Source organism: Struthio camelus, chromosome 3 (assembly GCF_040807025.1).
Source record: "Struthio camelus isolate bStrCam1 chromosome 3, bStrCam1.hap1, whole genome shotgun sequence".
Lineage (NCBI taxonomy): Eukaryota > Metazoa > Chordata > Aves > Struthioniformes > Struthionidae > Struthio > Struthio camelus.
Window position 1 is genome coordinate 105010453 of NC_090944.1, and position 243793 is coordinate 105254245.

The 243793-nt window shown below is 40.2% G+C and overlaps 1 protein-coding gene and 1 long non-coding RNA gene across 3 annotated transcripts; both read left to right on the forward strand.

The window, feature by feature from the left end:
• Nucleotides 1–90672: 90672 nt before the first annotated feature.
• Nucleotides 90673–242334, forward strand: ZFAND3 (zinc finger AN1-type containing 3). 2 transcript variants are annotated; one of them, XM_068939543.1, is made up of 8 exons: nucleotides 90912–90977; nucleotides 126665–126717; nucleotides 128648–128688; nucleotides 130871–130897; nucleotides 190261–190440; nucleotides 201828–201893; nucleotides 218419–218589; nucleotides 239635–242334. In XM_068939543.1, the coding sequence occupies exons 3-8, from the start codon at nucleotides 128661–128663 to the stop codon at nucleotides 239787–239789; spliced, it is 627 nt and encodes a 208-aa protein (XP_068795644.1). In that variant the 5' UTR covers nucleotides 90912–90977; nucleotides 126665–126717; nucleotides 128648–128660; the 3' UTR covers nucleotides 239790–242334. The 2 variants fall into 2 exon arrangements, with proteins under 2 accessions (XP_068795643.1, XP_068795644.1); XM_068939542.1 differs by lacking the exon at nucleotides 126665–126717 and having other exon boundaries at nucleotides 90673–90977.
• On the forward strand, nucleotides 193649–198028 carry LOC138066824 (uncharacterized). The gene is made up of 2 exons (XR_011140346.1): nucleotides 193649–194281; nucleotides 195448–198028. It is a non-coding gene; the product is annotated as an uncharacterized lncRNA (long non-coding RNA).
• Nucleotides 242335–243793: the final 1459 nt, after the last annotated feature.

Genomic DNA, 243793 nt, shown 5'->3' on the forward strand with positions numbered 1-243793 from the left:
ACAATGAAAAAAATTCTACAATGCATATTTATAAAACCACATGTCCCTTGAGGAAACTCATTCCACCTCTCATCTCATGGAAAGTGGCATCTGCCATGAAGAATGAGAATTTATAACCCATCTCATATAATTAAGGGTATTTCCATTATCCATATTCACACCTAGCTTTTTATTTTCATCCCATTCTGTTTTTTGGACACATTAATTTCTAACAGCAAGGAATTCCACAGAGGTAGAACTATGTATTGCACAAAAACAATTTGCTAGGTTTTTACATACTGTTTTTTTCATTTAATTACTCATCTCTGTGAAAGAAAGTAGTCAGGAGCATCTAGTATACCTTCTCTAATCCATTTATTGTTTTTACACTTGTCCGCCATATCCCTTGTTATTTATCTATCTATCTCCTCTATTTAACAAAGAGATCCAGCATTTTCCAGCCCCTTCCCAAGTCTTTCCAGTCTGATTATCAGTCTCTGAACCACCTTTAGTTCTCCTACGCCTTTTCTCCAGGACTGGATATAGTATTTCAGATAAGAGCAAACTATCTAGCAAAATTATATCATTACCACATATTTGTTTTCTACCACATTTCCAGCCACTCTTTGCTCTCCTTCACCATCTTCCCATGTTCTAAAGAGGTTTCATGGAGTTCTCTGTACTGACAACTTCATTACACACAGCAACGCGACTAAATGCTTTAAATTATCACTCTTTATTCCTCGCTTGCGATGGCACCAGCTTCTTCAGGAGTCAGATTAGTAGCTTTGTTCAGGTTAGCAGTTTTCCAGCCTCTGCCTCTCTGTCTGCCTGACACATGCTATTTCAGCTCCCTCTGTTTATTTGTGGGACTGCATGAATTCCCCTCCAGTCCCTGCGTTAGCCCTACGTACACACCAGCAGCTGGGAGCAGGGCCAGATGGAGAGCTCTTCTCCCCACCGTTCCCCCCGCAGTCTGCCCTAAACCCTCCACTGAAGGCTGGAGCTGCTGGAAACTCATCTCCAAGCCCAGCCCTCCTGCCACCAGGCACAAGAAGAACAAAATAAATGTCAGTCCCCCCAAGAGGGTAGCTGTATTCGCGGGTGAAATGCAGGCTCCTGCAGGAAGCACAGAGGCAGTCAGGCAGCCGTCGCTGCCTCACAGCTTCCCCACAGCTCCAGCCGATCCGGTTCACTTCAATGACCTGGGCTGATAAAATCCAGAGGACAGACAGCAAAGGCCACGGAGAAAGCAGGGACAGCAGAAATATAGTTCCAGGGGAGAAAGAGAGGATGTGGAAGCAAAGTGGAGGGGGCAAGGGGGCCCGTCCTGAGGAGCCAAGCTGACCCTGTGGCCACACACAGCAGAGCGTGGGCACCCCGGTCCCAGGGGACTGCTGGCAGCGAGAGAGGTGCTCTGCCGAGGTGCTTCACCTCCCCGTCGCTGGCACCACATGCCTAATGGAGGTCAGCAGGGATGGGAGCTGGGGACAGCAGAGGATCAGAAAGCCCAAGGTCTGATGAGCTGTAGCAAGGAATCAGCTCTTTTCCTCATCTAGCCCATCCTTGCCTGCACGGGACAGCCTGTGGGCATTACCAGGCAAATCACAGGCAAATCTGAGGACAAGCCTCATCTCTTTTGGGGTGCTTTGCTCCCTTACCCAGCCCACAGAGCAATAGAGAAGAACATAGTGTGGGCTACCCCAGGAAAGGCGGTAACTTCCCATCATGCGGGCAATAAAACTATCTTTTCTAGTTTTATAGACATCTGCTGACAGGCTTTAAAAACAGGGGACCCAATTTCCATTTTCATTGTGTTCCCTTATATAATACAAAGGAGCTTTTAAATTGGAGTGATCTATATTCATCTCATGGTTTCTTTCCACTGCCAAAGCACTGTAAAATCTGTTGGAGTGTAAACGAGAAGCAGGACCAAAACATTTCTCTATAGAAAAGAATAGCACTGGCCCATCTAAGGCTTTGTGCAAGGCACCTGGGAAGGGAAAGAGAAGGAGAAATTCCATCTTTGAGGAAGGAGGGAAGTAGGAGTGTGGGTAGCAGGCATTACCTTAACAGATGCATTTGAAAAATAACCCTCTACCAGCTTGTGGCTATGGGATGGTTCACAGGTATCTGAATGCTCAGAAAAGTCACGCGCAGATGAATTGGTGCTGGCCTCGGTTTGTGTAAGAAACGGGTACCATGCAGGTATCACCTCCAGTTACATAGTACAACAGATTTCTAGCAAATCTCTTCAAATTTGTATGAAGTAGTGCAGAGATCCAATGGATTATTAATAATTTAGAGTTATCCTTCCTGTACAAAATAATCAGTTTCATGAGCACTGTAAGCAAATATGTCAAGCAATTTCTTGGTTCACCCATCTGTAGCTGCCAGTCATGCTAGGATTTGTGTATTAACTCTGTTGGATCAAATGTTGGCTCAAACGTCAGATAATTTGGGAAGGGAGGCCAGTGTTTTTCCGACTGAAAAGAGAATGTGCTGAAAGATAACAGGACTGCAAGCAGCAGCGTAGTGTTACTTTTTAACTCCAGACAAAGGCTGCAGACAACACGCTGAACACCTCTCATGTTAGGAAGGGGAAGATGACTGTAGTGTTGGCGCACATCCAGTTTACTGCCAGGTACCTACTGCCACAGGCGTTGCTCCTCACTCCCCTCCAACCTCCTCCCTTACAGCTACAGGTACAAAGTGATAGTTGTGACCCCTGGGCTTGGGAGAGGGAGTAGTGGAGTTGCCAAGAGCCAGAGAACAGCAGCTGCTCAGTAACAGGTTTCTGTAACAACTGGCAGCCTCCACAAATATATCTTTTTCTTTCAAGCTGTCTACTCTGCCGCTCCTGTCACCAGTCATGAATAGACCAGCACAGAGAAGAAGCATTTTGTTTTTCAGGCCAAGATCCACAAAGGCTCTTAAGCCACTCTGTGCATTTAAACTCCAACCAAATTGGTGACAGAGAAGGGAGGCCTGCAAGGCCATGTCCTTCAGACCAGCACTGAGCCCCAGTGACACTTTCTGGCTTGAAGAAGTTGTGCCGATTGAAACCCTGGGACCCGCAGCAAGCTGGTGGCTGAAGGCTGGCATGTCCCAAGACCCCTCCAAAGGTGCCTTGAGAACTGGAGGAGGTATAGCCTCTCTTACCAGCATGCCTCAGCTCTGGCTGTGGTACCTCCTGCCAGTCTAGTTCCTTAGGGGACCCCGAAACTGCTGGGAAAAATAGTACGTGGGCAAAAGAGAATAGACTTTAGTCTGATTGCCTCTTCCTTAGAGCGCTACGAGAAGGCCAGGTTAGGGTTTCTGGGATGCTGACGAAGGAAGGAGGGAAGAAGGAACTTTCCCAACTCAGCATAAAGTTTGTAGGAGTCAGCTTCAAGCCAAGACCAGTCCCCTTTTGCTCCTGCTGGCTTGAGTGGAGCTCATCTGGTCCTCCACAGCTTCCCCTGCAGAGCTTCTTTTGCTCTCAGAGGCCTTGTCTAAGGTCTCTGCTGCATTAAAGAGACGTGCAAGGTGCAAAGACACTGGCCACTATTTTGCAGCAATGCCCTCTCACCATGGAGTTACCCTCACTGGGTGACAGCATTTTGGGGGAAGAAAAGGACCGTAGAAGTCATTTGTGGAGGTAACGCCAGGAAGCCCCATTAACCTCTCCTCACTTGGATTTCTGTTTCAAAACAAATTGATACTTGGCTTCAGGCTCTTCCTACAGAAATCAGCTTCCTTGTTCCACCTGATAGTCTTCCCTATCTACAAATGGCTCTGCAAACATCTCATTGCTCCTCAACATCACAGGCTGCCCTTCAAAGATGGGGATCAGACATGGTTCAGCAGCTATTTGACAGCTGCATATTCCCTGGTCAGAAAATGTAAAAATGAAATAAATGGAGTGAGTGGATTAGAATTGGACGGGGATCCTGGTACCCTTTGTCCTATGGAAAAAAAGCTGTGGCATTTGCCAAGGATTAAACACATCCCTAGCAGTACAGTTCCTCCATGTATCTTGCTGATTCTTTTGTTTAGCACAGATTGAAAGGACAGAGTGTGACTGTCCCCCACAAACACAAACATGCCAAAATACCTTTTCCTGAAGCCGCTAAGTTTCCCTTAGTGGGGTACTGACACACATTGCCACTGCTGTCTTTGTAGGACAGGCTACTTCTAGGGGGGCTACTTCAGGTGATACCGTGTGCTTGTCTTCTTCCTACAACTTCCTTCTGCTGAGACAGGTCACATCTCTGTCCAGCCACCTTGGCCTCCCCAAGGAGGCAGATTGCTGTTGCAAGATGAAGTAGACCTAACAAAGACAACCACGGCATCTGGCTCTTCCAGAGCAAGACTTGCTCACAACAACCCAACAGATGAGCAGAGTCAAGAGTGACTCTCCCCATGCTCCCAGGCTAGGAGCTGCTCATGCCAGGTTGCTCTTCCCAGAAGAGTTTTCTGGTTGGGAATGTTCCTCCAAGGCTCACTTTGCTTTCCTAGCTCATAAGTGACTGGTTGAAAGTTTTATCAGCCAGAGCCATAAATTACCATGACAGGTTCTAGAGAAACTAGGCCTTTTCGTCTCCTGCTCATTTCCTCTCTGTCCCTCACCATTGATCAAACCCACAGAGTTTTAGACTTTTCAAAAGCAGAAACAAAGAGAACTCTAGCCCTGTCTAATTGAGATGTGGATAATGATAAAAAGCAGCCACCACAAATGTATTTGCCACAATTAAATTGATTCCTTGATATTTCTGATAATTTCTTTTTCCTCATTTTTTAAAGCAGCCTTATGATTAATGGCTGCTGTGATGTACTGACTTTTCAGCTTTTCACAAATCCCACACCCCTCTTAAATGGCGGGGGCTCAAGCCCCTCTTTGCAGGAATTGAGATGACCACAAATTGTACTATTAATCAGTGGGGTAATTCAGGCAGATGGTGGAGTGGGAGCTCAGAGCTTGGCTTCTGGAAAACACAACCCCCCTCCTCAGAACCTTATAAATGTTTGTATCATATGCGCTTTGTACCTGACAGCAAGGCAGATTGGCTGAGTAGAGGGCTCAAGGCAGTGTCACTGTACTGTTTGAAGGTCATTAATTTGTGCCTGATGAGGAAGAAAAAAAGCAGTGAAAGCCAATGCCTTTCCAATGTGTGGATTGAGGGCTCTAACAGGCCCTGAAGAGCTGATGCTGAAGAGGAGGGGTTATGTTTCAACCCATTAAGCCCTGGCCTGAGTTCCAATGTCAAAAAAGGAGATGGAGGATGGTGCTGAGAACACAGTTTCCTTATGCAGGAGTATGGAGATCATGCAGTAAACTTTGAACTGGAAGGAGTATGAGGAGAATATTGGACTCTGCTAGGAGCTGCCTCTCTAATAACAAGAGTTTCAGATGTTGTAACTGTCTTGGATCCCAGCAGGACTTTAACAAACCTGGATATAGGAATCAATAGCTGTCTTGAGAAAGGAAGCTGTTCCTAGAGGGAAACCCTCACAGCCGAGTAAGAGAGCATCGCATGCTAAGCAGTAGCCTGGGACAGGAAAGTGGGACTGATCCTTTCATTTAGAGAAAATGTAGGGAATCAGAAAGCAATGAAATAAGGTAACATTTAATCACGTCTCCAAAGGTAGATCCTAAGTTGCATGAGCACTTATTATATTATTATATTTGCCAAAGAGCCTCAAATTTCTATGGGTTGGTTTCTTTGCCTGACCTAGCACAGATGTGGCAATCTGTAGTTCAGGAGATTAGGTAAGGTGGTACCCGGAGATGGGCAAGAGATCTGCTTTCGCGCAGAAACAGGGGAAGCACAGCAGGGCGATGGGAGTTCAGGGCTCTCCACTTCTACTCCTGGCTCAGCACTTCTGAACACGGGTGCCAGCCTAGCATTCAGCATCTGAAGAAGTGGCCTACTTTTGCAAAGCACTGAACACCCTCTACTTGACCAAGAGCAGAATCAAGCCCTTTGCAGTTAAAGGGGTAGTTACACAATACGGTGTGTTCAGCAACAGACAAAAAGACCCAGGTTGAAAATAATCCTCCGAGAAAAGGGCCACAGAATCTAACCTGGGTCCTCTTAAGGATGCACAGCACAGCCCTACAATCAGTTTTATCAGGCCAGCTGAGCAGATGGCAGATTGTCATGTGAGGGCGGGAATTTCTTAAGCCAGCTTCGTGAGCAAAGGAAACTTATTATGTAATTACACCTTGCCAGTTAGCACAGCAGTAGCAGGACTTTGCTGTCTCTGGATGTCTGTTCCTCCCTAGAAGGATGTAGTTGTAGTAAAAGCAATCCAGGTAATTCTAACTACCCTGCACAAAATAACAGCAGTAAAAAAACAGCTGAAAACTTTCGCGCTATGGCAGTACAGGGCTTGTAGAAGATGTTTCCCATCCTAGGAATATAAAAGGACTTCCTGAGAGATCAGGTCACCTGCAACTGCTGTGTTGCCTAACTAATGTGGAGAGGAAAAAAAGTTGTGCTCGGTCTTTGGGGAGACTCATAGGGCAGCAGCACTCAGCGAAGGCAGCAGCGTTGGTAATAAGCTATTGCGGAGAGCGCTCTGGTTTGATACCGCAACAGTAATTATCCCACACTGATTGGGAGGGGAGCAAAAAGCAACAAAGCAGAGAGCAGAAACTCCCACTCTATTCCACATCACAGCCTCTCTTTCCAGCACACCAGCAGAGACATACACAGAAGAGGAGCGAGGGCCCTTCCTCAGGGCAGTGATGTCCAAACCCCCCTGCCAAACGCAACTCCTCCAAGACATACTGAGCAAGTCTCCAGCTTCCAGGCTAACTGATGGAAGGGATGAGCAAGAGGTGTTTTCCCTGAAGCAGAGCTGCTCCCAAAACAGCAGCGTTTGGGAGGCCCAACAGAAAAGGATTTAATAAGGCTTTCACAGGGGTTCAGGGCCATGAGCCTCAAAAGAGGAGTCACCAGAGGGTCACGTTGGCACAGCTTGCCTTATCTGGGTTTTTTTCCGTGGGAAAGCTGGAAGAAGAGGTTGGACATATGTCTACCAGGAGAGACGTGTTGTAATGAACCCTGCTGGGGTAGGAGAATGGACCAGAAGATCTCGCAGGGTCCTTTTTACGCCCATTTTCTGTGGCTGCTATGAAAGGGGTCTCTTTGAAAATAAAATGAATCACCGTGTTAAGTGTTCCAGAACCAGAAAACAGGCTTAAGCACAGCAAAGAGATTTAGAATAAAACCCAAGGGACAGACGGTCCAATTGGAAGCCATGGTTTCAACCAGTAACACCAGCCACACCACTCTCAGCACCCTGCCCTACCCCCACCCGCCTGCTGCTGAATAATTCAGAGCTTCATTTTCTTATCTACTGTAATCTTGGTTTGTACAAACCAGCCATGCTGTTAAGTAACATGAGAGAGATAAAGAACAACAAAGCATCTCCGTGCAGCGAGAGCCTCAGCAGGCAACATACACCTCCTCTTTTTGCCACCAGGCTCTGCGAGAGAGCAACCAGCATCTCTTCTCCTTTCTGGCACATCCACTTCCCCCCATCTTCTGTTCATCCTCCTTTCCCCACAAGGATTTGATATATGCCTAGGCTGGCCTCTACCTGGAGCAGGGAAAGCCAAGCAGGACTGGAAAAAAAGCCTCAAGCTCTGTAATAGACTTTTCATGACATTTACTAAATCTTTTAGAAGTTTTCCCTCTTTCTGCACTAAATATCAGTTGCTTAAGATAATCTGCGAACCTGTAGAACAGCCATTAGGAGCTCCCTGGTGACTAGGTTAATTCACAGTAAATTACAGTCACTGCCAAGGAGATTGCAGGGAGGTGAGGAGGAGATTGGAAGAGGCAGGCAGTAAAGCACTGTAGCATTTACCAAAAAAAGAAAACAGAACAATAATCAACTCTCCCCTGTAAAGAACAAGGAGGTCAGGCACTGAACGAACATTGGAACGTGGTCATTTCCAAGCTCTGAGAGATGCTGGTAAATACTGGGATCAACACCGGGCCAGTTTCCTAAGTGGCAGGCCAGCAGTAGCCAGCGTTCACATGCCCTGGCAAATGTGGAGAAACAGCCACAGAGACAACTACTGCTTTCCAGACTCTTTTATAATGCGGTAGCACTCAGGAGCACCAGGCAAGAACCAGGACCTCCACTGCACGAGGCACTGTGCAAATGAAAGGTGTTCTTCATACAGCCAACAACCTTCCATCTCCCCATCTTTTCACCCCTTCCCTTTTTACTGTTACTGATGGTACTGACCTTTTCACCAGCCCCATCACTGGCGTTGCCCTGAGTACCTTAGCTCTTTAATACCCACAGTGTTTCCCAGCGCACTGAGTGCACTGCAGCTCAGAGGCAGGCACACTAGGTGCATGATCCTGGTGATAACCAGCTATTTTTAAACACAAAACAGGGCCAGGTCTCCCGTGCAAATTACATGTCACAGGGCACATTCCACAATTCTTCTGACTCAGCTCAGAGCCCAAATTCCTCCCTACCATTTGCCCACTCTGATGCTCAGAGTAAGTATATTTCCATAGCTACACTTGAGAGGGGGGAAAAGGGAAGCTCTCATGAGCCAGGTACTCCCCACCAATATGAAACAGTAACCTGAGCCCTGTGCAACATCTAACCTCTGTGATAAAACAGTGCCTAGAGAACTTTTTGAAGGATGCCAGACAGTGGCCTGCATCGTAGGGCTGTCCCCAGCTAACTAGGGACTCTAATCCCTGGGCTGCTAACCTTCTTAGGGCTCCCAGAATGATTGTGTGCACCAAAAAACTGGCAGGATTTCTTCACTACAGCTGCCAGACACACAAGACTTACTCAACACACCAGTACAACATTTGCATCAGTTCAAGAGACCAGTGCAGTGAGACTCAACCTGGTGGTGTGCATCAAGAGTAAGAGGCAAGGTGGCAGGTGGTACCATCCTGCTGTGGCTTCTCTTCAGTCTCCCAGCCAAGACCCGTTTCCCTTCCCTCACTATTTCCAAGGCCTCTTGCTCCAGCTGCTGCTCCAGGTGCTAGTCAAAATCCAGGCCCCTCCAATGCTGTGGCTCTGTCTTCCTTGCTTACAGAAGCCCAGCATTCCCAGTAATTTAGTAGTGGATCATCTTCCACAGTGTCATGGATTCCTGAGCAGTTCAGCTGAACTCATACCTCCACCACCTACCCCAGGAAGCTGCACCAGGTAGCTGCTTTAGAAAGGTAATGTCCTGACCCCTTTCTCTAAAATGGATATCAAACAACAAGATACAGCGGTTCCTGGAAATCTACATATCCACTCTTCACTCTCTGCCTCCCCAGCAGCCTCCAGGCTGCCGGTTGTTTTAATGTGAATTCTCATTTCTGCTGCTCGTAAAATTTAACTGCATCAAAAACTAATTTGTGCCTCTCTGTTTTCTTCCTGAAAAATATACATATTAACCTATTGGAAAGGCTTCCATTCTGCTGCCAACCGGTATCAACAGTCAATCAGATTCTGTCAACATAGCAATTTTGTCATCTCAAACTCTAGCAGCAATGCAGTCGTCATGGGAACCAAAACAGTAACTATGGAATAGCTGCCTTAGTAACAACAACAACAACAAACGTGTTGGCACAAAATTGCATTTATAGTAAATTTCAGTTAACAGTTTAGAAATTAAACAGTCACTGTGTGAATCCTGGAGTGTATAAATCCAAGGGACCTCTCCAGAGATATGACAGTTTTTAAAGTTCTGTGAAATCTAATCTTGTCACTGGCCTATTGTGCTTCAAGTTGAAAGAGGAGAAACAGAGGGAAACAGGTCGTTGTTGTGATACAGGCATCTGTGTAACATGTGATTAAGGGGGCAACAGCTTTATCCTGCCTGAGGACGCAGCCTGCAGCTCTTATGTATAGAGTTAAATTTGTGATAGACAAACACAACTCTTTTAACAGTGAAGATGAATGGCTAATTTCCAGGACTGCTTTTAAAGTTCGGTGTCAAGGAGATGACCTGCTCAGCTGAACATCAAGACTACCCAGATCAGCAGGTTCAAATCCTAGCACAGTCTTTTCTGCTTATAGCAGATAAATAAAAAAAAAAAAAAGGTCATAAGGGTCCCTAAAAGAGTCATAATATTCCTTATGACAAATTTTGGGGCTCTTTTTGATATGACAGCACCATTTATTGCAGTCTGCCACCACTACCAAATATATAGAAACCACATCTGGCACAAGAAATGTCGAGCCACAGGAGGTTGGAGGAGGCTGAGAAAATGCAGGAAAGTGTCACTAGTTGCTTACACTAATCTTATACTCTTCTTGAAAGGTACATTTTTTTTGGCTTCTGACATACGAAAGATACTGTACCACATGGACCTTTGGACAGGCACAGTACAGGTATTTTCATATTCTTACATATACATGCCCAGTTTGTCATTGGCCTCATCTGAGGAAAACTTTTTTTAATTGGTGCTGTATTAAAATTGTGAAGTCGTTCCAATAAAAAGGGGCTGCATAAGTACTTAATGTTTCTGTCTTTCTAGAATAAGAGGTAGTTTAAAAGTTTATATAATTGATGTGTCACAAGACTACAATCTATTTGCTAGCACTAAGACACCCTTTCCCCGAAACAAGGCTACTGAGATCTCAATTTGTGACAAAGGCCAGTGACCCAATCATCAGCCTCCTCCTGTAGTAGATGATGTCCCCAAGTAAAACACAGTCATTTAGAACGGTAAAAATGGTATATACAATTTAAGTGGCTTTCTCTCCAGATGAGTTTGTCCTAGTGACTAGTTACCTAGAGAGAGCACGTTCAGAGGAAAGCAATGGTCAGAAAGGGCAAGAAAGCTTTCCACTCTTCACCATTTTGAACTCTTCTTGTAACCCAAAGATGTGAGGATGCCATGAGATGCTCCAGAGAAATCAATAAGAAAATCAGTGAGAGCAATAACAAAATCTGTGTCTTGTAAAGTGAATTTAGACCTAGGGTTTAATGTCATTATCTTAAAAGGGCATCTCTCTCTACATTCTTCCCAACACTGTGACAGTATAGTGGAGAAGGGTTGGAAAAGGTGTTTGTCAAGAAGAGATGTGAGTGCAGGAGGGTTTGGAGAATTAACCTTTCGGTTCTGCAGATAGGGGTTCAAACATAGACTTTGGCATTACAGAAGTAGCTATGAGTAACTGAAGGCTGTAACGCTGCCAGCATGGACAGAGCTGACAAGGTTATAAAACAGTTTGCGTGATTAGCCAGGAGCCACAGCAGAAGCAGTAACATAAGTGAAAACAGATTAGAGATCCTGCAACTTTGAAGAGAGAAATCAGGACATTGGCTATAGAATAACGTTAGTTTGCTCAGAGGTGTTACTGCAGCAAATAAACACAAGCCAGGGGATGGGGAGGGCTCTAAAACTGATCCAGAAAATGGAGCTGAAAGTCAGAGGAGGATTGGCCTTGGGTACATTAGCTGGTCTAGCCTGACTCCATGCAAAAGAAGGTTATAGCTATTATTTCCTTACTCCACACATTTACTGGTCTCTCTATGTCCCTTGTCTCTTCTCCCTTTCATCCTCATATATACAACCCCCTTTCCAAGCAAGGATGAGCGTGAGGTGAGCAACCTTGGCAGTGGTACCCCTCAGAGCAGCTGAACACTAACCAGGGTGCTCACATGAAACTCTAAAGGACTAATTAACTTCAGTGACTGCTTGCCACTCTTCTTGCCTTGTCCTACGTATATGAATCACATCTCTTCAGCTCCTCATAGATGACTTCTACCATTCCCGCTTCTAAAACATACAAGAGAACTAAGACTCTTTTTGTGTCAGGGAGTTATAGGTTGATCCTGGTGTTAAGGGTGCCTGGTCACTAACTATGCTGTTCTTATCTAGTCCTCAGAAAGTTTCTGTACTGCGCACATGCCACAATTATAATGTTTTATACAGAGATTTAAGCCACAAACAAAAAGATGGAGAGAAGCACAAGTAGTCCATAACCCCAAATTCCACTGGGCTGGGGAAAGTTTCAGGAAGTGCGGAGGGAGAAAATATAGATATTTCAGGAGTCAGATGGTGCAGAGCGTGGTATGCACATGAGAACCAGTTTGTCACTGTTCTTCAGTACCACCTCCGGCTCAGGAGGTCCCATAGTCACAGGGAAAGAGCACCAAGAAGGCATCACCGCATAGTTGCTTTATCCTTATGTTCTTCTCCAGTCATCAGCTGCTGCCAGATACTCAAAGTGGATATTGGTTTTCACTCAGAGCAGCTGCTCTGATGGTCTCACCCAGCATTCCTGGAAGGCAGCACTGGCTACATGAGCTAGAACGGAAAGATCTTGTTCCAGGACGAAACACTATGAACTACTCACAGCAGCTGCACTCTGTGAGTGAGTATTTACCTTTGACACCTCCAAGAAAATGCTGTTGAAATCAGACCTGCAACCGCTTGTTCATTTTTGCAGTCATGGCAGCATATGATTTTTGAGGAAAAAGTGACCGAAAAGTGACCACTTGATGCTAATTTCCCCTTCTCCTAAAAGAGGGAGCCAAACTGGGAAGACATCTCCAGGATGCTCTGCATGGCTATGAGCAGTATTCCTTCTAATTCCTTCTTACTCCTTCTAACGCAGCAGCACTCAGGTGAGGGCACGGGTGCTGAAGCCCTGCCACAGCCATGCGTATACCTCAGCAAAGGCAAAAAGCCCAGCTCCACTTGAGTGAGAAGCTGACTGAATGCCATAGCAAGAGGAAACCCAGTCCCAAAATCGCCTGCCTGCCTAGCTTTGTGCAGCATCATACTTATCATTTCATGCAATTATGTCATTAACTAATTTGCAAATTTGCATAGAACCATTAATTTAATCTTTAAATAAATAGTATGGATTTAGTGCTGGTGAAAGCACTCCAGATTAACTGCTTGGTGAATGAAGCCCTTTGCTTATCTATGAGACAGCAGCAGGACAAGCTTTATCCACACACTGCCTTGCCAGCATACTTCAACCTTGATTTGACAGATACGTGCATAGCTTCATCTGAGGAGTTAGAAAGAGCTCAGCTCCACGGCTCAGGCACCTCATAATGTCTCTTGGGCCAATTCGGGTGCATAAGGGCAGAAAGTTTGCAAGGAAGGCAGCTGGAACTGAAACCCACCACTGTTATCATGCTTGAATTTCAAAATCCTTGAAAATAAAGTGACTAGCAAGTTGTCATAGGGAACTAGAAATGGCTCCTCTACAAAATGAACATTACACAGCTGGGAACAGCCACAGCAGAACAACACTCCCACAATTCTCCCACTGTCTTATTGTCCTATGCCACCCACCTCACTTAAGCTACTTATACCATGCTCTACACAAGATGCTTGCATCTCCTAAGAGACCAGAGAGACAGACAACGTATCTGATAGTTGCATTAAGATAGCTCAGTTGATTAGATTACCTTGACTTCTTGGAAATTGCCCCCACAACCACTACTCTCTTGCAAGTTGCACTGAGAAAGAGTAGTTGGGTTGAAGAGGGACAGCAGAGCTGTACATACCTGCTTTATGGTAGATGGAACTGGATTCCCTCATCTACATGTAATAACAGTGTGGACTGACAGCTAACAGCACTTCTCTCTTCACTTGGAGGAAAATAGGACCCTACACTGTTAGAGGAGGAGGATCCAGGCTCCTGCTCCACTGCATTCATGAAATTCCAGGACAGCAACATAACCATGACAACTCCATCTCTGCAGTCGCTGGAGTACTAAAAGACAATTGCGGCCAGGCATGAGGAATGGCAGATGAAATCAGTTGTAGAAAATTAACAGGGAGGGAGTGAATTCACAGCATGCGGCTTGAAACTAGACCCCGCTTCCTCACACCACTGACAAGGATGCGTGCTCAATGGCAGGCACACCTGTACCAGCCAGTTGGCTCTCGTCTGCTCTTGTTATTTTCTGCAACCTTTCAACATGACTCTTGACAGAAAAATTACCAAATGTAATGCACTTGTGACTTAGTTAATTTGCACCTGTATCTAATTTCAGACTTGCTAGAATAACAGAGCAGTTCCGTAATCAAAACAGGAGGAAAAAAGTCAGATCTGCCAGTCACCAGCAGCTGCAGAGAAAACTGCCCCCACTTTATGCAGAGACCCATTACAGGAGCCTGACAAAGGCTGCAGCAGCAAGTAGAAGTTTCATTGAGAAGGGAAGAACGAGACCCTGCCTGTGGGACTCGGGAGCAGGCGTCTGGCAGTTGGCACTTGTAGCTGGCAATGCCGTGCTCCTCATACCCAGTTTCCAAAGCAGAAATTGCTTCAGTCACCTGAATGCCTCTGCATTTTCTTTTTGGGAGATTGTTCTGAGCGGTTTCCAATTGCCTGCTGACAGCTGGTGACCACTACTTTCTACTGCCCAGAGGGTACCACATTTCAGTGTCAGGACAGGCACAAATGAGAGAGAGCCTCTGGGGCCTGTGGTTGTGGCTACTAGGGTACTAGTCACACTGCCGCAGTTTCCCATCCCTGCTCTCAGGGGCCACGGCAGTTATAGTCCATTTGTCATCTAGTAACCCTTTCTCTCAGTCTCTCTAAGGATCCAGCTCCTCAGGGGTGTTCAAGTTCCAACATGAGAGATGTAAGAAAGTCAAAAACACTTTTCTTTTGGCAGTTCTCCCAGTAATCTTCATCACCCCAGTATCAGGGCATTTGGCCAGGCCTGCTTAGCACCTGGCTGCCTCCCGTGCTGTCAGCTTGTCCTGAGACGTGTTCTGCACTGGTCCCCGCAGGACCTCAGGCTGGCCTCAGCCCTCCTGACCAGAGTCAGCAGCAGTCTTTCTTCCAGCACCTGGGGCAGAACCGTGACGGCAAAAATTTTCTTTCTGAAGGAAATCAACACAGGATGATCTTTTATTTTCCCCTGGGCCAATTTCTCCATCCAGCTCTCCTCAAAGAGGGTTTAACTGCCTCACTTTCCTCAGAGTCTTCCCCCTGCATGGCTCCCGTTGCAGCATCCCCAGATACCCCTTGCCTCCCGATTTCCTTTAACCACCGTTTGGTCTAGGTTCAGCCCTGCCTGGAGGCTGTTACAAGAGCCTCTGTTATACAAAGTCCTCTCAACCCATGCCCAGCCTGCCTCCTGCAGTCCACCTCTCTTCCATGGCTTCTTCCATTCCTTTAGCACAATCACCTAGCTCCTCTGCTGAGACTGTCTCATCCCTGGGGCAAGCTGGAGGCAATACAGTTATATGTACAGCATGGAGAAGGCTGCGCTTGCCCACCTTTGAAAGGCCATCAGCCTATGATAGAGCTGCATAGAGAAAGTGAATCCGGATATAAAGCATTTTGAGATCTTCAGATGAAAGGGGTTAGTATGTCATTAACATCGGTTTCCTTGATTGGCTTAGACATATATCAAGCATAGGACTGGGAATGAGTAAGCCTGATGTTTTAACCTTGACTTTCTCACTGACCCCACATCTCTAACCTCAGTCATGCATTTTAATATTCTTGCCTCAGTTTCTTGTCTAAAAGGAAGACGATCCTAACTGCCTTGTAAGGCTGCTGTGATTCTGTAATTACATATATCCCACAGATCACTCTAAGTGTAAAGAGCACTATGTAAGCATTTTCTGTTTATAATAGCTTCAAAACTCATTGCCGTATGATAGCCAGTGTATCATAGCAATGTGCTCCCTGAAGGAATCTGGCCTTCCATCTCATGGTTTTGCTGCTCTCCATTTGAAGGTACCTCTTCAGCAATCTGTGGTGGGCATATCCACTCATCACAGCTGAAGTTAGAGGTTGAACCAAGAGGAAGGAATTGCAGATGCTGTCTCGGGATGTCCTTGCACCACAGAGGCACTTTATCATGTTGTTATCTGAAGGGTTGTCTCTGCACCGGAATACAATCCCAGAAGGCAGTTGCTCACTTACTGAGGGAGACCTGTGCAAAGTATAACCGTTGATCCATGCTGATCTTCCCATCACTGCTGAAATTTCCTCCCAGTGATACCCTGCAGTGACAGAGCTTGGAGAAAAGCCGGGGTGAAGATCATGCCCTTCTCTCTGCAAAGTAATGATTGAAGCAGCAGTTCTCAGCCCGCCACAGGAGTGCAAAGGCAGGTAGCAGGTAGCAGACAGACAAGACGACCATTTACACCAGAACCACAAAAGATAAAGACTAAGGGGAACAAGGCAAACTCGGGACCCTACATGGTGCAGAGGACTTTCTTCATATTGCAATTTGCTCCAACAAACCCTCCACTTTGGTCAGCTAAAGAACGGTTTTGTGTTCACCATACTTGTGTAGAAATTATTTCTTTCTGATTTTTTTCAGTGCCAAACAGCCTTTATGTGATGTATCCTTCACATCTACAGGACAAACAACTTTCACAAATAAACCTGAGTCCTCTTAAGCCACTATGACTTATGACTAGGTAGTTATCTACAGTCCTGTTCCTGTGAGACAAGCAGCTGCCTATCAGTTGGCATTCATCAGTCCTCTTGCTTTTAGTCTTAGCAGAGAGGCCAAGCCCTGACTATACCAGCGAGACCAGACATCCTCTTATCTCTGGAGGCTGTGCCTCCAGGGGAAGGTTGAAGGCATATTAGTGACACAGTGTGGGAGAGCTTTAGTTTACCTCAGGATCCAGACCATTAATCCAGTGATGTGGTTGTGGCATGCTAAATCTTTAATTCACTTTTGAAGCACCTGCTACCAGCACTGGTGGAGGTGGATGTGATTGCTGCCCATGGTAGGATTCTCCCCTCCCCCTTCTTTTGAATTCCCAGGCAATTAATGATCTTTATAGAGCAACTTAAATAGAGTTCCTCAGATCTGGAGGGTTTGGTTTGGTTTGGCTTGGTTGGGTTGGGTGGGGTTGGGTTGGGTTTGGTTTGGTTTGGTTGGGTTTTGGGGCGATTTTGCCCTCTTACCTGTTCTATCAAATACCAAGCAATTTATGGACCACTTTGCATGCAGTCACATACCCTTTTGCATCTTAACGGACAGCCTACATGCTTTTTTAATTAAAATTTTATTGGCTTTTCCATAAGTGATATACCTACTGTAAGTGAGCACAGTTCAGAACAGATAACATGTGGTTTGTTTAGTTATCTTGCAGGAGATTATTTCTGTTATCATTGTAAGTTGATTATTGTAATTATTGAAAGAGAGAGGCCTGAGAGAGAGAGAGCATGCAGAAGGAAAATGGGGGGGAATTAAAAGATAGTAATAAAAGATAATAATAGTCTCTTTTGTTCTTATTTCTTTCTCTTGACAACCCACTGCACATGCTAAATTCCACTTTAATGTTAGAGTCAATCCCTCCTGTTGCTAACACACCCCAGTCAATAACACAAGGTTTTTAAACCCTAGATGCCTGCAATTAACTTCAGTACCAAAGAATGCCAAGAATTGTCTCTCCTGTTAGTGTTACAGCCCTGTGAATATCACAGAATGGCTCTTTTCACCTCTTTATTCAGAATTCACTTGACATTTTTAAAGCTCTTTAGAAAGTGTATGGCTTAAATGTAGACAAAAATAAAGATAGAAATATGTACTTGTGTTTGTGTGTATGTGTGCGTATAAAAAGAAGGGGAGAGAATGATTATAGACTGCACTGATAACCATGCTACTCTGCCATCACATTGAGGCCTCCACTACTTAGCTGCCAATGTGTGGGATAGGGAAGCAGAAACCCCTGAAGGCTAGTGCCGACCCTGCTGGTGAATCACTGTGCTCCCTTGCTTTAGCCACAAGGGAGCTATTTTCCAGAGGCAGTGAACATCCCCTGCTCTTGAGAAGTTCGAGGAAAGCTGCAGATGCCTGGCATCTCTGTAAGGAAAGCATTACTGTTCCTATATGAGGAGATTTTTTTGCTATATTTCAGAGAAACACTGACCAATGCTCACAATACTGGAGGAGGATATCAGAGAGCCAGCTTTTTACCTCCTGATCTTTCACTGTGGTGGGAATTGGAGACGCCCACTTATAATTCAGATTGTGCTCAATAGGGGATATTTTTAGATATTTTGGATCCAGGTTACTAAGTCTTTAAAAGCCTGAGACTTCGAAACTTGATTATGTATTTGCTTAAAACTTGAGAGGAAGGTACAGCTCAATGAGCTTGTGCTCTTGAAGAGGTCTGGACTTTGGTGATGTTTCCCACACCTTAATGACTTTGTGTTCAACTGGATCAAGAAAAAAGAGAAAAGCATGGGTCCTTGTGGGACAGCACCACAGCCAGGAGTTAGCAGTGGGCTGCATTTTCACATCGCTACTAATTGAGCCTGGCTCACTGAGCCATTCCAGCTGGACTGCAACCCCCTCCTCAGCCGGGGCCAGCAGGAATTCATGGTCAACCGAGTCGAATGCTGCAGAGAGATGCATTGGGAAGTCTGTCCTTCAGCCATCAAGAGCAGAAGTGCCACAAAAGCAGTTTCATCTAACGTCCTGGCCTGACTCCAGCCAGAGCCTGCGTGTCATTCCAGGAACATTGGTGAGCGAGAAACCTCGCTCGGGTCAAAGGGTCAATGCTGAAGCATCCAGCTATTCAAATGCTTCTCTGAAAATCCTCCCCACAGGCCAAATCCCATGAAACTGACCTGAAAAATAGAAACCAAGAAATCAATGCTGTGCTCTTTACAGTTTCTCTGTGGTAAATAAATACTGCATTACCTACACTGTGCTCACATTAAAGGATTTTCACCACTATGGGTAGTTACTCACTCCAGAATATTCAGCGTTTGCTTCCCCTCTTTGCCAGAGGACCTGATCTGTGATGTTGCATGAAACTTCAAAATGAACTACAGCTCTCCATTTCCTCACACAGAAAAGGAGACTAACAAGCTGCATACACTTGCCCACCTCTAATACAGAGGGAGAGCTACAGCCCGTGTTATTGCTGTATAATGACGTGACTTTTATGACTGCAAAAGTTCTTGCCAGGGTTCCTATACAGAAGAAGAGAAAGGCAAGATTTGACACTTTGAAGGTCAAAATAAAATGGTTGGACCAAAAGGATATTTTTCCAGGGAGGCAATAAGCTCCTTGAGGTCATCTGTGAACATAACAAAGCAGTAGGGACCAAAACAGTTTTTTTTTCTTTTGAGGGCTAGAAATCCAGAGATCAGATTGAAAATATGGTACAGAAGAACCAATTTTACCCTGTCTTCACTGCACATCAGTGCCTATCCTGACCTAAATGCAAGAAGCAAAGGAATGAAAAAAATTGGAAAGAATAATACTTTTAAATTAACCCAGCTATCTCAAACCACTGTTACTAAGCAAGCAAACTAATAAAGAAGCCTGCCCCTTCATTCACTTTTTGGATGCACGCTCATGTCAGCTTTTATTTTTCTGAATTGATTTGGTTGTGTGAATTGCTTGCCATTTTTAGTTTTTTGTCCCTGAGAATATTGTAAAAATAGGGGCACAAAATAACAAGTTTTATGTACATTGCAGAAACTCCTATATGACGCAGTTTGTTAAGATCCTTGTCGTTCCCACAGCGGCACGTCAGGTTTGTCTAACATTCAGTCACCGCGTTACAGTTTTACGGGTGCCGATTTACGGCGTTATAAGTTTAATATAGCGGTGCCTTGTAAAAAGGCTTTTTCTAATTAATATTTTAGGCTCCAGCAAAATACCAGAAGGGCACACGGCAGAAGCGGTGCTATAATTTAGAGAGTGCTTGGAGCAGCCTGGGAGATCAAGTGCTACTGATGGTCCGGGAAGGGTCACCCCGGCGCTGCGCGGCGCGGCGCGGCTCGGCTCGGCTCGGCTCGGCTCGGCTCGGCTTAGCGCAGCGCGGACCTCCCCGCGGCAGCGCTGCCCTCTGCCGGCCCGGCCCGGCCCGGCTCGGCCCGGCTCGGCTCGGCTCAGCGCCGCGGCTCCCCGCTAGCGGCACCGCCCGCGAGGCAGCCGCTGGGATTCATTCCCCTGGCAAATACACGGGAGGAGGTGGCTCTGCAGTCGCGTGGAGGTGTAACGGGAGCTGCATCACGCCGCAACAGCACCCCGCAAGCCTTTTCAGGGTATTAAGCAAGCATCATTTAGGAGGGGGAAAAAAAAAAGCACTCTCTCACTAATTTAAAAAAAAATGACAAAAGTCCCCCAATAACACGGCCACCAGAATATCATAAAAATCAACAGACACAGCCCTTTAATTCCCTTTCATTGCCAATGGGAGCATGAAAATGTAAATAAGCAGCGCAAAAGTTAAAAAGTGCCAGCCCTTGTGTGCTCGAAGTAAAACATCAGCCTCAGGCTCACCAGTTGTCTTCCACATGTGTCTGATGCTCCTGGAAAGAGCTTGCATGGGATTCTCCTCACATCAGGGCCACGCCTGTGAAACCTTCACCTCTCTGGAGCATACTGCCAACCTGCAGGGTCTTTCAGGTCTCCTCTGAAACACTTGGGAACATTTGGGCATCTCCAGGAAAAGCAGCAGCATTGCCACTGCTTTTTTAGCCTTTTAATTTGCCATTCTCTGGTGAGTCTTTTGTCCAACAGACTAGCAGGATCTAACAATATTAGGTAACTGCATTAGCTTACAATGGAGGTGGTGCTGCAGAAGCAAATTGCCAAATGAGCATGCTTTGGAGATGGAGAAAAGAAGAAAAGTTTTGGGTAGCTCCACACTCTCTCTGATCCATCTCTGCACTTTTTAATCGAAACAGCCGCCTGCCACCAGCCACTCCCACCACAAGATTCTGCTCCAGCTTCAGTCCCTGCTTCTCTCTGTCACCCTTCTCTCCTTTCCTAGAACATCAATTTTTCGGATTGTTTGTAATTAACTGTTGATTATTCTGCACAGAAGTCCAAAGAGGATAATTTAAAGCAGTTAAACCAACAACAGTGGAAAGCAGCCTACTACTGAGGAGGAGAGGACTGTGCACAGCGAGCACATCTTTGCTCACTGTGGACTACTGCAAGTTAGGGTGGCCCAGCAAGGCTGCCGTGGGAGGGCCGGCTGAGGGAAGAGCACGGCAGACTAGAGGCTGTTGATAATCTCATCCGAGAGCCAGGGAAAAAAGCACCAAAGTAGCGTTTTTTTTCTGTAGCTGAGCCATCGGGTTACAGCACCAGGTGCAGAAAGCCACACAGCTAGACAGTTGTGTGGGACATGAGCGTGGGCATTGGACTCAGATGAGGCCAGCTCAGGACTTGAGTTTGCCTGATGCCTTTGAAGAAAGGCTTAGTTCTGCACTGAAGTGCAGAGTCTTCCCCGACTGCAGTGATTTGTCCTACACGAAGCATTGCAGCTTGCTGCCCCTGTTCCCAGGGACCATCACACCACTCCAGGGTGAAGCTCCCCAAGTGAGTGCTGGGAAGGGGGTGCTCCCCATCGCGTTAACCAATGGGACCGGAAGCCCTGGGAGTACAGCACACACCGAGCTCCACAGCAGCAGCCTCCAAGCCCTGAGCAATTTCCTCAATAACTTTGCTGAACGGATTGAAGAAACCCAGCTTTCTGCCTTCTCTAACAGCAGCTCTTTTAGTGGAAAACCTTTCAAAAAAACCATCTTGCTGTGAAATACACTTTTGTTGCTTGAAATAAAGGACATGGGCAAATGCTGGAGCTGATAATACAAAGTGCCTACTCAGTCCTGTGTCAACACAGATCATTTTTATACACAGTAATAGACAACACGCAGTGTTGAGGAGAAGCCTGAGCAGAAACAAAATACATATGACGAATATAAACCTCAGAGGACAAAATGCTGGAAGCAGGGTTTTAGTGAGATTTTTTTTTTTTGCCTCTTCAGTTATACAAAAAAAAGAATCGCTGGTCAATTAGAATGATACAAGTTTTTCCAGTTGTACGTGCAAAACTGGCTCTAAACTCAGACCTCAGAGCATCTCACATTTCCCGTCTGTGAGCAGAAACAGCCTGTGACTGTGCAAGGGGAAAGGGGGAGTGAATGGCTAGAGAAGAAGGTAGGGGTCTTCAGGGGAGTAGCTCCTGTTTGCCTCTAATAGCATACCAGAAATAAGAAAACAGCTTTTCCATTTTAAAAATGAACCTGTAGCCAGAAGGGGCAATTAACTCCTTCTCTACTGAACTTGCTCCGTCATGGGCAAGACCAAGGCTTGTTCCTTGGGCATGGATAGCTGAAGCAACATAGCCATTTCGGCTAAAAGGGAGAGATCATCCTCCTCCCCCTGTTGTCTTTCTTTACCTCTCTCCTTCTCCTGACCCTGTGGTCCTTCCTCTTCCCTTGTGCCAGCCCCTGTTGCCCACCAAACCCCCCAGTGAATTATGCTAATCATTAGCCTGGCAGGTTATGATCCTATTTTCCAGGGTGGTTTTCTGCTGTCTTAGTGAGTTAAAGCCACTCAGGGTATGACACATGCAAGGTAACAAGAGGCCAAATGGAGTTGGAAGAAATAAAAAAATCTTTCTCTGAAGAGAAAGAAGCTGAATGCCAAAGCCTGGTAGGGAATTCAGTATTTTGTAAGAGACAGACCTTGAGTAAATCCCAACCTCGACCTCTATATGGGTGACAGTCTTGTTTCCCAATTAAACCCAGCAATGCAGAAGTGGGTTAAAACAAAGAAGAAGAAAAAATTGAACTCTTGGATTTCTTAAGAGAGAGACTCAGGACAGCCCAGCTGTGAATACAATGAGTGTCTTTTGTTTCCTCCATAGGAGACCTGTAGGGATACAGCTCCTACAAAGATATAGGCTCAACAAACTGATAAGGCATGATTACAAGAACTGTGCCACACTGTCACGGTAAAGCATACTTTGTGACATAAATATAATATTTTCTCTGAAAAAAGGTGGAGCTAACTGCAAATATTCTTGGTTTCACTGAAGTCTGCTTCTCATCTTCCTTTCATAAAGCCTGAGCCAAGGAAATGTGAACAGCTGGACATCTTAGAGGCAGGACAGAAAGGGCCAGAAATTCTATGCAGGAGAAAATGCAAAAATCCAAACTAAATGAGGCTTAATATATCGGGGATGAACTCTACTTTGACGTTTTTTTAATAATGTCCCACAGCCTGAAGACATGGTGCTAGATGCTATAGGAAAATAGCTTTCCTCTGAAGCCTGATGTTTCAAAAGAAGCAAGACTTAAAATCCTACGAGATGTTTGTTTAAGAACATACATTTAGCCCCTGTAAAACCTAACTAGAATGTCTGGCTGGTTGTACACTAAATCACATTACACTCCAGCAGTGGGATGTATATACTCTGCTTTGCTGTGCTGCTTGTCCATCTCAAAACTAGGGTTTTCTTGCTGAATGTGCCACTAGCTTTATACAGTACTTGCTCTAGATCTTGTATTTAGGGCTGGTCCAGAGGGTTCTGAGAGACATATTTGAAAGATCTGACCTTCTGTCATGCAGCTCAGGAGCGAAAAGGCAAGACCTGAGCTCAGGCAGTTCAGGAAAAGGGAACAGTTTTTCTTTTAGGATTCAAGAAGCAAAAGGAGACTCCTGAATTTCACAGCCGTGAGAACCCATTGATCGCAGGGACATAGAGCCGTGGCAGTAGAATACTGCTCTCCAGACCATGGTACGATGTACGGGCACAGGGAGTGAGGGTTCCTGCCACGGCTGAAAGAAAGCAGGCTCTCCCTGTTTCATTGACAATCTCAGCAGGAATTGTAGTCTCTTGAACCCAGCATGGTTTGTTTCCCGCATCCTTCCCAATAAACACTGAATGCATGTTTCATTGATGCTCAGCCTTCTCACTGAATCTGTTCCTGAGTGAACAGGTATGTCCCAGCACTCTGCATCAGGCTGCTAAAATGTGACTCCTTGAAGCCTCAGATCTTTGGGTCAAGCTTCTCATTTACTCCATTCACCCCATCCAGGGGCTTTCATCCTGTCTAGAAAAGCTGTTCCCTATGCCTAGAAAGTCATCTTTGCAGCCCAGTCTTCAGCCTCTGTGCTGAGCTTGGCAGCCCAGTGGCATTTTTATAGCTCTCTCCCCTACTGTGGATGTGCCAGACCCAGAACCAACAATCCTCATTATTCAAATCAATGAGTGGTCCCCCAAAGTCGTGGGCTTTGTCCAAAAGTTGTAAGCTCAAGTAGATTACTTAGGGACAATTTCAATTTGCCTTAGTCTGTATTTCCCTATGACCGGCTGGCTGGAGATTGCTTTTTTAGAAAGAAGAAAAGAACAGAGGCATTAATTCCTTGTAATCACTCGGCTCCAGGAGACAGACCTGCAAGACACCAGAGATTCAGTAAAATCCTGAGCTGGCAACATCCCAGCTCTGGGGCCTCTTAAGAGCCACTGAGTGAAACCAGGTTTCATAGCTCATCAGAAGCAAACACAAACCTTATGTAATTATTGCCACTAGAAGAATTATCTATCCTTCATTTCAGAAAGAGAGAGAGAGAGATTAAGTTTGGAAGCCTATTAGCCACCACTGAAATGCCGTTGTTAACCATTTACTGTTAATCAGCATGTCCGGCTCTAACTCACTTAATCAGAGCAGCTGATATTTGGGTTATAAATGAAAGTCAGCCAAGCGGAAGGGAGGAAGTAAACACCCATGGCCAACGCATGGGACTGGCATCTTCTGCTCGTGGCAGCTTCAGATTCAAATAAACACCCGAGCAGCAGGGTGGAAACTCCTGGCATATTTTTCCAGATCCCTAACTGATTACAGTTGGTTTTGGCAGTACATTTAAGTGCAGGCTCCCTGTCACAAAGCATCCAACACTGGACTAACGGATATATTTAGGAAGCCAGCCCCTGGTGAGGGAAAATGCTTCCTGGGGTGTTTTTGGAAAGTCCTGCCTGCCAGCTGTTAATGGACAGGGTTGAATTGCAGTCAGAATGTTAACGAGCCTATTATGAACAGCACTTTATCTTGTGACAAAGGTGGATTTAATGGTGCTGAAAGGTTTCCCAGAGTAAATTTCAAAACGTCCTAATACTGCAATGAAGACTCCATTAGTGTATTTATTAATTACAATGCAGCCACATTTCATCAAGGCTGCTTCAGCAACCCAGGATCTGAATCCCCTGGCAGAGGAAGTTTACACAGAAGTGCTCCGCGATCCGAAGATGAGAACGTGAGGGTCTGTGCCGCAGCAGAAAGGAGCTCCTTGTGGTTCTGGGCCATGCAGAAGGACTGCTATAGCAAAACACCATCTCTAAATATAGCAAAACACCATCTCTAAATTTAGTTTGAAGCATTTTGTCAGAGCACAGCAAACGAGAAAGTGGAAAACTCTCTCTACTCTGCAAAGATATGTGGAATCTGAGGCCAGAAGAGACCATTAAATGGTGCAGTCTGACCTCATAGAAGCCCTTAACATAATGTTTCTTATTTCATCTTCCACCTTTACTTCCGCTTTACTTTCTTTTGTGCTAACTCTTGCCTTGATATCAATCATGAGCTCTAGCTTCCTGCCACCCAAATGCTTCAAAAAATCTGCTCAGCTGATTCAATGAGTCTCTGCCTCATGTAGGTTTGCAGGTTAGGTCCAAATCTCACAGCTCCCTTGCCACCTTCCACAGCCTCTCTCGGCTATTTTCATGAGGCCTTTGCCTGTACCACGAATCCTCCAGCAAAAATGATAGTCAAGTCAGCTTCTCCAGTGCCTGCTTTTACGAGCTAGTGTGACATGTATCAATTCTTATTCTTAACATGCCTGGACTCACATCCTTTAAAGTTCAGGTCAATCTCAAGGCTAAGATGAATCCCTGTGTCTCAGGATTGATGCTGTCCTTTTGACCCTGCTGGTCAGGGGCCTCCTTTATCTTGGATGCTCTTGCCTGGTTTCCATGAAGATTGTCTAGAGGAGATAGGGAGCATGATCATTGTTTTATAGTGCTGTGAGAGGACATCTTTCTTTGTCTTTCAGCTTATGGTTTAGGTTAATAGTTAAGTGTGAATGAATGCAGGCTTTTATGGGCTTGCTGGAGTCAAGATTTCGAACTCTTTCCTCCCCTAGGAACTAGAACACTGAGAGGTGAGGAAAACAAGGTGTGCAATTAACATAAAACTCTGCCACATCATGAGACCTTTCACAGCATCATGCAGGTTTTATTTTCTGTGCTTATCACCACTGTCTCTTCTTGAATGCCCTATGTGCACAGAAAATGCTTATGCTGTCATGCTGTAATCTGCATCTCATTCAGCAATCACAGATCCCTGTAAAAAAACCCTGCGAAAACAAAAAAAATTTTCGCTTCACAGCTTTTCATTGACAACTTTCCTTTGTTAACTTCACAGAGATCTCCATCTGAATAACTCCTCTTGCTGCAAAGGGAGCTGCACTGGTCTATAGGAGACCTTCTTCACGTCAGCTGGTGCTTTAGTCATTTTCAAGGAGGAATTTAAAAGTCTGTTCCGACGGGAAAAGGGAATCCAATAGTCTCCATCAACTCAATTTCACTCCCAGCTCTCAAATGCATTGTAATTAGCTTTACCATCTTTAGCAACCAAAGAGCAACTTTACTCAAAATAAGAAATAATGTCTTCGATAGTACTTTCCATCTGAGACTTGTAATATGCCTGAATTATTTCTCATACCATCCTAGGACCCATCATCTTCCTTTTGCAGTTGGAGGAGCTGACTCAAGATGCTGTGAAGCCTCCACTGACAGGGAACAGTGGTGGGACAGAGAGGCTCCATCTCTCTAGCCCTGACTCGCTTCCCCATTCCTATACACTCCTGCTTGCTGTCTCATTTGAAGACACCATGAAAGAGGCCATGCTATGTGAGCCCTACTTTGTGGTGAGCGTGTCTTGCTGAGTAATTCCAGATCTCATGAGAGATCTGGAAGCAAGCAAGCATTAACACTGTATCCAGAAGAAAAATGGTTGCATTTTGGTTTTCTAACAGGAAGAAAGGTAGAATCACTCCATCCTTTCTCTATGGTGAAGAAGAAATTGCTCTAAACATGGAACGGGCCCTATTCAGATCATCTGGCCCGTCACCTGACTTATATGCTATCAGGGAATCATATAAGACTTTCAATATCTTTATGAAAAGGTATCATTAGAGAAAGATGTCCTCATTAACACGAGTATCCACACACCTCTGAGAAACAACAGGGCTATGACAGATCTAGGAATTTCTGTTTCATACACTGCTCTAAATGTAAATCACAGGAGCCTTGGCAGATTTCATGGGAGAAACAATAAGCTTCCCAGTGTTTGTCATGAGTGACCAGAGAAGTACATAAAACCACAAGTAAAGCCATTTGTATTGCTAAATGAGTCCTGAACATGGTATTTTTTTCTTGAAAATACAAATAATATAAAATAATTTGTCAGTCCATGTTCAGGCCCTAGCCTGTTCCACAGCAAAACATTGAGAAAAGCTGGTTGAAATAATTATTCTCAACTTATGCAATCACTCTTTTTATTTCTGAAGGCTAACGGAGTGAAAACATGGCTTTCCAGACCTTTGCTAATGACAGAGTCAGAAATAATGATCGAGGATCCTTATGTTCCTCTCATAATGAGGAAAGCAACATGAAATTATAGGGATGTGAGTCCTGAACAATCATTCGTTCTTTATTTAAAAGGCAAGTGGAGCATTCAGATGGGTTCTTTAGGTTAATGGAGCCAAAAACAATGTTTCGGGGCATGGATTTTTCATAGATAATGCAGCACAGGCAATATCTTCTCTGGAGGACAGAAATACAACAGAAATATTTACAGATGTTGAGATTTCACTGACACAGAGAGCCAACATCATAGCAAATGCTGCAGAGGTAAGCCAAATCCATGCTTTACCTCCCATTCGCCCAGTTCGTGCTCATGGGATGGCAGGTTGCAGAGACATAGCCCACCTGGCCTGGGTTTTAAGCAGTGGAGCAGTACAGGAAGGCCAAGGCCTAGGTGAGCCCCTAACCAGATTCAGAGGAGGGGCCACAGCAAATCTGAAGACTGCTCCTCACATCCCTGCCCCCCTAACTTCATGCCCCCGCCACATACACGCACATGCATCTAACATCCTGCCCCCAACTCCATACCCTTGCCCGAGGCACAGATGCCAGCACCGACCCAGTCTGCACAAACTCCCCTGAGATCAAATGACCCCGTGACTCCTGCTCCACTGCTGCCTCCTGAGGGCTGGCAGGTTTGGATGGGCTAAGCGCAGGCTGGCCCAGGAAGCCCCTCAATGCCAAGGCCTCAAGCAGCCCCTCAGGCAGCTTTTCCTGGGGCTGCCCCCGAAGCCGAAGCCAGAGAGACAGCACCTGCAATGGAGACAGATGGACTCGCCCACAAGACATTCAAATTGCCTGTGAGCAGCAGCTGCAGAGGGAAGGGCAGGGCGCAGGAAGTCCCCCAGGTACGTTGCTGATGGTCACGTTACTTGTTTGATATCTTCTATAAACAAGTGGAAAGAGAAACGAGTGCCTGGAAAGACTTCTGCCCTGCAAGATCCTTTTTGCTAAAGGAGACTTGTTCCTGTTGCCTTCCCACAGGCTACTGAAGACAGTGGAGCTCCCCCAATCTTGGGATAACAGTTCGGTTCCAGATCTCCAGAGGGACCTATTTTTTCACCACATCACTATGTGAAGCAGGTTCATGTTTCCCTCCTAGTTCTTTTCATACTCATCAGTTCTCCTGTAAATAGACCTGACGCTACAGCCGTAGGCTGAGGACTTTTAGAGAAAGGGACCTTAACTCCTTTGTCACTAGCACCATGTACATTAATTTTACACCACTGCTTTTGTTTCTAGCACCACAGGAGGAGAGCCAGGTTTAGGCACAATCTCTGCCACAGTCCTAATTCACTGCTCTTTCTATAGAAACACAGGAGAAGATCTAAAGACCCCTCCTCATGCGTAACAAAGCCTATCCTGCAATGGAAGAATCACTACAATCCTCCTCAGGTTGCTGACTGAGGTAGTTAAAAATACAAATACAGGTATCCCCATATCATTGATGACTCAAAGGTAGCAGGTGGTAAATAATCCACTGAAAGAGTTGTGAAAGATGCATATTTAGTACAATTAACAGTCTCTCATTCCTTTCAATATGAGACCATCACAAGTAAAAAAAAATTCTTCTAACAGTCACTACAATACTTATAGCTCAGTATGTATCAGAGACAATCTCCTAGAAAGAAATAGATCATAGTTCATGGATACATTTAGTTTTTACCAAAGCCTGTTCAGTGTTTATACATTAGAAGGGGAAATTTAAACCTACTGATCTATCAGGGTTAATGCCAGGAGAAACAAATTTGAGAAACTGGTTCAATTCTCAATCCGTTTTAATAAGTTAACTGCTTTCCTAGGCTGTGATCTCATCAGCCTTCACAAGCTCAGTGGCAGAAGTTTTGTCAGTCTACTGAGCGGGAGACCATTAGCATGTTGTAAAGAAGTGTGTAGTGATGGAGGAAAGTTGCCCCTTTGTGCAGGTCAGTACTTGAACCCTGTGTAAAGAAACGTGAGAACAACATCCTAAAAATCTTTGATCACAAAAGATTCCACAAAACTCTGTGAATTTATGTGTGGGAAAGTGCTGTTTGTTGCGTTTTCACAGAATCACAGAATCGTTTAGGTTGGAAGGGACCTCTGGAGATCATCTAGTCCAACCTCCCTGCTCAAGCAGGGTCCTCTAGAGCATATTGCCCAGGATCACATCCAGACGGGTTGTGAATATCTCCAGGGAAGGAGACTCCACTACCTCTCTGGGCAACCTGTGCCAGTGCTCTGTCACCCTCACAGTGAAGAAGTTTTTCCTCAGGTTCAGACCGAACTTCCTGTGTTTCAGTTTCTGCCCGTTGCCTCTCGTCCTGTTGCTGGGCACCACGGAGAAGAGATTGGCCTCACCCTCTCGACACTCCCCCTTCAGATACTTGTACACGTTGATGAGATCGCCTCTCAATCTTCTCTTCTCCAGGCTGAACAGGCCCAGCTCTCACAGTCTTTCTTCATAGGAGAGATGCTCCAGTCCCCTGATCATCTTTGCAGCCCTCCACTGGACTCTCTCCAGCAGTGCCATGTCTCTCTTGTACTAGGGAGCCCAGAAGTGGACACAGCACTCCAGGTGTGGCCTCCCCAGGGCTGAGGAGAGGGGCAGGATCAGCTCCCTCCACCTGCTGGCAACACTCTGCCTAATGCACCCCAGCATACCACTGGCCTTCTTGGCCACAAGGGCACACTGCTGCCTCGTGGTTAACTTGTTGTCCACCAGCACTCCCAGGTCCTTTTTGGCAGAGCTGCTTTCCAGCAGGTCAACCCCCAGTTTTAAGGGGCAAAAAAAAAAAAAAAAAAGCTACAAAAATAAATCACCTATCAATGGATCCATCTTCATGTGTGCCTCTTCTCCCTTACCAGTTTTTTTTGACTTTCACCTGAGATCCTGGATGAAATCAAGATGTTCCTGAATCAAAGTATTCCTAATATCCAACTTGCTTCTACATCGCACTACAGAAACACGAATCTTTGATGCTGCAGAGCAAGGACAAGCTGGGGAAATTCTGCTACATGACTTTCTGTCCTTACTCTGACCAAGACAGTATAAGATGCTATTCACCCTTCAAACCTTGCAGTGTGAAGACTGACTCACAAGACTCATGAAGGCCCAGCAGCAGTAAGCTGGGCTTGTGATTTGGACAGATGGTACAAGAGTACCCAAATAATGAAGCGGGAAGAGCAGTTGTCCAAGAAAGCACTTCAAGTAACTATAAATGCACATTTGCCTGTGTGCAATTTATCACCCAATACATGAATCTTTAGCCACAAGCACAGCATAAAGCTTAGGGAAGACATAAGCCCCTTCGATCAGCTCGCTCCAGGGCAGAAAAAGCATACAACGAAAGGGATATCACCAGCAGCAGTGTGACACACGCTGAGTGCATTCTAGGTCTCACTAGCCATCTACACGTCCACCAAGTTCAACTCACTCATCACTGGTAAGACATTGTCATCCTCACCTGTAAGACACTAACACTAACATACGCGACCAGTTAAGAAAGCCTCAGCTGGCAAAGATCACTGACAAAACAATCAGTGATAAGATCCAAATGTACTACATAACAAATATTTCAAGGGAGAAAAAAAAAAAAACCTGCTAGAACTAGCATCGATAAATGTAGACCAGAGCAGTACTGTTCCTTGACCCCAGAGTCTAGGTGAATGACTTGACACTTGGAAAACATTAAGAAGTATTTTACTGGAATGAGTACAGCACACTACACAATCCTATTGCTCTCTATAACCATTCTGTCCCCAGCGTTACTGACTACTCCATCAGTCTGTGTATCATCCTCAGATTTTATCAGCAGCAATTTTATATTTATTTACAAATCACCTACAGAAAAATTGAATAATACTGGACACAGCAACTATTTTATAAAAACCTCACTCCCATCAGCCAGCATGCCCTGCCCCTTTTGAGTCATTAAGTCAAAATATTGTGTTGTGCTATGTCAAACACGTTGCAAAAACATATCTCTCTGCAATCATTGTTAACAACTAAATTTGTAATCACATAAAAAATGAAAGCTATTCTGTTTAGCAGGCCCTGCCTTCTTGAAAGCTATATTGACTGATGTCAATTTTATTTCTAGCTGGCAACAGAATCTCATATTTCCCTGTGCCTTACTGTGCCAGGTATTGAGATCAGGTTGATCCATTTATAATTAGCTTAATCGTTCCTCCCATTCCTCTCAAGTCCTGGCAAGACCTTAGGACCTTTGATGTCCTGTGGAATAGCCCCAGCACTGCCATGTTCATTAAAGCATTCACTTCACCAGACATTTCTTAAGACAGCTCTCTTAAGACTCTTAGGTATACGTTATCCTAATAGATGATGTTTAACAGCCTCCTTGGTTACTTCTCCTTGGAAGTAATCACCCTTATCTAGGTCCATATGCTGCTGCTTTAAAATACAGAATGGAAATCATTATATAATGCCTTTGACTCCCTAGTCTCATTATAACATCTTTAATCATCTCTGCCTGATCATATTAGAGTTCCTACTGTTCCCAAATGTACAGAAAGTCCTTGTTGCCTCTACCTCCGCTGGCTAAACAGGAGCGTTTATGTGATGTGCTTAGCTGCCTTCCTTTCCAGTAAAACCCTTTTCTCCTGCCCTTTTCCCCATTCTGAGCCTGGAGGAGCTTGGCAGGAGCAATTCTTCTGGTTCCATGGAAAGTGAATGCCCCCAGCAGCTTGAGGCAGCGCCAAACCAGGAGAGTCACTGACGAGGAACAGAAGGCAAGTCCCGGAGGAAGATCAAGAAGGTCTCTCAACGGCTGCCTACAGATTCAGAGGTTTTCTGCAATTCTCAAGTCACCTAAGGGTTAATAGGGCCAAAAGCCCTGCCTACAATCAGAGGAAAATTGCATGAGGAGAAAAATTTGCTCCCATCTTCAGGGTGTTGAGACTGTTGTATAGGGCTCTCTTTCTATGGGAAGGCCAGTACAGTAAGGTAAGAGCTGGTGCAGAGCCCACAGCAAAGTCACTCCTCTAAACTACTAATTTTGTCTTTTCCTCATTTCTAAATTATCTGCCCCATCTTGTCTTCACTGCCACACACACATCTGAACTAAAAGCTTTGCACTCAGAATAAATATCAGCAATGAGGAGAAGCTTGTTATAGTAATAACACATTTACGGCACACACACTGCATTCTAATAACTGAAGTCGTATTGAGAAATCCTCTTAAACGAAAGAAATACCGCAAGGAGTAACGAGAATGTTCAGCAAAACTCTTTGAAGCAAATAGGGAAATAGATTGTTTGACCTTTTAATACCGTAAATACATCTACAGTGGCCAAGGAATGGCTGCATCCCGCAGTCTCCTGAACAGATACCTGATGCCCCTAATAACACCATTTTCCTGCAAGTCCCTCTGTACTAGCCCCATGGCTCTTCTTAGCATCAGCACAAGAGAGTTGGGATTACCTGTAGCGGCATTTCCTAGCCTTTTTTTAGAAACTATGATGTCCATTGGCTATGTCATCTATTGCAGCATTCATTTCTTTTCTGTTTCTGAGTCTGCCTTGCTCCCTAGCTGCCTGCAGAGGACAAGCTGCTGCACAGCTAAGCCTGTGTCCTGTGCTGAGCTGGAACGCAGATCAATAGGGTTAGGCAGCAACAAGATATCAGGGATAAGACTGTTCAGTCAAGCATTGCTTTACTAGTCACAGTAGTGTGAAGAACCAGCTGTAAAGAAATGCATGTCCCACTGGACAAACCACACTTCATTGGGAGAAGCAGGATTAAAGACCTGATTTTGAACATCTCTCATTCTTGAAGATGACAGAAGCCGTGAGCGTCAGAGAGAGATTACGATGGCTGCCTGGGACAATGGCATCCAACTCTCTCCCTCATTTTCTCCGTTGACTGACAAGAGAAGCAGCCTTCATAGGCTTTGGGGCTTACACCACAAGGATGTGGCTGCAGGAAGAAGGCTCCTCATTGTCTAAGACTGAAGGCAAGCCCATACTCTTTCCAAAGTACTTTCTGTGAGCTTCCAGATGGCAGTGATGGACACAGAGCATAACCTTGTCTGCTTCATGCAACTGTGCATGGGACAAAGATCATCAAGTTAGTTCTACTCCAACTAGCTCCCAAACTGGATAGGGAAAAGCTGTAAAGCTGCTTTGCTCTACAGTAGAGCTGATTTCCTGGGCACTGAAAGATCTGTAGGATGTCTGGGAGCTGAGCTGCTGTCTGCATAGAGCAGCACTGTGCCATGAAGACTCACCAGCTGGTTAAGAGGTATCACTGCACAGCCCAGTGTCAGATTTCCAAAACACCTTAATTTCCACCGTGTTAGGTCTGTAAAAATCTAGTCCCAAGTATGAGTACTGATGTATTTGGAAAATCAGGCCCAATGCTCTTGAAATCTGCCCTTTCTCATGTTACTGCAGTGACTACTGATCTCCTCACGTAAAGACCTGGTAGTGCTGAGGGGGACTGTGATCAGCACTGTAATAGAAAATGGTATCTGGAGCCTGCAGATCTACCTCTGGTCATTGTAAAAGGTCTTTCTGAAAAGTCTCAGAATATATTAGCCATTCTTCCCTGAAAGCAGCATTCAGAATAGGAAGAAAATAGTAACAGGGCAGTTAGCATACCATATTTAGCATACCCACAACAAGGAAAACTGTTTCAGTAATCTTTTACAATTCCCTGACCATCTCAAAGGAAAGCCATGACTTATTCAGACTTCCAAAATGCTTTTGAGCAAACACAGCTACAAGAGTGACTTCAGAAATTAAGATGTCAGAGGGGAAGGGGTAAAATATATTTTGTATCAAACTTTAGTGAAGAGAAAAGAAGTAAAGAATTGAATGGCCTATTTTCACCCTGACAAACATCATATGCCTCAAGGCTCCACCCAGGATCCCACACAGTTTATTTGTTTATGAATGATGTAGAAAGGGATTGAACTGAAATTACAAAAACGGCAACAGCCACAAACTTTTAGGTAGGCCAATACTAAGAACAATTATGATGGCGTTCAGAAGACCTTAGATAACTGCGGCAAATGGCCAACATAATGAAATTCCAGTGCTGAAAAAGCAAAGACAGCTAACATTGGAAAGGAGAAAAAATTACTTGCATAGAATTCTAAATGGAGGTGGGGATTTTTTCTTCACTAGGAATAAAATGGGATTTTCAAATTCCATCAAAGGGCTATGCACCTGACCTGGCCCCTGCACCCAGGCCCTGCACCATGCTTCTCACAACCGGGTGAAGACACTCGTCTCACGACCTGTGCACTCAAACTGCAAAGGTCTTACCAACCCTTCTCTGCTCTACAATGTTTCCCTACACGAGGCACGCACCCACCCCAGCACCTCTCACACAAACTACTACCATGGCGCTGAATGGTAATTCCCCCCATCCCAATGCAGGGATGCACAGCACGGCAACACCTCCACTGCCTGCCTCCACCCCTTCTCCTTTTTGCTCCTCCATGATCACGCCCCTCCATGAGGCTCCTCCAGGTCACACTGCCAGATCCTTGCCTGCATTGCCTTGGCAACCACACACAAATGCACACAGGAGCACCAAGGAGGACAGCAAGCACAGAGAAGGAAAGAGTCTGGGATGCAATAAAGAGGAGGAGAAGGAAGGATGGAGACGGAGCAGAAAGGAGGAATAGTAAAGAGATAAGGCTAGGGAGAGGACACTCTAAATTGTATCACTGCAGGTAGCACAAAGATACAATGCAGGTGACACAATGAAATAGTCCAGGATTGCACTATAGATACATTAATGTAGACTCAATATGCACACAAATGATAACAGAGAGCCCAAATGAATTAGAAATGTAGTGCTGAAAAATGTTTGAGTGACTTATGTAAGCTCTACAGATCTAACTGAAATACTGCACACAACAACATCTCTCCACGGCCTCTAAAAACTTTCTCAGAGATTTTGCACCAGTTTTCAGAAGCCACAGGGAGGGAAATGGAAAAAACAATTCCTCTTAAGGCAAGACATTAAGAAGACATTCTAGGAAAAGAGCAGAAAAAAAAGGCTAATGGCTAGGGTTCGAGTTATAAATGAAGAAAATAAAGAAGCTACACTTGGAGCAGGATAGAAAAAGGGCTGCCAAAGGAGCACGGAGGCAGCAAAAAGTATTCTTCACTGAGAGCTCACACATGTCCAGGATGCCTAAGGGTCTTGGGTGAGGCTGTGCTGTGCAATAGGGTGAAGGAAAGGGTTAGGGTCAGTGTTGGGACAGAGGCAAAGACTAGCACTCCAGTTGGACTAGGGCTGGAAAGCGACTGCCAAGGGAAATACTTGCAGAAAAATACTTCTTCCTTAAGAGCTTGTTCAGCTGCACCACACATGGAGGTCTTGGGCTAAAAGGTCAGCAGAACAGTTAGACCATGGTCAGAGCCTTACCCAAGACCCCCAGGAACGGCCAAGACGAACAAGCTCTCAGAGGACAATTGTTCTTGCAGACACACTTTCCCTTGGCAGCCTTTTCCAGACCCAGTCCAACTGGAGCTCTCACCTCTCATCTTTCTCTTGCTCATAAACTAAGCCCAACCCTAGCCCTAGTCACAGGCATCAGCCCTGGAGTGGCAAGGACTAGGAATACCATTGGAAGAGGTTGGAAAGGGACTGCCAAGGGATAGAGTGCCTGCAAAAATAATTTTCCTCTGAGAAACTAGTCATCTGGGCCATGTGGATGTCTTGGGCAAACATCAGTTGAGGCTCAAGGAAAGTGCTAGGGCTCAGCTTTGGCATCTGAACAAGAGAAAGCCTAGTGCTCGTGTTGGAGTGGGGCTGGCAGGGAAATGCCTGCCTGCAAAAATAATTATCCCCTGAGAGCTCAGTCATCTCAAGCGTTTCTGGATGTCCATTTCTGGATGGCTAAAGATCAGCTAAGATGTCAGGCTATGGCTAGGGTGTGTGTTACGGTAGTGTTGAGGAGACACCAAGGCAAGACCTGGACCCGTGGAGTGGGGCTGGAAAGGAGCTGCCAAAAGAAAGATTGTTTGCAAATACAATTCTCCTCTGAAAGCTTGTTCATCTAGACCCTGCCTGGAGGTCTTGGGCTAAGTGTCCGACCAGGCACACTTTAGGGCTGGGGTTATGATGGGGACAGGGACAAAGCCTAGCATTCCAGTTGGGGCAGTGCTGAAAGGAGCTGCAAAGGGAAAGCTTGTCTGCAAAAAAAACTCTCTTCTGAGAGACTGCACGTCTGAGCCACGCCTAGGGGTCCTGGGATAAAGGCCATCCAAAGAGAGTAATCAGGTTTAGGACAAAGCCTAGCACTCCACTTGGAGTGGGGCTGGAAAGAGGCTGCCAAGGGGAAGATTGTCTGCAAAAACAATTCTTCTCTGAGACCTTGATCGTTTGGGCCATGCCTGATGGTCTTGGAGTAAAGGTCAGATAACACTTAGGAGTAGGGTTTATTGTTAAGGTTTTGGCTGTGAGTGAGAGAAAACCTAGAGCTGCAGTCGGAGTCGGGCAGGGAAAGAGCCAGAAGAGCAATTGTCTGCAAAAATATTTCTCCTCAGAGCTTTTTCACCTTAGATCTGCCTTGGGGTCTTCAATAAAACTTGGCAAGGCCTTTGCGTAGAGCTCTTTCTGAGTGGGGCTGGAAAGAGGCTACCAAATCAATGCTTAGGCTGCTAAAAGAATTCATCCCTGAGACCTTTCTCATAATAATGGGATAAAAGAATGCGTCAGCTTTAGAGTAGACTCAGTTTATTCCTACTCCTTACTTTGCAATGTCAGTAGAAGGGACATAGAGTGAAAAAATATGTGGAGAAATCACCACAGATAAAAAGAAATACTTTTTGCAAACAGGTATTTAGACCTATTTGCTCATGGCCATAGACAACCAAGGACACAGAAAGATTCAAGATGAAAATATATTTGTCCATGGATAACATCACTTTCCAGAGCCATGGGAGTTAATGAAAACAACAATTTTTAGAGTATATTAAATGCCATACTCCAAGGCTTAATCCAATCTTTAGCTACTTAGAGTTCAGGATGATATCTAATGGGGCTGGAGAACAAGGTTGAAGGGATTGATTATCCTGCATCTGCCTGCTGCGAGGTTATTACATGTGCCTCTGAACCATGCAGCGCTAGCCACAGTTAGAGACAGGATGCTGGACTAGAAGTCACCCTGGATGAGCTTGTTTGCACTCCCTTTGCTCTGCCTTGGCTGCAAGCTATGTGAAGGTTTTATGTCCGTAATCCACAGCTCTCCTTGAGGAGCACAGAGGGTCTCTGAAATGCTAAACAAGCCAGGGAAAGCAGCTTACCTGAAGCCCTAAGTAACCCCAGCAGCTGGACCTCTGGCATGGATTTTGGCTTCTTACTCTTCTAAATGGCTCAGGGTTTGGATGCCTTTGTTTTCATTCCTGTATCTGAAAGATAAAGGAATTAGCAGGACTCCTTTAATCTTTGTGTTCTCCCAGATAAGTGCATTAGACGAATTTTGTAGGTTATGGAAATATTTATTTTGAATTAAAATTAAAGCTGCACCTCACTGTGTATTATTATATCTTAGTGTAGGACATGGCTGAGTTGTGCCGTCTCCCATATCCTGACTGCTGGAACATCACTCCTTTTGCCCAGACCCAGATAAATGAAACAAAGATGTTCTCTCTTCTGTAAAACCCGGTTTATATCAGTTGCAACATAGAATACATGGGGTCCAATGAGTTTACTGAAATCTGTGCTTTACTTTCACAATCCCATGAGAAAATTACTTTTGGCTTTCAAACCGCAAAGAACTTCAAGTCTAACCTAGGGCATTATGGCGTCACTGTGCCCAGTTATTGACAGAGGAGCCCAATAATTATATACCTGTGCAAACTTCTTCTAGCGAATACAAGAATATCTCGACTGGCTTTACCTAAGCTGTCTCCAGCTCCATTTTCCTCTGATTTAACTGAAAGGAAGGTTGCTATTACCTTCTATCTAAGATAAAGAAGAAAATATAAAAATTGATAGTTTCAAATTCAATTAACAGGCAGACATGCATCCCCACTATTAGCAGGGATGTTGCCGGGGAATTTCCTTCTCTCCTCTAAAGAAAATGTAGTCTCCAGAAAAAATCAAGCCCAGAATGCACTCTAAATCTCAGAGACAGAGATGTATGAACACATTAACAAAGTGAACCTATTTCTCAGGTACAGGGCTCCTCTTGGACGGAGTGACATAGTGAAAGGTGGTGAGCACAGTGCGCATCTTTCATGTCTCAGCAGCAATGGGACTCTGTTTCCTCCTCATCACTGTGTAAAGCCCTCCCAGGACACAACAGCCCACCAAAAAGCATAACTCCAGCACCAGCCAGATTACTTTCCTAGCTACACCTGAACAGGCCTATCCTTTGCCTTCAGCAAATCTCTTTCACTCTTAGCCCAGTCAGCACCTAGGGAAATGCATTTTCATTAACCCTTTGTCGCAGGGGCTGCATTCAAGTATGTCTTTCTGAGAAGTACTAACGTTGGCTCACATCCTATTGCAGGATACCTCTATGCCTCAGTTTCTTCTCCTGCTTTTCTCTATCTCTCTCTCTTTCTCTCTTTCTCTCTCTCTCTCTCTCTCTCTCTTTTTGGCACACTCTTTGGATAGAAGCACTAACCTCAGGCCAATTTTTTATTTCAAAGCTGGATTACTGTATTAACTCCCTCTCCCCATTTGTCTACCACTTATCTCAATGGTCTCTGACTGAGATGATATAATACAGCAACAATAGACCAGGAAAAAGACAAGGGATTAAAGCACAAATGGATCTATATACTTAATAGCTGGAAGGAAGAAAAGTGTGACTTACATTAATCAGAGGCAAAACAACGCAACAGGCTTCAGCTGGTTGTGTACCTAGCTTTTGAGGGAGGGTGGATTTTTGAGGCCACGTAGCAAGAAAACATGCTTGAAAATGTTACTTTCATTGGATGTGATTTTCATGAACAAGGATTCAAGACTTTCATGAATGTGGATTCAAACAATGTTTGGTAATTATTCTGTGCTTTGGAAGCAGTTAGACAGCATTTTAGGAAAAGAAATAGAATTCAGTTATCACCTTTATGAGGACAAAAACTCTAAGCAAGAAATAGCCAAGAGTTCCAGATTGAACTTTTCTGTGCGTAAATTACTGAGATTTCTCTTTGATTTCACCAAGATGATCTCAGTTGCCAGTTCTTGCAACTTTCCCACACCTCTTTCAAACAGGGGCTTAAAGCTCCAGACCCTGGAGTCAAAAGATGATGTGCTTCTATTAAAAATAAAATTGACGCCTGAGCTGTATGATTGTGAAGAGAGCGCTGAATACAAACAAGGTTCAGAAAAGCCTCTTTTCTCTTTTTTCACCCATGATTTTTAGGTAAACTCATAAGGCTGGCATACCAACTTGCCTTCCAAATTGCTGGAGTGAGCAACACTATAAATGCGGGGCTGTTGCAAGTATCAAGATCCCCCAGCGCTGTTGGCTGCATCCTTTATTTCTCACCCTAGCTTTTACTGGGAGAAAAGATAGAAGATGCAAATGGCCAGTGCAAAGGGCAGGTCGTGTGCCACCTGTTGCCTTGCTGCAGGTTGGGGAAGAAGACTTGCTCTGCTGAGACTTCTCGCCTAGCCCAAAGTAGTCTGTCTCTTTGGGGTCCTCAAGCCTGAAGCAATGGACATCTGGAAGTTGTGTATGTATAGCTTCAACCAACCTATGTCTGATCTGCTAACCTCTTTTGAAACACTGGGGCTGGACTCTTTGACTGTACTCCTGCCCCAGGAGCCTCTTGAGTTCTGAGCTGGATTGGGTTTCCTTTAACAAATCAGCCTCCAAACCTCCATTTTAACATTAATTGATTGGAGATGCTTTTAACTGTTCCTTCTGGGTGTATTAATTTTTTACAGATTGAATTTTGGTTTGATGAGGCAGGAAACCTGAAACTATTCCTGGCATCTCTTGCATACTCAGAATAACTGCTCTAATGCATTCGGAGATGCTCACAGCAGCAGGCTGGTAACGGAGCTGGAGTGAGAAGGGGGTAAGCTGAGCAAGGGGGAAGGGGGAACCTAGGTGGTAACCTATCCATTTCCAAAAAGACATCAGTAAGTGATTGCTTACCCGTGTCATCTTTTCTATTAAACATTTTTTCCCAGCAATGCAGGTATTTCGATCAGGCTGTGGCTGCTGACATTAACAGATATTAAATACACTCAGGAGAAATACGATCAAATGTTTGAAATGTCTAGTAAATGTGCTGTTAGCCACCCTCCCAGGGAGGCTTAGTGCAAGCTATTGTATTTTGCTGAGCGAGAGAAAGGCTGGAATATTAGACAAGGAACCAAAGGTAATTTTATCAGCTATGTTATGCAGCTCTGAAACACATTGCTAAAGGATTGGAAGCTTTTCTATTACAGCCATCCAATTACTTGCTATTCTTAAACATTGAAATGCCATTTTACATTTTAAACCTTTCTGGCTGGCACCCATGAAGGACTGCCATAATCAGGAACAAAACCTTGTTCTGACAGTGTGGTAAGGCTCTGTGCAAGGCCTGGCTTTGATTCCCTGTGCAAACAGGCAAAGGCTTCATGCTCCCCGCTCACTCAGAAAAGAGCAGAAGATACACTTGGCCAACTCTTCTGTCATGTAACTCCGCTCAACTCAGCACGTTTAACCCATGGATGAGGTTGACTGATTCCATTCTTAGTGAAATGTCCTGGATCATCAAACAGGCCTTTTCCATCTCTGAGAGCTTTGATTTCTTCCTTCAACAAGATTTGCTCTCTGTTCAGTTCTAGAAGTGATGAGCCAGCAAACCCCATCATCACAGCTAAACTGCTTTGCTCCTGGACTAAAGGAAATAACAGGCAGGAGGACAATCAGCAGAGGAGAAAGAAGATGGCCTGCACTGGAGATTACATGACAGAATGTCTGGAAAAAAAGACCAGGAGAAGATCCTCCCTGAAATTCTCTCGCCATACTGTGGCTATTTCTCGTCTTTCTCTTTTGGTTTCATGACAAGGAGCTTGAGTCTGCTCCTTCCTCCTGGCACATCAGGGATGCTGTCTCTGAGTGAGTGAAACCTTTGTTTGGTTGGGAAACGTAAGCACTCCCTCTCAGAGGTATTTTCATCCTTAAAACAGCCTCTCGATCCCTCAGGACTGTTCCACAGGGTCATAAGAAAAGAAATCAACCAAAAATAAAAGGCCACTTTTTTGGTAAAAGGCCAAGTTCGTCTAGAGGAAAACGCTTGTAGTTTTCAGAAGAGATCTCATTTAATAGTAATAATTAAGTTACCTAGATTAGTAACATACATAGTATTTTTCTATCCTCAGTCCTTTAAAACTGTTCAGTACACAGGAAGTGGTTCATCCAAACGCAGCCACCTTCAGACGAGCTGCAACACCTCAGAATGCTCCTCTCCAGCCAGCAGAAGCTTTCAGTTCAGTTCAGTCAGACACCAGGATCAATGTTTTTTTTTTAATTAAAGAAATCAAATGTCATGCTTCTGGGATACATCCACACCTTATCTTAGGTGGTCAGTCCCAGGAACAGCCTGAAGCCTAAGACACTCCTGAGACTCAGTGCTACAAATCCACAGCACCCTCATAGGCGATTTGAATTCAGCCTGAACTCATGCTACACACAAATCCTACCTCCTGTTCCAGCAGGCACAGTTAGTGCCCTGCTAGGAAGGACTTGCACCATCTCATCTGCCCAGTTAGTTATGTGAAGTTGCCACGGGGGAAACAAGGTACATGAGGGCGGCAGGGCCACGTATAGCACGCTGGGCTCTCCAGCTTGGTTGACCCTTTAGCACCTGTACAGTACCACGCTCCCTTTCTCCCTCCTCCCCACCACCTGGGGCTGAAGAGTTGGATTACCCCAGAACTACCCCAAGGTAGTGAATCAATAGGCCAGTCAGTCAGTGAATTTGGCTTCAGTCCAGTCATCGATCAGTCCAGTCATGATGGTCAAAAAATAACTGATCAACGCAATGCAAAGGATTATAACCTTCCATTCAAGCACTGGGTACCAACTGGTGCTCGCTTTGGTGAACTGGTGGTCTCATTTAGCAAAACAAGTCCTAGGCCCCCCCGTTTGTCAGAGTATTATGGTTATTTTAAATTCAAACCTGCTGTCTTCTTCTGCCCTTCTTTTTCTGTTGCTGAAAATGGTTTTATGACAGATCTTGATGGAAATGAATTGTCTGCCATATGTTGTTTCCTCTCCTGACTGTTATCTCCATATGTCAAATGTACTTGGATCTGATGATCTCCATACAAATGATAACAAAACAGACAGACAAGGAGAGGCCAAACTGCAGGAGAAACAGGATCCCAATCAAAGAACTGAAATACCAACACACAACCTTTCTAAGGGAGATTGTACAGTTTACATGGCTGTCACTCAAAACAGTGACTAGCTATTCCTTCCAGGCACTCTCGCACATTAGTTGCTCTCTAACTGCTAGCAACGGATATAAATGGGAGGAATTCCCCAGGGACCCACCACCCTGGCTAGGACATAGAGTCTAGCAAAAGACCTTGTGAGTAAGGGTTAGTTTGCCTCCAGCATAATCACTGCCAGGCTGTTTATGCCTTGCTTTTGCTGGTAAACTGGGTGAGTTATCAGAAGTGCCTAAGTGATTTCAGCCTACAGGAGGTTTGGCCTCTTACATCCTTTAGGCATTTATGAAAATCTGACTTTTTTCTCTCTTACAGGGTCTTTTTCTTTTTCTTTTATTCTTTTTTTCTTTCTTTTCCCTTTTCTCTTTATTTTTCTCCTTCCTGCATTCACATTTTTCTCTGCACCTCTGAGGTTTCTCCCATACTTCAAGAGATCCAGTAAGGAGTAGTTAGAAAGCAGAGGAGCATAAATATCTGAAAATACACGTCAGGGCACACAAAACACAAGCCATTTAGGTCTCACAGCCCTGGAGCAGATACCTGACAGATACCTTGCATGGGCACCCTGGCGGCTCAGCAGTCAGCACACCCTGCTGCTGAGCACCTGGTAGGCAGACAAGGCAATGGCTCATTCTCAGCAAGCAACCCACAGGACATCTCCCCACATCTATGCTTCTCCTAATAGTAAACCTTGCAGGAATTGTTGATATTTCCCACATCTGCTGGGGGAACTCCTCAGAGTACCAGTGTTGTGAAGCAGCTGGCAGCTGGCAGTGCCGTCAGGCCAGGAACGGGTGCTGACATGGTGATGCCAGGATGCTCGATCCGTCTGCCTGGGGGTTCCCTTGCTGGTCAAGAAAAGCTCACCCTCATCCGCCCTGTTTCCCCTGCCCTGGTTCCCCCAACCACAGAAGTAGGCCTGACTCTTGTGGTATAGTCAAACCAATGGCTTTGGTCATCTGAGGTGAGTTGCCCCAGTCATGAGTTGCATACCTTCTTATTCCTTTTCCCATTTCTTGACCCCCTTTTTCCCCCGCTCTTCCTTTGTTCCAGTCTCCTCACAAATAAACAACTCATCCCTAATTACTTTTTCCCTACTGGTCCATGTTTTGTTACATCCATACCCAAATTTAATATTTCTGATACTGTCACCCAGGTCATTTTGGCCCTACGTGGTATTACGGATATGGCTCCCTAGGTGCTGTTGGCCTCTCAGGACTACACTCCCTGAGAGGTCCCCAGCTCTCCCCTCCATTGCTCTGTGGAGTCTCTCCAGTTCTCAAGCAACTCCCTCCTTAACCACATGCAAAACACAGCCACCCCTTGTGGCGTTTTCTCTGACTTTCATCCCTTCTCACCAGGTTATCTGTCATGACCAGCAACTCCTCTTCTCAGCTGCAGTGGTTCCCATAGGTCACTGCCCCAGCCCTGGCAGCCTGAAGCTTTTGCTCTGCTCAAACAGCTGCTTGTGCACCCATACACCTCGGCGCTTCCATTCCAGCATTTTGGGCAAAAAGTAAAACAACAGGGAGGAAGGAGGCTGCTGCAAGGCCCAGTGCACAGTCCAGACTGTGCGGTGGGGCAGGGGAGACGGTTTCTGGCTGCCATGAGCCTCACAGATGGGTCTCAGCCTGCCTGCACCATTGCATGGGGAATGCTACCATGTCATGGGATGAGGTGTGCAGTTTCGCTTTGCTTTCCTGCAATTCACCGGAGCCAGAAGACAGACTGTTGGTGAGAGAGCAAAGGGTATTTCTGAAATGCATTTTAGTTTCTTCTGCTTTTTGCTGAGTGGAGAAATAGGTACGATTTTTACCTCAGCTTTGCATCTCTGAGGTATTTCCTAGCATATTACTGCCATTTGCCTGAACTCAATATGGGACCTCATGGGGCACAAAACATATGTGGTCAGCTTGGTATTCAGGTAGCAACAAAGCCATTTTCCCAAAACAGATACGGGAAACCCTCCTTGTACTTCAGGCTGCTCCTCCTTGCAATGATCATCTGTGAACATGAGAGTGCTTGGCCTGGCCAAAGTCTCTTTTTCAAGTGCGCTGCAGAGAGGACAGGCTATTCCCAGGGATGTTGGTGAGAGTAGGGAATGGGAAAAGCTGTACTCTACAGCTCTCTCCTCTCTGTGGTGCACTCACCAAAGCTCCCGACCTAACCAAGACTGTGACTGCACAGTATGCAGGCAGGAGACCTTCACAGAGAAAACAGCTGCTTCAGAGAATATAGAGAGCTTTCATTGAGATAGTGCACAACCAGAGTCACATTGTGCAGCTACTGCAACTGTATCACTGGAAAGAAACCATCCTTCAGACTAGAAGTAATCTGCAGCTCTGTCCCCATGTTTCTGTCCCTTTCTACACAAGAGCAAGGTGCAGCTGCTTTAGTCCTAGCTGAATCCACTAGGAATGAAGTTCGTTCTTACAGGCCAAGGTAAACCAGTGCAGTTCCTGAGAAGGAAAGTTAGCAAGCTCAAAGCTCAGCAACACATTTTAGATATGATGGTTTCTGACTTCCTCAAATTCTACTTCTCTGAATCCTTCCTTCTTCTATCCTTTGGCCAACAAAAAGCACTTTTCTTCCTTTGTATGCCTTCCCTTCACTGTTGTTGCTATGCTGAACTGCTAAAGAAACAAAACAGTGTTAGATTTGAGATCTTCACAAGGTTAAAGAAGACACCTTTCACTTTAACAAATGACAGTATCCATCTGTTTAGCATCCCTCTCATGTGTCTGTAACAGATAGAGGCAGAATTGATTATCTTTACTTCAGAGGTACTAATTAAAGGCCTCTTCTGATGTAATAGTACCACTAAAATTTCCACTTGGGTCATCTGTGTTTTTCTGTGGATCCTATCTTTTTTTCAGGACAGAGAAGCTAACATTTAAGGGAACAAATATTTTAAGGGAGACCAGAGAGAAAAGAAATAAAAGGAGCTCATGAATTAAAACAATCAGCACACAGAAAATGAAATTCTAAGATCTAGAATAATTCCGAAGATTGGAAGAGATTTCAGGGGTCCATCTAGTCCAAACACAAGCTCACAGGAAGGCCACCTTCAAAAATAAATCAGGTTGCTCAGGGCCTTGTGAAGAAGAGTTTTGAAAACCTCCAAGGATGGACATCCCACTGCCTCTCTGGACACTTGTTCCAGTGCTTGGCCACTCAATCTGCAGGCAAATGTAACAGCCTGAAAAAAGGCTTTATGACTGGTATCTGTCTTGAGCTATCCTTTCATGGGAAAACTTGCAAAGCAGAGCTGGATGTGGTCAGCATGTGCTTGGGGGTCAGCACCCACACAGGAAGGAAGACCCTTCAGCACACAAGCAGAGCCGGTGACCTGGCATTGCAGGCTTTTGTTCAGCCACAAAACCCTTCAGGGACGCTAGCTCCTAAGGAAATGTAAGTCAGTGCATAGAGCCATTTGGTGAGCAGTGCTGGGACAAAAAGCGCTGTAACATGACTGCTGGTGGAAGATCCACAGCTATGAGACTATGTACTTCCCAGAGCATCCCTCCTCAGGGTAATGGCCATACCGTACCTCAAAAACAAGAGGATTTAGGGACTCCTTTGTCACTTACGACCCCGATGCTGACAAAGTTTCTATTAACCTTACAGTGTCACACACACGCTCTTTGCTAGAAAACCCAGCCGAAGCAGATTCTCTGTCATCTCCCCATCATCTTGGTAGGGCCTTACTGAATGGTCCAGCTCTACAATACAGCAAAGGTGGCAGTCAGCTCTGGTACGGAGACAGAAATGAACAGCCCAGGTCAGAGAACAATAGATCACGTTAAGCCATCTTCACTGCTAAAGTTGGCATCACTGCTAAAGTTGGCTCAGCCTAATTGCTGAGCCTCTGCTGGAAGAGATCTCATGGAATGGTGCTTATTGAGCAGTTAGACACAGGAGGGATTAAACCCTTCAAGATACTCCTCTTTATGGAAGGCAGGTAACCAACTTGTCTGAGCGTAGCCAACAGAGGTCACAGGTTCCCTGTAGCTCTCAGGGTTAGCCCCTCACTTCATAAACCTTGTGGCACTTTTCCTGGTTCTTGTGACTGTGGTGGTCCCTTGGAAGACACTGCCCCCGCAACTCACATTTCCCATTGTAGGAAAGGAGAAAGGGCACAGATTGCAGCAAACCTTTGAATGCATGCAGAAAGCTGAGATTTTTCAAAAAAGTTGCATTATATCTGAAGTTTGTTAAACTAATAACGCTTGACATAACAAAAAGCTTCCTGCTTCTCCAATGAATTCAAATTTTAGCTGTTGGCTCAGGCTATTACTATATCAGACTGGTTGGGTTGTCATCATTCTAGGTGATGGTTGTTATTAAAAATGTATTTAGAATTATTTAAAAAATTAGTGTGATTCATTGCTTTGAGCAAACTGAAACAATGAGTTGAGCCACACAGAGTGATTGGACAAAACAGCTCCCTGGCACACAATGGAGTTTTTCTTTATCCAAGTAATTCTAGCACTAACCAAGCCAAAGATTTGAATATTTAGCAGTAAAGTTCACAGTCTTTTAAATTCAAATTTTCTGGGTCACTTGCTCATTAGCCACCAAAGTGCTCAGCTCAGAAGTGCAATATAAATAAATAAAGGTAATGGAAGTAAGTAATTCAATTTCAATTCAAGAAAAACGAACCTGAAAGAAGAGAGTTTTTCTTGTTAAAGTCATTCAGCTTTCCAGGACTCCAGTCTTCTGAACGTGCTTTAACAACTGCTGTTACAGAAACAAGTAGTTTAGCAAGAGACACTGGGATGTGGGAAAGGTTGAGGACCAGGCAGGGAACAATTTGGGGGAATTACAGCCATTCCAGCACTAGGACTGAAAGAAAGCAACAATTTCAGACCCTCCCTCACCACAGTTCCAGTTACCAGAAGTCTGTCTGTAAGGCACAACGTAGTAGATACTCCTAGTTTTGTCTTTGGTACATCTCAGACCATTAAGCATCAGTGTTATTACCCTTGGGGAGCACTTAATGTCTCCATCTATTTTAATTTCATCTAATTTTGCACCGGTTCTTTAGAAATACAATTGCACGTATTGCTTCGTTTCAGTCAATACCACCTAGACATTTTGAAGTCAGTACACAAACTCCTGAAAGATAACAATGCATTGAAATGAAAAGAAAAAATGTTGCTGCTTCGTATGCTTGAATAGGAAAGAATTGAAAGGGCCACCACCACCATCAGACAAGCTCACCATTTAATTTTGTATTTTAAGAGTCTGATTATATTTTGTTGTTAAACTCTTGCAGTTCAATTCAGTACAGTTTTTTTTCCCAGCATAAGGAGCATTTCAAAGTTGCTAGTGCAATTGTTTCTATTCAGATGGTGCTCTTTAATCAACATAAGATCTAGCGTTACAGACAGCGCATACGTAGAACTCAGAAAGCCTAGCCAAATCAGAGCTCATGAACCTTCACAAGCTCTAAAAATCAAGTCTACTTGTGACAAATAATAGAAATCATAAAGCCTTCCTAATTAGTGCATTCACTTTTGGTGCCATCTAAAGACTGAAGCACGTAAGTCTCCTTGTTTAAAATTAATTCTGTGAGATAGAGAGAAATCACAGTAGTGCACATAGCACAACCAGGGAAAGTGAGAGAGGAGTAACCTAAGTTGAATGACAAAACAACCACAGGACTAATGGTAATGGCTAATGATAAGAGGTTGAAAGAACTAAATTGTCCAGAGTGCCTGAGCATGTGCGTGGATGTGTATGAGTGCACACAGGGCTAGAATCAGAAGGGAGAAGAGGTAAGTCTAAGTACAGTTGAGTAAATTATTTAAAACAAATAACTCCTTGAGGGAAGTTTATCTGTCTGTCTATTTACTCTTTAAAAATTGTGTACTCTCTGATTTGAGATTTTTCTGAAATTGACTCATCATTTGAAATTGCAGCAGGAAACCTTTTGATAACTCAAATGACCTATATAGTTAATTCACAAGGTGTTTGTTGCAAAAATTCTGTATCTGAAATTTCACTGGTTTTTGTTTAGATTTATAGATGACTTAATTTGCTTGTCTGCCCCTAATTAATGTCTCTCATTAACTGCTAGTACTGGGCTTGAAAAGCAAATTCTGTTACAAATTCAAAATTCACTTTCTGAGAAAAAACACATACCAGCTAAAAGTCCTGATAAAATGTATGCAAGTAAAATTCTTCCTTTCCACAAAATTCCTATCTGCACATGCACTCCTTGGAAGTCCATTTTCTAGCTCCCCTTGGGAGAACAAGAGTGGAACAGTGACAACAGAGACCTACAATGAAGGAAGGCTCACAAACGTCACAACAAAAGACTAGAGAAATCAGAATGAAAAACACACTTGAAAAGAGAGCATCAGTTTGAGCTCATAGTGAGTGACACCTCTTAAAATGGGAGACATTTCAGACATATGTTTGGATATCCTGAAGAGACAACCTGAGCAAAGACAATCACAGTAAATTCATTTCAAATTACAAATACTGATGGCAAACTGATGAAAAGAATGATGGTAATGATTAGAGGTATTTTGAGTTTACGTGATAAATCTCTCTTGTACAAGAGAAGGATGGCCAGACCCCATCTCACTAGTGCAGTAAATCTCTAAATGTCACAATATTTCGAACAATAATACAAATACAGTAGTAAGTGGCCACAGGTCTGCGGAAGCTGAATTTTGTGAAGTGACATCTAAGAAGGACAAGATAACTGCATACACATATTTGAAGATAGCATATGGCACAGATGAAAAGGAACAGTATAAATGGTGCCTAAATGTAGTAATATATCTGTACTGTGCTAAGGCAAATAAGGCAGTGAATCCAGCTGTAACACAGTTAGGACTCATCCACGTTACACATGCCAGCTACATTAGAAGGGAGTTCCCTGACTCAGCTGCTTAGATGGGCTGTAAGAACAAAGTACTGAAGTCCCGCAGAGGATATGTAAGTGAGATATCAGGAAAAAAGAGTTGGTAATAATGAGATCTGCCAAGCCAGGGGGTATAATTCCAAGAGAAGAGATGGGAACCACATTTTTTGAGCTACAGACATTCAGTTTGATAGCTACTCTGCACAGAGGTAGCTGAGGGATGCTGAGCTGGTCTTTTCCATATGTAGTTATGATTTTGTTTCTAGCAGCTGATGTGACTGAAAAGGAGACTTTTGTTTTCCCCTAGGTGAAACTATATACCACTTTGAGTTCCCTTTCTACGGTGCCATTACTGACTCCCACTGAAGGGGGTGGGGGGTGGGGGGGAGACATTCCCTGCTCCTATCGGTGCTCCTTCCTCAGACAACCCCTCCTGTGCTGGGCACCTTGTTTTGGTGCCTATTGCTCCCTTGTCAATGATAATCCCACATCCACCACTACTACTGTGGCTGGACAGGTTATGGCACTAGCCTGGACTCTCAGCTTGAGAGTAAACTCATGGAGGCATCAATGACAACACATGAAAATTCAAATTAATTGAGATTTCTCTCCTCATTTGAAAACAACTCAGGGAAAACATAAATCTTGGCACATTTGAAGGACAGCTTAATACTACACTCCTAAATGAGACATGACTGAGTCTTAATCCCACTGAGTGAAACTTGACTAGTTCCTATTAAAAGTTTATTATTAGCTCTGATAGCTTCCCCCATTCCAAATCCTTTGTGCACCATTTACACAAGACTTTTAAGCAGCAAAGCAAAATCCATTTGGAGAGACATTTTATCATTTTAATAACATTTTCACACACGTCAGTTAAGTCAGTTATTGTCACAAACCCAGCCTCCTTTTTCTGCAGTGATCAAAATCAAATGCCAGTTGATCTCCAGAGAGGCTACAGACTGAGCCAAGCACAGCAGCTTCTGAGGCAGATAGTGAATGAATCCCATCACCATTTACTTGAGGGGTTTTGTGGTAATTTGATGTTGCACTTTTACAGAAAACACAGGATCCTAGCAATTGATTGATTGATTGATCCTCAACAATTTGAGCTGGGGGACTTTCTCTGTGCCTGGAGACCTGTCCTCAAACAGCCTCACTCCAGCCTCCCCATTTCTCAGTGCCAAGTTAGAGCTGGTTCCTTCCTCCCCACTTGACCAGGTGAAGAAGCGGCCCTAGAGTTAACGCACTGAGCTTACAGCCGCAGATTGGGAGCTCTTTCAGATCAGGAGCCTCAGAAATAGAGGTGAAACTCAGGCTTTGCTATTGTGTGGACAAGCTCAGTTAGAAAGCGGCTGTTTTTCAAGAAGTAGCACAATATAACTACTTTGTTAACAGAGATTTCTGCTTGCTGTGAAAAGAACTGAGGGCAAGAGAATTTACTTTGCTTTCCCATTGAAAATGGCAGCAGGAAGCACCTTTGTCACCAGCACCGAGGAAATGAGTGAGAGGAACCCCAGATAAGCTTCATTAAAAGTTTCCACTTCTCCGAGACCCAAGTGGGGGGTTTGGTATCACTTTCCTGATAACGGTAACTGTAATACTCTGCATGTGCGGCTGGCTCAGTATAGCATGAGGCAAGGAAAGAAGTCTGAGGGCAAAGCAGAGACAAGCTCAGGAGAGGAGACGCCCTTGCTTTTCTAGGAGGATCTAACTATGACAGAGGACCTTCCTCTCCCTGAGAACCCAGCCAGTCTAGGCACGGAAGCAGCCCTCTGCAGGCCCGTTTGTCTGCTGTGAGGAGCTGAAAGGAAAACTAGAGACACGCTAATAGTCCTGACCAGTGCTGCCCAGGGTAACTACAGCCAGCTGTGTCTTTTGCCTTAGTAAAAGCAGGATCACATTCATTTTCTTAAGGATAATAAACCACAACACGAAACAATCGAAGAACCTGTGCCAGCAAGAACTCCAGATTTGTACTGGCAGATGGTATATACACGTCCCTCTCAGGACACCAGAGGGAGATAACTTTGCTTGCAGAAATAGGAAATATACGTTCTAGGGGGTTTCCACAACAATGATCTCCTCCTGTTCCCCTCAGAGTATCTCTCTTCTTACTAACCTGAGCCCCAGCTCCTACACGACAACAATACAGCGTGCTCTTTGGCACTTGCTTTGAAGGTAATTCTTAAAGGAGGGCTCACTGCTGTCTACACTGCTGTCACCCAGAACATTTTGTAGGACTAGAAACCAGTTAGAAAAAAAGAACATTTAGAACCACTGGATAACAAAGACCTTTCATTTCATTTAAGGCACAAAATGCAACTATTGGGTTGGATCAGTTGTAACAGGTATTTTAATTGTAACTACATATAGAACTATTTGCTTTTCCACTCTGCATTGTAGTTACAGATGATCACAGGACACATGAAAATTATTGAAGAAACAGATTGGTAAGGTTATAATTCTTACGTGGGCCCAGCCTTTGAAAATCTTAATTTTATTTGCGGGTTGAAAGCGAGTGAGGCCCCAGGAAGTAGCTTTTTACCCCTAGTAGCTTTCTGAATTTATGCCAGCTTTGCAGTGTGAGGATTATGCTCTGTTTTAGTGATCCTGTTTGCACACAAGAGGCGGAAGACCTGAGGAAATGTGCTACCCTGCTTCGGCATTTGCTACTGTAACATTCTCTGATTGGGACTATTGCAGCATCAGAGCTAGCCTTGCTTTGCACCTTGCACAGGCATTCCTGCCTGAACGAAGAACATACAAAATGCTGCTCTTTGGACTTGGCGGTGTGTTGTAAGCGTTTAGCACAAGCATACATTTCAGGGTTAAGAGCAAGGCAACAAAGAATCCAATCCCATTCACTTAAAAAAAAAATTTTTTTTAAGCATATTTTGCACTTACTTAATGACAAAATTTGCCAGGTCTGAAGAGTTCTTTTTTTTCCATGTTCCTACCAGTCCCTCTTTTAAAATGGGAAGAATGGTAGCTGAGGGCAACTTATAGCTTATAGGGTCAATCTCAGCATTAGTATTTGAATAAAGAGATGAAAGAAGTCTAAAGGGAATGAAAATCCTCAGACACAGAACTATGGTCCTTTTGGGAATTGTTTCCATGGGGCCACTTAGCAACAGGCCACCATCCAAACACAGCACCCCTGAGAGCAAGAGAAAAACTTTGTTCTTTGTATTTTGCCCTCTCTGTTGAAAATACTGTTTGCTGCTTATTCCCTGGGGAGTTAGTGTCTCATCAGGAGGAAATAAAGCTGGCCACTCTGAAAGTGATTGTGTCTCATGTGCTGCAAAGGCATACATTTCAATTATCCTCAGAAGAAAATTGTCTCATTCTATATTCAGAATCAAATGTACTGAAATTATAAGCAGCAGTTCAACATGACACACTAGATCTGACCTTAATAAGACAGCCTTGTGGCCTTAATGTTTATGGGACTGGATCTGCCCATTTGTAGGCCTGGGGATTATTTCTACAGTTTATCTCCAGTAAAGATAAGTTATGTGCTTGTTGCCTCATGTCCATGTGCTCAGCGTGACCCTGGGGGCTAAAGCAATAACTCATTTAGTTCTGCCCTGTCTGAGTGTTGACTTGGCCAATGTCCCTAGCATAGGAACAAAGAAAGAAATGTTTACTTAGAGAGAGGAATAGACATAGCTGTGGAATTATTTTTAACCTTTAGTTGTTTGATATTGAATTTGAGCAATTCTAGAAGAAACTGTGGCTCCCCTGACACCATGAGGTTGCCTACAGTGTTGATGCCTCAAATGCAGTTAGGGCATGCCTCTTTCAATAAAGGTATTTGGCTACCAAATTCTATCACACACACAAATTTGCCAACAGCCCTCACTTCTGACCTTCAGGTCGCACTGGTATTCCAGTGCCACCTCCATATACCTGTGCCAATGCCACTCAGTCATGACCTACACCCCATACTCTTCCAGCACTGAGCACCCCATGTGATCCAGACAACACATTTTTCTGATGGGATAAGTATATGACAAAATCATTATACAAGTTGGGACCATTTGTCTTTGCTCAGAGAAGTCCCTGCACTTGGAATATAGGATGTGGGATGCGAGTGCAAGGAGCAACAGCCCCTCTCTAGGACATATCCTTGGGAGCCTGCAGGTATGGTTTTTAGTCCCTTTCTTCCTTGGGGATCAGTTCATCAAAAGCACGCGAGAGATGAAAATCAATATCCCGCCTTTCCACTGAGTAACAGCAGCAGCCAGAGAGAAATGTGTGGATATAGCTGAGATCTAACAAACTACGGTGAAATTCTGCCCCAGAGAGATGCAAACGTGATAGTTTGGATGAGAGTTTGCCCCCCTCCCCTGGCAGAGGAGCTATTAAGGTTTCTGCAACTGCCTGCCCAAAGGCAGGGTATTCCAGTGCTTTCTTTTGGAACTTGTACAAGTATCATTTAGACCTGTCTGGCTTTCTAGACAACCTCAGATTTCTTTCTAAACAAAGGCAATGAGACGTGCCTTAAACCCCTGCATTCCTTAGCTATAAAAGAAGCACTCTAGGACTTCCCGTACAGGGATGCTGGAATGACAACACTGCGAATGTTTGGAAGGTGTTCAGATGTTGTGGGTGTAGATGTTGTACACTTGCAGGACGTGCACAAAGAACTGACTTGTGTCTTTACTGGGAAACAGCATGCCTAGGGGTTAGACCAGGAGACTGAGAGAAAGGATATCTGTGTTTTCTTCCCAAGCCTGCCCTTGATCTTTTGGATGACCCTGGAAAAAGCACTTTCCTTCTCAGTACCTCCATTTCCCCAGCCATAGTGCAGGACCAACAATACTGACCTTATATCTCAGGAGAGGAGGAAAGCTGAATTCACTCAAGTACAGAATGCATTCTGATTTTCATCGCAGAGAATGGCTAAGAATTAATAATATCATTGTCCTGGTGCAAGCCCAATGCAGCTGTTTCTGAGTCTTTCATGTTCCAAAGCAAGGAAAGCAAAAAAATTTTTGCCTTAGCTAGCCTTGAGCAAACCCTGCCTGCACTGTCTGGCACATGTCCTGGAAAGCGATGACATGGCAACATTGTAGCCCATGCATCAAGGACAACAGCACCACAGGCCGCTGCAGCAGTGCCATGCCCCAGCACCTGTTGCGCAGAGCCCCATCACCATTCAATCAATCAGCTGTGCAAAATGAACAGTAAGCAAAAACAAAGGCTGTAAGAGAAGCCAAAACCTGCATTGTACCTTTGTCCTCCAGAGCCTCCTTGGCTCACTCGGCAGAAGTCGTCACTCAGTGCCTATTAGCCGCCTCGGAAAGCCTGGCTAGATAGCAGATACCTCATGGCAGTTTGCCCCTCAGCATTGCGGATCAGGAACTCACGTGCCCTCTCGTGTAGAAACCCTCTGGCAGGAATTTTCCAAGCTTCAGTGTATCCTTTGTCTCTGAGGAAGATCCATAATCTGCGGTCAGAAAGGGTCTCCTACGTGGCAGGGACTGGTCAGCGCCCTGCTGCTTCTCGGTGACTGGGTTTTTGCTTCATGTGCTATTTTGCATGGCCTCAGCATTTATGGTCTGTAGCCTTCCATACACCCTGCTCTTTGCAGTGCCACCACGGAAATGTCTGTATAAATGTGAATTTCAATAGCCATCATATTCCAGGCAGCAGCAATCTGTGTTCAGTACCTCAGAGCCTGTTAATCTGTAGTAGTCATAAGGCTACTTATCTCCTGCTCTTTTCAAATAGCTCAGCAGTGGATACAAAGGGAAATGCAGGAGCTATTCTTCGCTGGAGTCTGAGAAGTTTTTTTTCTCTTCTTCTTTTTTTTCCTTTTTGCTGCACCGTTGCTACTTTACCAAATGTCACATTCAAAACCGACAGCAAAGTTTGCAAGAGAGATAAGAGATGACTATCTCCCAAGTTTCTGCTAGTGTAAGACTCTTGGCCTAGGAAAAGAGCTAGTTACAATGTGACGAACCAATGGCCTAGAGTGCTTCGCTGTCTCTTAGCTAATTAATGCACTATGATCTGAAAGCTTTGAAATATTTAGTTCAGACCATCCTTGGGCTCATTTTTAACTCTCCTATCTATTTGCTGATGAATCCTTAGCTCCAGCCTACAGGTGCTGAGTTACAAAAGGATATCTGGAGAGGGGCCTTGTACGCCACAGACATAGGTGTTGTTATAAGACAGAGAGCATTGCTATTAGACAGGGAGCTGAGGGATAGAAAGCTGCTGTTCCAGCGGGACTTCTAGTGAGGATGATGACAGCTAAAAATGTGCAAGGGAAATAAATTATGAAAGAAAATTATCATCTGGATAGGATTTAGGCTGCTGCCTCTAAGGCTTTTATGGTGGAAAATCTGGGGAGCTGATTCATTTAACCTCTACCACCCCTGAGATCCAAAATTGAAGCCATTTCAGCGGCCAAAATCAGGATAACAGCTCTCCTTTAGAGTCAGCCATCGTCACTTTTTATCCCCCATGTGGAAAGCTGCTAAGCAACAGAACACGCTACTCAGCTCCAAGAGATCTCGCCGCATGGCCAAATGTTTCTGGGCCAAAATAAGGCCACAAGAAGAGCACCAATGCCCAAGTTCCACGATTAGTTAGAGAGATAATTTGGACACTCTGTATTTAACTAGGGATTAGAACAAAATTCCCTGCCTGTAGGATGAAGTGTTCCAGTAAGAAGACCTGTCCCAGATGCTAACTAGGGACTTCCAGCTGTGCGGCAGAGTATACAAAGAAAACAAAGTGAGGTGCTGCAGTTAAACATCCAAGCACTCTTGAGCGCAGAAGCAGAGCTAAGTACTGCGAATAGAGAGCAACTTCACCAACTAAGGCAGGACACAGAGTATTCCAGAGGCAGGGAAATGAGGATGATGCTTCAGATACTTAGCAAAGAGCCCAAAAATCTGGGGGTGCTCTGGTTCTTCTGGTGAACTGGCAACAACCCAACTGTACCTTTTACATATAGCAACTAAAATACTTTTCAGCTCCAGTGATTCCATTTTTTAAATAATTTAATAAGAAAGAGACCCTCAATCAAAAGACAGAAGGACAAGAATGAAATCCTCGATGTTTATGTGCATTACTCACTCTTTGTTCTGCTCTGTTGGCTTATTTATTACAAGGCGTTAATGAAAACAACTGGTTCACTGACCACAATGGAAAAAGAGACTGGGGCACATGCCAAGATCTCCAACACAAACGTAGACCTTTGCAACTTTTTGCTCGGACCTGCAGGAACACATGGCAGCTCATCTACGAACTTCTGTTCCTCCATCTTGGAAATAAACTATTAGTTCTTCCTTCACCCACATGTTTTTTCTAATTGTCATGAAGGAAAATGGATCCCATCATCACCAGCTGAAGAGATCAACCACCTATACAGCTGTGACTGGAAATCTCCTGGATCTAGTTGCTCGGAAGAGCTGATTTGCTGAGGCAGAGGAAAAGAAGGGGGCAAGGGTACTCAGTTTATAGTGCAACTTATTTTTGCATAAACATAACATAAACATATACCTTTAGACAAATATATTCATAGAGCTTCACTCACCTTTATTTTGCTAAAACTGTCCTTCACTGCTACCACTTCTGCAGCTCAACCAGTGGTGGCAAGTGGCAGGGCTAGAACAGACAGAGCAGCAGTGATGCCTGTGTTATATTATCATTTGGGCCCTCAAAAGCAGTTTTAGGTGACATAGCAGTGAAAATAGCAGCAGCCAGGGCTTTGCTGTCGAGAAGCTTTAGAGAGAAAATGTTCATGGGGAAACAGTCATGGTCTCTACTGAGTCCAGCTGGCATTTCATACTAAGATAATGAACAATGCACGGGATTTTCTCTTTTCCTGCTGCCCAGGGTCCAAGAAAATTCAGTAAAAGACAGTGTTGGACTCCTTGGAATGTACCTCTAGTTCCTACTGAATTTTTGCAGGCAAAGCCATATATAACAATAATCAAGACAAGACAAAATAAAAGCAAAGAGCAAGGCCTAGCAACCACAGATAAACTGTGCTCTTCTTGATCACCTCGACTTGGTGCTTTCGTTCCTAGTCAAATCTGATCAAAACATTGGGGAAAGTAACAACTTGAAGATTTGTGAGAAAATAGGCCAAATGCCATGTACCTGAAAAAAATTCTATCTGAAAAGCCATGGGCCAGAAGTATTAGTAAAAGAATAAAGTTGAATCAAAATCTGTCTCTCCCCCCTCACTTACGCTGTTCTACTATTCCACAGAACTAAGTTTTTAGCATCCGCTGCTTGTGGAAGGGCAAAAGCTTCAGGCACTCTCCCTACTCTTTGCTAATATCACTGTAATTACATGAACAATCACCAGAGTAGTAAAGGGGTCTTGTATTTTCTTCACTGAGTCCTCCTTTTTGTCCAGAATGAAAGGAATGTACTTTCAGTACCTTTCCTTGTGTATCCACATGCATGGCCCGCTGTTAGAAGCAGAGGTCCTGTTAGATGCAGGCCCACTGCATTATCTGTTTTTTCTGCCTCACAAGGGCAGATCTTTCAGGAGGAAGACTGTAAGTAAGAGAATGCCCAAGGTGTTTCAAAACAGGATTTGTGAATATATTCCTGCCAGAAACTAATGAACGTTTTTCCCCAGGCTTTGTCTCAAAGGAACCAAAAACTCATTTGGCTTAACAAGATTTTCCACATGCCTATCATTGTGGGCACAGCCTATGCAAACCAGAATTGAAAAACATTTTCTTGGTTAGAGGTGGCCACACAAACGCAAGAAGAGCTTTTATAGAAACCAGGAGATGCAACGAATGAGCTCAGATCTCCACTCAAGCTTAGCCTCAGATAGTCAATGGGAGAAAAATCTGAGGTGATCTTTTCAACATGTTTCCTTGAGGTCTGCTGGCAGTTCAAGTGCATGAATACAATTTCCTGGTGTATGTACGGGTGTATATGCACCTGCTGATTATTTATGTGAACACTGGCATGTGTTTATACATATATTCAGAACTTGTCTCCTATCCAGTTAGCAATACCAGTAAACGCATTTTCCAGTGTTTACCTAAGCAAAGTGATAATCCACTTGTACTTACAGCATTCTGCAGCCAGGACACTTGGGGCACTGTAGAACAACAATAGAAGCAATTCAGAGCACAATAAAAACAAAGCATTAAAATCATCTTATAATTCAAACAAATAACACATGCTGAGTTCCTGAGGGGTAGAGCAAAAGGAGTTGTCAGAAAGGAACGAATATATGGTTATAACGATTTTGTTTCAAAGCACACCTTTAGAAAAGTACATTTTAGATGGTTTAATACTGAAGTGACACTGGGATAAGTTCCTTGAGCTGCAACCATTTCTGACAAAGGCTCCCTCTAAAAGCCGAGCTGTATCTGAGTGCTGATAACAGTCAAACTAAGCTCCAAAGAAGCAAGTCCAGCATACTGCAAGGATCTGTGGCATGAAGGCCTTTAAGCTGGCAATATCAGCGTGTGACAGTCAATGTGCCCCAGAGGAGGTAGCTGTTGCACTGAATGCAAGGTATGTGAAATCTGATCAGCGCTGTTTTCACATACTATTGGAGATTAAGTAAGTGACCTGCTAACTGATGTAGAAGCCACATGAAGGCACTTGTGACCCTAAAGATGAGTGTTGCTCTAAGAAACAGCAGCCTCCCTGCCTGTGCCAAAAGGGGCTGTGGCCCATGGCAGGCACAACATTGAAGATCCTTCTTTTATTACATTTGTCCCTTAATTTCCCATAGATTATCCCAGAGAAACCCAGGTCAGCTCACTGGGGAAAGCCAGCTCTCCAGCTTGCCTGCTATGCAGTGGAGGGAGTCTCCACATGCATTCACTATGCAGTGAATGCTGTCCAAGCTGTTGATATTCCTCATGCAGCTCTGAGCACAGCACTGAGACGGACATAAAAAGGTAGCAAGAGCCTCAAAGGCGAGAGCCTCAGGATTTGTGGAGTGCCTTCTCCAAGACTAGTGCTACATAAAGGGAGCTGCATCTGGTGATAAGCGTCTAGCTCCAAGGCTGCTGAAAGCTAAATAAACCTACATGTATTTGTTGTGCAGCAAGCAGAGCTCTAACCCAGCCTCCCACTAGATGCTGCCAGGTGCATTCCCCATGTAAATCGGGGAGTTCCTGCTCAGATCCTGAACATTAGAGCTGCCTTTGAGTGCTTGACATTGATCTCAGTGGGAGGTGATTGTTGGAGCTTGGTTTTCCCCGAACAGAATGAAAGACTGAAGCAAATTCACCCACAGTGGAGCTGAGTTTGGTGTAGCAAGAGGAAGGCTGAACACTGCCCTCTGCCTTTTCAGCTCTATGCAACAGGCATTTTCACTCCCAAAACAGGCTCCGGTACTGTCTGCAGCAGCACGATAGGAAAAATGCCAGGGCAGCCCCAAGAAGGAGTTCTGGGTCAGGGCTGAGCCCTGCTGCTGCTGTGCACAGAGAACTAAAAATATTGTGGGAGGGAAGAGGACTGGATGGGAAGATGGAGGTATCCAGGTAAGCACCGACAAGCGACTGGAGCAAAGCAGTTCAGTATCAGCATGCTCTGTGACATACCAGGGGACTGTGGACTGTGGTGGCTGTCCTGCAAGCGTCCCAGGGCCTTCACAGGAAAGCACCCCACAGCAACCTGTCAGGCTGTCTTGGCAGCAATGTGTCAGAGTCCTGCAGTATGTGACAGCTCATGTCAAAAATAAGCCCAATGTTTTAATATACTCCCACTGACATAATCATAATCACGAATTTTGCATGCTAATTCAACCATGAATGCAACATTCACATTTTCCCTCTAATTTAAAGAACATCTGATGGTCTTCGGCCAAACTTAACCATCTTTAGACTAATATAACAAGGCTGGGAAAGAGCTTTCAATGCATAAATAGAATGACTTGTTTGCTTTATTACAATAGCATGGAATACAAATTAGTTATGAATATTTGTATAGTACCAGACAATGACTCAATGTTTGGGTAAAAGCCTGCCTGCATTATTCACTCAAGAAAAGGAGATAAAAGCAACTATTCTGCCATCTTTGTGTTCCCTCCAGCAGCTGTCCTGGTGTGATGTGCAGAAAGTGGGTCCGGCTGGCAGTGGCTAGAGTGGAATTTTTTCTCTTCCACAAACACTCTACACCAAAATGCCCAATTGTGACACAGATGTGCAGGGTGCTGTATCTCTTGTATAGTGGTCAGAACTGGTACTCCCAAGGAAGTCATTGGTGACTGAGAGCGCTGCACAGCTGTCAGGATGAGACTTGAAGACAATACTGAGTCAGGAATCAGAATATCTTAAAATTTTTGGTATCAGAGTCCAATCCTTACAGCCCGTGCTCTAGCTGGAAAAGTTCCTGTGGCACGAACAACAGACTCAGGCAGAACCCGAAACTCCAAGTTGCCCCACCCTAGCCTCAATTTATTAGGCAGGGCCATGCAAGAACTGCTACAGCAGCTCTGTCCTTTCAAGGTTAAATGCTTGAAATGATCTAATATATCAAAGGAGGTGAAATATCACAGTAAATTGGACCAACTGGTGTAATTAACCCTCAAAGGAGGACTAAAATCCACTTGTCCAGAATCCCTTAAGTGCTGCTTTTCTCTCCAAAGACCTCCCATTATGCTGTCTCATGATTATTAGTGACATTAGACCTTTATCTATGGCTTCCCTCCTTGTTACAGTCCCTGCACATCACACACTGACATTGTCCTTTCCTCCTAGCTTTCATAAATGATGACATTTTTGACATTACCCTATGAGCAAGAAGTAAAGAAGCAGAAGCAGCAAAGCAGCAAGCTATTCCAGGATGAAAACACACAGATCCAAATAGTTAGTGATCTGAGAACTCTGCAAACAGGTAAAGTCTTCTGTAGGTTTCTGCTGAAGCTGGAAGGAAAAATGGTACATGCAGAACAGAGAGTCTCTAGCAGTGAATGGCACCTGGTGAGAAAGTGATGGAGAGTGTTTAGGAACTTCCAAAGTTTGTTTCATGCTTTCAGGTCTCACTTACATTTTGGGGGGTATTTGAATTAAACAGCCTCCTGGGGCTTTCCTGATCGGCTTGAAAAACTCCTCTCTTCTGTGAAACACCTCCCTCGGGCATGCAGACATAAAGAAGGGTAGAAAATGTGCTGCCTGGTAGCAAATATGCTGGCCTGATAAGGCCTGTTCATCCACCTCTGTTGGAAGATATTGATTGCTTAGGTCTCACTGTGGACATTTCTGTCTTTCTCTTCTTTCTTTCTCCCTCTCTTTCACATTTTTTCTGAAAATGAACCTATGAATAATACTCAGCAATAACACAAATAGCACAAAATGACAGATACCTAGAAATTAATTGAGGAAAATTCTTCTGGGACCAGTCCAGGAGTCTATAACAATGTTGGAAGTCACTGCAGAACCTGGCTGCTTCATTGCTCAAATCTGTTGGTGTCAGCTTCTGACTGTATTTTTCCTTGATGTCAGCACTATACCTATGTGTCAGTGTTATATCTAAATGAACAAACAAAGCATTAAGGGCTTTCCAAACTTATGAGGTTGTAATTCAGTTTTGATTCAGTTTTTCCTCAAACTCCTTCCGGAGAAGAGCTGAATCATGATTAAGTAAGGAGTATGTGAATAGGAAATGGCTAAATAGAGTATGAAATGCTTCTCTTAGAACTTTGTTCAGCCTCCATCCATTATCCTCCACTTATGTACAAACAGATGAAAAGGCAGGTACAAATGTGTTCAAAGCTAGACAAAGTAAAATTGATGGAGACTACAGATGCCAGAGCAAACGAGATCTCTGAGGGATCAGAAGAAAACTCACTGACATATCCACTCAATATTCATTCAAGTGTGCTCAGGGAACTTTGCTGAGGGGAAGAGCAGACCCAAGCTAAACTAAGTAGCAGTTTTCTGGACCCAGGAGATCTAGGTTGAAAAAGACATCTCTCATATTATCAAAAACTGACCAAGTGATGCAGTATATTATAATGACATCTTCCAGAACTAATGTTTTGGAGCACTGTGGTTTAATGATGCTTATCTCTCATAACTACACCAGTGACACAGTATTAAGTTAATACCTCTACAGCTAGCTTAGTAGCACGGCTATACCTATAAAAGCACACTCATATGAAGACTTCTGTACATTTACAGCAGAATAAACTGCATTCCCCCTATTCCATGGTGATACTGCAGGTTTATGTTGATCTCATCATATATGTGCTCATTTCATTTGGAAAGAGGAAGTTACAGACCACTAAAGTCAGCATCACTCATCTCCTCCCCAGATATGCATAAAAGCTACAGAACAAGCATGACTTGCACAATGAAGATTAAGCAAACAATGCCCTCTGCATTGTCATTCTAAACAATGCCTAAGATGCCTCACCTCATGGTATTGAGACATTGATATAGCCAATTATAAAAGCATCTTACTTTCTGTGGCATCTTTCATCTCAAAGGAGCTAGTGAGCGATCCAGTTCAAAGTGGACTTTGGATGTGCACTCCTTTGCTGCACATAAGCTTATTAATTAAAGACACTTTCAAAATCAGCACTTGCAGCCTTGCTCTGCCGGCCTCTGCTGTGGAGTCCTCTCCTGGAGCCTACATAGCTCAGCCCTGAAGCTCTGGACCTGCAGCTGACTGGACCCAAAAAAGAAGGCACTTCACTGAACAGGATCAGTGTCCTGGACTGGGATGAAGAGGTGTTCACATCACTCCCAAAACTGACCTTCTGAGATGGCTAGATCCCAACATTTTCCTAACAGCAGACTCATCACTGAAGATAAAAAAGTGATTCTAAACAGCAGGCCATACTCAAGGATCCCTTCACCTACCACCTTTGCAAGACAGCTTTATGACAGCTACCAGGGCAATAACATCACCAGCTGACCACTTACCAAGTGATACTGTGAAAGACTGGAAAAGAAATGCCACAGTTTGCCAGTGAAAGACTAATCTCACTGCTTGAGGTACACTGTGAAGCTTAAGGGGGATCATCAATCTCGAAACAATGGATAAATGGCCTGATCTATTAAATATGAAATTGGAAGAAGCACATTCAGAGGGTATAAGAGAGAATCTAGCTTTGGAAGGAGGTAGGCAAAACCTGTACATTTCCATCATGTTACATTCTCAGATTATGCCTGTATATCTAACAGGGAAAGGAAAATCTTCCATCTAGGACCTGACTCTCCTCTGCCTCCATTTTTGGTAACAGTTGTCATGGCAGTGAAAGTAGAACATCATTCTAGTCAATTTGATATCTAACTCTGGAAATAAGAGAATTTGAGCCATTAGTAAATCTTTTCATCTCACAACCTAGACAAACAGGATCAAATTGCTATCTGGTGTAATCTAATTGAATTCCATGGATTTACAACCAGAGACAAATTTAGCCAATAAAAAGAAGAGTATAAATGTTTTATTCTGACATTTGTGACATCATAAAGTTAATATAGCTGTGCAATGAAGGGGAGATTTTCTCAGCACATTAGTCTAATTTAAGTCTCATTTATAATAGAACGTAATTAAATACATTCCACGGAGCAGAAGAAAATGCTGAAGTATGTCACGTCATTCTTGGGAAAGATATGTTCTTTGCTGTTTCCTGCTGTTTCTCTTTCACTTTGCAAGCAGGAGTTCCCATTTATGTTAAGCTATCAGCTGCCAACCTAGAGCCTGCTGGAAGATGCATGTCATTTCCAGAAGGATCTTAATGAACACCACCAGTGGAGAGACATTTCACACTTAGCATTTCATATATCAGAGCAAGAAATAACTTCAGATTACCTCCATGACCATTCAGCAAGTATTTGTGGAAAGAGCCTAACAGTGTTCGTACTGCACGGAAAAGTTAAGAAAGAGAACATCCCTCAGTCTCCATGGGATCCTGCCCCTACAGCGGTGTCAGGGAGACAGTCTTCCTGCATTTCTCTAAACTTTGGGAAACTGCTGAAAATGTGCCAGCTTAAGAGTAAGGCCATAGAGCATGCACAAAACCAAGTGGGGAAATGCGGTAGCACTCACCCAAGCATTGCTCATATCACTTTGCAATGTGCTCCTGATGCATTGTATGTCCGGCAATTTTCCTCTCGCTCTTCTAGCCTCTGTCACCTTCCTCTACTTCCTGGATAAAAGGGAGAATGAGATCAGTGGGGAAAACGGAGAAATTGGATGCCTGAATCCTGAATCAGAAGCAGGAAGCAGAATTTGCGGTAAGTATGAGTGTCTCGCAGCCCCTTCTCAGCTGTGGAGGGAAACAAACAAGGAATGGTGTGCATATAAGCAGTGCGTATACAAAAAGGTGTGCATATAAGCAGCTTGTCTAAGGAAAGGCATGCCTGAGAGGCTCTTTCTCCTAAAGCCATCTGGCAGAAGCTCCTAGCAGCTTTCCCCACAGCATGGCACTCCTGAAGCTTTCCCTGCAGGATGGCACTGCAACCTGCTCTGGGTCAGACATAGCAGTGAAGCAGCTGCCCTTACTTAGGATCTTGCACTGCAGTCCCAGGCAGCTGCTCTCGATTTTGGAACCACTGGCTCTGGTGCTCAGTTCTACAGATGAAAGGAGAGAGAGGAACAGAGCACTGGCCCAGCCTGAGTCCTCTCCCAGAGTGGGTTTATTCTTTGCATGAGGTCTTTGCATTTGGGTTTGTTTGCACACAGAGACCAGCAGCGCTGAGCAGAGTGTCAGTGTAGCTAAGAGTTTTGCTCTGGTTTTAGCTAAACCCAGCAAGTAGGTCCTGTCTGACAAGGATTTCCCTTTACTTAAGAAGAAGTTCTTCTGGTTGAGAGTGGAAGAAGGGAGTCCACTCTGATGCCTTGCAGCTGCAGGCATGGGGTAGTTTTGATTTTGGAGATAGGGTTGCTGAGATTTTTTTCAGACCTTATTCTTCTCTCACAACCCTTGCCCATATAACTAATCCAAGCACACTACTCATCCAGCTTTCTCCTCAGTGCCCCTACAGCACTGCCAGGCTGGGGCAGGCCTTTCGAAGGAGGAGCTCCAGAACTCTGGGCAGACATCCTAGAGCATTCATTCCTCTTCAGCTTGTGCCCATGGACGTTACTACCCAGGGACACCTTCCGGCAGCCCATGGGCTTCTGAGGTTTAGTGTCAAACTAGGAAATTCACTCCTACCGGCTCAAGATTCATCTGGCTTTTGCAAGCCAGCACCCGTTTTCAAGCTGTTGTCAGCTGCTGTCATTGCAGAGCCAACAGTTCTTGAGACACAGAGGCTGCTGCCCTTGTGTTTGTGAGGGTGACTTTGGGAAGGGAGTCTCCACAGTAGTGAGTAAACCTTCCTTTGGGAAGGAAACCTCCATAGGCACGGGGAAGAATGATTGTCGATCAGTGCAACACTGTTTCAGTCTTGGGAAGAGCACTTGCTGGTAGGCGAGGAGAGAGTTGCAGACTTGGGATGGTCCAGGAGCAGTGATAGCCTTTCTGGCTGACAAAGTCCATTTCTCTAGAAATCTTTATGGAGTTCAACCCAGAACAGCAGCGGCACCTGGTCAGCATGAGAGCTCCATTGGCCATTGCGAGGCCCGTGGCCATCACTGTGCTGCAAGTCCACCTCTCCCAGCTCCTACCAGCCAGTTAGTAACTCATGTGGTGGTAGTGGACCAGCTCCTGGTGTTGCTGTCAGGGAAGCATGTACTGCTATGGCAATGGTGATGACAGGCCAGGGCAGGCAGCTGGGTAATGCACAGGTTTCTCACAGATTGGTACGGTTAAGCATTCTGATTGCAGTAGGCTTGCTGAGAAGGCTCAGCTGATGATTTTTCCTTTCCCCTCTCACACACACAGCAGCTCTAAAAATTCACCCAAGAAATAAACCAGGGACCTGGTTCATCTCTGGAGAAGGTCTGCCAATATTTAGATGGTGTGACCAGCAGGGAACTTGGATGCCAGAACATTTAAAAGGCCAGACCTATTTGCTCTAATGAGAAATGTAGCTCTCACTCCAGGAGCACTTTGATAGCAAAGGTGTCATGACTTTTTTTGTTCCAAGCAGCTGATCTTCCCATCAGCTTCCCCAGCTCATGAAGCATTTTCCTGTACACTTGCATAAGATCTGTTCCATCCTGCTCTGAGTAATGTGGAGTAAATATGAAGTATATATTTGGAAGGCTGACAAAGGGATGACAAAGCTGGAGGCTACTGAGCAATATACGCTCCTGAGAAATGTGAACCTACTGTATTTTTTTGCCCCATAGCACACCCTACCCCTGAGCTTCACTGACAGGCAGAAGGGAGGAGCACATGCTAAGGTCTGCAAACAGCAGCAAATCACGGCTAAGAGATGAGGAAGATGAGGATGGCTTTGTGTTCCTTCTTTAAAGCTAGGTGCTGAACATGTTGAAATGCAACGTTATTATGCAGCCTTGCAAGATTTCAGTGATTTTATTGAGAGGGCATTTTGTTATATTTATTAGATTTGTCAAAAAGGCATTTTACGATGTTTATGAGATAACATATAAATTTATGAAACTTTAACACTTTTGTCAAAAATAACCTTTACTGAAAATCAAATACTGCAAGCAGTAAAACCTCTCATCAGGCAAATCCAGGCAAAATTTTCCATCAAACAAGTCACAGACCCACCCACAGAACAATCTGTGAAATGCTGTCAATAAAACATGAACCATACAACAGTGGAATAGCTGCTGGGTGAACCCAATAAGGCCGCAAAGCCCCTGGGTGGGTATAGATGTGGTGATTCTGTCTGATGTCCTTGCCAGAACACAAAGGTGGGAGCTCCAGGGCATTTGCTGGTTTTGTTGCCCTTGCTTTTGCAATAGGAAGGAAAGGGCTTCTGTTTTGCACTTCAGCAAGTGTACTGCTGTCCTCAATAAGCACTGGTCCCTCTGGGCTCCAGAGTATGACTGGGCTGAGGCTGGCATCCTGTGCAGGAACAATCCACCAGCATGTCCTTCATCAACGCTCTGCTTCTGTCTCCACTCCAACAGCCCCTTCTGCATATTTTGTCTTCGTTGTTGTTGCTTTTCATTTTCTGCTGAAAATGAAATTTTCTGTCTTCCCCCATCCCCAAGAAAAAATTGCCTTGTATTTCTGCTCAGAAAGCTCCCTTCTGCTCCTCTTTTTTTCCTTTGCTCATCCTCTGCAATACTGTTCAGAGGACACGAAACACTTCATCTCTTGCCTTTCCCTTTGACTTAGGGGACTAGTCTAGCACTCTGCAATTGATATTCCAACCCTCCTTGGGGACCGTGATGTGACAGCAGCAAAGGCTGAGGAACTGAGTAAGTCATTACTGTATCAGTTGTGATCTCTGTAGCAGCAATGATAGTATTTCCAAAATGATAATTTTGGAATGCCGCTCCCAAGTTTCTTCCCAGGGCTGGGAAAAAGCTTATTGACAATAAAATCCTTCCCACCTTACTTCCCATTTGCAAAGGAGTCCTAAACAGTTGCAATGGCAGAGGGCACAGGAGGATTTGGGAGGTTAGGCAGGAGAAATCCACGGAGTAAAGAGCTGGAAAGAGAGTAGGGAGCGGGAGGGTTTGTAATCATTGACCTGTTCCCTGCTTGCGTATCCAGGAAGGCTGTCCTTATGTTAGAGGGGTTTACCTTGGTGCGAGGCCCTGAAGGGCAGAGAAGGGGCCTGCTTGAAAGGCAGAGGACAAACTAGGGAGATGTGGGGACATAATTCAGCAGAGCAGTCCTCTCGCAGGCGCAGCAGAACTGGAGGTTGAGCATCGCCCGAGCAGCAACCTTCCTGGACCTGCCTTGGCTTGCACTGTTTGTGAGAAGCTGCAGTACTGCTTTTGCTTTCTCCTTTATTTCACCAGAAGACATAATCAAAGCACACTACCAAACACGGTCCTGAAAGAACCTTACTGGACTTAAACTCTAATGATGCTAAGAGTGTGACTGTGTCCAGCCAAGTGGTATTTAATCTCCTTCCTTTTTTGCACAACTTGCTTTGAGAAATGCACCTCTTAAAATGTCACGAGAGCTGAAAGCTGATAGTGTCTATCAAATAGCAAAGTGCTTTGTTTAAACTCTCCCTAGCTAACGTAGCAGGAAACTTGGATGCCTCACTTGAGTATTTATCTATTTGTAAGTGCTGCACTGTCATTAGTTTGACTGGGGTGGAGGCAGGCACTGCAGTGCTTGACTCGCATGGTGTGAGAATGCAAAAGGCTGGGAGAGTAGGAATGGTAAGTGATGGTGTGCAATCAGTATGCAATTTACAGGGGAATAATCACCACCAAATGAAACTTCTCTGGTGTGGATGCTGTTTTCAGCTAACATAGCATCAAAATGGGAGTTACAAGATAAACAAACTGAGAAAACTTCCTAACTCCTGTTGGCCTAAAACAACATCAACCATTGGGCATGCAAAATACATTCAAGCGCCTCCCTCTCACTACAACCCCAAAATATACCCTGATAGACAGTCTGCTACCGCCTCATTGAAAACCCCATCACAACAGTGGTATTTCAAGTTTATACTGTGTTTATGGAGCACCTCTTCATCTGGGTCTGCCCTGGCTTTTGCACAAGGAAAAGAACCTGCGTTTCCAGGAATTTTCCTCATTATAGTGCTGGCCAAGTTAGGACTAGTCTTCTCTTTGCACCAGAACGGGCCACAATGTACTCACCAGCTCCTGCAGCAAACATCAGATCAAAGTCTTGAAGAAAGGATTGGTACTTGGAGCATTGCCAGAAACTTTGTTTATGGCCTTGTTTTTTTTCACTCCAGTTTTGCCGGAACTTCTTTCCTTCATTGTTGCAATGAGCTATATCCCAAGAGGATCCCTCTTCAGTTACTCGCTTCGGTATATGCTCATATATCTTCAAATCACAGTGGCCAAGATCAGGGCAAATCTGAACAGCTTGCTCTCCCTTGACATCCAACGATATATAACCTCTGGATGGCTCCTCAAGTATGTAGGGCAATGAGGTTGCAAGGCACGACGCAGCCTATGAGGTTTTGGGAGTACATATGCACATGATACTTCTGGGTACACTTTGCACTAACTGAATCCCATTAGCTTGACCCACAATCAGGTGAGAACCTGCAGGTAAGCAGATGAATCAGCCCTAGCATGAAGCAATATCGTATGGACACCAGTGAGAGGCCAGACAGAAAGGGTTCAAAGTATAGATGTGTCCACATAAACCCTAATACACTGCAGTTCAACCAAAAATTTTAATGATGTAAGACATTTTCGAAGTGAATTATCTAGTATACAAAAAATGAACAGCTGGCCTGCTGGTTCACTGTGTGAAGTGAAAGTGCTTTAGTTTTTTTTTAAAATGATAGTACAAAAGCACAAACAGAATAAACCAGCCATTAGCTAGCATTTGGCATGTGGTTGTGAGTAACAGGAAAGCATGTGAACAGCAGATACCTGAGAGCCACAAAACAGGGGATCTGGGAGAAAAGAGAAACAGAACAAATGTTAGAGCTTCTGTTCTCTTCAGAGTTTGTTTAAACCACTAACTGCTTGTTTGTTTAAAGCAAAATAGAAGATTACTGAAAGCACTCCACGACGCTTGGATGACATACTCAGGATTCCTTCCTCATCACTTTTGGCTGGTACCACTAGGGCTGAATGTAGGCTTGGCATAATCCCAGTGCCTTCCACCAAGATGTAGCCCATTACCAGTGCTGATTTTGCCCTCTCTTGCTGAGCTCAGCACGTAACTGCCCTCAGCACACTCACAGTAGGGTAGAAACATATCACACACTTTTTAGACCACAGATCTAAGGGGTAAATAGAACATGAGATGTGACTGCAGCTTTCTTAACTTCATTCCAGTCTGGATAAACTTGGAAAGCTTTCTAGGCATGGTTTTGAAGTAAGGAAATACTAAACTGCTGATTTTTTTAAATCCATCAACACTGATTCTGATATGTCTGTCAACACTGACACTGAGATTTTCCGTGTCACTTTAAACACCAGGATGCATAGGCAATCTGATGGGCCTTTCAGAGGAGGCTGTCCAAGCACTTTTAGGTCACAGCACAAAAGTCTTGGAACTGAGATGTCACTTAATATCTGAACATTGTTAACAGTTTAGAGGATTTTCTCATCCACTGGCAACATCGCCTTGTCCATGGTCTCCAGGATATCGATTACTTCCCCAAAGAAAATATGCTTCTTACTTCAGGGTGACTATTGCCATGAATGATGAAGATCTGAGATCCACTGATACTTGGAGCATTGTTTGCCACGAAGAAAACTCCACTACCCTATGGTGTGGGGCCTTTAGAGAAAAGAAAGGCTCTAACGTTGTTGATCAGCCTTCCCCAGTACAGCTTGTGCACCTCATGATGGGATGGGAGTAACTGCACGTCCTGCTTTCTCCCCGTTATGCTGCCCAGGTACTTTGAGGACCTCACTCTGAGTTTGTTGAATCCTCTGTCTGTACTACAAAGCCATTGATGCTCCTGCAAAATATGCAGAACGAGTATGTGAGAGACTGGACAGACTCCTAATTATTTACAGGGCTGGCAGCTTGAACACACACAGCAGCTTGTAGCAGATGGCAGTGTTCAAAATACCAGGTCTCCTCAGAGCCAGAGGTCTGAATCCCAGCATGGCCAATTCAGCTAGATATTCCTAGTTGTTTAACTGCATTCCCCATATCTTCCTCTCTCGAACGGTCTAGGTAAGACCCTCAAATCCTGTAATTCTGCCTTATTAGTACACCTGCAAGAAGTTCTGTAGTACTCTTGGTGAAAGCTGGTTTTTCCCCAGTGTTTTCGGGTAACATTTCCACTAGGAATGATCCAAGTGTCTAACTGGCAGTGATGCTAGACCTCGTGGGGAATGAATTTCTGGAGGAGATATTCAGTAGACAAATATTTCGCCATGCATATATCAATACTTACAAGACCAAATCCGGAGTCTTTTACTGAATAACTGGAAGGACTCACACATATTTTGATAGTGATAATAAGTAAGCACTTTGGGGCTTGGTTATAATTTAGAATGTGCTTTGGGATTAAAGGTGCCCTATAAATGTAAGATTATTATTAATAACAATACCATTGCAAGACTCAAATCAGTGAGCTAGGAACACGTACAGGGTATTTTGCAGGCTTGTTAAACCACATATAACCGCTACAGGAGGCTGAGTCATTCTTACTTTTTATTAGAGTGAAGCAGAGAAGCAGTATGAACAAATACGATTAAAAAGATCCTCTGGATTAAATGTACCCCTGATTGCTCTTGTAAGCCAGATATCAAATTTTGTGCAGTTTCCTAGAGGTTGATTTTTACTCTATAGTCTTCATCTGATTCTACACTCAGCATTACTTCAAGCCTATTACATTTGTAACAGGATACAAATACAGTACCATTAATTTAATTTTATTTACATTTCAGAGTCATTCAGATGGAATCAATTGAACAGAAGTTGACTGAAACTGTCCTGCAGGACCAACTTTAAGCACATTCGACAAGAACGCTTTATAAATAACAGCAGCATTTAGTACACAAAAGACTACAAAAGACACCCTCTTGGACTGGAGGATTTGCCAAAGTTATTAGCAGATGAGGGAAAAGAAGCATTGCCAAGAACGGAGCTAAACTGAACACTTTTGTTTTGCTCTGAAGCCTACTTTTCCCTGTAGGCATCTTCAGAAGAGACCTCTCCCACAGAGTATTATGAACTTCCACATATATTTCTATCTGCCATCTACAGAAAGTAGTTGCAGAACCTTTGCTAACTGGGGTGTTTCACTAGCACAGCAGCATCAGGACTCAAGTAAACTGTTCAACTGAACATCTGTATGAAAGGAATGAGGAATATCAGTTTGCTTTGCAGTGGCCCTTAGAAGTCCCAGTCAATGACAACGAAGCCGTTGTACAGACACTCTGCATGACCAAAAGACATTGCCCACCTTCCAGATGTGGGTACCAGACAAACAACGGTTGTATCTGGACAGACAGAGAAACAGAAAGGATGAATGGACTCCTCTTTGTCAGTATGATCACTGTCAAGCTGATCCATAGGCAGTATAGCAAAGGAGGGGTTTTGGCAAACATTTGGACAAAGATAATGAGAGGGTTTCACTGCTCTTTACAAAGATTCTTCCCAATAACAGCGGAGAAGATAACGCAGAAGTGCTTCTATAAAAACGTTAACAAGCAAGAAACAGAGACAGACAGAATGATGAGAAGGGAAATGACACTGTCATAGCAAAGGGTGGGACACTGCCATAGCTCCATGGCAGCGTGGGAAGGGCCTTGACAGCAAAGATAAAAAGTTTGTGTTTGATGGGGTAAAGAAGAGGAATGCAGCTGAGAGGAGCAAAGAATGTGTAAAATCCTCAAACTGGTGGATTAGGAGGAGGATCTTTATGGCAGTATTTTGCAGCAATGTGCACAGACTAAAATTACACTTGGCAAGACCAAGGAGAGGGATGTTTCAATAATCAAGATGAAGGATGATGAGTTTTAGCTGGGTCAGGTAAGGCCCTCGGATGCTTTTAAATGGGCAGGCCAGGCTACTACTGTAACCTTTCCTACCTCGCCTGGAAGTGAAAGGCAGAGCTTTGAAGCATTTTTTTCTTCTGATTATAATTGCTCCATTTCTACCTGAACGTGTTTTGTTCCAACTTCTGAAGTTCTGTAGCATATTGAGATAATCTAATTCACACATGTGAAGAAGGAAAAGTTGTAGGCTGTGGAGTCTTTGGTGACTTACCACCTCTCTAACAATCTTACGTAAACCCTGCAGGAGACATTGAGGGCATCACTGTCGGGACAGGTAAGTGAGATTTGTTGGTGATTATTTGGTAGTGTCTAAAGATAGATGCTGCAGGTAAACCCTCTCATGTATCTAGCAGAAGAAAAAAGAAACTGTTTCATACTGATGAGATTTTTGTGATCTGTCACAGAGGGAAGTCTGATTACAAGGAAAAGGAGTTGCCATGCCATACCAAATAAATGGTCCATATAGTTTAATAATCCCCCTGTGCCTGGTGAAATGTTTCAGATAAAATACAGGAAACCTAGCAGCACACAAGCAGCAAACAACTTGCCAATAGGGGAAGTTTTTCTTTTAATTCTAATCAGTTAGCAATTGGCTTAGGCCCTGAAGCCAGAGGGTTTATATCCCTTCATAACAAGGAAAATATGTAATCTATTTAATGAGAACATCCACAATTACATTATCCATATAAATGTCTAATCCTTTTTTTTTTTTTTTTTGGAATCCTACTAATCTCTTAGGCTTAACGTTATCTTATGGGAATGAGCTAATTATGCATTGTATAAAATGTATTTCCTTTTAACAGCTTTAAACTCACTGCCTTTCATTTCCATGGAATGTCCCCTCGTCCTTGTATTCTGGGAGGGTGAATAGGACTGTCCGTTTTTCCTTCTTTTTACCACCCACATTTTCTACATCCCAGTTGGGAACCCCTCATATTCACCTACTCTGACATACAACCTTCAGTGTTTTCAGACCTTCCCCATTCACGTACCTTGTCCATGTCCTTTAGCAATTTCTGCCACTTGCATCTGAGATATTGAACACTGCTTTGTTCAGTATCTCTGCTGAAACAGGGAACCAGAGCAGAGCAATAAAAATGTGTCATTGACTTATACAATGGCATTACTATGATTTCAGAATGTTGGTCCCATGCTCTTGGTAGATTTACATTACTTGCTTATGTGATCACACTGTTACACCTTGGGTAAGAGAATCACCTGAACTCTCCCCACCAACACCCCATTTCCCTTTCTGAGCTGTTACAGCTCAAATAAAACTCAGCGGCATGAGGGAGTCGTTTAAATGACCCATTCAGGATGCATTGCCTTGTGCCTGTCAGTGCTGGAATTCACCCACCACCACTGTCTGTTCACTTGGCTTTGTCTCAGCAGTTCTCTGATCTCATCTAGATTTGAGGAGACTCCATGGCAGTGCCAGATTGACATCGCTTTTCCAAACAGTCAAATAGTGGCCATAGCAGGGAATATGGAGGCACCTTGCTGCTAATCTTTCTCATCTTAAAAACTGATCTCTTATTCCTATGTTTTGTGTCCAGCCCTTCTGTAGGCATTTGATGGCTCTTCCTCTCACCTTTTTCCCATCTTGCTTCTTTACCAGTCACTTGGTAGGGGGGTTGATATGTTTTTAAAATCCCAAATAAAATTTGACAATTTATTCACATCCTATAACCCTGCATTGGTGCTACAGTCATAAAGTTTAGTTCTTACCAGAATATAAAGAGCCAGTGTAGAGTAGAATATAGAAATCATGAAGGATTTCTGTATTCTGGATTCAGCACAGCCCTTTTTCTGGCTCCCACTCAAGCTTCTTGACATTGATTTTTTTTTCAGAGCTTATACAGGAAGCCAAACAATCTTTTCATTGAACCCAGAAGTAAACTGATCACAAGCCAAATGAGTTCCCTCTTTACAGCTATGCCATTACAGCAGCATTTGTTGAGTGTGTCTTTCTTTTTCTAGTTTTAATCTGCACTGTGCTGACAGCCCCAGAAAGATCCTTCTTAATGGACTTTAATAGCAATGCAGCACTAAACTTATAGAGCACCTGCCACACCAAGACATCCCAGTAGACTTTCCACATAATAGATTTTAAAGCTTCTGCTTTCACAAGCCAAAGGCAAGGCTCAAGAGGACAAAATTAAGTTTGTGTTTTAAAATATTGACAAGCTTGGCATTATTAATTTCAAGAGGAGAATTCATCACTGCTGGAATGGATTGCAGGGCAGAAACCAGGGGAGGATTAGCAGAGACAGCACGGATCAACCTGTAACCACACAACTGGATGGGATCCTTTCAAACCTCAGGAACAAAAGCTTATGTTCAAAATGCAACAATTGCATGTTTACAAATGGCTTAATCCACTGTAATTAAAATACATCATCTAGAAAAGCAACAGGAAGTGTGAAGATGGGCTCACTGTAGGTCACTTCAAGCCTTCATGCAGTGGTCTATACAGTGGTCTCAAAGCATCCTACAATTATTAACGGGTTAAGTCTGCCTGGCAGTAAAAGCATTATAGCCACTGCAAACCAAGACACATAAAGATCAAATGATTTGTGCAAATGAAATCATAGAAGTACTAAAAGCAGAAACCTAGGAATTCTGGTTCTCAGTTTCCTCATCTACCCATTCGATAACAAAGCTTTCTGAAACTCCAAGAGGCAGGTATCACACGCATGACTTCCATTTCACTTTGGTCCTAATTCTATGAATGGTCATACATATGCTATTAAGGGCTATTATAATATAAGTAACTGTAACTTTAAACTGGCATAAAGCAGGAGTCATTACCTTCCAGTCAATAGAATCTCTTGCTTTTAAAGCCAAAGAAGCAGGAAAAGAATCAAAAACTCATGTTTCCTGAGCTGTCTGATCTTTTAGCAATACATAAAACAAGCTAGGAACATCCTGCAGGCCATCTGAACCAGGAATACAAGGAGATGATGAAATGTTAGAATATTTATGAGCACGGTTTAACGACAGATCCTGGTAAGAGATTTTACCCTTGTCAATGGAAGAAGTCGTCTAATTTTTAGCTCTCCACATGAGCTGATGAAAGCTGCTTCTGAGCTATGACTGCAAAGTTCAAGACAGGTCACATTTTCCAATAGGAAATCAGGCACATACTTTCTAAACATTACAACCAATACATACCTTTTGGTTCCATATCTTTAAATGTTAAATGCATCGTGAAATGATGACAGCTATCTTCTTACTCTCAAGTTACTTGTCGCATCTAATAAATCCATGAGCACCAATCAGTGCATCAAGCTACAAGTTCCCTTTTGCAACTTCTAAATTTTTTTTTATAATGGCAATAAATGATTTTGATTCAGGCAGTATAAGTAACTGCAACTTACAGATATTATGCTGAATTGAGCTCGAAAACAAAGCATTTTTATTTCGCTACTGTAAGATCGCCCTCCTTTATTTTCAAACCATTCTTAGACATTTTGCTACTGGGCAAAAAGTGGCATGTAAAATAAGTCGTTGGAAGGAAAAGGTTTGACTGAGCAAAAAGTATGCACAAAAAAGGCAAAAGAGCTTTTCTCCAAAAGAGAAAGTTTATAACAAAATTCAAGTACTCCAAAAAACCAGTCTGGAGATTCTAATTATTCTTATCCCCCAACATATGAATTCCACTCTTTCCCCAGGTTATTCTCTCCTTCTGTCTCCTAAGAAGCCCATCGACAGGCCTTTCTTTGAGCAGCTCTTGAAGAGGTGAGGAGAGACTAAGCTCTGACTGAGCTCTTTTTCACTAGGGACAAATTAGTGCTTTGCACTTTTTTCCACATTTTTCAGCATGACTTCCTTCCACCTACAGACGGAGCATCTGACTCTGGGGAAACCAAAATGCTGAACTGGTGTCTCCAGGCTCTGCTGGAGTTGTTTGGTGACAGGAGAGTCCAACTGAGTAAAGCAGATAATAGTTATCAAAGGTCCAGTTCTCTCATCCTCATTTTAAGAGGATGTAGGACCACTGTCAGTGCTGGCCAATGAAGAAGGTACCTCTGGGTGAAACAAACCCAGAATAGGAAGCATTAGTGTTAATTCCTTTCAGCATTCAGATAGGAAAATGATAAGGGCACAGGTGCTATTCTAAATGCCCAAGCGCCACAGAGGCACAGCATCAAAGATGAGTCATGCGGCATGGCAAAGCTCCCCGTGGTTCATGCAGCAGCCTGCGTGAGCTGGGAAACAGGCAGTAACAAAAGCCACCTGCTACCTCGTCTGTCATCCCATCCACAGCAGGTGCAAACAGTCAGCCAGAACAGCTGATACTGATAATTGGCAAAGGAGGACATCGGGGTAAGATGGGTCCTGGACACCCAAAGGGATCAGACAGCAGGAGGAACAAAGGAAACTCATAGGTATTTGCGTAGGACTGGCATCCCTAATGGGTTGGCTCTTCCTGAGAGATGCTGCCATCTGGCCACCTGAGCAGCTAGTTTGGGTAGGGGACTGGGAAGCAGCTTTTACAGCTTGCCGTTTGAAGGAGTAGAATGGATGCTCACAGATTGTCTGAGGAAGAGCTGAGCTTTCTGCTAGGTTTAACTCAGGGTTAGCATGGCATGGGAGGGGAAGGGAGGGGACAGGATGTTTAATAAGTGGGTGTTTTGTCCTGCCATTTTAGTGATTCGTGCATAAAGAGGATTATGTGTGTGTTTCATTGGGGAACCCAGGACTGCTGAGCGCTGTCAAACGATAAAACAAAAAGGCAATTCTGCCTTGAGAAAACTACCAACCAGGAAGAGGGAGCACAAAAAACCCACAAATACATAATGTAGGAGTCATCAGTAAACCACCTGCTTAAACCATATCTAACAACCTGTCTCCAAAAATAGAGTATGTGAGACAAGCATGAGTGTAAGAGATTCTGCAGTAAATAATTATGGAATAACCTACAACTAACTATTGACAGTTTGTCTCCATCCATCCTTGTACCTCCTCACCGATGGCTGTGGTCATCATGTGTTTTACTTTAAACTTTATTTTCATCTTTATGAAAAAAGCTGACCATAGACATCTTGTAGGGGAATAAATTAGAGCCTAGTTTTCAGTATAAGCTGGATCAAAACCAGACACTTTGCCGTCTGGACACAGCTGAAACCTGGGCAGCAGAGTTTAATTTTAGTAGTCCTTCAATGCCACCTCACAGTCTCTTAAGCCTGTATTTTCCAGCCTCTCTATTGGTTCTCCTTCTCCTCTAGCATACTAAGAAGGCACCTGTTAGTTTCTAGCAAAGCTTAAACCCAAAATATCACACAACATGCTCTCTTTCTTCACTGCTCAGCTCACTTCAGCAGCCTAAAAGGATAGTGTGTAAACAGGCTGCTCACTCGGCTGAGGTTCTCTGTGCTCACCAGTGAAAAAATGGTTTGGGAGAGATACACTTATGACACCTGCCTGAAAACAGCTGTGGCAGGCTGGCAAATGAAGGGCGTGGGCTGATAGATACCCTGCAGCAGGGTGAATTAAACACAGTAAGGTCTTCTCACTGTCTGTTTTACAGGGTAGAGTATTCCAACAGCAAGTCGCCACAGGGCTCCCACAGCAAAGAGGTTACCCAGGCACGTGGTCAAATGTTTATATAGGGTCAAAGAAGATGAAGAACCTTGGGAGATACTGGCAACCTGAGGACCAAAAAAGCAGGAACAGACCTTGGGACAGATTGTGTGATTAAACGGAGCTGGAGATAACTGTATTTTAAAGATCTCCTGGGGAATGGGCTGAGAATAGAAGCAGCAGCAGGGCTAGATCTTAGCTACATAAATAGCTATAGCTATTCCTTTTTGTTAGCATGGAGAAGGAAATGGAGAACTGTGGCCTACATGAGTAAGTTTCTATGTAACAGGTCAGTGCACTGTTAGACAGATCTGCTAATACTAGTGAAGTATCACTGTCGCACATAGTCTGTTATAACATACCAGGGCTATACTAAACAGAATTTTTGACAGAAATGCTAATCTCCAGAGGTTATTTGTTCACAGCCTGCTGTTTGGGAATGATGCAGGAAGCTGGAGAAAAGGTAATTCTTTTAACCATCTTCTGGTATCTCAGTTCAGCACCATCTGGATGTTCACCCCAGTTTTTCCTTATTCTCACTGAATGCCTCAGATTTTTTGCAAAGGAGAGACACGCTGTAGTATTCCTAAGCAGGATAAATTTCCAACAGCTGCCAGCTAGCACCCTCTATTCATTCATATGCTCATCAGTCAACAGGTGCTGAAATCTATCCTCTGAATAAGTAGGTGCTTTTCTATCAAAATCGCAGAAAGGTTATCCCCCCTCTTGTTTAGGGGTCTTCAGGAAAATTGCATCCTGTAGGGTTTCCCTAGGCTGAAGCAGCATTAAAACAGCAATGGTAATAAACCCTACACCTGACTGCTTATAACATTTCAAGCTGCCCCCCCTTTCCTTTTTTTTTTTTCTCCTAAATTTGTTTAATGAAACCATTTGAAGCTAGGACAATAGTGTATCTGTGGCTGGTGCTGATAACCAGGCTAGTAAAACCTTTTGAATAGGCTAAGCAATTAAACGTAGGCCTGCCGAACAGGCAGAAATGCTAACTTGTGGTCATGTCCTGCTGCAGGACATTTAAAAGAGACTTTCATTCTTTGGACAAAAGATTGTTTTGGTAGGACTTGCCGTATCAGACCGGCTAAGGCAGCCACTCTGACCTGTCAGCGAGAGATATGTTATGCAGGAAGAGAAATGTAAAAAAATTCAGAGGCAACATGGTGCAACAAAAGCACAGTGACTCTGCACATGTGCCACAGTACAGGGAGGGTGAGAAGGGCAGAGAGAGGGAAGACATGAGCAGGGGGAGGGGGGACAGGGAGGTTCACAGTACCTAAGGCAAGAACAAACGTCAAGGGAGCAGGACAAATGGCAACAGCAGGAGCTGTCTAAGTGGCTCATCATTTAAATGGCCATCAAGTGGAAAACCCCAGCCACGCCACTTGTGACAGTACCACCTTTCACTGTAGCGACTCAGCAACCTCTGCATCCTATAAAGCTTTAGGTAGTGGGTGATGCTGGTGGTGAATTCCCTTCAAACGGGCAAATATCCCCATTCATTCCTCTGACACCCTCTGCCACCAAGAGACAAAGCACTCTGCAAGCCCAGTGAAACGCCACTTGGTGTCACTGATCCTTTCACACCAAACTCTTGGTTTTACTGTTGGTTACACATACCGCTTACTGATAGCTGTAAGGATTTTCCATATCACGTTTGTTAGTTTAACACTTTGCTATTTCTTCATAAATCTGTGTGATGGTACAGCAGATCTGTACATGCATGCCAGAGAAAGAAGGAAGAAGCAGGAAGTTGCATCCAAAGCTTGTAATGAAACAGCAAACTCTTTCGTAACTACAAAAAGTAAGAGCAAAGGCTTGCTCTGTATTTGACAGCCATGCACAGCATGACATCCCTTCATCACAGCACTGCATTTGCCACTCTGTGATGTGGACACACAGGTCCTGTGTGAGGATACAGGTCACCCCTTTGTCCCTTTGATCCAGGCCCAGTACGAACAAGTGCTGTTGCTGGCTGCCTGTGAATGACTGAAAAATATAAAGGTTTTGAATGCCTTGCTGGACAACTCTTCCCAGTCTTGCAGATGTCATGCAGATGAACTATAGCACAGTAAATATGAGCTGCATCCAGCAGGGTTTGCATGGCTATGCCTTCAGTGCACCAGATGTGTGCTCTAGCACCAGCTCAACTTATATAAACCCTCTTCTCCTAGGTGCTTTAATTTCAGCATTTAATTTTTTGAACCAGAGCAATCCAGTCTGTTTTTTCTTAAAAAGTGATATTCAGATATCTTGCAGTATTTGGGGCACATGGCCCTTTGCTTGATTTCTATAGCCTTTTTTTTCTGGGGCAGACAAGGGGCAGGTGAAACACTTTGAGTGCAACAGCATTCATCTCACTCTGTACCTGTGCATTAAATTAGCATGGCCGGAAAGTGCTGGGGAAAAGGGAAAGGGTCACAGCCTTCCCTCGGGGCCCATATAACAAAGGTGATGTGCCCATCCCAGAAACCACTGCTGTGAATGAGTAATAGTTACCCACACCTATGCAACGATCATGCTGTCTGGAGGGATGTTGTGCCTTCCTGATAACACAGGAATGAGCTGATGTTAAGGAGAGCCTCCTACTATTTGCGGTAACAACAGTACTTCACTAATAAGCACAGTTTGCTCATGTCTCAGACTGATAATCTATAAATTGGCTTCAAAAGCAGGTAGAAATTCCTGGATAGGGTTTTTCAAGCTTTTCTTTGAAACTCAGAAAGGTGAAAACTTTCTTCAAAGGAGAGCTGATTAGAAATAGGCCTATACTGACATAGTCTTAATCCAGCTTTGACTATAAACAACAGAATAGGAAAACAAAGCAGTCTGTCCCAGATCCCATAGCAGGATGTTAAAGAGCACATGTCATACCACTTTAGAAATGCACGCTATTTACAGACAAAGCTACCATTTCCGTTTTCCCTTGGCCTCCTTGCACCTCTCATGCCCCTGTTAACAACTGCTGTGGGGATTAATAAAAGAATGAGTAAGCTCAGCAGGCCATGCAAGCGTCAGTCTTGGAAACACTGACCAGCTTCAGGAGGCTAACTGCAACAGCAAGGGCTTGAGGATCACTGCTCCAAGGTTCTTCAGTTTTTTTATTGCTTACCAAGAGCTCACTCATCCTTTCCCTTTTCCTAGTCTCCTGTTGCTCTTTTCTCCATTGCTATGGCTTCAGTCTACAGTGTTTCACCAAATTATTTTCAGCTTCTTAATCATTGACCTGTCCCCATGTTCCACCTCCACCTACCTTCTCTTGTCAGTAGCCTTCAGAGATCCACCCGGTAAACTGTCCCTCTGTTTAGAATTTGCCTGTAAAACCCAATAATCCTCTCTGAAGCCCATTTGCCCACCCAAAGAGTGACCCCTCCTCTCTCTACTAAATGGAACAGGGACGGATAGGCCATATATGATTTTCCAGTTATTCATTTCTGTGCCGGTACTCAGCTCCATATCCTGAATGTGAATATTCACACTACTGTTCTGGCCAGATATAAGGCCAGACTCCTACTTCAGTCACATTATCATTTGTCCCATGAATCCAGGCATTTGTTGCCCATACAGGCCAGACTGCTAAAGTCGAAGGGTTTGGGAAGATGGAGGAATACATGCATGTTCGGAAGCTGAGGTTAAGAAGCTGCAAGAAGTCCATTTCTATCTCCCCTCCCTGCTCCAGGACCTTTACACCCTCTACCCAAACACAAATACTTGCAAAAATACAGCAACTTTCACTCCCGCTTGCTCATAACAAGTCTTCCCTCCCTCCTGCAGAAGCTGCATTCCACTCTGGAAGCATCTGCCTACTCAGGGCATGTGTTATATGCTAGGCAATGTGAGATAGAGAATCTGGGATAAAGAATCCAAAAGAGCCTCTGGGAGCAAGGCTTGCTACGCCTGCTGCTGTAAGAAGGAAAAGGAGGGTTGTATCTTACGGTTCTGGAAGGCAACAGCCTCACCAGCAGTGGCCCCATACCATATGAATCCTTCTTTCAGCTGCGGTGGTAGCATGTGCAGGCGGTAGAGCTCTGCAGAAACAAAACAGCAGCTTGAGCAGCACATGCAGCTCACGCAGAGGACTCCAGGGCATGATACAGGCCACCCCCTCTGCAGGCTATGGCTTAGGCAAAAGAAGTAGTTGGTTAAATAATCCATCCTTCAACCACATTTACAATGCTGGTATGGCTTTTGTCTTTACATTTTACTCCTTCTCCCAGGTCCAGGCTGTAGTCAAATCCTCTTCAAAAACCCAGGAACTTATCCTGCTCTATCCTTCAGTACAGTCAACCCCTTGACCATACTTTGCTCATCCAACTTGGTCATTGCAGCTTCTCTCTCTTCTAGTCTGCCCTCTACTTTCCATCTCATCTACAATTACAATATTGTTGGGCAACTCAATTTCTTTCACTTGCAGCTCAGCCAACATTTCTCCCTGCAAATGACACCTTGTCAGAAGCTTCTTCCTATCTGCTACTGCGCTTCCTGATTCCTGGTCCTAGCCCTTCCTCTTCAGCCCCTGTCCAAGGCTGCTAGTGTGGCTGCAGCCTGCTGCTGCCCTGCCTGGGACGGGAACCAAACAGCTCAGAGCCACTACCTCATCCGACCCTTTCCGCTTGTATTCTGCCATCCCTTTGATACACCGGGCAGAGCAGAAAACGTTGCTGCTCCCTGGCAAACTGGGTGGAGTGCCAGCCTGGCATTAGACCACCCTGACCTAGATTGCAAATTCTCTGGGTGGAAGATTTTATCCTCCTCTATCCTGCTCACCAGCCTGCAAGTCAGAGCAGAGTCCATGCTGCACTTTGCAGACAGCAGCTGGGTAAATGTTTCTCTGAGAAGTTGTTCTAAAAGGCAAGTGGACTGAGCACAAATGTTGCCGCTCAGTTGTATGGCATAAAGGAAAGCCATAAATGTGGACGCAGTGGGGGAGGGGGTGGATTTTGCCCTGGGTACAACTGTTAACACTTTAAACTTATTTTATAACAGCGTCAGACAAATTTGAAACAGCTGCTCTGTATGCTCTTCATTTCCAGCCGCAATGTCTTTTTTTTTTAACTTGCTATAAAAGAAATTGGTGCTGCTGCTGTTTACAAAATTACCCAGGCTGCACTTATGACTTCTAACTTTTGATCTTGCTGTGATCACATGGATACCATAAATGGCAAGATCAGGATTTTCTCAGCTGATGTTAGTGCCACAGCTCTGAGAAAGCTAAATTTTGAATACATTATAGAGGGGAGCAGGGGGGTCAGAAAGGGAGAACTGTAGGCTCCCATTTCATATCCTCTTAAGACATTATGTCACTGAACTATAGAACACTTTCTCATGCAGCTAAGCAATTAAACCTCACTGACACTGTAGCACTTACGTGGGAATTACTGTTCATCTCAGTCATGCTCAGAAACACCAGGTCAGAAGTCAGAGAACTGATAAATCCATTGAGGGGCCTGGAAACATGTTCAGCTGCAGATTCCCTCATCTCCCGATCTGACATCTTAAAAGAAGCTGAGGAAAGGGCAAAAATAACTTAAACAGAAAGCTAGAAGCATGCTCCTTTCAGTCTAAAGAAGACTGAACTGGTTTATATTCATACAAAATCAGGGTTTTATTGTGCTTGTTGTGTATCTGTGCTACAGTACAGATAGACCTAGATGCAGACAAGGACCCTTTGCATCATGAAATGCTGAAGAGAAGACAGATAAATAAAAAAGGAAATAAATGTAAATGATCTTCTTCCTTTTCATTTAACAATATTCTTTTCACATAAGCTCCATTTCCAAATAGAAGGACATTTGTAGTGCTTTATGTATTTTTCACACTTTAATTCATAAACCAAGTAGTTGCATCAAAGATGATTTGGGACTCCATTGTTGAATGAACCTGAACAATGGCGTAGAGGAGGCAGGTCCTGGAGGTTACTAAGGCAGCACCAAGATAAGAGCTCTGAAAGAGGGCATAGACTGCACAAGTTATTACACTGGAAGTTCAGCAACATGAATACTATTACTAGATCTGCAGGTGACTTCTTGGGTGACCCCGGGCAGCTTGTTTCACTTTCTGAGGTTTCCTTCCTCTTAGTAAAATTGCGGTAGCGATGCTTACCTTTTTTCGTTTTTAAAGTGTTTGGTGATCATCTGCTAAGAGCTTTCAAAGGCAAAGAATGATCTTTGCTGAGTCTGCTATCCATCATCAGGAAATGCCTAGCACAATGTGATCATCATTACACATTCATAAGTCTCATGGTTTAGAATAATAATAAAAGTCTCAGTTTATTCAGAACATCTGCAGGTTTATTTTTCTATGAAAGATTTCAGTATTAGTCACTGTCACATCTGTGTTAGGTCACTATCCACATCTTTTTTGGTATAGGCATTGCCCTTCCCTTCATTGAATCATGCCCAATGTTTTGGGGCTTTTTATTTTAAACATTTTACTTGTCTTTTTTAGATTAGCCTAGAAAGTTTTTTAATTGCACTGTATTTTTTATATTTGTGCTCTCCTCGAGGTGCCCTGGATTAAGTAAAAAGCAGGAAGGGGAAGTAGTACATATATGAAATAAACAAAAGGATTAATAATAAGAGTTGCCTCTGGGTTAGTCATTTCTTTGCAAGCAGCGACTGGCTGTGTTAAGAGTTTTCAGTTTCACCTCGGACCCTCCAGCCAATCATTGTTGGCCAAGAAATGCCACTCCTTTAGTCATAGTAATAACAACAACGTTTTTTCATTTCTTAAAATGGTGTCCAGCCCAGATTCTGTTTCCAGACTTCCCACGAGATGTCAGTATTACTGTTTCCATTTTAGAAAGAGGGAAACTGAGGCACAGACCAATTTAAACTAACAAGGAAGAGAATGTTGAAATCCTGACTCCAAAGTCTGTGCTGTAACGGTTTAAATTTTTTCTTTACGGTTCAAATGTATGTTTGTGCTTTTAAAAAGCATAGCTATGAAGATCTTCAATTCCACAAGACTCATCAATTGATAATTCATGGCTGGTTCTATAGTTTTGCTTCATCAACCCGTCCAACACCGACAGCCAAGATGAACTTAGTTTGCCTTCTTTAATCTAGAGACTTTCTCCAGGCAGCAAAGAAAACTGGAATCAGATGCATTTAGGTCAAGCCAGAGGCTAAGGTGAGGGCATTGCTGACTTCGGACTGCTTGCACCAACACCTAACTTTGACTAAATGACCAAGAAAATGTTGAGGCATTCAGCTGGATCACACACTGCTGTGCCAGATGCCTACATGGAGTCAAGCTGTGCTATTCACATGTAGAAAAAGAAGTGAGCTACAAATTGAAAGGCTGGCATTGAAAGCCTGACAGACTTGGTCCTGATTCAACCGCAAAAACACTTCCGAGTGTTGGGTAGGGTCGGTTTCTTTTTTGGGGTCACATCTATGATGTTAACTTGCTGCAGATTAACTTCATGGTCTATATCCTATGCCTCCCAGGATCTAGCGAATCATAATTGCTCACCTTTATAGTTAGCTATAACTACAGCTCAGACGTATTCTCTTTATTGCCCTTTTCAACATACTTATTTTATTTTTCATCCTCAGTAGAGGGTTTAGCAAGAGTGATCTTCCAAAAGAAATGATTTCACTAAAGAAAACCCCCCCACCTAACTGGAGAGGAATAAAACGTGGTGATTATTTCAATCATTTCAAGAGTTTCCCTAACAGATTGGCACCACATGACTCACTTTTATCATTTTATGCTAACTTAGATCTCAAGACGAGAAGGAAGATGTGCAATACTTGTGACATTCTCCACCTGCTCCACTTTTATGGTTGTGCACATGTATCTCAATCAGGCAATCATGTTTATATCAAAATAAAACACCCCGAAATGTTCTGATTATATACAGGTACAACCTTTGTTAATGTATTTGAAAAAGGGAGCACTTGAGGAACACTGGTGTTTAATTGTTGCTTCCAGATCAGGTTGAGTTTTGTTTTCTGATCCTGAGAGGCCTTTCGCCTCTTCTAACCCTGCAGTACGACTGCATTGAGAACTAGGCCAAATACCTTAGCGACAGGTAAAAACCGGATATCACTGTGAAGGTATTTTCCTCCCTTGACCTAAGTGTTTTTTTTCTTAGAAACATCTCTTTTACTCCTTTTGCTAGACCCTAGACACTAGAGTGTGTCATGTTGGTAAATATCCTCCATTCTTGTTTATAATTTCAAATATGTGCATATGGTTATGAACTCTCCTCAAATGCAATCATCCCTGGGCCACACTGTAACCGCTAATTTTTTAAAAAATCTTCCGTATTTCAGCTTCTGCAGACTATATTTTGATTGTTCTACTCTGCATTCTCTCCATTACGTCTGCAATAAATGCCCAGAGAAGAGCTGTACATTCTAGCTGCAGGGTCACTGGAGTCTCATTAAGAAGAATTATCACCTTCCGTATCTATTTCATGCATTTGAATATACAGCACTAAGACTACATCAGCTGTTTTTGTTGTCATGTAATTAAATGTTGTTCACTAACCCTCCTTTGGCATCACTGCTTTTCAAGTTATTTTCCTTCCACTAAGTAGATTTTTTCCTACCTAATACTTTCTTACAATACATATTTGCTTGCCAAGGCTGAATCATGTTTTGTTATATCTGGACCATATGACGACCTTCTGCATATGAATATTCCCAACTATATCCTGCTAATGCCCTGCATAAGTTTCACAAGCACTGTTTATCCATTTGTCTATGTTGTTCACACATTAGTTTATTAAGTATCCAGGGCTTGGACCCTTTGGATGAAAAACGCTAGAGAAAACGCCAGTTAGTATTGGAATTCCTCAGAGAGCTGGAGCTCTGGCTCAATAGCAGACCTTTTGGAGGAAGAGCCCACACACTGGGCGCAAGTTTCAATGCACAATTCACAGTTGCATTCATTTTAGATCAGGTGAACCGGCTTTCTCCCTGTCAGAGCTCCAAAGCATCTCAAAACAGCGCTTCCTCTTGCCGCAGTGTTGTACTACAAAAACACATCTTCTGGTAGTTGCAAAAGGTCTGATATGATTAGAAGAAACATGACACAATCCAAATTGTTATAAGGCTTAGAGGTTATAGATTGAAAGTAATGTCTTAAATTTTCAGGAAACAGTGCTGAACGTATACATCAATAATTTAAATCCTATGTCGTTTAAACAAAGTAGGAAGTATCACAATGATCCAAAAACAATGTTACAAAAGTTATACTTAAGAAAATTCCAGATATATGGTATTAGACAATCAAAGCACATATGTTCCCTCTGCTCTGTCCCATAGTAAGTGTACTATAATCCTACTGATTGTTTTTTCCAGCTCTTTCCTCCTCAGGGCATCGGTACCAGGCAGAGTCCAGGTTGTTTAGGTGTCTTCACCATTATCATGCTCTAATATGTATATACCTCTAATAATAATGTTAACCCTAAGCTCATGTTTCTGTGTTTAATTTTGGAGTGAATTACCACAACACTGTAGGGTTTTTAAAATTCCAAATTTTAAATTCCTCCAGCCACTGTGAGGGTGACAGAGCACTGGCACGGGTTGCCCAGAGAGGTAGTGGAGTCTCCTTCGCTGGAGATGTTCAAAACCCACCTGGCCGCGATTCTGGGCAATGTGCTCTAGAGGACCCTGCTCGAGCAAGGATGCTCAAGGAGTCCAACCCTGCTTGAGTTGGACTAGAGGATCTCCAGAGGCCCCTTCCAACCTCGACTGTGATTGCCATACTGTGATTCTGTGAAATTGCTCCCAAAACAGAATTTTGACATTAAATCCAATGTAGTTTTACAAAATCAAGGTTTATTTGAAATGACACAGAAGAGTATTCATCAAGAAAGCTACAGAGAATGCTTCTCCATAACAGTTTGAAGTTAAATCAACATTAACTCATTTTAATAGCTAATAACGGCAAATGAACTAATTAACTAATCACCTCAAAAAAAAAAAAAAAAAAGCCAAACTACACTGCTCATCTGAGGGGAGTTTACAGCTTCTTGTAGTAGTAGCATAAGTAGCCAGAACATAAAAGAGAATTTTAATTTTCAGATGACTTACTGGTTGGAAGGCCTGAGTGATAACGAGGCTGGGGTGCTCGGCAAGTGTCGCCAAGAGGCAGCTGGCGTGCCAGGTGCCAGGGTGCAGGGCACCGGCTGTCGCACCCCTTCATCCCTCAGGGCGCAGGCCCTGGCCCCCCCCCCCCACCCCCCCGCTGGGTTCCTACCGGCCACAGCGCGATCGCGCCCAACGCCGCCGCTGAGGAAGAGCGGATGGGGGTGGGGGCAATGACGTCACAAGGGCCCGCAGCGAGCGGGTAACCCTGCCGGGCGCAACGGTCAGGCAGAACAACTGTTAACGGCCAGGGCCAGCCCAAGCGGGGCTCTTCAAAAGAAGCCCGTTAACGTGATTTCCCTTCATTTCAACATATACTTAAAAAAAAAAAAAAGTTTTAAGCACGTGGGTATATACTTAATTACTCTGTTCTTTGCCGTGAATAAATTTGGTGTAAGATTCTCTAGGAAGTTTAAGATCCAAGTTTAAAGCTGTTGGCAGAATTAAATGGTCACAAAGACCTAGGTACTCTGAGCTCGGTAACGACATTATATTATTGCCAGCGTAAAACCTTGGCTTTAAGTGCAAAGCAAAGCTCACCAAAGTATAAAATGGGCATGAGCACCTCAACAATATGTTGAAATTCCACCTTCATTATTGCCATACCAGTATTTTTCTACAAAGCACTCTTCATTCAGGTATCAAAAAGCAATTTCTAGCAGCGGGCGGCGTCAGTATCATTTCTACTTACAGAGAAAACAGAGGTAGAGCAAGTGTAAGACTGAAACTTGCTCAAGGTCACTTGCTAAAGCCATGCCAGAAATACAGACCCATTATTGCGTTCTCCAGTCCAGATGCTGGAAATTCCCTTCTCCTCCTCACCCATCAGCAGAGGGACACAAGTGCTGCGGCCGGTAACTGCCGCTGTAACATGCCTGCTGTACACTTTTCTGCTCGCCACAGCTTACCTGCTGCACGTCCCTCTCGCTCTGGGGCCAAAACACGAGGACCACGGCAGCCTCCCTTCTATCAGCTTCTGTCAGCCCTTTGCCCGCTTTCCTCAAGCGATGACTGTTTCTTACCACAGGCAAAGAAAAAACAACACACTTAAGAGTCCTAATCGATTTTATTTCACGCAGAGAAATATAAGAGGAGGACGAACGCGTACAAAGCGCCTAAATGAGAGAGTGTTTCCCCCAGGGCCCTCCCTTCCAGCCCGCAGCGAGGCGGACAGGCACGGAAGCAAACGCATCCCGCGGGGAGCAAGGCCCGGCGCCACCGCTCCGGGCTCCTCCGGGGGGTGGCCTCTTCAAGGGAGACACTCTGAGTACGCTCCGGGCCGGCAACTCCCGAGGGACGCCAGCCGCGTCTCGGCGAGGTAGCTGCCAGAAGAGAGCCGGACCGGGACGCCAGCAGGCCCCGCCCCGCCCCGGCGGGGGGGGGGGGGGGGGAAGGCGCAGACTTGACCCGACCTGACCCGGCGGGTCGGGAAGCACAGGGAAAAACCCCCGGAGACCCTCTCCACCACCAACCGACTTCCGCGTTGAAGTCCCCTCCGCGCACGCGCGGCCAGCGCCAGGCCGCCCTCTCCCTGTCTTGCCTGGCGGTACCATTATGTGCGTAACGTGTAGGTAGAGGCGAAAGAGGCCAGTAGCTCTACCTTGCTCCGTAGGCCGCACTCTCCCTAAACCTCCACCTGCAGAAGCACTGCTCCCTTCTCGAGTCGATAGGTGCCTCCCAAACTCGCTTCTCTCCTAGATCCTGTCCCCGATCTCTTCCCGCTCCCCCCCGGGGGCGGACTATGGTATATGCCACTCCCAGCTGATCCTGTGGCTTGGCGAAACCATCCCGTTCAGGATAGGGGGAGGCCAGAGGCCGGAGGAGGGGGGCATTGTTGAGTCAGGGGCAGGGAGGCGGGGGAGGGCGCGCGCGCCCCGCCGCGGCAGCGGGGTCGTCACAGGAGCCGGCGGGTGGGAGAGGCCGCCGCGGGGAGCTCCGCGCCCTTTCGCCTCCTCACCGCGGGCCCGGGCTCGTAGGGCGCGGCTGCCCCCCTCCCGCGCCCTCCCCTCCGCCGCCGCCCCAGTGGTCGCGCCCGGCTCCAGCTGACCGGCCTGGAATCCCGGCTCGGAGCCCCGCGCCCCCCCGCCCCGCGCCCCCGCCCCGCTGCCGCCACCGCCGCCCGCCCCGCGCACCGGCCCCGCCATGGGAGACGCCGGCAGCGAGCGCAGCAAGGCGCCCAGCCTGCCGCCCCGCTGCCCCTGCGGCTTCTGGGGGTAAGCGAGGCCCGGGGGCGAGGAGGGGGGGGCTGGGCTGGAGCCGGCGCGGCGGCGGCGGCGGGGGGGGCGGGCGGCGAGGCGAAGGGTGAGGTGGCGGGGGGCCGCGGCGGGCGGGCGGGCGGGGGCCGGGACGCCGGGCCGGGTCGTTGCCCTGGGCTTCGGCCTGTCCCGGGGGCCGAGTCAGCAGCTCGCCCCGGGGCGGGGGCGGCCGTTGGCCGTGCCTGGCGGGCCAGGGGGGTGCCCGTTAGGGCAGAGGGTGTCCCCGGCCCGTAGCTGCGTGCCGGGGAGGCCCCGCCGGGGCGGCGATGACTCCTGGTTTCGCGGCAGCAGGTGACGGGGCCGGGGGGCGGCTGCGTTGCCCCCAGGCGCCCCCCTCCCCGCAACCCCGAGGACCCGGCCTGGCCGTGGGCGGCGGCCCGCGGCCTCCCCCGCCGCGCGGGCACCTCTGCGGCGGCCTTCCCGTCACCTCCGGAGGGGCAGGCCTGGCCGCTTCCCCAAACACGCAGATTTCCTGGAGCAGCCGCTTCTGGTTTGGGGTTGTGGGGTGGCAGGCGGCCCCGGGCTTCGCTCCTGGGCCTGCCTTTGGCTCCTCATAGGTATTAAATGAGTAATGCGGGCCCCTCGCCTGGCTTGGTTTAGTCCGGTACAGTGCCTGACACATCCCTGTGCCGTGCCTAGGAACAGGGAGCTCTCGCAGTTACTTGTGCAATTCAGTGCAAGTCAGGATAACTAAAGAAATATATATATATATATACACACACATATATATGTATCATTAGCCTTTTTCCACTTTACAAAGTCAAGGAGGTTCATAACAGGTATGATCCTTGATAGCTATTGGCTGATCTTGCTTCAGAGAAAAGGAAGTAGGGTTATTCCTGTTTGCCAAAGGCAAAAAAAATTAAGCCTGCCCTTGTTAAACTACTTCCATCTCTAGGGTCATATCTGCTGAAGAGTTTTTTTTTTTTTTTTTTTTTTTTAATATCAGATGTATCATGGCAGATGGTATGCTGGCAGAGATACATGTTCGTAAAATGCCTTTAATGTATATCACAGGAACATTAGTCCCTAACATTTATGGAATATTCAAAGAGCATATGCCTAAGTAGACTTATGAGGGCCCACCTGAGATTTACACTTGTCCATGATGGTAACTTCTTGGGATTTATGTGATATAATTTAAGGTACTCTAAGGGAGCAAACAGTGAGAGGGAAAAGATGTAATAAGAGTGATTTAGTGATGTCACTGTACAATAGTCTACATTTGGTTGTCTTATTGGACTGACGGGGCTTTAAATGAAATCCCGTGTGTGAGTTATGTCAGAAGCCTGAACTGCAACAAATGCCATAGTCCTGTTGGGAGTGATCTTACAAGACATATTGTTAAATATACAGTAATTTTGTTTATTTGTTTTGTTTATTTTTGCTTTGCTAGGCTCCTACATCTGGGCCTAGTATTTTCTGTAATGCAATGGAAAACGAGTTGCTGCTCTCTCTAGTGTGATATACTGACTTCTGTAACGTGATACTGATGTGAAGGGAGAGTCAGAAAGTTGAAAGTGAACTTTCTTCAGGCTGAACTTTTTAGCTAGTTCAATGTGTTGTGTGTTAATGAGAAGAAAATCTGGTGTCTCAGTTAGGATTATGTCAGTAACACGTCTTAAGGAAGACTAAGTCTTACCAGTGACTTTTATGTCATTTTCATGCCATTTCTATGTGTCTGTCAAGTCACATTTTGGAGTAACAGGGCCATATTTGCCCTTTATCTGCAAGGCATTTAGGGCTATGACAAGTTCTGAAGCCTGTAATTTAGCATAGCGATTTTTACAAAACTTGTAAATGAAGTAATGTAGAGGAACTGTGTTGCTTGGTGTCTACCAGTGCCAATAACTCCCATGACTGAGAATCCTTTCAAGGTTGCTCTTGAGCCAGAGCCATGTAGGTAACAGAACAATTCAATGTGAATGGGTCAGGCAGTAGGGTCCAAATAAATCTTTGTCAAATATAAAAGCTTTTTTTTTTTCCCCGCTTGGTTTATGTAGTGCTTAGCAGTACCATTTATACTAAGATTAATATTTTTTGCAGTAATCAACAAGCACAGGTAATATTAAGGAAAATACTGAAAGAAGCATTAAAAGTGAAGTAAGCTATGGCTTTCAGGGCTAACATTTGCCTATAGGTGAATAATGTTAGAAATAGCTCCTGAAGTGCGCATTGGTAAAGTTGATCTGCAAAGAGATTAGGAGAGAGGACTGTACGTACTACTGCATTAAAATATAAGGGGTTCTTCTTTTAAACTGCTTGTTTTTATATTAGAAATTCAGAGCCTCTAGGCTGCAAGAATCTCCAGTGACTGGAAAACTACTAAACTCTTGATGTTCCAAGATCTAAGAGACTGAAAAATGAACAACTGAAAGAAGGGACTTTTTTTTCGCAAGACCCTTCAGAACTTCTGAAACATCTGTTTAAGGTCAACAGCTAACGTTTTCTTTCTTTTTGTTGAAGATCACAAAAGGTATCCTGAAAACCGAAGCCGTCAAGCAAAAGCATTTTTTAAGAGCGTCCAGTCTGTCATTTTGGGTCAAGTGAAGGTTCAGTGGAGCACTGAGATGACTTTTGTATTTTATAAAATCATTTCACATACCCAAATAATCTAAACAGAGAAACCTCATCTATGTTCTTTTTTTTTTTTGTATGAAAAAGTCACACAGCTTATTGTTTGGAAATATTTTTGCACCACCTTCTTCCTATTTTTTTTTTATCTTAAACTTCGGTCAGTTACAAGTATCTCACTTTTTTATTGGAATAGTTTCAGTGTGCAGAGGTTGGAGAGTGCAGTATGCAAGTAGTGATTTTAGATTACTTCATTTAGAGTTTAAGTTATGCTTAATTTCTCATTCTTGTATTCTGGGATGATTCTTTCTGCTTTTCATGATTAGCAGCTCGTGTCTTTTTTTCCCCCTTCAATCTGCGGTTTTCAGAAACCTGCTTTGCTTTATGGCACATATAAAATATTCAGCTCTAAAATAACAAATACATGAAAATATTACTATATGTATGTATTCTCTAGTTAAGCCATTTTGCTTATTAGAGATGAAACATAATCCTTTAATGAACTTGATATTGGCAGGTACCCACTGGCTTTTAAAGGACTCCACAAAGGTTTCATTTGTGTATAGCTCATCAAAGGGCTAGGGCTTTTACTGTTAAACAGTTATATGCATAGGAGAGAGCTGTAAGCTAAAATACCAGTTGGCAAGTAGAATTATATATACTGGGAAGGGAGAAGTCAAAGAGGGTAATACTTCTACAATTCTATTTGTGCTGCAGTGACTGCTGCTTATTTTTCTTATGATTCAGGCTGATACCATGCCATCGCATTCAGCACCTTAGAACTAGAGAAGAAGGAAATATGTTAATGGACATAAAACAAATGAATTCCATTCTTGAAATGGTGGCAGCCAGCAGGAAGTTGATTGAAAACACAGTATGATTGGTTTCATTTCATCTTATTTCTGGCAACTATAAGGTACTATAGTCAGCTAAAGCTGGTGGCAATACTGTTGAGAACATGCCAGCAGGGGTTTTGCAGGATGTTACCATTTATCCTGCCCTTCTTTGACACTGCATGCATCATATACGTGATGAGACATTGTGCCTCGAGCATTCTGTGCTGGCCCAATCCAGAGTTTATTTCTGAGTCTGGATTTTCCAGTTACTTACATATCACCAGGTCTCTGCCGTGCCAATCTGGCTCTCTTCTCAATTTTTGTTTACTAAAATTAAACATTTGATGAAATGGTGAATCATTTAACATAAGCATAATTAGTTTGTGGCTATATGTCACCAAAGCTTGCTTTTTGCTTCTAAACAAATACTGACTCAATATATATATATGTCATTAAGAAGCCTACTCTTTGACTAGTCTTTTCCTTCCTTTTTTTGATGATTGCAGCTGTTCATTCTGTGTGAACTCTCAGTGACTGTCCTTTTAAAAAATGCTTTCTAATCTCATAGTCCGTGTAGGTCATCATTCTTCCTGAATGAATAATGCCTTTATAAATCTAATTTTGCTTCAACCAGTGTTGAAATACCACATTGATCTTCCTAAAGGAGGCTTGAGTAAACAATAGAAATATGTACCTTTTTCTCTGAGGATTATTTTTCACTGATCTAGAATGATGTAATAACTTTTGTGGGGCTTTCACTTACTGAATCTTTGGATCAGATACTAGAATAAGCTATGACATTGTGAGTTTATGGAAGACAACACACTGGCTACCAAGTAGCTTCCTGTATATTCAGATTAACTGAGGTCTTGGAGTGAACAGTGAGTCATGAAGATAAAATAAAGGTGTCTTGGCATAGCTGTGTGTGGATGGTGCTGTGTGAGGGTCAGGATTTCTCTGCAGTTCTGTTGATGATGAGAAATATCAGTCTTCCCTCTGAAGTGGTAAATTATTTTAAATCAATAAATAAATTAATGACATATTTTAGGAAGGCTAATTCTCACTGCCTTGTATGAGACCTAGAGTGTTTTTTTTTTTTCTTTAAGCAAGGTAAGAGCTTACTTGTATTTATTACAGATGTTTGTAGGCCATCTATTACAGGAAATTCTACTTCGTCTGAATCAAGTTAATTCATTTGCCTGTTGTAGTGTTTATGTTCAGTTCTGGTTTTGGGTTAAGACCACAAATAACTTGAATATTGTACTTTTGGTTTACTAGGCATGAACTTATACTGTGCTAAGTCCTTCGATAAGAGAGCATGAAGCGGTTTGCAGTTAAAGCCATCATTAATTGCTGCGAGATAGATGTATTGCTCAAATAGAAGCAAGAAATTATTTAATTGACAGAAAGAAAAAGCCTAGAGAGGAATTGATTTATTTACAAGCTTTCCCAGGAAATGCTACAGAGGATAAAAGACAATCGGAGAGACCCTGAAATGCGTTGTCTGCATTTTCATTTTGGAAGATACTGAGAGTTATGAGACATGGGAAGCTTCCCATCTGAGAAGAAGAGAACGGGGAGAAAATTGCACTTTCTCATCTTCTCTACTTGAATAAGAATATACAGAATAAAGAATGATAAACTGAGATTCCTGTGATTACCCTTAGTCATAATACAACTAGAAAAGCATCTCAGCTAAAGCCAAAAGATAGAAAACTAAAATTTAAAATTTTCTAAACACTGAGCAATTTTCCCTTGTAACCATAGTCACAAGATGCAAAGTTTAGCTCTGATCCAAAGCATTGTATTTGCTGCAGAAGCTTACCTTTAGGAATAGAGGTTATTGGTGCTTAAAGTAAAAGCAGATGAACTGGATTTAGTATTTTAACCATAATAAGCTCTTTTCTAGGAATGTGAAAACAATGCTTTCTTTCGGAGTACTTAATAGAGTAGACAAAACAGAAAAGGAAATTTTGTTATTTGATAGAGAACAGCTGTTCTGGATCAGACCAAAGATGCATCCAGCCTTGTCTCTGATTTGAGTGATAAGTGATGCTGAGGGAATATGGATAAGGCCAGGGAAAGCATGCGGTTATGCTTGTCTTGGTATACCTCCTTTTCTTCTAGCAGTCTGGCATAAGGCTGTGCTCTGTTTTGTGGCTTAGCAGGTCTTGTTTATTTTTTTTTCTATAGATTTCCATAATGATTATTTAACTCGATCTGTAGTCATGGCCTTCATGACATCCTGCAGCCAGTAGTTCCGTAACTTAACTTTATTTTCCTTATGAGAAGGTAGTTGATTTTGTTTGCTTCAGTGTTGCTGCGTGGTAATTCTAAGAAATGAGTAAATTCAAGCAGTTGGTGTATAAGAGTGTTTCATTTAAGAAGATGCAGAAATAGGCCTAGTTGTTTGATTAAAAATGTCTGTTTAGTTCTCCAGTGAAGCCAGAATTTGGGGAAACAAACACTTGCTTAAACCATGAGTTTATTCAAAATCTTCATATAAAACCTTTGTTGAAAAATATTTTCTAATTATGGATGGGTGCAATGCTAACTAGAGACAGATGTGTCCCACACCTTTTAATCTAACTGTAACTTCCGCATTGGCAGAAAGAAATTGAGTTTCATAGCTGCTGCTCCTAGAAGTGGAACTAACAAGAACGAAGTAGGTTTTGTGTGCGCTACTTATTGAAGGTTGGAGGAATTAAAAGCATGAAAGTCATGGCGTCTAGGTCACCTACCATCTTTATTTCTCTCTGCTTGTCAGCGTCATCTTAGCTTTCTTTTGTAAACTGTGACTAGTTAAGATATTATGATTTAGTTAGTGCTACAAAATTTAACACCAATTAGTAAAAAGTTCAACTGCTGTATGGTAGCATAGTTATGTTGTGTTTTGCATACTGCTTCATTTTACTGAACAGGCTTTGGGTTCTCCGTAAGTTTCTAATGGTAAGCCCAGTCTGTTAGAGGGTTATAATATAGGTATCAGTTTTAACAGAATACTGCTTCTGTTTTTAGTTGCATAAATTTTAACCACTCCAACATCAAACTTGCACAAATATATTCATGTCATTGTTGCATGTTAGGCTCAGCTGTCATTTTAAAGTCTTGAAAGAATGGAAGCGTCATAAACCAGTACTTCATTTAAGGTGTTAAAATTGCAGTGATGCAAAAAAGTAACTTTCTAAAGTGATCCTTGATGAATAGATTCATTGGGAATGCTTGGTTTTGACATCAATATTTTCTTTAACATGCTATGCTGATTTTTATTGAATTTTAAAATGATTTTAAATTAGAAACGTGTACATTTAAAAAAAACGCAGGCCTCTTTAGAGGCAGTAGGCAGAAATGGTGGCTGTGATATAATTTCTGAGCAAAACAGTGCTTATTTTCTTTAAAGTTTAAAATTTCGGCATGCTCCGTTGTATCTCCTCAAATATGCAACCTTGATGGAATGCCATGGGATCTTGAAAGCAGTAATACAAATATCCTGTGGATTTTTTTAGGGCGTTATTTAATCTTGACTATGGTGAAACCCTTGTTTGGATATCAGAGAAAAAATTCATATTCAGTTTAGGCAGGTAAATTTGATATATTCTCTCCTCCCTGCTGCCGCCCCCCCCCCCCCCCCCCGAAAAAAAAAAACCAAAAAACAAGTGAATCCCTTTCAGCTTCTTTTGCTCAAATGGCACTTTGGAAGGATACATTTTCTGTTCAATTCAGTGTAGGCAGGGCTCACTAGCAAAGAGTCCCTTCTTTATTTCTGGAAGAAGAAATTGAAAATCGGGCAATAACGGCAGCATGAGCTGGATTTATAGGGGAGATTAGGTCTGTGTATTTGCTGATAGGTTATGAGAAAGGCGTGCCTCTCTGAACACTGAGAACGCCACATGAGAGAATACCAGTGAAGACACTATACTGTGTGCAGCTAATGCCAAATGATTCCCAAAAATAACTTTCTAGAAATGAAGCCTTTTGTGTGGGTATCCACAGTCAGGGACTTCAGATTGCAGAGATTACATTAATATACAGCAGAAGTGGAGTGACATTTTTAGATTCATGCAAAAATGCCCAACCATTATCTTCTAACTTAAGATCTTGAAGTAACACCATACTTTCAGATTATAGGGATGAATCGTTTTTTGAATTGGTGAAAATTTTATATGCTCAAGGAATGTAGGGTTTAAACTTAATTGTTTTAAACCCCATTTTTTGAAATGTGGCGCTCAGGAGAAATTAGCGTGTCATAATACATAGTTCCATTTACTGTAAATGGTTCTTTACCCATATTCAGAAAAATATTTCACATGGAGAGATTTAACATTTCTTGAATTGGAGACCCAAAACATTTACAGTTGTGTTTTCACTTTCTCTATTGATAGCATTTAAATAGTAGCATTGTGGTAACTGAAGTACTTACCTGGGTGGAGAAGTCGTATCTGGAAATGCTGACGGATTTTTACCTCTAACATGTACTCTAGGGCCTTCCAGTTACCTGCAGCAGAGATCCCTGCCCTACATTATTTAACAGAGAATTGTAGGTATCCTGTTCACTTCCTGCTGTTTAATCTGGCCACCACATGCACACTCTGAACTTGAACAATGTAGGTCAATGTGAGGAAGATAAATTTCAGTTTCTTAAAGTTGTAGTGTTTGTATTCTGACTGTTTCAGAGAAACATATTTTTAAAATTACTTTTGTTGGCATTACAGCATGTAGTAAGTATACTGTGGCTAGTCTTAGATTTACAATGATTATTTGGTGTAAATTAAAGAGAGAAGGTGCAACACGGAGAGATAAACTGGTTTTCCTAAAAATAATTTTTGTAAGCCATCAGACAAACTGAGAGAAAAAGAGGTTGTTTGACGATTACCATCTTTAGTTTCTAGCTTTTTAGTCTACTTAGTATCTGATGCTGGATAAGCTGTTTAACTTAAGGACTTGTTAAACATGCACATTACTAAAACTTCTGCTTGTTTGAATGAAAAAGTCCTGTTTAATCCCTCAGCCCTTGAGAAAGGGAGAGAGGAAGGGAGCGCAATAGTAGATTAGAAGGGCTTAAAAATAGCAGGCTGGTTCCATGATAGCTTCTTAATTGTGGAATTTGAAAAGCAGAATCCAAAATCATGTCCTCGTTGACATAATTGCTAAAACATGATCGATCATCACAATATGGCTATGTTACTGAGATCAGCCTTGTTGCCATAACAGCAATGTTTTGATATCTAATTATACACTGTGAGCAGTGTTTCAGAGGAAGTTGCATATATAGTCTTAAAGTAGGTGAAGTGCTGTCATTTAGCAAGAATCCCTCAGTACTGGAAATTGCATTGTCTTTCTAACTGTTGATTAGATGCTATTTTGGTCCAAGGTGTTATCAATATTAAGGAGTCTAGGTTGCTGGTAAATCAATTGCATGTCTCTGAAACCCTTTCTGTAACAAAGATCCAGTATTGCTCAATGAAATGCATTTTTAGCTGGATAAAGAAAGTGAATCTTAGGTCAGGTATTGCTGATACTAGTTTACGAGAACAGACGTTAGTTGCATGCAGTAATGCTTTTTCATTTTTTTCAATGTCCTAGTGTTACTTTTTTTTTTTAAATAAACTCCTTCAGAGAACTAATGGACAATAATGATTTCTAAAATTGCCCGTGTGTTAACAAATGTTCTCTTCTCAGTGCGGATAGGTTTCTAGTGTTCTCTGGAATTGTTACCATATTAATCAATTTTACATCAAATAATTTCTATTTTTAGAAGAAACTTTTGATTGCACACTTCTCTAAAGGAGTGAAAACTTTTTCAACCTCTATGTTTCTATTGTAAAGGTTCTCTGCAAGTTTCATCTTGTAAGCATGTCAGTTTAATTATTCAGCTTAATAGGAAAAATTTATCATGGTAACTATTGCGACTTCCTTTTTAAAATTGCTCAAGATTTTAGAAAACTGAAAATGGAGCACTTCTTTGAAGCAGCTGAAGTCTTGTGGGTTTTGCCCCCCCCCCCTTTATTTTTACCTAGATCTATGGATGAGCAGTCAATTGTATTATAATTGATACAGGGCTTTTAGGATTAATCCATATATACTCAGTAACTTCCCTATGTGTTAACCTATCATTTAAGGGCTTTCAAAAGAAAGCAATTAATGGTAGTATTTGAACACTTCACATCTCTTTTCTTGGCATTGGGGCTTTGTGATTAATACTTCGTGGCAAAGTAATTGAAATTAAAGTTGCCTTGAAATTAATAATTAACGTAATATGGAGCATGTTGACTCCTCCTTTGATTTAAGGAGGTGGACTAACTGCTGCTCATAACTGCTGGTCTGTTGAAATGCATGAAGGGGTTTTGACAGTTTTAACATGCCTCTTTTATAGTATGTATCTTCTCCAGAATCAGCTAGGTGTTAGACATTGGAAACAGAACTGCTGATTGTCACGGTGTATATTTTTTCTCTTCTTTTGCCTGTAGCTTGTTAATGAAGTAATTGGTTTTATTATGGACATTAGGCCTATTGCAATCTTGACTTGCTGCTTGGGTACTGTGATTCCAAATAAATAGACGTTGAACCTCTACTGTTGAATTGTTTTTGTTACATCTTACATTTATCACAAAAGATTAGTGGTTATAAACCCATAAAGATAAGGATAGTAGTTTTTTTTGTCTCCTTTTCCTTAAGTCTCTTTCTTGCCACTTAAGTTTGGAAAGGATGTGTTATTAGTTTTGCCACTGATTCACTGTGCGACGTTCTGCCTGTGTTTTCTCTCTTACATGTTCTCCTCCTTTAATGAAACATATATCACTCTTCATTTCATTCCACAGTGCTTTAGGAGCCTTGAATGAAAGACCTGATGGCAAGGAGTATTTACAGTTTATCAGGCTCTGTCCTGTGTGTGTGCCGGGGGAGGGAGGGTGTTATTCCTTTTAAATCAGAACTTGCTCTTGAACAGCATTGGCCTATTGACATGTTGCTTCCAAGGGTATTCCTGTAGAAGGAAGTGTTTGTGGTGGGTGGAGGCAGTCTCTCTCACTCAGAAGAGTTGCTATGCAATTAGAAGAGCAAGAACTGCCTGCGTTACATATCGGCAAGTCTCAGGTGGTTTTGTAGCACTCTCATGATGAAGATAGGACCCCGTTATTATCCATTATCCTGTGATGCAGTGTCGTCTTTTACTATTAGTGTTCTCATGTGACTAATTCAGGCAAGACCAGAAATCTGTCTGGTGAATAATTAACACTTCCTGTTCTGCTCAAATGACTTGTAAAGGGAGATTAAACTGGCAAAAGAAAAATGTAAAGAAGTATATCGTTATTATAGCAAACCAATGTGTGACATCATTCTTTTAAAATAAACTAAAATACTTGAAATTTCATCAGTTACTGGCAAAATGAGAACTCTAGAATTACATATCTTCTGAAATGCATGTGAAATTCAGTTAAGAGAACTGCTGGTTGCCTTCAAAACTGCTGTAATTGGAAACCCAGACTAAACAGAATTAGGCGAGGGTTTTAAGAAACTTAAACCTGTAGCTTTCAGACAACGTACTTAACACTGCTATAATTTTGTTTCTTTTTTTTTTTTATTTGTTCAGATCATGTTCCCAGCACATTGCTAGGCTTTAGATGTCATTGAGACAGTTGGTGATTTAGGTGCTTTCTTGTTAGCATTCTTTCTGTCATTATTATTTCAGTTTGCTGATTTATTAGTGGTTTTCTGTCTTCTCTTAACAACATGCTCGTTGCAAACGTTGATACAGAATTGCTTTTAAGTAGTCCTTACGTTGCAACTGAAGGTAGTAGGAAATCTTGAAAGTGTGTTTTAGGGGGAGAGAGAGAGAGAGAGCCTTGATTTCTTTGGAACTTTTGATAAAGGATTATCATTATAAAAACTGAAATTGCTTCTCCTAAAGCTGTCATTAGGTAGATGGATCATGTGTAGTTGAGGACTTACTGTGGCACTGAAGAATGCTCATGCACAGTTATCAATTTTCAGGATGAAAATAGCTGTAAAAGAAATGCGTTCTGTTTGAACACACTTTGGGATATTCTGATAGCATTTCTGCTGATAGGGATGTTGTATAAAATCAGGGAATTTTTTTTTTTTTAAAAATAATACTTAAGGCCACTCAACTGATAAATACTTTAGTAAATTAGTAATCCAAATATATTTGTATTGTTGTTATGAAGTAAAATTGTGACACAAACAGTGGAGGTCCAAAGGCGTGGATTCCTTGGGTGTACATGGAGGCAGTTAGAGAAGGGGATATGTGAAACAGTGTAGATGATGCTCATCTTGGGAGTTGTTATTAGCTCATTAATCAACAATACTTTCCTTTCTTTTGCTTAGCTTTCTTGTCTGTCACTTTCTCTGCGAGAGATATTCTGAAGGTAGATGCTATGTTTTTATTAGATAACTGAGTACCTCATTTGGCCAACGTAGGCTAACCTTTGGACGCACAAGTCGTTCTTCAATACATGGGGAAACTTAACTGACCTTTTTAAAGTATGTACCTAGTTGATCTAGTAAAAGCTATTACCTCTGTCTCCAAAATCGATTTTGCCTATATCCTCAGAACATCATGGCTGCAACAACACTACTTCTAGAGCATGGAAGATATGTATGTCTTCTACCAGCCCGCTGGACAGATGATCTTACTTAATGTTTTTATATATTTGTTTTCAGCTATACGTACATGTAAGTATTGTTCAGAAACCATTATTTCTGCTAAAATCATATAACACAATATATTGTAAACAACCAATGTGCTATTATCCTTGTCACAACAAAGGTCTTTAGTACAAGTTGATGTAGCAGCTTGCATTTAAAGATAGCTAAAATGTGTTTAATTCACTTTGATTGTAGTTGTGTTTAATATAAACATTACTTATGAAAAAGTGTAGATAGTGTTTTTTCACTTCTTATAACAGAATGGAAAACAGCTCCTTACGTAAACTGATTTGGGTAAAATGGTGGTCAGGTAGCTAAAAGATCCACATTTTGCACCTGCCAGTCTACTGTTCACAGGAGCAGGGTGTTATGTGAAAGTATGGGGAAGTAGGTGGCAAGAAAACAATGTATATGGAGTTCATAAGTTACGTATCTGTAATTCATTAGTTTTGTAGCTGGAGATACCTTTATTTTGCTGCATCTGCCACTTAATTGTCCAAATTGCTGTGGCACTTTCATCAAAGTGGAAAGCGAGAGAGGACTGTGGTGTCCCATTTCAGAAATGGCCTCCTATGAGTAAAGGATACAGCTGAAGATACACAGACGTATGACTGAAAACTTCAAATTAATAAATAAATCCAAGCCTGAATCAAGCAGAGTCATGAAAACATTACTCCTTTCCCCCCGCTTCTCTCCCAAACAGAGAGAGAACCCCAAAGACTAGAAATGACTGAAGTTTAATGGGATGATACCACTGCTTGCTTGCTTAAATTTAAAAAACCCTTTTAACCACTGCTGCTGTTTATAGTTCAGCATTAATTTGACACAGTTAATGAAGCAGTAGAGTTGCAGTTTACAGCTCCAGCCTGTCACGGTGGATAGATGAACTGGTTAAAACTTGCTTGATCTCCTTGTGTACTGACAAGGTTACACATAGCTTGGATAAGCATTCAGGCCGAGGTAATATTATGGGGCACGTTTTTGTTACCTACTGTGTATGATTACTCCGTGTTTCATAACAGTTTCTTTGCTTAAGATTATCTTCACAAATACATAAAAGTTGATTGAATGTATAGGCCTTTGCTATTTGCTCTGCGTGCAAACAAATGAAATATCTCACGTGACCCCTGATTTCTCACTGTCTGAATTACATGAAAGTGTAAGTGAAGTGATTGTGATTTATCCCTTTGGTCTCAATTAGCAAAGCAAAATAATTGACGAAGGTAATGTTCCTGCTTGGTCCCATATTTGCTTCATGTTATTCCACGGTAGAAAAATGATGAGGATAGCATGAGGTTTCTGTGAATGCTATGATATCCTTATTTTTATTCATGTAAATAAAGTTGACTATCTACTTTAACTGTTTACAAAATATTAAAAGCTACTTTGTGAAAATGACAAATGTGAAGACTGCAGTTTGTGTTTGTTGCTTTAATCTGTTGCTTTAATTAAGACTATATATAAAGACTGCCAAAATACCAGTCTGTATAAAGGTTTCCTCCTCCTCCAGTTACAGGATGAAGGATATACAATGAAGAATTGTTTTTTCACTAGATGTTTAAAACCCCTGAACTTTAAAGCAAAACATATATGCTGGATCCCCTACATACTGGTCATTGAAATGTAATTGTCTGTGAACTTCATGTAAAGAGCTGCCAAGTAAGAATTCCTTCCAGTGAATTTTCACGGCTCAATGTGAGAAAGGGTATCACAGATATGTACACTACAGAATTACTTTAGGCTATGGCAAAATTTTGAAGGAGGTGGGAAGGGGAGAGCGTAAAGCACATTCACATTTTGATTATTTTGTTAGTTTCCTTGTTATCTTTTCTCCTAATTCCTCACAAGTAGAAAAGAAACGTTAAGAATCTTCATTCTTGTCAAAGAACAAAACCTGTATTTTTGAGTGACCTTATTCTATTTGCGGTCTCTGTCCTCTAACCATCGAATGTTAGATCTACTGTACTTGCATAAAGGCTTTTTATAAACTTATAAGAGAAATGTCAAGTTGGTAGGCACAAAATTTGATCCATTTTAGTATGCAGACACTACATACTTCTCTGCAAACTCATTAAAACTTTAGAAAGAAAAACCTCTGCTTACGTGGAATTGTATTATGAGAAAGCAAAATGCATACTGTAGTATGGGAAATAACCATGCTTTCTACAATTTTACCTTAGACTTTGAGGGAGTAGGCGCTGTACTGGGGGTAATATTTAAGATCTTGGAGAGATCTTGATTATTTATTTTCTTAAGGCAGGCTGCTAATGCACTTTGCGTAGTTCAAAGAGTAAGCCAGTGCTTGTCTTGACTGAATTGTATGAATTAACAGAATTTGTGTGACTAAAAGTGGACTAAAGCTAATTCAATTTGGGAGTTTAAATTTGTGGGTCACTAATTAACCCAAAAGATTGATTATGTCAAAACTGTTTCCAGACAGGGCTTATTGCTATTGATAACACATTTGATTATTAATCTAAACACTTAACTAAAACCCCTATGATTTAGCATGCGTGCTGCTTGCTTTCTTGCATTTTTCCTTAGATGCTGAGAAGAGATTAGGTGAGCAAGTCTGATTTATGTTTGGTCAGATTATTGCATAAAACTTGCTTGTTCTATCGTAATTCTGCAATACTAAGATAAAACTAATGGGAAATATTTCTTTTGAACAAGCCTTTTACTTGTTTTTTGAGCTTTATGTGATTTGTTATTATTTGTAAGTGCTAGCTATATGCACCATACTTTACAGAGCTTCTACAAAGAGATTGAACTAGAAGATAAATCTGTTTTTCATTAAAACTTCAACTTTGCTAAACTTAAATTTGGAACAACAATCATATGAAAATATTTATATCTACTTCACAGGAAGGAAAAAGTCCTCTAACCTGGAAAAATAATTTATCAAGCTGACATTAGGTGAAATTGTCAACAGTTAATAATTCGGAATGTTCTGGCCTAGAATTGTTCAAAATCTAAAATAGAATCTCTTCTCACTGTGACTGGATAAAAGCAGAGAAATGTGATACAAAATAGACCAGGAAATATCTCAGGTTAGCAAAGGTGCAAATGAGTTCAGCAACAAGGGTTTAGCTATAACGTTGAGGAAAACGCATGGAAGATTGAAAACTAAATTCTTTGTTATTACCTTCCATTCATAAATCTCTCTCTAAATTTTTACGTATGGAGAGTGCTGAATGCTCTACATTGGGTATGTTGCTTGCCACCTACAGGAACTAATTTTGCATTGTGATTGGGTGGGAGTACAGGAAAGGGTTACTTGTATGCTGTGCAATTTGTGGGTTAGTCATTTAGGCTGAATTTCACACAAAGTGCAGAACAGCTGTTTGTAGTAGTGTGTAGGTACAATCAAACTCCAGCTCTGTGGGGCTGGAGAAACGTGAGGAAAGGACCTGAACCTTCCTTAATCCCTTGTGTGTCACTAAGAACAGAGAGGATGATATTGAAATGCATGAAGCTGAAAGAGATTCCTAAGAAAAGTAGCTAAGATCTGTTTCCATGCCTTAGATCATGAAAATGAAAAAAAAAAAATATTAAGTTATATTGATAGAGATAAATCGATGGATCTTCAGCCTGGGGAGCATGATGGTCTCGGCTTCCTCCATCACTGAATGGATGGGTGTCTCTCACTGAATGAGATTGGTTAGCCGTTCTGTACACTTGTGAACATTGGAAAGCTTAAGACTGAATCAGAACCACCTGAATTCTGATCAAATAGGATAGCCAGTAATGTATTTTATCTTGTAAAAGTTGAATTTGGATGTGTTTACTGAAGCAACACGATCAGGTTAAAAGCAAAAAGGACTCTATCTTTCGTGGGTAACGCGACAAACGCAGCTCTTGTAATCCAGTGTCCTTCACTGAAAGTCCAAATATAATAAATGCTTTCAAAGCGTCTGGCTGGTTGTGTGTCAGATCCCATTGACGGTCAGGTGCCTTTGAAAACATTATGTTGCCATCCATACTCATGTAATATGATCAAACAACGCTTATAGGCTTCTAGGACAGGATTCAGAACTAAAGATGTTGTGAATATCTTAGTCGGGTGGTTGTTCAGTAGTAGAGCAAGCCTTTGATAGGCTCATGCATGTTGACTTCACTTAATTGCGTTCTAAATTTTAATTGTTTAGTTCTTTCCTTTTTTTTTTTTTAAAGCATGTATACGTTTGACAATGCACCAGTTTTTAATAACTTTGAAATAAGCTGTATGTTGGAATAAATAATATAGTTTTAAATATTTTCGCCAACCAGCAGGATAACAGAACGCTAACTGCTGTATATTTAATCAGGTTTGCTTTCAGTGTCGTAGTAAAATTACAGAGCATTCAAATGAAGGAATGCCATTGAAAAGGATGAGTAACTAATCCTAGATCTGCTCATAGTTCACACATGAAAATGAGTCATAAATACAAGGTGACTTATTAGTATTTTAAATACTAATGTGAAATGTTTTTCTATGGCTATGGACACAGACATAATTATTTTCATTGTCGTTGTACCATAACTTGCTTAATGTCATAAGGCAATATCTCTTTCACTTCTGATTGGTTACTCTTTTACGTTTAATTACTGGCAGAATTAATCTCCTGTGTATTTAAAAGGATATCTTCCCCCTTAGTAAGGTGCATCACTTGAGTAATTTATTACTGTACCTGCTGACAGCATTGTGTGAGCGTTGTATTTATGACTAGTTCTTTGGCAGACTCTTACGTAGTGGTATACATAACTTGTGTCATGTGACCTTTCTGCAAACAGTTTTGAGTCGGAGATTATTTTGTTCAGATATTTGTTAGACTTACAAAATATTGACTGTACCTCTTTGAAAAGATGTGGAATTGTTTATTATTAGGCAACTTGCAAAGTTATCAATGTATTTCTAATTAGTTCAGCTCAAGCAACTTCTCTTGTGGCCAAGGCAAGCAGTTTCTTCTTTAAAGCGTTAGCTGGGTGAGATGGAGGAAGAATGCTAGGCAGAAGGGTCGCTGCTTCCAGCAGGTGCACAGATTCTTCTTTTTCTCTCACCCTGCCCCAGGCAGGGTCTGTTGTGTGCAACCCGCAGAGGGCAGAGCTATTGCTTTTTAGTGTACGCTAAGGACTTCTGGTTTTGTGTCCTGACTTCAACCACAAAATGCAATGAGTTGAATTAAGGTTTGTGTGAGAAGTCTCAAGACATAAGTCAGTCTTACGTAATTTAAAAAAATTTTACTTGCCAAAGCGTAAGATTTCTGTTTCAGCTGATTGAGCTGAGCCTAGTTTGTTCTGGAATTCAGATGTCTGAAGTACAGCTTCCTTAGCTGTCAGTCCAACACAGCTGATTATTAATATTCACTTACATAAACAAATACAGAAGCTAATATTGCTAACAAAAGTTAGTGATGCTAACTTAGGATATTTTAAGTGGGTGATTGTGAAGATCACCTGCAAAGATGGAAAACAAAAACAAATCTGCAAGTCTTATTCTTCCTTGTGGTACATAAACAGATCAAATAAAAGAGAAAGAAAAGCTATTTTATTGCTTTCATTTTAATGCTTATTTCTGGGTAAATCTTAAAAATAAAACATTATTTGTAAGCAAACAAAGGTACGTTTAGAGCCCACACAATCATTCAGAAGTTAGAGGAAAAATTTTGGGAACCCTAAAATTACTAGGTCTATAACTATTAATTCTCCACGTGTTCTCCTGTTACATGTTAACTTCTGTACCTGTCTCCCTGCAGCCCCATTGTGCAGTATGGTCAAGTATCTCATGGAGACTTTCTCCTGTGCTTTATCCCTTTTCATGCATTTTATAATATTAATATTACAGCATAGATGAAATTAATGAACGTGCTAAAATATTTGTCTGCTTTTGGAAGGCAGTAAAATCTCATTTGTGTGTGTCCCTTCTTTCCTTCCCTTTCTTTTCTTCTTGCCCCCCCTCCGCCTTCACAGACGAATAATTGCCACCTATTGGCTGAACTCAGCTGCCTAGTTAGAAGTTTAAAAGAAACTCTTCCTAAAAAATTGGGCTCATTAGTAAGTTGAGAGTCTTCCTGTTCTTCCCTCGTCCTCAACAGAGAAGGTTATGAAAGTCCATCTGTTCTGACCGAGAGCAGTTCAGGTTGGTGCATCAGTGTTGCTGTACAAGCAGCTGATCAGCACGTGTGTAACTTGGGCCAAGCCTAGCGACCTTCTGTTGGCAGCGCTAACAGAGAGCAGAGGCGCCGTGGAGGAAGTTAGCATGAGGAGCTGGCAGTATTGAGGGAGGAAGATAAAGTGAAACTGGAAATGTGGTGGGGCAGACATAAGGAAGATGGAGGAGGAACTGAGGATATTTAAAGGGATAGAGCCTCAGGAAATGCTGTTGGATTGGGTGATATGAAGGGCTATATGAAATGTTAGAGTAAGGTACCAATTCCAGAGGCAGAGCGCTATGTTTTGGCAGAAGTGACCGTGCTTTTGCCTGTCTAAGGTGTTTCTTGGATGTCATATGGTAGCGGAACTTTCGATATCTTTTAAAACTGCTTTTTAGCCTAACAATAAAATAAGCACACTTGTTTTTGATTATTAACTTTGCTGCCACACTACATCACCTCTTTCTCTCCTCGATGAAAGTACCTCACCTACTCTCTGTGAAGTTCTGTGTTGAGGTGTAGGAATTGGAGGAGTTTTAGACTATAACATGACCTAATGCTTCGCCTGTCTGACCATCAATTTGACAGTGTTCTAAATTCTTTATCATCACCTTTCTCTGTCCTTACAGAAATAAGATACTGTGACCCTATAAACCTAAAGAACAGGATATGCCACTATGACTTGTCCCCTATGCCCTTTGCTGGCTGGAGTGTAGCAAAACTTCAGTGCAATCTTTCTAGCTGTTGAAAGCTGCTATAGACCTTGTAGGTATAGACCGTGTATCTGAGCTCGCTATTGGGACTGAGGAGCCTTCCAATGTGACTTTTTTTTTTTTTAATAATACTTGTTGTTATTTTTTTTCCTTTTTTTTTTTTTGGACTGAAACTAGCGCTTACTCTGTCAAGATGTAGTTAAACTAATAGTTTGCTCAGTCCACCAGAGCATTTGATTTACTGCGTTATACCCATACAGCTTGGGACAATAGTCTCTCCTACTTCCAAGGCGTTAAAAGTGTGAACTAGCGTCTCTTTGTACTGTAAAGCTATATCAGGAGCCTTGGTAGCAATAGGATTTTCCCTAAACAGGACAATTCAATATGTTGCCTGAAATAGGGAACAAGATAGGATTACTGAACATACGGAAGGTTGGGGGGAGACAGGATGAGGCTTAGATGATAGCAGTGGGGGAAAAAAAGGTGTTTCAAATACAACTTAAGGTCAGGTGCCCTGAATCAGCAAGTTCTCAAATTCACATGCTTTCCTATTACATCAGGGGAGAGGTGGCAGGGCAAGGGAGAAGGGCAGTAGCTGTCATTAGTATAAAAATTTAACATTCAGTGCTGTGAACTTTAAATCAATTTGGAATATTTGCAATTTTACCAGCAGTCTTTACCATAATAAACAATTGGTACATACACACACAAAATCCTTTAGTTTCAGTGAGATTTGAATGCATATACTGTATAAGAAATAGGCCCTCTAATCCAGAACAAGCCTTAAGCTCTAAAATTTCAGACTGTGAAGTTTGGTATAGTACAGTTTCAAAAGCCTCAGTAGCTTGGAAGATGAGTCAGTAATGGAGGGGGAAAAAAAAAAAGAATAATTCTGTCCATACAGATTCTGCTTTTAGAATTACTTGTGTTATTGATGGATTGTAAAACTCTTATACAAGCCTTTTATATAAAGAGAAGACTAGTATTCTTTTACAGGTGTTCTGCTTTCCCCTAACCTTTGAATTGTTCAAGACATTTCTGTAAAATTATACAACTTTTTCATATTACGTACTATAAATGCCAGAAATATAGCTACAGTCACTGACCTTCAACTGTAGAACAGTAAAATAAGACTTCTCTGTACCTTTAGACCTGGTATATAAAGGGCACTGCTTTGTACATCAGGGAAACTTTGCTGAAGACCAAAGTATTCATCTAATTAGCCAGGCCCATTCACAGATGTTCTTCTTTAACCGTGTAATACTTTCGTTCCAACCCAACCCAAAATCGATAGATGACTCAAAATAAAACGTTCACCTTTAAGGAACAAAAAGCAGTGCAAGGAAGGATGGATATGACTGTCTATCCCATTGGCAGCTGAGAGACAATTGTTTAAAAACTCTTCCTTTTTTCTGGAGACCGTTCTGTTGATATGATTGCGAAGGCTGCTGGACTTTCTTGTGTGCTCTAGGATGAAATGTTCATGCTGTGTTACAGATACAAACCCTTGTTGTGTGAATGGTTTATCATAGGTGTAATAAAAAAAAAAAATGAATGCTACTGCAATGTATTCACCCTTCTCGTAGTAGCAGCCAATGCAAAAATGAATGTAGGCTTTGTTCCTTTGAAAGTGCAAGCACGACACTGGCCATATTGCTGTAGCTGATGGGTGAACAATGACAGAGAGGTGAATTAGTTAAAATGCAAATGAAAGCTAGAATTGTATTTAAATCTTGAAGTTTTAGGAAAACTTTGGCCAATGTGAGGCTACTAGTGAGAAAATTCAGGTTTAATAGCAAAAGTAGCGTGAGCTTTTTAATGGGATGGAAGGATTTGGGGTGGGGGGGGGGGGTGTCTTCTATTTATTTTCTTTCTTCCAAAGAGCATTGTGACAGGGGAAGAAGTAATTTTTTAATCTTAATGCATTTAATTGACTATGCCGGGTAAAAGAGCTCAGTAGTTAGTAAGCGTACTTAGAAAGTTGTCAAGGGAAAACGACTGTCAAATAGTACATCTTTCTTTTGTATTTTATTTTGTACTCATGTTACTGAAACCAAGAGCTGCCAGCCCAAGTGTGACGGTTCAGTGTTTGTCTCTTGTACCATTTTTACTGATTTTAGGGTTCCCAGACAGCATGATTCAAAGCTATAAATTGGCGGTAATAACAGTATCCTGTATTACTGCACCCTATATTGAAGCCATGGGGCTTAGTACTTTCTTATTAACTCAAACACTTTTTTGTATAAGTGACTTTGTACTCTAGAAGTTTAGTAAAGAGGCCACTTTACCTTTTTAAAGAAACAAAATTTGATAATCTCATCTGTGAGGCATAGAAAATAACAAGCTTTAATCAATGTTTAGCAGTTCTGATAATTATAGTTTTCTGATGACCCACAATTTAAATTTTGAGGAAAAGTTAATTCTGAAGTCTGAACTTCCAAACAATTGGAAAGTCTGAAGTCTTCATTTACCTTTTTAAATGTGACTTGTAAAATAAAAGGAATCTTGCTTTTTTTCTTCTTTTTTTAACCTTTGCGAAGACACTTAAAAGCTTTTTGAAATAGTTTTATCAGTAGAACTGTTCAGACAGGCAAACCTCTTCTTTAATTCTGATGGTTTTAATAAAGTCTCAAGAGCTGAAGTAGGAGCCCTCTTAAACCTTTACTTGAAAGTTCAGGGAGTGAATTGAAATATACAGCATTCTTCACTTTAGCATTGCTCAAGCATTTTGTGAATACCGCTCTTATTCCGTTTAAATAGATTAAATATTCATTCTGCTTTTGGTTTCCTGGATTTTGTTTGTAATACTGCTTCCCAGTGTGTTCGTTCTCCCACTGTCCAAACTGGTATTCTTGTGCTGAGAAGAAAAGCGGAAAAGACAGCTCAGAGGTCTTATAAAGTATTGTAAAAAGTATGCAAATAAATACATTTTTTTGGTCGATTGATTACTCATACTCTCTTTTATTTTCTGGGAAATTATTTGGGTTATTTGGCATAATTGATATTGAATCCTACAAAAAGGTGAGTTATGAGATTTATCCTATTTTTCTTAGCTTAGTGTTCGCCTTTTTCTCCTTGTATGAATGTAGAAGACCACCACATCAATAAATGTATTTGGCTGCTATATGCTACAAATATAATGCTAACGTTCCATTTTTTTGCAGGTAGTATTTGTTCTGTGTAGGTTTATTTGCAGATATTGCAGGCTGGATTATCATACTGTAGTGCCAGCTGCAGATGAAATTCACTGCAGCTCTGCAATACAAAAGTGACCAGACTGTGATTTAACATGGATTTTGTTGAGCTGTGGGATGGTCTTTTGAACATGGTGCGAGACTTAATGTGACTCGTCCATTGGTACTGAAGTGCAGTAACCTGTCTCTGTAATGAATTTCCTTTATGCAGTAAATTCTCGCCAGTGTTGCTACTAGTTCAGCTGATTCCATTTTAACCACAGCAGGAGCCCTTGTGTGCTGATGGGTTGAATTATAAAAATGTTTCACAGATGTTAGATTACCTAGAGAATTACAGATGTTCAGTGCAAACTGGCAGAGATCCACAGCACAAAGGTTTTGTAACGCAACAAAAAGGCAATATACTAACTTTTGTCCAGTGCTGGTACGTCTCTGTAATGCCGAATCATCTTGGTGGTGTTAGGTAGAACCTACAAGGTGGTTCTATGGTACATTTGAAAGCATACGGTCATGAAACTTCTTATTGAATAAACAGCTAAAGTTAGAAAATTAAATTGACTATGTGTGAAGGCCCAAGGGGAGGTGAACACTACCTAGTACGAGATAAGCGCAATCTTTTCCTAGTTTCCGTTGCCTGTAATTGGCTAGTACCTGACAGACATTAATAGATTTCCCTAACCTTTTATCATTGTTTCAATTATTTTATTCTTCAAAGTTTATTATTTAAACTATGTACTTGATGGACTTGTATCACCATCTTCCATAAACCTGTGCTACTTTTCATAGAATTGAGCAGAAACAAATGTGATGTAATTCATTAATAGAAAAAAAAATTTTTAAGGGGACTGTTGGTGATCTAGGATTAAAATAAGTATTTGTCTGGAGTACCTGTAAAGCCTGTGCTGGTTTTGAGCTGTGTGATGGACTTTTGTTGCTTAGAGGAATGTATGGCTAGTAAAACATTTGCTAGAACTCTTCATCTGCGTATTCAAGCGTCCTTTTTACTAGTACTACCCGTAACAGAAAGGAAACAGGCTAAATGATCATTGGGGAACTTAATTAAGGATTTTTAAACTACATTTCTTACAATATTTGTTATATGTAATTTTTAATGTTAATTTGTTTATGGTTTGAGGATTTAACTCTCTGGATTCTTAATAGCATTACCTAGTATTTTGAATCATCACCTGTATTGCCATGCCTGTGAATTTTTTTTTTTTGAGAGAGAGTTCTGCAGACTGTTTAATGCCAAGAACTAAACTGAATGGTGGAGACCAGAATGCTTTCTCTTAGAAGGTCAAATATATAGTGCAACAATTTGTCAGTTCTTCACAGAATATACTTGAGAAAAGGCTAAGTGGAATATTTACTATTACGTATCTTCCTTTATTAGTGGAGAATATTATGGGACAAGTAAGCTTTCTTAGAAACTGTTTCTGTTTAACCGATACTTAGCTAAAAACCTCTCTCAGGGAAGTGATCAATGATTTTGAGAATGTTTTGCTATAATTTTAAAAAGTATTTGAAAAGTTGGCTGTAGTTGCATACATGACCACAATACCTGCATTATTTCGCAATCACCCTAATTTCAGCAGCCTTTTCAGCTGGTAATTAAGTAAATGAGCAACGGGGATCGATTGTGCCTGTGATTCTATTAAACAAACTTTTAGAGGGCTACAGGTTCTGTGGACTGTACCAGAAAAGTGATTGTGTGGGTAAGTGGTTTGAATATGCCTGTAGTAGATGAGGATTAGTTCTGGTTGACAATATAAGGAGTCACGCCCAGTTTGTCCTTCCTTGTCAAGGATGATAGCTGCAGCATAGGATCGTCTACTGTGATGGCCGTGAGTTGAAATTAATTTCAGAGTGTGTCCTTTGAACTTACTTGACAAGTGTACACTAAAAAGATCTTCAGCCTTATAGTCTTTAATGTCTGTATTTTACAACTTTAATTTCATGCATTGTGTTTAGAAGGTAGCACATAAAACTGGAATAGAAAAGTACATATCCCAGTGTTAGTCATGAGATGATATGTGCTTTAGTTTGTGTGCTCTTATTTGCTGGTAAATAATTTGGGAGCCATGCAATCTGGCAAGCTTACAAATTCAGAGTGTTCTTCCTAATTTTCCAGTACCTAAACTTCAGTTGATAAAATGAGGTTTGCCTTGCCTCAGTTTGCATCTTCCAGCTGCACAGGCAGGTTGTATAGGTAAGGGTGGTTTTTACAATAGTTTAATGTGTCAGACCGTTTACATTTTAAGGCTTATAAGTGAGTCAAGTTTAGCTTGAGGACAAAATCTGTCCAATACTAATGATGGAAGCGTTAAAAGCAGAATCTCAGTGCTTATCTGTAATGGTCTATGTTTTGTTTTGACTTTTAAGGTTTGCTTTCTTCTCATCAGTATGACTTATTCTAGTAATAGCCAAACTGTATTGCTTTTCCTTCAGTATCCATTATGTGCGGGTTTTTTTAATGTTGAATTGTTAATGTTAATCTGTAACATGGATACTTTTGTGGGAGACTCAGAATAACCTAGTGTAAACAAGCTAGTGCAGCTTCATGAGAAGTAAACCGTTGTCTTTTAGTTCCAGTTCAGCTCTGGTGCGGCTGGGCTGGGCTGGCTTTAGTATACCACGCTCGCGTTTGTTTCAGTCCCTGTGGAAGTTACCTGCTGCCCTTTTGGTCAATGCGGTGATCGTGGTAGTGACCACGTAGCTATGATAGCTGTGAAAGAGAAGTGAGCTCTCAGGTAATTCAGAATAGTCTTGTGGAGGTTTTCCAGTTTCATGGCTTCTGGCCAGATTCTTGACTCTCTGTTCAAAAGAAAGTCAGTTAGTAATCATCATTGTGACTTAAGCTCAGTCTTAAGCACAAAGTAGTGGACTGAGATTTGCACAGATTAGCTTTTCTATGATGTGACTTCAGTCATGGGTAGGATTTGGTATTTGTTTCTGTTGAGCAAAGTGCCCTGGTAAATGGGCATGAAGAGCCTGCAGAGAGGTCTGCAAAAGTTTGGAACATGGTGGAAAAAGACGATTGCTGAGACTGTAAAGAACTGATGTCTTACATGTGGATGTCTTTCTAGCTCAGGAAGAAAATAAAATTTAAAACTGGTAAAAATACTGTATAATTTTTTTTAATTGGCAAACTTTGGTAAATGTAGAAAGATGCTATTTGTCTATATAAAAGAAGAAGAGGAAAAGCATTTTGGTTATCATTTAACAAAGGATACATGTTATGACTCAAAACAGTGTTGCGCTTAATTGCGGCGTTTTGATTGCTCCATTATTTACACTGTAAGTTAAATATGCAGACCTCTATAGTAGAAGAATAACCTTCTATAACAGGCAGGTCTATCAAACGCTTATTTTCAAGAGTTTCCATTTTCTCTGGGAAAGAAATGCTTAATCATAGACTTGTTAATATGCCAGGTTTATTCAGTGAGCTAGATACATGTTATCTTAGATTAACATGTGATAAAAGAAACTACTGATGACCAGCATACTGGGCACTAAACAATGTATAGGATGCTCTTCGTCAAATTTTGGAAGCAAACTGACTAATCCTTAGTTGTTCTAAATTTGAACTAAATGGTACTGTAGTAATTACAGAAAGACAAGCAGCCAGACCTATGGGCTAACTGTAGCTAAAGAGAAGATTAAAGATAACTTAGTATTTGCTCTTTGATCAGAAAGGGACAGGGTTTAAATACTAATTTTGCAGGTATCTTTTTTCTTTTTTTCACCCCGAGGAGTGGGATGGAGAATTTAAGGTGCTTTTTCTTCCCAAGAACATTTGGATATTTCCTCTTCTATTGTATTTGCTCTTGGAGACTGCACATTTGCATTACGAATGCTTCAAAGGCAAGACACCGACACCATGAAGCGCTAAATTATTTTAAAGATGTTTCGTGTTTCAGGGCACGTGAATGTTGAGCGCTAAGGCTGATTATTACAGTGGTCTTACACTTTAATATGCAGTTGTTTAGCCCAGTTAAATATACGTGAAACATTTTTCTACTCAAAATTGAAACAGTTTTGAAGTAACATACCCAGTTAAAATATGAAGTTGGGGCAGCTGTTCCTTCTGGGCGCATGAGTCACAGGATTTGAGGGAAGCGGCACATTTACTTGCAGTCCAGCTGCTGAACTCCATCACATTGTTGACTCACTAAATTTCCAGCATCCTGTGCTTTGAAAGGGAATGGAGTTGACCATTAAGCCTAGAATCAAGTTCAGATGTTGGAAATCAAGTTGAAAACGTTGAGGCGGTTGAGGTTTTCAGACACGAAAATATCCTTTGTATGCTTAATGTTTTAACCACTACTGGGCCGGTGGGGAGGGGAGAGAGTCTCTTTAGCCATGCTGAATGAAAATGTTGAGTCAAAAGAGGCCAGTGATTGTTCTTAGGGGAAGTAGAAAGAAAACAAGCGTAATAACGTAGTGGATGCTCTCTTGTGTAAAATGGTCAAAATGTATATGCTTTGCAATATTCTCTCTCATGCTCTCTTTCAAGTACTTCCGTTTCATTCTGGATTTCTCAGTCTAGTTATGTGGATTTTTTTTTTCCCCTTCCATTTTGGCATTTGTGTTTTCAACAGGAGGATTTGGGAAGGTTTATAATATTCAATGTATTGTAACAAATGAAAGGTCTGAGGGCTGACAGTAGTTTCATGACCAGCATCTCCTGTGACTTAAAAGTACCTGAGAAGGCAACCTTGCACAAAACATTTCTCTTAACATGTTGAAGATGCTGCTTCTATACAAACTATCAATGAGTTGTAGGTAACAACCTGTTGTACCCCATCTCTGACTGAACTAACAATGCTTAGTGTATGGCTTGTTTTGTCTCTTTTTACTTTTTTTATGCCTTTGTTGCACCTTTATGAAAAAACCCACCTACTTCTAGGTTCAGATTAATATCTTGCTTTGTAGAATGCTTTCTGTTTGTCGTTATTTGCCTAACTCTGGCTTATAGCTTTTAAAGTGATGTTGCCAAAGACTTGCATCTGTGCTGTTTTTTTTTACTTGAACTCTTTGTTTTTAGAAATTTTACCTGACTTATTTAGTTTTTCAGAAGCCTCACAGGGTGAATGCTTAACGCTAGTATCTTAAGGGAATTGTTTATAAGCAGTCTTGGGCTGCTTCGAAGTGCTGTGTTCCTTGGAATTATGCGGACCTGTGGCTTTGCAGGACAGACCAGAGGCTCTACATGAGAGAAGATCTGTCTGATGCCCTCTTCTCCAGTTAAAATAACCAAGTGTTCTTCTGGGCCAAGACCTTGTGTACAGTCTTAGCCCAAATGTTATTTTTTAATATCACTGCAGTATAGTCGGGCAGTGAAACCTGATTCTTTACTCTGGGGTGGTTATTGATATTCGGAGTCTCTTTTCACTGCCAATGAGATGCAAAATCTGAAACAAACTGCTACCTGTGAGTCATTACAACGTTAACCAAAATTTCTGAGTGTCTAGCATAAGCGCTTGGACCTGTTTGTGCTACCGGCAAGTTAGTTTTGGATGGTGAAGCATGACTGACACAAGTGTGTCGAAAAGGACCTTAGTGTTTTTGCGCTGGTTTTGATGAGACTACGTTTTTACCGGAAGCTTATTTCACTTGTAAAAATTACTTCTTTTTTTCTTTTTCTTTTCATAGCAGCAGGGCAGCATTGCCTTTTGGCAATACAGATAGATCTGCTTTTAGGAATGTTTTGTTTAAAGAGTATCCTGGCAGATTACTCCTAGTGTAGACATGTCCTTCATATGATTAACTTCAAATTTCTGAAGAGCTGTAGTACTTTTATTCTCTAGAACAGTGTCATGAGACCTGGCTGCAATTTTGTACCTTATTCAGGTGTCAAGGCAGCACTGATTTAAATGAAAGCTGTGTGGCTTCCTGACTCTGTGACTAGTTACAAGATGCACCTAGGCAAGCTGGAGCGGCAGAAGGCGTATTTCCCTCAGGAAACCTCTAGCTAGCAGTCTAAAGACGTCACTACAACCTGGTTTAAACGGGGACGGGGGAAAAATGCCTGCTAACTTATGGACTGATAGCTTCTTTTAGATGTATAGTAAGAACAGTTTAATAAGATTTGATTGCAAACACCCAGTCAAGATTTTGCAGTCGCTTTTCAAGCAGTGCTACAATCTCACAATAGCGGGCAAATCGGAAAGATTCAATAGGGCAGGAGTGCTAAGAACTATGAAGCTGAGGCTCTTGTTTATTCACAAAGATGTACTGTTCTTTTCCTGCAAATGCTGGTGGTTTAAGGAGGTCTCGAGCTGTAAAGTGTCCCACCGGAAATCCCGCTCCTTATTGAATGGGGCACGGCTGCTTACCTGTCCTAGAACAGCAAGGCTTTCTTGCTTTCTCCCGGTATTCCAAGAGAGACTCTTCCTTCTTCTTTCTGTCTCCTTTATATCTAAGCCTAGCTTCCTGGGCTATTTTAACTCACAGAAATGAAGCTTCAAAATATTTCTCAGGGTTCTGACCCCCACTGTCACATCTTTTGCATACAATGTACCTTGAACTGCTTTCTCCCTCCCTGGTTGGGATGGCCAACGTTTTAAGCTCTTTTTTGCCTGTACAGTGATTGACTTTAACGTTAGAGTGAAAAATATAACATGCCCAGCAAGGGAGTTTAAGCTTACAACTTTGATATTCTGTTAGTTTTTGAGAGAATACTCGTGGCACAATAATTAAACCAGACTTCCTAACAGTGTAATTTGTTAATACTATGCCACAGCACTTAAATAAGTATATGCTTGTTAAAATAACATTTACAGGTATGAAAGGGACAGGTTCTTTGAAATGCTTTACAAGGTATTTATTTGTCATTCAAAGGTATAATCGTAATACTTACAAGTCATAATACTTATATTTTTTTTTAGTGTTTATTTTTAGTCATTGAAAAATAATTGTGATTAAAAGAACTCTTACAAATATAGATTTGTTTCTTTTCCTTCACTTATTATAGAGACTTTATTTTCACCTGAATTAATTTCACAGTTGTGCTGCAGGTTATAACACTCTAGAAAAATTTTAGGGTTATATCCTGATGCAGTGCGAATTCAGTATCATCTGGTAGAGTAGAGATAGTAATGCAGTCTAATGAATGGAAGGTTGAGCTTGAACTAGTTTTATAGCTTTTTTTTTTTTTTTTTGCCAATTGCTAACTACTTTTTAAAGTTTGAATTCCATGCTTATTTTTGACTTGCAAATAAACTTTACCTTCAGCTTTATGCAAATTCAGGTATTATTATAATTTCTGCATAATACAAGAATCCTCAAACTTAATGTTTTACGTACCTAAGGTGAATGAGATGTTTTAACAGTAGAACTTCATTACATTACGCTCAATTTGTACAAATCCTGGAGGACAGCTGACTAGGTAGCAGTGACTCTTCAGAAACAGATACACAAGTTAAAATGGAGGGCTAAAAATGAGGCGTTATGGAGAGCTGAATGTGAGCTGCTATGTCATGTTGTCGTTTTAAAAAAAAAAAAAAAAATTTCTTTCCTCCACTAATGGTAATCTTCCTTCTCTTCTCCAGCAATGAATATCATTCTGAGAGGTAAAATGTTGGTTAAAGAGATATAATCCTGAATATACCTAAGAATACAGATTGCTAGACACCAGTTAAGGTTTCTGTTATCCTTGGCATTGTTAAAGTTGCTGCTAGAGTCCTGGTCCAGTTTGACCACTGCATTTCAACAAGATATGGATGAATGGAAAGAAGTACAGAAAAGCTAAGAATGATCAGAGGCCAAAAAAATGTGATCTCTTAAGGAGAACTGACAATAACTGAGATGGTTTTGTCTTCCGGGAAGAAGGCTGGTGGGTGACATGAGTCTTCGACCCAGTTAAATGCTTTTGCATGGGGAACAGACATACTGCACTGAACAAAAAAGAAAAGTTTTCCTATTTTCTAATTTAAACCTAGTTGTTTGGATCATAAAGTGTTGGAATAGATGTCTGGAGAGGTTTGATGTATAGTAAGTCATGCCTTGAGATGGGGCAAAAAGGATATTTTCCTGAGTTACCTTCCAACCTCTCTTTTTCTACAAAAAACAAACAAACAAACGAACAAAACTTATCTATTACTGACCTGAGATTCAGGGAAAAGGAATAACACAAACAGAATAGGTTTTTGAATGATGCTCATCAGTGGAGCACTGGAGTGTCTAATCTGAAGAAAAAGATAAATTTAACATAACTGAATATTGTAAAACCTAAAAAAGGTGCTTGTGTTGTCCTAGGGCATTGTTATTTATTCCCTGCAATGCAAGTGTAGCGACGTGTATGTGTAGGAGTATGAAGTATCTAGCTTTGATTGGAGGGCATTGACTTTGTGCATTGAGCCAGAAACCCAACTGAATCTGGTCAAAGTTCTTATAACCTTTCTTGCCTAGTTCAGTTACGCTGGGTTCTGCAGTTTATTGTATGAATTATTTGGATAAGTCTTTAAATCAAAATTCTATCAGTGCTTTTGTGTCAGAGTCCATGATATATTCTGTAAGGATAAGAAGCTACCTTGTTGTTGGTTTGTTTTCCCTTCTTACTCTTGCACTGTTATTTGGCCTTATTGTCAATAGAGCGCTTCAGTGCTTTTGAAATATATGCATTTGAAATATAAAAACTGCTTCAGCCGTACAGTTGTAAAAGAATCTGTAGTGTAACCATTGTAGCATACCACATCAGAATACAGCTACTTTATTGGGATGCATCAGCATATCTTTTGAGTGTGGAAAGTGGCCAGAAGGGCATTGCACGAGTGTACTGTACTGTGCATACACCTTACCCTCCATTTCATTTCAAATCAAGGTCAGGATGATGAGGTCCTTACAAACGTACAACTCTAACTGTAGCATCGCTTTCTGCAGTTTACCGAAAGTCTTGCAAAGGTAGGGAATACTAAATCATTAATGCTGAAAATGAAGAGTCCAAAAACGGAAAGCAGAATATTTGTGTGTGTTCCACGCAAGAAAAACTGTGTGTGTATGTGTGTATATATCCAAAAAACCCTTACCAGTAACACTTTTCTAAATGAACTAGGATGTTTATAGCTGAACATACATACAGGTATAGAGCAGCTGATAAAGTAGAGGAGAATGACTGTGTGTGTGGCACATTTAACTTCAAATTTAGTTAACTTAATCTGTTTCTGAGTGTACGTGAATGTTTCTGGTTGCCATGTTCTCTACGAATCCACCCGCAGTAGACATGCTCTGCCTCTCCTGTTCTTTTATTTGAAATGAATTTGGCATACATCATTCTCAAAGAGTAAGTGAGCAGCCTCAGACTAAAAGTATGAATAGCTGTTTAAACTGTCCAAAAACCCTTGCCTGTATTGCATTATCAAGATTACAAATTAAGGAGGAACTATAAATATCAAATATGCAACATAAATAAAAGCATACAGTGACTTCTGCCTAAAAAAGCTAAGTGACTGCATTGAGAAGCTAGCATACGGGTTGCCCAGAACTTTCGAAAGGATGATTGAAGGTCTTATTAACACAATCTAATTAACCTCCTCCCCGTATAAGGTGAAATGTTGCATGCTCTGACCAAATGATGAAAAGTGTAAGAGAAGTACAGAACGGAATTAATTTTCTTTTAATGCTAAGTAATCCTTCTAGTCTGGCTGGATGAAAGTAAACGTGTGGGCTATGGTTTTGCTTTTACCTTGTGCCAGGATTCAGCTCAGAATGAATTCTTCAGCCGTTTTATAAACCTCTGAAAATTACTTTATAATGGAAATGGTGACAGGCCATTAACTACAGTGGTATAAATGCTTTGCTTTAACATATGTATAGTTGTCCTAAGTTCTGAAATACAGGAAACTGTGTGCGCAGTGTGTATGGGGTAAGGAGGCTTTTAGTTTCCACTAATTAGTGAAAACTAATTAGTGGCATAACTCATTATATATAACGTTTCTCAAACATATGATCCCTGCTGTGTTGGACAGGTATCATTCAGGGGCTGAGGTATATTTGGACTGTAGTGACGCTGAGATCCCACTCTGTAACTACTATACTGTAAGGGGCCCAAGTAGCGTTTAACCTGATGCATTTAATCATCCATGCAATTATATTGCCATTGAAACATTTTCCTGCTACCAAGTCATTGAAACTTCTCAATGATAAAGACTCGTTACTAGGTTATGTTGGTAAATCTTATTCCCAATAAAAATGTAGAATCTGGGATTTTGCAATCACACTTAAATAGCATCTATAGTTTAAATAACTTTAAAGTTAAATATATAATGGATGCATCCTACGTGACGGCATTTGTTTCCTTCTCTAAATTCCTCTCCTTCCATCCCCAAAAGACAACTACACAAAAATTATTTTCAGAGATTACTTTTGTGCCATCTTTTTGAGCATGGAGAATGTACACCTATGCTAGAATAATTATTTTACTGCGGTGCAGCTGCATCTGTCCTACCATTGGCAGGGCATTTGCATTAGTAACACTAGTTCACTATTACTTTGAAAAGTGTAGAAGAGTTCAGAATATAGACCAAACTGAGCTTTGTGCATTGTTTGCTGGCACGTGTGTGGTGTAAAGTGGTTTTAAAGTGTTTCTGGCTTGCTTTTTTCTTTCTTTTCGATGGTGGAAAAGGGGTGAGCTCGGAAGTGACTGAATCTGCTGCAAAATGAAGGATTTGTTGACAAAACTTTCAGTATATATTAGTTATACCCATCTAAGCTACTTTGTAGAAAATTGATTTCATTAGGGAGGCTGAGGATAGTGGGATCAAGCAGATTGCTGTATACTTCCTAACTCTCCTCTAATGCTCAAAATTTCCTGTGTAATTTATTCTTGACCCTCCAGACTGAGACTTTTTTTTTTTTTTTCCCAAGGTTCTGGCTCTTCTGATCAAGCAGTATATGTCTAGAAGTCTCCGCTTTCAGATACATAGTTAGAATTTTAACTTCACTCTCTAGATGTGGTTTCACACTGATAAAGTGATTTACTGGAAGAGGGGGAAGGAAAAAGGAACGTCTGGTTAAGACAGAAGAACAGAATGTGCATCGAGTTGGATGGTACCTCGCAATGGTATCCTGCCAAATGGCAAGAAGTAAAAGGAATAGTTAGTAGTACAGGGTATAAAACCGAGTAAATAATTTTCTGTGCCTTTAGTGAGGAAGACTCACACAGGTCACACTTTAATAAGAATGTATGACAGTAATATATGAAAATGGAATCAGGGCAACAAATGCAGTGGCTGAAGAAGAATCTTAGTTCTTTCAGTTTTGTTAACTAGTTACAGTATGTATCAATATATATAGGATTCCAAATCTGTTATTTTTGGTATTCAGTGCCAGTCGTTCACTCTCATTCTGTGTTATGCGTCTTTAACCCGAGACGCAAATGTTGATCTCACTGAAGTAAAGACCTTAACGTGCTCTGTGTACGCACATCTGAAGGCTCAAATAGCTTCATTTGCTATGGAAATTTGTAGGCCCAACAATGCAAGTAAGGGATAACAGTTTAAATATCCCCAGATATGTTTTTATTAGTTGCTTGAAGCATAAACATGCTCCTCAGATTTTCCAGTGCCTGTAAATTTCTTCCTTTTTCAAATTCCCTGTGTCATTGTTACTCCTTTCATTGCTATGCTTTTAAGGGAATTACGGTGTTTTTTTCTCTGGTGGTGGAAGCACTTTTAATACTTAGGCTCATTTCAGACTGTGACTTCTGTGGAAGCGTTGCATGCAATCCTTCTGTAGCCTCTGGGATTTTCCAGCTGGCTGGAGGTATCCTGTGCTTCTCATTTTGTCTGCCACTTGACCTTACTAGCTTGTTTCACCTTGTAGTTTCCAAATCTACATAATAATTTTGTATCACCCTTCAGTTAAATGGTTTCTTTTTGACAGATGGAAGTACCTTCAAATTGGGTTTAACTTTATATTCTGTTTCTAAGATAATACCATTCTATTTGACTTGATTTATCCATAAATATGAATGTCTTTCTGAATGCCAGCTTAAATTATGTACAAGTGGAGACCATAAATTACCAGTATAAAACTGGATTTCTAGGGATATTGTACATGCAAAATGTGTGCTGTAGTAATTCTCAATTAGATGTAGTTAAGCATGAAGCTGACTTTTATGAGGGAAATCTGGGGGTTGTCTTAGTGTGTCAGGTTAAAAACTGTGGTGAATCAATAACTGACTGACAAGCATGTCAAGTGTCCCCAACCTAACTGTGACAGAAGGGTGTAGAAACGTTGGGTGTCAGCCTGACAGACGTGCAGCAGTGGAAGTTTAAAACATACAAAACTCCTTGGTTCCGGACTGACTTTGAATTTTAGCTTCGTTATGCTTTATTCACCTTTGCACTCGTAATTTTATTGAACTTTCGTGGAAATCTGAGATGTACTGCTTTTCCTAGAAATCACTTGCTCTGAGCAGAGTTGGCCACAGTGACCCTCTCTTTCACGCGAAGGGGAAACAACGCACGTCAGCATCGATAGGACTGGCGGACGCACTCGAACTTTGAGTGTCTCAAATAAAATTACTCTGAGAGATAACGGATACCACAGACATATGCTGTATTTGAAAAGGCTGTCAGGAACACAGACATTTCAAACTTTTATGTTCCTGGCTGACAGTGTGAGTTCCTGGTGGGCGCTGCAGTCGCTAGGAAGCAATTAATGTTAATCAGCAATGTGAGTTACGAGATTTACCTCACTGAGAAAGTAGCATATGCTGGTTTGCTCAGTTAAAATGGTCTGGGGAGACAGCCCTTGACAATGCAAAGTAATAACCCTAGCAGTAGGAGGAGAGATGTGCACTGTAACGAAGAGCTGACAAACGTGTATGCTTTACTGGACAGATGTTTACATGAGTGTTGGATAATACCTAGTAAGCTTGACGTGTGTAAACTGCTTGATATGTTTTCTTGTAAACCTGTGGCTCTGATTAAATACTGCACTTTTAAAAAGGGAATGAGGCAGATCAACACTGTTACTGTCCTGAAGAAAAAATGCCATTGTCTTAGATCTGATTTGATGTTGATGGATTTGCAGTTGACTGAAGTGTCCTGCTTTAAAAAAAAAAAAAACAAAAAAAACCCCACAAACTCAAAAATTCAGATTCTCGCCTTACCCAGCAACCTCAGACTAAGCTGGGTTCCTTTAAAGAGGATATAAAAGGGTCAGAGACGAAGTGAACCTTGAAACTGTAACAGTGAACTTAAGTTGTGTAGCTCAAGGCCACTTGTCCAATTGCACTGTCCTTTCAGAAAAATCCAGTGTCTATGTTACAACTAAATGGCAGCCTTTTTTCCTTTTTTCACATAGCTATATGTGTTGTGTGTATGTATGTGTTTTCCACTGTTAGTGTGTTAATAAGTAAATATTATATGAGGCTTTGGATTGATATTTAACAGCCGAGATGGTTGATTGTGCCACTGAAAACATTTGTCATTGCCCGTTCCAATGTCATCAATTGTCATCAATATGAACCATCTGAACTCTGCCTTTCTTTTTCTTTGCTGCCCCTGGGGTTTAATGGCTTTGCAGAGAAGCTCCTGCCTGGCATATTGAGCTGCTCCAGAAGGTCTAACCCATAAGCAGTGAGTACTGAACTGCAGCACACTAATGCTGTAGGTGTTGACTCACCATGCTGTTTTTAATTGCAGTTCTTCTGAAGGTAGATAATCTGTACAGACTGTCAACATAGATATCAAATCTTTGGGTATATACCAATATGATGATGTATTTGTGTGGCTACAAATGCTGTTCTGCTTTTATTTTCCTGGGAGTTAACATTTCTCCTGTGCACATACTGTTTGCATTTAAAACTAGCTTTCACGTGTCTGTGGCTCCTGCTATAGCTGGCAAATGCTTTGTCTCATACCTGCAGTGAACTGTATTCTTCTAGAAATCTTGAGCCTGATATAAACCAGCTTTCAAATGTGCATGAACTGAAAAGCATCTGTAATATTTTGATGTGACTAATACTAAGATATGATTGATCAAGTCTGGGTTTACTTTGTTACTGGAAAGTCATTGGAAATATCTGTTTGCAAACTTAAAAAAAAAAAAAAAAGCTGGAATTCTGAGAGGAGTGTTCATTTGTGATTTAATTGCTTTGAAAAAACATTTTTAAATCTTTTGTTTTGAGATAATATGCACACTTAATTTTTTTTATAATTTGTATATTGTAAGAGGCAGATCTCATCTCAAAATTCCATCCGTGTTTGGCTGGAATTAAAAAACCTAACTGTTTTGCTAGTCTCGATTGTTTTTGTGTACACTATTTCTAAAGATAAAGATGAACAGGCAGTTAATTTGGCTAAATGAGGTATTCCAGCTAGAGGCTGCCCTGAGGAGGGGAAAAAAGCCTTCTTGGCATGGACAGTTTTGGTACAACCTTGCCTGTAAATATGCACTTTCAGACCTACTCAGGATGGTGTTAATGCTTATTGACATCATGGCGGAGCTCATTCAGGAACATTGAACGTTGAAATCAAATATTGGGCAGTGTGCACAGAAAGTGGGTTGCTCTTTCCGAAAAACACTTCAACATTTAGGGAACTTCTGAGAATATTCTACAGCTCATTTTGCGTGTTTTTTTTTTTTTTTTTTTTTTTTTAAAAAAAGGTAATACTAGAAGGGAACTTCTCATAAACCAGGAGAAACTTGTGCAAGGGACTGCTGTAATTGCTGTAATATATTGCTTGGGGTAGTTTCATGGTAGCCCTAGAGAGGACTATAGCCTTAATTTTTGTTTTGTAGGCCTACTGACTTTCTGAATGAGGGTGAACACTTGTGACTTAATTGCACCAACACTGTGGAGACATCTGTGAGGCTTAAGATATTACTGTCATTCTCCAGCTGTTTATCTCTCAGCTGAAGGTTACTGGCCTCAAAGTTGAGCCACACTAACAGATCATATGAGCAATCCTAGTCCATGTCAGTGCAAAGTCAGCCAGGTTATTTTAAGTTATGGCTGGCTGCAGCTGAGGGTAGTAATGAACAGCTTGAGGTAATAACTTCTTAAACCATTCCGGCTAGATCTCCAGGAGCACATCTGTCTGTGTCCTTATAAGTGCAATACTTTAATCTCTCTATTGTTGTGCTGCGTTCAGGGTTTGTCAGGACAGCAAAGCTGTTGCCAAGAGGAGCTCTAACATTGAAGTGGAATGTATTGGCTCTTCCTCTCTATCACTGTTACCATTCTATAACAGAAAGATCTGATTGAAGGGTGTGTAATATATGCGTTACCTGGTAAAGTAAACTTATTCTCCAATGTGAGGTAAATGTGTGGAAGTCATGTTTTGAAAGCTCTTTAGATTGGAAAGAGATTGCCAAATGAAGTCTTCTCCCCTTGCCCCTGTGCCTAGGTCAGCCACTTTTAGCCATTTGTTATCTTTGTTGATTCCTAGCGATTTAAGTTCTTACCCTCTCTATACCCTTGCTTCATTCCTGAAAAACTCCCCTGTATTGATTAGAATTATAATGAATTTTTTAGCTCTATTTTTTTTTTTATTTTTGCCCCAGGTCCAGCAAGACTATGAATCTCTGTTCCAAATGCTTTGCTGGTAAGTGCAGTAAAAGGTTTTGTGTTTTTGTTAGATTATCAAAACCACGTTGTTGGCATCTCCTTCAGGGTTTGTGCATGGATGTGTGCAAGAGTGCAAGAGAGAGAGAGTGTGCAAAACATATTAGATTTTCCTCACTTTGGTGCTTCATTTATTTGCTCAGGTCTGTTGAAATTATCTTCAGTGTGTGTAAAGCAAGAACTTCTTGTGTAAATGTACCAAACGTTGACTCTGAAGTTCACAGAAATCTGGAATGCCCTTGAACCCCAGAGCTCCACTCTTAGCACAGCCCTTATACAGATGACTTGGCTTTCAAAATGCATCAATCTGAACTGGAATTTGGAATTTTATAGGATTTATTTTTATTTTGCTAGTAACCTCTGATATATGGTACGGATAAAAAATTGAAAAAGAAAAGTGGCTATGGAAAAAAATCCTGCTCCATTTCTTTTCAGTTTGCAGCCCTCGAACATTAAATCATCAGTAGCTCATTAGTAAGCTAATCCTAACTACTACGTATTATCTTCTTACTGCAAAGTCACTGCTGCTATGTGAAAACTTAGAAATTGTTATTGATCTCTACTGTTAGCATCTTCTAGCTTTGCCTTTTTAAAGTTTCATGATATTGCTTAGTATTGTAGTCTTTTAATTACAGTTAAGGTGCTATCAGTTCATGATTTTAAATTTCTTTTGGGGGAAGAGACATAACATTAAAAAGATGAGGATTTTTTTTAACTTTCAGTCACTGATTTGTCTATGAAACATTACTATATAGAACTTAAGTTGGTCTTAGTATTTGACTTGCAGAGTTTTTTCATTTATTTATTCTCTCACTGGTTTCCAATGCAAAAGCTATGCAACTTCTGAAATTTAAGGTGGAGTGTAAAAAAAAAAAAACAAAAAACAAAAAACAAAAAACTCATGTTGTACAGCTTTCCTGAGGTTTATACTTCCTAAATTTTGACTTGCAGATTTCAGATCTTGAGTTCAGGATCACCCCCTTAAACATATACATGGCAAAAAGGTCTTTCAAAGGCTACTCAGCAAAATTATACAGATATTCCTCTATTTATAAAGCCGTGGATCAGTGGAAGGGTATATTGAAGGAAGTACGAGCCCCTTGTTATATTCTTGCCCTACTGACCGCTCTCGAAGCAGACTACTAGGTCTTTGATCTGACCGGGTACCACCATTTGTTATGTTCACATTAGTGCTGTGAGCAACTTCGCATGCCTCAGAGTCGTATAGATTTTCTGATTCTGAGAGACTGAAATGGCGTAGCCCTTGTATTCTGGGATTAATGGAGTACCCTAAGCTTTACAGCCAGCAGCCCAGGCATTAAGCAAAGCATATTTTATTTTAGTGTTACTGATTTTTATGTTTATCTGTATTTACATATAGATATTTTTTAAGAAGAAAAAAAAAAAGTTTGATACCATCTTGACTTTTATTTTGTGATTCTCCTGAAAAGCTGAAAAGCCATTCCCTCTGATCAAATTGATTTTCTTTTGTAAAAGTACAAGATGATATCTAAACTTGTGTGTGATTTAAGAAAAATAAGTTTACTTTTTAAAATTTTGAGGACTATCCTACAGTTGGTATAGACTGTTTCTTTTTAATCAAATATAAGAATTTTGAAAAATTTAAGCTTAAAAAGCTACTTCTAATTGGAACAAAAACTAGCATTTTTGAAAGAAGCAAATTTACTTTGTCTTCTTAGATCCTAATTACGGATCCTTATCAGTAATCTTCAAATAATGGTGAGAGTTTTTTAAGTAATTACTCAAAGAGGACTAGTCCCCAGATTACGGCCCTCCTATTTATTTATTTATTTATTTATTTATGATTTTACTTCAATATTTTTAGCTTATTCTTTACTGGGTTTTCAGCCAGAGAATAATAATAGAAAGATAATAGAAATAGAATAATAGAAAGATGCATGCTCTTTTTTTCTGTAAATTGCACCACCACAAATAGCAAGAGTTTAACCAAGAAAGCTGTTGAATCAGATCTGTTTTTCACCATTCCAGGCACTCAAAGGTATGATCTGAAAAAATTTCCTTTGTTTCTCTTTTAATATGACAAGTTATTCATTCAAGTCTATTGAAGCAGATGTGTATGCAGGGGAAAATTGGGAAATACTATTTCTCTTGACCCTCGTTTCCTTTCTCTTTTATTTTAGAAAAAAGAAACCCACACAACGAAAAAGGTTAGTAACTGTGTTAAATGACTGGGTTTTTTTCAGAGGGAAGGGATAGAATCCAGTCTTCAAGTTTTCTTAAATAGTTTCAGACTTACACAGCAGCAAAGCCCCTTGCATTTACCTAAGCATTATAGTTTTACGTAAATGGTGTGAGAAGGGCAAGAAGTCAGCAAGAGGTGAAAATGTTGTTGAATTTGCATTGCAATATGAATTATTAAATGGAACCTTCCTGTCTGTACTCTTCTGTGCAACTACAGACCTCCTGTTTCTGATATGATACATTAATTCTTGGCTTACACACAAAGGTTGATAAATGTTGGCGAGGAATTTGAAATGGGCTATCCTCTTCAGCCCTCTTTTCCTCCTTTTCATCTCATCTGCCTGCTCCAAGAAGGAGTACCTAACTTGTCTTACTTGAGCCCAGTAAAAATAGCAGACTCTAAAATGTTCAAGAGCCTCTCTGAAATCATTTTAAATTAGTTGTGCTTCTGCAAAATACTTTACAACATTCTGTCTCCATTTCAGTGTTGACCCCATGCTATCGATGTCTCAAAATCTCCAGACAAAGTACAAGTGTAAGCTTAGGTATTAAATTGCTTCAGATAAATTTGCTCTTGAGATTGTTAAGGCATAGTTGCTTCAGGCAGCTTGCATATCCAGGATAAAAATACAAGCAAATATGTATTTTTTTAAAATTCAGAATGTAGACTGGTAAGTGAAAAAATGCAAATGCATGGCCAGAGTACATCCCTCAGTTTATACCACATCCTTTGCTAATACTGCAACCTCTCATCTTTCAGTACAGTAAACTACTAAATCTAACTGATTAAAATACCGGGCAACGCTCCGTGAGTGAAATTTTTCAAAAGTACCCTTCATCAGTCTCGTTTTGTTCCCATTGGGCTTATGGAAGTTTTAATATCGGCTTCAGGTATGGACATTGCCTGAGTGCTTTTGAAAAGCCACTTTTACAAAGTAGGCTCTTTCAAGCAGGAATGCTACAAACATTCATGGAAACAACACCTGGTACCGCCAGGACTTGATTTTAATTGAAGCCTCTGGGAGCAGTCCTAGAGCAAACTTTTACTGAGTAAAAACAAATGCTTAAATACATAAAACTGATGTAAAAGTCTACTTTTCACTTAAACCACCCAAAAAACATATTCTTCCTTTAATCCATTTGATTGTGAGTCTAGAGTGTAATTTTTATTATGGTGCAATCAGCATGGGGAAGACAGATGTTGGAAACGGATTACGTCTTGTTCAGTAACTAGTACCTAAAGCTAAAGGTAAGTGCAGCGCTGGATGATTTGGTGAAGAGATGTGCTTAGAAAATTGGAAGTGGAAAGAAATGATGGTTAGAACATTAATGGGTTGGAATATTTCTAAATAAATTTTATAGTGCTTCTGTTCGAGGGTGCAACTGAAACTTTCTAGAGATAGATGCGTAGTTGGATTCAGAGAAGAGATGGGGACAATGCTTATGTTCATGTTCTGTGAAGCAGTAGATCAACATGACTGAATTTGAGGAAAATACTTCAACATCATATAATCCAAGAATTCTCTGAGATTTAAGGGTTGCGACTCTTAGTTCAGTTTTGCTTGTAGACTTTGTATGCATTTTTTCACATATTGATATTTTGATGAGTAGAAATTACAACATTTTAATCTCCATGTATAAAGTAGGAAATCAATATTGCTGGTAACTATATAGGCATTTTCAATACATAGGCTTGATTGTATGCCAGATTTTAAGGTTTTATGACTTCAGCAGTCTATTTTTTTTTCCCTTGAATTTGAGAGACCTGATAAGGGAAAAAAGAGAAGAAAAATTGATGCATATATTCTATAAAATCATCTGACTTTTAGCAGAAAGTAACATATTATTGGCTGTTCTTTCTATTTCCTGAACTCATTCACATGTCTGACTGTCAAGTTATTTCACATTTTTGTGTATTTTAACCCTTCTGCTTTGTTGAGCAGACCTTATTTTTGTCATGTGCCTGGTTTTAAGAGCTTACAAAATTGGCTCTTTATGTGATTCAGGGTCACTTCTGAATAATGCAAACAATTTCCTCTTTTCTGTCTTTGTAAATCCTGCAAGCTGTTTAGAATTCTGGCTTGGGCGGTGGTAATAAAGCCTACCGTAGGGATGATCTGCCAAAAATCAGGGCTCCTCCCTAAATAGATGTTGCTGTTAAAGAACTGCTAACTTGACACTCAGTCAAACTGTCAGCTTGCAGTACTGGAGACCATTTCAACAGGTGCATCTTGCATGTTGCTATTTTATATTTTGTAATCTTTGTTGTATACTGTTGCATGATAAATTATACATGTACTTTATTCAGCTCTTCTCTTCATAAAGTTTCTGTTCCTAAATGAACAATTAAAAATCTGACATTTACGTTTTTAATGTCCTTATATCTGTTGTAAATCCCCATATTTTAGTGCTTTGTTGATGTAAAAGTTTGACAGCAGCACTAAGTACTAGTTTTCTCTATCTGTACACAAAATGCATCTTTATCGATAAGGTTGAAGTGTGATCTTCCCTTTTTTGGTTCCTAGTGAAAGTAGTGCCGCAGTATGTTGTTTCATTAGGCTAGAATTTGTTGCTGTGTTCATGTCTGCTTTTACATTTTGGAGTACGTGGACTACTTGCTACAAAAAGCAGCACTCACTGCCTAGCACTTGAGACTAGCAAAGTTTCATCTTCAACTTTTATTACACAGTCAGTCTTCAAGCTAATAATTCTTTGGAAAACTGTGTGGCTGGTTACAGTAGCAACAAAACAAAGATATTGCTGATTTCCAGAGCACCTACTAAGAAGGAACTATAGCATTCCAGATATCAACATAGATATTGTTTAACATACATTTAATTTCTCTCACGCTATTCCTTAGTTCAAGTCCAGATAATTTTTAAAAGGGAAAAGGTGTCTTAGCCCAAGCAGTAAACTTGAAAAGGTCAACTGTATGCTGAAGAACTAAGCAAAAAGTTGAGTGACTTTAGTTGGGCTTATTTATAAGCTTGACTTGCACTGCTGACCCTGAAGATTGTTTGATCTGTCAGTATGTATTATTCTGCAGCTCTAAAAAGTGTGAAGATCTGAGTTATAGCTTTGTTGAGGCTGTTAGAACAGGGCAATATTTTGTGGAAGGATTCGGAAAGGATTTACATGCTTTTAGTTAACTTTTCCCCTAAACTGTTTTAAAGAAGAAATAAAATGTCATAGCTAATGAGTTTATTTAAGTACAGTTGTACTATCTAAGCTTAGGACTAATTGTTTTAGTTTTGTCAAGAATGGTCCTATCAGCCATGTTATTTAGCCAGTGTTCCTAGAACTCGATGCGCACAGGAGAACTGGGAAGGTGGAAGAGAATGATGCCTGAAGCTTTTTAAATTTCAGGCTTGTCATGGTTCTAAGAATTAATTAGAGGTTACATTTTGAGTTACCAAGTTAGTATAATATTACTTGAAGTGTCCGCTTTCAGTCCATGATTGTACAGAGGGCGGGGAAAAAAAGTAGCCGAGCTCAGGGCTCTCCCGCTGCTTCCTGATGGGATTGATATGTTTTTGCTATGCATTATATAGAAAGATAAAGAAGCTGTGTGAAAGACATACAACCCGTACTTGCCTAGAAGTCAGCTGTGTGAAGGCTTTGCGCATACAGCACTGCAACGTTAGTTGTGAATCGTGCCGGGGGTTAATTTGCTCAGTTATTTTCTCTTTTTTCCTCCTCCTTCACCTTCCCTCAAATAAAATAGTGGGAAGGTGTAAGCACTCATGGAGGACAGACCCATGGAGTATTTTTGAACAATTAATGGAAGAAAGAGAATTTCTTTCATGGCTGGCAGTCACATTTTGTGTTTTGAGGTAGGACAATTTCTTACTTTTCTCTGGCTACTACTACTTTCAAGATAATAGGGTTTCTTCTAGTCGCATTGAAAATGTTTTTTTCACGAGCATAGGTAGAAAGAGAGCTGCCTTTTAGTTAAGAACTTTAATGTTTTGCAGCCAAGCAGTCCTATCAGGAAACTACCCTCTAGGACATCAGTGGCCATTTCACTGGATTACATCTTGCTTCATTCACAGTCTAGTAATCTGGAGCTCATTTATTAAAAATATGAACTGCGCTCAAACAAAAATATGACCTCTTCTAAGTGCTGGTTGCCTGGAAAGGCTGCCATGTATTCTTGAATTTAATTTTCCTTCTATTTCAACAAGACATCATTGGTATTTTTCATGTGTGTGTTTTTTGTTTTTTTTCTTAACTCAGGGTGTTGCCAGTCCCACTGTATAGATTGTTGATCTACAAGCAAAGACAAGACCTCAGCCCCTTTTTGCCTCAGACTTGCATTATTTTTGTTTGTTTCATAGTTCTTCTTTTTCCTTGTATATTTTCCTTTCTGGGGTAAAGTCAGTTTCTTTCAATAATATCTTCTAACTCATTAGCCTTTCCGTATGACTTGTTGAAACACCAACTGTAATTTAGTCTCTTGTGTATAGGTTCTCTGCAGATGTAAAAATGTTTAGAAATACGACTTAATTGCCGTGATCTTTGCACGTTGTCAGCATGAAAGCAGAGCTACGTAGGTGCAGCCCACAGGTTTAATTTATTAAACTTTCTTGTAACTCCGTTCTCCTATGCATGTGTGCATAAGAGATAGGGGAGGGGGTGTTTTTCTCTTCCATTTAGCAATTTGTTTGAGTTATGGAAAAGTCTGCTCTGTTTTCTGTATTTGCTTGTTTGGAAACCTTCTATAGTTTATAGAGACACTAGTGATTTGTTCCTTAGCCTCCCTGTGGAGTTTGTTCCATATTACAGTCTAAATCCATGTCCGTGTCGTGCACTCTTGAGCTGTTAATTTGTACATTTCGATGCAGTTTGTTTCATCGTGTTTTTGTAATCCAAACTGAATGTAACAAGCTATGTGCTTTGGGGACCCAGCCTTGCCTTGCCAATTAGAACAAGTGGTTACTGAGAGAGAGAATATTTTAAATAAAACATGGCACCTCTGCGTGGGAGCAGCAATCTTCAGGGAATAAAGAAATTGTTTAACTCCTTTCTCTCCGTGAAGAGAGGTCAGTATCTGCAAGCACGTTTTAAAAACATTCAGCTCGTTCCTTTGAAAAGTATGATCTAGATTCATGCCTTGTCTTGCAACTAAAATTTAGTTTGTCTTTGGAGACCAGTGTTACGCAGTACAGGATGTGGAGTGCTCAGAAATGCACAAGATAGCTGTCCAATTTACTGCATGTTTTCTAGGATTCTAATCACTAACGCCACAATGAAACTATACAGAACTAGCAGCTAATCTTTCTCTTTCCCCTTGCACTGCTCCCCAAGAGGCTGAGGTAGGACAAGAAGAGCTCTAGGAGGTAAAAGACCTAATTTCGAAAAGTATTTTATAAATCAAGAAATCTAGAAGCAACACTTATTTATAGCAGTGTTCCTATACTAAGGTTATGCACCAGGTGACCATGAGGAAGAGCTTGATGTTATTCTGCTAGAGGTGACTTGGAAAGAGCACTTCTGTGGCCTTCAATATTATGTTTGTGACTGCTGGAGAAATTATCCAGCATTCTGCTGGTTTTGAATTCACCCGGAGTTTAGTTAAAAGTAAGACACAACAAAGATTTTGGAAGTTAACTCTACTTAGCAATTTTCCACTTTTTTGCATCCCACCCACAGCATTTCATTTCCCCTCTCTTTGCTCTAACTTGCACGTTCTATCTGCTAGTGCATCTTCATAAGGAAGAAGTTACTGTCTGCTAACAACCTTCAGCTAAGGACACCAAGAAAGAATTTAGGTGAGCAGCTGTGGAGGTTGACTAAGACAACATTTCAGCAGTCCTTATGTACACCAGCAAGGCAAGACCAGGAAAAAATTTCCCTTGTGAAAGCCTTTTAGCTCAGCAGTTAGGGGTGAGGGAAGCACAGTTTTTTGCTAAGAAGATTTAAGGTGTTAGCTAAGCAGGTGTGTAGGACATGTAACTGATGACTTTTCAGTTGTCTGTTCCTTTTTTCTGAAAGGAATGTGATCTACCGGTTAGACAAGTAGCTAGGAACTTAAGAGACCTGAGATTTTCTTTTCAGACTCAAAAATAAGAATTTCTTTGTGATATTAGATAAGTCATTTTTCTGTCTTCTCCTTCTGTGCCTCAGTTCCTCATAATTTGCTGAGAGCTGATAACATTTTGCTAATTCACTGGAATGTTTGTGAAGATAAAATATATGTGATGTTCAGTGCAGTTATAGTCATCGAAGGAGCTGAGATAAATCTAGCTCTCCATCTTGGGAAAAGCCAAGTCATTTTGAGAAATAATATCTGCTATTTTCTCTTCCAAATCAGCTTGAAGTAGGCATGCTGTTAGTACGTATTAGATTAAAATGCAACTTAGCTGTTTCGAAAGTTAGTCAAGCCCCTCATACTGAGTAAATCTTCCAAACCCTGGAATAAATGCTTGATCCTTTGGTTATATGTATGTAATACATGTGCCTCTACATGCTATCTCTAGCACAGCATTATGATTATGTAGTAAGCTCGTGTAACAAAATTCAATGTCAGATGTTACAGAAGACAAAGGGGATTGTATTTCACAACGTCTGTAAGTTAACTTACCTATTCATGCACTCACACCCGCATACTCATAAGCACCAAGGCGTATATGTCCAAGTAGTCTGGCCAGGATCACTTGTACAGGGGGTGCTGGCTATCGAGCCCTCAGTACAAACTGATTGTGGACTAGCTTTTTATATCCTGAAGGAATGGATTCTGTTTGGAATCTTTTGCCTGATTATTTTGTCTCAGTCCTCATAAGTCTTAGGCAAAATTCCAGAACTTCAGTTCTCTTGTTTTCCTTATGTGGGTATCCTGTGGCTGCAGTTCTGTTCTTCATCTTCTTGATACTTTATCTGTAGCTCAGTTTGTTTCTCTTCTTAATTTGAATGAAATGATATATATGGTGAACTGTTGCAATTAATGCATACCATTCCTTTTAACCCTTATTTATACTGTTTCTTCTGGAGCTTGCACACATTCCCTCTCATACTTCATGCATACCAGACTTCATATTTCTGTTACAAATCTCTGCAATAAAAAGTTTTGTGTTCTCACAGAGTTAGTCACCAGAGGGCGAACTGCTCGTGCAGATTATTAGTACAACTATAACTTTGCTCTAATTTTTCATCTTTTGAAACATGGCCTGTGCATGAATTTACCTATAGTTTAATTAGAAAACGAGAAGAATGACTATCGTCTTCCGAGATGTGGAAGTTAGTATTTTAGGTTGAATTAGAGATAACTTTTAAATGATAAGGTTCCAGCTGTTGGACTAATTTGCAGACTTTAGGAAAAAGATCCTCCTTTAGACAAGAGTTTTTGTGATTGCATCGAAATATTGCCTAATTATTAGGCAGGGAGAAGAACAGTACGTCAAAATGCTTTCTAACAGGAATCTGTCTTTAATCTTAATTGTGAGTAGGGGAATCTCCATAATGGAAAAAAATATAACTTATGCTGGAGCTGTCTAAGCCTGCAGGACTGTAGAGAGGCCTTTTTTGAATCTGAAGTACCTGGATCTCTGTCAATTGAAGGTTTAAGATTTGATGTTCCTTTTACTTTGCAGAAAGCATAGACTGTTGGCTGAAACTGGCTTTCCATCTAAATCCTGAAGATACTTGGTCATACTTATGCTATGCATCATTTGGAAGTCCTGACATACTTCTGTTATACGCTGTTAGAATAAGCAAATACATTGCTCTAGGTAGGTTTTAAAAGATCATTTGCATTAATGTTTCTGTAGCACCTGTCATGGATCAGACTTCCAGAGTAATGCACATTAGAAATAAATGTTTAAAGTGCATATAAATATGGGGGAGTGGGTGCGAATCCTCCTGTCCTACAGAGCTAACAGTTTAAGGATGACAGGAGAGCTGTATGATGTAGGTGACTGCTGAATGTATCGTATAACACAAGAGTTTCTATCTTACAGCCTTTAATTCTGTACCCCATAAGAAAAGCATAGGTGTTTAACTTTCCCATTTTTATATTTGACTGCTGTCTTCCCCTCTCAAGCTGTTGCTCTGGAAATGTCTATGTTTTCAGCACGAGATGGGCTGTACCCTGTTACGCAACCTGACCCAACATGGTTAGTGGGGCAGTGTGAATATGAAAATAATAGGAAAATATAGAAACAGGTCAAAACAGCACCATTATTACTCTGTATGTCATGATGATCACTCACCATACCCGATTGTCTGATCAAATCCAAATTTAGCAATAATTTATAGGAGATGTGAAGCTGATTCAGTGTAAGGCTCACTCGCTTAAAGTTAAATGGAGCTTCTTAAAATTTTATTTTCCATCATTATCTTGTCTAATGTTTTGTTGATAATCTAAATGTAGTAGACTACATTCTGCTACTTTACTAGCAGTTGCTGTGGACTGTTTTCTGCCAGTTAATTTCTAGAGAAGACTGGATAAGCTTGCCTAATAGTGCAGCTCATAAAACCTCATTTTAAATGTAACTAAATGTTTATACATTTTATATGACTAGGTGTAGATATGTTTTATATATATTTATACAAACAATATACACATTATACGTGTGCATATGCGTCTATGTGTAGGCATACATATGTGCTAGGGTAAACTTTTTTTTTTTGCTAGCTTCAGTTATTTTCACACCACATGTTTCTGTGGGAGTAGTGTATGGGTTGAATTTAACTTTGTTACTAAGCATGCATCCAAAAACTTACCTTCAAAGAACTTGAAGGTTGAAAAGTTGAACCCTCAAGATTTAGGAAATGACACAAGAGGTTACTGTGTCATAATAATTAATCCGAGTTGTGTATGATATGACTATCCTTTAATTATGCTAAAAGGATGAAAGACTACAAGAAAGCATAAGATTGTCCATTCGCATCTCCTGGTTTAAATCACAGGTCATCTAAATATCATCCAGGTAAACTCTGTTTGCCCAAAACATCATCTTCAAACAGATATTCCGCCCTTACGTGAAGATGTTGTAGGGCAGCGCATACAGCACTGGCAGTAAAATTTCTAATGAATAATCTCCCTCACTATTAAATAAGAAATAATGCACACATTATTAATTGTCTGTAATACTATGGGGGGTGGGGCCCCACAGAATCCCCCTCTCATTCATTATACAGTATGGTGCACTAAAGATGTTTTGTTTTACCCTATATATTCTTGCTACAGCATATATGTATAGCCTGAGTAAAGAATTATTAATTTCTTTATGGAATTTATTTATAGAGTTCATTAGCCCCCCAGTGCTTCAATAAAATGAATAATTCACCATCTTGACACTTCTGTGATTTGAGGTGATGATGTTCTTGTTCGCTGTGCATAGATTAAAATATAAAGCACAAATGTCAAACAGCCACAGATATTTGGATATCCCCTAATGCCATCCCTCATCCTTCTGTTCTAAATACATTCTGTTATGTGGAACTGTGACTATTACCAGGCCAAAGCATTTGAAAATCTTGAGTCAGAGGCTTATAAATGGAGAGGAATAGCGCACCTCCTCCTCTCGCTTCCTCTGCCCCCCCCACGCCCAGCCATGCTGATTCTGAGCTGTTCGGATGCTCTCAAGCCGAAAGTTTGACCTGAGTGATGTAAGAAAGAATGCTTTCATGTGATGTGTTGTCTCACACATACATTGAAAAGAGTTGTTTTCAGTGAGCTAAATCAGGAAGAAGAGATCCGTTTCTCCATTGGTAATTGTAAAAGTTAGAAGCTTTGTTCTCTTAGCCAGAGGTGGTTTTTTTCCTCCTGTCTTTGGCCTCAGAAGAAGAAAAAAAAATGTAGATGGTATCTGTGGAGGTAACTATCAGAGTTGTCTGGCTGTTTTTTCTAGGCCGAGAATGAAACATGCTCGTGCTGCTGTCGAACATTGTGTTTTAGCAATGTTTAGTATAGTTTTACTGCTCTTAGTCAACGAGCTTTCATTCATCTTGATTGACCTGTCCTGCCCTGAAGAAGTAGAAAGTTGATCTCAGTATACATGAGTGCGCTGTTTCACTACTACATTCTCTGTGCCTCAGCAATATCTTTACATCACTTCCAAGTCTTTAATCCAACAGCCTTCTACTGGAAAGCCTGCAGCAGCAATTTAAAAACTACATTTATTTATTTATTTAGTTTGAGATTCACTAGCACCTAGAGAAAACTGTGATAAGCATGAATAATTGTAGAAGCCTAATATGGGAGCTTGTCTACCAAGTTGCCAATAGCAAGTTAATGCTTAGAAATCCCTCAATTGTTAGTTTTTATTCTGCACCATTTTTGTTAGTGTGATTATTTTAAAATAGATAAAAATTGTTATACAGCTGAAAACTATCTTGATGGATGAGCCGCAAAACTGTAAAGGCTTAATTTAAGATGCATATAACAGTCAATTGTTTTGATATTCGGAGCACATGAAAATCATAGCTGATGCATTGACTGCTAGTCAAAGGATGGGTTCTAATGTGAGTAACTCCTTTTATACGGGATTTTGAGTCCATGAATGTGAGTGACTGAACTTTTAGGCAAAGAGCGTTTCTAAATCCAAAATCAACGTGGTCAGCAGTATCCTCCAATCAATATATTGGGTAGCACTGGATAGCAGTAGGTCTGCAGTACATTTCAGTCCATAGTTTTTTTCTTTGAGAGTGTTTTGGTTTGCCTCAAACAGGAGGAAATACATAGGAATATTCATTGAACAGATTTCTAAATGCAGAATTGCTGGAAGCTTTTGTCATGAAACATGTTTTTCTTGGTGGTAAGCAAAAGAGCTTTTTTTGATGTAAAGGTCAAATTTCATGTATTTGTTCCCACTTGAGTTATTCTTGACAGAATGAAAGCTGTTTTGCTTTTGATTTATAAGATATTTACTGTGAGTTAGTACGGCATAAACATCTGCCACTGTGAGCGGTTCTGTATTCTGCTGACCGTACCCTAGGAAATGCGGAAGGGAAATTTAAGATATTTTAAATTTATTTGGGATTTTTCTGTAGGTACTATAGCAAAGCACAGGATGTCTGTTTACAGGAGAACAGAGGGGATTGTTTTTAACCTGAAACCTTTTTCTCTTCCACACCATAAGCTGCAATAATTAACTCCCTGTAGAGAGTGAATGAATAGTCAGTTCTGACTCCCTTCACGCACACGCCTGAGCCTGAGAAATTAAATCCTGCCTTACCCTACAGGGAAGGAAAACTTACAGCTCACTTTTGACTTCTGAAGATGTTAGTGGTACTTGAGACTTTATCCTCTTTTAAGGGTTTCGGGGAAAAAAAAACACTTAGTGTTAAACCCTACATTGACCGCTTGTTTTGTTGTGGTAGTGAAGATGGTTGCATATGCTCTTAAAAATCCATTTCCTCCCTTCCTCCCTCCCTGACGTGTTTTAAATATACATGCTGTTATTTTGTACGGTCTGTCTGCTTACCTAACATCTTTTCACCCACAGGTTTCCTAACTAGCCGTTTTTTCTAAAACGTGGCACGCTTTTTGACTTTCATAGCATGCAGGTAGAACGTGATAGACTCTTTCAGTTCTCAAGAAAATAACAAAACAAGCCTTCCTCCTAAGGAAAGCCTTAAACAGAGCCTATCAGTTAAAGGAATAAAAGACAGTATTTACTACCTCCAGTATAAGGAAGAGTTTACTGCAAAAACGAATGGAGCATCTGCAGGGGTTATGTTTACTAAAGCATTACAGTGAGCATCTGGCTCTGGAAAAATAATAATCATAAAATTAAGCAGATGCTGACATCATATTGGTGTCATGACACATAATTTATATAAAGTTAAGTTGAAGACAGTTTCTCTGGAGAACAGGAACAGTTTATAGCCCTTTCCACACCCTGGTAAAGGTGAGGAGCCCGTTTCGTAATGTGTTTTGTAAGGGGTTAGGAAGAAAATTTTGGAACCATTCTAGAGTTTTAAAAATTCAAAACAGATTTTAAAGTATTTACCTAAATAAATGTTGGGGGAGGGGATGGCATTTCAAGGTTTGAAGCATCAAGCAAAGTGTTTGCAGTGATACAATGTACCTAGCCCAGTTCTACCAAAACCTGGTCATTCAAAACTGTGCAAATTACCCCCCTTGTATTTCTCACGATACCGTTGTGTTTTCCTGTTGTGAATACAGTTTTGAACTGCTGAGTGTGAGGAAAAAGAAATACTGTTCTAAGATCAAGGAGCTTTTTTTAAACCGAGAAACGTTTTGGGGTTCAGATGTGGTGTGACAATAGTCTTCATTGAAAATAGCATATAGTCTTATCTTAGGTGAGTACGTTGGTTTGATACGGGAGAAGCTTTTGAAAACTAGGGCATGTAGTATGCACACACTGTGCATACGTGTAAAAATCATAGTTATGGACTGCTATCTCGTCTGGAAGAGTGAGCAATTTGCATGATATAAGTGCACTTCTTAAACTTATAGGGAAGTCATAAGCATGCAAATTATGTTACAGTTAGGTTGAGAAACACCTTAGAATCCCTGCACAGGGCCACCTCCCCCTGCCTGTGTTCCTTTGAATCAGCTGTCTTCTGCCTTTGAGGTGCTACAAAGCAGCAAATGAGGTATGAAGTAGCAAAGGCATTGGCTAAGCATGTGTACAGAAATACTAAACTAGCTTTTGTTGTAGTAACATCTTCTGGAGGTGCAGGGGAGATATTTTATTCATTCTGCTTTGTTTAACTTTTTTAATGACTGATATGCAACTGTGAAACACTGAAAGGAAAATTAGCTTCCTTGCTTCTTTGCCTTGGTCTGTGAATGCAGGTGTTGGGAGGAATATCTTGAAGAACATGGTAGTCTGAAGCAGTCATTTTTACTAATGGAGGAAGTAACTGTACATAAATATAAAATATGGCTTAAAGTTTACCTAAAACACCAAAAACATTTAGATAGCTTCTTATTAAACTAAGAAAGCAATTTTAAAATCTTGTATTTGTGAACTTTCAATTGAATTCCAGTTAGCATTCAAATGTATTCTTACAAATTATGTATAGAGAAATAATCTAGCAAACCAGAAATGTCCAAAAAACATAACAAACGCTGAGCTGAATCATTGTGTAAATATACACAGATATCTTTTAGTTTCTTAGTTAACAACAAGAAACGCTAAATTTCAGATAAAGCCATTTTTAATTGCGAGGTGATCAGTGTAAAGGTGACTAAGAATCAACCTTTAACACTGATCACCAATTTTAAAAACATTTTGGCTTAAATCAGTCTTCTGTGAAACAGGATTAGAATAACATTTACTAAGTTTTAAAGTCTCACAGCTCTTGCTAGAGCTGCCAGTTGGGAACCAATTCCGCCTATTTCCCCTTTTCTAGCGAAATTCTAATGAATTCAGGGCCTTAAATGTGAAGAAAAGCATAAAGTATTGTGAGATTGAGGCTTAAAATCTTGGACTGGCAACACTATATTTTCCCATTTTATTGAGCAGATGAAGAAAAGTTGTATTCTGTTCTGTGTTTTCCCCGAAGTCTTAAGCTCGACAACTGTAGAATATGTGTAAAACATCTAACTGCAGTGGTTGAGGTGTGCACTCTTTCTACCCAATCCTTCTTTTTGCTTGGCTGAAAGAATTCAGTATTCTCCAACTTTTAATTCTCAGTGAAACCCTCAACGCTCAACTTTGCACACATCCAGGATACCTGTCCTGTGTGATTCCAGCTTTTTGGATGATGGTGTACTATACTGTTTAAAGCTATATGGATATCTAGAGAAGGACACTGTAGGTAAGGACGCTCTCTGAAACAGTGAGGATGGGGAAGGGAATCCAGTTGCCTGGCATTTTCTGTCTCCAAATTGCTGTCTTTTCCTACCTTGCGTTAGAAAAATCTATTTCCCTTTTATATGGTCTTGCTTTATTCCATGAAAGTACTTGGTCTGTGCTTTTAGTTCAATACTTCTATCCAGTTTGCCTTGATCTTTTCTCTTTTGAATCAGGTTTTTGTCCGTGTTCAACCTCATGGTGTTTTCCCTTTCTTTTGGAATGAAACACTGTAGCGTATTGTTCAAAGCGTTATTTCTCTTATTCATTTGAGATAAAAACATTTGGTGAGCATCATGTGAAGGCTGCTGTATAGCAAATTTCATTATATTATGTAAGTCTGCCCTTATGTGTAATAAGGCTTTTTTTTCATTTTATCAGTTTTTTTTTTATTTTTTCTTTGTTTTCTTTTAAACCATCTCTGGCGTAAAAGCTTCCTCAGGTTCCAGCCTGCAGATCTCAGAAATGGAATTTTCTTGCTCCCCTGTCTGCTTTGTAAATTTTATTTAAAATACAATTAACATTTAATATGTTGGACTATTGGAAGTTCTAATGCTTTTGAAAGGCTTATTATGAATTTGAGCCATTTACTCTAATGAGGAAAACATGAGAAAAAAATCTTAAATTTTTCTTATTTAAAGACTGGATGCAGTATGGTTTATCTTTATGTTTTTTGATCAGGCAAAGAATGACTCCTTCCTACAGACTTAGGCAGCACATTCGTAGCAGAATATGAATGGTCAAATACCCACAACCAGAGTTTGTTAAAATGGCATTTTATTTTGTATGTAATTGCAGAGAAAATAAGATGACTTTGTATAAGGTTGAGAAACTAAGTGGCAATCAGGAAAGCTTATTTTTTTGTCAGTGCATAGATAATTGTAAATTATTATAATATATTATTAAGCTGTTTGGAGTTAAACGACAGTCCTGCTTTTTCAGGATGCAGGCTCCTTGCAAAACTAGGTGCAGATTTGGAGCTGGTAATATACGAACTTTTTCACTATAGATTGTCACTTCTGATTAAACTTTGGGCCAGACCTTACTAGAGCTTACTGACAAGGAGTAGCTGCTTGGCCTGTGAAGGATAAATGGTCTTTGTAATCTAATTTCTTGTGAAAACTTGTATCAAAATCTACTAGTTTCAAAATCAAAAATGGCACCTAAATTATTTTTTTAATTGTTGAGAATTAGTTAAAATCAGCTGAAAACTAGCTTTTTTAAAAACCTATTTCAAATGGAAAATGATTTTTTTTCTTAATGTGATCAAACAGAAAAGGCTAAGTTATTTGTAAAAATACCCTTGAGGTGAATTTCAAAAATGCACTTGGACATATCACAGTCTCTTAGGTAAATGTCATTTACTATAACCTAAAAAAAAGCGTGTATATTAAGATAGATTCATGTTTAGATTTCATCCATATTTGATTTTTAAGGCCCATTGTTAGCAAATTTTGTTATAAAGGCTAATTCATTGCAAATTGCAGGTGAGTATATTATTATCACACCAACCAAAAATTCAACTGAACCTTTTCTTTGAGAACGTAATTACAGACATAAAAATTAAAATGAGCCTCTTTACTTTCTTGAAGTAACTGTATCATAATTTATATTTTCTTGCTGTTTGAAGCAGTCCAAACTTGGGTTTGCTGCACAGAGGTATAATATTGGAAGGGGTATAGCAGAATGTGAGGTTCATTGTTAACTTTTTCTTTGGTCGAATTGTTTTGATTTAATTTCCAGTGTTAGTAATAGATCATATAACGTATTATTGGCATCCCCTCTCCTCGATGTATTATTGTCTTGCCATTAGCAAAAGTAATTGAAAGTTGTATTCTAGTAAGAACATGGGTGCCTTTACCCAAACGCTAACTTTGCTTATTGCTGAGTTAAGGAAGAGAAAGATTCCTAAATTCAAACTGTTCCCGTCTGTTCTTCCCCTTCTAGTTGGGGAGCGGTTGAGTGAAACCGGTAGCAAATTACTGTCATCAGTTGAGAATTTTATGCCTCTATGACCTATCGTAGAACGTTATCCGGCTGCAGTGTTATTGAGCCGTTTTTCATCTCCTCTCAAATTAACGTTGATGTTCTATTACTAGATTTGTTCTTGTCCCCAGAGAAGAACATAAAGGGAAAAATCTTGCTGGAATGCTAAAATTAATTGTTGGGTAAGCAGTGCCTTGCTTGAAGTAGGCTTCTCCTAGAAAGGTGATAATGTGAATATGCATCTGAGCTTTCCCTTTGCTTTCATCTCTGAAGAAGTGCTTTCAGAGCATGCCGTCCAGGCCTTCAGGAGAACACAGGAGGTGAGGATGAGTTAAAATAACGGTGAGAAAGAGCAAACTGCAGAAGAAGCAGTACGAGTGTCCATCCATGCCAGTATTTCAAGGAACAGTAACCCATCAGCGACTTCTGCCTTTAATGAGCATTATAATACCTTTTCGGTAGCTGCCCTGTGCTATGGTATTTGCTAGTTAGCGATGTGGATTTCATGCGATTTCCTGAGCAGTGGGAAAGCTGCTTGGAATGCAGTGTCAGTCAGCGGAGGGCTTGTTCTGTTTTGTTGGGGCGGCGGGGGGAAGGGAGTTCCTTGTTTTTGCCAGGCTTCCTTCAAAACCAGATGATGTGGGTTTGGAACTGACAATATTCAAATGCTTTCACTATAGGTTTTAGCCTCTGATTTAACTTGGGTCAACCTATGCTAGATGGTATTGATAAGGAGTAGCTGCTTGGCCTGTGGAAGATAAATTTGCTTTATGATCCAGTTTCTAGTCAACGCTAGAAATGCAGAATGCACCAGCTGTGACATGTGCTGTTAACCTTAGGAGAGAGGTATAGCCATAGGGATAGAGCTGATGTTTGTAAGCCTAACCAGTAAGATGATGTTTGGAGGGGGGGAAGTAGGGGAGACGAAAGGTTTTTTGTTGTTGTTGTTGTTTTTTTCCCTTCATTTCTAAGACAATTTCACTACCTGCTTGGAGACTTGTAGTCTTTCAGACAAAACTTAGGCAGGCAAGTTGGTGTCCTGGTACTTGACAGAAGTGAAGGAGCATGAACTTCTGCCAAGAGGTATGATGCGTGCAAGGAAACCGCTCAACACGTTCAAAAAAAAAAAAAAGTAAATAATAGTCCACTAACAGCCCTAGATCGAAGCATTCAGCTTCGTAAGGGATATTTTTCAGACTGGTCATTTCAAAATCTGTGATATTCATTAGGCAAGTGATGTTTTAGTTTTGTTTTTTGTTTTAATTTTATTTTTCTCCTGGGGGATTGGCCAGCAACAAGTAATGGATGAGAGGAAGGAAAATTGTCTTCTGTGCGGTATACCTTCCTATGGAACTGGCTTTTTGAATGTGTTCTTGTAATGTTATCAATCTAACTTCTTCTAACAGCCTCTTAGGCTACAGCTACTGTCTTAGGCAGACTGTGCTCATGATTGGTCCCAGCTCAGAATGGATTTTTTTTTTTTTTAAAGCTTTGCATTGAAGTTCAAATAATACGTGTCAATCTGCAGAAATGCACTGAAGTAAATGGAGAATTCTTTGCTATTTAACATCCCGCTCGTGGGTAGAAAGTGCATGCTTGCTGTGCTTGGAATGAGCCGTAACAGTGCATGCTGTCTTCTGTAGTATGCAGCATGATACGGTTATTGGGATGGCCTGGACACAGCTTAACTGGGCAGGTCTGGGGTTTTGGTAGGACTTCAGTGTCTCTGTAAGTTATCTGAGTTCAAACTAGAAGAGCTACTTAATTTCTATGAAATCTGTTTTTAAGGATGCTCCAGCTTTTGCTTTTTAAGCAAGTATCCAGAAAGAAAAAGACTGTATCTGTAGCATGATTGTGTTTTGCAGTTTTGAATTTATGTACCATTTCTGTATTTCTGCAGACTATCTTTAGCAGTAAAAGCCAGTAACTGTGTAAAGCTAGGCTTTAGTTTAAATCGCGCCGTACAATTCAGTATAAATATACCAGTTGCCAAGGAGGTAACTCTCCTCCTTACCTCAGCACCTCTTTGAACAGAACAACCTCATTCAATGAGGGCCAGAGTTCAGGATCTTGCAGTTCTGGGTGGCAGTGATTTGCACTACCAGCTACCTGCTTTACAGATGTGTGCTGGACATAGTTTCCTTATGTTAGACAGTTCTCCAGCCTTTTTTTTTTTTTTTTTTAAAACACATTTGCTTCAAAATGTGAGTGATAGGTAGAAATGTGTCAGTGCAGTAGTACTTTACAGTATGCATTATAAGAAGGTAAAAGGATAGTGTCTTGTATCTCTGATAGCTTGTTGAGAAGCAGTTTTAATCCTTAGGTTGTGATACGTTGCCTGTCTTGTGTTATCAGTATTAAGTGGTCTTTACAAATCAGATGTGCTGTGGCAACCTCTTTAAATTCTTGAAATCAGAGCCTCAGTGTTCAAGAATTGTAAAAGCAGTACTGCAGAGCTTCTCTAGGAAGCAGATATGTATTAAAATGTTAAACAGCAGTGCTCCTGGTGTTTTTCACTGAGGGAAAATAAGTGAAACACTAACAATTCTTATTCTTTGTTAACATGATAAATCATTTGTGATGATGCTTTTCCCTTTCCTTTGTTATCTTCTCCTGTATAGGCATAAATGGTAAACGTGAGCTACGGTTTTGAAGCAATGTTTCCTGCATCTGTGTTGTCTGCTGTTGAAATTGATTGGGTCTTTTCTTTTAACTCCTATAATGAGGTTTCAAAACTATTTTATTTTCTGATCTAGGATTTCAAATTTGTTCATACTTGAGGTGCACTGGAGTATGAGCAGAGTAAACATTTTTCTATATATATGCCTAATATCTTTTCAAAGAAACTGAAAATAAATCTTAACTCTAACCTGGCAATATTGTATTTATGTGACTTTGGACTCTCTCATGATTAAAAGCTTAGAGTAAGGTTAAGGTATTAGGTACAGACCGACAAAGCTAACTGTAGCTAACTATGAGAATCTGTAGGGAAACTATATTCAGCATTAATTTTAGTTCAGTAACATGTATCCGCCTTCTCCATACAGTTGAGAGGATCACAGCTATAACCTGTCTGCTGTCAGTGGTTAGTGAAACAGATATGCAGAGCTCCTTCAGTAGGGCAGAAAAGATGAGGAGGATAAAATAAAGGTAAAAGTTCTGAGAATTCCTATTAAATCTCTTCTGGATTCAGTCTAACCACCTTAAAAATCTGAATTGCTGTTTATTTACAATATGTCAAAGTGTCATGCAACTCCTGTCAAATTTCTTGAAAGCACTAAACGATAGTACTGTGCTCACTTTTGTAACGTTCTTAGCTCTGTTGGAAAAATCACACTGCGCTTTCTTGGAAGCTATCAAAGCTATTCAGTAGCTAGTACATTTTAAAATAATTGAATTTGAGTAAGTTGGTATAATGTGATATCATTGGTGATGAAAAAAGTTATTATTAGGAAGCCTGAAAAAAATAATGACTATTTGACTTGTTAACACTTCATTCAGTCAACCATAATAAACCTTCTAGATAGCCTTAGCTAAAAACTATGATAAAAGGTGGATGCTAATTTCACCTTCATTTTACAATGGTAACAGAGTTTATGAAATCTTGTTGTGTGGATTTTTTTAATATTTAGGTAATTGAATTTATGATTTCTTCTATATTCTCCAGTCAGAAATGAGCTGTGTACGGTACAAACAAAAATGGTAATTCTTGTTCTGAACATATGTGGGACATAGACTGGGTGATCTGCAATGCACTAAAAAGGCAGAGGCTCCATTAGGAGGAACATGAAGACGGGATTCTTTGATTAGTGGGGAAAACGCTGTTGAAATTCTTCATTCCACATCAGTGGCAAAAACTTTTATCCATAATGAACGTCTGAATCTTGCATTTTGAGTTGGATTTTAAAAATTAGTATGTTATGATAGAAAATGTAGAGCTGCATGGAAAAGGGGGAAAATTCCCTTTTTAAAAGGGTGAGTTCTGCTTCCCTTTAACAAGGTAGAGCTCACGTGGCCTTCCTCCTGGGTGCAGGTGAGGAAGTGCATAGGCGTGTACACATCAGGTTCTTGGTGGTTTTTCTTTCTTGATTAAACGGTCCTATACGCTGCTGCTCTGGTCTGAGCAGTAATTGTGAATCATTTGGCATGATTTGGTGTAATAGATTTCTTTCCACTTTTCAAATGAGATTAGACTGGCCTTGTTGACTTGAGAGTGAGGAAATGTGCCATGGGTGTGTTCAAAGCAAGTCCATATAGACAGTGGGTGACCTCTGTGTGTGTAGGTATACACTTTCTTTTTGAACAAATTGAGATATTTCTTGAACTTTTTTTCCCCTCAGTATTGGCTGCTTCCATAGAAATCAATGAAAGTTATCCCAGTTTCAGTAGAAAGAGGAAGTATTCCTCATTTCAAGTCTTACTCCTTGGTTGAAGATGTTCTTTCTAGGAGTAAGTACTGGGAAGTTTTCCCTTTGTCATCAATAGTGCATCATTGTGCTTTGTGGTAGTCAGTATTTTATGAGCAAAATCTCTTCCTCTGCTTCCTAACTCCAGCCGTTATTCAAGCTGGCCTGGATTCCAGCTAAATGCTTTGGCATTATGATGCTGGAAAAGCACAATATATAATCTATAGATAAAGTAGCAGTTTCCTGAAATACTACATTTGCATGTCATTTTTAGCACTGTCCTTCAAATCTCTATTCAAACAGATGCCTATGCCAACAGATATGAAAGAGACTAACAGGATGTGACTATAGTTCAGCTCTTACTGGAATTCTGAATGAACTTTTGCAGGAGGATATTCTGTGCTTTGACATGTATATGTATGTATCTATATATGTACATAATTTTTTTTTCTGGCGAAAGGCTCTTGACATATTTCTGTGTCATGTCATTGTTTGAAAGGGGAGGGAAAGCTTGTTGAGCATGGCTTGAAAGGTCTGTCATCTACTACTTTGACATTTCTAGGTGAAAATCTATCTCTTGCTGCTATTGGAATAAGAACTGATCAGCTGCATTGAATGTGACAGTGAATGAATGAGAGAGTGAACGGTGAAAACGGAAAAGGGAAGGTGACAACATCATAACGCTGGAGACATTTGTGAGAGAATATTTGGTCTGTTGATGCACTGTGCTGTGTCAGGGCCATAGAGAAAGCTATTGACTCTTGCACAGATTCCATTAACCAGATTTTCCTCAATTTAGGAAGCTTCTCAGTAGAAATTTAATTTGTTAACCTGACATAGACCTTTCCCCTTGCCTGTGTTGAGTTGGTGTTAGGAAATTAATTGGTATCAGAGGCTTTAAACAGAGTTTTTAATTCAGGCATCAGAAATAAATTTCTATTTCAGTTGCCTTAGGCATCTCAAAGTAAATATTTCTGCAGTGAGTTCTGTTTGGTACTGTCTCTGGAATGAGCTTATTCTGCCTTGTGTTAATGTAGGTCTTAGATGCTGACAGGTTTTCTCTCTTGGAAGGCATGAATCAAAAGTGGAACACAGAAAATGTATTTATCAGAATTATTTAGTGAGAGAGTAAAGAGAAGAAAAATACAATTCCTATTTGCATAACAGCTCTAACATGCCATAGTGACTTGAACTTTCATGCTCCTTTATGAAAAATCTCTTCTCTATCTGCAGACTTAAAAATATGCATAGTTCAAAGCTATTTTCTAGTTGATGATGATGATATAATTAAAGCTGTGGCTTTGATTTCTTTTTTTTTTATGAGCAGTGTATCAAAAAAACTTCTTAAATGAATTTTTTAGCATGTAAATAAGATAGTCTATTTCATGTTACTTAAATATTCTCATATACGTGTTATCCATTTGTTTTTACTTCCTTCTGTTTTTCACTTGTGCATTTCTCATTAAATTATTTATTACTTTTATTTCTTCAGTCCATGTATGGAAGTTATCTTTTCTACACTGGTTGCACATTACAAAAATTTTAACAGGTCAAAATTGCTAAAAGAAGCCAAGAATTAATAAAACTGCACTGATTGTAAAATATTGTTCCAAAACTGAAGTTTTTGTTAGCTGAAAGATGAGAAGAGTGGTGGAAAAGATGGCCCTTTCAGTCATTTTCACTACAGATGCAAAAAAAATCCCAAAGCAAGCAGTCGCTCAAAGAGGGGTAAAAGTGGAGTCCACTCTTGCTCTTAACTATGTGCTTAGGAGATGCTAAACAACATAAATATGTGGTTACTATTAAGGACATCTTTAAAATATGTTCTATTCTATGTTCTGCGTTTCTAGAAGAAAATAAATGCTTTTACCCCTTTTGAAGACCAAAGGTTCTTATACCTACTTTTGATTTAGTTTATCAGTTGCTCTACCCGACTGTTAAATGTAGAATGTGAGATAGAATGCCTTCTGTGTGGAAGTTTAAGCATGCAAGGTGAAAGCTTTTTGCTATTTTCATTTATATTCCATATACCTTTAATGCTTCTCGATATTACAAAGCAAAAATAAGAGTTAACTGCAAGCCCACTTGGATGTGAGGGAAAAAAAATGCTTAAAATTCTATTTTAACAAGACAGCAGATGTAAAACAAAGGAGAACAAGTTTAGATTCATAATGAGAAAAACTAAGCAATATTACATGGTATCTTTGAGAAAAATCCACAGAAGATCTTTAAAATGAACTCTGTGCTTTAATACTAAAGTATTTGGATTCTTTTGTTACTGTCTCGTCTCTTATCAAACAATTAAACACTTCAGGCAGGAGTATTTGTAATTCTTAAAGTATATATATCTTTCAGTATCTACAAAATAGTGCTTTTAAGCCATTGACAGACATTGCTATTAGTGTTCGGCCCAACAAGAGCGTAGGTGCTGTCTTAATCTGCTGTGATATTTTGCATCTTCAAGAGGATTTTGTGTTCTAGCGCACCTGTTTGCCTCTGCTGTGGAGGCTTCAGGCTGTTCTGGACAGCTAGTTGTGTTGGCTCAAATGTGGCATTTTCTAATGGATCTATTTGATATGTTTTGTTTAATATAGAGTTCTTACTGTAATGTCTGGAATTAAGCAATACGTTCAACCTATGCTATAGGTGGTTCTTTTTCCCTTTCCCCAAGGTAAATTGTGTGGGGCTATTACTAAATGTATTATTTTATTCTCTCCTGTATATCTGTGTTAGCGAAAGCCAGGTTACCAAAGTATACCTTGTCTTTGGAGAAGACAATGATAATATTTGCAGTGGTTTTTGTTTCTGTAGGAATGCATTATGCAGTCTTGAGCAGGCTGGAGGCGAGCCTGTGTTGTGCAGGTGAGTCTTCCCCTCGCTTTAGGCAGCGTGTGGTGTACTGGTGTACTGAGAGGTTCCCTTCAGAGGCCTGCTAGCATTGTGCTGGCAAATAACTTCCATCCATAAAGATAAGATCTGAGATCTCACTTGAGTTTCATCTTCATGAAGCTGCCAGAGTAGAGGCACGGGCAGGTTTCGCATGCTGCTCGTGGTATTAAGATGCCTTCCAGACTGAGCACTAGCTGTAGTTCCTTGAGGTTCTGCGCTGTTAGCATTGCTATAGCGCAGCCACGGTATGATGCAGCTGGATGTCGTTGAGGCCAGATCATCGCCACCAGGAGGGAATGCAGCTTCCTCCTAATGCAGCTGTTTCTTACAGTTCATGCTGACTTCCAAATGTTGGTGTGTACACCACTGGCTTCTGTTAGCTGACAGTAAGAGATCATCCATGGTTGTGGCAGATGCTGTGCATGTTCCACATCCTGTCCCAGTCTTTTGATGGCTCCTATTCTCAGATGGTTGCATCAGGAAAATGGTCTCAGTAGTGTCTGATAACTCTTTCAGCAGTTAATAAGAGGTACTTCGTCCAGAGAGGGATTCTTCTTTCTTGGTCAGAGGGCTGCGTCTTTGAAGGAAGGTCCTTGTCAAGGAAGGAGAAGGATGGTCAAGTGGTCTAAATAAACGTCCCGTCCCTGCTATTTCAAAATAAATATGTGCTAACAAGGAGAAAAGTGTGCTTAGATCCCTCACCCTTCCAGTTGCCTCAAGGATTACTTATTGCTTCCTTTTGGGCTGTTGTATGTTGAAGCCATTAGACAGAGAGAATGGTAGACAGAGAGAATGGTATTCAAAGATCTGTTTAGAGACAGTTACGTACCTAAATATTCACTGGTAACAAACCAAATGCCTCTGACTCTTCTTTCTGTGCTGTATGGCAGTATTCTTCTTCTCCTAGCTTTCTCTGTCTTGAAGCTTATTCAAGCAACGACTGAACTCTTGGCTGATGAAGAGATTAAGTCATTTCTCTAGAGTTCACGTGTTAAAAGCTACGTGATATTAAACTTAGGAGGATTTGTCTTCGTACCTCCCAAAATGCAGCATCTGAAGCAGGAGTAGTTTTACCTCAGGATTTAATAGTAACGAACAGCTTTTCATCCTCCATACTTTACAAGGATCTGAGTATATTAAATCCAATAATTAGTATAGATGTAATGATGGATTTCAGAAGTCATTTTAATTAACATACAATTATTGTGATTTGCATAGTTAGTAAGTTGTACCTTACTTTTTACTTTTAATGAAATCCGTGTTTGACAAAGTTCTAAGTGTTTTAATTTTTCCAAGCAGAGGATTAAAAAGAGTGGCCCAAAATTGTGTATTGTCATTCCCATGAGCTGTTGCAGCATGTTTATAAGAGCAGGCAAAGGAGAAGTCATGTAAACTGTATAGAGCAGTTACTCAAGGCAGTAAGGCAACAGTGTAAAACAGTACATTCAGCTTTTGGGAGCCTTCTTATACTAACCAGGGTTTTCAATTCCCAGTTTCATGTAACTGTTTTATAGTACTTTCATATATCTCTCTTCTTTCTTTTTTCTTTCTTTTTTCTTTTTTATTGGTACCTGTTAACTTCATGGTGATTGTAATAAACAATCAGGCAGATGACTGACACTCCCCAGCTCACCTGCTGAAGGTGTAGCTGTGAAAGCTGACACTAGAAGAAGAGCTAATACCATTTTAGTTTTGTATTCTAATGGCCTTGAGCAGGAATATATCATGCCCTAGAGAAAGGTCAGGATATCTTCTGTGTTGTGAGTAGTTAGTACCTTATGTAGTGTTTCCAGTAGAAGAGCAGTTTAATGGACCTGCGGGTAATGTTTAATAACGGAGAACGTAAGTTAAATTGACCATCTGTTACATGTCTCTGCGCTTGCTGCAGTGGCATGTGAGATTGTGGAGAAATTTCACACCCGTTTTATTTCAGGTTACTTTGGTTTTTTTTCGTGCAAAGCATTAAAACTCACAATTAAGAGAATGCTCTCCCTAAATTAAATGTAAACCTGGAGATCTATTCAAAGTCACCTCAGTGTGTTTGCTTCTCTTCAGTGATACACACCTTGAAAAGGCTACCCGTGTCTTCACAACTGAGTTGAAACAGGACTTCATTGCAAATGGTGCCCTGCCATAAATTCTGCCAAAGCTTTTATTGTCTTTACTTAGTGAGGTGCCTCTGTCTCATCTCTTGACTGATTTGTGTGGAATAGCTTTCAAAAGTCTGTTGGATTACTTTTTTTCCTTTTTTTATTTTAAAAAATATTTTCACTTTTCCTGGATTGTTTTACTTCGGATGGTGCTATAAAAACTCATGCGGTTTTTAAAACTCCTAATAATTAGACTTTAAATGTGATTGCTGTGGAACACTGTTTGAGGGCTAACTAGAAATTTTGAGGAAGAAATAAGCAGGAAATGGAATTCTGAAGACTTTTGTCCGTAGGCAAAACACAGTGAAGAAGGTGTTAATTTTAAGACTCTGAATAATTAGAAGATGGTATGATCCCTAGGTAATTCTTGCATTCTGCAGAGTACAGCAGAAAGGTTGCACCATATGCTAACAGAAAGAAAAGCACTTCCTCATTATGAGAAGCTGTAGCGTCTCGGTGTCGGCTATTTTGAAAAACGTCCGGACTGAAGTCGTGCACCATAAGTGAGAGCCTTCTTGAGAAGGTGTCTGCCAACTCTAATAGAATTTTTCTTTTTTATTTAAATCAAAGTTATTCCAAGGATCAACATGTGAGTTGAAATGAGTCTTCAAATCTACATATATTGGAGGGGAAATCGATCCATTAGCTGCAAAGCCTCTTTGGAAAGGTTACTGCCAAAATATTGTTCATTTCTTCAGTACACCTAGAGCTAAATGGAAGTGTGTCTATATGAAAGTGCTATGAGCACAGTTTATTCTATGCAGTGTCGAACCTGGGCTGTTAATTGTTCAGACATCCACAAGTGAATTATAAAAGGGATTAATATATACAGAAGCAAGCCCTGATGTAAATGTGAATTCAAATTTCAACAATATTTCATTTTTTGATTTTTTTAGCTATCTATATGGTTATAAGTGCTTTGTAACAGAAAAATAATGTTTAAATAGGAACTAAGCGTGCTTTTTCTTTTTTTTTTTCTGTATCATGGAATCAGGAAAAAAAACACCGCCACAGCCCATATTCTTGGTTAAAGTATTAAAGAATTTGTATAAATTATTAACCAGTTGTTCAGTTGATCACATGATGATTGCACTGGCTGTACAATGTAGGAAACTGCCCCCAAATCAGTTAATTGTCATTGGTACTTGGTTCAGAAACACTGAAAGTAAATGAAGAAAATATTTCTGAAATATATTCCTAGCTTTGGCCGAGCAAAATGAAGTTACCCTTCATTTAAGGACGTGGATTACTGTATACGTTTATATACACCTCATTTTATTGTTTTCCTTCCCATTACCACTGCAAGAGCTGATTCATGTGATGAATGGCAGAATTTGTAATCTCTTACTGTCTTGATACATAGGTTAAGAACATTGAACGCTGGCTACTGTGGATTAGATACTAGCACATACTTTAAGCAGTACTTGGTAGCTTTGCCACTGAAGAACCGTGGTGCGAAATGTTAGCCTTGTTCAGCTCTAATGGAAAGCTGGCATGATGTCGGCCTTTTTCCAGAGAAGCTGACGTTTGTGTTAGGCGTAATAAAACCAGCTCTTTCCTGAAGGAGGAATAGGAAGCGTTTCTGCTGGTCCAAGGACTGTGCCGAGGACTGGGAGTAGGGAAGAGCATGCTACGTTTCTTAAGGTGTATTCTGACGGTGTATTTGTTCAATTACTTATGTTGTCTTCTGACTGAGCAGAGTGACCCGACAGAAGCGTTCTGAACTTAGTGGACTTAAATTTATTTCTGCTCTTCAAAAATACTGCTTACCCGGAAGCTCACATCATACCTTTGATTCCTTTATTTGGAAGTCTCTTTTTGTGCAAAGTGATGTGAACAAGTTGTCCAGTGTTATTTATGTCCAAATGTTACTGTGTTCTTTGATTATTACAGCAGATTACAGTACATACCTCCTGTATACAGTACAGGAGGTACTTTGGCCAAGCGGTTGAAACGTTGGATAGATGATCTGAATTCTATTCTCAGATGTCTGCTGTTTTAATTTTTTTCTTCTTCCCTTTTTTTTTTTTTATCCCCCCCCCCCCAACCTTATAGAAGACATTTAAGCTCTACGTTTTCCCTTTGATATAATGGAGTTGCTTGTTTAAGTGCTCCAGTGGCTTCATGTTAAGGGTTGGAAAAGAATGAAACATCGATTATACTGCTTGATTTACTAAAGATTATCAACCCATTAAAGTAAATTGCTATTGATTATTTTGAACTTGTTATCCAAAGTGTCCATTACTGTATATAACGTCATAACAGCAGAAATGCGTGAAGAGCCGCTGTATCTGTACCTTCCAAAACAGAATAGCCAGTGAACAACCTTCTTTGATAGGGTAATTCTTATTGCTTATTGCAATGTCTTTATTTGGTTAATACAGTGCCGTGAGGCAAATATTTACTGATGTCCAGTGTGCAAATGACAAAAGAGTGTTCTGTATAATCTCTCTGGCATACAGTAGTATCTGCTGGTTATAGGTGATGTTTCACAATCTGTCTCTGTGGAGCAGTACCATTCCCAAAACACAGCCGTATGTCTGTTCCCAAAACACAGCCATTACCTCCCAGCTCACCAAATGCAGCTTAAATACACTACGAATTGTTGTAACAGGTGAGGCAACATGACATTTTTAAAATCTCTGTTTTACATCTGTTGTTTTACAGCAACCTGCCAAAACAATTTCTGTGCTTTGAGGCCACTGCCATGGTCCTATAATGTACAGTGACCTTTCTGACTTTACTTAAATTTGGTTTTGTATTTAGAAATCTGGTACCAGAACAAGATACTCTTCATCACGTGCCTCCTTTTGCGGTATGACTGGAACTGATTTTCAGTGTACATTAACTCCTAATTGCATTTAGGAAACCTCAGCTCTCCCGTTTAATTTATCATCACGCTTAGTACTAATAATGTGATAAATATTTGAATGGTTAACAAAAGCTTGTAATCCACTCTATTTTCCTTACTTGAACTTTTAATTTCACGTTATGCTGGATACCAATACATTTCACCACCTATGAATAACAAATCCTAAAATTCCAGTCACTGCTGAGGAACACATGTTCTATGTTCTTTCTATCCCAGTGTTTTCTCCCAGGAAATAAAGTGTATAATTTGAGTGACAGCCAGCACTGGCCTTTGTTCTCTATGCTAATTAGTATGCATATGTTCAATAGATTATTCTATTAGTTTCACTACTAGCTGCTAATTCTCTTGTTTCTCTTATGTCTTCTTCTACGTCTGTCCTTCGCTCTTAGTGTTATGGGGAGGGAGGTGGTTTTGTTTTTTTCAGAACAGGGGATGACTTTTATGTTAACGAGCCGAGAGGCATATCTTGGATTCTGCTTTAATCTGCAAAGTGTTACATCACTTAATTCCCAGTCTTCTACCATAACTGTTTTAAAAAAAAAAAAAAAAAAAAAAAGCTTTTTGCTGACCCCCATCTGTTAGACTTAGCGTTGATGTCTGGGACACAGGGTTTGATTCTTTTCCATTCCAGCTTTCATCGTGGAATGTGGCCAGGATTGTGTGTACGACTCAGATGACAAAATGTTTGCGATAGCAAAAGTACAGCACCATACCTAGAGAGAGCATGTCTGAGTGTCCTGCGTTGTTCCTCAGACAATTAAATGAGGACTGCAGCTGTGGTTTACAACTCCTGCGGACCTGGAAACACCAGAGGGATGTAGGTCATTCTCACCCCTTTTGGTATAGAGAAAATAAAAAGCAAATATTTGCTATAGTGCTCCTAAGTCTAAAGAAATACCTTTTCTCCATATTTGAAGTAGTTTCAGTAATTGCAACTTTGTCTTTAGAACTCTGGGCAAGACTTTCTGAAACCACCAAGTGAATAGGATGTTTTTGAGAAATATAACCCAAGTGATTAGTCATGTACACTAAATAATTCTGAAGCCTTTCACTTAAAAGTCTGTGTATATTAGCTTTCGATATGATAAATTAGATAGAGGACAAACAGTAGAGACCTCTATTGTGTTTTTTTTCGGACAGGCAAACAAGAGAAATGGAAATTAAGCTGTTTTTCCTGCTTGGTGTTCATTTAGTTAGGCTGCCTCTCCATTATAGAGCTACTTCAGCTGGTGTTTGAAGCCGGTTGTTAGTACGCCCAGCGAGCCATGCATTGAGTGCTCTTAAAATACAGTCCGCAAGCTTGATCTGCTTAGTTCCGCTATACCAGTGTTCCTGTTTTTGAAAACACTTTAACTACCTCTCTTCATTTTGTGCACACACAGATTTAAGATAAATTTAGAAACGTATATTTATTCTGAAAGCTGCTTCTGTCATCTCTTGGTGATGTGGAAGCAGTAAGAACAAAACAAAATTCCATGTCTTTATAGTTATCGCCTACCGAACCCAAAGGAAAGAGCTGAAAATCACATGGCCTCTCAGAAGCTGTGGAGCTCAGAGCTCAGATTTCTCTTAGCATTATCCTTTGGAGTTGGACAGGTGATGTGATGCAGATTTTCTCAGCTGACAGCAAAGTGACATGATGTGTGGAGTTTTTTTAATTTCGAAAACAAAACCATCCCCTAGGAGCATAATGTTATATTTCATAGATTTTACCCTTCCTGCAAATAACTTTTAGAAAGCCAAAGCTGTTTATTAATTTGGTAGTTGCTTACAGCTGGTATCTTTTCATTATGCACTCTTTTTTTCTGATTTTGTTTTAATTCTGGATATCATGCTTAACGTGGCATGTAGAATTAGGTATGTGGTACAGATTGCTTGCTTATACTTTAATTTTTAATTTTTTTCCTCTCTCTCTCTTTCCCATTACTCTTTACTGTCCTAACTTGCCAACTGGTAATTGTGTCTCAAAGAAAGAAGTGATTAAGCTGTCAGGTTGTCCAGTTTCCTCTTTAGGTTTGTCAGCCTTATTGTTGTTTAGTCAAGTTTGTCACTATTTAAACCAGTCTGCTTTTCTTCCCCTGTTGCTTGTTCAACGTTCAGTCATGGGAGTTTTCGTGTGAAGCTGTAGGAACAACTGATTAAGTTTCCTTTGTTTACATGGTGGAAATCAAACTAAGTTAAAGCTAACTCAAAATTTAAGTTGAACTTTAGAGTTCCACCAGCAGCGTGAACTGGCGTAGGCAAGCCAAAATATATGATGTCAATTGCTTTTTCCCTGTGCTGGTATAAGTGTTTTGGGCACGCGTCAGACTGAGCCAGAGGAAAAATAGCCCTTCAAAGTACAGACACGTGACTTGAGTTCTCTAATGCAGTATGTAGTATAGCTTCACAATTAGTTTTTGAGACCACAAGGGAGGTGGCAGTTAAGCATGGGTCAAAACAGAGTAGTGGAAATTAATAAAGTAATTACAAATCCAGCATAGATTGTCAAATTATCTAAAAAGTCAAGTCAAGTAAGTAGAGATATCTTACTATTGTGGTCTCTACATCCTAGAAAAAAAGGGATCAATGCCAATGACATGGTACTAACATGTTGTTTTGGACAGGGTAATGCTTAGAGATGCCTTTCAGGTACCTTCAACCAAAGTAATACAGAAATATTTCAGTAATACTGAAAGCCAAAAGATAAAGGTAGAAATAAAATTACAAATTTCCTTCATTATTGCTGAGAGAAATGCAGGAATATGATGAAAACTGCTGTCAGTTTGCTTTCAGAACCGTATCTGCAATGGTAGGAAGTACCCAGGACTTTTTCCTTTAAGATGGAAAAAGAGCAAAAAAAAAAAAAAAAAAATTATCCAGAAGCGTAAAATGGGCAGCCATGTAATAATTGACGGCAAATTAGAGGGTTATTTTTGACCATTGTTGGCAATTGATTTTACTTTGGAGCAAGAGCTTTTAATTTATAATTTATTCATTCTGTTCAGATGGAAGCAGTGTTGTCTTTTTTTAAATCTTTTTAAGATTTTGGCTCTTGCGATAGCTCTGGCAAAGGTAATAAAAGAGTTTTTGTCACTTAATTAAATGACAGAAGGGATATTCGTGGAAGCTGTAGCTGATTTTTAGGATGTTTGTTACAGAACAGGTATTTGTATCAGAGAGATAATAATACCTAATTATGATTTGTAGAGTTACTTTTAAGTGAAAACTATATTGAAACATGTTTAAGGCTGCCATACCAAAGGATAAAATATTCTAAAATAACAATAAATACTATATATAAATAATAAATACTGCTTTGGCTGTGAAGTTCAGTGGGCTGTATGGAAAGATTTAAAGGGAGGGAGGAAACAAAAGGAAAAAGAAAAGGAAAGGTATAGGCATACTATTATTTCCAAGCCTATTCATGGTTATTAAAATATGTATTCCTCTACAGGAACAGGGTTTGCTTTAGCAAAACTTTCCCAAAAAGCTGCTAAGGGAGAGAGAGCTAGGTTACTAGATTTTGCCAACAGCTTCGAACATTCAGGACGTGACCGTTCTGGCAAGCTGTGAAAACGCTCGTTCTGCAGACGCAGGAGACTTAAGCCAGGTTTTCGAGTCCGTTCCTGCGGGGATCGGTACTGTTGAAGGGCTGCGCGTCGCTTGTTGCCTCCTCTGTGTTGCCCTTTCGGTTCCGCTGTGTAGCTGAACCGGGAGCTACATGGTGCTGACTGGAGTCAAGAAGTAGTTTGACAGCAGCGGTTCGTTTGTTCTGGTGTACGAGGCTCTTTGGGGCGAGCGGGGGATGTTGTCGTTTATCCACATTCAGATCAGTTCTCTGGTCTGGCTCATCACACAGTAATGTTGGCACCGCTGAAGGCACAGCGTGGCGTGATCGGCTGAGGGACGTGCAATGAAAGCTGCTTAAGCTGTCACAGCTGTTAGAAGGGGCATTAGAAAAACTGTGGTGTATCTCTCTGGTCAGTACAAGATTTTAAATGATGCGGTCGTCTTGGTTTGGATGCATTTCAGTTGGAAAGTGCTTAGGATATTTTTGTATTGGAAAAAAAATTCAGAGTTTTAGCTCATGTAAATAATAGAGTGAGATAGGTTTGGGGGGATTTTGTGGCTTTTTGTTTTTTGTTTTTTTTCCAGTTTTAAGAATAAAATTATCCTGAACTGGAGATCAGATGAACTGTGTTTGAAAAGATGATTTTAAAAAAAAAAAAAAAAGCGAAGGTTTATTTTGCTAAGGATAAAAACTTCTTTGTATTATAATTACTTTGGATAATTGCTATAACCACAGCATGCAAAATGTAACATAAGAAAGCAAACCATTATCTGTGCAGTTTTAAAACCAACTGAATGCTGACGATTTTATACCATTATGTTTGGCTTTTTTGTAGGCTTTTTTCCTAGCTCTTGGTACGCAGATAGTTCCAAGAGAAGATCTGGAGGAGCAAAGTGAGCAGTGGGTTTTCCGGTCGCTTCAGGAGCGTGTGTCCTGTGCTGGGAAATGTCAGGTTCCAGAAAACAGACGGCTTGACATTTTCCTCATTTTTATTATTGCGAAGGATTCACGTACTTGAAACTTCATTACTCTGCAATAAATGTAGTCCTAGTGCCACAGGCAGTTGCTTAAAGATATACTAATTAACTGAGTGATTGCCCTTTGTACTAGATCATAGAACAGCATAGTTTGATCTTTTCTTAGTCACCACAAAGATAAAATCCCACAAAAATGTTACAAAGGACTTTGACCTAGTGATTTCATTACAGTAGTTGAAGTACACTGTAATCTCCCAAAATACTTTTTGCAGTCTTGTCTCTGCGTGTTTTCTTTTGTTCACGTGGTGCCTGGTACAAGAGAACCTCAGCCCCAGGGCCTGGTTGTCACCTCAGAATGAACCTGTCAGAAATTTGCTTTTCTTATTTAGGAAACGTAGTAAGTTTTGTTGTTGCGTGGTGGTTTTTTTTTTTCTTTGGGTTAGGTTTTCTTCCCCCCCCCCCCCCCCCCGCCTTTATTTCCCAATGCCAAGAGTTGGTATTAGTCAATATACTGGTTTGCTTTTCTGTCAGTAATTACACACAATAGATATGAGAGCAGTTGGCATTTGAATTTTGAAATGGTAGTAATGTAAGAGAGAGTATCATTTATATTGCAGCCACCTTCTGGAGTATCTGAAGAAAATACGGTAAGGTGGCAGAGTTATTAACATGAAAATCTCCTTCTGACTCGAGAAAGTCTGTGACGTGCTTTATCCAGGGAGCTTACAGATCTGTACAAAAACGTTTGCTTTGCAAAGCAGAGGCAACTGTTTGTACACTGAAGCAACAAGGCTAAATAAAAGGACTTGTGAAATTAAAGACTGCCATCTCCTTGAAGAGATGCATCTTCTCATTTTCCCGCTTCCAACCTTTACAGAGACTTGTATTGTCCAGATTGCTGTGGGTCTCTCTGCTAAATGAGCTTTGTATCTCTCAGTTAATATTCTGCCAGTATCACTTTAGGCTGATGACTGTGGGTGTTTGTGTATCCATTAAGCGCGCTGCCAGGACATGTCCACCACTTTCCACCTCTCCCATTAAACAGCTGTCAGCAGGTTTACAGAGCAACTTTCTTGCTTTGCATTAATTGCTGCAACTCGCTAGATGCAGTGAAAAGCACCTATAAAGAGCAAACAGTTTGTCTTGAAATTTCTAAAGGTAAGTAGAAATGCCATAAGCAGTTAAGTCAGATTTCATATATACTCATATCAGTATGATTAACAGGAAAGAAAGATTTCTTTTTAAATTTTCTTTGTTCAACTAACCTTTCTCCTTGAGCTCCCCCCCCCCCGATGAATATTTTGCAAATCTAAACAAGTGCATATCAGCAGATTCTAATGAGAGTGTCTCATTAAAGCTGTATATAATGCCATGCTGAGAGTTACAATTGGTTCTGGACTGAAAATCTGTTAGAAGTAGATCAAACATTTTCCTAACCGAGACAAGCAATGTGGGGAAGATTAATGATGAAAGTCGGTATATAGTAGGTTTATTAGTTGAAGGATTTTTGAAGAGATGTGCTAAAATGGAGAAGGAGTGTTAAGTTAATTTGGGCTGCAGCTAGTTTGCCAGTCCTTCAATTAAATCTTAATAATGCATATTTTTCAGACTTGGAAATTCTGATTCTAATCCTTTAGACAAAGAACCTTTCTTGACTAAAAATACCTTTAGTACTACCTGAAGTAGTAAGAACAAAAATTAATTAACTAACTCATTAGTAAAGCAGTGATTTTGTATATCCGTGCTTTTATTAAAGTTCTGAGCTTGGAAATCTACTGGTGAATATGCATAGAAGGACAACACAAGGCAAGCCCTCAGAAAAATTAATGCATATTGACCAGAGGTGCAAAGTTGAATCTAAAGATTTGGTATCTCTGCATGAGAAATTCTTGTGAGGCTTTACTGTACTTAACCCTATGCTCAGTGACTTCCAGCTTTTAACTCCTTTTAATTTGACTTAGCTTTCCTGAGCATCCCTTGTCGGGGAACTCTGAGAACAAACCACTGTACTGGTGAGCTTGCCAGCTAATTTGACAGAACTGGCAAATGCAGAAAGTGGAAAGAAACTCGGGGAAGTGACTTTCGTAACATCGGCCAGCAAGTGGATGGGTTTCAGAGAGAAGAACAGACCGAGTTCTTTGAAGCAAGTACAGTAGGCTGTATACTGGGCACTGCGATCATGCAAAAATGACTGCTCTAAAAAGTCCTGTCTCCCTTCTGCGTTCTCCGCCTTCTTGCGCTCTGCAGGAGCAGCTGGCCCTCTGAGGGCTGCTCAGCGCTCCTTTTCAGGCAGCCAGCCGAGAGTACTAGTGAGCAATCAGATCCCTGCCTCTTTCAGCATACCTGCGCGGGGTAAGCTTGTTGCTTCCACTGGCCACAGGGACACGGGAGAAGTAATTTTTAAGGATAACCAAGACTCTTAATGCCCCCTCTTCAAAGCCATGTTTGTGTTCTGTGTTTTATTCCTATGCAGTCTTGTATGTCTACACAGCATCTCAGTGCTGTATACAACTACAGATAGGTGAACTTAACCCCAGCATATGGATAGAATCTTCTTTGTCACCAGTCGTGTTCTAGTTCTCAATAGTTTCTAGACCTCTTGAAATATATTTTCCTTTAGTCATGCAGATATCAGTATAAAACCATATTCATCATTTGACTTACATATTTTGAGTGCCTTCCTGTTCCTTAGGAATTGTTGCATTTTTTCATATAAAATTTTGAGGAAAATTCACATAAGAGTGAGAGGAGTTATGTCATAAGATGTAATTAATTCTCTGAGTCACATTCATTTTCTTAGAGGAAAAAAACTCTGCCTTTTTAAATATTTATAATCACTTCTCCTTTAGAAAACAAAAACAAACAAAACAATTAGTCTTTCCTTTTTGTCTTCCTCTCTTCCCCCCATCTACTTGCCTGATTCTAATGGGATTTACTTTCTTAACAAAAAATGAATCCTGTCCCTTGGATATTCTTTGGGTGTTTTGCAATTTTTAATAATTATTCTTGATGTTTTTACGCATTAAACACGTCTGGCAATTTGTTTCTATCCTCTGAGGAAGCTTATAGTTTAATGGAAGAAACATGATATGTAATGAAGAAAAATGATTTGTTGCTTGCACCGATTCGAGAAATGCATCTAATGAATGTTATGTGCTCAGATTTTGCTATAGCGAAAAGGTCCATCAAGTTTCCAAATTTTGTTGAACATGCTTAAAAACTGTCTTGTGTTCTAGTCCCATATAATTAATAAAACTTGTTAAAGTTTACTTTTACCTTTCCCGTTTTCTGTTTTCAATTTTCCTGTAAACTAATGTTGCATAAGCCTTTTCGTGGTTTAAGTTGCATCTCAAAATCTTTTGGGTACCTACTCTGTCTTGTCCAGTGGTAATTAGAATAAATCGGCTCCAAAGAACATTTGTAGGATACTTTATTCTACATAGGCTTCTTTACGTCACTGTATGTTTTGAGCGTTTTTGAACAATGCTGAAAAAGCATCACACTTGCGTGCTGGCTCTTCCATTGCCCTTTTTCCTCGGGTAAAACCACGTGCAGGCAATAGGAGTGGTTTTTATTTGAAAGGACTGCAGAAGAGATGATTAGGTGGAGAACTTTAGGCAGGTGAAAGGAGAGATATGTATGTTATGTGTTCGTTGGACGGATTAAAAAGCATGCTTCACATTAGTAGCAGGATGCAGTATATTTATAGTGCTCATGATTCCTGAGGGATTTCAGTGCAGAGGTTTGTCAGCAATTCCCCCCCCACCACCACCATTTCATGTGTCTGAGCTTTGTTATTTTAAAAAAAAAAATCCATTACTGCAAAGTTTAGTCAGCCTATGATCTCTGTCATGGAACACCTTTTAAAGCTGGACACTTTGAATATGATCCCATCATTTTTGAAAGGTCTCTGAAGAATGCAGATTAATTTAATCCTACAATAGCCTCTGTTTTTTGAGCAGATGTGCCTATGCGTATTCCACAGCTGTTGTCCAGGAAAGACAGAAAAAGTGTATGAAGAGTCAAAACTAGGAGTGTTTTTTACTGAGATGGGACAAAGTCTGCTACCCAGTAGAAAATACCAGCAATATTAACTATTGTTTCCCATTGATGGAGTCTCTTGGAGGTGAAAGCAGAGCTGGTTTGTTGTTGTTGTTTTTTAATTTTTAGTGTGGAAATATAATATCTGTTCACTAATTAGGATATTGTCTAAGTTTATAAAGTGATGTTTAAAGTCAGCATAGTAGAAGTGCAAATAGTAAAGGAAAAAGATCCAAAGACATGGATTAGTTTGGAATTTCCCACAGAAGGACTTTGGCACCCTGACAGAGTTATTCAGCTTTTCTACTTATTTCTCATTTGTAAAATGTGTATCATGAGGAATTGGTACCATTTAAGTATCTGAGACAGAAATTCAGGTCCTCGTATTGAATGCTGTGTGAACAAAAATAAAGTAGTCCTTGCACTAGATGATACACCGTTTCAGCAAACGGGGAAAAAATAGCTTTAATATTTTCTTACATTCCAAACCAGCATCTGCTACTCCTGGCCCTCTGCTCTCAAGGTTGAGAGGTATGCTCTCAAGGTGTATATATATTGTTATATGTATGTATTCAGCCATGTGGAGATTAGATCGTATGTTCAAAATCTCATTGGTGCTTGAGGGAAATTCTGAACTCTGGAAGCAGTCAGCTTTAAGCAAGAGGGGACCTGACTTTACCACTTACATATGCATTGCATACAATCAAATTATAAATATAGTAGTTATAAATGTTAATCAAAGGGCTTTGAGATTAGCATAAGGAAGCAAGAGAGTTTACAAGTATGATGACTTGTTGCAAAGTTGGAAGAGACTAATTCAAGTTAAATCAGCCTTTGTTTATCCTCTTGTAACTGAAATTTTATGAATGATTAACTGGTGTCTGACAGATCTTACTGTACTTACGGTTTGTAGCTTGGAAATTGATGGTCACATTTTAAAGCAAGGTAATGACTCTGTGTCAGACACGTTCTGTAGCTTGTCAGTTCTGAGGATTTTATCAATATAATCACCATATTGGCCTGTTTTCCAAATTGTCTGTCTTTTCTCCTTTTTCCTGACCGTAACTCATCAAGTGCTGTGTACACGTTGGGGCTATGTTAAATGCAAATGTTAGATGTGCTGAATAGTTATCTAAGTAACCCTCAAATTCCCTTAACCTGCGCTGGGCAGCGTGAATCGTAAAACAATGAGTGGCAAGCAAGAAATTATTCTGTTGTTCTTTTCAGAGTCTGGTGCAATAAAGGAAAAAACCATTAACCTTAGAGGCATGTTTTTCCTCAATATCTTGAGGTATCGTTACAGAATTCTTTGCCAAATGATGTCTCATAAATCGTGTTTGTTATATAGAGAAACACTTTAAATGAATATGTTATTTTTTGTCCTTATAATTCAGAATATAAAATATTAATGAACATATAAAAGGTGACAGACCCAGTGGACTCTTATAGCTTACCCAACTTGTGCAGTATTGGGGGGAGCCACAGAAAATCAAAACAAGGTTTTGAAGGAGGACTGTTCTTCACAACTGACTGCCCTTGTATATACAAAATATTAATATTTGTACGAAAGGCTGCTATTCTCAGTGGAGATTATACAATCAGTGTGGGTCTCAGAGGAGAAAGGTTCTTAACCAGTAAAAGATGCCGTGAAGTCAACAAAAGCAATTCAGTTTCTGAAGCCAAATGCAATGATTGCTGCTCTTTTATGCTTTTACTTCTTTTTGTTGAATGCTCTTGGTTTGCTGCTCTCGTTTCTTATCACTTCTTTGGAAGTAGTCAAGTTTTGCATTTGGGTATGGACTTGGGTTTTAAAAAGTGGAGAGCAGAATCTCATGTAGTTCTAGTTCACGTATTTACCAAAAATAAGAGTATAGCTTGGCAGTATACTGTGTATCATCTCTAACAGTAACTGTCTGTCATGGCACTGAATTAAAGGGGCTTTTTGATTTTGTTTTGTTTTGTCATTACTTTTTTTTGTTGTACTTCTCATTACATGCTGGTCAGAAGAAACCATGTTTTGCTTGTTAGAAAGCCCATTAATGCATGAAACCCTAAAAGTTAGAGTGAGCATCAGCCAAGCCTCCTCTTTTGTTGCCTTCTTACTCAGTAAAATTCAAATGTAGGATTAATGATCTTGGAAAATAGATATTAAAATGCAGTAGATAACTGTAATAATATACAGAAGGAGAAAAACTATCTTCATTTTGACCAAATTCTGGCATTTTTAAAATAATCAGATGATTAAATAGGAGAATGGCATGTTTAAGGAGTGATTCTACTCTCAAGACTCCATTTTCATGTGGAAAGGAGGACTGTGTGCAGAGTTCAGACAAGGAGACATGTCCCAGAGTGTTCAGAATTTCCACAGGGACAATCGGGAATGGACCCAGTGGCTTTCCTCAAAAACCTTTGCTTGCCAAATCAATTTTAGGAGAACAGCAGTTTCGGGAAGCCTGTAGTTTGGGGATAAGTGGTGGTAGAGTTCAGTGTTTTTCACCATAGCATGTTCTGTTATGAAAACTGGTGTTTTACCCTCCTTATAAAAGTACTTAAATACTAGACCTGTCAAGAGAGATGAGATAGAGAGAGATATGTATCCCAAATAAATTCCTTTTCTTGCCTATGCTTTTCCTTTGGGAGCGCCTCAGATGCCTCTTTGTGACTCCCATTGCACCAGCATGGTTGATCTATCTCCTTTCTCTGGATTTTATGTTCATAAGAATGCCAGATTCCTATGGCCTAGATGCCCTTGGAAACTAGAAATGTGGAAACTGAAAAGTGCATGTAAGGTACCCCCTAGATACAGTTCTGACCCTTGCAGGCACAGGATATCACGTCAGAGAACTCTTTTGGCTCTTATGCAGAGTTCCTATGTTTGCTTAGGCTTCCAGCCGTTTGTCTGAAGTAGAAGTTGAGCCGTGGAAGCCCAGAAGTTATAGGGCTAGTAGGCATTATAAGAAGTAGCTATCACAGAAACTGCCTTTCATCAAAATACGTGTGTCAAAGATGTAACAGCACGCTCAAACCTTATCCTGCATATGCCAAAAGTTACTCTTTTATCAGATATAGAGAAGAGAACTAGGGGGCTGAGCTTGTCTAATCCACGTAAAATTAATCATTAAAAGAAAGTGGATGTAGAAAGAAGTTATGTTTGTTGTCCAGAATGACCATAGGGTGACTGTGTGTAATCTCAGAAACAAAAGAGCATTTTAAAAACCACAGTTAGAAGTGAAAGAGAACTTGCACCACCACTCCCTTCCCTAAGTGCTTGATTTGATGATAGACCAGCACTGAGAAAGCGTTTTTGTGAGATGGGGTGGTTTTAGAGGGGAAGAAAATGAATGGACTCGTAGGTTCAGTCCCATCTACCCTCCTAGCCTCTTTGAGATCCTGCCCACATCTCTTTAAGGAAGTGGTCCGTTTGATTTAAATTTCTGAACCTTTCCTGTGCAGCTGGTTGCACCAGCCACTGAATTCCCCACAGATCTCGTGTCAATGCTGCCTCTTCTCAAGCTGTACCCACAGAACTATGAAAACTTAAAAATATTTTTCGATTTTTTTTTTTCCTTCAAATGAACATACATATTCTTTTAGGCCCAATTAGAAGACCTTGGTATTGAAAAAGGTAATAATTTTGTAGGCTAAGATCACGTAGGAAAGTTACATTGCATCTGTACTCTTTTCTCCAGTTCAATATTTTTAAATGTAATCTCAAACATTAACCTTTTCTGCATAATCTGGCTAAGGGATTCTAGCCACATAAAAGCCCAAAGATAATGGAATAAAGACCACGCAGAAAATTCTTATAATTGTGTAATGTAAAATTTACAGAATCTGTGTGTTTCATAGATATGAATAAACTTCATGAAGTTTGGGATAGATTGTTTAGTACCTTTGGCAATAAAGTGAGCTAACCAAACTAAGTGTCTTTTTGGGGGGTAGTTTAGTGAGTGCTTGGTGTGTGTGTGTGCATATTATTTAGATATATATATATATTATATATATATATATACACACACACTGCTCTAATAATCTTGATTTCTAATTAACCTGGGACTATTTGATGTTTTTAAACAGACATGATTATTTTTAAATAACAGCAGTATGTAAGTTGCACACTATTATTGTGATGTCTCATTTTGAGTCTCATTCTGTTTTTTACCTTCAAACAAAATAGTTCAAGTCCGTGGTACCTAAGGAGTATCTCTTTTTGTCTCTTGGTATAGCTGTTTATTTCGTCTTTATAGTTGGTTGTTAAACTCAATTTGAAATAAAGGTTATTTTTTGGTTGCACTTTCAGCAAGCTTTAGTTGGAAAATATACTTGAAGCTAATATCATAGGGTTACTTTTCTGTTTGCATCTCATATCTGTTATAGGTAAATTAACTGAATTATGGAGTAGTCTGTCAAAGCTATTTTTAAAAAGAACTGCCCAAGATATCGGCACCTACTCTGGGTGCTACCAAGACATAGGAACTGTTCTTGCATAGTTAAAACTATATTCTAGTGTTTCTTCTTTATTTTTCTGGTGTGAATTATAGCGTGCTTGTTTAAATGGTAGTGTTTCCAAAAATCTCTCTTGTGAAAAAAATTTTTGTTTGCATCTGTTGTTAGCAACTGCATACTGAATAGATGTTATTCTTTGGATTTAGACTGCCATAGCAGGGCATGCAACCACAGTCTTAAGAAACTTGAGAATTTCTCAGCTGTGGACTTCCTACTTCCTGTTAACTTTTCTAACTTGCTCTGGAAACCTATAAGCAATTATAGACACAAAGCACGAGAGCTTGGAAGAACTTGGAGGCATCAGTGATAAGTCAAAGACGTAACCGGCTGCGGACAATTCTTTTCCTCCTCTTGTGGAAAACTGCTATGTAAAAATAACTTGCCACTTGTCTCTGTCGGTGAGACAAAGATCTGTGAAGCAGTTGGAGTCTGGCAGTTTGGGATCAATTTCCTTTGAACTCCAATTAGACAGTCATTGGGTATTAAAGCAAAGAGCTTTCTTCCAACTTCTATTTTTGAAAGCAGCTGCAGCAATGTTTTTGAAGATCTTTTAGTACTAATCAGGCATCCAGGTGGAAAGCTGTGGTTTTCTGTTCCTCACCACGTCAGATTTGATGAGAGCATTTCAATCTGCTGTCATTGAGCAGGTAATGAAGATAATAGAAACTGTACTTTCTCCCTATCAGAGTACCAGGCTAAGGTTTGTTTGCTTGTCCTGTTTTTGAAAAAAAAACTATGAAAATGAGGTTTGGGATCGCAACTTCTAGATCTTCCTAAGCCTGTTACTGTGATTGGGTGTGACAAGAAGAAACTCCGTATGGGGATTAGGTGCTCCGGAAACACTTTGCATTTGCCCCAGTGCTAGAATTATGCTGTTAGCACCGCATACTAAGAGTAAAGATGTTCTTATTCGCCTCTAGCCGTTATTTTTTTTCTGGTGCTTGATAGAGGAAGGTAAAAGAGAATGACAAACATAATGCCACTTTCTTTTTTCTTTGAAGTGGGAAGACAATGCAGATGCAAGAGCAGCAGTGGTGTTGACTTTCTTTTTGTGGACTGTCTTTAAGATATCATTTGCTTGGGCTATTATCAAAGCAGAGAAAATATTGCAGCAAGTGTCCATCAACGTAAGATCTGATACTGGGATCCCTAAAAATAAGCGATGAAAGAAAGAAGACTGTATAACTAGCTAAAATGACACTGCACAACACTGAAGAAAGAGGTCTGGCAGCTAGATAAGGCAGAAAGCCATAACATGAGCCTTAAACTCATGCTGCATCATTCATGGGCCTGTACAGCCACCACAGTGGATATTGGCTAAATGGCGAATATCCACTCTGACTAGTGCCTGCCTCCATCTTTAGTGCCCGTTGAAAAGAAAGCTTGAGTCTAGCGTTTCAAGGAAGCTGAGAGACGAGCCTGTTTCTAGCACAGCCTTTAAGTGTAATGCATTTTTTAAAAAAATTCTTACTCTTCTCCTGGTTAATTTTGATGTGAAAACTCACCTGAAATTTTTAAGAGTAACGCCATTTCTTCAACATCTAGCATTCCTGCAAGTTTTCAGACTGATGCAGTTACTGATTTGTAACCCTATGAGAATATCATTTTGCAGTTTTCTTGTAAAGCAGGTTTGATGAGAAATACAGATGTGGATTAAATCATCTTCAAACTGACCAGAGAACACAAGATTTCAGGCTTGATAAAAGAAAGAATCTCTAGAGTCAGAAAATGGTAATTTTTCCATATATGGAGATGAGCTACTTTTAGCTCCTCTTTGCCAAAAGGTTTAAATTCAGCCTTTGGGGGCCTAACCCAACTTTCCATTCTGGGGAAGGAGAGCAAAAGTCAAGGATTGAAAAGCTCTTGATGTGAGTAACGGCATACTTTATTTGAATTTAAGATAGTCACTTTACTATTATGCTAAACTTTAAGAAGCCTACTGTTACTTTGCACTATGTTTATAAAGATGTTATAGATACTGTTTATTTTCAGAAGGGTTTCAATGAGCTATTTTTCAGAGAGTTTAAAAAAAAAAAACAGATTTTGATCACTGTGACTAGAAGGTCACTATGATTGATTAGAATATGAATGGGAAAACCTTGCAATTTCCAAACTAAATAGCCAATATCCATTGATTTGTGGCACTAAGTAGTTAACACAGTACTCCGAACTGTATTCATTCTTTGCTCTTTTTTGTTCCTTCTTCAGCTCCGTTCTTTTTACAGGATTCCTTGCTATCTTCCTTACCTTGTGGAAGTGAACAATTCCTAAATAATTCCATAACTCAAATAAGAGAATGGCTTTACAGAGCCAGCCAAAGCTCTAAGTAGCCCAGCACCCTGTCAACAACAGTGGCTAGGGCTGAAAGGCTACAGAAAACGGGGCACACATGTGGTGAGACTTCCTGAAAACACTCTCAAAAAAAAAAAACTTCCTGACTTTGAAATGAATCATAGTCATCCTGACTTTGTCATGCATCTCCAGTATGTAATTGGCTTAATATGCTTCATACTCAGCTTTTACCTATTTCTAAAGGCAGTTGGGTACCTTTACAAATTACTTAGAAAAGTTAACTAGCAGCATTCAAAGTATTTTTGTAAACAGTAGAAAGATTGCTCTACAACAAACATAAACTTTACCTTCAGACGTGTAATAGGTAGGATGTTTTTCACATCAAATGGTGTACAGTTCAGTATAGAGCAACTTGAAATATTCCAGTGGAACATACCACAGACGATTGAATTTCATCTGTCACCTCTGCCACTGTGGCCTCTTTTGGGTCGCTGATTTGTTTTTCAGGAGTTCTTTTTAATGTGCAAATTTAAATCTACTATCTCGAGCAGCATCACAGCAAGATTTAGGAATCACTCTGTGGAAACATTTCCCTCTTTATCACCAGAATGGTGATGATTTACTGATGCGGAATTCTACGTGGGACAGACTAGTCATAGCAACAGTAGCACAGCTTTACTGTCAATCTCGGCAAAATAAGTGAGTAGTAATCTTCTTCCTGAGATTAAATGTGAGGTAGTGAAATTTTGTAATTGAAAGCTGAGCTTCTGTAACCACACTCTTTATTCCAGATGCAGATGGCGGGTTTTAGTATAGCCTGGGGAACTTAGAAATGAAGGAGTAAGCCGAAATTGAGATCAGTGTTGCAGCCGAGGCTGAATTACGTTCTGAACTGGGAACTAGAGGAGAATTTCTAGGTAGAAGTCCCAGAGTGTGTTGCAGAGGTCTCAAATTATTTAGCAAGAGAGTATGAATATGGAATTAAATATATGGACTTCATATCAGTGCGTGTGTGTGTGTGTGTAGTGCTGACCTCTTCTTAGTCATTGATGAATTTGGCAGGAGAAAAATAGGACATACCTAGGAACAGTCTTGAGGGACCTTTGTGAAACTGGGTGTAGGAGCCTTGCTTTTATGAAATGAGAGTTTAAGATTCAACTCTTCATGCTTGCTTAGACTTGAGCTGGTCTGTGCTGATTATACTTCTGTTGAGGTTCATTTTATACTTAGGTATAATAATATATTTTTTTTTTATGCATGATAAGTATCTTTACTGAACGAAGGAAGCTTGTTCCCTACTGATGATAATTAAATGGAATTGAAATCATTGTATAGGGAAGTCTTGGGATAATTCATTCTAATAGAACAACTCCCTCTGGTGGCAGACCCTAAATACTTTAATCTGTTTTATCTTGCCTTAACTAGAAATTCAGTGTGCAGAGGGAGCACGAATGACTTCTAGACTGCTCTAGAGTGAGTAGGACTTTAAAAAGAGAACTGCATTGCATATGGGGTTTTCTGCCACTGTAGTCCCTTGGGTATGGTGGGGGACGACTGGGCTGGTTGTCCCCATTTATTCTGAGGTTGTCACTTTAGATATATTTCCCTCCCTTGTTTCTGCTGGAATCAGTTGCAATTTTGCCTTTCTGCTGGGCTGTAAGAATAGGCTCTGTGAATGTTTGTGCTTTAACCGGGTAATTAGAACAGCATGCACAAAACGGCTAATAGCTTCTAGCAGTCTTTCAGCCTTTTCTGAAAATTGCCCATCCTTTATTTGTATTTAGTTATTTATATTTAGTTATTTGAACTGAATTTTATGTGCCAACCCTCAGTTGGTTTCCAAAGTAATACCAGTAATTCATTGGACTTGAAACACGGTTAGTCACCCTAACTTGAATTGGCAGTTTAACTGTTTATCTTCTAGTTTATTAATGCCAAGAAGTAGATAATTTCTAAGATTTTTCCCTATAAGCTTTCCTGGGATGGTTCAATCAATCGTATGCCATTTCCATACCATAAGTAATGTCCCTCTGAAGAGGCTATATAATATAGTTGTAATTCCTAAATCTGTTTAAGCATAACAGAGTTTAAGAGGACATTTGAAATAATGTTTTCAAACACTTCTTGAAAGTATTTTTTAGTTAATTGTTTTTCATGGATATAGCACTTCAGAAAGTATAAAAAACTAGTTGAATCTCTGACAGTAGCGTTTTTTGTCCTTTCTGTTTGGTAAACATTTTGGGATGATTTTTCCTGTTCTTATTCTTTCTGAGCATAATGAAAAGCCATTTCTCCCACCACACACACCTCGCCCTCAAACCCCCGTTTAACACTTAAAACAGTTTGTACTTGTTTTGTGTGTCATGAGCAGAAGAACCTGTGTAACCTTGTACATTTTCTCTAAGACTGTAGGAGAAAAGCAAAACAAATAAGGAGTCCTAATTCCATGGCCGTGACGCTGTTAAGCTCGCAGAAGCAAGACTTGGGTCGCAGAGGACTGGCCTCAGAATCTGCATTCATGTGCAGGATCCCACCACTGCCAGCAGTTAATTAGTAGATTGTTTAAGATCTGCAAATTGCTGCTTTGATTTAGTTTTATACGTTGCTGATGAGGACTACTCTTTAATGGATTCCAACTCTGTTATGCTTCATAGGACTGACAGGCAACCCAGAGCTCTGGAAACAGGTACAGCCAAAAGGCTACTGCTCTCATCTTCAGTAACTTGCAAGCAATAGCACAAGAACAGAGAGTCAGATCTTATAAGAGATTTTTGAAACAAAAGGATCATTTTCTTCTAATGCTTTTTTTTATTGTACTTTCTCTTTATCTCTTGGTAAGAACATAGACAAAGTTATATGTTTTAGCCAATTTAAGTTGTAATTCTCCAGCTCTGAGAGATAGAAGAGTCGCTTCATCATGGCAAGAGATGCCTTTAAGCCTACGTATATTTTCTATATAAAAATAAGTGGATTCCAAAAGAAGTGCAGTATCTTTCTTCTCCACCAGGGGGACAGGAATGTATTCTTTTGAAATCAGTGTTTTCCATTCCTTCTCCTCTTTTTTTGATGTTAAGAAACCAAAGCAGCATCTAAATGCGGAAGCGGGCAGCATTTGGCAGAAAAAGCATTAAAAGAATTCCTAAGGTTTAAATATGAATTCACTCGATGACTCTTCTTGCAGAGATGTTTTACTAATTTCATATTTTGAGATGCATTCCAGGTAGATATTCTGGCATTAATTGTCTAATAATGAGAATGTATGTTGTTATTGATTTTAATTCAACGTTCCTACTTTCTTCTTCTAGAAGACAATAAGTAGGAATGAAAATATTTTGTTATTCATTAGCTCAAAACTTTATTATGTTTTGTTGCTCACAGAAAGGTCGAGGTAATGTTTATCTTATATGAGCGGTTCAGATATCTGCACATATTCATAGTTTTTCCTAAAAGCCAGCAATTGAAATGTATTTGCTTCAACTACGCAGAAAATAAGCAAGGGCTGCTTAAGTTGATGTGGTGTTTCTGAGCCAGAGTGTCCATATTGAGAATTCAGAGATAATGCAGTAATTTCCACCAGCTGCATCTACTGAAAAGTTTGCTGTGTTCAACCTTGTAGAACTGGGTGAGCTTTAGTATCCTTGGCCTTTTTCTTGTGGAGCAAGCAGTTGAATTTGAGGGGTGATTCAAAGGAATTAGGTGCTCTCTTGTCAGGTGCTAAGGTGGCTTCAGGCACATGGTAATTCAATTTTTTCCATTTGTTTCTTTTTAGTTATTTAGCCAAATTTATTGATTTTTAGAAAATCCATAATTGTGTTATTTTCTATCTGACATAGCTTGCTTCTGTTCATTTGTTCACGTAGTATTTGCTGATTTCTAGATACCCAAGGCTGTAGTGCTAGGTATGCCCCTAGTACATAGCTGTTCACATAATTTATTTGTAAAGTTTCCAATTTTTTTCTAAAGCAGTTTTTCTTTTTTTAACTGGTTACATTTTTGACTTAATGACAGCCTTAGTTTTTAATGTAAGCAGTCAGCTTTGATACTATTGTCAATCCATTTAGATGTTGATTTTGGTGAAAGGAAGCTTTAGTTTTATTTGTTTTAATTTTTCAGAATCCTACAGTTGACTGTTTCTCCTGCTCTCTGCTTAACCTGAACAATGAAAACAACAATAAAATGAAGCGTGTGATATAAAAAAAAAAAAAATTGTTTTGAGACATGACCGCTTTCTCATTGTAAAACTTGTTATGGAAATACTTATTTGGAATATGACCAATTGCATCAAAGACGATCTTCAAGGTTGTTTGTCTTTAATGACCTTTTTTGTTAGCCAGGTGAGCAACTTCCAACATTTGGGGTGGGGGAAGATGATGTGTAATTTAGCCTGCCATGCATAAGGTGTCTTGCTTCCGCACTTCTTTGTGGGAAGGTTGGCACTGTGCTCTCACGCATTTCGGTATCATCACAGCATGAGACAGAGGGGAAGATAGCTGGGGAAGCTGTGACTACTCCCTGAAGTTTCCTAATTCCTTTGAGAAGATGGTAAAATGTGGAGTTTGAAGCTAAGGCACAAAGGCATCAGATTAGTTTCCAGCCAGGTTTCTCACTTGTGTGGGTAGAACTTGGCTGATGAGCATGACCTATTATTTGACTTTACTGTAATCTGTAATACAGACTCTGTATTGTAGTCACAAGATGCTCCCATAAACATCAACCCCCACAAAAGTTTTACCCCCACAACTGAGGACTGTCAGACTTTGAGTTCTCTCCCTCCAAATTTTCCTCTGGTTATTTTGTATGAAAGGCAGATATGTATTACAGCAAGGAAACCTCGGATTCCAGTGAAGTTTGAGAAGAGTGGAAAGAAGCCCACCCCTTAGCTTCGCCTTGCCTTTCATAGGTGTGGGGGTAAAACTAAATAGTGATTAAAACATTAAATCTTCCTCCCCCCCCCCCACACGTTTGTAAAGCAGGAAAAAATGAGTAAAGTGAAATACAGGGTAAGATTTGCCCACTTTTCCATCACCTGGTGACTGTGCGATTGCATTTTTGAAGCCAGTTAGCTCTCCTATCCTCAAATGGTTGTATGAGCTGTGTGGAAACGAGGCAGTGAAATCTTGAGTTTGTGGGTAGGATGAAGAAAAATTTAAAAATTGAGAAGTTATTAACCAATTGATTACCATTTATATAACCAGAGAAGGGAAGAAAGATGTGCTGCCTTGGAACAAATAAGGCAAAGAGAAATACTATTTTCTTGTTGTGGGTTAGAACCAGAAAGGTTTAATGTGCTCTAAAGCCCTTTTATCCCTTGTGAGCATCTCGGCAATTCATAGTACGGGCAAACATTTGAGAATGCTTGAACTATAAATGTGGCTACAGACATAAAATGAGGCAAATGTTCGCTTTAATTGGAACCACATAAATTGGACTGAAGGAATTAATTAAAAAATAATGGACATAGGTTTTGAAATTGGAGAGTTCTCTCTAGACATTGGAAAGGGCATGACAAGGCGAGCTACGAAGGAAGTGCTAGTACCAGAAAAGTTAATTGAAATGTTTCTTCTAATAAAACAGTATTAGTTCCTACATGCCTTGTGAATGAAGTGCCCAGAGTAAATATGGATGATAATTAAATTCTGTTTCCATCAGTTAACAGCCCTGTTCTCAAGATCTCTCAGCTTCTATAAAAGCACCCCTACAAGTTCACTTCATTAGCCTACTTCATGTACTCGCTGCTGTTGCCATGTGCTTCTTGCGTGGATTTGCTTAGCAGATTCTTCTATTCAAAGTGAATGTTTCTCCCCTTTACGAGCATCGATTCTGATACATCCTCACTCTGTGAATTTGATTTGAAACAGGATGTTTCTTACTTGTTTTGCTTCAAAAGGAATACAAGTGCCTCAAGAATTCTGGAGGCGAAGATGGAGACATTTAGGGAGAATGTCACAGCTGCAGTTACTTTATCTGTTTGCTTTCTCAGCCAATTCATAAAATTACACCTTTGTGTATTTTCCAGAATTTTGTCTCATCTACTTTGAAATACTCGTGTTGCAGGCTTTCTACTTTCTGCCTTGAGAACAAGTTCAGTAGATCATAGCTTCTGAGATGTTTTCCCCAGAGACTTTCTGAACTCTGCTATATTTAATTCTATTTTATCCCCACTGTTGTATTTCCCTCAGATCACGTTAAACGATTAATCTCCTTATATGGCACACATACCCCCTCAAATACCTGCAGCCGTTTAGCTTTAAAGGCTAATTCTGTAACCTTCTCTCGGCTCTCCCATGCTTCTCCTTGCTGCTGGGTGCCACAGTTTCTTTCGTTTCTCTCGGGACCTGGTCGAGCTGTCGTTATTGCCATATTTTGCAGTGCAGCACGTAAGCCTCTGTGGTAATCTGTCCACTGGGCTGGCTGTTTTGCTAACAGTCCATTTTGGTAGGAAGTTCTTGGTGAATGCAAACTCTCTGCATGCCACTGAAAATCAAGGAGCAGTTACTTTGTTTTCCACAGTTTATTTGAAGGTCCTCCCTTTCACCTTGGGCTGGGTTATTGCTGATACTCTTTGATTCAAGGGTATTCAAGAATCCATGTAGCCACAATTACTTAGGTCATAAATTACCTTCATTTTCTAGTTCCACTGTTAGATGCAGGTGCTGTAGCTAACCCCTCTTTGGTTTCAGTGCTTTGCAGTGCCGCACTACCTTTATAGAGTACTTTCTTACTGTACGTGCTCTCTGTCATGGAGTCAATGAGTGCTAACTGCCTACGTAAGGGGTTCTGTAACAGGACATTTAAACTGTGACTTGTTAAAATAGTAGTTTATTCTTCACAGTTTCAGTGCTTTGAATCCTGTGATGACAGGCAATAATATTTATTTTTTACCTTTGTAAGTTTTATGGAATAATAAAATTTAAAGTGAAATTAGGTAAGCGTGCTACTTTAAAAACAATAGGAAATGTGACACAAGGGTGTTTTAAACTTCATTCAAAGGGTATTTCAGTGACCTTGTTGCTAGTTAGTACTGAATTTGCTACAGTAAGCAACTTGTTAGGAGGCAGAGCAAGGAGAGTGCGTTCTGTGGGGTAGCTGCTCTCAGAGGATGCTTTTTTGTAGGTTATAGCAAAACTCCTTTTCTATCAAAGAAATGATTCAGTTAGTATTTCACAACTACTTTGGAGATGATGGGATCACATGCTGTGGAAATGAATTTTATTCACAGTAGCCACATTGCAAGGTGTTATAGGCCTGGTTAATAGATTCTTCTACCCACTTTTATATCAAACTGCATTACTATTCCTTTAAAAAAAAAAAAGAAAGTGTATATATGTTTTTAGTAGTGACTTGGATCTTAAACGTGAAGCTCCTCTGTAATAATGTTAAGCCTGTTGTCTTGCTAGCCTTTGTTTAGTAGTTACTCTTGACTGTTCTCGCTGTTTTTCTGAATGATAGAAAATCTGGTTGTCAAATCTGGAACTTCCTGCATAGCTTTGAGGTAGAACAATTTCACGGAGGCGGGAGAAAGAACACATATTTTTAGACTGTTATTTTTAAGCAAGGTGTTTCTCTTCTGAGAGCTAAGGTAGGACTTGCCTCAAAATCATCGGATTTAATACAAATTTGATCATGTTAAATGTCCTAATAGTTTTATAAGTGTGACAGTCTTACTATATACCTTGATGCTGAATGGTGAATACATATAATTCCAGGAATACAGCTATCACTTACAATTATGTAATGCTCTGTGACGCCTGATACATTCTCACTGTCTGCTTACCACCTTTGTAGATCCATTTGTTTTCCTTTTTTCAAATTTCTTTTGCCCCTTTTCTAGCATTTCAGCTTGTTTTGAAAAGAAAAGTGAAGCGTATGTGAAAAAAGTAGAAGTATATGTAACAGGCAAATTTCAATAGTATCTGAAACTCCTATTAATAATGTGTTGTTATTTTTAAAACTATGAAGAGTAAAGCACTCATTTCAGCTTTTATTTATATTTATGATGAAAGAAACCTAATAGCTGAATGGCACTCTAGTACCAGATGCGCTCACAACTCTCAAGTTCAGTAGCACAGGAAAACATCTTTCTCATATTTTTGATAGTGGTGTTAGTTCTCCCCATACTTCATGCTTAATTAGGGACGTGATGAGCTCTTTTGCTAGTTCATGCAAAAAGACACTGCTATGATATTTATTTCATCCTCTCCAGTCTATATTTCAATTTCAAATCCACCTATTGTTGCTGCTGTTTTTATGTACTTATTGAGAACTACCTTTTCTCTGTGTGTGTGCATATGACATATTTGTACAGTATCTATAGTCTTTGATTTCGTTTTGTGACTTTGGTGGTCTTCTCCAATACAAATTCTTGTCTAAAATCAGCCATGCGTTCCCTTTAGGGCAGGATCTCTGTCTGTTCTGCGAGTGGGCTAGTGCATCTTTCCATCTATAGGTTATTTAAAAAAAAAAAAAAAAAAAAGAATTGCTTTCTGCTCCCAAGTGGAGTTTTATTGGTGTTCCATTATTGGAGCTGTAGATTGTATTCAGGTACCTGTTTAAAGGAAAGTTTTTCTCCAATCTGGCTTAATTTATTATCCAAAATGTAGTCACAGATGAGTGGCACTTGAAATGTCTTCAATAGGCTGTGAACCAGAGAAGTCCAGTGAAACAGTTCTAAAACCTTTAGAACTTGTAGTAATATCCCATGGCCAAGCATGAAGAGTGTTTTCCAGGCACTTGGGGGGGGGGGGGGGGGGGAAGATGCAGTAACTTAAAATAAACCTTTCACCATAGCAGTTCATGTCACAATAGTCATATTATTTTCCACTGAGCACTTTCAGAGTGCACTTTCTTTTAGGCAGAAACTATTTTCTGATTAGACAAGAATAAGGTAAAAGTGGATTTTTGTGCGCATTGTTGCGGTGCTAGTGGACTGGTAGACGTCTGCTGTAACGCTAACACATTAATTTATGCTGTGTAAAAGAGCAAGATGCTCTTGTAAGGAAAAACGTGCAGCCTGCACGTTAATGCAGTGTAAGAATCAGACACCCTCCAAATAACTTAAGAGCGTGAACTAGTAAAAAAAAGTTATGGGAGCTGTGGGACTGAAGAGTTAAGAAGTAGTGTAATATCACATATCAACCAAAATAATTAATTTAAAGACTCTATAATTTTCTCTTCTTAGTATGCTGATGTTTACTCTGACACATCATTTATTTGAAGGCACCCATTGTTTATTAATGATAACATCTGTTATGGATCAGAGAACATGAAGCATATGTAACCTTGACTCTTAAAACAAGCAAAATGGAGAGCTTAAATTTAGGCCCCCTAAGTCTCATAACATTTATTATTTATTACACTGTAGCAGAAGTGCAAATGAGAAAAAAAGCTCTGACTTAGAATAAAGTCCCTTAATATTTTGACCTACTTGTCTTTTTCAGTATTAAGTGGTTTTATGTTATGTTGATATTGCTCGTATTTGGCTGTGCTGTAAATTTCCGCTGACTGTAATCACAGAAGTCACTTATCAGAAGCCTGAGGGTTCTTCTGTGTTGGCAGCTACGGAGCCCTTGCAGGTAATACGGAGTTGAGGACTCTGCACTCTGTTAGGTAGCTTACCATGAGATTGAGGGGGAAACTAATACTGGAATTGGGATTGACTAATGTTCGTGTTACAGAATCAGGAGTCTTTTAGGTGGTGAGAGGAGTGGATGTTCTAATTTTTTTTTTTTTTGTTTAGTGCTGGGGTAACAGACGCACTGAAAATATTTGGGAAGACGGACTCTTTCCCTTTGTTCGCCCTAGTCTGGTTACTGGCACTGAACAGTTGTAGTGAGGGAGTTCATTAGTCCTGTGTAGAAGACATCACGTCAGAGATGTGTGGCACTTTTGATTTTATGGGTTAGAATCAGAAGCTGTAAAGGTGATGGCTTTCATTATCAACCTTATAAGAGCAAAAGGACAAAAGATTGTCTTATTAAAAAAAAGCTTGTCTTCTGAAGTCTAGAAACATATCTACTAGTCACAAAGTTTCTTGTTTTTCTTCTAATCTAAACTGTTTGGATTCATTTTATGTAGAGAATATTTCATATTTATATCATGTCTCTATATGCACGTAGTATATGCATGTAGTCATTGTGTTATTTGCAAATAAATCTGAAGTAATATAACAACATAACGCTCTTCTCGTTATTAATATCCAGTGCATGAGAGCTCTATCTGAGATTTTCTGGTCTTGCTTAACTAGTTGAGATGCTGGGTGCAACCCTTAAACACAACGAAGCAAAAGGATTTTGCAGCTAGAAAGCTACCAGTGTTGCTGCTTAATGCTAGTAGCATCTCCACTGTACAGTAACATTTTACTGCGTATATTTTGTGTGTCTTACTGTTAGATCTTTTCTTCTCTGTTTCCCCCATGCAGGAAGCGGCTAATTTGCCTATTTTAATTTGGTGATGGTTCCACCTTGGAACTAATACCAGCATATCTTGCACTTTAAAAATGACCTGAAACGGGTGATGGAAGGGAGACAGAGTTGAGCAGGGAAAGAAAACGGGTGTTTTTTTTTGTTGTTTGTTTGTTTTACAATAGGAGACAGATCGTAATGCTTTTTCACTAAATCTGTTTACTAGTGGAAGCTTTCTGCAAAGCATTAAAAGACTACATTTCATAACCCAACATTCTTCTTTTCCAGTTAATTTGATGGATTTGGGAGCAGTCATTGTTAACACTGTGGCACTGATTTTGCTAGCATAGTGAAAGCCACAGTAACTGTGGAGCAAAAAAAAAATATTTAAATGGAAAAGTTATGCATACTTCTATAGTTAAGTAAAAATATTATGGAAACAATGATAAATTTCTTGCCAACTCTTTTTCTTTTTTTCTGGTTGAGGCTATTAACAGATGTTATTGTTCTGTCAGTGAAATTACATGCTGATTTTAATCAGGATAAAATTTCCCCTTTAAAAACTTGCCAAGATCTTACCTGTATTGTATGTGTATTTTTGGCTTGTTTTATTTGTTAAGCAATTTAGGCTTAACTGGATTCATTTAGACACAACACTCCTGCAGCTGCTGCCAACCTTTATTGCATTTGAGGGAGAGCAAGGTGACCTGCAAGGTACTTGTGTTGATGGGAGTCCTGGTTAAAAGAAGAGAAATGCCGTCCACCCATATTCAGAAGGAATATAATATAGTTAAATGACTATGTCATTAGTATATGTATTTGCACCAGTAAAATACTGGACCGCAAATTATGAAGCAATAACTCAAATATATTGCTAGTTTAGGTTAAATTTATTAAATAGATTATGTTCACGAATAGGTCCTGTATTGCTGTTGAAAGAGCTTTACTAAGGCAACCTGCAATAATTTGTTACAGTGTGGGTAAGGCGTACAGCTTCAGTTACATTTGATCTCTGGTGTATCCTGCTCTGCTACAGATGTTCAGCTGAACTAACTTAATTTCTTTTCGTCACTGGGTCAGTGCTAATATATAATTCTTCAAAGATGGTTACTCTATTCTAATGCTACGTAAATTTAGTTCCAAATTTAGCATTTTTTGATGTTAATTTGCATGTGAAAGATAGATTTTGATCTGTCAATCATTTGGATTTAGCACTGCACATGAATCATGCAAAGGCATTGGAAAGTGCCATTTTTTAAATGTTTTCTCATAGATCTAATTTTCGGTGTTATTTTCTCTCCTCTTCATCTCCTTTTCTCCTCCCTCCCAGGAGAAACAAAGACCCTCAAAGCAAAATAATGTAGGAGTTCTCTCTATTTAAACGTTTCACATACGTAGGCAGTTTGCGTACGGTAACACAATGAGCTAGTGAAAGAGCTAGGTCTTAGCAGAAGTGTGGAACCCGGGTTTCTGTGGCAGTCTTCAGTTTTCTGGACTATGCTCTCGCAACGTGTTTGCCGGTCGTAACAACTGTGAAACTTAACTAAATATCTACCAGTTGAATTTTATTTTTTAAATGTAATCAAATGCTTGAAATGCAGAGCATTCAGGAATACTTTAGGAAATAAAAAAGCCTTGCCACTTGTTCATATAAACACAAGCTGACCTACTGGAGAAGTAGTAATAAATTTAAAAGTTTCTAATGAAGCTGCTGGGTGATGGAGGGGTTATGGCGTATGTTAAAGAGCTCTCTGAAAAATCTCTGTTAGATACACATATCTGACTGATACAGTTAGATTGAGAGTTAGGACAGTAACAGAAGGCTTCAAAGCTTGTGGAAATCCCAATTTCTCTTTGTAACCAGTTGCATGCTTGGAACCCTTTATGTCATGGTGGCAATTTTCTAGTTGTTCCAGGTTGTCCTCAGGTGGTACCAGCTGCCCTTTGTAGTGAACGTGGATTCTGAAAGTGGAGCATGGGGGGGAAATATTGAAAACTATTTCAACACACTGGAGAACAGCAGTTTCAGCATTTTACTGTACTTAACTACTCTTCTCTGCAGTGAAAAAGTGTTTGAAGAGGGAGGACAACAGACGTTCCTGAGTTCCACGTAACTGAGCAGTTTAAGACTTTTACGGAAGTTGATTGATTTACCAACTAGACAAAAATTAGTTCCGAGTGCGTGACGTCCTGGAGACATGAAGGCTAATAGTATTTAACTGCCAAGGGTTTTACTGCTGTGTGGCAGCTCTAGACTATTTTATTAGTAAACTTTTTGGGAAATGCTATTACCGAATGATGATTTTTGACAGCCTTTTGTGCACTGTGTCAAATAGGAAAATGTATCAATAGGTGTAAAAGTCAATAGTTTTTCTGAAAAACTTTGGTCAGTGTGCATGTTAAACAAATAGCCTGGGGAGATGCAGTGTAGCACTAGTGTTTACCATACTGCCATTGAAGGACTGTGAGGATTTTTGTTACATAGCCCATTTCTTAAATATGTTTAAAATTCATTTGTAAGTCCGTCTTTTTGTGAATGACACTTCAGCAGCTAATGCAGCCTGAGTAAAGTATTTTTATCAATATAGGAAAGCTAACGCTGGCTGAGAATTTTTAACTTACTGAATTTTAATACATTTCGTGGTTTCTATTACTGTTCTTTAACTTTACACTGGCTTTTTAAATGGGTTTTGTAGATTGCTCATGATATGTATTGTAACCATTATTTTGCTCTACTCCTCATGGATGGAGATGCTCTCGTTTCTAATACGTGTACACAGTACACAGCTTTACTTTTATGCATGCCTTGGATGCAAATAAAACGCTTCCCTTCTAATCTCTACAGCCCCACATTTGTAGGCAGTGTGTGATTTTCATTTATTTGCTGTACTGGTCATTTACAGATCGGTGGTTCCCAAAATGTCCCCATTTGTCAGCTCCTCTTCTCTCAGGATTGTGGCCTCAGTGTAGGCATAAAGAATTCGATATTTTTTAAACTGGTGGCTCCAAATGAAATTGCTGCAAAAGCCTGATTGCTCCTGGTGTACATCATCGCAAGTGCTTGAAGCCCTCTTGAGTACACACATGCACTCATAGTAGCCAGGAGCCCAGCAATAAAATTTAGAAGTGCATAAAACTTTGGTAACTAGTATGGTGTGAGCTGGACATCTTTATGGGTCCGTTACCCAACCCAAATGACAGCAGCATCCCAGCAGTGTTTCGGCCTGTGGTTTGGGGGCGGATCTTTCCTCCCTGCTTGCTCCTCCCTCCCCTTACCTGGCTTTGAGCTGCTTCCTGCCTGAGCTGGGCTTACGGGCAAGTAGGCAGTTGTATTCACCTTCCTGGCAGATCCTGTGCTGTAGGAACATTGACGTTTAGGTGTGTGGTCAGTCAGAAGAGAGAACTAATCTGACTGAAAAATAGCCTGGCATGTAAATGGCTTGTTTGTGGTGGTGGTGTTTTCTCAGGTGGATCTGTTTCCTGGTGTGATTCAACATGCGGCTGCGCCCGCCAGCTCAGTGTTGCCCCTCTGTTGTGCGCTGTAGCTGGCTGGAGGTTGGGAAAGGGAGAGGAGGCTACCTCAGCCAGCTGGAGAAGTACTGCTGCAAAACGTTGAACAGCAGCAGTCTGAGTACAACAACTGTTTTGTTAATCTTTCCAGTCTAGTAAAATAAATGCCTTGGCGCCTCCATGTTGGGACTTCTAGAAAAACCTGTTGTTTGATTTGACTTATCTGGAGAGAACCTCAGCAGTCAGTGCATTCGAAATGCATTTTGAATTGTGTTAAAACTAGCATTTGAGAACTTAGAAAAATACATTAGTTTTCCTAATCCAGAAAGCCTTTTATCTTGCCTCGGATGCTAAGTGATGCTGCAAAACATCATTGCCAACATGCTTGGGCTTATATGTTGCAAAATACCTGTCTCTCTTTTTCACTGTAGACCAGGCTGCATATAGAGAGGTAGAGCACAAGAAAAGAGGAACTGCAGAGGGATAGGATTGCTTAAGTGTTTCTAGGACTCAGTTCTGCATGGGTATGGGAAAAGAGCATAAGACCGCGCGGGTGCAAAAGGAGAAGCATGCCATGGGCAGTGCTGTAAGACTGAGATACACAGAGGCAAGATGTGGGCAAGTGAGAAGGAAACAGAAGGGATTCCCAATGTGGAGCAGCTAAGCTGTGGATTGAGCAGGCACATGGAAAAGAGCTCTGTCCTGTGGTTGATACAGATCACCGTATTTTTCTGAATTTACTCCTACAGTATTTTGGGATTGTTTTTTGTGCTCACAGTACTTTGCTCTTTTTCTGCTGAATCCTCTTTAAATTGTTATTTTGTGGTAACGTTTTATTGTACTTGATGTTGTTTACACTGAAGTGTGAGGCATTATTATTTTACTTTAGGCTCCAGTTTGAAGGTAGGAAGTATGTAGGAAAGAGCCATTTTCTGTAAATTACTCCTTGCTTTTAATAATAAGGCAAATATGACGAAGAAAAAATGGAAGATTGAAAATTACAACATAGCAAAAACACACCAAAAAGTTTCTACTTTCTTTTTTTATGTTTTACGTAAGTAAAGAATCTTTCAAAGAACTTAATGCACAATTTGGCAAAAAGTAGGCATACTGCAGTGGCTCAGCTTCTCGTATCTTTGTGGACTATGTAGAAAGAGTTTTAGAAAGGCTTTGAAACTACTGAAAGCCACAATTTCAAAGAAAAATCCTAGATTTAGCTATTAAATGCACATCTCCAGCTGATGCTTGGATCTTTGAGTGAACATCTAAGGACATCAGAAATGTCAAACAGCACATTGGTTATATATAAAAGGAAATATTATAGAGACAAATCATTTTCCTGTCAGGAGGCTGCCTTGATTGGTATGTATGTCTCTAAAATTTCCCAACGTGGTTACTACTAGGTCAGGCATGATGGGTGGTGCTAGTGTAGGTACAGCTTCAAGTTATCCCTTGCAGACATCTGTCTCTCACCTCCCTATGCACCTACTGAAACAGGGCCAGGCCATGTAGTATGTGTAACCATACTAACCTTGAACCACATGTGTCTGCGCTAGCTTTGCCATCACTGTTGCTCTGCTAGGATTTTGTGTGATAGCAGTGAGAAGCGTTATTTTTAGAGAAGCACTAGATTTCCCTATAGTTGCATTAGACACTGTAGTTCTTACCTCATCAGATGTTTGCACTTTTATGTTTTTGTCTATGCCCTGTATGAACTATTTTTAAACTGGCACAGTGTGTTACCCGCTGATATATACAGCGGTAAGCTTTGGATGCTCTTCAGTGATGGCTACAGGAGCAAGACTGAAATCAGTTGTTGCTGTTTAACAGCTTTACCTTTCTGTGGGGTATACGGATGATCAGCATGGTGTTAACTCAGACTGCTTTTTGGGGGGATTTGGGTTTTGCTGTTTCATGCATAAAGTTAAGTGATTAGTTTGAGCAAGTGGGATGACATATGAAATCTTGATTTTGATAGATTTCCAGAAGAAGCAGCCAGAGGATGACTCTACTCCCAGCACAAGCAACAGCCAGTCAGATTTGTTCTCTGGAGAAACGAACAGTGACAACAGCAATACCTCTCTAACCACGCAGGCCGCTACCCCCAACCAGCAACTTTTGACAGAACTGAATGTAACTTCACCCAGCAAAGAGGAATGTAAGTGTCCGAGTCCTGAGTGAGAGCAAAGGAGGCGTAAAGGGTTTGCTTTTTTCTCAGGCTTATGTTTCACTGACTCCTCTTGGAAGTAGATGGCCTGCCTCCTGGGGGGAAGGGAAAAGTTGGAAGTTATTCACAAACTGGAAACTGATGGTGTCAACCAAAGAACAAATTTAAGGAGGTCGCAGGAGTTTCTAACCAACTTTACAGCTTTTTGAGCTCAGTATACAATTTAGTTACGATTTCGAAGCAGTTTTTCTCATTTTATGCAATTCTTATATTACTTGTAAATTTATATACATATGTGTGTGTGTTTGTGTGTGTGTGTTCTTGGATAAACATCAGTATCTTTTAAATTTTGACTTTAAAATCATAGCACCAACTGTAACACATGTTTGTCTAGACTGCTGTGAGGTCACTTGCATAACACTACGTTTCATGTGGCAACCCATCTCTTAGTTCATGACTCTTCATTGAACTCTGTCAGGCTAAAATTCTCCCTTAAGGCAAGCTAAGATGCTAAAACTTAGCAAACGCATAGGGAGAAGCAGTCCTGTTTTAAATTATTCTCAATCTCTATACAAGTTCATGCTGCATGTAATATGAATTTTAGAATTTGCATTCTGCAGCCTAAGCTCAAGTGTGTAATTTGTAGTTTCATTTTCCTGAAACTATAGCTTTGCTTATTCTGGACGGTGCTTTATTGAGAGAATACCTCTTGGGCTCAGTTCACTTGTAACTAATGGCTGGCAGATAGGCATACACATTGCAAGAAAAACATACATGTGCTCTTAATGGGGAATCTGCTGGAGTGCTGCTGAAGTTCTTGAGCACTGAGGCAACTTCTGTAAATAATGCTGACAAAGTACTAGAACTGAAAGATCTTTGATATATTGCCACATTTGGGTTCAGTTATGTTAACAATTAGCATAGGATGTTTTTGAGGTGTTGCTGAAGTATTTATTCTGTTTACAGGAAGGTAGATTTGCATGTATAGTCTCTATTTATGCGGAATTGCTGTAAACAAAGCTATAAGTGTCACTTTGGGATTGTGACAGTTTACTGGAGTAACTAAAAATTTAAGTTTTGAATTACTCTTTTTTGTTTGTGTGCATGTATACATATGTGTGTGTGTATATGTATGTATATATACGCCCATGAATAGTGTCAGAAGTACAGCAGAAACTAATATGCACTTTGTGTTATTTAAGCATAACCATCTGATATCAGCTCTTGAAATAGTAGTTAACTTGCTGTGTAACTCTTGTCTCTCCTTCACATACACAGTTGCTGCTGACCACCCATCTCTTCCTTTCGTCCAGCGCTTCTTCATGGGAATACATGTAATGTGCTGTAAAAGCAGGTCTTAAAAACATTCTTCCTAGAGAATTCAGCAATACGTTGGGCTTTAGCAACGTGTTTGGCCCTTCACAGGGCAGGGGGCTTCAGTCTCCTCTGATTGCTTATTAGCTAAGATTTACCATTTGATGTTACAGGGTGCTTCTCCCGTGTTACTGGGTCAGGTTTTAATGAAAATATTTTCAGTGAAGAATTAAATTCTGTTAAAACAAAGTATTTTTTTTTTGTGTCCGAGATGGACTTGGGGGTAAAGCGTGATTACAGGGATGAAGAGGATGGAAAGACATTAGTGTCCTGTGTGCTCGTGGGTGTGCACTCAAGGTGATGGTTATTAGGCAGCACAGCCTGTAGAGCATTTGTAAATGCTACCTTTTAAAAAAAGTTCTTTATGACTTCCTCTTGGCGTGATTTTAACTGAAATGCAGTAGAGAGATTTTATTTATGGTTTGAGCTCCCTCTCTCTTCTCTCACATCCTCACTATCTCTTTAATGAAGCTTAGTATCATTTATCAGAAATAATTATACACAGATGGAGCATTTCTGATGGATAATGGCCTCAAAGTGGAAGGTTCTTTCCTATAATGAAGAATGCCCATACTTTAAATGTTGTCTTTGATTTTAATTTGAAGGTGTCTTTTTCTTTGCAATATGTATTTAGTTTGTAACAATTTCTATAAAGCATATGCTGCTCTCATTGCAGCCATATTCTTCAAAGACTGATATTTTGCAGTGCAGTATGATGATGTACAGCTATGCGGCACTGAATACAATTGCAGTAATTCGCCAGGAATTCATGTATGGGATCATTAAGTCAATCCCTGTCAAAGTGTGGAAAGATGGGAGTACTCGGAAGGATTCTGTTACAGGAACTGCTGGTGCTTGCCTCTTCTTTTTCTTCCTTCTCATACTTTTGAAAGGAGTCTCATATCAAGACATCTGCCATAGTAGTTAAGTCCGTAGGATAACAGATTGGATGGAATTGCAACAAGTGATTTAGGCAACTGAAAAATTCCCTTCGTCATGTTATGAAAACGGAAGGGAACCATAGAAATCTAGTATAGTAAGAGTCATAATCTATATCAAAGAAGGTGAGAGGATTTTTTTTTTTTTCTTTTTAAAGTAGCCATTCCTTCTGTTAATATTTAATGAATCAGCTAGGAAAAAAGTTACTTGGATTAGATTTTGCAGGAGTTTGATTTGACAATATGCAAGTATGATCTTTTTTTTTTTGTAACTGATTTGCTTTTCTGAGTTGTATTTAAATTCCTGAGTGTCTTGTGTACACCACCAAATTGTAACTTTTCATCCCCTGCCACACTCGATGCTGAGCAATCATCTACTCAAATGTCTGTTTTGCCGATTAATCTCTTTTTGTTTGTAGATAGAAAGTCATTCCGAGTGTTACAGCTGCATTCAACAAAAATGCATTAAAAAAAAGAATTATGCCCAAAGACAGTGACATGAGCTTTGACTTTTTTTCCTCATTTTGTTTTTTATGAAATATTACATATCACTGAATTAAAAAAATACTGTTGCAATTTAGTGAAAGAAACCATTCTATGATTTTTTTTTTTAATATATTCTGCTTGAGCTTCCTTTTCCTATCTAAAATCTTTACTCTATAGAGTGTCAGTTCAAATAATTGTTCTGAAATAATAAGCTTTTGGAGATGAGTATGTTAGTATTGATATAGCAGTTAAATCAGTCTAATTTTTGCTGCTCTGCTTCTTTATGTGCAGATAAGTTATCTCTCTCTCTCTCTCTCTCTCTCTCTCTCTCTCTCTCTCTCTCTCTCTCTCTCTCTCTCTCTCTCTCTCTCTATATATATATATATAATATATATTTTTTTAATATTTGTTTTTCTTCCGTATCTTCTCTTCACCCTAACAGTAATTGCTTCAGTAGCAGTCACCGTATGAGGCTGTTGTTCTGGCAAGATTTCCTTTGCTCATTGAGGGGGTTTGGAGGAATTGTTCTGTTTGTTTTTGTTTCTTTAACAGAGAGAAGAACCAGATTTGGCAAAGGCTCCCTGCTTCTCTCCTCCCCTACCTCCAACCCGCAGCACGCTTTAAAAATCTGCTTATTAAGTAGGGTTTTATGTATGTTGGTAAAGAAAAGGTCACACCGCGTATGGAATAATTTTGCTTGGTTTCATGGCTTCATTGCTTTCTTTAGGGCTGTCACGTTGTTCTTCTGTCACTGTATGAGCAGACTTAAAACTGACACTGTGCAGGTTTAAAGCTAACTCTGTGCTGTTATATGACAGAAGAAATGTCAGCGTGAACAACTCCAGCTCTGGCAGCTGGATCAGACTTGATATGTCAGTAGTTCTTAGCTTCAGTTGACGTGATTTTGTTTTAATTATGTGCTTAAATCTTCCTGGCTTCCTTGAATTAACAAGAATCAGAACTGAAAAAGGACAAAAGCGATGCCCTCAAGAACAGTTAAATGCTCCACACTTCTACATCGAAGACTTTATAAGGTCGTATACAAAGATCCCAGGAGGTGTTGTAAAAGTCTGAAATCTCCAACGTGTTTTCTGCCCAGAGAGAAGGTGGTGATGGGACCATGCCTTACCTCTGTGTGTGCTGAATTCTAGATGCCTAAATATGATTTTCAGGGCTGAATGTTTGCAAATTTTTGTGTAGGTTTTATAAGCCCTCCAAAGTCTGGACCATGGTGTGCAAGCTAAGCATTTAGGAAAAATCAGCCTATTTTGAATGCTTAAAAGCTCAATTTTCAAGACAACTTTACAGAATGCTTTAAAATATTCCTTATTTTATTAAGCCTTTGGATGTGCTGCAAGCACTGAAATGCCTTAGTTATGAACTTATTTTGGTGAAGTGAAATTATGTATACACCCTGTACTGCATCTGAGACAGAGATGCTCCAGGCTTCCTTAAAAGAGCTCTGGCAGCATGGTGAGAAATTGGGTTTTTTCTGCTGCACCTATTGGGTGTTTAAACTGTGAATTTCACGGCTAAGGACCTGCTGAAGTATGACTGTGTAAAAAGCCACTAAGGCTGCCGTGCTAAAAAAGTAATAATTTGTTTTTTTTCCTGTGTTCTGTGAATAAGAAAATTGTATGTCAATTTTGTCAACATACCCTTGTGAGGAATGCGTAAACATGCATATTTTTTGTTGAAGGGCCTTGTCTCTGACACGATGCACAAGGTTTCTAGCAATTTATAACTGCTTCACCTTTTTTTGAGTTTTGCCTGGGGTTTGTCCGCAGAATCAGAGACTGACAGCTTTCCCATATGTGCTATGAAAATATTTCATATTTTGTATTATTACTGTGGTATGCTTGGTTGTGTTCTGTGCCTTTAAATGAGGACAGTGATTTTTAAAATGAAAGCTGATTGTGGATACTATCTATTGTATACTGTTTTAATGGCCTGGCTTTGAGAATGCACTTGCTCATTGCAATATGAGCCATTTTTTCCCTGTCTTTTCTTTCATTCTTGCCATGGGGAACTTTCAATGAAAGATAAGCCAGAAAAGAGAAATTTCTGTGCATGCACTTTTTATAATTAGTTGTGTAAACAAACCAAGCTAGCCATCTATTTTTGTCTCACTTGTCGTAGATGATTGTAGAAAATAATTCTCGTTGTTGCTAACCTGTTTTCTTCTGATGCTGATCTGTAGATTTTTCTCTGAACCAAAAGAATGCGGTAACTGCTAAAACTGTGCTGAACTGCAAAACTGGCCTGTTATCTGACCACATGATTTAATATTACACTTGCACCCATATGTAAGTGACAAAGCTTCAGACTAGATGATGTTAAGAAATAATAATTTTAAGTTTCTTCATAAACTCCCAGGACTGACAAATGCGCTTTCTTCTTTTACTCTATTTTGTATATCTTGTATCAGAGCTGAAGAGAAGATGCACCACTAGTGTAGAAGATGCATGTGATTGTTGCTTGATATGCCGTCACCTTTGCATCTCTATGCCACAAAACAAGAACTAGCTCTTTTCTCAGGCTTTTTTTTTTTTTGTTAGGGTAGATAACAGCAAAAGATATTTTATATCTTAAGGGGTAATTTTTCTAGTATTGTCTTTTTTTTTTTTTTTAAAGATATTATGCACAAATAGCTTTTTGGTACTATTTAATGTTAAAGATAACAGTAATTCAATTTTTCACTTTGATTACCATCAGACTTGGATTCTTTTTTTTTTTTTTTTTTAGTCTTTTATCACAAACTATGTGTCTTTTAATATTGATGCAAGTACTTTTTTGTCTGGAAAATTGTATGAATAGTTTCAAGTATAAAACTGTACTGAGTTGTGGAATATTGGGTTATATTTTAGGAAATGCCACTAGCATTAGATGCCAGTGTAGCACATATCAGAAGTTAGAAATTTGAATTCCAAAAATCTAGTAAAAGCGTCACCTTTATCGACGTGTAATGGCATGAGGATCTTTGTTTCAGTCTAATCCCTGCAGCCCCAATGTCATTTAAAGAACAGTTCTGGCTCTTCTTGCATCTTACGCAAATACACTGGAAAGGTTTGGCATGTAGATTTGTGAAATAAACTCTTTCCACGTCTGTTGCATTTTGTAATTTTGAGGTTTAATGAAGGCCAGCAAACTAGCTCCACCATTAATTGTTCCTTCTGATTTACAGTTGCGTCGCAGTGCAGAGTAGGCAGTGTATTGTAGGGTCCCATTTATTAAAGCAAAAGGACCCCTGGGAGCATGAAGCACAAACACAGTCGTATAAGAAAAATGTGGGTAAGAGCTGCACGTCTCTTAAGGTTATATAGAAATTATTTATAATAATATAACTTAACTGCAGGTTTCAAAAGCACAGTTTTACACTTCAAATTACACCTATAAAGTAGGAAAGTATGTCTGTTTTACAAATGGGGAAACTGAGGAAAAGCCCATTAGCTGAGGTAATGGAGTGAGACAACAGCAGGAAAAAAGTGTGCAATCTGAGTGGTGTCTCCATTTACTTCATTATAGTTAAGTATGCCTACCACTCAGCAGCAGCAAAGCTGTCCAGTTTTCATTTCCTTCTTTACAGAGGATGAAAATCCACAAAAGTAAATAATGGCAGGCTTGTAAAAATGGGTTTTAAAAAGAATATGTTTGTATGTGATATAATCCTCTTATCTGTTTAGTAGGGATGTAGCTGAAATTATTGTGCAGTTGATGCATTCTGCAGCAAATAAGTCGTTCCTAAGTTGTAAAGGGATTTTTTTTGCTCCCCCCTAAAGAAAGCGTATTCCATCTGTGTAGATGGAAATTAGAGATTTAGATTCCCTTTTGTTTATGTATTTGTGCTTGTAATCAATGACTGTTTTCAAACTCAACTGAGTAGATTAATTAGATTATGTCTCTACCGATTCAACAAACGCACAGCTAGGTTGATGGTTTGGACAGGTTTCCAAAGCAGTGTTCTCTCCGGTATGGCAAATAGTCATAAAATTCTTCCTGTCCTGTCTGTGATACTTCTAGCCAAGGATGTTCAACTTTTGCCTGACTGCCGCCTTACAGTTGTTATAGATGAGGAGTTTGTGTGCTTTTCTGGGGGAGGAATTGTGTGCTTATATCACTATCAACAGAGATTGGTGAGCTTCAGGCATCTTTAACTCATTTTTTCATCGTGTTCTTGTTTGTTCACTGTCTGGCTTACAGTTTCTGTGCTATCTATAATTATTTTTGTGTATAATCACACTTTTAGGCCTTGAAGTCTTGTAAAAGGTTGGTTTCAGTCTAGTCTGCATCTCCCCTTCCGGTCAGTAAATACTTCCCGGTCCTCTTCAAATCCGCCTGACTCAAATTTTCTGCATTCAAATGCAGCGCTTTTCTTGAACAGCAAAAAGAGAGGTTCCTTTAGTATTTCACTTTTTCCGGTACAGTAAGTTCTGACTGAATGGAGTCATTTCACTTTACAAAAACTTCAGGAAGGGGGAAATAGCAAGTTGCACTTGCTCAGGGTATGTCCGCCAAGACAGGCGCTAGCTGGCAATTGTTACTGTGTTTCAGGAAAGGAGGCAGGCAGTGCGGAAAGCAGCATGCTAAAGGTCAATTTAAAGAAAGATATGGATATCATACATGTATATTAACATATATAACTAATACATAAAATTATACTGCTTTAGGGAGTTATCACTGAAGCTGGTTGTGAAGTCTTTGCTTGCTTTTTGAGCAACGCGATTCTTAATAAGTTGACAACTCGTTTTTGGAAGTTGAGGGCCGTAGTGCACCGCTAATGGTAAGTTACAGAACGCTGGTGATAGCAGAAGACAAAAATCACTGCACGATCACGTGTAGCGTAGCAGCTACACGATCAACACCTTCCAATCGTTTCTTATATTACAATATTTGAGTTAAAATTGAAGGATCTTGTTTATCCTTTCTGAATTCTTAGTGTTTAAAATTGCAAACTCGGTGATTTTTTTTTTTTTTAAATTCTCCTGATTTCTGCAGTAGCTTTTACCATTTTTGCACTTTCAGTCCCCTTGGAATTATGTTATTGCTAAACAACAACTGCTGCTTGGAAAAGGGGTAGCAAACACTAGCAAGTGTACACTGGACGAAAAGGGGGAGGAGGAGGAGCTCTGATTTATATCCAGTTAATAGAATAGAGTAGAAAGATAGCTTTATTGAGATTTAATCTGTTGCTTGTACTGAGAGAAATTAGCAGTCTACAGTTGTGTGGGTTATGGTAGAAGTTAGACATTTGTGGCCTTTCACTGTGCCCTCAAGTGTTTTGTGAACCAGTTAAATTCCTGTGAAACACTGATTTTTAGGAACAAAGGTACAGCTACATCCTGAAACGTGCTCAAAATAACGTGTTAGTAATAAGACTACCTTTGGGTATAGCCAAGAAAGAATAGTGATCTACTGCACGACTTTCTTTTTCTTTCAGGCAAAATTTTTATCAAAGCTGTAGAAAATATACAGCCCTGTTTCAAATAATATTAAGATTTCTGTATTAGCTGCTAATTATGCCAAAAGATTCAACGTAATGATTTCCATGTAAAATTGCACATTCAAGCCCTTATTACACAGTACTGTGTTATGCATGCTTTTTTCTAATGCAGGAACAAAAAACAGTAGCAGAAGAAAGTGCTGCAAAGGACGTGCACCGCCTTTACTGGTTGTTAGGCACTGTGGTGTACTTGGATGAAAATCCCGAGTCATTCATTGTTGAAGCTCTAGTACTGTGCTGTGCAAATTGAAGCTATAGAAAGGGAATACATAATAAGGGAAGATTAAAAAAAAAAAAGAAACTTATGTAACGCAGTGAAGTGAAGAATACATACCAATCTGTAGTATTTTAGAGTGACAAGTAAAGATCTTATATTTAATTGGATGCTGAGAGCACCAACTAGTGTAAATATTTACTGTACAATAATTGCAAGGATTAGTCTTATTTGATAGTCCGCAGTGATGATGCTTGTCAATGATACTTTCAATGAAAACTGGAGGAATGTAACTAAAATTGTTTAAAGAACAGATGCTGCATCTTAGGCAGCTGTGGTCTAAAATCAGTGTGTTGCAATTCCATATCCCATTGTATGTTGTGCATATAAACAGCTAGAGTATTTTTTTTCTTTAAAAGTTGAAACTACCCTCATGGACCTACAGTGCAAGTTTTTAAATAAATATTCTAAAGGCTTCTGTAGAAAATGTGGTAAAGGTTCTGCTGCAGTACTGTTACAGAAAACAGGACAGCATCTTCTCTTCCCAGATGCACCAATTTTGTAAGCCTTTTACAATAGTGTTACTAGTGTAAATCAATCTCATATTTCCTGTTTTTATATTTTAGCCTAGTAAAAGTAAAGATATGAAAAAATTATTTGAACTTGACAATTTCTCACTATTACAAAGCGGTGGTTAGTGGCCAGCGCCATCAGGCCTGGAATGGGCACCAATAACCCGGATGCTTGATCGATCTGTCCTGGATGTTCCCCTGTTAGCCAGGGAAGGCATCCAGTCCGCTCCCTCGTGCTGCCCACTCCTCCTGACTGCAAAAGCAGGTTTGACTCTTGTCGTATGCTCAGAACAACAGGTTTGGTTAATTTTCTGCTCCAGCTGTGGTGGTCATGTGCCGTGCTAACCACCAGCTCCTGGACAGCCAGTGACGAGTTGTATGCTTTATTATTCCTATCCTCATTTCTTAACCCTTTTTTTTTTTTTTTGCTGCCTCTGTACCTCCCTTCCTCCATCCCTGTCTTCTCCCAAATAATTACTTCTGCCCATAATTACTTTTTTCGTATTCCTCCCACTTCTGCTGCATCCATACCAAATCAAAATTTGGTAATTTTAGTAGTTACCTAGGGACTGTTGGCCTTGCAAGACTGCTGTGCAAAAAGCTCCCTGACATCTTCCTCCGATTATCTGTGAAGTTCAGCCCTTTCTCACATGACTCTCTCCTTAGCCGTATGCAAAACCAGCCATCCCTCACAACACTATCTGTAACTTGTGTCAGCTTCTTATGTTGTTATCTGTCACATCCAGCCACTTGTCATGTCGTGTTCAGTTAGCTGAACCTCAGGCCAGGGCCTAGTGAATGGTCAAGTCCGTTGCCCGCAGCCCCAACGCTCACGAGTTTGACTTGAGAACCAGCACTTTATAACTACGCAACAGGTCATCTTTACAGCAGTACTACGTGTTGCCATTGCGACTCTGGGAGAAGAGAAAACTTCAAGTCTTTCAATCCTTTTCTAGAAAACTGCAAGTGTGAAACTTGTGAGTTCTTTGTTCTCAAGTGCATTTCACTTAAATCAAGTGCACTGAAGCAATTTCCTCACATCTTCCCCTTCCAATTGCATAAGTTCTTCTTTTTTGTAGAATTACAGTGCAATGAGTTTTACAGTGTAGGCAGTTACCCAAGACCTGCTCCTTGCAGAAAAATAGAAATGGAAGAAAAACTTGAGGGTGGGAGCATCTTTGAGAGAGAAGCAAAGGGAAATGAACAGTTTACTACCAATCCAGATTTGAAAACTCTTTGAAAAGAGGAAAAATAGATTGCCATACCCACAGTGCTGTTTTTCCAGTTATGCTAATGCTGGATAAATAATGAGAAACAGGATTTCTCGGGATGGTTTGGAGGGTTGTGGGGAGGCAGGGAGGCTTATGTTAAGCTCGTCCTGTCATTATACTAAGCTCTACTATGTTGCCAACGTAATACTACCACATTACCAGCAGTCTAGTGCAAACTTGATTATTGATATTCCGATAGCCAAATTCTACTAGAGCTAACCTAATTTCAGGCTCTCTAGCATTATCCGATTTATGATATCCAATTATCAAAGCTATGATGTATTATTATTGCTGGTAATGCTACTGTCGATTTGTCTTGGCTTCACTATATGGGTTTGTTTATTTATTTATTCATTTATTGCTACAAGTTGCTGAGTACACCGAATTGGGTTGTTAGTTTAACAAGATCTCTGGAGAACTTTTCAATGATGATGCATGTGGAGATGCTACAAAGCCAGAAAGCAGTTTACTACCGAGCAGGTACCAGATCAATGGGAAAAAGTCTAGAGTTCAACAACGGAACTTAACTATGACAAAAGTTTATTAGATTATGCTTTTGCCACATTTTGAAAACGGAACAAGATAAGAGGCAAAATCATTGCATCGCTAGGGTCCATGACGAGGTTTCTGCTGAAATCAGGGAAGCGATTGTTTCCTTCTGTGTGTTAGTTGTGGGTTGGTTAAATAAGTTTCTGTCTTTGTTCCAACATAAATGGCACCTTTGTTAACATGGGAAAAATCACAATTGCAATGTGTATTTTCCTAAAAGTGTCTCTTAAAATGTGTGTGAAGTATAATGTAACCTGTCTCTTCGCTCCAATTTCTCATCTAGTTTGTGAGTGCAAGACATGCTCAGATTTGACTGGGAAGGAAACACTGAAACTGGTAGACTGCCACCATACGTTCCTTCCCAAGACATGAGTGATCCTCAGTGTTTCTGTGTTCCTAAGAATAACCTTGATGTGGTGGTAAATGTTAAATATTAGTTGATATTGTGAAACTTACAATCTTCTCTGTTTCCAGGTGGGCCATGCACAGGTACAGCTCATGCCTCATTAACCACACCAACCAAAAGATCTTGTGACTCAGGTATGTGCATTTTGTGGGAGTTGAGGAATTAGATTTTGCATGATATGTAGCTGTATGATTATAGTTCAGTAATAAGTGTAGTAACTGTACCTGCAGAATGCCAACTGAAAATAAACATTGTTGATTTGCTGTCAGAAATACATACAAATATACATATATATATGCGTATGCATAGATATGTATATAGAGGGTGTCTATGGGAGGAGAAGGGCAGATAATTTCATCTCAGCTCTGTTAAACATAATTCCCTAAACATACTGCATTTTCAGGTAATGTTTGTAAACATCAGAAATACAGAAGTAATCAGTTTGATTTAAGTCTAATCATTGCTATGCTGCTTTGGAAGGTCTCCGTTGAAATGCGGAGTATGAAGTAGAAAACCGTTTGGAATACGATTGGCTTTACTTTCCTTTATTGAAGACACAGGATAGACAACTGATGTTTACACTAATTGAGACAAAATTTAATGTGATTTAGATCCTTTCCGTGATACTATTTCTCTATGGAGGGTGTAGGTGGGTGGTTTCTCACAGAGCTAATGATAGCGGTAGCATGTTAGGTCATTGCCAGAATGAGGTTACTGCTTCTGCAGCAAATCTGTCGTGAAGAATCATGTGAGCGCTCATTCAGACAAGCAGCCAAATCCGGGTTTGCTCAAACGTTTTTCACACTAAAGTTTTGCAGTGGGTTAAGGCAAGCTCTTATGATCCTTTCCACCAGCACTGCTGTGGGAAGCCATAACATCAAATGGAAAGGCAGTAGCAGGCAGCTAGGGACTGGTAACTTCTAACCATCTGTAACTGTTTCCAAAGTAATTTTTGCCTGTATTTGCATTTATGCAGCAATTTAGCTGTACTAAGTGCAGAAAGGGAGGGTGTTCCAATTTAGTTAAGTCTTGTATTCTTTCAGGAGTTTAAGGTAAACTTCCTTTGCAGTCATTCTTTCAAGAAGTATTTCTCATGTTTTCAGAAGAATACTGCCAATTTATGATGGCTTTAGGTTCTTGTATGTTTAGCTGAACTGTGGTTATTCCCTGTATGCATTTATTAGCTTGTGACAGATATGTGATGATGCGAGTTCACTTGGTCCACAATGAAGGAAGATTAACTAAGAGAAGCTATGTTTCCTTGTCCTTGCTGCAGGAGCAGAGCCTTCCAGAGATGCATAATAATCTGTGACAGTGCCTTGAATATTGTTTGTCAAAGAACCCCTAAGTGTGGTATTGTAAAGTACTGGGTCCAACTTCTCCGGAATTTGAGGACTGTAGACTTTCTTTTTTTCTGTAGACATAGAGGAATGCCTATACAAGAAGGAAGGTTTGGCACTGAATGCCTTGCAAACTAAGCTGCTTTACTCATGGTTATTGCCAAATTGTATTTTCTTTATATGTCATCTGTCTTAAACTTAAACTCAATTTTCATTGAAGGGTTATTAAAAAGTTTTTATGATGTTGTAAATACTGAACACTAAGATTAGTATATAAATATTTTTTAAATGGGCTTGTGATTAGCAAAAAGGCAAATAAATTCACTATTTGCAGTGTCATATGGGAGTAGCAAAATCTGCTTAGATTAAAGCAGATGAAACTACTATACACGTTGAAAATGATCCATTAAATGGTTAGGTAACATTCCCTAGTATTTCTCTTATTTTCAGTTTATAATGATAATGTTTAATCCCTGCATGCTTAATATGTTCATCATTTGGTGTGTTTAACAAGAAAATAGAGATCTTAATGTGGTGCCACAAGTTTTACCTTCAGTCAACTAAACCAAGTGGTTTTACATTGCCTTATTGCCCCCACCTCCTTTCCCCTCCCCCCCTTCCTTTTTTTTTTTTAACATCATTTGCTCAGTGATTCTGCATATTTTGTCTGTAGTCCCTTCTGTAGTCCCTTGCAGTAATAAGCCTGCTACCCGGAGATGACCTTTTGTTTGTCAAACTTGCAAGCTTGCATTTTCAAATGCAAACTTTCAGTGCCATTTTAAAAAGAAAGTTTTCAAAGACTGCATTTGAGAATCTAGATAAATATAGGAACTGAAAAGAAAACACTGATCATAAAATACTAGCCAGAAATAGTATTTAAGGATGTATCTTCAGGCTGAAGAAGCAAACTGTGTAGTTGAATATTTCACATCACATTCGCTTCAGCATGGGCTCACATTCCTAGGAAGTTATTTAAGTGAAAACAGGCAACATTGGTCAATACTACACATTGTGTATAAGCCTCTTTCCTGTTAGAATTCTACATTTCATCTTCTCTGAAGAGCTTTGAAGGAAGAATGTTTTGGTGTGAGCTCACCTGTATAAATTTTTGTTTCCTCTTCAAGCGTAGGTTCCCCCTCACCCCCAAAGTCTTCAGTATTCCAGTATTTGGGACAGAAAATGAGAAATTTGACCTATTTATGTTGCATATCAGAAGAGCATTAAGGAAGGGCATGAACCTGTATTATAGTAGTATTTAATGTAACCATTGAAGAAAGATCAAAACAATCAATCAGTCAAGACAGAGGAAAAGAAGTTCTTTTTATTAAAAAAAACTTTTACCTCATGGACTTGTCAGCTTGCATGCTGGAGGAGTTCTTCAGGCACAGAAACATGTTGTGACTCCAAACAGTGGCCTCCTCTTTGCCAGAATCATTGTTATGGTTGAAAAAGCATTTATGTTCCAAAGTGTGCCCACGGGCCAAGGATAGCAACGCAAAGATGAGTACAACCTTGGAATCTTTAGTTTGGATGATGCCTCAAAGGTTTTGGAGAGCCAGTGGTCTGAAGATTTTGTAGGGAAAAAGATGAGACTATGATCTGGGGTATAGCTCTTTATATAATTTTGATTTGTTTCTTAATGGCTAAGAAGTAATAGCATCTTCCACTAAACAGAACATTCCTGTGAGGTTTATGCTATTCAGTAGATAAAATGGGATCCCATCCCATCTATATGGGTGCCTGTGTTGTGAAAGGGCAGTGCTGAATAGTATACTACTCTTCTTTCTCTGCTATACAACTTAGAAATGATTAAATACGTAATTCAGAAGAGCCAGATTTTAAAACATTTTCATGCAGCTTAAAGGACCCTGCAAAAAATCAGTGGAACTGTGTGAGCCTGCTCAGATAATTCTTAATTGTGCTTCGGGGTGTGTAGTAGAAACAGGCAGATAAAAAGCAGTAATAATACAATCAAGCCATAGATTATATCCGTAAAGCTGGTAAACTGTTAAGTAACTTATTTTATTTCTCAGTAGAGGTTCATGAGAACCTTAATATTCTATATAGATACCTGTGCAGATAGCTCACAATTTGGGAGGATATCTGTCCTAGATGGGTGTGGTAGGTTTTATAATGTACAAGATTACAGTATCTGTCATATGCTATATGCCTTTTAGACTCGAGCTTTAAACTATAAAAGATGCAGAGAATTCTTCCACTGCTTCAGCAAAGCAGCTAAGCAGGTATATAGTCCTTTTTGAAGCTTAAGGCTTTTTTTTTTTTTTTTTTTTTTTTTTTAATACTAAAGGGTATGTGTGTGATTGTAGCCATGCTAGAAGTCTGAACACCAGGAGGCTGAACAGATGCTGTCAAGAGCACAGCCTTTTAGGAGTTCTAGAAAGGGCAGGCTATGGAAATATGAATCATGTGAATCATCAGCCAGAGCCAAATACAAGAAACTGTGTGTTTTTTTTTTTTTTTTTTTTTGCTTTTTAATCAATCTGTATGTTTTGAGGAAGGACAAAAAGATCTGGTCCTCCATTAATTAGGTATTTTATTGGTGTGGTAAGTGGCAGAGCAAAGAATATACAAGGTTAGTGAGGGGGTTTTATAACACTAACACAATTTTGAGTATTTTTTGTTATTCTTCCAAGGGACCTTTAAGGTGCTTTTTAAGGTGCTATTCAGTGTTTGACTTTTGGAGGGCTTTGTGTTAGAATGCCAACCTTCTTAGAGTGCTCTCACCAAAAGCAAAGTGATGATAGAACAGCCTACGAGCAGCGCTATAAATCACCCAGCCCTGGCAATAATAGTGCCCTTTAGAGACTTTTTTTTTCTCTCTTTTCTCTCAGCTCAGTTCCCAGCTGTACTAACAGAACAGCGCATCAAGCAAGGTTGTAAATAAAAGTTATTACCTAATAGGTGTGCACTGAAGTGGAGCGAACAGGAGCTGAGGCATGGAGGCCTTATTACTGCTCATCAACAATTATAAACAGGATAAAGTGCCTGGGACCTGCACTAATGCAGCAAAGGCTAATAGGGGCTGGGAGATGACACTGTACCATGATCAGATGATGTATGTTGATGGGCTTTTACTACCCCATCTTGCTGCCTGTTTCTGAGATGTGTTCTGTAATCTATTCTGTACTTCCAGATCTATCTGGACAGACAGATTGGTTTCCTCTCCTGCTCAGAAGAGCTTGATATTTGTTGCACATATACTTTGCATTAGTTTCCGGTATTGGTTGTCTAAGAGCCTTCTCAAAGTGTTACAATTATTGTAGATTAAAATTCCCCTAATGGAAAGGATCATAATAATGATATCTGTAAACAATTTTAAAGGATTTATTCTCAGTATCATCTTGTTAACTTCACAGAATCACTATCATTCATTAAGAATAGTGGATATGGTCTTCCGAACTATCTTTTTCACTAAATACATTTCCTTTATTTTTATATTAAATGTATTATAACCAGTGTGGCTGGAGAATCCAAAGAGATGGGTTCGGGGTCAACGTATAGCAAAACTTCTTAAAAATCTACTGTGATTGTGATGTTGTGATGATCCTTGCCTATGGGTTATAAAAACTTCCATTGTTCTTGGGAAGGTTTTTAAGAGCTTATTAGCATGCAGTAATTGGTAATGTTCACAAAAAAGTCTTTCCCGATCTTTTATCTATAAGCACATTTCTATGGAGGTGAAAAATCATCTCTTCAGAAAACCACAGAGAGAAAAATGCCTTGAAATTTAGCTTTTACTTGTTTTATTTTAAAGAGAAGTTTTGCAAGTATCTTGATAGTTCATATATTAACCACTCATGCAGTTTACTTCTGGACTAGGTGACCTCCATAAATCCCTTCAAGCCTACTTTTTCCAATGTCACTAGTAGAGAACAAATATGATCTGAGTGATTAAAGGTATTTAGTCTCACTTCAATAAGCTTTACAGCCCAGAATGAGAATGGAGACTGGTAAGTCCTGGAAGTCCAGGCAAGCAGCTAGTGCTTGAAATATTAAAGAAAAGAGGAGCCAGTGCAGACTGATGGAGAGGCGGGATGGTCAAAGCGCTGAGCTGGGAGAATGGTCCTTGCAGCAGGGTTTCAGTGGATATGACCAGGAGAAGTTAAGGACGTTTAAATAAATAAGACGCTCTCCTGCCCTACGTTAAATATTCTAGGCATCCTATTAAACACTCTGTGCTACTACCAGTCTCGCTTTCCCACTACCTTCTATTTATGGTGTGATAGGTGATCTTCACTCTGCTTTATGAAATTCCTGCCAAATATGAAGGTGTACATTTTTAAGACCATTATGTTTTATAATTCAGAACTGACCACATCTTTGTTATGGCTGAATTGTGACAAAGTATTTGTCCTTGAATCTGTTGAAGTAGTAGAGCAGGTATTTTATTCCATCTGTGGGTGGTTTTTTTTTTTTTTTTGAGTAAAATGAAACAATTTAAACATTCATCATTAGTGGTTTCATGCCATGATTGGTTTTCTTAGCTATCAGGATTTCTCTGGGATCAGTTAATTGACCTTTAGTGACAGCTACATAGTTGTTACTAGAAAATATGCAATGCACCACTGTTAAGATTATTTGGCTGTATGCTCCCACCAGCTCTGGATTCTCTGTTTCGTTACCAGGTGCACTCCTGAGCAGCTTTTGAGTAACAATTCATGAACAGCTCAGAACTTTAAATAGAACTGTAAATCTCTATTAATTTCAGGGGCAAAGAAATTAGGGTTACAAGTCTTGCATTTCCCACCTACGCCCTCCTCCTAAAGCTTAATAAAGATATATATTGGATATATATTGGAACAGGAGCAGGGTAGCTTAGGATTTGCTTTACTTCTGATTGGGTTAATTTGTCTCGTCTGCCTTAGCAAGACAATATGGAGACGGTAGCAGAAAATACTTGAGATCATTAACTTCGACGTGGCCAACATCCGACTGAAAAAACCTGTCGGGGACAGTGCTGTTGTCGGCCTGAACAGCTGAGTTGGTTTTACCTCAGAGTGTTGCAGTTATTAAGCAGCACCTTGATTACCCAGATCAGGATGGTAACAGCCTTGCTAGTGAGCTTCAGCAAATGAGACATACAATGCTTTATCATTTTAAATTAGGTATTTTATTGCACTGGAGGGGTTTTTTAACCAGTTCAGCATTGAATAACTGTCCTGAAACATACTTAAAAATGTATTACCACTTATTTTTGTGCTTTTTTTTGGCACTATCTTTAATTAAAATGTATGTATCATTGAAACCACTCCACAATTCTGTTACTGCTGCACTTTCTGATGTTGGAGCAGTGCCCCAAAGGTTTTATTCGATTCTGCCCCAAAGGTTTTATTCGATTCTTGGTTAAGGCCTCTTTTCTGACTAATGATTTCAGTGAGCATTAGAGAGCTTTAAGTACAAATTTCCACTGATTTCCATTTCGAATTTAATTTTCAAGAAAACCTTAAAATATATGGATATAATTTTAAAGTCCCTTGCAAATCTGTTTGTCTGTTTAGCCTTAATAACAAGGTCCCTCTAATGATGTACTACTTTAGTAAGATTATGTGAAATACATGATTCCCAAAGCTTGATGTTGTATGCGTCTCTGGGTACGTGTGCATACACAGGGGAAGGTGTGTATCTTGCTACAAAAGGAGAGATTTATTAAAAATGTGCATGTTGACTGACTGTTGTGCAAACAAGTTACCACTTTTTCCTACGGTAGTTCCGAATTATTATCTTGAACATAAACTTTAGGGAATAACTAATGAGACCAAGATCTTGGGGCAGGCTGATAGAAAGCTAGATGTAAGGCAAAATGCAGTGCGATGTGATTGCATCCTCTGAGCTTCACTGATCTGTTCATCTGATCTTCAGTTTAAATTAGTGTAGATGCTTCCCAAATGTCTCCTTTAAAAACAATAACAATTTCCCAGTAAAAGAGCTTGATTTCTGATTTACTCTAGATAGCAGTAAGGTATGCAGAAATGGTGTGCTATGAAAAGGGAGACTGCTTTTCCCCCGTGAAAATTACTAGGAAAAAGTAACACGATCAAAGTATGAACTGATTTTTAAGCTTCACTTAAAATACCTGAACTGAAAACAAGAAGTTTGAACATAGGTCAGCTGTATGTTTCAGAATCTACTCTTAATGCATTCAGTAAAAGTTTTATCAAAATAGAAGAACTCTTTTTTTTTTTTTCTTTTTTTTTTTTTTGTGACATTAATCAGATGGCCCTTGGCATGATAGTCTCTCATTGCAAGATTTCTGTTATTAATGGCATCATTCAGGTTTTGCAGTTAATATCAGGTCAGTTTTTCGAGAGATAAATATTGAAAATATATATTTTTTACTTGTAGGAGTCAAGAGTACTTTACAATTCCTCTTCTGAATCTGTGTCTTAGCCTTGGAAAATCCTCGTTATTCCACTGCGGGGAGGGAAGGACTAAGAAAAACTCAGCATATGAGTGAAAAATAACAGAGCAAGTAGTTTCTGTACAGAGCTGGTTTTAGGCTATTAGTTTGAAGAATTACCTTCCCGAATACTGTACACCATCTGATTGATGAGGACACAGCTGGTGTATGCTATTAGAATTTGAAGCAGAGCAACGTTGCTTATTTATGCCCTCTTGAGTTCACTAGCAAGTATGTCTTATTTATAACATTATCTCTTTCTTGTTGTTTCAGGATTAGAGAATTGCACAAAGCATAAGAGGGCTCTCATTAAAGTCAGTGAAAACACAACTAGGATATTACTAACTGCTTCTGAATTTTGCATTTTATCAGGACAAGTGTAAGCTTGTTTGTATGTGCTTGCACAAACATATTTGTACGTGTAAACATACATATTTGTGTACTAGTGACTAGTATTTAGATACTGTTGAATGGCTGGGATGTTCATGATTTGCTTTCACAGCTTGTTCAGAATTCTTCACCATTCTCCCTTTTCATCATACGTATTCCTGTGTTGTAGCTTTTTTCTTCCTCCTTGTGTTTCTGTTTTTCAATTTAGCCTCATATTTGTGCATTGTTCCTTCACTTAATCCTTTTCTGATCATTTAGGCCACTTATGATATTGCTCGTTCTCAGTCTGTAACCATCACTAAAATCTGACTTTGTCCTTATTTCAACCCCAATCCTAATCTTAGGTTTTCTTTTCCTCCAAGCTGAGGTTTTCTTTTCCTCCAAGCTGGTTTATAAACCAGTTAAGTAGCTCCATCTTTTAACTGTTTAAATAACAGGTTGCTAAAATATCTAATTTAATAATGAGAAAATGAATTCAAGTGCACACCAATAACAGTATTTTTGGAAAACTAGTAACTTTAATGTTGTCTTCTGCCCTTTTCAAGGTTCATTCTTCATAGCAGTTTGACTATACGATGGGCCTGAGATACTCTTTGTCAGCTATAAAAACTTGCTTTAACGTCCTTAGAATATGGCTGAGCTTTTACGCTGCGTGAACTGCCCCCCGCAACCAAGCTGCCACGTGGGTTCGGTTCCGTGCCTGCCAACTCTAATGGTTGCTGCCCGTGTATGATTTTGCTGTCAGCAGCTGTTTTTAAAGAAGTCCTTCAGCTGTTTACACTTGTAACGAGACGGAGAGCGAGGCCTCGGCCCAGCAGCCTGCTCTGGCTTCCCCAGCTCGCGCGCCCTGCGGGTTCCCGAGGTGCGCAGGCTTCTCCCGGGCGGGTGGTTCCGGAAATGAGCCCCGTCGGCGGAGTTTTTTAAATGAACAAGGTCATTCTTTCGATCAGCAAAGTTACGGGTGGCCACTGCCTTATAAAACGTTTGAGCTAGTTGAAATGCAGTCCGTTAATCCATCAACGGAGTTACGTACTGCAGGTGTCTGAATACGTTTGAACATGCACTTGATTGAATCGATGGGGTGTATAAGTAAAAATGGGTATGTAAGTAAAAACGTTTAAGAAATAAACTTCACATTTCCATTAAGTAAAGTCATGCTGACATCAGAGTGAGTGTATGAGGGAGGGAGGAAGGCAAGAATTTAACTATAAAACAGCTTTAGTACAAGAGCCTAAATATGAGATGACTAATTCACTTAACTTTCATCATTGCCAAATTAATTGTAATTGACAAGAAAGGAGTATTGTGATAAGTTATAATTAGAAGTGTGGAAAATTCTTAACTAAATTGCATGAAGTATCCTATATAGTTTACTTACTGTTTGTCTAATACTGTTTTCAACTTGCAATTCATTCATCTAGTGATAATGGCACTAGATTAATCTGTTTCATTTTGTTGGAGATGGTTGTTAACGGCCTCATTAAGTTACATTTCAGTTCAGTGTACTTACTTTTTCACTCATGATAATACAGTACAGGTTTAGAGCAACATAAAAAATGTAACAGAGGTAAGGAAGGATTAGTATACTAATTTTCTTTGTCCCCCCCCCCCCCCTCATTCTCCCATCTACAAATCACAGAGTCACAGAATGGTGGAGGTTGGAAGGGACCCCTGGGCATCATCTAGTCCAATTGCGCTGCTCAAAGCAGGGTCGGCTGAAGCAGGTTGCTCAGGACTGTGTCCAGTCAAATTTTGGATATCTCCAAGGATGGAGACTTCATGGCCTCTCTGGGCAACCTTTTCCAGGGTTCGATCTCCCTTAGAGAAAGAAAATAAGGCCTCTATAGTTTCTCTGTGTCCTGCAATAACTTTTGAATCTATTAGATAATTCTAATCAAATTTGACAAGAGCATAGAGGTCTCAAGGCTATTAATCTCACAAAGAGTTTTTGTGAAAACTTGCAGCTCGGTACTGAGGGGAGCAAATTAGGGGTCACAGTAACGAAACCTCCCTGCCTCCAACCTGGTGACCAGCAGAGACACTTGACAGCAAGCAGCACGTGCTTGCCTCTTGCTGCCAGTCAGAGTGGTTGCCCTTCAGCAACCCTTTGGTCACCCTTTGGTGCCTGCAGGGTGAGTGGTGCAGATGAACCCAACTGGCCTTGCCCATGTTTCAGGTTGTCCAGGTATGAGTTGGCTCGAGTCACTGGGCTGTGTTAGTTTGCATTAGCTCAGCCATAGCCCTATGCTGGCATGGGGCACATTCACTTACCCGGACTGCTGTACTTGTGCTGTAAGTTAGCCAAATCTACTAGCCTCATGATGCTCTGTAGCTTTCATCTTTACAAGCGTAGTGAGAAAAGATACTTTCAAAATGAAAAACGCTTGGTAGTGAGCAAGTGATTCTTTCCCCGTCTTCCTCCCAGCATATGCATGTGCACCAGCTCACGTTTTAGGTAAATTAAGCCATGCTGTTGTTAAGCTCAGAGGTACTGCTTACACTGAAAGCAATTTACATTCTGAATTTCATTTTTTTCGCTTGGTATTTTTAGTGTTCAAAAACAAAACTATTAAGTCACTATCTGTAACAGAAGTATTTCTCCTAATGTTTATTCCAAAGGGGAAGAAGGCCACTCGTCCTCCTTACCTCTTCCTATGTAAGAAAAGCAGAATTTGTGACTTTCTGCTCAAAAGAAGTCTCAGAAAATGTGTGAACACTAAAAAAGGGGATTTGAAATGAAGCATATATATATATATATATATATATATATATATCATGTATAGATATATATAGAGAGAGAGCATGTATAGATATATATATATAGCATGTATAGATATATTTGGAGTAGCAGATTTATATTATAATAAATAAGGCCTTGTTTTGCATGCTGGTTTGACCTGTCCAAAGTTTTTGGTAGCAGAGTATAAAGCGCATCAATGTGGAAGGTGTCACTTCAAAAGTTTAATGTTTCACATTTGGAATATTGTCTAGCAACTCTTTGCATCATGCATCTCAAACAGCTAGGTTACAAGTATTTTTAAATATACATATGTATATATATAGGTGTGTGTATGTGTGTGTGTGCATATATATGTATGTATGTACTCAGCGGGGCTGGAAACAACTACTTTTGCATGGTTTTGGTAATTGCTGTAGGAAGAACTTCTGTAATGCAACATCTGGATGTTATACATAGTTTCCAGAGTGATTTCCCTGGGGCTCCTGAGGAGAGGGGGGTCTGACAGGGCTGGAGTTCTGCCGTGGTTCCTGGACAGCCTCCCAGCTCCGCGTTGCGTAGGGGCAATGAGTCTTACTGCATCACGTTTGCTTTTGAACTCTATGGAAAAATATTTCAATGAAACAGTGATGGAAAGTACACTGCAATAATAGTAGAAAACAGTATGTGTGGTTAAATCTTAGTAATGGGTTATATGTAAGAATTTTTTGAGAAATCTGTCTCTAGTGTTTTAAGAAAAATCAAGGAGAATTCACAAAGCAAAGGAACTTCTTATGAACATGGGTGCTTCCAAAGAGGTGTCACTGGGGTATCTGACACAGATGCAGTCTTGACTGTGTGCAGGAGTGAGATGTTCACCTCAAAGTAAATACCAGAGTTTCAAAATAACCGTTTCCACAGTATTGCACAAGCATCAGGGAGGAACAGGAATGGCCACAGCTGTTGTCAGATTCAACTCATAAGATGCTAATCTTGAATTTCTGTTCCTTTATTAATAGTCAATAAGCCAATCCATTTTGGAACAACTGTTAATTTTAGGTTCATTTGAAATAGAGGAGATGATTTTAAATAGTGATTCTGGTAAATGTGATAGTAAAGATCGGTTAATGAGGCAGTTTCGTTTCAGATGAAGTTTCTAATGCATAGTCACCATGCTGAGGAATTAGGTAATCCCTCATCTAAAGACAGAACAATGGAAAAAAAAAAATCTAGAAACCGACAAGACATTTCTCCAACAAGTTATTTGCTGTTATGCAGTTATTGTCTGTGACTATGTGAGTTTCTTCACGGACAGAGGTTTTAACAGCTCAAGCTGCTTTTAAAATGGTTTCAGAAGAGATGGCAGTGATGTGTGAGGGTTCATTAATTATTGCTCTGACTGATGTTTGCACAGGCAGTTGAGATCGTAAATGTATGCCAATCTGTCAGCGTGATGGGTTCTTTATGGAAAAGAAGGAAAAAAAACTGATCGAGTGCCTCAAAAGCTATCATCAAACCAAAGATTAAACAGATTCATCTCATTCTTGGAAGCAAGCAGCAACAGAGGAGGCTTCCTTGTCCCCTGCTACTTTCCTAGCGCTTCCTTCATTGCTGTTGCATCTTCTCAGCACTTCTCTCCCCGCTAGGCTTACGGCTTCCTCACCCCCTCCTCAAAATGTCATCAAAGAGCCAGGCTGGTTGTCAGTGAAGCCAGGGGTGTGCAGCCTGCAAACCCCACCCTGACAGGAGATTCAGAGAGACTGGGATTCAGCTCTGACAGCCCTAACACAATTCATTCCGAAATTACGAGGGGAGAGCGTGAGTAATGAAGACAAGAACAGCGACAGTAAGGAACAAATGCGAGTTTCTATCTGAAACATAACAATTTTTAAGAACGCTGCTCTGTGTGTTTCTAGTCAAGCCTCCAGGTTAAATCTCGCTCTGCTAAATTACTACCTTCACTCACTTCAAATGGGAGTTTGACAGAGGTGTTGCACTTAGAAGACTGCATCCTCAGATCTAGATTAGAAGAATACTTATTTCTTAAATCTGAATTAAAATTGCAATTGGAGAGTGGCAACGGCAGACTTACCCTGGCTGAGCAATTTCTGTGTGAAGTTTTGGGGCTGTCTTATCTCTGTTGCTGTTTTCCTTTGTTTTTCTGGAAAAGCTGTGTAATTTTTGACCCCTGCAAGTAAAAGGAAAGCCGCCTTCTCTTTTTCTCTCTCACAGTATTTGTTGGTTTAGGAACAATGCTGAAATGTATTTTGAGTGTGAAAACGTAGTTTATAAATGCAAAAAGTAATTCTTATTGCACAAATCATCCTTCTGAGGAAAAACCCGTCGTTGGCCGAGAGAATCATCTTTGCTGTAGCCATTCCTGATTGTTTAATAGTTCATACTGAGAACTTGCTCTTGACTCTAGTCAAACCACTTTACCCTGTTCCGGTGGCTTTTCCTTTTTCTGCAGTCCAGGTAGTAAAGAATTAATAATTTCTATTCGCCATCAGATCTCTGAAGTTTAACGCTGCTAGGTTCCAGATGTTGGAAGATTTATTTTGTGTCAGTATTTCAGCAGGCAAGATGATCTGGAGCAAATGCGCACAGGACTGAAGCTTAGAAGTTCTGATTTCTGATTTGTATTTTTCTCTTAACTTGTTCTTTTACTTATCCGTGAGAATATGTACGCATGTGTACTGTTGGTGTATTTTGTAATGAATATGAGCTTGCACTTGCATGTTCGGAGGAGCACTGTGCAATCAGATAACTGATACTGACCCCGAAAATTAGACTAAGTTACTTCTGTGTTAACACTGTTTAATTTATGACAAGAATATGCATTTAAAAATTTAGATATCTAATCTATCATTTCTATCATATTAGCCCACTTATGTTAATATTCAGCTAGTCATTACTGCTTAACAGGAAATGTATAATTAAATATTTTAATTAGATGACTACTAGCCTGACTTGGGGTAGCTATCTTTCTCATTAAGGGGAGCTTTCAATGGCACGTGGCTTCATTAACTGATCAGGCAGTGGTTGACCCATAAACATAAATTCCTTATTTGGAATGTATAATAAGCAGACTGCTATGTTTTCCATTGGCTTAATTTAGAAAGCCAAATTTGCTTCTGAGAAGTACCAGAATGCCTTATGGTTCCTAAAGCAAAGATGTGTAGGAGATGGATAGAAATAGCAGTGTAACTATTTCTCTGAGTAATGAATAAATAAATAATGAATAATAAATGAAAGTCATGTATTTCCTTGTCTTTGTCAGTGAAGTAGACTGCAATAGATTTTTACAGAACGCAGAGTCTGCTGCATTACATTCTGCAAGCTGCATGTGGAAGGGTGCGCTGCAGCACGTTCAAGGCTAACCTGCTCTTCTAGGCACCCTGAAAGTCAGTAAACACATGGCAGGATTGTTGCCTTGGAGTATGACTCAGGATCTCTGCAGTTTGTTCAAAGGATCTTTCTGTTAGATCATCTTCTGCAGAGATTAAATTTAAGACGGGACCAGTGGAGTCCATAACTGCATTAATTCATTAGGCACTTCTTTCTCCTCCTTGTCAAGGTTCTCACATGGTCATCTTTGTAACAGCCAGGCATGCAGAGGTGGAGTACGTTACATGTTGTATGTTACTGTAGCCCTGATTCATGTATTTTTAAAGGTGTAAATTGTAATCCAGGACACGGATCAAGAAGATGGCTGTACTGAGACATCAGAAAATTTTTTATTCAGGTGCAATAATTCTATTAATCTGTATACTGAGCAGAAAGCAGTTCGATTTGCTGTAAAATGTGAGATATGGGGACTTTGTACATGTTGAAGAGCCAGGTACAGTGTCAGTGTATCTTAGAAAGCAGTATGAAAGCGAGAAAGAAGACCCAAGTGAGGCAAGTTGTATATTGATAATGGCTACAATAGTGGAGTCCAACAGCTGGAAAAGCACTGAGACAAGATCTGAAACACAGGTAAGAAGAGTGGGTTGGTTTAAATTGCATGTGAGGAACTGGCGAAAGTTAACGAAGCACACCCTTGAACGGGGGAGGCCTAGCAGTTGTTCCTAGCCTAACTAAATGAGATACTTGGTAGAGGTGTAAGGCATGATATGGAAAAGCAATGGATCGGATGAATTCGCTGCAAGAACAAACATAGGGGTAACTGTTTGAGCTATAGCAGTTAATTTGCAGAGTGCTTACCTGGAAGATTATTCTGTTCTTGAGCTCCAGCATTACAACCTACTTACATAAGATACTTAAGTTAGCTCTAAGGAAAATATTTATAATATTAAAACTTTAAATAATATTTAAAACTTATCCTTTGAAAAGCAGTTAGCTAACACAAATTAGGCGTGTTTTCCATAAGCACAGGACACCATGCAATGGAAATTTAAAATCATGCTAAAAGCCCTGGTTAGCTTGTTATTGGTTGGATTCATATTCTCTTAAAATGGTTATAACTGAAGTAACAATTACTTTTTTTCTTGGAATCCATTTTACACTAGATTGCTGACTCATTGCAGTAATGGCTTTCAGTGCTTGGCCTCCTTGCAACGTTACTACAAACAATTTAATTTCTAATACAGTTGATATTAAAATCATTCTCGGTTTATATTAAAAAGAAATACAGATTTGATTCAGCTATGCACAGACTTGAGAAGGAAAATGCCTGTTTGACCTGATCAAATCGACTCCAATTGCAGAGCAGGTAGATCTGTTGAAACCCACTGCCTCCACTGTGCCTACAAACATAAGGCTTACCGGTTTCTAAGGTAGCGCATCTTGCATGCGCTACTTTAGAGCTACAGTTACAATATTGTCCATTGTAAAAGCACCACACTGCCTGAAGTAAACACTTTCCCTAATTTTAACTTCTAAAGGAAACTTGTTTTGAAAGGGCATTCCACAAGTTAAAGGAGTTTGAGTTATCTTATCTTAAACTTTTTTATTGCACCTTCTTGGTTAACACGTAACCCCAATGAAAAATCCGAAGTGGACCACTGATTCTCTTGCTTTTTCTTAAGGCCGCACCTATCAGTTTGTATCTTCTCAGAAGTATGTTTTCCACATGCTATTTTCTCCTAAGCAGAAATTTATATAAATGGAGCTATTAATGTAAAGACTGTTGTGATTAATTTTTTCCAAAAATGGCCAGATACTTTGAATTTATAGCATGCACATACAGGTTGGGCTTATTTTATATTTTGCTGTGTAATAATTTACATTTAAATTGTTTTCCGTGTGGAAAGAGAAGGAAGCCTGATACGGTGCTTTCATGTACTGCTGTCAGTCATCACAGATGTAGCTTGCACACTGTGCCTTAAAAATCTCCATTCTGCCCAGGGAGGAAATAGGTTGAACCTGCTTTCAGTTGTTTTTCATCAGAAAGCCTAGTTCAGTTATTTTGTGTAGGGGGAACAAAATCATGTAGGAGAAACTAAACAAGATGACAAATGAAGCCTGCTATTCTTTAGGGTGGTGTCTGCTCTATGTGTGTCTGTACACAACCCCGCCACGGGTGGATGGAAGTTATACGGTTCATTTTCTATTCAGTATTGTGAGCTGCGAGAGGTTCTTATAAGGAACAAAAATAATTGGTCCCATACTTGATGTCTGTTTTGATTTTTGATTTTTTTTTTTTTAATGCATATATGTAATAGAATGGGAAGTGTCATGCTGCTTGGCAGTGAACTCAGCTGAAAGCAATATGCCTTTAAACCACCCACAGGGATATCTCTGCAAGGAAGTTCTAATATTTTTTCCTAAAATGTTTGTTGTGAATACAACAGATTCACAGTCGGAGAGTGAGGCTTCTCCTGTGAAACGGCCACGGCTACTGGATGACAGTAATGACAGGCCTGAAGAAACCAGTCGTTCCAAACAGAAGAGTAGACGCCGGTGCTTCCAGTGCCAAACAAAACTGGAGCTAGTACAGCAGGAACTGGGATCATGTCGCTGTGGTGAGTACTGTCTGTCAGGAACGTTTGGCTTTTTAACGCAGCAGTGTTTGGATCCGTATCAGAGACAGAAGTATGGAAAACGCTTGCATTTTTTAATCTTTCAAAGATATTTTAAACAGAAGCTGTATCTTCCACTGGGAGCAAAAAATCCTAATTAGCTCCTGTCTATCTTATTCCACTTTAAAACTTTGGTCCTGATGTGCTGCCTTATTTCAAGAGATATTTAATATTACTCAAATATTAATGAATTTAGTTGCAGGAGTCCCTGTAAGGTGGGAGTGCGTCATGCCCACTTGACAGGAGGAGAAACAGAAAGCGCATCAGTAAATATGCAAAGATGACAAGGTTTTTTTTTTGTTTGTTTTTGTTTTTTTACAGAAGACATAGGTCTTTACAGAAGCACAGGTCAGCATCTCCATTCTGCATCTTGTATGACATTGTTTAAAAAAAAAAAAAAATCTCCAACTGAAAATATTTTCCTTCTCCCAATCACCAGAGCAGGGAAAACAAACAAACAAACAAAAATTCTTCTTCCCTGCATGCTTAAAATCATCCAACTTGACTTTTCCAAAATTGATGACATTGTTCAGGTATTTGAATTGAGGGTGGTAACATCATGCAGACAGCTAATTTGGGGTTTCATATTACCTGCAAGTAGGCTTTCTGGAATAACAGTTAATGCAACTAGATTCAAGAGGAGATATTCCATCGTGGGACTGTTGTGTTCAAAACTGGTGTGTAATACGCTCGTAAGGCACACTGATAATGCACATATTAGTTCTATCTACTGGTCATTTTTTCCATGTAATCGTGTATTGAAAGCTTGCACGTGCGCTCTCTGACCATGTTTGTATTGATACATTTGGAACAGTCTGTCTAGCTACTCCGTTATGTCTCAGCACAGAGATAATTTCCAAAGGTTTTGCTTAGAGAATAGGCACAATTCACATTGCACCTGTGAGGTGCAGAACTTTGTATTAAAATATTTTCTCTATAGAAGGCATGTCCTTCTATGCAGTGATGGGGAGAGAAACAATTGGCTATACTAATTATAAAGAGATTGTTACGGAATTCTATATTGAACATGTAACGTCAAACAAAGAGAGGTGATAGAAAGCTGCAAAGATTTCATGTTCTCCTTTTTCCTTTTCTTCCCTGTCTGTCTGACTTCAACCATGGGACAGTACTGTTGCTCATGCGCTCTTTGGCCGTGTGACAGGTTTAGTTTCAAATAGCGGAGCGCTGCCATAGATCTAACGTATATTAATCCATCAAGCCACCAAAAGTTACGAAATTAAAAGCTATAATATTGAAAGTCTTGTTATGCAAATCATGTATCTCTATGCTTTGGAATATCAAGTAAGATTTTTACCAAAATGGTAGAGGCAGGAGTTCCTGCTTCTGGACTGCTTTTGCCACATACAAAGTGAATGAAAATGCTTACAGGTACCTTACTGAATTCGACAGAAATATAGTCCCTGATACTGGGAGCAAGAGTGTATTATAAGTTGAGGGAGAATGGGAGAGAAGAATGACCTAAGTCATTAATCTTTGCTGCACTCTGCTAAGTCTGAACTTTCTTTTATGTGATTTCTTCTTAATATTAAGTTAAAGATATCAGCATGTTTTTACCTTGTTTGCTATTAGTTTCACATTCCTATACTGGCAAACAAATTTTCTATCCAGACAACAGCAACTGCAGTGTACAAAATGCACATCTCCTTCTTCATTCCGTAGCTCTCCAGCAAGTAAGAATTTTTTTACTTTAAATAAAAAAATTAAATGACAAAAGAGGACAATAAAATTGCAATGTAAGAGCATTGAAGTTAAAAGTAACTTTAAAAAAAACATTCTATTAATTAATAATGTTTTTTAAATTTATAAAATAAGAGATGTCTTTTTTTTTTTTCCTCAGCTGGATGACAAATATAGCTAGTTGGTTCCTCTCAAGTATCCTTGAAGTAGTTACATAATTCAACATTTTTCCAATGCAAATGCTGTAGAAATTATTCTTTATAAATTGTTTCTACTGGAAATATGCAACATTATGGAAATACTCTGTTAGATTTGAAGTTCATAAAATGTGTTAATAAAACATGAAGTTGAAGTAAAATATACTGTCTTCCTCGGAAAGAATTGAGGAAATGAAAGTTTGCATTTGTGCCTTACATATTACATTCTATATAGCTTAAAGGATGTACAATAAACATTTTTGTTCTACACATGTAATGAGAGAAGTGGGAGGCAGGAGTCTATTCCCATGTTTTGGCCAGAAACACTGAAGATCTTTGGTTTATCCATGCAGCTATAATGTTTCATTAATACAGTATTCAATATACATGTGTTATCTGTAACGAAATACTCGTGTGATGTGAAACTAAGCATACCCTACACTACTACTCATTAATATTATTTTTAAAAGTAAGCAAACAAAACCCTACCACTGAGCAACGTAGGTCATCTCAGATTTACGTAATCTGATTTGCTTTACTGTTACTCATCAGCATGTGACTTTTGTCATTTTTACAGAAGCTGCCTTAAAAACTATTCTTATTAATTTTGCCTCTCTATCTGTAAGGTTAGCTGGCTTTAGGTTGTGATTGACAAGCCAGATCAAAAGTGCTGGGGGAGCTAGGGGAAGAATGGGATAGAATAAATATGTTCCACATTCTTATTTGTTTAAAATGCTCTTTAAATTCAATTCTGATCAGGTTATCTTTTTGTCATAAACAAAAATATGGGTGGTGTGTGTGTGTGTAACTAGAAGAATTTTAAATATGAGCTATCAACTGGTATAAAATAAACATGCGTATCCTTATAAAGCAATAGTTAAGGTAGAGCATTACTGAATCTGGACTTTGAACCACTATTACATTGAATTCTTGGCAACTTAATCTTTAACTGAAGCAAAGCGAAAAATGTGGAAGAAGTTCAGTTTTAAACATTAAAAGAAATGTTGACAACACTCCTTGATAAAAGGCAGACACAATGTTCAAAAGGAGAAATGTGGTGTTTGCATGGATACAAGGAAAAAGGCCTAATCACATAACTATTATGATGGCCCAAAGCCCTATCTGAAACACTGGTGATAAAATCCAATTTACTGTATAAGACTCCGCAGAAGAATAACTATATTGTTTGCTAATACACGTTTTCCTGTCCCACCTTTAAAAGTACTGGAAACTATCTGCTTTTATGTGTCCTGGTGACTCTTTTGGTGAGATTTTTAGCGAGATGGTCAGTGGAAAAGAAATTCTGCACACATTGGGTACTGGTTTAAAGCAGACATACCTGTAGATGCTATTCCAGTGTAACTGGGATGTATCACCCATGCACAGAGCAGCCAAAAACTACATCCAAATCTTCTACCTTCTATTCGTCATTATGATCAGGCAATTAAAATGGGCGGAATGGAAAGTTGTTTTGACATGAGTGCTTTCTCCATGTTGAGTATGCAAGAAACTCTGTTAATCCATACCAAATAATTTAGTACTTTGGTTTTATTTCAAAATAAACGTGGATATGTTGCTTTTGTCCGTCCAAACTTAAAAAGTTCGGATGCATCTACTAAAAAGGCTAACTTGAACTATGACTTGTGGTTCCCTGGAAAGTCAGCTGTCAGTCCAAGAGAAAACTTCTTTCCTTTAGCAAATCTATTCCTACAGTATTTTTTTCATGCTTTTCCGGGTTTGTATTTCATCATTAAACTTGTAAAGTACACGTTTAAAAAAAAAAAAACTGTAAGAAAGGAATAATTTTTGTTTATCAGATTAGCAGCCTTTAAAACACAATTCACTACAAAACTCCAGTGCCACCAAAAAAAAAAAAAAAGTTTTTTGGGATGGATGCATGTAAAAATTAGGTCCTCCAAAAGAAAGCAGGTTTATTAATGGAATTGTTGACCCCAGCTCCAGAATTGCAATATTCATGACTGAAGTGAGGGGTACGCTCTCTAAAAGCAGCTTAATCTTTCTTTAAAAAAAAAAAAAAAAAGTCACTCTTTCTTTGTCACACAAAGTCATTTCCTGCTTGCTGCAGTTAAACGTGCATGTTCTTTGCTTTGAATGTGGCATCTATATTTTGATTGCCAATTCTTGCGAAAGAAAATTTTTCAATATTAACGTTGTTTTTTATTAGAATGTGATTTGATAATGAACCCCAGATTTCTCTTTGCTTTTTCTTTTGCATCTACGTCACCTCCACCAAGATGAGAAGGGAAGAGTGGTCTTTCTTAAATTCATGTTAGAGGTAGGATTTGCAATATTTTATTAGTTCCGGTTTGTAAATTTGGGTGTCCTGCCTCCAGCAGGCTTATCTGGTGCAGTACCTCCTGTTATTACCCAGCATGCAGTAGGCATTCGAATGAGCTTGGTATCCAGTGCCCTTTCTCAGCCTTGCACTGAGGAGTATCTAGTGGTATCTAGTGCTTGTTACTCTTGTTACATAGTTATGCCAGGTTTGAATAAGACAAATTGTCCAGACTCTGTATTTCCTTGTATCTTGTCCCAAAGGGCACAAAATTTTAAAAAGCGGGTGAGGGCGGTCTTACTCTTTTCACCTAGGACGAGAACCCTGATGCCTTTGGGAAAGGGCTGGGTTGGTTGTGCTGCCTCCGGTAGCATCTGTGCCGGGAGAGGTGCTGCTGTGGAAGCCGGTCCCTTGGCGCTCTCTGGAATTTTAGACAGATTTGCTAGTGCTGTAGGGCTTTGGGATGAAGAAAAACAATTTACTACTGAGAAGGGAGTTCCAGTAAGGGTTCTTTAAAGTCTTAACACAGTGTTTTTCAGCTGCAGAAAGATTTGTTTATTTTTATTCGCACGTCCATACACACTCTCAAGATCTTTTCTCATTCTGCTTCCACTCTGTACAAGTTATTAACTGCTGACAAGAAATTCACATCTCATAAATAATGCTTAAGAGCCACTGCTCTATAGATTGAATGTGTTATGAATTGTGATGGGCCTTTTTGTAGCGTTCTGTGCCTAGAGCAGGGAGAACAGAGGATGTCATTTTCATTAATTTCTAATGAGGCACCAATTAAAGGCGAGGAAGGCACTCGGGAGGGAAGAGTCACAGAGCTCCCCTGAATCCTGTAGCCTGGGGCTGTCAAATGAGAGTGCTGCCAAGCCTTCTCTGGAATATCCATTAAATTGCAATCTCATCTAGAGCACGCGCAGACAAATTTGGGTTCCTTTGATTTTCAAAAGAGCAATTTGTAAGACGAGTTCTGAGCCTGTTTGCGCAGCGCGCTGGGAGAAGTGATAGGAGTTGTTAATTGCTGATGCGCTTTGCAAGCTTCGGTGAGGGAGAGAAATTTAAAAATGAATTTTCATTTGGTGCCTGTCTGGCTGGATAACCTTTATGTCAACGCTATTAGAACAATACCGGCTTCCTATGCAATGCTTTCAGATGCCAGTTACACTAGGCACGGTTTCAGACAGTTGTATTCTGTAATTCTAGGTGGACCTTTCAATAGTTTAGTGTCTTATAATGGATAATGATTACATTGAAATAATATATTTATTTAATACCAGATTTAGTAAGCAATTATATCATGAGGCAGTTATAGGAATTATAGTTTCAAAGTTGCATTCTATCGCAGCATTTCTGCCAGAAGTGTAAGCAGGCTGAAATCAAGCACTTAGCTCAATCCTTGATCTGAAAATTAAGTTGTCAGTTCAATAACGTGATAAGCAGGTGGCTACTGCAAACTTGCTTTGAAACTAGAGACAAGGAATTTGTCAGTAAAAGTAACAATATAATCCAGAGATTTCTGGAAATGTTTTTTAGGAAAGGCAGGTTGATTATTTGCAGCTTGTAATATCAGTTTATGGGCCTTAATTATTTGACTGGATGTATATCAGTCTTAAATGAAATTCTATATGTTTTTAAAAGATACTGAGTTGTACATTTCTGAGCCCTAGAAATTACTTGCATAGAAAGCATTGCTTAATTCTATGGCAGAAGCTTAGTATTTTGCAGCAAAAAAATATGTCTGGCTTTACTTCATTTGTAAAGCCAACACATAACAGTCTGTAGTGGTCTTTAGCAGTGTTGGAAATACACTAATTTCTAAAAGTGGTGTGAAAAGTATGAACCTCTTGTAGTGAAGTCTTTCACATGAGACATCCAAGGGTTGTTCCGGGAGATCAGTAATGGGATTTCACATCTGTCATGTCAGACCTAGTCCTAGGCATCAATTGGAGAGAAAATCAGTGCAGCGTGCCAACTCTTCAGTGGCTTTGTGTAGAATGATTTGCTCTTTGTAGGCCACATCCTCGTAGGGACATGTCTGTAGCTCGTCTTCCACCTACCTAGAACTGGTTTTAGTTGTATCTTCTTAGCAATCAATGGAGCGGCCAAGATAATGGGCCCTGGGGGCTACGCGTATCTTTAGCTTCCAGCAGCAGTGCCTTAGAGATGCCTTGCTTATGTTTGTGTGCGTCTCAGATGGGAATCTCTAGGTTTTTTTTATGTTGTCTGTCCGGAGCAGGTGCTTAATGGGGAGAGAAGATGTTAAAAGCCTTCCAGTAAGATCTGATTGTATTATATCTAATGGTGGCTAAACGCAGTTGTGAGGCAATCTCCTAGAGGAATTGTTAGTGGTATTTCCTGCCAGTGTGGACAGAAGACACTTGCTTGGAATTTTATTGGCTTCGATTGTGTCGTAACAAGGTCATAACTTTCCAGAATGTAAACAGACTCAGTTACGTATTCATTACTAGTCTTGATAGAGACGGCGCGGTAACTACTAGCTTCAAGCAAGGCTGAAGGCAAAATGTTTTGTTGTCAAAGTATAACTTTCTTTGTGAGGTGTTGACAAATTGTGACGTTTGGCTGCTTCTTGATTGAGGGGATGTGTATTCACAAGTGGCCTGAAGAGTGGTAAGACTTTGAGTCAGGAAACTGGAGTACACCACTGCCAGGAAGCCAGTGGTTTGCCCCTCTGTGCTGAGCGTGTGGAATAGGATGAGGGTAAGAGCACGTTGCGTTAGCACAGCACAGACTGTTTATTTTTAATGGGCAAGTATAACTTTTCTTGTTAATTAGTTAGGAACTATGTAGGCCAAGGAAAGTATCTTGGACCCTTGAATGTTTCTCAAAAAGAACAGCTTGTTGATCCGCGTGTGAGATCCCTGTCTACTGCTCATGTGGTCAAGATCTTGATACTACCTACAAAAGCCTGTCTGTAGAAAGAGGACCCAGACAGTAGTAGTCTCTGTCAGCAAGCAACGTGCTGGGCCTGTCAGAGATGGTGCAGAATGTGACTTTAATGAAAATTGGAGACGTTCCATGTTAAATTTTTATTAAAAGTTGGTGAAATGCCTCATCAAAAATGTGATCAAAGTGGACAAAATTGCCTTGGTAAAATGATTTTAGTTCTAACGTGTTTAATAGCAAGGGGCTTGGCACGGCTATGGCTTAGCAAGAGCAAAAATCAAGAGATGCTTGGATAGTTTATAATTCAGTTTGAACCTGACTGCTGCGTGTCTTGTTTCCCATAAAGGTAACGCTTACGTATACTGAAAATCCTGTGCATCCTCTACTTAGGTTAGAGGACAAGATGGGACGAAAGGAAAATAGAGAGGCCGTAGCAGTACAAGGTGTACACGTTGCATAGTGTGGCTGGCCAGAATAGCAAATTCATTCATATAGAAAAATGAAAGAAAGAGATGAAGGAGCTGAACTGTGAAAGCTGGACTGTAAAAGAGTACAAAAGAGGGAGGTAAAGCAACAGACTGAGCACTTCAGTAATCTGAAGGCTGCTTGTCTAGAGGGGGGAAATGTGTAAAACGTTTAACTAAATTGATTTGAAAACAGAAAATACAGAGGCAATGGGACAGAAAATTTTAAGCGCATATTAAATAGATGAAAGGAGTCATTGACAGAAGCAGAGGTATTCTGGTACATTAGTTAAAAAGGGAAGAAGGGAAGAAAAGAAAAAATCTTATGTAAAATACCTTTCTAAAAAATACACGTCCAAAAAACGCACGTCAGATTTTTGTTTTAATTTCTAAACCGACATCAGTGCACCACATCCTTCTGTATGTAAACAGTGATCCCAAAGGAAGTTACTCTCGGGAACACAATTACAAACCTGAAAAATTCTCATTTGAGGAAAGCAGCTCAAAGGAAAGCTGACCTTCAGGTGAAGTGTGAATAAAACTGTTGAGAACACTTTATCCTATCCCTGTAGAGAGCAACACTAAAAACCAGCTGGCATTTTATTTGTTACAAAATATCTCGAATCCCAAACTATCTCCTCGCTTAAGTCTGCTGGTAATTTGACACCTGCCAAATTTCAAGAGAATAAAATGTATTTTATTAACATTGCAAAGAACTTTAAAACATTAGCGAGTAAATACAAATTAAAGGAGATCCAGCCCCCTTGAGAAAGCATTATAAGCCAAGTTATACCCTTCTAATCTGTAATGTTGGCAGGGACCAGAACAAATATTTTCAAAAATATTTGGCAAACATGCTTTCTAAACTATCGTCAAAAGTTTGCTTGCTGCTTAATAATAATAAAAAAAAAAAGTTTAATAAGTACAGAAAAGAGAGAATTTCGATATATTAATAGGCATAGTATGTTAATACTTATTTTTATATAAATCTATAATAGCCTGGCCAAATTCTTTCTTTGGGATTATTTTAAGGTGTCTCTGTTGCTTCACTTCTGTTCGCTCTTCTGCTAAGCTGAGGGCTCAGAGGACGAAAAGACCAGATGCACCCACATGCATGCATTGAGGGTTTCTTCTAGCCGTCAGAAACAAAATATGTCCGCACAGAAGAGCTTGTGCCTTTTTTTCTGCAGATACTGTGGAAGCAAGCCTCAGTGCAATCCAGTAATAAAGCAGGTGGGAGAAAAACAGCTGCAGATTCTTAACTTGTGTAACCGAGCTGCTTGTTCATAAACAAAGGGGCTGAGGCTTGTTTGGCTTGTGCCAGCATGAATTTGAAAGGATTTGATTTACTGAGTTAATTTAGAAATTATCTTCAAAAGGACCAGAAGAAAGAAACAAAGTTGTATAGATAAACAAACAAGAATGCTCTGACAGCTTCTTGATTTGTACAAAATAGTCCAACATGTGTTAAACATAAAGCTTCTCTTAAACCTCATTAAAATATTCAATCACAGTTGCATTTCTGTGGGACATTTCTATACTCAGAAGAATTTGTAATGGTAGTGGTACATTCACTTCCTAGGTGGATAAGGTTTATCTGGGACAAACCAAAATGTCTCCAGGACGTAATTCTGTATTGGTATAACAGATGTACTGCCATTGATTAAAATTAAATATGCACACTGCTTCTGGAGGTCAGGAGTCAACCAGTTCAATAAGAAGTGTCAACGGAAAAATAAATCTTATTAGTAAGTGGTTTAATACTGTAATTCAGAGAGATTCCAACAAGTGAGCTCTCACCGGTCTTGCTGCCGTGGCTTAACGTGCACTGTAGTCAGCAGTCTTCTCTTGCCTGTTCACCTGAGGTGGCTGCTCCCAGTATAGTACTTTTGCTTCAGCCATTCCATTAATGCCTAGCAGTTTAGCTTATATTGCTACAAATAATTTTACAAGATTTTCTTTTTTAAATAAAAAAAACCTCTTGAAATTTGCAATCAAACTCAGGGAGAGTTTTTGGTTGGTTTTGTTTTGTTTTTTTACACAGGTGTTTTCCCAAGACTGTAACCAACATCACAGGGAATAAGAACTGGTAACTAACGTTGGTCTCTCCCAAGCCCTTTGTATTTGACAATTGACTAGAAATTGAACAATTAAAACCAGTTTACTAATTGGTGTGTCATGGGTTCCAATGATAGGACTCAGCAAAAGGCTTTAGGAAGAGCTGACCATAGCTTCAGAAGCGCACGTGAGTTCATGGTCTGCTTATAATTAAGATTCATGAAATATATGCAGTTTGAAAAGGTTCTAGCGTATTCCCCCAACATGCTCAACTAATATGGATTTTCTGTAAGCAAACGTACTAATGCATGTACTAATTTTGGTCTCTTCCACCATACTAACCAAAGCTCTGCAACAGGCCCCTCCTTGGCTTGAGGAACGTATACTGTGCCTGCCAGTGACTTGCCTATTGCCCCAAACAATAAATGTAATTGAAGTAGGTCAGTTGATCTCTTATGTCCTTTTTAAATAAAACAGCATGCTCCTTTAAAAAAAAGTGGGATTTTTTTGTTTTTGTTTTGTTAATGCTGCTGATGTGGTAAGTCCTGCAGCATATAACCCTTAGGCAGTTTTTGTGTGGACACTACAATATGAGAAAAACAAGTATTTTGTTGATGCGGCGTTAAGTCTCTTCTTCCGTGAGTACCTGTATTGTGGTTACGAAATAACAAGAAGCATATGCATAAAGTAAAAGATTATGCAATTTTAATTCTTTTATACACAAGAGCTGCATGGCGTAGTGAACTTAAACATAGAAATCTAGCTGAGACTACCTTATTTCTAATTCTGCCTCCTTCAGTAGCTTTAGGCAGGTAGTTTACTCAGTCTTAAATCATTTTTTTCTTATCAGAAAGATGAAGATAACAGCTACCTACCTGACAAATGTTAAAGGAAACATTTTTGAAGGTTAAAGTACTCTAACCTACCTTTTCTAATCAAAATACCCTCTTTACAGTGCTATCATTTATCCAGAGTCTCACAGGCACGTGTTGTAGCTTCGCCAGGGCTGTGCACTGAGAAATCTGTTAGTTGCACAGAAGTCTGCGGCAGTCTGTTCTCAAAAGCACAAATACTGCCTGGAAAGCAGCTTCCGCAAAGTGGATCAAATGTGCTCTTTCAGTATGTTAACGATAAATACATGCTTAAGTACCGATTTTACTAATGTGCTTGATATTTAAAGTAAAATAGTAAAAAAAGGCTTGATATTTAAAGTAAACACGGAAGGCCCGAGAACATACTGTAACAATCTGACAAATCCTGGAGCAACGTTACCAGTTAGTTCAACTGACCATGAAGTAAGGCGTAGGCAGAGAGGAATGATGCCCAGTGGCTTTTTATTGGTGAATTCTTCATAGAAAGCAGTGGGGCAAAAGCATCCCACCAATTCCTGCATTATAACTGGGAGGAGAAAAGGGGTAGCGGAAGGAGTTGTCAAAATTTGCCCTGAAAATAGGAGTCTTTCCGGGAACTAACTTATATTTGTCCCTACAAACTAAATAAACAAAATATTGCCTAAAGGAAAATACCACTTGTGGTTTTAAATTTCACTTCTGATGTGCAATAAAGTGTAAAACTAGATACTGGGACTTGAGACTCTCTGGTTCTCTGCTAGAGTTCTCAGTGAGGTTGTTGTGACTTCTAAGGAAACGATGTAAAGATTGTGCACGTCAGTTTTGTCAAGAGTAAAAAGAACAATAAAAGTCTCTGTCAGGGCCTTTGATATTAAATATTCCTGGCCTTGAAGGAATGACAGTGTTCACCTTTGAAGGTGTTGAACTAAAAGCAAAAATGTTCCTGACTTGCTGAAGAATTGTCCAAATACGTGAATAAATGGGGGGTTCTGCCATATTCTGAATAAGCAGGAAAAGGGAGTTTCATATAAAGCTCACCCCCTAGAAAAGAGAAGGGTAGAAGTGTGCGTTGCTCCAAGCCCTTGGTTTCCTTTATGGTACAAATAGGCCTTCTAAATGGAGCTCTATTTCCCCTTGAGCTAGAAGAAGAATTACTCTCAATATAGATTGCAAGAGGGTACAGGAATAGAAGGGTTTTTTGTAGCAGAAGGGATAATCTAAGAGACACTGGAAGATCTGGGGTGTAAGTAGGGGATAAAAGCATAAATTAAATCTAATTTAGGTTTAAAAGAAATAGAGCTGCTTCTCTCCCGTGATTTGTCCAGCAGGTCTGGCTGCTGTCAGACTGTGGATCAATATAGTGCAACCTCTAGAAAGCTATTTAAACCTAAGACATAAATAATATACTTGAGGGAAGTATACTGGAAGTTAAAGCCCTGGAATCATGTTCAAAATGTGAAGATTTGAAGTCAAAATACATGAAGGATCCAAGAGAACATGTTGGAATTAATGCAGCATATGCATTAGCTTAGCATAGAAACTTGTCATTATTCCAGTTCTTTATTAGTAGCATTAACTTATGTGCATTTTCATTCGGTTGAAAAAAAATTATATGCATATTATTAAATCACTTCAATATTGCTTGCTGTTTTAATTAAGTTACTGGATACACTTTGGCTTTTAATTAAATCCCTAGCTTCTGGGAGGAGTGTATTAGCTCAGTTTGACTTGGTGGTGTACGGAGACTTTTCAAAGTATTAATACTAAATCTAGCTCTTTTGAAAGTGTCAAACCCTGTATGCAGAAGGCCCTGCATTGTTGCTAGATAGCTGTATCATCCACCTGCCCTTCCTCAAGAGACAGTTGTGAAGATTTCAGAGTACTCTCAGATCTCAGTGGTCTGGATATATAATAGATAATTCTCTATATGCTGATATAGCCCCTGGAAAAATATTACTTAGTAACAGTACTGCCATTTGCAATAGGATTACCTATTTTTAAGGTTTACCCCAACTTTATTAGGTGTCTACCCGTGCAAACAAATGTGCCTTTTTGGCACAATTCTGCCTTTGCACTGTGCATCCCCCAGCCTCTATCCCTTTCTTTGGATCGATTCTCCCATATCCTACAGGATATGACCTTGTGAAGGTAGGAATGAGATGAGAAGCGTGCAGTGTTGTTTCAACATGATCTGACCCTCTAAACATGGTGGAAAGTATTCCTTTTACCAGAACAGGGATGATACTAAGTCCTCCTGAATGTATCAGTGCAAGATCACATGATTATTCAAAGAGGCAAATTGTTTTTTACCTACATAAGGTCCGACCTTTTAATTTTGAACATAACTTCTCCCCTCTGTGAAGTTAATTGTGCATTGGTGTTGATTAACTGCCTTGGTACTGCTCTTGGTGCTGGACGCCGTTGAGAGCAAAATGTTGATGCTTTTAATTTAACAAGAGAATTTTAAAATAAATTTTAAGCCATTTTTAGCCTATATGATTCGACAATTGTGTAAGTCTCTCGGAGAAAAATCTTTCTTTTTGCTATATTGAAAAAGTGTGTAACAAAATGCGTGTTTTTATCAAGTTGGATCTGTCATCATCAGATGAGCTGGGATTCTGTATTCCCAATTCTTCACATGTTTTACAACAGCGGTAACCTGCCGTTTGTGCTACCTGGTAAGCCAACTCGTGGGGTCATAGCAACTGCTTGTGCCTGACTGCTGTGCATTACAACAGAGGTTGACTTTGAACAAAAAACTGAGGACAGTGAATAAGGTTAGAGGGGGAGCCTACAGATAAAATGTATATAGGTCAGTGACTTTTGAGATATAAAGCAGTTTAGAAACATGAGTGCTGCATGCTGTATCACTGGGAATAATCACGTACCTAAGATGCCCGATACGTGTTCTCATTTAGTCTGGCTCTGGTAGATGTTGACTTTAATTCACAAAGCAATAGAGGGGTAAAGATGTTGATATAATTACTGTTATGTGCATGTGCTCTGTACAGCAAGAGAAAGATAGCTGGTCTAAAACAAAAGGTTTAGCCGCCACAACTTGGTATGCAGTGGAATGGAGATATGATCCTGACTCAAATCTTCAGTATTTAATAAGCCTTGACCTACAGCAAAATCTGTTAATTTTAGTTTACTATTACAAAGCAGGTACACTGAATTTATCACTTTAATTCATTAGCTGAGGATTCTTTGAAATTCGGAAATCATTTTCTGAAAACCTCGGCTCTGTTCCTGAAGATGCTTCCTGCTTCTGTGAAATTGATGTCAAATAGTGCAGAAACAGTAGTTAAACAGAGGAGAGTGCTGTATCTTAATTTTTTCTCCTCTGAATACAGAGTCATCAAAAAAGCAAGAGGAGGCTGTCTGTCTGAGATCTTCTTAGTTCAAAAGTCAAGGAGTAGAATGGAGTCTTACAAAGAACCTCTAAGAATTGCTAATGCAAAAAAAAAAAAAAATCAGCATGCGCTCTGTCCTCAAGTGATATAAATTCTCTGTTCAAAATCTGTGTCATTGTGACTGAACTTGGAAATGCAAAGTCTTTGCCTTGGAGTCTAAAGAATTGTTGCAGGATCTTTAACCATACCTGTCCAGTGGCTGTTCTAGGATTAAGATAACAGTGGCAGTTTGTGCCACTAATGGCTTTTTTGTCTTTTATGTATGCTTGTGCATGTTGGTTTGTCCTATTTGTGGTAGACAGCAAAATGAAACAAGCAAGAACAAAATCTTTGTTCCCCTCTTTTCTCCTAAGCGTAAGCTTAGTGTATTTTTATTCCAGTAGTAGAAATACAAAATGAACCTACAGCATCTCCTAAGCATCCTGAGTCTCAGGCATAATTTTTTATATTGCATCATAGATGTCATGGAGTTGTGTGCCTGATGCATGAAATTTGAGGTTGACTGATTGGCCTACAGTATAGTGCTGTTTCAGTCCTAAAGCCAAATTGGCAGGTAGAAAGAAACATTCTAAGGCATCTTATACCACCTCTTTTCTTTTCCTGTTTTTGATTCGGTCGTGATCATTTTGGTAGTCATGAGTAAGTTCAGACCATCTACAGAAACAAGAAAATGCTGAAAAGCAAGTTGCAGCGACCATAGGAGATGGTTAGAAAAGCAAGTTCCTCAGAAAAATTGTGTATACTTTTTGGCTCTGTGTTTCCTGGATCTTTTGCAGATGTGCTTGTTGTGAAGGAATGTGAACTGAAATGCCTTGAGAGAGCAATTTGCATTAGTATTTGGAGATGTCTATCTTTGAGCACTAAGGGGTTAACATTCTCCATCATCTCTTGAAGTGGAAATGATAGAAAAGGACTGTCTCAAGCTTCTTTTTCTGGAATTTTAATAAATGTATCTAGTTGGTTAAAAAGTTTCACGATAATGTGACTTACTCCCCTTTTCACTTGGGAAGGAATGACAAGATTCCTAGCCAAGTTATTCTGAATTACTTAGCACTTAATCAAAGTCCATAACAGTTTAGAAAGCTGGGGGAAACAGGAGAATAGTTTATCTCACTTATTTCCAGAAGCCTGTGTCTTAGCTTGCTGGGAGTTGGTTTGGTTTGGTTTTATGTAAAATAAAACTAAAACTGAGTGTTCCTTGAGTTGTGTGATGAAAGCTGGCATTGCAAATGCAGAGCATTGCCCACAGAAGAGAGATTATTATAGCATATGCAAGGATGGAGCTGTCTAGAAGAACAATAAAAGGTATCAGCAGACTAGAATATTATTATACTTTAAAATAAGAGTGCACACAAACTGCATTGGAAGCTTTGATAGGCTGGATTATAACACAATTTTGTTTCCTGTTGTTGCTGGATGCTCTTTTAGAATAGCCTGCAAAGTGCTAGCACAACAAGCTGCACTACAGCAGAACTCAGAGAGCAACAGTTTCTCAGGTAGTCCTTGCACAAATCCCTAGCATCTTGGCTTTATAGCTTGGTGTCTCTTTGTTCTCCTCTTACCTATGCCAAGTCTTGGGAAAAAAAGGAAAAAAAGATTTTCCTCCCACACTTTTTTAATAGCTTTATTGTTAGCGTCATTTAAAGCAAAAGTCATCCTTCCAGTTGGAAGGGTTGGAGAGATTCATAAACATTATAGGTGTAATTTCAGTCTGTGTTGCCTTATGAGCCCTCAGTGGCTCTATATACAGAGGAGTGAATGTAAGCTTGAATGATCCATTTGGATTGGATTTCTAGCAAATGAATCCTGTCTGTGGGCTTGGACACATTCGCTTATATATATATGACTCCAGCCACTGCTCCAAAAGAGTACTTAAAGCCTTGCATGTGAGCCACTGCAGAGATCCTTGTTAACTCACACCTCCTTCAGTCTTCACGCGAGAGCGTGGTGGAGAGGCAAGAATTCATGGGCTGTGCTGTCTGAACAAGCTGCTGACACTCAGCCCTCAATTTCTGCTGCTGTGAATATTGTCTGTCACCGCCAAGATCAGTTCTAGGGAAGTGCAAGGGAAGGATACCAGGCTGCTGGTGGAGTACTTAAGAGTGCTTACAAGTTTTAGAAACGCACAGGGAAGAGTGGTAGTTTGAAAAGCTTGTAAGGCTGAGTGTTTTATTTTGTTTTTGAGATGAGGCTAACGTGCTTTACTGAGAAGCAGAAGAGTCAGAGGGGAGGGAGGAAAGAGGGAGTGAGGATGATAAAAGGAGGTCAGGAAAGGGATATTTGACATTGAGCTGAGGACAAGAGAAAATTCCTTAGGAGAAAAATGGTTTAGGGGGAGATGGGCAAGGTCACTTTATATTTCATCAATTTTCTTCTGGTAAGAAGTAGGAAAAACCCCGCAAGAATTCATCCTTAAAAGCTGCATACCTACAGATCCACTGCCTATATTTATAAGCAGAAATGTAGCTTTTTGCTCTAAAGGACAAATGCATTTACCTTTTGAGGAAATATTAAGATCTGTTTGTGCATTTTGTGTGGTACACAGACTTTAGGTAGAAAACTGCATGTACACTCATATGTACCTTGTTAATAATATGCTGTCGGTAGACAATTTTTGCAGCACCTTCATCTCTTAAGGCCACAAGGAATTTTTAAGTCTTCTCTGGACCTCTGTCAATTAGAATTGCAAATCGTAAGAAAGGCAAAATTCCTTGCAAAACAGATGACGAAGACAAAGCATACAGCCCGCAATTCTGCACAGGGATAAGACTGTGGCTACTTTTGAAGGCTTTGTATTGGGGATCTCTACAGATGCAAATTGTTAAATAAAATTTAGAAATGGCATGAGATGCAAATTCTGGCAGTTTTGAACTTTCACCTTTTTGACTCAGGAATAAAGGGGAGCTGCTTTAACAGATGCAGACGGACTCAGTGTGATGTAAGGGTAAACTTTCAGAGCAGTTACTGCATACAATCAAAACATAAATGTCTGGCTTGAAAAGAAGAGCAGGCTTTAACTCGATAGCACTTTGTAATCAGGTACTTTGTCCTTTCATGCCAGCAATTAAATTTTTGTAGTTATATGCCTTCAAAGCTTTAGAAATGCAAAAATGTATCTCTACATAAGTGGGGCTCAGTTTTCTTTAGTAGATGGATCTACCATATTAACCATATGGCATATTTGCTGTATTGTAAAGTCCAAACATGCTCTCAGTTCTTACAAAATAAAGCATTAATATACTGAGTATCAGGAATTATTAAAGTATAATTGTGGCAGTATGCAGTTACTTTCTGGGTACTATACATCGAGACCTTTGAAATAGGGGAACTGTGTTTTTAAGCCACTTTATAAATGTATAAGCTGCATAAGTATTTGATAATCTCATTTTCCACTTCTGCTACTTCTCAAAACATGCTCTCAATCCAAAAAAGTTATCTTCCTTTTACAGCTTTTGAATGTCTCATTTTGGGGACCAGAATCTTGAGGGGGAGGAAAGAAAGGAGTTTTCTTTGTGTTAAGATGTTATTTGAGTGACAGAGATCACTATATATACATTTATGGAACAGTCTGAAGTTCTCCAGCAGTATATTAGAAGAGTCAGAGGCTCCATGCCAGGTCAGGTACATGCCGGAGCGTCGCCCCACCAGTGCGCTGTACTTCTCTATTGGTGGTTTGCAGTAATCCACTTACTGCACATTTTTGTCCTGCTCCAGGATCTGACCACTCGCCATTGAGTTATCAGAAAGAGAAAAGGAATTTAACAAAATCAAGGGACCTTACAAAATTTCAATTTGGCTTTTGTGTTGTGGATTATTGTGCCATTTAGTTGATTTTTTTCTGATGCTTCACATATCATTTTGCTGATATTTTAGCAGTTTACTGTTTTCAGAACTTGAAGGCAGAAAGTTAAGAATTAAGTATAGACTTTAGTGTAAATATTTGCTTACCGTGATTCCATATTCCCATCTAGTCAATGCTCTTTGAGTGTAACAATTAGTTAGATGCAGTTATTTTTCATTATCACTTTCACACAGTAAACTGCAAATCTGCTGTATTCCCTGGTCTTGTATATGTAAGATTATTTTGTTGTCTTTCCTCTCAAGTTCCCTTTTTCCCAGCAGATTCCTCAGGAATAGTGAAAGGGAAAGAGCAGTTTCACAGTTGCTGTGTGTGGTCTTAGACTTCTGCTGAATTATGGTTTTTTTGCATGTAAAGGTTCACCTAGAAGAGTACCAGTAAGGCAGAGATGGTGCGCTGCTCATGTTTTTAGCCATTTGTGCTCTGGTGATGAAATGACAGTGAATTTTTGATGATATATTGCAAATCGTTTCTAGGGTACTTAGAGGAGCTCAAAGGTTTAGATGCACTAGAGTATGTTTTTCCAGGATGCTTGCATTAGAGGCCTGAGGAGCAGGTGGTTTGTAGTTTACTTCTAACATCAGAAAATGACAATTGCCATGCTATGAGAGATATTATTACATTTACTATGCTGAAATCTTCTATGCATGGAGTGGAATTCTTGTTTTTGCTTGTGTTATTGGATGACTTTAGTTGAAAGAGAGAGGGATTCTCTTCCCCCTAGCAGAAGGTTATTTATTTTGCCTTTTAGTTATAGTGTGCTAAAAGAAGCATTTCTGGAATAAATTCCTTTAGAGCAAGCAACCTGTATTAGAAATCTTACCATAATGAGCTTAACAGTAATACATGACAAGTGCTCTTTATTCTAACTCTGCTTTATAACCATGAAAGCAGAGTTCTCAGGAGACAAAGTTCCCTCTCTAAATCTGGATTGGTTTTAAGGATCAAAATGGAAGTAAATGTATTGGCCATCAGTCCCAGTGCATATAAGTTAATAATGTAATTGTTGTAAAAGCTGATGGCTGTGAGACTAGATCAGGCACCTGTTCCCATGCAGACCGTAGAGTGCCCACTCTGATTTCCAGACTGGTGAAGCAAGGAGTGATTATGGCAGTAATAACTCAATTGAATAAATTCAGTCTTCCACAAATACAAGCTCCACTCTTAAATTGACTTTAGAATTTGAGAACAATGGGACTAAAGATCTGAAGTCTGTTTTGGAAATGAGACTTATGAAGATATTATTGCCAATTTAAAAAATAATAAAACCTTTCAATACATGTATAGGAACAGCTACTATACAGAAACCTATCTTGATGAACCTTTAAAATGTGCTTGGGTATTCTTTCATTTATTAGGTATTATCAGTTCTGGTTTAACAGTTTGTATTTAAATAGATGTATGAAAAAAAAAAAAGGTTTGGCTCATTTAGTCCCTGAAATTGGAAATACTTTTCCCATAGACTCTAAATTTACAGGATTGATGATGAAAATGCACTTGCCATTCTTTGTGAACAGTTCAGTGAAATCCTGTTCAAGAAAATAATGCAAGAATTTAAAAAAAAAAAAAAACTGTTTCATCTGAAATGAATGCAATAAACAGTATTGCTTATCCTATATGAAAATGGATACTCTAAAGTGAACTGTAAGTTCCGAAAAAAAGAAATAGTCCTTTATAATAAAAAACATAGAGGATAGATTGTTCTTTGGGGGGACAAAGTAAAAAGGAACATCATAAAAGTACACTGTCTACGGAAGACAGGAGGTTTTGTAGAAGGTAAGGAGATGGTGCAATTGAAAGCTTATGTTCAAAGTGATGAACCATTTTGTAATTGTATTTCCATACTAGATTTGAAGAACTTGTCAAAAGGCCTTGTTGAAGACGTGCATAAGATTGTGTGCATGTCTGGTATCTCTTTTAGATAACATTAATTAGCATTTCTGGGTATGCTTGTTAACATACTCTCCCTCCATGTAGAGAGGATCTGTAAAACCATCAGGATTTAAAACCAGTCTTTACCTACTAGGGACTGAAATAAGAACTTCACCCCAATCCATATCTGCAGAGTTTCTTGTATCTGCCTCTGATACATCCACTGCAGACAAGATGATGAACTTGGGGTTTTTTTCTTCTTTTTTTTTTTTTTTGAGCTGATCTTGTCGGATATTTCTGTGTTTCTGTGCCTACGGTGTGCATTAGTTTAGCAATCTGAAGTCTTATTTCAAGAAATAAAGAAGGGAAGCCTTCAGCCCTTGCTTTTGTATGAGAGAGAACTGAATTAGATGCCTGTTCAGCATTAAAAGGATGTTTTTATTTTAACAATTTGACCTTAAATGTTTTTGGCAACTAAAGGTATCTTTTGCATTTGAGTGTAGTATGACCTAGACTGAGATTGAAGTGGAAGCAGTGATAACAAGGGGAGAGGTTTTATATCTCAATTCAATTTGAATCATTCCATCCATTTTTCTGAAGCACATATATCAAGAAGGAAAAGCTTGTCTTTTTTGCCTTATTCTTATAGCAGATGCCTCTGAAGTGAAGAATAAGGATATATCAATTTTTTTCTTCAAATTATTTTTTACATAATTCCTCATGTGATATTTTTTACCTCTCTGTTTTCCTAACATTCGCAGTAATATAACGGCAGCCTGTTGTTCTCTCCCACAATTGATGTTTTCTATTTCAGGAGCTTGAAAATACTTTATACACACATGCAGGCTCACTTTTATCCTTTACTAATTCTCAGATGTCGTCACTTTGTGGTTGTAATCTCTTTTGAGCATTCAAGGAGCAGCAGTAATAAAGTTCAGTGGGGGGCAGAGTGATTATCTTTGCACCATCATAGAGGAAAGATATTGCAGCATAGACGGTATCATACTCCTTTTCAAATATGGTGGACTATGTGAACACTGGACAACTCTTTTCCCTATTATATCATCTTAATACTACCTAGAACTATATAACACTCATTTTTGAGGCAGGAAATGTGAGGCTATTTCTTTACTGTTCTAAAGTGTCAGAGCTCTGATATCGTGCTGCCAAGTACTCAAGAAAATGCAGTAAAAATATTTATTAATACCACATACGGGAAATAAGTAAAAACTGAAAGCTGGCATTGATTACTGAGAAGTGAGTAATGCCTCAGTAAGTGATACACCACTTCTGAGTCAGGAAAGATTCTGCCATTTTAACTGAGTCCTTACAATTGCTTTTTTTGTTTTTCTCCTTCTCCATGGTAGGTTATGTGTTCTGTATGTTACATCGCCTGCCTGAACAACACGACTGCACATTTGACCACATGGGACGTGGGCGTGAGGAAGCCATTATGAAAATGGTGAAACTGGATCGGAAAGTAGGGAGATCTTGCCAGCGCATTGGCGAAGGATGTTCCTGAGTGCAAGACTCTGCAACCAAATGCTGTTCTCTTAGTTCACTAATGTTAGCCTTATTTAGGACAAAGTCAGCCAGACACCTTGTACTAGGCAAGTTTCAGACTACAGCCAATCAGTTTCCTTTCTTTAGCCAACCGTCCTGGTACTGTAGTTTAGGGATTGATGGTGGTTGAAATTGATTTCTGGCTGGTTACTAAGGTGCCTGCTAGCCACTATGAGAAATTAAAACATGAAGAAATATTATTTTTGAGCATGGCTAGTGGATTTAAACAAAACAAGAAAAATCCAAAGGCTTCTGTTATTGCTGGAGTCACTCTAAAAGCCTTATGCTGGAAACATTCCAGCTGCAGAGTTAAAACAAATAGTTGTATAGAAGCTGGTGTAAAAGTTTGCTATGCACATGGCTTTCGGACAAACTGTTTAATGTGCAGCCTTTCACCTCTTCACCTCTAGTTAAGCCTGAGGAGGTGAAACACTACTAAGAGCAGCAACCGCAGCTGCTTAAGCCCAGAAGACCTGACTGGTCACTCGTGCCTTCATCGCGTGTGGCTTTTGAGGTTAGGCAGTGTCACCAGCATCAGGGATTCTGTTGGGGTAGGAACATCTTTCTGGTTCTTCCCAGGAAGCCAAAAAGAAAGGGGGACAGAGATTCTTATGAAAAATTTTTATATCTATCTTGCTATAATGAACCTATCTGGGTTTTTTTCAGTTAAATTATGATCTCGTTAAAGCCAACTTCATCCCAGAGCAGTTAGTGGTGCGTACTTTTTACATGGCATCCGTAGTTTCAAAGAGTTGTGTGAACAGATTCCACGTACATTGTATACACTGACCAGTGCAGCCATTCCCACCGGCCGAAACCTGATTGGCTCTTGTTTGCCTTTTGCTCAGTGCAGGTATCTGATAATTGATCAAATAAGGCTAATTCACAGCACAGTAGCCATGGCTGGATTCTACAGACTGACTTTCTGTAGCTAGACTTATATATTGGGGAAAAAAAAGGACATTTTGTAGCAAACGGAATTCAGTAACAGTATTGGGGAACAACCAGGAAAACACCCTTTATCAGATTGAGTTTGTATTCCTCACTTGCAGAGTGTCAATGAGATAATCAAATGGGCTATGTCAGCCCCGTTTCTATGCAGCTGAACGCTCTCACGAAAATCTCTGCCCACATCTATTGCAAAGCAAGTACAGCAAGTGAATGTGAAAGCATTACATGGAGTAGGATGTTTTGGATCTGTTTAGACCTATGGTTCTGTATTACGGTATGTCACATTGAGCTGAGCTGAACTGAATTGCACCGATCTTGTCAGTTTATAAACAAACAAGCAAAAACAGTAATTGGCATGTCTCCTGCTGCACACAGGGTTTATGCAAGTAAAGATGATTTATACTGAAATGGCCCAGCACAGTCCTGAGTGAATTTAGCTTCTCAGCCCGTTAGTAAGGTATTAACAATCAGGTAAATTAGTAAGGAAATCTGAGAGGGAAAGATTTAATCTCATCTTCAGATATTGGGTAGATATAAAACATCAGAGGGGTGAAGTATCGTGTCACTTGAGAAACCCTACTGTTTGGGAATAAGCTTGTATGAGTCATCCTCCATTCTATTTGTTACAGGTAAATAATTCCTTATAGGCCAAATTATATTGTTACTTTGGTAGCCAGCTAGAAGCATTTAACAAGGAGACAACTAATTTAAAAAAAAATATATATATATATATACACACACACACACACACACACACACACAAACATATATACACACACACACTCAGCATCTGACTGTATTAGCATAAATTAACCATGAAGAAAATCAGAAATGTCCCATCATTATAAAATGCAAGCTATGTAAAAGGCAAGCTGTTTTGTTTTTTTTTTTTTAATTATTGTTATTATTCAAGACTATGAAATCAGCAGCAAAATCTTCTGCAATGATGTGCTGCATTTTCAGGAAATGGTCCTGGTGAGAGGGACTGTCCAAGGATATTATTTACATTTGCTATGAAGCGTTTTTAAAAATACGGATTTCAGCTGCTGCTGTGATACGCACTTTCTTTTCCTACAAAATCCTATCATAGCATTTGATGGGCAATCTGATTGATACACAAGACTTTTCCGCATTAATACTGAAGATGCTATTTTGTTCCTCCTTCATATTCCCTTTAATCTGGTTACAAGTGCACAGATGGTTTCAAGGCGGCTCTTGAGAGAACACTACTTAACGTTCATGTGAATTATGGACAACGTTCACTTTAAACAAACAAACAAGAAAGTTGGGGAGGGGGTTGTTCCTTTGCAGTATCTGTTCTGTGAAGTTTGTTAAACGTAAAGAAAGCTTAAGTTCTTGTATCTTTAAAGAAAATCTTATTTAACCCTTTTGTGTTCTAGATTTACTTACACATGTAGCCTAGAGCTCAGTTTTAGTTTAACATTGTGAAAATATTAAAAGAATCTTGTAACTTTATTCTTTTTCCTCCTGCTAAAAAAGAAATTAAACCAATCAGATTAAAGTTTGAATTCCTTTCTGCCTATTCCAACAGATTTTGCTATTTTGCACCATTTCTGCTGCAAGTTCATATAAGAAATATCAATGGGGAAAATATACCTACCTTAGGCCAGTACCTTCAAACTGAATGTACAGTTGGTGGAAGGTGGAAAGTATTTGCTGTGACTTTGGAAGGGGAAGATAGATAGTATTTCTGCTGTGTTTCAGTTTAGTGATTTCTTTTCTAAGCAAATCTAGCTAAATCTAATGTAGCCTGAATACTGATAAATTTAATTTTGAGGTCAGATACAGTAATCAAATGAACAAGTTGTTCTTGCTCAAGTCAAATGCATACTGCGGACTGCATCACTGGCCTGAAAGTAAGTTTTAAAATGTCCCAAATGTTCTTTCATGCTTTTTGACAACTTCTACACCTGCAGTAGCTCTATTCCAAATTATAATCGGCTGTATTTGTAATGGATAATTAAAGGAATAACTGTATTGTTTCTTAATCATTTAGATGCTAGAAACATACAACTAATTAAAAAACAATAGAATGTATTAAAAAGAGAGCAAGAATATCAAGACGATTCCCTAAATCAATTCTTAAAATTCAGTTTGGGATTGACATGGAGTCCGATTCATGGGACCTGTACCTCCATTTTTCCCCTCAAATGAATATGGCACTTTCAATCATTAAGTTTGTATGTGTGATTCTTAACAACATAGCAGTGTTATAGCAAAGGTAAGTAAGTCGCATAAAACAGCTCTGCTTTTTTGTCGAGTTTCAAATGTACACCTAGGTGCGAGCCCGGACTTCTAGGAAAAAATAAGAATTGCCCATCAATGTTGGCATCCCAGCACCTTTTCTAAATTGTACCTGTTTTCTGTTTCAAAGCAGCTTAGTGTGTTGAATTAGAAGGATTATTACTGTGAAACGAGGTACGTGAGAACATCAGCTGCTCATCAGTAATGCACAGCCAATACCCTGAAGGAATCCCAGTGCAATTGTAGCAATCCAAAAGTAATATTAACTGCTTTTATCTACTCCATGGACAGTGTTAAATAGGTTCAAAACTTGAATTTTCCATGACTCTTTTTTTTGGACAAATTGTAATCCTATGGCCTCTTGAATATAACGTCCTGTTTATATTTAACTTTGTTCTCATTGTGTCATTCAGTTCATGCTACAAATCACTGCAGTTCCTTCTGTGACTGACTATGCTACAATTTATGTAGAAATCTCTAAGGGATAAAAGCCCATTTCTTTTACCTTACAATGATTATTTCAGTGCAAAGACTCCCTAAGGAAGAAAACCATACCAATGGTGTCCTAAAAATACAGGTTTTTTTTTTTTTTATATAATGGATTATAAGAAATGCATCAATGGAATAATTGAGAATGCCAGTGTGCATACTGATGGGTACACAGTTAAGTGCTGGGACAAATGAATTAACGTTCTCTTGTCACAGTGTGGATACGGAAACTATCAGTCAGCAGAACAGCAGAGAGAG

What these genes read in the sequence shown, in the direction of transcription:
- ZFAND3 (XM_068939542.1), top strand. Translation starts at nt 90,907, where the DNA reads ATGGGAGACGCCGGCAGCGAGCGCAGCAAGGCGCCCAGCCTGCCGCCC. An exon ending in AAACCCACACAACGAAAAAG is followed by an intron (nt 130,898 to 190,260) that starts GTTAGTAACTGT and finishes TGATTTTGATAG; the next exon opens with ATTTCCAGAAGAAGCAGCCA. An exon ending in CAAAAGATCTTGTGACTCAG is followed by an intron (nt 201,894 to 218,418) that starts GTATGTGCATTT and finishes TGAATACAACAG; the next exon opens with ATTCACAGTCGGAGAGTGAG.